We start from the raw sequence: 240189 nt of genomic DNA, 5'->3' as shown, positions 1-240189 counted from the left end.
GTGAATAAATGTCAGAAGAAAGTCATTTTAATGTCTCTCACACTCTTTATTCAGTCATTCAAGACCTCATTGAACACTGGTGTGTTCACATGCTTGCTTTTGTGCATAAGCACTGACCTGGCAGGTGGTGAGTGAGCATCCCAGAGGTGCAGCATTGGCTTCAGGGTTGATTTGGTTTTGCCGTCACCTGCATAAACACACAAAGTTCAAATAAGTGAGTGACATGTTCAATTAAGATTGTAGCCATAATGCACAATTGGAGCACCATCAATGGTAGTGTTCTTATAGTTATTATTATGTCTGTAGTGTTGATGAGTGTTGGCAGAGATTGAGACAGACTGTGTCCAGAGAGGGAAACAAAAGAGACCAATTGAGAGGGAGGGCCTACAGGAGAGAGGACAAGCCTTGGGGAACAGATGCTCCACCCTGTCCTCTAGTTTCAAGGCCAAACCTTTGGGGAGGATGATGGGGGGGGAGTAGCAGGAATGTAGTGATGCATGGAGAGAGTGGGAGAGTGAGTGAGAGAGGGGGGGTTGGGATATTGTAGCAGCACTGTCCAATCTCTGTTACCTCCCCAGCGAGGGTCACTGCCAGAAGAAGAGGTTTGGTATCCCAGGGCGCGGCTGCAGAGTAGGTGTTCAACCACTGCCTGCCTATAAATGGCCTGAAATGTCAGTCAAATGAGTCACGGCGCAGATGGCCTGGGATGCTGGCGCTAATGGGACCGACAGTAAGGAAACGGTGAATGTGCCGGCCGATTGTTGGATCTGTTCAAAGCACACCTTTGTCATGCAAAGTCCCAAAGAAACACAGTGTCGACCATTCTTCTGGGCCTGGAGTGAGTGCGGACCAAAGTTGTTCCAAAGACACTCACTCCTATGAACAAATACTCGCAGAAACACACAGAGGGAATTCCCAACAAAAGAGCTCCAGTTAAATATTGACAGAGAGACTTTAGACGTCCATATGAGCAGGGAACTCAAATTCCTGATCAGAGCATCAAGCTCTCAGGCAAATGAACCCAATAAAAATTTAAATATGATGTAAAATGCCTGACACACATTAAAGTCCAGTCCAGGCTTTCACATTCTCTTTTCTTCATACTTTAAACTCATTAAAGTGTCAGTTATAGAGTTTTGTCCTATGTATACAAATGGAGCTGTGAACTAGATCAAATATGACCTTTAAATAATAATAAAAAAAAGTTAATTTTCTCCATCATCTAATTTTCAGACAGAAATCTGAGCTTGTTTATTTCTACTATTTCTACTTGTACTGTATTGTATTGTTTTTTTCTGTGAGAACCTTTAGATGAACACTGTGTAAAACAATAATTTACATTCTTAATTAATCAGATTAAGAGATTAACAGTCTGAATATTTAGTATTTTGCTTGAAAAGATAAGCGAAGTATACTTTTATTTTTGGGATATTTGTTTAGACAAATAAAGATAACTTTGCTCTGAGCTCTGGAAATATAGGGTGAACATTTATTATTTTGTTGGTAACTAACATATTAATCAACAAATAATTTGCAGATGAATTAACAATGAAGTTTATGTTGATTTAAAAGTTTTACACACGCACAGAAGCTTTTCCCTCTAAAGCCTCAAACCAACAATTTCTACATTTACCTCCAAAAGACGCTCATTAAATTAGTTACGGTTACAACGACTGTTGTTGCAATCAGATAAATACTAGGCTAACTCTTTAAATAAGTTATAAAAAGGACGGAGTCTGACCTCAGTACCTCAGAGAGTTGTGTTCCAGCGGCAGCCGCAGCCTCCTGCTCGGTCTCCATCACAGACCAGATGTACGGTCAGTCAGAGCTCGGTCATTTGCCCTGGCCTCACTTCCCCAACGCCAGAGAGCCGTGAACCACACTGGGTCAGCTCTGTTATACAAACTCATTACTATTACACCAGAAGCGGAACAGCAGCACTGACAGCTCCTGTGTCCCCTGGCATTAATAAGAAAGAAGCACCATCCGTGCACATAAGCTGACAGAGGTTTACCTTTCCAATCTGCCATCGCATGCCGCGTGGCCACGGACAGACACATTGCCAGCGCGCTCAGCTATGACCGACAAAATCTTCTTAGTGCCTCAAGTTGGCGTTGAATAACTCATCAGATATCTCCTTATTTATTTAAATCTAGAATTGGCCAGTTTAGACTTCTTTTGTTGTGTGTGTTGAACGTCAAAAATCATAATAGGTCGTTTCTGCCACTAGGGGGTCTCTCAGTTAAAACAATAACAAATTGAGGAAGTCAGGAAGCAGCGAGGGATCATGGGAATTGTTGTCTTTATTTGTTTGTTAGTGGACCCTGTGCATTTGTATTTTATGGGGGAGAGCTTCAGCAACATGTGATGCAATAGTGATAAATACACACAATAAAATAAAACAGCACACAGGCTGACTAGTATAGTGGTAAAAGAAAATAGAAATTAGGGATGGGACAATACCATAACTCGAGGACCTACTGATATCAATATTAGTCTGATACAGTCTCATTTTAGAGCATTTATGAACTATGAAGCTGTTAACAAAGCATTTGTGCGTAACAAGTCACAACAAAGACATCATTCTCCAACAGTGGAACAAATATTGTTCTCCCAAAAATAAGAAATAAACAGCCCAAACATGACTCAGCTAAAATGCTTTTGCTGATTTTTATTTTTACAGTCCATGCACAGTAAAGCAAATAATATTTAGACTTTACATTTTTATCACTCCAACATCACATAAACTAATTTTGACTGATTTCTAAGGACTCAAAGTCTTGGAAACCTTTTTTTTTTTTTCATTTTTGATGCAGAAATGTGTTACATGTTATATGTCAAGCAAAAAGTTTGAGTTGCAGTAAAGAAGTTGAGCAAGTCTGTCTCATGTGAGTGCATTCTGCACAGGACACGGCATAGTCTTCAGTCTGCAACAACAATCTCTAAGGCAATCAATATGATATGTTTGAAATAGTGAGCAAAAATCAATGAAACTGTCAATAAAGGTCATTCTCAGCCACCGTACGTGGTTCAAGGTCAGTTGTTGGCAGTGCATCAGTCTGTCAGAGAGACAGAAAACACACTCGTAGAGATTTTCTAAATCTAAATGTTAATTTTCCTGCAGTTGGTTCAGATAAAATAGAGTAAAAACATGGAGGATGTCAGATGAGTCGGGAATCACTAACGCTGACCAGGCTGATGAGTTTTTTTTTTTTTTTAAAAGCAGGCCTGACTGATTCTGAGAAACAGATAATGCTTAGCTGTGAGATTAATATGCGGAGCCTACAAACAACCCCACAGCCAGATCAATCCGAGCCGAGGGGGGAATTTATATACTATAACTATAGCAGTTGAACGCTCCTGGAGGATTCAGCCACAACAATAATATCCCACTCTGAATCCCTCGTCATCATTTCAAACTCGACTGCAGGAGCAAAACCGACAACAAGCAGCAGAAAGAAAGCCGGGACAGTGCCGTCCTCCCTCATTTAACTCCACGCACCTGCTAATCCCGTGCATGATTTATGGGATTGTGTGCAGAGCTATAAAAGCAGAACACAGCAGCCGGTCTTAAAGAACATAAAATGTTATGACGGCTCCCCGGCTCTTCTTGCTTCTAATTTATTTTCACTAAAGAGAACACATGCCGAGATGCCACGTTCATATACATTATATTCAACCTCATCCTTGTACACCTACGATTAGACAGGGTGTGGAGCTGCTGGTCAGCCTGAGATTACAGCTGTGCAGCAGGCGGCGAATGCTGCTCCAATGCTCGTTATGGGGTGAGAGGTCACTGTACTATACACAGCTGCATGATTATAAAAAAACCAGATCATAATAATCATTGTTTTTAAGTTAAGTTACAAGTTACGAGCTGCTATAAGAGACAGTCATCATTTTTGTTGCAAATAAGGAAATTGAAGATGTTTGGTTGTATAATTCGAGCTACAACTATGAACTGTACTCATTTTCTTGATTTACAATTCAGAGAGAGGGAGAGAGACCATCTTTGATGCTTTCATTGAATTTCTCTGTGAATTTCTCTGTGAGATGAATAAAGTATCTATCTATCTATCTATCTATCATTGGTTTTACATAATCTCCTGCATATTTTAAAAGGGAAGAGGAATACATTATTATTTTCTTTGTATAGCTGTTTGTTTTTCCCTAACACACTTTTTATTTATTTACTTTATTCTTTACATGTATACGGCATTCATCTCTTACATCTCCCCAAGTGCTTGAAACTGAGCTACCGTGACACAAACTTTACCCAGTTTTGGGATCAATAAAATACATTTATATCTGTCGGTCCATCCATCCATCAATCTAGTAGTTAATTGCTATCAGCATCCTGAACACTAGATGGCACTAAACCCCAAACACTGGTCCTTCAATACCTGAACGATTTAATTATGTAATAATAATAAAAAATAATAATAGATTCTATTTATAGGTGCCTTTCAGGAGACTCAAGGTCACCGTACAAAGTATAAAAACAGTACAAAATGTATGTAGTCTACAAGAAATCAAAGGAAATTCTGGATCAGTTGATTGTGTCATTTAATTTGTTATTTAAGCTTTTTGCGTCTGATTATTTTGCTGCACACTCATACCATGCATCTGATTTAAGCAACTTATCCTCATTGTATTCCTCAAGCATAACTCATGGATATAAACAATCTATACCATGACCTATGAATAACTCACGCCCTCTGATTTCAAATAATATTACAGTTGCCCGTGTCAGAGGTTGGAGATAATGTAAACACACTCAGGCAAGCATTGCCGCACACACACGCGCGCACACACACACACGCACACTCACTCTATACGACTTGTGCATGTGCTCGGCTTCTTGCTCGTGCACTCGTGTGTGTTAATGTGCTTCCCATGAGGCGCTGCAGGCTGTGGTAATTATAGAATCTCCGCTAGCTGATACATCACATGAGATGAGAAGTGCATAAAAAGCTGCGTACTAGGGGGTGGGTCAAAATATCGATTTGGTATCATATCCTCGTCCCTCCTCGCGCAATACGATAATTGATACGCTAAGGGCGAATATTGATATTTTGATTAATTAAAATTAATTAAAGGTGCAGGCCCGGGCGTCACTACTTCAGATTACAGAGGGATAGCGGCAGCGAAAGCCACGTTAAGAGATGCCCCATTCTCGTTCAATACATAGACTTTATGCACTTTGTTCTCCATGTTGTGAATAAATAGAGTAATCCTGCACTTTGAAATTTTCATGGAGGTTTTCTTCAGTTAGACAGATATCGTGATGTATCGCTATATGATTGTCTTGCAAAACATGACCAATCGATTATCACAAAATCGTTGTATTGTAATATTATTGGTATTGTGATTCCTACCACTAATGTGTACCATTGCGTAAATGCATATTTGTTTCACACATTAGTATCAAACGTACCCATGTGAACTTATGTCTACTTTATGGGCCTTTATGGAGGCTTAATGTGTGTTTTTTAGCATTTTGAAGCAGATTCTTACTACAAAAACAACTTCCATGTAAACCCAACGCATAAACCAATGAAGAAGCACAAAGAAACAACGCTGCGAGTGGAAGAGTGATGAGAGTTTTGCAATAGTTTTGTTTAAATCCTGAAGAGTACGCAACGGCTGCCAAAGTTGTGTGACATACTTGGGAATTCTCACATTTCATTCCCATTAATTGTTCTTCCTGTTGTGACTCAAATAACCAGCAGATGCAAACATTTCTGCCAACTCACTCAGTGTTGTTTGGAAAATTAAGGCAAAAACGTTATAGCCTTAGTTTTAAACAATGCTGCTGTATCCAACCCCCTTACAGACACAACTGTACTAGCACAAATGCAAAGGCAAGTAAGATTTTACCCAATTCTCAGCAAAATTCTGCCACAGCAACAAACCCTTTGGCAGAGGACAACTATCTGCACCAGAGCAAAAACAAAACCAAAACAACAGAGAACACAGGGAAGATGTTTAGTCTCTTAATCAAGCTGAGTTGTGATCATTGGCAATTCGTGGTCTGATAACAATGTGAGGAGTGCCAGGCAGGCTCTCAGTGTAACAAGCCGGCCCCTGCATGTTTATTATACATACAGTAAAGATGAGGCTGTGATGGAGGAGGAGCTGGGAGATGGAAAAGAGGAGAACGCCTCAGGGAGGGACGGGGAGGAGAGGAAGAATGAGGAAGGACCAGGACAGAGATAGAAGAGAGCAACACTTTCTTGTTCATGTCCCTTTTTTTAGCATCCCTTTTTCTTTAGTTCATTGTTTGCCTTTTTCCACTCAAGTGCCTTTCAGTGGCTGCGCTGCACATAACACGGTCATTGAGCACTGTATGTAAACCTGATCTCTGATGTCTCACACAGAGTTTGGACAACATAGCTCTATGACACAAAGGGTTATATGACATCCTACTACATGTTATAAGAAAAACATCACATAATAATAATTTTCTGTATCAAGTAATGGACACATATTATTTTTATATTGTTTTATGAATTAGTTTAGTCAATAAAATGTCAAATGTTGTGTGTTCAGATGTCTCATCCAGCCAACAGACAACAGCCCAAAGATATTTCATGTACAACATAAACATTTGAGAAGATTAATCAAGCATTTTTCTTGCTTTACTTGATTAATAAAATTGTTCCAATCGATTATTTGGCTTCTATGACAGCATCTTAAAAAAGAGGACATCTTTGTAAGTATCAGGAAAGGGAAAAATATTGTTTTTTCACTCTGTGTGAGCTGGTAAGTGAGAGCTTGTGTTCACTACGAGTGTTCTTGTTGTATAAAAAGTATGTCAAAGGCCTCCAGAGGTTTCAGAAACTGGCCCACATGTGTGGCCGCTCACGTTTGCTGCGTGGACCTGGTGTTCGATGTCGCTGTGCCATAGTTAAGAACACCTGAGAGGTGCAGCCTTCAACACGGTGTTTGCGGGGGACTACATTTGGCTGATTGGCACCGAGTGTGACCGGTAACTGCACCGCAGGCACAACACGGAGCCATTAGTAACACATGTGGACACGTATCAGAAGCGTGCCACTCAGCACAATGAGGCTGGAACACAATGCTGCTGCCGTGACAAGCTCTCAGCATCCACCGATCACACACACGACGCTGTCCACCGCCAGCTGACTGTCAAGTGTGCAGGACAGGACAGAAGTGGAAACTGCAAAGCAGCCCCAAACATTACCAACTGTTCATAACCGACAGCTGAGTGATCGTCTCTGATCTGTGTCGGGTGGCAACTGCTGCACTGCTCACAGAGAACATGCGGTATGAAGTGTTAGCAGCCCAGTGTCTGACAGGACATCATCCATCAACACTGCACACAGGCAGGTTTAATTCAACAGTGTTTTCTGTCAGTCAAATTCTGTCAAAACTCTTTTTAAGAAGCTTTTGGAGTCTTTGTGGAGGTTTGAGATAGAGGTGTGGACTACATCAGTGCAATGCCACGTCGACTTCACTTAAATCTAAGTGCTTCTTTCTTGGCTTGATTATATCTCATTATATCCCAGAGCTTATAGTGAAGGTGTGCAGCAGCTCAACTTTTCATTTTCACACAAACACACAAACAAAGAACATGCACAAGCATGCACACAAAAAGTGTGGAAAGCTAGGAAAGTTTTTTTTAACGTGGAAAATAACGTTTTCTTGTACCATTTGTGAAGAGAATATTAGATGTTTTGAAGCTTCTACGCCTGTGTTATTAAAGTTATTGATTATTCCTGATCAGTGAACGTTGGTTTCGTGTCTTTTTTTCGATAATTTATCGCTTTGAGTGTTCTTTCACATAATTTAGGTGCCATATGTAAGAATGTGGCCAAAAACGGTTACTACATTCAAATTCAAAATACCGAGGTCTTTTAGGTTTCTCGTTTTCTGGCGTAACTGGCAACCCGTGGTTGCTCGGCAGCTGAGACTCTACTGGCTTCAATGATTGGTAGACGGCGGTAGGTTGCGCCACATGCCAAAACATGATTTCAAAACATTTATGATTTGCAGTCTGCTAAATATTTATTTTAATGCAAATATTTTGTCTGTACTGTTGTTGATGAGTTCAGTTTGTTACATGAACATTATTCCTGAGTCTCTGTGACATATTAGGAGGTTTTTATGGCCAGTTGCTTTAGATTTATTACATAATGCACCTTTAAACCAGTTTCTCTGATGTTTCAGCTTCTTAAATGTGAATATTGCCTGGTTTCTTTGCTCCATTTTGTTTGGAAAAACACAATCCTTATTTCCAGGTTTGACAAACACCGATCAACATTTTTCAACATGTTCTGACATTTTAGTAACCAAGCGACTAATCGATCAATCTAGACATCAAGAAAATAGTCGTAAGAAACTAAGACAAATCTCTGCTAATGAAACGATGATTAAAATTTTTTTTTTTTCTATTTGTAAGATCATTTATTTACTACAATTACTTCCTGGTCAGTGAAGGTTGGTTTCATGTCTTTTTCCAACATTTTCTGACATCTTACAGACCAAACAACTAATCAATTAATCAGGAAAATAATCGACAGATTAATCGATTATAAAAAAAATAATTGCAGCCATAGAATATTTATTTGATCAAGTAACATTTATAGAACAAATGGCTAAAAACAAAACAAGTTAAGTGAGATGCCAACACCATACCACGGGTAGTTAAACCAGAGCCAAAAGCAATGCTGACAAAAAGTTGAATTTGCGCATTTCACTGAAAACAAACACTTCTTCCCTGCTCACTATAATTAAGCCTCCTCTGCAGCAGCAGCAGCAGCAGCAGCCTGTAATTTAGTGCTAGCTCAAACAGACCAGTCTTTCCTCAGGATCCTGGATTAGACTGTCCTCCAGGTTACAGCATTACAATAACACATTAACGCTCTCTTTTTAAACCAAAAATCCACTCCGTGTCAACTCATAGACTCTATTGTTGCGGGCTCGTTGCGGTGGTTATGCGGTTAGTGTCTTCATTCATAAACACAGTAAACAGTTAGTGTTTCACAGTCCACCGTGTTTATACACACACACACACACACACACTGACAAACGCCTCACTCAGCACATTTAGCTTTATCCCAACAACAACCGCAGCAAAAGCGACCCTCGTCAAACTACAACAACAAACGTGTCGCGTTTAAGTGACACGACGCAAGCTGCGTCTGCGGACAAATGTCACACATTAAGAGGAGAATATTACCGTTCAGCTCGCTGTTGCCTCAGAGATGTACGGAGACTCGGTGGTGGTGCCTCTCTCTCTCTCTCTCTCTCGCTCACCCACACCGTCGCTATCGCTCTCTGTTTACTGTCCTCTACACAATGGTTTAGTCCGGTTTAGTCCAATACACTCGTCAGTGGTTTGGTCTTGTGAGCGTCACACGTCACATCCGGCCCCGTTCACCTGTAAATCCCAGTAAATCCCAGCCTCCTCCAAAGATCGTCTATTGGTGAGATGACAACTCGCGCTACACGAGCACAACTAGCACCGCCGGTTTACTTTAAATGATCATACATTATTTGAAACACGCACACTGCTTGACCTTTTATCCCTGGTTCTGGCTTTTTATGTGTGCATAGAAAAATAACACAAATAAAAAAACAACAACAAATAACAGTGTTAAATAATAAATGAGCAGGAGGGGGGAAACCCCAATTGAATGTGAGCCTGTTTCAATTCTCAGCTCAAAATTGCCTACATGACAGTTACTAATATATATAATATTAAAAACAAATGGTTTTTGTAGACATTGATAAAAAAAAGAGGATAAAACAAATTTACACTCATTAAAATTAAAATAAAAAAGGGAGATATTTTGCCTTAACTCTCCCATAAATGACTCCTTCTATTGAACTTGTGTTTTTAGCATAATAAAAGACTGTGGAATAAAGCAGAAAGACTGTTCCTCATGATTGCACTGATTCTGTGTTGAAGCCAAAACTGATCTCATCTTGAAGTGTAGGTGAGAAGTTAATACCTGCTCTGGCGAGGTTCCAAGGGATCTGAGCCGATGTGACGTGGACAGACTGCCGGCCACGGATTGGCAGAGAGTGTCGTCACTGGAAGAGACTCTTCCAGTGACGACACTCTCTGCCAACAGGAATCAAACCAAACAATTTACCAATATGGTGGCACATGTTAAAAAATATGAAATGATTCTGATAGATTATGTTGCTAGAATTGAGAGTTAACCTAAACTAAAACATCCAAATTAATTAGGCAGCAAACATGGGTTTTAGTTTCTAACTCAAGACGTTTTGAGGCACTTTGGCTGATGAAGATAAAAAAACAACATATATATTTCAGTTTCTTGTGCTCGTGATGTATAGTTTCCCGTGAGCTCCAGAAAATACCGGTGTGCACATGACCTCGGAGTGCGGCCTGCTACTGTTTCTGTGTGGACATGACATTAGGACATTACTGCTCTGCCCTCAACTCATCACTGTCACATTGTCTCCGAAACAACATTTAAAAGAAATTCTGAAGTCTCGTCTGTTTCCCCTCAACCACACACCAGTTCATTCATAGTTATAAACATCTGGCCAACTCTGTGGATGTCGACAAAATGTAAGGAGAATGGATTTCACACCAGGAAAAAAGATGCCTGTTTAATTTGCAAATAACGAGATACAAGTGTTAAACTGAAATGATAGAGACGTCTCATTTGCAGAAGCTATTTTGCCAAAGGGCCCAATTAGGAGCTCCACACAAGTGCATGCTCCCTGTAGTGAATTATATGGGTTTCTCCTGTACAGTATGCTGTGATTTGACACCATCCATCCATTCATCTTCTACCACTTTTATCCTCCACATGATGGTCACGGGGGTGCTCGTGCCAATCCATCTACGGCCAATTTAGAGTGTCCAATTTGCACAAATAAGCATGTTTTTGGATTGTGGGAGGAAAATGGAGAACCTGGAGTAAACCCACACACACACACTGAGAACATGGAAACTCCATGGAGAAAGGCCCTTGTTCTGACCAGGTCTTGTTGCTGCAAAGGAAAATTTGGCACTATATATTACATTGATTTGATCAAGTAACATTTAGATTTTAGATTTTTCCTTTTTATCGTAGTGAAACAAATTGATCTATTATGTATTTTTATATTACACAGGTAAATCACTATTGTTAGACATAATCTTTGTTGGGTGGTCACTTGAAGAAAAAGAGCAGAGTGAGTGCTCTTCGTTTTTTTCCATCTCTGACGCTGTGGTTATAAATAGCGCCAGTATAATTCACTTGAGCGACGCTGCCAGGGAATCACGGGGCAAATCGAGATGATCATAAAGACAATTTATGAATGTCTCTGCCGAGTGGGAGTGGAAACAAGAGTCCACGGAGTTCATTCTGATGAGACATAATGAAGTCACACCGCTGTTTGCACATTTCCACAGACTCTGAACATCAACACTGAGTTTCTATCAACAACAATATGATTTATGTGCAGGAAGAAAGAGGGGAAAACAGCAGGGGAATGTGGAGGGTGTGGAACCGATACTGCGCCGCTGCGCGTCAATGCGCGCCTCAGCCAATCGGCGCGCGCGAGCTGCTCCGAAACCAAAGCGCAGGCTGCAGGTTCGCAGGTGCAGAAAAACCCCCTGCTGTGAAACACAGTCCAAAGTACTGAGATAAAAAAAAAGATGAGAAAACACAGGCAGGAAAACACAAAAGCATTAGGTAGTTTATTGTATGCTGTTAAGGTCAAGAGTGCTTCATTATTATGTGAAGGTCACAAAGTGTTGTCCTCATGTGTTTGATTATTTCTCTTTTGAGGCTTTATTCTGTGAAACGTGTGTTAGTAAATACATTTAATATTATAGCAAAACCAATCAAACTATAAGAACTCATTACATTATCTCCCTTTTTGACACACCTGTGTCGTATTGCTGGGTTTTTATTATTGATAGTGATCACAGATATGACTGATCACAGGCTTCTTGTTGGCTACAGGATATCAGAATACATTAGTGTTTATAGTTGTCTTTTTATAGTCACATTTATTTCTTTGCTACCACCTGTTTATTTAAACCCTGTTGGGAAACTAAATCACCCAAACTGTAAGTTGTGTTTCAACAGCTACAGCTAGCGTGTATGCAGAATTGTTATGATGTGCATTGTATATTAATACACAAACACATAATGGCACATTTGGTATTCATGTTGGATAATAATTTGCTTTTGTGTGAAGAAAGAAACCGTACTGTGAAGTAATACATTCACTGTCTGCTCCCAAACACAGTTGTACAAAGTAACACAAAGTGGACGTCCCACTGTAGTATAAGTACGTTTTGAAGATTCCACCTCCAAAAAAGTCACATCAGAGTCTACGATGCTTCATATTTCGAATGTACTGTTGAGAAAAACTTGATTCAATCCGTCCTATGCACTTTTCTGTTGGCATTATTTAAAGAAAACAGTTTGTCTAGACCTGATGCACATACAGTACATGTGTGCATCAAATAGTTATAATGTTCTAAAGCAGGGGTCTCAAACTCACCAAATGTCAGGAGCGGGAGGTCAAGTGAAGAAAAAAATCCAACCTTTTGAGTAAAATACTTCAAAATAATTATATTTATGATGATATTTCACTTCATTCCAAAATAAAAGTCTTTATTTTGCAGCATGTAGCCCGTATGCCGCAAGTTTGAGACCTCTGATCTAATGCATCATTCGTCGATAATTGTGGGGCCCAAATATAATAATAAAATGTCACAGTGTCCCCGTTTGTTTGGAAAGAAGACGCATACGATTAGATTGCGTGGTTTGTAGGACAGGACCCGTGTGCAGGATTTAGCAGCATCTACGGGTGACGTTGCATAATAGTAACCATGTAAATACTTTAGTAAACAAACAAGGCCTGTGCCTGGAAGAGGACCTGCTCCAAAGTAATATAAAACAATGTAAGGCAATGAAAACAAAACCGTTTTTTGCCTTTGAGGTAATAAATAAGTGAACGACACAGTGTAGAAGCTTGACATTTTGTCATTCACATGTCAGACTGATATTTGTGCAAAATGTAAGCAAAGCAGCAAACTTTATGGCTTCACGTTGTCTCGTCCTCAGTCGTTTTCTCCTTCAGTGCAACACAATTAGACTCCATCACACCGAACAGGTGAGAATAAACCTGTGTGTGTGTGTGTGTGGATGAAGAGGCACATTTACAGCTACAGCAGCATGACGATCAGAACTTCCTGTTGTGCAGTTCCGCAACCTGCCGCAGAGAGTCTCTTTGGTTTGAGCTGAGTCTTGTTTTGCTGCTCACCTCCTGCCACAGGAGACAACCATGGCTGCACAGGACCTGAGACCAGGGACGAGATCAAACGATACAGTCATCATTCATTATATTTGGAGTGTGTGCATTTAAAATATAAATGGCCATTCATTTTAAACCATTGTCACATCAGTTCACGCACTAACGCTGTGATTCTCAGTACAGCAGTGTTTTACATCTCGATTCAACCAGTGACACTAAAGCAGCCACAACGAGTTTGTGCTGCTGCAGAACACAAAAATGCTCCCTTAGTCAGGTCTGATAGTTTTTTTTCTGATAGGTCTGAGAATTCAATCAACAACAACAACAAAATCTCCAAAAGTTACACACTGCAGCTTTAAATATTACAGAGCAACAACAGAATTGCATTTGCATTGGGCAGCCCATGGCCTAGAGGAAAGGTATTGGGCTTGTAACAGGAAGGAAGGTTGTTGGTTCGATTTTGGAAAAGGCCAAGGGCTGAGGTTCCCCCTGAGCAATGCACCTAATCCCCCATTGCTCCCTGGGCGCAGAGAAGAGCTGACCACTGCTCCTAGACCTGGCTTGTGTGTGTATGTTCACTACTTAGTGTGCAAAAATGACTAATTCTAATCCAGAAATTGATTGCAAGTAAACAGGGGTGTAGAAAAAATGTTGTCTCAACATTTGAAAACCCCTGTCTTATAGGTTTTAAAGCAATACAAGCATTTGTTCTCACCATATTATTTATCTCCATCAGTCCCGGGCTTGTACTGTCCAGGTGAATGTTCAGCACGGTGGTTTCTACCCAGGCGTTGTCTGTGTTCCTGCAGTCGTCCACGTAACCCTCAAACACCTGGAACACACACAGAACACAGCAGCTGCGAGTAAATAATCCACGTGTCCTTCAGTGTCACTGTCACAGAGGAACACATCAGAAGCAGGAGTTCCTCAGTGACATCCACACGTCAGAGGAAAAAACGCTGAGTCACATTACGCCACGCAGTCTTTTTAAAGCCCTCTCAAGAATCCCGTGAAGCAAACATAATTGTGGTGGACTGTAGTTTTCCTGAGCTGTTGGCTCCAGCCCCGGAAAAAGCCTGAAATCACAGCTCATGGTTCAAGGCAAAGCAAGCGAAAAATAGATTGGGAGCACTGAGAATAGTAATGTTTTCATTATTATTATTATTATTATTAGTAATATTTATTTTTCTTCAAGGATGTACTCGATGCAAAATGAGAGCTCATTCTCAAGGATCCTCCCTGTCTCCTTAAAGGCTTAAATACATTTTTTATATATATATTTATTAATTATTATATACATATGTGTTAGTTTAGTTAATGCTACAAAAAAAGAGAGTTTGAATTGCAATACCTCTCATTTATTACTTTACCCAATAACGATTAGTGGAAGGGATTTTAATGCGTTACTGTGTTACCGTGATTGTGATTTGTTTTCCTATCTTTTAGAAGCGAAACATCAGAAGAAAAAATTGCATATTGCAATTTTGCCCATCTGCAGTTTGACTGCTACAATTTATTTTAATATTGTGCATTCATCTCTAAAAGAAACTTAATTTTAACAGTATTTAAAAAGGAATATATTAACATAACAAGTAATTATTATGAAGTAATTAACATAACAAGAGTTATTGCTTCAAAGTGAAGTAATATTATTGCTTTTTAAAGGTAGAAAATTTAATAATTACACTATACAGATTATGAATCTCTATTCTCTGTGAACTTGCTGATCTGGTTTTAGTTAAAAAAAAGGAAAAGGAAAGTAAAGTGCCATAAAGACCCACCTTTGTTCCTTCTGATATTTTTGCATCGAGTTTTTCGTACAGTTTCTTCCCAATGGTTCTTTTCAGTGTTACAGGCAGGTGATCGGCGGATTGGACAGGTCCCTGAGGGATTACAAACACAACAGGTCTTTACGTTGATTTGAACAGCCAAAAATAAAAATATCAAACCTGAACAAACAGCTGGACTCACCCCAGGTAAAGCTAAGGTGCCTTGGCTCTCGTCCCAAACTACGAGATACTCCAAAACAGATTTATCGCTGTCTCGCCAACTAAAAAATAATTATGATTATGTAAAGCAATGGTAGGCAAAACACCTTTTTTAAAGAAATCACTGCAGGACATAAGATGACCTACCGTGTAACAACAAGGTTCAAATTCACATTTGGACCTAGTTGACTGAGTGCACCTCGTCCCCTGATGCCAGTCCTCCCTCCTGGGTTTCTGAGGACAGAGGAGAGACACATCAGACGTCAAGACATGACTTTAAGGTCGCTGTAAGTGATGTTTGATGCTTTCTGTTGTACCTGTAATTATCTAAGGCCTCTGAATCTGATCTGGAGAGGTAAGAGAAGATATTACATTTTAGAGATAAGGAGACAGAGGGCAGAACATCTTTTAAATCTTTTAAAGCTTGCATTATCTACCATTTCATTCAGGATTTGTTATACGTGAGTATTTTAATTTGGAAATCTTTTATTTACTGAATCAAACACTACAACTATTATTAGCATACATGTCATCACCATTATTATTATGCCATAATTAAAAGTCAATATCAGTATTATTTTTTTATCAACAATTTCTGCTGCTGCTTATATAAATGACTGTAGTTCTATAAACATGTCATCACTGACTCTAACTGTCCTGTATAAATGTATAACTTGACACAGTTGTTGTATAACTGCTCCTGGTCTGTTTCTTATGTCTCTACCTCATCTCCCTCTTTCACCCCAACCGGTCGAGGCAGATGGCTGCACATCTTTGAGTCTGGTTCTGTCAGAGATTTCTTCTTCTGTTAAAAGGCAGTTTTGTCTCTCTCCACTGATGCCTATAGTGCTGTCTATGTACAGTGCCTTGGGATAATGTATGTTATGATTTGGCGCTATACAAATAAAATTGAATTGAATGAATTATGAATCATTGTTGCTGTGCAAGTTTCTCCATATCAAGCTACATTTTAAATGTTGCAATGATCTTCTTGTAGTCAGAACATACCCATCTACATTGTCTCCAGCGTCTTCAGATGCACAGGTCGGCATGTATGAGCTGAAGCTGACCTGGATACGAAAAAAAAAAGGACATGAAAACAGAAATCAGACATCATCACATGATACATCTTGTGATTTAATGATGGAAATGTACGTCGAATACCTCCCACTGCACTTTCTCCTCTGGCACAGGGAAGCGTGTGAGTTTGCTGTTTGGATAGTGGAGCTGTCGGGCGTGCACGTGAAACCCACCCTCGCCGCTCTCCGACACGTTTCCTAAAGCGTCAGTGGTTTCATCTGTCGTGGCCGATGCTGCAGGAAAGAGGTCAAGGTGAGCGGAGATGCGACACCAGATGCAGTTGCAAAATAAACCATAAAACAGTTGACTGACCCAGTGATAGTGCTTCTTTTGTGACAAGTCCCTGTGATTTCAGACCCTCCATAATCAACAGCAAGGCTCTGTTCGACTGGCTGACCTGGTGAAACACAACAACAACAACAACAAAAAAGGGGTCAAATGCTTTGGCAACGACTGCTTATATAACACAATCTCAGGGATGAATCAGGAAGTCTTCGCATCTTGCATTCCTCCCACAGCACGGTGTGAAACGTTACAGACGTCACAACAAAAATCCAGGTCACAACCTGCTCCTCTAGTCGGGCCAGTCTTTTCATCACGGCAGACGAGCTCGGCTCCTCTTCCCTCTCCAGCAGATCGGTTATGGTGGTGACTCTCAGGAAACAGACAAGCACAGTGCGCCGTCTGTTTACATATGACTCCCACAGTAATGTAACAACTCAAATTAGAATCAGAAATATAAATAAATAAATATGAAGTTACACCAGAAAGTGCGTCAACGATGGCTCTGCAAAGACATGAAAATAACTTGCCTGGTGCCTTTACGCTAAGCTTACTTCGCATATTGGTTTGGTAATAAGTGTATTTTTCCAAACTTAGGGGACAGTTTAACACGCTGCACAGACTATTTGTGCATTTTAAATGAATATGGTGAACTTGTAGGATGTATGAACTTGTATTCCCTTGTATTCTATTCTCTACTTTATGGTAACATTCCTTCTCTGGTCATCCCGGTACTTCTCGAGACAGCCAATCATGAGCACTGTTAGATCTTGGTCAAACAGCATGCTGCATGCAAGTATTGACGTTCAATAAGCAGCCTAATATAGCACACATTAGGCATATTAGCCTATTTTTATTTCTAATTATGTTCTGTATGTACATCAGTATGTATGTATATGAATTTAGAAGATGTTTTTATGTATTTTTTTTGCACTACATACATCCACTTATTATGTCTTGTATTGCACTGAAGCATGTATCCTACTTATTCTGCCCCTGGTACGAATAAAGAAATTTTGACTTTCAGCTGCTAAGGGTTTGCCATGTTGATCTAAGACATTGACACTGATTAAACTGCACTCAACTCAAAGACATAATAAATGTGTGGTCCCTCCCCTCCCATAGATATCAGTGCTCTAAAGGATTGTTGTGCAGCAACATTTGGCTAAAATCCCAGATTGCTGTGAGATTTTACTTTTGGGCCGTGTCCATGATGCGTCGCTCCACGCTCTGGCTCTGCTCGTGCTGCGTGGACATCAGATATCTGTCTTTCATCAGTGCCTCCCAGGACAACAGCTCCTCTTCCTCGACCTGAGGAAGCTCATTTTCTGAAAGAAAAGTGTCACATGACGCATATATATGACACTACAAAACGATCACATCATGTGATATAGCTGTAAATCCAAGGTAGACCTGGGAAAACAGGCTCTTTTCTTCAAAGATTAACGATTATGAAAATACATTGTATAATAATGAGTGTTTTACCAGTGATTGCACATTCAAAAATAAATGCAGAATTAAAAAAATCCCATACTTACTGAACTCCCTGCATAAGACAGGAGGCCTGCACAGCACCATTTGCCTGATGAAGAGGTAAAGATGGCTGAAGATGATGAACGGCGGAGGGGCAGCCGGGCGACTGTGGTACTCCTTAATCAGCTCATATCTTTGAAACTTCCATATTCTGTCTGTGTTGTCCTGCACTTCCTCGAACGTGAAGCTGAGGAGTGCAGCAAAGGTGAAAAGAGCAGGACATCGTCATCAGGTCCCAGTGAAAACCTCAGACTCGTACAGAAACTATGATGAAAACTCACTTGAAGATGGCTATGAGCAGGTTGAGCAGCAGAATGTTGGCAAAGAGCAAGTAAACACAAAGCATGAGGATCGTGAGCCCCTCTGGGAAAGCTGGTGTTTGGTCTTCATTTAGCACAGGACACTTGGGCTTTAGAGGATCGGATCCATTCATGGTGCAGGAGTCGATGTCAAATTCAGTGTCTGTGAAAGGCAAAAAACGTGAAGGTTTGCTTGGTTTTACATAAAAAGAATTATTAATATTTGCAGCATTGTGTGGACCCTCGCAGCCGCCATAATGCCAGCAGGTGGCACTATACTATGGACTTAGTTTTCATGTGCTGATTATTTGTGGCTGGGTCTCTTGTGTCAAATATAAAGTTTTTAATAATTTGGTCAATGTATGGCAAAGTTCCAGGACACTTCCTGTTTCGTTACAAATGTTCGATATTCAAATTAAAAATCGTGAAATTTGGTTCAACTTAGTTTCTGCTATGGGGCCGCCACTTTTACGAGTTTCCCTTATTTTAGTTCTGATTTGCCTGCCAATTTGGTCTGAACCACTGTGTGAGCACTCGGGGGCATAACCACACACACCTTTCAAGTACAATCAAACAAATTCTGTTCTTGATGTTCACTCACTGTCAATATTTTTAGGGAAATCGCCAAATATGATGAGGTACGGCTCGTAAACTGCTCCACGGAGAATCCACTCCAGCCGATTGTCATTGTGGATGAGAATGCCTTGTTTGGCCACGCCGTACGCCACCACCCAGATGCTCAGCAGGAACATGAAGAAGAACATGTCCGTCATCTGGAGGACAAACAAACATCAGTCACATACTAGAAACTCTGAATAAAAGGAGCACTTAATTGTGTGCTGCAGTATTAAAAATGAGGATGGGTCACAGTGAACTTAATCACTACATCTTTGAGTCCAAGTGTAGAAGAAAATCAATAAATGTTTGTTTGTTTGGGTGGAAAAAAATCATTAAATGAATCATTGAAAGTAGCTGAAAGTGTAATTCATCTTTAAAGTAAACCAGCGTGTTACTGCAGAATCCAGGCACAAAAATGATTCCTCTTTTTGTATTAGATTGTTTTGCATTAAAGTGCTTGTGCTTGCAGCCGCTCTCATGTCAGATCACCGCGTCAACCTCTCACCATCCTCCTGACGATGATGATTTTGGGTCCCAGAGTTCGACTGATAGTGAAGATGGCCATGAGACGGAGGCAGAAAACCACAAAATCAATGCAGAGGATGACTTTACCCGGGTAGAAGAGCTGAGACGTCAGCCTGAAAATAGAAAAAACACAGGTGAGTCACAGATAGCCCAGCAGGCAGAAGTTTAAACGAGGCGAACGCTTACTCACCTAAACGCAAGGCCGATGATAAACAGAGCGATAGACAGAACGTCTAAAATATTCCAAAGATCTTCAATGTACATCCTGGATTTCTTACGAAACCCAAAGCCATCAGGATCATGGAATAGCTGAGATTAAGGGGGAGACAAACACATTTATGTGATATTAGTAATGCAGTGATAAAAAAAGAAAAAAACTAATTGGATGGACAAGTTAAATAACATAGTCAAGGGTTTGAGTTATTTCTATTACTTTGCATATTTTTACTTATTGCCAACTAAACCCTAAGGAAAGACTAACCACAATCTCTCGTCTTTGGTCCTCAAAGAGACTCAAAGTTCAAAAGAAAGTAGAACCTGACACAAACACTTATTGAAAACAATGGTTTGATCCGCCATGGTTCTGAATATGTTATTAATTTTTGACCAAGGATGATCCACAAAAAGCAATGTGTCAGTCAGCCTTAGCTGCACTTGTCTCACCTGTCTGACCTCCTCACACACCAGCGTGATCAGCCAGATGTAGAGCAGCAGCTCTCCTGCAGAGGGCGTCGTCTGGAAGTCGACCATCAGCACCACGGCGAATAGGAAGAGGAAGGCAAAGTAAGACACAATATTCCAGTAAAACTTGACCTGTGGGGCACTGTACAGGTGAACCAGTCTGGACCAGTTGCTCAGAGGCTTCAGGTGCCGCAGGTTGGGGGAGTCACTGTGGACATAAAAGGTCACGGCAGTTAGAAATAACATCATGTAATGAAAAGAAATGGTCAAGAAATTGAGTTGGTATCTACTTTTTAATATATAGGATTTTTAGGTCATTTTTGGCGCACATTCAGTATGTTTTAGAGCATCAGTACGCTTTTCTTTTTTACAATCAGTGTATTAAATGCTTACTCACAGGACACGAGAATTTGTTTTAAGTGTACTTCCCGTCAGAGACTGCACTGTCTTCATCTCCTCACGCTTTTCAGTTTCTCTCTGGATGGTTTCATCGCGTCTAAGGAAAAATATAATGTAAAATAAAAATGGAAAGGATGACACAGGGGTGCAGTCCAAGCAACGGGAAGTTATCAATAAAGACTGACCTGAAAACCAGAAAGCCAGCGTAGATAAGGGGGAAGAAGACCATGCAGACCAGTACCCTCCACACAGGGTTGATCACTGAAAGCTCACCACACCAGATTTGAGTCAGAAGAGCCTGGAGGACACAGTTTGGGTCATAGTATAATCTGCAGCGATGATTAAACACATGTTTATTCTAGAGTCGACAGAAAGGAAGACAGTGAAGATGCTGCTCTACCTGAACACCTGACTGAGCTACAAAACTTTTATTGTTCGCCTCCAGAGCCAACCTCAGGCACGTCGTGCTTCCCCACAGCGGCGACACACGGACCAACAGCTTCTGAGCGCGCTCCTCGTCACTGCTGTGGCACCTGCTGAACACGCCTGTCACAGGAGCGCACGCACTCACCATCAATGCAAACCTTTTAAAACGACTGTATGTGCTAAATGTGCCAGGTACATCAGTTAAGTCTGTCATTATTATTATTATTATTATTATACCAATGGCTTGTTTCTCATAGTGATTGGCAAGGTCTTCCATGTCCTCTGACTCGTCAGCGTCACTTCCTTCTTCCGCCATTTTCTTCAGGATCTTACTGGCAGCCAGCGCAGCAGACATGCAGTCTAAACACTGTACAGACACAGGTATACAGGTACATGTTTTCAGACACAGAAAGAAACGTGTTTATGTTTCTGTTTTCTGTGTAGGATTGAAGTTTTCGTCACCTCCTCCCAAAAGATTGCAGCCAGCTCCTTGTTGTTCTGGACAACAGCCCAAAGGAAAAGGTCGGTGGCCGGGTCCCGCTGTGCTTCACTTCTCTCCTCCCTGAGTTGATTTCGAGAACCTGCTTGACTTTTGGACAGCTGAGGAGAGGTTCAAGTGATAGTTCAGATCGCTAAATACACCAGACTCCTCTGTTAAATGTTGAGATTTTAGATTGGTTGGAGATTAACCCACATTTATAGGATTGTTGTTTAGTATTTTTAACTGATCTACAGTTCGGCATTGATCGGTTTGATTGTTCCACTTCCTGTGCCGGCACTCTGACCAATCAATGCATGTCAGTCTGGTGACATCACGCATAGTATCGCCTCAGCTCGCTTGGAACCTTGCCTGAGCAGGTACTTAAAAAAGTACCCGGTACCAGGTACTATGCTAATGGAAAAGTAAAATAACCGTGCCGAGTCGAGTCTCGCCTCGCTAGTGGAAACGTAAGGTATGTGTTGCATTAACTCGCTGGTCACCTCTCTGAATCATTTACGTTTTACATCCTGTAAATTGTATCACGAAATTTATCGTGGACAAAATTCCATGCAAAGCCCAAAACATGACAGACGAACACACTCACAGATGAAGATGAATCATCCAAAGTCATGTTGAAGTCGTATGTCATGGTGGAGGCAGGGTAGATGGGCTTGGTAAAACTGCCCAGCAGGTGGCGCACCTCACCACATACATGAGTCATGGAGATGATTTCACCTTGCCCCAAGTGAGCTCGCGTCCTCAGGCCAAACGGCGTTCGCCCACTGCGGTAGGAGCTGTGGACCCGCTTAGCCAGCTTGTGGAGGAAGAAGCCGTTTGGCAGCTGTTTGTAGAGTTCGGACAGAGTCTCCTGGTCCTGCAGGAAATCCCTCAGAGTCACACCGTTCTCCAGCAGCAGACTCACAAACTCAGGCTTGTTGCCAGTGAGGGCTGAGAACATGGCCCAGTGGAGGTCAGTGGACTAGAAGATGATGATAAGACAGAATCAGCAAAAATGTAATGTTTTTGAGTAAGGCGAGCCAAAGTATCATACATTCTATGATACAATTTTTCAATTCTTGTGTGACGGCTGTTAAAATCACTCTTTGGTAAAACTTAAGATAAGGGAACACATATTCACCATTAACTAGGTACTTACTTACATGCATATAAGCAGCATACTAGGCTTTTATTAGTAAATATTAAGCACACCTTATGTAGTAAAAATCTTAATTCATGTCATAATAGATATAGAATAAGGTTATGTAGAATAAGGTGTTAATATGTGCTTAATGCTAACTTATATATGTTAGTAAGCATCTAGTTCATGGTGAATATGTGTTCCCTCATCTAAAGTGTTACCCAGACTTTTATATATTGTATCAGGTGTAAACAATAGACTTTATATAAAAAAGGAAAAGGACACAGTCTTCAGGAAGTTGGATGAAAGCAGCAGTCAGCCACCAGGGGGCAAAAAATAATTCCTTTTGATTAGATATTTGAGAAAATGAGCCTCAAGCCTCTCACTTGATTTATAAAATCAGTTAACGTTTTACTGAGGATTTAATGGTCTCAAAAGCTTGTATGTTCACATTGAATGACAAACAAATAATAAAGCACCACACTGTTGAATGAATGGACCCCAGTGTGATTGACAGCTTGTGCCATCCAATAGGTGCCTGGTTGCAGGTGATGTGCAGAAAAAGCGGGTCATGTTCTGAAAATGTATGAAAATGTATACTTGAGTCCCTTATCTTAACAATGACAAGAAAGATTGTAGCACAGGTTCAAAGTTCAAGACAATGTCTGGGACCGATCACAGCTAAAGGTGTTGCTGTGTTGTGTAACAGACAGACAGACAGACAGACAGACAGACAGACAGACAGACAGACCTTCCACTGGCTCTCCTCAGTGAAAATCTCAGTCTCAGCTATGTCCACTCGGTTCCAGCCTATAGCCAGCTCCAGTTGCCTCTTCCAGCACTGTGACTCGCTGGTCCTCGAAGCTGAGCAGAAAATGGATATAAAAGTGCAACGTCATATATCATGTGTTATGCATATTGCAATTTTAAGATGATATCTTCATCTTATTAATTTTGTTTAATCTATTTTATTAGCCAAATTATATTTAATTTCACTTGTTTTTCTTAATGATCTTGTAAATTTAATCTGGATTATTTTATTTGTTTACTGCGTGTGTACATTTGTTGAGTGTTTTGTATTTGCAGCTGCCTATCTTGGCCAGGACTCCCTTGAAAAAGAGGTTCTTAATCTCAATGGGATTTTCCTGGTTAAATAAAAAAAAAATCTGTACACCAGTGAATGCTGTTGTTTTTGTCGCTTATTATTATTATTATTCTGTAAAATGTACTGAAGAATTTGACCTAAACTCCATTACTTGATTAATGATCTACACTAATAATGATACATAAACATTATGGTCTGGCAGCGAGGAGCAAGTTTCTACTGAAACCACCGCCAAGAAGATGTAAGGGATTGGATCACTGCCTGAAAATGTATTTTAATTAGTCCAGAAAAGCTCAGTCATGGTTTTATCTTGTACAATGATTCATTATGATCAAAACATAAAGTGAAAGCAGCGATATGTTTTATCACAACAATGCATGATTGAGCTTGGCCTGCGCAGGTTCTATAAATCTCTTTCCAGACCATCTCAACGTTGAATAACATTGCAAGAAGCGTCTAATGTGTCTCTGTAAGGAAAGAAAATCATTAAGCTGGAAAATATCTGCGAGCATATCTATGTCGGTTTTCAATCCTTGCACATTTGATACCACAGGCCATAATTTACTGTTCCGAGAAGCAACGCGATAAGTGCTGAGAGCTGGTTTGGAAGTGGCACCGCTTCTGTCTCGATGCTTAATGCTGTGTTGTTGCATCTTCAGTCAGGTCCAGTCACTACGTATTTCGTGGGAGACAAACTCCTACCTTTGAGTAATGCCTGAAGAATAGCCACGTCGACATCTCCGTGACTGTCCTCGCTCACTCTGAATACTGTCAGCAAGTGCGGCAACCTGATGATGTCCTGAATCTACAAAGGAGAGCAAACAGTACACCCAGTGCTGACAGTATACCCACTACAGTAGACCACACTACACTTGTGTTATTTGTGAGATTATACTCCAGGTCATTGATGTGGTCACGTACCATCTTGGTCCACTGTATGATCTTCAGATCAGCAAAGGTTTCATACTCTTGGCTAAAGAACTTCTTCAGCAGCTGGTGGACGAGTGCGATGGTGACACGGCCCACTGTCAGCGCTGCCACCTGGGCAATCACGTCTGCTATTCTCCCAGAGCCTTCCAGGACCACACAGGGCGTACCATTCAACATGGCATTGTAGATGGTCTGAAAGGAGACTGAAAGTCAGACGAGACAGATAAAGATAAAGAGGGTTGAAAGTGATTACTCACAGTGAGAGTTCCTGGACCTCCATCCAAAACCACACACACCACAGGGATGGTCACGCCACTCTCTGGAGGTTGGACGATGAAAAATCAATGTTAAAAGCAGGGTAGATAAACAGAGGGAAAAAGAACAGAGACGTTACTGCATTTGTAAACAGTGCATCAGCTCAGTTTGACCTCTGTTTCCAAGATGCTTTCTGGAGATGCACTTCTCCAGACGGCTACGCAGCTCAATCTCCACGCCATAATGACCGTGGGTGCCGTCGTCCACCAGCAGGAAGTGGGTGTGGTTGTTATCGAGGCAGGAGAGTCGGCCCTGACCATTGATGTCCATCAAATAATGTGCTGGAAAACAACCCTGCAAAAGACATTAAAAGGGGAGGGGGAGTAAAATGAAATCACAAGAAGAATTTACAATTCAGATGAGGCCACATGAAAGAGTGTGTAAATGTGTTTTCTGTACCTCTGAATGCACCAAAGCGTCCCTGTTGTGAATCGCTCCCCATGTTGCCACTCCAATAGCTACGATCTGACCCTGCGAGGAGCTGCTGCTCAGGGCATAGTCTCTCACCGCCTGCCCCACATGCTTCATCACACCTGTGTGGGTGCCACCGGTGATGATCCACGCTCCTGAATGCAACACATCGTGTGCACAAATTCAGTTTTACATATACAGTACATGAAACTATGGGTGTTTATTTTTAATTTATAATCATGCTATTTTTTTTCTCGCCTCTTGTCAGGGGGAGTGGATCAATTGATACCACTCAGACTACTGTCTAGACCAGAGGTGTCAAACTCAAGGCCTGCGGACCACATGCGGCTCACCGCTTTTATATCATATTATAATGAAAACATGGCCTGCGTTCTCCTCGTCCTTTAAACACAGCATGTGTGGCTGAGGAACAGCAGCCAGCGAGGTCAGAGCATGTAATACTGAATATGTAATATGTACAACATTCAATTACATATACAGTATATATATAAAAGCTTGTTTAGTACTTTAAATTACAGTTGTCCGCATCACGTACTTAACTTTAGATTTATTCCACATCATATGAATGCTTTTATTGGGAAGTACACGTCATTCCATATCGAAACAAACACTTTTACTTTAAAATCTGTGAAATATCACATATATACACATATTTTTATTTATTTATTTTTCCTCTGAACTGGCCCCCGCTTGACCAGACTAGATGCTCATTGGCCCCTGTTCTGGACAGTAAATATGAAACTACCACTAGCAATCAAATGTAAACAATCTCAAAACAATGGTTCATTTTTATGAAGTTCTGAAAAAAGGCAACTTCCCTCTACATTTAGTGACATATTTACTTTTAGTTATCAATGTAACGTCCTGCACTTCCTGCACAATCACAAAACAATGAAGTGCATTTTACCGATGACCCAAGACGTGGAACCCTTTCCCCGTACATGTTTTGAATTGGTCTTCACAGCAGTTTAAATTAGCTCTGAAAACACTTCTTTATCCTCAAGCTTTTGAAAGGGGATGAGGTCACAGACTTTTGTTTTGGTAATCTCCTCACTGACTGACCTGTCGTCTGAGCCACTTTGATGAGACCTCTGTGGAACATGTTCTTGAGACGAGCTTTGAGATAGAAGTTCTTTGCTCCTCCTGTCACTGAGATCAGCAGGTTGGGAGGGGACAGTTTCCACTGTTCAGTCAGCAAGCGGTACAGGACTTCAGGACTGGTGTCAGTGGACGCTCGCACATACTGAGAATGGAAACACAGGTATGAATGCAAAGGGTAAGTCCCACATGTTATCACAGTGTTAGAGAGAGAAAAAAAGCATTGTCTCACCTTGCCTGTCTTTTGGCCAGTCCCACCGAAGCTGATGTCTCCGAAAGCATCAGTTGGCACTTCGTGAACATGTCTGTGTTTGTCCCATGACTCTCCAGTGAAGTCCTCGGGCTTGATGGCCTCGTCCACATGATCAGTTTTTAAGTAACCACATTTGCATATGTCCTCTCTATAGTGGGAGCATAGAAACCAAAAGTTATGGCATTGTCATGCAGAACTTAAAAGCTGCAGGGTGTAACATTTGGTGATTTTTGCCTGTTTGGTCTTCATGAACAGCAGACTTCACCTGAAAACAGGCTCTGTCAAGCAATACTATCAGACCTCATTAATGAACCATGTGGTCCCATTTACACCTGGCCTTAGAATGTGTTTTCTGTGATCAGATAGAGAGATCAGATAGCTCTTCACCACACGCATGTACACCGCACCACATAAAGATCAGATTGCTATCTGATCACAGTCACCGCTGCTTATTTCACATATAAACTTTGCTATTCGACACAGCAAAGAGGAGTCAATACGATAGTTCATAACTTCACGTCGTCATCGACAGGAGGAAAATCAACAAAAGCTGAGGAGACTGTGCCGTTTTGTCACCGCTTCATATTAGCTGTGCTCGGAGCCACTAATATATCACTGCTCGATTAATCGATTACTAAAATAATCGTCAACAACTTTTGATAGCTTGAAGCTTTTTATATTAGTTAAACAAGATTTCTGATTGTTCCAGCTTCTTAAATGTGAATATTTTCTTTGTTTCTTTGCTCCATGTAACAATGAAATCATTAAAACTGAATCATTTTGGTTTGTGGACAAAACAAGACATTCGAGAACATTGTCATTTCTAGGTTTGACAAACACTTACAAATGTTTTTTAACGTTTTCTGACATTTTATGAACCAAACGATTAATTGAGAAAATAATCAACAGATTAATAGATTATGAAAATAATCGTTAGTTGCAGCTCTACTCCTATTTTATGAAACTGTCTTCATCTTGATATCAGGGCAGGTCCAGCTCTACTGAGGTTTTTTAAATCAAAGTCAGACGCACTTGTTCACTGTGGTGTATCAGTCTTAAATGGTTTGTTTTATACTGTCTGTAATGTTGTTTTAGTGGCTCTGTAATGTTTTAGTGTGTGTGTGTTATTTTATCTGCGTTGTATATTGTTATTGTATTTTAATGTCTGCACTGTGCGTATTTCACTACACTTTTGTATGTTTTTATTCATCTACTGTAAAGCATTTTATGTACTGGCATGGTTTTTCAGCCCACAGACAGCTTGAGGAACGAAACAGGGAAGAACTAATCATATTTACATCCTCACTCGCGTAAACATTCAGGGAAGTGACTCCCCTTGCATCTTCACAATAACACAACCTCGTGTTATTGTACACATGTGCATCAATGACAAGGTCAGAGCAGTTCAGCCTACCTGACACCTTTTTCAAAGAAGCGACATTCCTTCTTGCGGACGTTTTCCCTGATCCAGGAGCCAAAGGCACAGTGCTGGAAGGAAGGAGAGAGAGAGAGGTGCTTAGAGGGTCTGGCTGTGCTGAGTGCCACAGCCTGAACCACTTGGGACTCCATGTCAGCTGCTTTACTCTTCCTGGAGGGAACATGGGAGGGTTACACTGCACAGATCTGCCCCAGGGCTGAGAACTGAGAGCATGAGCAGAGAGGAGAGCATGTGTGCAGTTGGCAGACTCTGTGCTGCTGCTGCTGCTGCTGCTGCTGAGGGTGCTGGCTCGCATCAGTCAGCACTGCATCAGTGATGTCAGAGCAGAGTCACAGCAGCCGCAAATCTGACCAACAGGAAGGAGCCCGGCCCAAGATCTGGATCGATGACTTCTAGGAATGGATTAAAAGCATGGCAACATGCCACAGCAGCAGGAAACATCTGAATACATAATAATCAGAATTCCTTTAAAAAATAAAAAATAAAAATAAACTTTGAGGAATACAGTCAATATTCTACATGTACTGTGCAATTTTGATTTTGTGTCTTAAATTGAGCTATTGTATGATATTATACTTTTCTATTTATTCACATTTTAACAGCTGATACGTATTAATATTATACACACAAAACATATATTTAGTTTATAAAATATGACTTATAACACTGTGTGAAGCAGTTAAAATGAGCTCCACTGTCACCAACCACAACAATTAAAAGCACGGCTATTTATATTTCTAATAAAGTTTCAGTAAAACAATCATTTAAATATATGTATTCATTCATCAAAATGACTACTTTTTCCATTTTGTCCTATTGTTTTTACTTGATTTCAATATTAATGAAAGTAAGTTTTCATGATTTTGCATGACATGCACCTTCAGATCCTCAGCTTTTAAAAACCCGATAAAAGCAAAATTTTAGTTTTGAACTGCATCTATCTTTCATGTACATCTACATCACAATAACTGGCTTACACATTTTTTATAGATTATTTACGGGCATGACAAATCACTTTTTTGATCCACACTCACCTTTTTGAAACGAGAAACCACTCGATTTAGTCCAGGTTTGGTGAACTGCTTAACCAAATCCTGTGGATGAACCTTATTCTCAGATTTTGGCAGCATGTCTGAAGAAGCAATGCAGCAAGTCAGAGAGAAAAACTACGAGGTGATCATCTCCTGTGAGGGAAAGGGCAGAGCACGCAACTTATCAGTGATGCACTCCTCATCTGTAAACCCTTAAGTATTCTGATGCTTTTATCTCACTGACATGTGACCTGCTCTGCATTATCTCTACTTCCTCCACAGGACCCAGAAATAAAAAAAAAAAACACAAGAAACTCTCAACTTCAACAAATGGATCAGACTCAGCTGCCATGTCCTGCAGTGCCAACAAAGTAAAGTGATTGTTCTCCTGGAGATAAGCTGCTATTGCCTTGCTTTGTTGCACTATTAAATGGCTCCACCTCCTCCTCTTTTTCTGAAGTGAAATACTGGCAGAAAGTGAATAATCCACCGTTCAGGCTTCAGCAAACCACAAGGAACAGTATAGTATCGAGCCATTCAAGACGGTTTCCTCTTAAAGACAAGGAAAATCAATCCGTTTGCAAATCTGAAAACAGAAAATGTTGAGAATAAATAAGTAAATAAATAACAACAACACCTTTTAGACAGTCTTCAGATCTCCCGTTCACTTGGACAAATGACAGCAGCAGCATGAAGTTGTTCCTGGACTACACAGAGTGGAAGTGCTCTATGTTTCATGTCGTTTTCCAGGTGTTAGAACCATAGTCAACACATGTTGCCAGGTGACGCCTCCAGAGTATTTCACTGTGGGGATCTGGTTACTGAAAGAAGCGTGGCTTGTTGTTAAAAAGTACCTGTATTACATACTTCAGCAATGGGATTTCTTTCTTTCTTTCTTTCTTTCTATCTATCTATCTATCTATCTATCTATCTATCTATCTATCTATCTATCTATCTATCTATCTATCTATCTATCTATCTATCTATCTAGTTTGCTTACACGCTATCTATCCAGTATGCTAGTTAGCTTGCAAGCTATCTATCTAGTATGCTCGTTAGCTTACAAGCTAGCTATCTATCATGCTAGTTAGCTTACAAGCTATCTATCTAACTAGTATGCTAGTTAGCTTACAAGCTATCTATCTATCTATCTATCTATCTATCTATCTATCTATCTATCTATCTATCTATCTATCTATCTATCTATCTATCTATCTATCAGTGCAAATGCATGAAAGGCAACAGAATCTGAGGTAGTAGTAGTCGCAGTAATGTTTGTCCCATAAGCAAAACCTCTGCACTAGGTGTCACATTTGTTTCTCTTTAAAATTTATGAATACATTAGTTTGTCATATTTAACCCAGGTGCAACTCAAAGTGCACAAAATCAGTTCTCTGAATGAATATAAATATTTGTCACATACCCACGCATGGTCAGTGCTACAGTCAGAATTTATGTAGGAACATGGCTGGGCCACTAAGAGCCTTCTTTTGGACCACATGTGGCCCACGGGCCGTCATTTGAGAAGGCTGGTTGTACGGGGATTATGATTTTTAATTTTGAGTGAATTGTCTGAAAACTAGAGGAAGAATTCCCATGATATTAACCTCAGACAGTGAAATAGAAATGTTCTGTAGTTGTTTTTTTTTTACACATCTTTGAACGATTAAAACCATCCCAGTCCTCATGGATGTCATGGTGTAAATGTCAGGTGGAATATGTGGAGTTTAGGATTATAAAGTATAAACATACTATGAATTAATACTTTTCAGCAAAAACAATCCTGTGCATCTTCACTTCACTAATGTTTGACTTTTTAAAGTTAACTCCCCATTGTAAAAAGTTAGAGTTTGTGTTTTACACGATCAGAAACTGGGGCAAATCATGCTGCAACTTCATTTTACGAGAGACTCGGGCTGAAGTTCAGCTTTAAAGACACTTTTAAGAGCATGTGCAGTAACACAAAGGACATCTCCACCTTCCACAATGATGGAAAATCATCAAAATGAGTGACTTCCTCTGGTCAGAAATCACATCTCAATACATTTTAAACAGTTAAAACAAACTGCTATGCCTCTGGTAGAGAAATGTTTTCTATCTCCACCACCAGATGGCAGCACGTTACCACTGATCACAGCTGCTCACAAACTGGGCATCAGCTGGAGAGTTTTTATACTCAAGAGATTTAGGTTTAAATAACCAATTCTATCTGTAATAAAGTATAAACTTGTTTATTGATGGAATCACACGGAGACACGTCTGGGTTGCGTCAACTTCTATTTACTTCCTCCATATACCTTTTCAGGTTAACCACACCACAACACTGGTAACATACTCCACCTAGTGGTAGGAGTCATATATACACATACATCACACTATCCAAAACCAAAACATAATTTTTTTTACTTCACCTTTATTAATCCATGAAGTCCTGTGAGAGAGAAATCTCTATTTTTTTTATGAGAGAAGCCAGACCAAGACCGCTCCCCAGACACAGTTCGGTTATCCATAATATAATATCATAAATAATATAAAACAACAGTCAAAGGTTTGGAGAACCAATTCAATTAAAATAGCTGCAATTACTATCACTGCAACTTTAAGACTGGGAAGACGAAGTTCACTGTAAACCCCCCTGGAGAATGAAGATAATAATAATAAGATCGCCATCTTGTGGAGAAATGGTGGAGATGGTTTGAAGGGAACACATAAATCACACATACAAACTAGATGAACTAAATATTTAATCTGAAAATCTTAGATAAATTATATCATTATTTTTTCCCAATAGTTCAGGAAAAACTAACTAGTAATTAGAACTTAAAATAATATCTAGATAATCCGTCGTGATATTGCAAATGAAAAATAGTCAGGATGAGATTGCACACCATTTCAAATTATCACAAAAAAGAACATGATGATGCAAAATTAATCTTTACATTACAAACAAAACACCAGACAAGCTTGTATATAATTAAATGTAGACCGTTATACATGTAATAATGCGACAAATGTAAGCAAATGTATTAATTTATGTCGATGTATTTACTTGTCAATTTTCCTTATCCATATTGTACAGAAGAATACAATGAAGTCATTTTTCTATTGTAAAACTTCAGATAGCATTTAATTTCAATTTTATACTTTGGTATAGACTTAAAACAAAAACATTAAAACATTACTACATGACTGTAACACAAATAAATTAGAAGTTAAAAATATAAAATGTTTTCTGGGCATGTAATGATTATTTTTTTGCCCTGAAATAACTTGTAAAGTGAAATAAATCTGATAAATTGTGTTTATATTGAATGAAAAAAACCCAAATTGAACTGATCGACTGGCAAAATAGTTGACAATTAGTATAGTTTAATAGATTAATAATTAACTGGTGCAGCTCCAACAAAAATTGTGTTAAAGGTGAAGTAAGTAGTTTATATTATTTATGACATCTAGAGGAGAGGCTGAAATTTACAACAAAGAACTGCTCCTCTGCTCACCCCCTCCCTTCCCTGAGCTTGAAGGGAATCAAATTGTGATTTCAATAAAATGACAACATAAGAACATATATTATTATGAACAATGAGCTGCTTCATACTTGTTGAGAACGGTTGAGAATGAACCACACAGCACAGAGAATCCCTTACGGCACAATATTTATTCAACAATATACAGATTAAATTTCTCCCTCTACGCATCAGACTGCTCTGTAGATTTCTCTTTTTTTAAATTTACCTTGCTCTCGTCTTTTAACATCTGTTATTTACAAGATTTAAAATAAGTCTTTCTCTCCATTTATACAACATCAACTATACAACCGCTGATAAATCTGCTTGACTTCATCTCGTCGTTCGCCGACCGACGTCTTTGAGCCACAGAGAAATAAACCGACATGAGGGCTCGTCATGCACCAAAGTCCAGCCGTGGCTTTCGCGCTCTTTGAGGGCGTCCAGATGACAAATGGATGGTCCACTTATTTCACCCGCATGACAAAGGTCCTTCGCTCTATAGCACCACAACAGGGTGTATAAACAGAACTGTTGAATGGGGATATGGCCGAGGACTTGCACCTTAAAGTATTAGACCAAATGCATCTGCTTCTTCCCACACGACGAGGATCAATGAAAGCCGGTATATCAATTAAAAAAAAAAAAAAAAAAAAAAGGACGGGAAAAAATGTTGCATAGAATCAAGTCTGACTTCGAAAACAGAAATTTTGGTGCTGCCATTTTTTTTATTTATTAAAAAATGTGGCATTCTGATTTACTCCTGAGACCTTCTGGACCACGTAACTTATTCTTTTCTTCGTCTTTTTTTTTTTGGTTTTAAAAAATAAAAATAAAAATAGATAGCTGTACCCTTATAGACTAACAAAAATAGCATTGTGTTGGATGTGACATCACATAGAAGTACTACTTTAAAGAGACTAAAAACCCTGCATTGAGTGTATACACGTTAGCACATCTAGAATATATCATTTCAATAATTATCTTGAGGAGAGAGGTGGATGGATTAAAGTGCATTATACTGTATGAAAACAAAAGCCCACAGTTATCACATGACATGCAGGACAGGAAATGAACGTCCCTTTAAATGTTCTGATCTTCTTCTGCAAACACAAACAGAAGATACCACTCTTTTTTTTTGTGACGTTGTTCATTTCCCGCCCCGATCGAATGCAAATAAAACCAGACACTGAGAGATTACTGTAGGTCAACATACAGAACCAACATGGCTGCTGGTTAATCTCAGTCAGGGCCACTCGTATATTACAATGACGTGATGAACATTTCACCAAAAACAGCAGGAAAAACTCACAGCAAAAATACAGCAAAATGGTAACTGGGCTCACAGAGAGAGAGACGCACAGCAAAAAAGGGGGTGGGGCTCATTTGAAACCAGAAGCATCACACAAGCTATGAGTGTGCAAGAGTTTCACTGCAGACGGAACTGACTTGATATATATACACATGGATCGTTCACCCTCGTTTTCAACGAGCAGGAGAGCAAGACGTGTGGAGGGGGAATGCACTACAACAACAACGACGGCTGACGTCACCTACACCACACAAATGCACAATGTTGTGTGTTTGTTGAGCCGCATCTGTGAGCACATTTTTATTTGAGCCGCAACTCTCAAAAGAAACAGAAAAAAAACCAAGGCATTTTAAATTAAGACACTGAAAAAAAGAGATTAAGAGGATGTATTGGCACATCTGGCAAAAAAACAAAAAAAAACAATAACAACTTGGGTTTGACTTGGCCACGTCACGCATCTAAAAACAGCAGTGCTTTGTCGGGGGGGGAGAAACTACACGTGCAGACAAAATCAAGTCAAGTCTGAGCGGACAGCGCGATGAGCTACCACTGTGTGCAGACGCAGGCATTTAACAGCAAAGAAGAGTCAACTCCATGCACTTTAAAAACAGATAAATAATAATAATAATAATAATAATAAAAAAGATGAGAGGGGAATTTCCTCAGTAAAAGAATCAGGGTTAACCACCAGTGTGGTTGTCTTATGACAGGAAATGTGAAAAACTTGTTGACACTGAAATGTGAGGACCAGAGATGTTTATACGTTTATAGTGTCATTATATGTGCACTGTCGTCTCGCTACTCTCAAAAACATAACATAAACGGGGGCCTTTTAATCCTGCATGTGATTGTACGCGAGGTGGCAGGTGAACACACACACACACACACACAATGAGGTAGAACGAAATGTTTCATGATCATCCAATCAGAGAGCAACAGAGCAGGAGACGACCGCCGTTACCGTCGGTTACCGCTGACGCACAGTGACTACTGCAGGCCTCCAGTGGGGCAGTAGTTTTAACAGAAGACCTCAGCACAGACTGACAAACACCCATTAGATGGTTCCAACCAGAACGACAATCCAGTACAAAATACAGTCATTGCCTTTTTTTTTTTTTTAGCTTTCACTCCAGTTCTTCAGCTTCAGATTTTTAAATCAAGTAATAATAATAAATTCTTTCCTCTTTGTAGCTGCACAGTAGTGATTACTTCAGACGTGTCCAGTTACTCTTAGCACATTCCAGTTTGGTTTGACAACAATCTTAAACCTTGTTTGTTTTTTTTGAAAATCAAATTCAACATCAGAGTCACTCGGTCTGACAAACGTCTGTGCCGTGAAAAGAACAAAACAATTTACCTTCTTTGGATTGTGATTAACAATTAACATTGAAATCTTTTTCTTTTTTTTTTTCATAAAACCATTTCTGCGTACTTTAAAATCAGCAGTTAACTATAAGGAAGATAATCCGCAAAGAACGATTGCACGTGAGCCCGGGAATGACAGGGAAGGAAGGAATGAATGAAGAGAGAGAGACAGAGAGAGAGCTGTAATTTCCAGCTTTTCTCCACATGAGCAAAAAAGGTGAGTGTTATTGCTGATTCGTGACCACTCGTTCAGTCAGGAGCTCGAGGAAATCTGAAATGTCATAACATCCTTGCAGCTAGCGTGGCATCCTTTTTTTTTACGAAACAAAGGGGAGGAGAGTTCCTGTGAGGAGGATGCTGCCACTCATTTACACTCCCACTGTCACTACATCTGTGCGTACAGTTAGGATTTATTTACTACTTTACTTTTGTTGCATTCTCAGGCCACAATTATACCTTTGATGGATGTTAAATGGGTGTATTCTTTAAAACTCACACACACACACATACAGTAGGTAGTTGTATAGTAGTGGCTGAAAATATTCAGAAAAAACAGCAAGAGGTGGTGTTGTGTTATGAGTAAGTACAGTGTTGTTTGTGTGTGTGTGTGTGTGTGTGTCATGCCCTGCACCCCCATGTTACACCTGTGATATGATCTGCATGTTGAAGCTGGGGGAGCGGGATTGCTTGGTGAGAGGAGCTCCAGGAGACAGGAGGTCCTGTGCGTCCTCCGGCCTGATCAGGTGCTCCTCCTGTAGGCTAATAGTGGAGTGGCGGTGGGAGCCGCCGCTCGGCAGCCCCGCTTCCATTTTGGAGCCTCCCAGCGCCTCGCCCTGCTCGCTCTTGCCTCCGTTCAGGTTCAGATTCATGAAATCAAAGGACTTGCTGGAGGAGGTGCTGCCAGTCCGCACCAGCGTGGGCCCCACGGGGAAGCTCAGGTGCTTCCGTATGGGGCTCAGCTGGATGGCATCCAAGGTGATGCTGGCCGGAGGCGACTGCTGCCTCTGGTGATGCCTCCTCACAGCAGCCTGGTGATCGGCAGACAACTCGGCCTGTTTCTCTGCCGCTCGCTCCCTCTCTCGCTCCCTCTCCCGTTCCCTTTCGCGTTCCCTTTCGCGTTCCCTCTCTCGCTCCCTCTCCCTCTCCTTGTCCCGCGTCAGCCGCGCCGTGATGGCCTTCTTGATGCTGCTGCTGCTGCTGTTCAGGCTGTCGTGCCTCGGCCCCGCGCCGCCGCCCGCCTTGATGCCGCTGGGCTGGCTGCTGTTGGACGCCCCGGAGGAGAAACCCTCGTCCGGGTCGTTAATGTTGAAGGAGTCCTCGCCGCCGCTCATGCCGTCAGCATCTGAACACGAACACGGCCAGACACATGGAGACAGAGAGCATGACAGACAAAGAGAGAAGTGAGTGGGGTGAACAACAACTGAGGTTATAGTGGGAATATAATCCCACTATGGTTAAAATACAAGTCTTATTTCTATAAAATGTTATTGTGTACCCCTTCCTGCTGATTATTATTATTATAAATATAAACTCACTTGAGACAAGACAATTTAATTAATTTAAACAATAACAATGATGCTGGCTGACTGTAGTGTGCCGCTTCATTACCTCGACTCATTCACAATTCAATTTGGTAAATAATGACCTTGAGTGCTGATAATTCAGACAAACGTCAAAGAAAAAATACAAATAATCTGCCTATTTAGCAAAAAATATCATGTTAAATAAACAGAACTCTTAATTCTATTAATTCATATCTAATGATGACTTGGTAAACTTCACAAAAAGGCATTTTTGTTCATTATGACCTCCTTTTTTGAATGAAAGCTAGAAGGGAAAAGATGATAAATTCAGTTAGAGGGGGAAGAAAAAAGCAGCATGTTATTGACATTATCAGTAAACAGACAGAGAATCGGCTGTCTGTCTCCGTCATGCATAGTTGGGACAGACACTGGAACTGGACAAGAGGGGAGAATCACAGGCAGCACTGGAACCAGCATGCACATCCAACATGAGGAGAAGTCACATGCTCCCCCCTGCCCCAGGCCACACCCCCTCCAGCAGTCACACTGTTTGGACGACTGAGACTAAAAACACGCCAATCTGTGTCGAGTTCAAACACCTCGTCAGCTCAATTACGCTCCGTCTGGAGTCGACAGGTCGAGCCAATCGCAAAACACACAGTATTTTTTGCATGTTTTAGTCTACAAACTACAGTTTGGGTGAATACTGTAATACTTCTGGTTTCCACTCTTTTCAGTATGATGTAGAAATTAGCCCGCAGAGTTTTTTTTGTCCTTCTCGCTTAATGTTGTAATCCACTGTGCACCAACATAAGGTCACCGCCGCAGGGAAACTTTGAAACTCATAATGTGGCAATCGCCCTTTTTGTCCCCTTGCTGTAAAATAATGATGATTCAGTCATTTATCCATCCGATATGATGTTAAATATATTATATAGAATGCAGCCTGTTATTCATGTACAGTGGCTCTAAAACACTGCTGTAGGCATCATACAGTTATTAGGAGCAACGGTTGTATGGTTGTCACGCAAGGAAAACATCCGACACAAACCACTTGTGTTCTTTTCTAACTTCTCGTCAATACATCCCCAAATTCAAATTCAAGAACCTGTTATTTATTTCTGCAAGTAAAAGTCCTGTAACCCAGGTAACCGTACAGCTTTGTCTCCATTATGGTATGGTTCGGTTTGGTACAGTACAGTACAATACAGTTTGGAAAGGCGATGGCTATGTCAGTGAGATATGTAAAGTGAGGTTATTCAAGCTCTTTTCTATATACCCAAAGCGCATACAAATTGGTGGTGGTAAGCTACGTCTGTAGCCACAGCCTGACGGAAGCGTGGCTGCCAATGTGGGCCAAACGGCCCCTCCAACCACCACCATGATCGTTCATACACATAGAGACAAACACTCTATTCAACCCTCACTCTCACTACTATGGTCAATTTAGAGTGTCCAATTTACCTAATCACCTCATTTTTTAACTTTGTACAGGTGCTACGACAACGAAGGACAACAAGAGAATAGACTGCGGGCATTGAAGAGGATGGAACAAGGGAGTGATGTTTCTCTCTGGAGCTCCACCTCGACCGTACCATTTTACTCTGGCACCCAAAGAGAAAGGTGCCAAGAAAGGGGAGCATTAGGGGCTAGTCATTTTTGGTACTCTTCTAATCTCTATCTAATGGAAATGAAGAAAAAACATGTACCAAACTGCTCTCCCCAACCGTGTATGAATGGGTTTTTTTTCAGAGTTTTCCAGTGTCCTCCCACAGTCCAAAAACATGCTATATCGGGATTAGGTCAATTGGTCACTCTAAATTGAATAGGTGTGAATGAACTGTCCAGGGTGTACCCCACCTATCGCCCTATGTCAGCTGAGATTGGCTCAGCACCCCCCACCACCCTCCTGTGGAGGATAAAGCAGTAGATAATGGATGGATGTACCAAACCGAACTGTTCCACTCGATGGAAGCACGGCTGTAGTGACCTGGACTCTACAAAATAATCGCTGTTCTCCCTGAACTGGCTGTCTGATTTTGATTAATCAAACATCCTATATATATATATCTTAATGACGAAGATCACAGGAGGCAGACGGGGATGGTAATGGAAATAAACATCATACACCATAAAGCCAGTGAATGAGTCGATCTTCAGACAGGAGCTGAACGATGCGACAGGACCAAACATGGAAACGAACACACATTCAACAAGACAAAACAGGCCTGGCAGTGGAATTACTATTATTATCAACATCGTTTTTCCTTTGATAACGTAATCTCTTCGTAATGTGGCCTTGTCATTTGGAATGTGAGTGTTCATTTCAGGGTTTCATGTTCTATCAGAAATTATCAAAGCTTGTTATCGTAGCGTGCACATGCATTATGTAGGGCTCGTTCCCACTCACTGAGCTGAGGAAAAAGAAACACAAATTAGCATACAATAAAGCTGTTGGACTAAAAAAATAAATAAAAAAATAAAAAAATGGGCTCTTCCTGCAGAATGGTGCCACCGGCCTCATCCTAAACTTAATCCCACTGTAAGACACAATGAGGGGCAGAATGACAACAACGTTTCCGATGTCAGTTTTGAAAGATGGATATATTTCCATAAGGAAAATATGAATCCATGAAACCAATTATCAGACGTGGAGGTTGAGGTTGAGGAAAAAGCCAACAGCAAAAACAGGTCATGGCTGGACACTGAACATACTCAGTGAGTGACAAGGACAGCGGTCTACGCTGGTGTAGGCATGGTGAGTAAATAGACAGGACAGGACATGACATGATTTCAGGCCCATGCAAAACAGCCACACTTCCTTCAAACCCAGAATAGGAGACTCTTCCACTTTTCAGTGAGGTGAAAAATAGCAGCTGTGCGGTAGTAGAGGAGTGGTTGGCTGAGGGTCTTTTAGACTGGATGAGTTAGTATACTCTGGGGGAAGTGAAGAGGAAACCACAATGGGAACGGCAGAGTTAAGGCCCTCAAATTGAAGAGGGACAGGCGGAAGAAGAGAGGGGATAAGGAGAATATAGACGGAATGGAGACCTCCTCCTGAGACCCTTTCTGCACTGAGGCTCCGCCCCTGTCCCCTACCCTCAAGTGTGATGGGGGGAATGATGCTGCTGCTGCTGCTGTGGTGGCTGTGAGCCCGCCCGCCTCTTTCCTCTTTGGATGACGCGTCCCAGGAAGGGTGGTGGTGCGGCTGCTGGGTGAGGCTAGGAGGATTGACGATGAGGCTCAACTCACCATCGGTTGAGTAGTCAAAACAATCTGGGAGTCAACAACACAGACGGGGGGGAAAACGTGTTTCTTTAGTGGCAGCAACGTTCAACCGAGTGGGGTCTCAACATGGGCACAGCGGGCCCAGACTGTAAATATATAAAGAAATGGTATTTAAAAAAAAAATTAGCTGCTCCATTAATCGTCCATGTACTGGGTAAAATGGAGTCAGTAGAATCTACAGGCACCATTTTTGTAGTTTCTCTTTCGCTCAATCGCAAACCATTTACCGTGTGATACAAAAACACAGAACACACTTAGACAAGATGTGCAAAAAAAAAAAGAAGTGAAAGGCAAAAGCACTGCAACACAGACTATATGACCACAACTACATTACATGACTGCCATGACACACCATTTGGATGACACTAATGGTGTGATCTTCTCACTGGTAGAGACAAATACCACAGTGGTCATTTTCTCACCAGTAGAAGATGCCTCTTGTACAGATCCAAAAAATAAATAAATTATACATACATTTCCTTGTGCAACTTTCTTTTCCCATCTACCTGGAGATGCTAAATGAATAACGGAACTAAAAGGTTACTATCATAGATGTACTGCAGTCCTGCACTGAGGCTCGCTTCCCTTCTGTGTGCAGGGAAGGCAGCTTTGACTCCTACTTCTCGGCCTCGAGTCTTACCCTCTCTCCTCCAGCGGTGGCGCCGTATCGAAGCGGTGGTGATGGCCGAGATGGAGATGCGGCTAATGGTGGGCGTCACCTCTACCTGAAGCACCTTGCGACCCTTTGGCTCAGAGGGAGCACTGTCCGGCAGTGAGTTCTTCATGGCGTTGCCCAGCTGCGAGTGACGCATACACAGATCGATACATAGCAAGGAGGTAGTGGAGCATTTGAAACGTGGCATTACTTCTCTTCTGTATTTGTATTTTAACCAAAAATGACGGTTCTGTGTGTAGCTGTAGGACGTACCAGGAGAGGCTGGGAGTAAAGCTCCAGCTGAGCTCTGTACAGAACGTCCTCCAGAGCTTCCCGCCCCATCTCCCACTCTCCATTGTATCTGTGAATTACAACACAAAAACACACATGCACACACACACACATCAGCATTCAATAACATCTTTTTTTCTTTCTTTTTTAAGTAAACAGCAGTGTCTGACAAAGATGCCTTGATGTCTGGAGTTACATCCCCTGAAGCTATTATGAGTTATTAAGTAAAGTCTGCAGTCACAGCCCGGGAGGGAAAGGGAGGTCTATTTGTTTGTCTGTGTGATGGTGAGCAGCTTAACTCGGAAACTCAAGATTGGGAGGACATTTTCTGGGGAAGTAGGTTAGGGACCACGGAAGAAATTATTGGATTTTGGTTGTGATCCCATGACAGATCCAGACCTAAAAAATAACTGCTAACCTTGCAAGATAAGGGAGTGTACTGACACCTTGAGTGGTTTTAAAACAAATGATACTGTTGCTGTTGTCTGTGAAACCTGTATCAAACCTTTTTTTCTTGAAACCGGAAAACAGTGATGTTTTAAAGACAACGTTTGAGAAGTTATTAGTTAGCATTATGCAATAAATCTAAAGCGACTGGCCATAAAATCCTCCTAATGTCACAGAGACTCAGGAATAATGTTCATATAACAAATTGAACTCACCAACAACAACAGAACCGCCAAAATATTTGCATTAAAAAAATATTTTGCAGACTGCAAATCATGAAATCATGTTTTGGCATGTGGCGCCACCTACCGCCATCTACCAATCATTGTAGTCAGTAGGGTCTCAGCTGCAGAGCAACCACGGGTTGCCAGTTACGTCTGAGCTACAATGGCAGAGAAAAAGAAACCTAAAAGACCTCGGTAATTTGAATTTGAGTGTAGTAATTTTAGTTTGGCCACATTCTTACATATGCCGCCTTTAAAAATATTAGATATATAATTTTAGTATTCAACAACCTGCATATTTGTATGCTATGACACTTATCATGTCAAATATCAATTTATGAAAAATATTGATAAAATAGTAGACAGAATCCTTGCAAAATTTTGTGGAAAAAGAGGATTGTGTCACATCCCCAAAACTAGACTAAAAAAGACTTTTAGACTTGAGAAAAAACATGGGCTGGACTGAGGTAAAAACACGCTTTCTGTTGTTGTAAATCCCATATAAGTCCTATTTTAAACCTGAAACAGGAAATACAAATTCTGCATACGAGTATCCGTTATGATATGCTCTAAGTCTCTCCCTCTCTCTCTTCGTGTGGCACTACATAGAGGACTTAGAGGACATATTAACCTAAATCTCTGAGTGCCATACTCCGAGTGTCAACGTCCCTCAGCATGTGTGAAGCTCTGGATTCACCTTTCATGTACACCTGTTCACTCAAAGGATGAATACGAGAGCTCCCGCTGGCACTGAGCTGACCAAAGGTAGGATTACTAAAAGGCTATTATACCATGTCTCTCTCTCACACACACACACCGGTTTTTGCCCCAGAGACACACTAACTGTACAAATCTCCTGATTGCTGCTGTGTAAACCTCATGGGGGCGATGAGGCACCGTGCCCATTTATTCTCTGCAGCTCTCCTTGCTCCACACAACCCTTAAAACAGTAGTGATTCCTGTCACTATAGTATCAGGGGATCCATCAGCGAGGATGGGCCGTAATCGAGGGACCATAATCAGCTTTGCAATGACCGTCCTGGCAGGGGATGAAATCACCTCCTCCCGCAACATGCTACTGATGTAATCAGTCTATACAGTGGGGAGGCCCGGTCCTTAGCGTATAGAGTGCTAGCATGTGCTATTAGGACATTTTCCCAGCAGACCAAAGCAAACGACACCCAAGACATTGGACCAACAGAAGAAAATGATAATGAAAAAAAACAGAGGTGGAGTAGCAAAAGCCATATTGCTTTCCTCTCATTTACGCGAAAGGCTTTTTACAAAATGTCAACAGAAACGAGCTATTGGATAGTGGTATTTGGAAATATCATGGTTGAAAGCGACTTGAAATGCCTATGATAAATATTTATGGTTTATTTATTATTTACGGAGTTGCTCGCAAAGATGCAGAAAAAATGTCACCTGAATCTGCAGAATCTGTTTCACAAAAAAGGTTAAAAGGGTTTTTCCAGCTTTAGTGATATATAAAACTGAATATACAATGCTGGATATTCAGACCCTTACACTCATTTCACATTATCTTGATATTAAATGACGTTGTCTCATACAATAAACAAATCTCTTTGCTATGACACTTGAAATTAAACTGCCATTTCCCTTGAAATGTTTCCCAAACATTGTTTGGAACTCAACTGTGCAAAATTCAATTTAATGTCTATATACAAACAGATTAGTGCCAAATATCACTGTATCAGTGTAAAACACCAAGCCACAAGATTGTGTTGAGACAGATGTGAGATGTGAGATGTTTGGTTCAGTTTGATATGTTGACTAAAAAATTAACGGGTCAGAATATTTTCTGAATATTCACTGTGCGTTTTTTCTGGGTTTAAAGATACCTACATGGCATGATACACAGCAGTCAGCATCTGGACCATGAACTCAGGATCCAGCAGCACACGGTTGCACGGCTCCCTCCACAGTTTCTGCTGCTGCCGAGGAAAGCCACACACAGACAACCTGAGGAGAGAGAACACAGACGCACACATGCACACAAATGTCAAACAACGGGAGGTGGTTTAGGGAAAATATCAAGACAAAGGATAATAGAGTTATTTAGAGGGTGTCCCCTCTAAGTACTGCAGGATGTGAGATCAGGGCAAGTGGAGAAAGAACAAATAAAAGGCCAGATAAGTTACTGCCTGAGTAAACTCTACAAAGACGAAACACATCAAACATCAGGCAAGGGAGGCTGAATTTTAACTGCTTTGAACTCAGAGGTCAGGCAAGATTCAATGACGGGGAGTTCATGTTCAGCACTGTACGAGAGAACTCTTAGGATAATACTAATTCTTTTTCACATACAGTCCCGGCACAGCTATACACGGTTTGGTTCTTTTCCATTAATTTATAGTACCTCCTCAACGTGGGCGGAGTCATCATAGCACTGTATAGGTAATGTGTATGTTTTAGGCATGCTAAAACATAAAATATTCACATGGGTGAGGCGGTGAGCCAAATTACCTGGACAGGCCCAGCAGAGAAAGGGGAGGTAACCTTTCCCCGTATGACGACATAAAGGGAAAGATTCCAGATTGGCCCATCTGAGCTTTCATTTTCTCATAGGTGGAGGATGATAGCCAGCACTTGCTTTACACATATTGCCATTTCTGCTTTCATTTTCAAGCAGGCTAGGGGAACTCCTCTTAATGTGAAAAAAAAAAACCTCTGAAAGTGAAATTTTCATGCCATGGGACCTTTAATACTGAATCATTAGACTCAGCACAAGGGGGTTGTGATGCGGCACTGCCGTGGCTATGGTCCGGCATTGTTCAATTTGATTCTTTGATTTGGAAGTCGCGCGCTCATGACTCTTCCACTGACGACACTCTGACCAGTGAGAAGCCGACTGTAGTCTGTTGACGTCACATAGCTCAGCTCGCTTGCAACCTCGCCACAGCAGGTGCTAAAAATAGTACCAGGTACTACTGCTAATAGAAAAGCAAAAAAAAAACAACATGGAACTGTGCAGTGGAAAAGAGGCACAGTATTGTTCTCATACTCTTAATTGTTCACATGTCGTCTGTCTAGACTGAGCTTGCTTAAGGAGGCATCCTTCTGCTCGCTAATAGTAGGCAAGACTTCATATCCTGACCCATTTTCATGCTAGAGTGGAATCACTGGGCGGTGGATTCAGTACAAGGCCTCATACTGTGAATTCCACAATGATCCTTTATTCTGACTCCAGGGAATCTCAGTGTTTCACAGACAGACTCAGCAGCAATGGCCAATCACAGACAACTGAGCTCTAATGAAATTATACTCATCAAATCCTCCAGTTAAGTGGACAGTGAGAATCAAGGTTAGTGTACGGCTGCCGGGCCAGATGTGATTTAATCCTTGTTTCAGAAGAGCAGGTAACGACAGTAGATAGGAGGGAGAGGGAGGTCACTGTATAACGACACACGTGATTTTCAAAACGTTGTTTTTATTTTTCTCTTACCGTGAGCTCATTCTGCAGACTGACTGGTAGGAAGAAAGGGGCATGAACACCACAGCGGAGTTGTAGCAGAGCATGAGGAAACACAGCACTTCAAACCTGCAGAAGCAAGAACGTAGACAGTTGAGCAGTTTCTAAACTCTATGAATTGGTAAATAGTCTAATAAGCAAACATGCATGCCTATAGGAACTAATGAATTGTACACTACAGCATTTTTACACTCTGTAGATGACATAAAGTATAACACAGACCGCATGTCGGTCTATGCTATGTTGTTGAGATTTGGAGGTTTGTGTGTGAGGTGTGTCTGTGCGACTGTCAGTCTCACACTGTGAGTGGCTAATTGGAAGGAGATTATAGGCTCACCATGAGTGGTTGAAGAGAAATGGGCCAGGAAATAAGTAAATAGATCCTTTCTTTTGAGTTGTTTTTTGGTTATTGAAGATAAATAATACAGAACTTGTAATTAGGGGTGGGGGAAAAATTGATTCACATAGGAATCGGGATTCTAATCATCCACGATTCTGAAACGATTCTTAAACGATTCTTAAACCACACAAAACACCAGTTAGTGTTATTTGTGTACAGTTTATTTTTGTAACTTCTGGGAGAAAAAGGCAGCTAGCCTAAGCTTTTATTTATGCAAGTTATTTTTTTGTACAGTAAGTGAGTTTTTATTTGTTTTGAATGAATAAATGTTAACTTTTGTCTTAAGTTTGCCTTTGTTTGATAATCTTATACTTAGGACTTTTTTTAAATTATTATTCCTTTATCTTAATGTTTTTATTATCAGGTCTCTTAGAGCTAGGCATATTTTATTTTACTGTCTGTGTCTAGTTATGTGTTTTTTTGTGTTAACTTACTTACAAACCTCTCTTTGTGGGTGACATTTAAGTTAAGGGGTAAGGATTAGGGTTAGACACTTGAAGTATCCTCACAAAGATATACTTATAAAAAAAGGTTTGTGTGTGTGTGTGTGTGTGTACACATGACACTGTTCTGCACCAAAGGCTGATAAAGTTTCCTCAGAAAAGAATTGAGTGAATATAGCTTGAACCAGGAGACACAGACACAATTGTGTGTGCTGATGATGATGAAGGACAACCAGGAGGGCGACCTCGAGTGTAGGGGTCATAATTGACTCTGTATGCGGCGGGGCGGGGGGGTAAACGGCCTGGCAGTACATCATCACTGAGAGAGAGCTCCTCTGGGGAGCTTTGGACTTTCTTCTCATAAACACTACCTCAGGCAGAGCCACTAAAATGGATTTGGAGATAAACTATGGAGGCCTGGCCCTGGCAAAATCCATCGGCTCTATATTTATGACACTCTACGTTCATCATAGCCGGACCGTGTTGCTCTGTAATATCTTTGCTGCTCTTAGAACATCAGCTCTGATCAGTCAAATGCATTTTGTTGCCAACAAACAAATGCACAGAGTGCAACAGAAAAAAAAAATGGGCAGGACTCCAGCATGTTTCATTATTATGCCAACATTATCATTCATCCACAACAGCAGAGAAACTGTGAGAGCCAAAAAACCTTTCAGGCCTGCCGAGTCTGGCCAGAGCGTCCGAATGAGAACGCTCTGATCATCTTCAAGGGTCTTTTTCATCTTACACTGATGGATTAGATGCAAGATAATAGAAACTGTTTGATCAAAAAAAGAACACCAGTGTGACCATTTTTGTCACACGTGTTTACTGAACCTTACTTATGTACCCCACTTTTCTGTATCCAAAAAGCCTCTGCTAACTTTTCTAAAGTGTCACAAATCAGTCTCAGTGTTTCCGTACCTGTTCTGAGCTGTGAAGGTCTCTCTCTGAGGGTGGAGGCCGCTGTACACCACTCTGATCAGGTCATGTTGACAGAGAGCCCCCTCCGTCAGCGCTATGGACCCCAAACTAGAAGGCTAATACACAAAACACAAAGAGAGACACACTTAAATATCACTTCATGTTTTATGTCAAGTCATGTCATGGATTAATCAGCATTAAAGATGATAAATTGTTGCCAAATTGTTAAAAGGTTATTTGTCCGGACAGGTAACGACTATGATTAGTGATTACATTTCATTGCAGTAGAATTAGATTACACCTGGACGTCTGCCAAAGTCTCACCTTTGACTGGATCACACAGTGAGTGACAGCACCTGACCTCTGTCAGGCTCATTTGACAAGACGGACATGTGGCAGTTTTCCTTGTATCGCTCATATATATTTGTATAATAAGATTCAGAAATTTACAATGACAGTTCAGGTTTTCTTCCATGTTTTATAGTAGAAGTGGACCATCTCGTCTGACATCATCAGATTATCTCTAACATTATACAAAGAAATACACTTTATTAAACCTAAGGAAGGCCAAGGAGTTATTTCATACACCAAATTACATCTATCTCCTGAACTGATCATGAGATGAGATGCAGAGCACGAATACCGACCCGACCAGGTCCCATCAGACTGGGTTCACACAAAAAAAACCTGTCTTCTTATTGATTCTTTTTTTATTTTTATTTTATTTCATTTTCCCCACACTGTGTAAAACAGAGAGAGGGAGAGGCCCAGGTCACGGCAGAGTGGAATTTATATATCCAAGAGACGATACGTCATTAGGCCGCTTCATTTCATAAAAGTCACACTTAAATTGAAACTGTCCTCAGTATCTTCAGTGACTGTCAGCAGAGAAGGAGGACTGTAATACGGATTCATTTAAGGAGAGACTGGATTGTATGGTAATACTGGAGGCCTGGTGATAAGGCCATATCATGCACTAAATGCTAGAAAGGACACAAATGTGATGACTCCTCCTCCTCCTGCTCTCCATGCTTTCTTCATTCTCTCAGCACGGAGGGGAAGACTCTCTCAAGCTCGTAATTAAAGCGATAAATTGCCCACAGCACACGCCACACGTACTGCAGTCTCATCAGCACATTCAGAGGCAGCCACTAAAAGCCGTCATACTGTATAAAAATATACTACACAGGCGTTCCCGTGCCTTGGTTTCAGGATGGAATAAATGTCTAAAGAAAAAAAGGTTAACAAGACGCACTGCTTCACTCTGCACTCAGTAAATGGTCCGAGGTCAGCATGTCCCGTGAAACACCTTCCGAATGAACTAAATATTCAATACTCTCCTCAGTGTTAGCAGTGGGGGTGGGGAGAGAAAAAGTGAATGTTACTGGATAAGCAGAGAGTATCCCAGGGTACCTCACAATACGATAAGATATCGTTTTGCATTTTCCACCGATATCAATAATATCACAATTCAACGATTCTGTGATAATATAGTGCAAGGCAATCAAATAGCGATACATCACGATATCTGTCTAACTGAAGAAAACCGTGAAAAGTTAAACGTGCACAATTTATCTATTTATTCACAACAAAGGTATTGAACGTGGACAGAGCATCTCTTGACGTATCTTTCTCCGCCATGATCCCACTGTAAACTCCCTCTTCTTCGGCCAGGTAAATTCAGGGAGCATATACTTTAGAGCGCCTTCAATTTGTAAATTAAATATCAATATTTGCCCTGGCGTCTCGACTATAATATTATTTCACGAGAAAGCTCAACGATATACGCTAACGTTCAAAAGTTTGGGAATGTCACTTAGAAATGTCCTTATTTTTGAAGGAAAAGCACCTTTTTTCTCCAATTTATATATAATATTAAATTAATCAGTAATACATTGTTCATGTGGTAAATGGTTTTTAATGGAATATGTACATAGGTGTATAGAGGCCCATTTCCAGTGTTCTAATGGTACACTGTGTTTGCTAATCGCGCTAGAAGTCTATTGGATGATGAGAAAACCCTTGAAAACCCTTGTGCAATGATGTTAGCACAACTGAAAACAGTTTTGCTGGTTCTTTGAAGAAAGGGCAACATTATTATTTGGAATAAAAATCATCATTTCTAATCTTGTCAATGTCTTGACTATATTTTCTATTCATTTTGAAACTATTTTGATAAATAAAGGTGTTTGTTTTTTATGGAAAACACAACAAAAATTGTAAAAGTGACCCCCAAACTTGAACAGGAGTGTATCACCAAAAATATATTTTTGCTGAACCCTAGAGGTGAGGTTAATGACACTAAGGATGTGTGATCTTCCAAACAGATACTGAAATAAGTCTCTAACAAGAAGGGAGGGAAGAAAGAGGTGAGGGAACCAAAGCAGGAACACATTTAAAAAGATCCAGGAGCAAATATTGTACTGTCTGGTGACAACATGGACTAATACAGCTGAGAGACATCTTACCTCGTGATATATGGATGGTTTGGACAGAGACGGAATTGTGAAAGACAGGAGTTTGCCATTGCCGTCTTTGTCCACAATTTCCTGCAATACAAGAGAGGAAGAGACAGAGACGCTGCATCATTGTGGGAATAGGTGGTAGTGGTGGTGGTGGTGGTGGTGGTGGTGGTGGTGGTGGTGGTGGTGGTGGTGGTGGTGGTGGGGAGGTCAAGTTCAAAATGCTAAATTTATACTGAGAGCTGAATGTTGAATTTGAGATAAGATCTAGATCTTAATCCGGTTTTTGTTTGTAGGCAAGTTGGAATATTTAGGAGCATATGGTTAACAAATGCTGTACAAGCGTGCCCTCTGTCTCTGCTGGTGCATGTTATTGAGTGTGACAGTTTGAAAGTCATTGTAAGCACACTCTCGACACTCAATTCTAATTTCACACTGTGATGCAGAGCTCAAATATGCATATGCATCCCTGGAAACACAATGTCAAAATCTAAAAATGTAATGACTTGATTGTTTTCCAACCACAGGTGCATTTGCAATAATAATCAAGCGCATTCATATAGACCTAACATTTTTCCAATCATGAGCACTTGAAGAGGATTTAATTGTCCATCCGACTGTTTTTATTACATGAGCATAGCAGATAATTATTGACTGATTAATTTTTGTGAGCATGAAATAGTTCTTTGTATTATCTTTTTATTTCTGCCCCAACATGAGTTGATGAAGAGTGTTCAGATTATTTATATTCTGGCTGTAGATAATGAATTCACCATCAGCGTCCACATGCTTAGAATGTTATATTCAGTATCCAACTGGTTCCAGGCTGGTTCTACCCTTTTGAAGCTACCAGTATATCTCTGAATATCAGTGAATGTAGGCTGTAAAAGGGGGCTCTGAACATGCACAGCGCGTGTCTGGTGGTATAGACGTAGAGAGACTAAATTATGCATGGAAATACCTTTCGCTGTGCCAGATCACATGGAGCTCTTTCTATTGATATCTCAAGCTCTTAGCCCATTTTCTCCCGAGGGTGTTTCCTCATGATGCAATCTACCTCGCGTCTATCCATTAACTGGGCTTTTCCCTGCAGATCATCTTTCTTGTCAACACACACAAACAGCCTCACTGAAGCTCCACCTGTGACAGGTCGCAAGATGTCCCCAATAATAAAGCACATCAATAGTTTTTCATCAGATAGCTGGTGGCTTTAGGAAACATCCTACTTCTATTTTTAAATATAATATCCATCTAGTGTATATTTATCCGTGTTGTATAAAATCTATTCTTTGACACAAATGAATATAATTGTGAGTAGATTAAAGGGGACAAAGCATATTATTACTTATATTTGGGACTCTGGAGGCCCTATGAGTAGGCAAAGTGTGAAAAAAGATGTTTTTGTGGTACTCCTCAGTCTAAGTACAGGAGATAAAACACGCAATGTTCACTTCCGCAGTGTAGCTGACGTCAGACTGATAAATTGCTGGAATTGTTGTCTCGCGGAGCTCTGTTTGTCCCTAAAAAAGTGCAGCACAGAGTTCTACACAAACGTCCAGCCTCAGACGATTTACGTGTCCAGTGGATATATTTTATATATGACGGCAATGTGCCTGCTAGAGTCGGCATATGATGGCTTTTTCCAAATGCTAACTGCTGTTTGCTGCCGGAGCCTCAGTGACGTTGAGGTAGTTTCCTGTGCCTCATTTGCATTTAAAGAGACAGGCACTCAAAACCGAGCGTTCTGAACAGGGCTGTTTTGGCAGGGTGATTGAACTGCTGTGGTGCTTCATCGTTAAGGTATGTTGACCAAAGCATGTCACAGACATGTTCATTAGGACACCAGGGAACTAGTATAACTTGTAGATATATAGGGTATAATATGAGTCCTTTAAGGCAGATATGAGTTGGGACAAAAATGGACAGACAGCTCTAAGAATGCCAGTTCAAGCCTTGAGGTGAAATGCTGCTCCACATTCGGCGGGGGTACACTAGTGATTGGATTGCATTTCCCTGCTATACTTGCAAATAAACTTGTTACGCCATTGGTCTACTATAAACTAAAAGAAAAGCAAGACAGGATCACTGTGTACTTTCTCTTACGCAGAGGACATGGGTGGTGAAGGTAGTTCATATACAAACTGTTGCAACACAAGTCCTACACAATGGTACATCACTGTTTTCCTTTCTACTTACAGATCCTACGTTTTTTTTTAATATCTGCAGAAACAGATTTTTGCCTCCCTCCAAAAAGTAGTACACAAATTGTCACAAAAAAAAACATTTATCTCCGACAAGGGCACACACTCACCAGGTTATAAATGCCCAAGAGCAGGGCCTCAATGCAGCCGTTGCTCTGACGATCTCTGCTGGCTGTGATTCTTAGATAAACCCACACCAGCTCAGGCAGGAACTGCAGGGTGAATCGTCGCAGGCGGTTTTCAGAGCTCCGGTACAACTCAAACAGCTGGTGGCACACGGGCTCCAGCAGCTGGATGGGAGAAACAAAAAGGCGTAAATTAACTTTACTGGAATATTAACTATGGCTCTTGGGCAGTTCATGAGAAGCCTCATTTTTCACTGAATCACTACAGAAAAAGTCAGACCATTTTAAATACATCGAATGAACAATAATACAGTCATAAAATAATCCGATAACAAACTGCCTTTATTCACGTCAGCAACAACCTGTCTTACCAACAAATCTAAGACAGTACATCAGCTTCACGGCTCTTATTTCAAAACATTAAGGGATGTCATCGTGATGATGAACAGGAGGGGATGGACAGCTGGAAGGAGAGCTCTGCTGCTGCCCGGTAGTTGGGAGGTGCACAGGAGCAGAGGGGATAAATCACTACAATGAAAGTCTGGTCAGATGTAGTCTCAGTGGAGCCAACTGAGCCAAATGTGTTGATGCTGTCCACAGGTCAGTGAAGTAAGCATCTGCACACCACTACTCATGTGTGTGTGTTGTACTGCGGCTGACCCTGGGTAAGTGGCAACTCATGACAAGACCTTTCAATGTAATCTGTGAGGGGAAAAATGCATAAGTGTAGATTTGTGCAGCTATTCTTCTGAGGACAGTTCCTCAGAAATTAGGTTCACCAGTCCATGAGGACTACTGGTCCTGACAAACATCAGTGATTATGCCAGAATAGGTCCTAAAGAGGCAAAAAGCACACACACACACAAGATGGAGCGTGGGTCTAAATTCAATTAAGATGTCAGAGACACCAAATGCATCATTAGAGTGAAATAAAAGACTTGTCTCGTTGAGTATCTCACGCCTGTGCTAAATAAATCGCGTCATTATGTTCTTTAAACAGAAAAATGCTTGGTTAGCGCTGCTGTTTCTATGGTGCTTGGGTGTAGCAGTTTGACTAATAATAGGACCAAAGTCTGTGCTTGAATTTCTGACTATGTATGTGGCTTTACTAGTGTGGGCAGCAGATGTTCTAGATTGTGTGCGTGTGTGTGAGAATGACGGAGATTATAAGTAAGATGATGTGCTAACTCAAGGTAATATGGCCCATCATCATCTCCCACAGCTCTGCATGCTCGTATTTGTGTGTGCAGACATGCACCTTGCAGAAACCCCTGTGTGGCTCACTGCCATCTGAGCCAATGTCATGTGTCACTTCGAGCCAAACACTGCCACCTTTGGGACTGTGTGTGTGTGTGTGTTTGTGTGTCCTCTGTGCATCACCTCATTGTTTGGGTCCTGGATGACTCTGTAGAGCGCTGGCACCAGGGACTTCTTAAGATGGAGGCTGCCGGCGTAGCTGGGGATGTGGGTTTCTGGTAAGGACTAGAGGACAAAAAAAAAAACAGGTTTGCTGAGAATGGACTTTTCACCATTTCTACTCCGAACAATAATGGGAAAATGTTCATTTAAAAAACCACAAAAGGAACACTTGTGCTGACTACACCATGCCCAGACACAGTGATTTTTAAGTTGTTGTTGTCAACGTTTAGGTTTTAATTTAATCTGTTGTTTATACAGGAAGCTGTTTTGCACGAATGTAGCCCCATTTAATCTCCTCCCAGCAGTGTGTAGGTGTGTGCAAACCTTGATCTAGGTTGTTTCAATTACGATTATGGCCCCAAACGATTACAACAACAAAATCATCAGAACAAAACCGATTATTACTAAATGGGGAATTTTTTTTTCTTCTGAAAATGGCATTTGACGAACACAGACCTTCAGTGGAATCCCTGCGTTAAACATGCAGTGTGATTAAAGATATATACAATAATTTAGCTATTTTAAGGTAAATTCAATTTTTTTTTTTACGTGTAAAATAAATGCCAGTCACAATTTCAATGAGTTATTTCTGTATGGGTATTTTTTTAATTATTAATGGATTGCACCATAAAAATATGTTTAAATTGTGAACTATCTATCGTTCCACATTAAAACAAACACTTTTATTTTGAAATGATGTGAAATATCATCATAAATATTATTATTTCGGTGTCTTTTTTTCCAAAAAGTTTGACTTTTTTTTCACTTGACTGGCCTCCTACTGACCAAACTAGACCTACATCAATGATCAAAAATTAGAATTCAATCATATGGAAAACTAAGAAAGAACACATAACATTTTTTTGTCATTTTAAAGTCACAGTAGACAGGATTTCAGGAAAAGTAGTTGATTGTTGTTTCATCCACAGGTCATTGATATACTCATGATGCTGTGTTCTCCGCTCTATGTCCTGAGATCATCTCATCACATGAGAACAGACAGACATGAGGCAGGGGCCTGTATGCAGATCAGGTGTAGTGGATCAACCAATAGACGTGTCCACTTTCCCCATTCAGATTTGGTTGTAAGGTTGTGAATGGAGCCAAGAAGAGGTCTCACATTACTTGATCTATATTACACTAAAAGGGTATTGTGAGATTACTGATCGATAACCAAGATCATTGTGCCTACTGCACCTTTAAGTCTATAGGATACCTAAATCATCCAAGTGCCCAATTTTTGTCAGACGGAGCCAATAACATTTTGATGAAATGTGGAGGAAATCATTGCCTGAGAAAAGGTTATTGATCAATGAAAAGAAAACATTGCAGAACAACTTTCAGAAGCCAAAGATCTGACTCAAGTATCCTAAAGCGATGTTTTTAAAAATGGTCTCAGGACTGTGTGTTTGTGTGTCTGCAGATGACAGAGTCAGAAATACACCCTCAGCACAATGTCTGTATGGCAATTTTGTGCACAGAACGCAATGTGCCATGAGTCATACTAATCCATTTCTCTCACTATTCATCATATTCCCCCCCCGTTCCTCTCCTTCACACTATGCACTCTCTGTATTTCCTCTCCGTGGCTCGTCTTTCCTTTGCACTCTCTTCACCACAATTTTGAAACTTCATTTACAGTGTTAATTTCATATCTCAGTCTCTGGGGTCATGTCAGCTTTCAATAAGGTTCAGCGGATACTGCTGCTGGATTCACAGTGTAAAGTATCTTGAAGCGGCATTGTACCTCAGTTTTAAAGTACATTTCATATTTTATTTATTTTATTTGTTTATTTGGCAGGGACAATGCAGAAAAAAATAAACACCATCAAAGTAGTATGAAACAAATGTCTTGCAAATAAGATTTGTAGCCAAGGCTAATTTACAATCTCTGTTCCTGGTTTGGCTTTACTGGAAAGATGTTTAGATAAAGTAGAACATGCAAAAAATGCAAAAATATAACAATAATCCTAAAATTGGGAAATTTACATTAAAGTATGTGCAATTATTGTTGTGTAGGTGTAATATACAGTATACTCATCTCAGTATCTGTGTATGCAAGTATGCAATCGCATGCTCATTTAGTGTTTTATATGCATACTGTATATGTTTTTTGCACTTCATATATGATCAGTGAGGTAAGAGACACTTTGTGGCTGGATTTCTTTTTATATTAATTACTTAAAGCACACAAGCTAAGAAAAACAACAGTATTCCTACTCTTTGTTAACCCGATATCAAAGAAACGCAGTATGAAGGGTAAATATAGTTATATTTATAACTAAAAACAAACTAAAAACATGCAATTAAATAAAAAAATTGGACCAATCTGCTTAAACACATACTCTCAGAAAGTATCATATAAGGTTCTACGGCTTGTCCATAAGAGAACCCCTTTTGGCTCCAGGTAGAACCTTTTTAATAAACCCTTTTGGAGGGTTCCACCAATAACCCTTTTAAACCCTTTATCCAGGAAAGGGGTTTTTATAGGGTTCTCTGGATCAAAATGGTTCTTACTGGAATCATTAGTGTTACCAAGAACCATTGAAAAACCCTTTCTTCAGGAAAGGTTTTTCAGAAGCAAATGGTTCCAGGTAGAACCTCAGCCCTTGTAGAAGGACACTTTTGGAACCCTTATTTCTAAGAGTGTAGAGAGCTGGTGTTGTATCCAGTGGACATTAAAGCTCAGTCATGTTTGGATAAACCTTATCAGTCTTGCTTCAACTTCAGCACAAGTCAATGATAATGAAGAGCAAACTCGAGGACATTGAACCTGGAATAACACACTACCACTTATTTTGTTCAGTCTTTCTAAGAGGAACTGACAATATATCTTATATTAACAATAATTAATACAACACATAAATATTCACTGCTGCAGTTATCCGTCCTTTTAGATTCAACACATATTCACGTGTCTTTGTACAGAGCTCAGGCATCTTTGTTTAAGACTTGAAAAATGTGAATATGCGTCTTTAAAAAAGGAGTGTTGTGCGTGTTAAGACTGTTGTGTACATACGTTGTATGTGGTCATTGTATATAGTCTGCACATATATGCAAGAGGCTTTAGGAGCTTTAGTGAAAGCATGGATAGTTTTATATAGATTACTATATGACTTTTCAAAGTTCTTGCCAGTATTTCGTTGTGGTAAAAAGAAACACTCAAGAGGTAAGAGCACTCGAATGCTTCAAAGTCGTAGTCTTTAGACGTGCACAGTGCTGTTTTGTCGAAAAAAACAAGAGAAAAGCAGAGGATGGGCTCCTGGAAGACATTTCACTGACATTATGGATCAGGTGGAGAACAGAGAGCAGCCTCTACCTTGAATTCTGAGAGCCATTCTTCTACGACGCCCCGCTCTGAACCTAGCATCTTCCTCGAAGACCCCCACCGGCTGCCTGAGGAACACAGAGAGGGGCGATGAAGATATGGTACACGGAAACAAAGAAAACATGAAAATACACAAGCGAGTTTCCATGTTTGAGTCGGTTTCCTTCGCTTAACATTACTTCCCACCATCCACAGAGTTATCACCTTTTTCCCTCTTTAGCTCATTGTAGTGTACAAATGAAAACACAGGGATTGGAAACTTATTTCAAACAGGTCATCCATCTTGGCAAATAGTTGACTTGTTGTTGATGTTTCTATTGATGATGCAGATCAAAGCACACTGAATTCCACAACTCCACAACAAAGACAAAAATTGTACTACAATAATGTTAAGTTATAGAAAATGATAAGCAGTGTTTTAAAAACACCACTAATGCCCTACTATCTTTGGGGTGTGATTCTGAACTGTTGCACAATAAATGAGTAATGTGAAAGGACTTTGAATATAGACTTATACACCAATACAAATAGAATAGAACTTTATTGTTCATGTGGAACAGGACAATATTATTTGGTCTCCCATCACAGTTAAATATAAAACAAAAAAAGAAAGAAAAAAGAGAGAATAAATAAAATAAAAAGTCTCTTCATACACATTAAATCCATCATAACCAGTCTATACTCACACATGTGGCCAAACTGTAGGAATTGTGTTTTTGTTCCGTACCACTTGTGAATTTGAATTAACTCTCATAAAAGAGATAATAAACTCTTATCCAATGATAAAACCATGACCTTACTTTACAATGACCTTACTTTACAATATAAGAAAGCTCAAGATCTGAATTGCCAAAGTGCTAATACCCAATCTTCAAATTCATAAACAAACACTTGAGGCTAACTTCAGCTCACTCCCTAAAACAACAAGTCATGTCTCCTCCTTCCATTTCCAAAATATACTGAATTCTCATAAATTATCACGTAGAAGATGTTTTGGCTAAGACGCGACTCAGCATGAGAGAATGTGTGTGTGTGTGTGTGTGTTTGCCAGAATGATAATCTGACTATTTGACACTAAAACCCTTTACTAGAGACTATCATGACCAAGCTTATTATTAACTTTTCAGGTTATTGACCTTTAGGAGAGCCACAAGCAGATGATAAAAAAACAACAAGCACCTCTGTGCGGGCTGCAGGGCCTGTGAATAAAATCTGTGATCATCCACTCGACTCGAAACGAAAAGGGGAACACATCATTTATTGAACAGCAATGACAGTAGAGAGAGAGCAACATGTTTGTTATTTCCGATTACAATAATCCCTGACTCACATCAGTCTTCTCTGATAGTAACAACTAAACCAATCTACTATCATCTTCAACATCATTTAAAAAATGCTTGATGTACATTGTTCAGAAAAGTTTTTGAAAGTGTGCTTTTCAGACATGGGGTTTGTTGTACACGAGTACCAGGGCCTTTGGCTTTGTTGTGGTGTTGACTTGATGGGATTATGGATTAGGACTAACTCAATAGATTCAATCACTTAACATTACAGACTACAGCCGCTGCTTGGCATTCTCCTCCAGTGACTACTGTGTCTCTGTTTGTAGTTTAGTTTATTACATTTATTTGTAAGGACAGCCTACAAAACACACATTAGTCATACCGGATTTAGCTACGAGCTATTTGTAATCTCCGGGGCAGACAAAATAATAATAGAGCATGTACACAGGTACATAGTGCAAATTAAGACTATTGCAATTACTTCAAATACATTTTTTCTCATGCTTCAACACAATTCCCAGTGCATCAATATTTTATCTATATTGTGACATGAGGAAGATATCATCATAAGGCCTCTGTGGTGACTTTACCAGGTTTTAAAAGCTGTTGAACTACTCTAAATATTATAAATTAAATATTATATATTGACTAAAAACTACATGGAATCAATAGAATTAAAAAGTCACTTCTTTAATTTTAAACTTATTTTTTTAAGATATAGTATTATAGAATAGAATTTGACCATATTTACGGGTAATATCTGTATTTTAAGCATGTAATATAGATCATAAACGGTTAGATATTTTATTTTAGAGTATATTTTTCTAGGGGTGGGAATCACCTGACGATACAATACGCGATACATGGTCCACGATACAACGATCCCCCCAAGTTCCCCTCATTCATTTGTGCAGCGCCATCTTGAGGAGACAATAAGTGGCGATGTCTTGTATTGTCACTCCTTTGAGAAGTGCAAGCATCTCAAAAGATCTCGTAAATCGGGATATCGCCTAAAATATTGAGATATTAATTGTAAGCCATATCGCCTAGCATTATATTGCGATATCTTTAATGAATGATGTAAAAAAGTATAGTCTGATAATATTATACTATACAGCCCTACACACACACATGTAATATACATGTCAGTCTGCCATGGTAGTTTATTGTAAAGAAAACATCTGTCCCAATACAAAATTCACATTATATTATAAGCAGTGATCACTCCTCCTGTTGTCACAAAAATTAGCTCCCACAGCAAACAGCATGTGACAGAAAAGTGTTGTAAATTAACTCGGTGCAGCTGCATCTGGGTCAGAGTCCTTGGCTAACTATTTTTGACACGTGCAAGTTTGACAGCTGTGCTTTCAGACCACCGAGACTCTGTCGACAGCTCTTCGCAAAGGTGAAGAAATAAAGGCACATAAAACTGCCAAGTTTTTCGAGTGCTGCGTGTGCAAAAACACCGAATATGCACACACAGATTGTGTCGGATTTAGCAACAACCCCCTACTTATTCACACAGTGTTCCTTTCCCGAAAGCAGCAAACAATGTCAAAGTGCGAACCTGTGCACATTCCCGAAAAAAGCTCTCTCCTACAGTCAGCCATAATGTTGACACACCCGTATCTAATCTTCCTTACGTAATAGAGCACAATCATCTGCATATCTGTGTGTTTTAATGTCACCTTTACCAACAAGTGCTTTTTGCATACATTATGGCCAAAAACATTAAGTTTGAACCACATCAAGTTCCCTACATGCGTTTCCTGATGCTTTGCATTTACAAAACTGGAGACCGAAGGCACAGTGGCATTAACTTACGACAATTTCAGATATTCAATCATTACAGAGAGAGATTCAGCTCGACAGACAGACAACCCAAAAGAATGATACCACTGGCTGTGGCTGTCACCAGCACAGATGCAAATAAATAGTTAGTCATAAATAATGCATAAAAACACAAGCTACTTTATTTACAAAACAACTTTTGGGTTAAAAAATTAAACGTATGTAGCAGACAGCTTGGGACTTGCACGGTCACTCTACCCTGCAACAGTCCAGCAGTATTTCACACCGAAATGAATCGATATTTTTTGGCTCCTTGTGCAGCCAAGAAAGCTCAGTGATTTTAAGGAGTAAAGTATCTGATTTGCTGTTGGGCGGAGAAGACGGAGACTATAGTCTCTCTGCTATGAGCAGATGAGGACACCAAAGAGTCAAAACTTTTTGTGTGAGCGCACACTTTTCATTCTGTGAAATGAAAGGCTCCCACTAGGTAAGCTCTTCACGAAAGGCTGACTCATTCATATCCCCCCGGCTTGTGAAACTGTCAAAGACTTAAAGGAGAGATATTCACCACTGATATCAGTTACCAAGGGAACTATAGACATTTGACTTTCAGGCTATGACAAATGTGCACCAACAAAAAATTTCTTTTTTGCAAAGAGCAAAAAAGAACAGAGAAAAGATATGAAATTGCTCAGAAAACATTTTAAAATTAAAATGTTTCCTGAGCTGCTGTCAACAATAACACATTTACACAATACATGTTTTTTGTATCAACAGCCTAACTGTAAAATAAAAGCTTTTAAAGGTTTAAAGGTTAATTCCCTGGTGTCCTAATGAACATGTCTGTGACATGCTTTGGTCAAAATATCATAAGGATGAAGCACCACAGCAGTTCAATCACCCTGCCAAAACAGCCCTGTTCAGAACACTCGGTTTAGTAGTATCTCTTTAGGTCCAACTTAAAAGGTCCACCTTAAAAAAAACAGTAAAACAAAACTTAAGGGACAGGAAATGACATCAGCCACAGAGGCTACTGGGAGCTAACAGCAGTTAGCATTTGGAAAAGTGATCATTTGCAGGCTCGAGCAGGCACATTGCCATAACATGTATCCACTGGACAGATAAATCCTCTGAGGCTGGAAGTTTGTGTAGGACTCTGTGCTGCACTGTGGCGCCAAGAATAGAACTTTTCACAGATTTGTGGTTTTCGGATACCCTTGATAACATTTTTTTTTTAGGGACAAAGCAGATCTCCGCGAGACAACAATTCCAGGAATTTAGTGCATTGTGACGTCCCAGTGAGCGCGTTATCCCCTGTACTTAGACTGAGGAGGACCACAAAAACATGAGTGAGTCATCTTTTTTCACACTTTCCCAACTGATAGGACCTCCAGAGTCCCAAACATAAGGATTTAAATGATTCAAAAGTTGATTTTGCATAATATGGGACCTTTAAGTCAAAATTACAGTGTCTCAACATTCTATTAAAAAAGCCAAAGTAAGACCAATACCTGCTAACTACAATTATGTTGAAAAAATGGACATTAAAAAAGATTGTTACTAAGACATAAAGGTAAGCAATAAGGTGTTAAGAATGTAGTTTATGAGGCAGAAGAAAAGGAAATCATTGATGTCTTCTATTTACCTCAGTGTGCCACAACTCAGATCTCCACTGGGAGAGGCAAATGGTTCTCTGCTGTGTCGCACATTTGTCTCTCGCTGAGGGTTCACCTGGAACAGACAGAAAAAAAAAAATCAGTCAGATCATTATGGTTTGTACGGTCATTGGAAAATATAAAAATTACTACATTCATAATGCATGCGCAGGCATGTCGGTGTCAGTCTATCGTCTTCATCTTTACTTTACTGGTCACAGATAACGCAACAAATTTGTGCTTCGAACAAGTAAACAGTTTCAAAGAATGGCATTGAACCTTATTTCTGTTGGCAAGCAAACAGCAATATGTGGCAAACAGTCAGTCAAGACAATGAACAAAGCAGCTGACAAGAAGATAGAAGCTCATAAAACCACCAACACATGGTTGCTACAACAGTGTGACCCTGACCCCTCCCATAGAGATGCATAATTATTTTAGAGACGCCTTCATGTTAGACAATGCAACAACATCAAGTTTTTCATGCAGTGCATTTTCTTTCCTTTTATATACTTTATTTTAAGGTTATTTTGAGTCATGGCACAAGGAATACATTTACAAGTTCCCCATTGTTGCATAGCAACAGTCAGCTGGCCAACTTGTTGTCCTTGCCTGCTAAAAATGCATCCTGAGGATCCACACCCATAGTATTTACTGTATGTGGCAGAATGAATCAAGGCTTTCAGTGACAGCAGAGAGGCCATTTCCATTCCGACACAACCTAGTGTTTTATCCGAAGGGCCCTTAAATTAGCAGTTTATCATTAAGTGTGGAGTCAATCATCATGCTTTAAGTCCCATCTGTCTAGAGTGATGCGCATACGGTCTTTATCTACGGGAAGCTGTTAAAAAGCTGTTTATTTTCCGTTGCCAGTACACTGAGTGACTCATCAAAGCCAAAAACAACATAAATGAAAAAATAAGGCTTGAAAGGGAAATATCTGTCTTTTCAACTAGATAAAACCACAAATCTGAATGGCATTAAACTCTACGTGGCAGAAATTGTAGTATCTCTTGGATATTTGTCCATACACTTTATGTTGGCTCTCTTGTCAGATGGCAATATTGACAGTTTATATGTCTTTTGCATCAGTGTAATAATGAATGTACACTCTTAGAAATAAAAGTGCTAAGTAGAACCATATATGGTTCTTCAGCCTGGAACCCTTAGTGTTCGCAAGAACCCTTTTAAAACCCTCTATTCAGGAAAGGGGTTTTAAAGGGTTGTCTGGATCAAAATGGTTCTTGCTGGAACCATTAGTGTTACCAAGAACCCTTGAAAAACAAATGGTTCCAGGTAGAATCTCAGCCCTTGTAGAAGAACACTTTTGGAACCCTTATTTCTAAGACTGTTGTTTAGGGATGGTTTTAGGGGTGGATACCACTTTTGCATACAATGAGATACTGATATCACAAGCTTGAGCATTTACCAATATAATATGGCCTTGAAATCAGCTGGTAATAAAACATCTGTGCTGATGCATTTACAACCAGCCCATAACCAGCCGCTTTCAAAATACAGCGCCCCCGGCAAGGAAGACATTTGCAGCAATCGTTCGCGTCCTTGTCACATGATGGTGATAAACATTTCTCTTTACAGCTCGTTTCCTGAGTTCAGTTAAGAATTTCCATCACATTCAAGGTTTATGGATGGCATTTTTCAGATATTGTTATTATATGTTATTGACTCATCCCTACTGTTGTTTATTCCCTTTATTGATTTCACTATTATCTATTTATATTCTTAATCCAGAACAATAAGAACTTGCAAGAACATTCGTAATTTTAAAGACACAATTTTCTTTATTTCTTATTGTAAAAATGTTACTTATAATTATGTCCCATTATCTGTGACTTGCTTTGATTCCTGCGAACTGTGGACAACAGCGAATGCAAGAATTTTCTGAAGCCATAAAGACTCTGAGGACTTTTCAAACACGATTATTTAAACTGCAGTGGACTGCTCATGACAATAAGACATTTGACAACATCTTAAGACAAAGAATAGAAAGGAAACTTTACCAAAAGGATAACAATGCAATTACTCCCCTCTTTGCACCCTTTTTGCATGTAGTAACAACAACAGTTCTCTCCAGTCGTCCATCACTGTTGGCTTATCATGTCAAACGCCTAATGAAGCCTAGCAAATGACAGTGAACAAACTTCAGTTGCAGGGCTGTTTTTCCACTCAGCCGGACCTGCTCATTGTCCTGTGGAAGAGCTCACAAGGGAATAGGAGAGTGCCAACCCATCCTGTTTATGGCACTTCAAACCCCAAATTCACAATGACATAGACCTGAACACTGTACAAGGTTGAAACAAAGTCAACAAGTAATGTTTGTGTGTGTAGTGGTTCAAAACACAGGCGTTAACACACAGTGTCGCTCTGGGGATTTGAGGAGCGATTCAACGTTGGAGGATTCCCCTCCACAACAAACACACACTGTCATAAATATTAAAGGTAGTGGTAATTTTATTAGAACAAAAAGTCTATGAGACGCTTTTCACAAACCAACTGTAACACTGTAACATTCCCCAGATCGATCACACACTCGATTGCTCACACACTCGATTGCTCAGTGGACACACACAGTACACTTTTAGAAATAAAAGTGCTAAGTAGAACCATATAAGGTTCTTCGGCTTGTCCTCATAGGAAAACCCCTTATTCAGAAAAGGGGTTTTAAAGGTTTCTCTGGATCAAAATGGTTCTTACTGGAAGCATTAGTGTTACCAAGAACCCTTGAAAAACAAATGGTTCCAGGTAGAACCTCAGCCCTTGTAGAAAGAACACTTTTGTAACCCTTATTTCTAAGAGAGTAGCAGTTTGAGATGACATGCACTTAATGCAAAGTGAGAATTGTATGCTTATTCTTAGCACTGCACACAGCAAATTATTAAATATTGTCACTGGGCTGCCTCCTCTGGGCATCATGGACCTCAAAACACGGGAATCAAATTCTTGTGACTGCCCTAACTCTTCCTCAAGGACACTCTTAGCTGATTCTTTCTCCATGTCAGCAGCTGCCAGGACATAAAGTGAAAACAACAGCTGTGGCATGCTTATTGACATGCTGTGTCACCCATTAAACAAACAATAGACGCATGCAAATGAAGTTGGCATATGGCGGAAAGCACACTTGTACGCCAGTCCCAACACTGACTGCTGTTCTGTGTAGCATTATGCCTTTACCCTACAGTACAGCCAGCATTTGCAAACCTCTTTCAGTGGCAGTTAATATGTAGATTGCATCAGGTGGCAAGCTGCAATAAAACTGATTTTTATGCCACTAAAGGTGACACATTATCACAGAGATTGCACAACAGAAGACCAAGCAATTTAAGCCGAAAATCTATCCCCTCAGTAGCCAGTGTCCTATTTCTACAGTATACTCAATGGGAGGCTCTCCCATGCTCCTCACATAACATCATTCAATACAGGGGAATGAATCATGGGAGTATCTCTGACCAAGTTACTCATTAAAGTTGTGTAAACAAACAGGGTTACAGCTCTACGAAGTACAGATAACCAATGCTAACCATGGCTACACCCAGGGAAGGGGTGACAGTAGAAACAACTCTTACTGAGTAGGCCAGGATACAACATTGAGCTTTTACGACTTCTTTTTGGCACACAATTTCACGTTCTCTACAAATGTCTTCCTTTTTTTGTTGTTTTGGCATCTTAATGAACTTCAATTGAGTGTTAGTCTGGAACTACACACTTCAAAATCAGGGTTCCAAACGGGTCCTTCTACAAGGGCTGAGGTTCTACCTGGAACCATTTGCTTCTGGAAAGGGTTCAAGGGTTTTTGGTAACACTAATGCTTGCAGTAATAACCATGTTGATCCAGAGAACCGTTTAAAACACCTTTCCTGAATAAAGGGTTTTAAAAGGATTCTTGGTAACATTAAGGGTTCCAGTTAGAACATTTATAAAAAGGTTCTACCTGAAGCCAAAAACGGTTCTCCTATGACGACAAGCCGAAGAACCTTATATGGTTCTACTTGGCACTTTTATTACATACTTTTAAAGGGTTATCTGGATCAAAATGGTTCTTACTGGAACCATTAGTGTTACCAAGAACCAAGAATGGGTTCCAGGTAGAACCTCAGCCCTTATAGAAGGACCCTTTTGAAACCCTTAATTCTAAGAGTGTAGTTGCAATGTGATGGAAAGGAAACACTGAAAGAGTAAAAAAAAAAACAGAAATAAATGCAAACATCATCTGGCAAGGCAAAGGAAAATTGTAAGGAAGATTTGAAAGAAAAAGTGACGATGCTGGAAATTTGTAATAACAAACATAAACCATAGGCAAGAGAAAGACTGTTATTGTGAGTTGTATGACCAAACCAACAGTTTCTCAAATCTCCATTGCCACTAAAAAGTCACTTTGCATATGAAGTTGACTGGCAACTGAATTGTGATCAAAATCGATTTGAAGTGGAAGAAACATATTCACCTCCAACACCGTTCTGAGGAGTTTTCATTTCCTGAAGTTACCTTCTTTGGACTAGATGAAAAGAAAAGCTGGAGCAACCCAGACAAATTTCCTCTCAGATCTAGTGTTGTAGCTGCTCCCTTCTCCTGTCTCAATTTCCTCTGTTTTTTGCACGGCTGATCTTGCATGCCTTAACATCATCTAAGTTTTTACAAAGCGTCAACTGTTCCCTCATTACTTTCTTCATCTCTGCAGCTTCACGAGTATTCCACTTCCTATGGGCGTGGACAGTACGATAGGCCTTTTTTTCAAAGGCCAGAACGCCTATGAGGTCACAGTGATTGAAGGAGCCTGTTGACATTGAGCAGCAATGTCACAGTGTTTTGGCATGAGGCGCCATGTATCCCTGTTGCTGCAGTAGATCATCTGGAAAGTTGATCCCCACATTATCACATCGTAGATCAGGCACAAAATGAAATGGCAACATATGCAGTATGGTGCCAGGATATAGGGTTATGAGATTCCTGCATTTTTGACAGGTTGGAAGGGGTGAACTATGCTGTAAAATGTATTGGATGTCAACGACAGTGATGACATTCACTGTTCTTTTTGAGAGTGACACGTGTAATAGGTGGCAGGTGACAATGTTTGCATCATGAATAATTAAGAAACAGATTAAATAAAATGACCAAAAGCATGATGTACATGTTCTGTGTATATGTGTGCATGTGTGTTTGTGTCTGTCTGTCTCAACTTCTCCCTGCCCTAGATCAGAAGTGCCAGGTTTCAAAAGTCCAACATTGGAGATTTTTCAAGGTCAGCTCAACTTAGTGAGCCATGAATTATTGAACTTGAGCAAGGTTTGTCCCCGTTCTGCTAGTGCCACTTCTGTTGCTGTCCTTCCTCCATCAAGTTTGGCTGACATGACCGTGACACAGTAAATATGCAATGATGACAGCATGGAAACATGGTGTCCCTTATTTTCCCCTTTAATTTTAACCTCATCAAAAAGAAGGTCAGAGGACTGGTGGTTCAAATACAGACCAGGAGGGATTAGAGTTTTGTTCAAATTATTGAGTAGTGTTCATAGGCTGTATGTTCTGAATTGATTCCATTTAATTTATGACCATTAAGCTACTTGTGTTTAGATGCTTAAAAGTAAGGTTTGCAACAATATGGGGTAAGTCCAAGACCACTGTGACCCCTGGTAAATTATAAACCTAGTACTCCATCAGATTCTCTGATCTTAACCTATGAATATTTTTAATGAGTTTACTTGATTTTTACAGTATATCATGAACTACATTAAGGATGACTAATGTAATTTGGCTGACATGACCATGACCTATAAAAAGCTGCACATTCGAACACAGCAAAGCAAAATTGGGGCACTAATTAAAGTATTCGTCCAACACATCTGACAAAGTCACACACACATAGAGGTTTGTACAGCTATCCATTTAAGGACTGTCCTTGACTGCAATTCATTTGGACATGCCTAACCAAACATTAACCACAACCAATTAATACCTATCCCTAACCTTAACCGAACCACGATCAACTTCATTCTGCCTCATTAGGAGCAAGTTCTGGTCCCCACGAGGACTTCTGGTCATGAAACTGTATACCCAGAACACATACACTTTCCCAGGGCAGAGGTAATAATGCTAATTCACCATAGTAATTCAGTCTGCTGTAATCTTGCAAACAAACATTGCAACAACATTAGTGGGTATAAGTCGTAACAACACAGTATGTGAGGCCAGAGAAATGACACATGGGCGAAAAGTAACAGACTCTGTTGGTTAATTAATTCATACATATTGATTGATTAAATTCTTCACCGCAAATAATTGACCAATGGTTAATCATTAACATCCCTACATAGAGAGGCAGTACACACACACACACACACACACACACACACACACACACACACACACACACACACAAACACACACACACACATATATACATACAGTACAAACATCACTGAGAAGCCAACTAACAGGACTTTGGTGAGTAAAGGTCAACAGGCAGGCAAGAGAGACTAGAGTCAATAGTGTCTGTAGGACACGTGGACAGAAAGAAACACACACACACACAAAGTCTAAAAAACATACTTAAAGCAATCGTGTGTGTGTGTACATGTCAATTGCCAAACAAACCTATCTTTGGGAGAACATTTTGACCTTGTGAGGACATTTTGGCCGGTCCACACAACTTTAACAGGCCTTTTGTGGATTAAGAACTGGTTTTAGGGTTAGGGTTAGAATTAGGTTTGGGTAATGTTTAGGGTTAGGTATTTAGTTAGGATGATTCAAGTTGGAGGAAGGGGCGAGAGACTGCATTATGTCTATGAGTGTCCACACAAAGAATGCAAAACCATCATCTGTGTGAAAGAAAGAAAGAAAGAAAGAAAGAAAGAAAGAAAGAAAGAAAGAAAGAAAGAAAGAAAGAAAGAAAGAAAGGTGCTGATGAAAAAGAGACAGTGAAAAACTGCTTGCTATGTCTCCCTCTTTCTCCCCATCTCCTGTGGCTAGGATAGGACAACTGTGGCATACGCACATCCTGGGCTAAAATTAGCTCTGCTGCAGCTGCAGGACCACACGTTGGGATGGGCACACATTGTAACTAAGTACACACGCGCGCGCACACAGGGTTCCACCAATTAGACGGGGTGAGTCAAAACACACAGCAGCGCAGGTGAATGCCAAGACTATCCCACCTCCTCCCTCTCTGCTGCCTCAAAGTGAAGCATGCAAATGCTTTGAATGCAAATGGTGTGTGTGTATCCAAATCCAGGATGGACACTTACAGTATATTCAGGCCCTCTGGAAATCAACCAGACTTCAGGAGAAAATTACTCAAAACTGTGAGATAGCGTTTGAAAAGTTTTGCTTGTGAACGTGTCCTTGAGGACATACAGATACACTTGTTATTTTCAAACAGCTCTCCCACTAAGCACAATATGTCCCTGCAACAACAAAGTGGAAGGTGTTCAGTCTTAGTCAATTCTGAGAATCATACAGCTTATCAGTAACAAGTTACTGTGCAGGGACAAGTGCAAATACTTCCTTGGACACAACCATTGCCAAGGCAAGACTTCTGATTGTCCAACAAACTACGATTTTCAATGACTGTACTGGAATACCAATTTGTAGAGATCACAAACCAACACAAAGAATGTGTTGATTACAGTTATTGCTGTGCTGAAATTACAGTTTACAATCTCTATTCTTGTCTGAAATACAATTCTTCATGAGATAACAGCATCGCAGATGACAAGCTGGTACCCAAAAAAGGAAAAGGACATAAACGGGTATGGCTATGCACAGTGAAGTTAAGGCCACATTATACTTATACTTCTCCGACTGCATAATGTGTTATCCGACTGCTTAACCGCCCGATCAGTAGGGGTCGCTACGCAAGTTGTTGTGCTTTTGGCTACAGTGAGCAATGGCGTCCGAGAGAGAAAGACTGTTGTTGTTGCATCTGAATAACATGTGGCTGTTTCTCACCTGAAATAAATATGTTTCTGTCCCGGAATGCAGTTTAAGATCATTTGAGGCAATAATTTAGCCATTTGGAGTCTAAACATGCGTTGTGTGTATTAAGATATGACGTATTTATAGTTTGGCAGCGACGTTGTCCGCGGTGATCAGCTCCGCCTCTGTAGACGCTCGTTGCGCACAGTTGCCGGCACAGAGCAGCGTTAGCTCGGCCTGTCCTGAGGACCAATCGCAGCCCTTGCCGTCTCCGTTGTCCCTTGACGGAGTGACGGACACTTAAAAAATATTTTGTGCAGCCGGAGAGACTCTCCGGCGACGTAGAGGGGTCTCTGTAAACCTACGTAGAGCACTTTACGCAGGAGTATAAAATGGGCCTTAAACATAATCTGTACATATGTGTGAGGAAAAAGTCAGCACTTTTGAAAGAGACAAACATATTCAACCACCTTAAAAGGAAAAAGTACCACTGATGAGTGTCTGTCTTGCATTCACTCATCAAAAAGAAAATGTTTCTGTCCTCAGGTGGCAGGCAGAACTCAGCACAATAACAGCAGGTCTCACTTTACCTGTGAAAGTTCTCAAAGCGATGGCTGTCAAAGTGCACTTAAATTTTAAACTACAGACGCATGACCACTAATTCCACATACAGCTGCTAAGATTTGTGCAGAGACATTTTCTCTGTGGTGTATGTGTGTAAGCTAAGCATTTAAAATGAGAGGAATGGAGATTGCGAGGAAATTGCTGTACTGCAATATAAGCCGATCAGCATTATTCTAACAATGGGCCACCTTGGATGTTTGTGACATGCTAAGACCGCTGGATTTCCCATACGGCTAAGACCACAGCCAGCATGATCATGTGAGCAGCATAAGGGAAAAAAAAGGAGAGGGGGTGGATTACTACACAGGCAGTATTGCTGCTGAGTGGACAGCAAAAATCGCTGAATACCAAGAAAATCAAGCCAAAAACCATGACCTCTCATCTTCCCCTCACAATTAAATTGTTTCTCCGCAAAAGAAAAAAACAGCAATGAGGTGGGCTTCATTTTAGCGCCACGCAAAGACATTATACAAGCTGGATGATGATGATGATGACAGAGTTCTGATATCAACAGCAGCCAAGTTAATAAGCATTAGCCGTGGAGCCCAAGCCAGACTTTCCTTTGCCAAACGATCACTCTCTCCCAGTATTTTTAAACCAAGACACCTCAAACTAAATGTTGCTTTTAGGATTCTGGCTGTTTATACACTACAGAAAAATCCTCCTTCCTCTAGCTCCCAAACAATGCTGAGAACACTGGCAGTATTATGAACAACACCTTATGTAAGGGAACACAGTTAATGTTCACAGGTACATCATTTTCCAATTAATATCTCTCACTGATTGCTTCAACAAAATACCTCGACTTTCCTTCCCCCGTCTATTACACCACGTGACAACAACAAATAACTGGCAATAACTCAAAAGCATTTGGAATCAACCAAGCTTTGGCATCCTTTCAACTTCAGACAAGCACTAAATCGTGACCAGCAAACAGAGCAGGAGAGCAAGGAGCTGAGTGAAGGGAGGGTAAAGAAGGACGGAAAAAAAAAAATTACCTCGACTATTATCTTGACTTACATGCTGACAATTCTACCACAGTAATGATACAGGCAGAGGTTGCGTTTCCCCTGGAAACACACTTACGCTCTCACACCCAGTACAATGGGGTGAAAGTTCAGAGCCCTTTTACTCGCAAGTTAACTGTGTCGAGGTCAACAGCAGGATGTGGTGTTTCCTTCTGCTGAAGTGTTTCAGATGCTGTTGTTATCAATGAGCCTTTGCACCATCTGGTCAAATCACTAAATGGAAATAAAACTATGACTTTTTTTAGCGAAAGGTCTTTAATTACAAACTGGTAGCATATATTACAGAAATATTATAACATTTTTTTGCAATTACTTCTTCAAATATTTCCTAATTTTCCTATGAATCTACCTTTGTTGCACCTTACTATGCAATGTAGTGAAATTAAAATAAAATGTTGCCTACTCATGTCACAGCAGATCTAATCCAATGTATTTCTTTTTAAAACTGTTGACAAAAACAATGCTTCTGGGGGGAAAACCCCAGAAAATAGTAGTTTAAACAAAATGGACATCTCTGCCTGTTTCGGTCTCAAAGGGTTATGTGGATGTTTTGCCGATTTGGGCTGCAGTCCAAACAAGGCCTTACTGTGGAAGATGAAAGACACGACTTGCTTATTTCCCTTCAAAATCTGAAGAGGTCCAGCAATAACATTAGCTCAGAACTGGCAGAAACCTTCGGGGCCCATCTGTTGTCCAGAGAAGTCTGGCCAGAAGTGGTTATACCATGGAAGAATAAAAAAAGCCATATCTCCAACGTGGAAATAAGGCCAAGACAAAAACATTAGAACAGGTGCAGAACATGGCAGTAGATGCTCTGGATTGATAAGTCCGAAAAACATTTGGCAGAAGGCAGTTTGTTTGCAGAAGGGATGGAGAGCAGTGCAATAATGACCGTCTACAGGCAACCAGGAAGCATGGTGGAGGTTCCTTTCAAATTTGGTGCTGCACTTCTTCAAATGGAGCTGGGGATTTGGGTGCCATCAGGGAATCATTTGATTGTCCACAAATGACCCCAAACATATAGCCAATGTCCTTAAGGACTGTCGTTAGCATAAAGAAGAACAAGGAGTCCTGGGAGTGATGATAAGGCCCACTCAAAGCCCCGATCTCAACATCATCCAGTGTGTCTGTGATCACATGACGAGACAGAAGGTTTAAAGAAGGCCTACATCCACAGAAGATCTGTGGTGAGAGCTCCAAGATGTTTGGAACAACCTACCTACCAAGTTTCTTTAAAACTGTGTGCAAGTGCACTGAGAAGAACTGATGTTTTAAAGGCAATGAGTGGTCACACCAAATACTGATTTGATTTAGATTTTCTTCCAAACATTTGGTATTCATTTCACACACACATGAAACCTTTTAAATTTAAATACTTTTAACCTTAAGAAAATAGCATATATTTCTTTCTTTTTGGCTGAAAAATATGCATTGACTATTCCATTCACTGTATCCAGCACAGAACTGTGGATTAAAGGTTAACGACTGGGTCTGCTAGCACAGCATTTTATTAATAATGGAGGGTGTCAAACAGGGCACTCTTGAAATGAACTGTAGGAGGTGAAAGTATGTGGCGTCCTTAAATCAACCAATCTATCAGTACAGCAGGGAATGACGACAAACCTTTTCAATTTTCACCAATGGCTCTGCGGTTCCAACTAAGTAATAGACAGAGTAGACGTTTTAGCATTTGACTTCACATCACTGTCAGGGATCCACAAAATTAACTTTCATTCATGCATGCATCACAATAAATTACGCTTGGTGATTGATTGATATATTTGAGCCATGACTTTCAGCATTTGCAAGACAAAGCTCATAAAAACGGGGTGCGTGAGATGAACTCGTCTGCAGCTGTGTTATTTCACTGCGTCACATATTGTGGATTTAATCATTGTCAATTAAGAGTGGGTCTGCATACCCAATATTAAGTCTCAGGTGGGGACTATAAATCTTGATTAGGACATCAAGACTAATAAATTATACATAATGAATGTATTTTTCTATGTAATAACAGAGACAGTGGAGCTACAACATTTGTGTAGGGTGGTGGAGCCAGCTGTCAGGGGGCATTGTGATGCTGGTGTTTGCCAGCCATTGGTGTTCGGTTCAGTCCAACACTATGATTATCAATAATTAGTGGTCTTCCTAAATGAGGCCACTGTCAGGACACGTCAGTCATTTTACAGCCTTCACTTTTTTTTTTACACATGCAGTAACACCACCATGAGTTTGGAGGTTATACTTTGCAACGTTTTTTTAGTCAGTTTTGAACACACTGATCACAAGAACCATGCTGCGCCACCTTTTAGTAGCCCCCAGAGGAACAGTATGAATTCTTGTATGGCTGACAGAGTGACAAGGCACTCGGTGGGTGGGTGGGAGCATCATGGAGACAGCCAACACACAGGCAGACCTCAAACCTGGCAGTGCAGTCAGCAGCACCACAGCTCTCTCTACATGCCAAATGCATATCTAACCAATTCTCAGGTATGTCTTCGCGTGACTAGAATGACTCCACTGTTTTTTTTTGTAAGAAACCAGTATGGATGTTGAATAACCAGAAACAAGACAAAACGCCACATTGACTTTGAAAGATGCCGTATGCCCAAACTCTCGAGGAAACACTGGAAAGTTTCTCATTTTGGCTGGCCTCAGGAGGACAACAACAAACAACACAGTTTAATGTAGGAAGGGCAGAGGGCTGGCTGCTTGTGTGATCCTCTGGCTCAGTAGGAGCCAGTACAGTGGAAAATAGTCCTCACTGCTAATCCATGGCAGGCTAATTACAGCTTTGATCCCCTAGGCGTGTGCATCTCCATAGGTGGGAGGGAGGCAACAAAGTCTAGGGCTCCAGACAGTTACGGTTATATTTGTTTTGGTTCACGCTGTCTTAATAAGCTCACAACTGCTGCAGATGTGTGCCCAACAAACAACACTGTTGTCTGTTCAGATACTAGCACAAATGAAAATAAAACGCTTTGAAAGAGTTATTCAAATCCACTCCTTTGACCTCTTAACGACACTATAGGCTACTGCACAATTACCGTTTTTACCTCCTGCTGTGTTTCGTCTTCTCAGGGGGGCGTTTGTTACAACAAGCTAAAAAAAGGAACTTAACTCCTTGAGAAGAGACATATTAAGTAGGTAAATGGAGGTTCTGTCTAAAATAGACCAGCGCTCCTGATAATGGTTTAGTCCCAAAACACACAGTGGCAGAAACTGAGCTGGGCAGGAGAAGAGAGGGATGGTGATTGAGGATGAGCAGCAGATGGCATGGAATTATCTGCAGCTCTACATATTTGCCCCGTATGCCATTATTTAGGGGGTTGATGACATATCATGCCCACTTGGTCCAAGTAGCTGTCACTTACTTTACTGCAAAAGCAGCCTCATCTTAAGATAGATAAGAAAGCAACTTGACCGATATAAACTGGTTAAACAGAACGAATGCGAAATATTGCCGTTGTATGTAGTTTTGTTTGTTTGCTACATTAAGCAGTGAATGACTGGTCTCAAATAGAACTGCAACGATCAGTTGGTTAGATTAATTAGTTGCAGTTCTAGCCTCAAGCAATTGAGTGTTCTGTCCACTTACAATTTACCAAAACCACTTGTTGCATCGGTAAAGAGTGAGAGTATGTCTTACGCCAAATCTGGTTCAGGTGAGAGCATTATAATAGAAAATAGTGACCCAGAAGACACCAGGATGAAGGCTTGAGAATTCTAAAATGACCATGCAGTCAACATACAGTAGATTTAACAATAATAATAAATAGTTATATGTTTATACCTAACATGAATTGACCGTTGAAAATAAACTTGTCGATGTGATGATATTTTACTCCTCAAAAATGCCAATGTCTTTTGCGTTTCCATTAGAAATAGTACCAAAATAACCGATCCCAATCAATTTTCCGGTACCCTTCCCTTGGTTCCCAGAGGAATTTTGACGTCACACTCATGGCTCTTCCAGTGACAACACTCAGGCAGTTTGACATCGTCATATTTGAAAATCAGCACCACAAAAGCCACATTGGCTCTTTGACAGCAGCCATTTTGACAGGTGAAAGTAGGACAATCGCAGTTGTTAGTAATTAACCTGTGACTTTGCCAGAGCAGGTACGAAGAAAAAGCACTAGGTACCAGGTACTATTCCTAACGGAAAAAAGCTAACCATAAGTTAGCCAAACTATCACCTGTGAGCTAAGCTAGCATGATGAACTACATGAACAACCACTGCACTGATAACGAAAAACAAAGTTAAAGAACAGAACGCAGCTGTGTACAACCTACAAGCGCCAAGAGGGATATTACGTTTTTACAAAAATAGAGACAAAACTCACATATAGACAGGAGGCTGCACCACATTGGCCCTTTGACAGCAGCCATTTTGACAGGTGAAAGTAGGACAATCACAGGTGTAAGTAATTAACCAAATTAACAATGAGCCATTGTTAACAGCTGCGCTTTTCCTGCTTGAACATGTCGAAACGGGCCTGTTACATTTGTGAAGTATTTAACAATCAAACATGCACAGAATGAAGTAGTGATTCATTTATCACACATGCATCTCTCTTGGAATTAGCCACTTTACTTGCTTAAAATGATATAAGACAGTGGTTTACCAGCTAAGAACATTGAGCTCTCGAAGTAACATCATCACCAGCGTTAAAATACAGTGTTGTAAATAAATAGGCCGATTTATTACCAATAAGGTAATTTGCACTCTCATCATCTTCCTCTTCCTCACATATACTTCAGACACTGGTATAGTGAAATATATTAAAATGGGGTGAGAGATAAGATGACTCTAATTATTATTATTTTTAACATGTTTTGCTGTTATTTGTTTTATTCCTCAGCTCCACTCCATCACATACACTGGTATATACAGTAGGAAAATATTACGTACCACCGTTTGTACACGTACCACAGTTTGAGAACCATGGATATAAGGTTAATTGGGATTATTGTGGAAACAAACATACAAATAACAACAACTAAATAAAGTTCTGCTCTTGTCACAATTTATATTGTGTTTCACCTTTAAGAAGCGTTAGAATACAGCCATTGGGACAACTAGATAATATACAATAGTTCTCCCGGTGATCCATAGAGAAAAAGTACACATCAGTCCTACCAGCAAATGTAGCATATTTAAATTTCCGCTCTCAATTTTCAAAATAAAACCCTCGCACAAACAAGCCGCAGCGTTTTCCTTCAACTCCAAACTGTCAGTGAGAGAACATCATTAAATTATTTTAAGACGATAAATGTGGGACATCACAGCTGAATTGTTTTTCTCCTCCCCAAACTTAAACTAGCAAACTGCGAATTTTCTCTGGACGTTCATACGCAGCCTAGTTATTTAACCACTAGCACGTTAACCACTAGCTAACGCGCTGCTCACTGCGCTGCCACGAAAGCTCAAAACCTGGACGTTAGCTACCTATGGTTAGCTCGCCTGCCGCGTCTGCTCGAGTCAGCCAGCCGCTGCTGATCATCCTCGTCCTCCGCGTTTCTCACCAGTCGTGACCAGGCCGACATGACTGACTGACTGACTGCCTGGCTTTCTACGCCGCAGCCCGAGCATCTGTTCCCACAACTGCTGGTGCTTCATTACCGCGGGTTTACATCCATATCAACACAACAGTTACGAGGATGATCCAACTCACCAGCAGTCGCGGACCGCGGTTACCTGGAAGATGCTAAGTGTTTAGCCGGCGATAAGGCAAGGAAACACTCACCCGTACTAACGCTGGTGGTTTACAATGTGAGCCGGTGACTGTGTGTGGAGAAGCAGGGTGGTGTTTGTCCAGAGCGGTCACACAGGTCGATTACGTTTCCTTACTGCCGCCTCTCCGTAGCCAGCACCTCCGTATGAGCCCAGCACACTGCAATGGTGCTGCTGAACCGCGACGCGATTGGCCAAACAGAGCGGAACTCAGTGAACGCGTCTTTGGTCAGCAGAGGACGGGGGGAGTATCCGTGATGCGTTCACTGTCGTAGGAAAACTGACAATCTTTTTGTGTTGATGTTCTGTGAGAACTTAAACCACATTTTCAAACCGAATTAAAACATTCAAAGGCCTATTAAAAAATGTATAAAAATAATAAAAGATTTATGCGTGAACAGATTTTCACTGCACTGTACACAAAAAGGTGCACAATATTAGCAACAGCATTAGCTTCTCTGAATTGAGATAAATATTTGCCAAATATGACCCAGATGGTCAGCGCCACTGTAGCAATTTATGTTGGATATTAATATTAATATTTTATATCAAAATATACATTTTATATTAATATATAAGTGTTTGTCTAGTTTTTCTCATTGTGGGACCACTGATTGTGCCATTAAGAGGCTAAATTCATGTTTTTGAGATAGCTACTAAACGTTGGTGAAAACATCAATTATATTAATATTATAACATATTATTATTACCTTATAATAATATTAATGATAATACCAGCAAATGTATTAAACATTATAAACAAATAAAACATACAACAAAGAAAATTAGCAATTAATCGAGTTATTTATACCTTATATATTATCACCATAGTTGCTGGTTAATTGTATTGATTAAATAACTATTAAACAATTATAGTATAAATGTGCTGCATTGAGTCACTATCCAGAAAGACTCATCGTAAATAATAGCCTCTTTTATCCAGAACGAGTGTTAGGAATTCTTGTTTTATTTTCTCTCAGATAAATGTGTAACTACTTTCTTAGTGTTTTGAACCGTTTTATATATTCAAATTGCTTTCATGAGTAATCCTAAATAATATTTATGAATCCTCCATGTCTGCAGGTTTGTCAGTACAGAAGAGGATTAGGGTCACGTGTGGGGAAAATAAATCTGAGGAATTCTGAGATTAGAATCAGAATTCTGCCTTTTTAAATCTCAGAATTGGATAAAAAATAGTGAAAATTCTGAGAGAAGGGTGAACATTTTGAGATTACTTCAGAATTCTGTGAAAACAAGTCAGAATTATACTTTTTTTGTCTCAGAATTCGATTAAAAATAGTGGAAAAAAGGTCTGAATTCTGAGGAACATAATCTGAATTCTAACTTTAATCTCAGAATTTAGAAATAAAAGTGCTAAGTGGAACCACATTCTTCGGCTTGTTCTCATAGGAGAACCCTTTTTGGTTCCAGGTAGAACCTTTTTATAAAAGTTCCACCTGGAACCCTTTTGGAGGGTTCCACTAAGAACCATTTCAAAACCCTTTATTCAGGAAAGGGGTTTTAAAGGGTTCTCTGAGTCTAAATGGTTCTTACTGGAACCATTAGTGTTCCCAAGAACCCTTGAAAAAACCTTTCTTCAGAAAAGTGTTTTTCAGAAGCAAATGGTTCCACGTAGAACCTCAGCCCTTGTAGAAGGACCCTTTTGGAACCCTTATTTCTAAGCGTGTATGTCAATGTTGTCGCAAAGTCAATTAAACGCATCTTTTTTTTCCCTTCTTTGCTTTCACTTTCACTTTTGTTCACGGATGTTGGAGGGTCCTGTTTAAGACAAGAGCAAAATATTCGGGATATTACCACGTGAATATTTCAGAGATCTTTCAGTGAATAGTTATTTTAGGTTTCTGTTTTGGTGCCAGATAACGTGGTGTGCAAAACTCTAGGGGGTTTTTGGTTTTGTTTTTAGTGCACACGATAGCGGTACTTCCCCAGACGGATTTTTTTGTACTTGCGTCATCATCAGACTCAACCGCTTGGCACTCTTTCCACGCACGTCTGTCAGGTAAGATGCTTTCTTCATTATTTAACTACTGTATTCTATTTTGTAGTTTCACGAGTTAGTTCGTGATTGGCTAATGAATCGCTTTAATCGTCTGAAATCTTGAACGTCTTCATCGCAGTATAGGTCCTGGTCACTGTTATCTGCCCTCGACCAAAGTCCATGGCTCATCCGGACCTAAACTTGCTTCAGGCGATTAACCAGATAGCAGAGGCTCTGAGCAGCAGTGAACGCAGGAGTCTCTTCTACCTGTGTGAAAGCCCAGACACGGATATCACCATGGCTCGTGCGAAGGAGATGCTGAAATCCAAAGTGATGTGCCATGAGAGCGCATATATGTTCCTGGCAGAGCTCTTGCTGCAACTGAGGCGTTTGGACATCCTGAGGCAGGTGTTCAGAACCAGCAGAGCTGAGGTGGAGAGGACTCTTCAGCACAGACACATCCTGCCAAGATTCAGGTAAGATTACGATTAAGATTTCAATGTATGCTTCACACAATGTGGTCACTTAAGTAAACGTGTTTTCCCCCTAAACGCAGAGTACTGATGGCTCACATAAGTGACGAAATGGCCAGCGAAGATCTGAGCAGTATGACTTTTCTCATGAGTAACACGTTACCTCGTGAGAAAGTAGAAAACGCAAAGGTGAAGAATTTGAATGAAGTCTGGTTGTAGAATTCCCGCATGTGTGGGAGTATGTTAACCTCCCCTTCACGCTTGTCGCTGACAGAATTTCCTGGACTTGGTCATTGAACTTGAGAAGCTGGATTTAGTTTCACCCGAAAGAGTTGACTTTGTAGGGGAATGTTTATCAAACATCGGCAGGGTCGACCTTGCCAAAAAAGTGGCGACGTATACGAACGGGCCAGGTGAGACCATTTTTACTTATGTCTTTTTTTATTTTTGGTCTGCATATTATGTATATATAGAGAAAGAGATCTTTATGCGTCATGGGAAGCACACATTGTGTGGTTTAGATAGGGAAATGCGAACAGGAACTGCAAATGAATGGATAAAGTGAAGTTGTTAATGACGGATGACGATACCACGAGTTCCAAAAAAACCGCACAACTGCTGTTTATTGCATATTGTACAGAACATCTAACCAAAAAGAAGAAACAAACAGCCCAAACATGACTCAGCTAGAATGCTTTTGCATCAGTCTGTGCATGCGATATAAAGGATGTTTGGATTGTATCGGATTTTACTACACTCTTAGGAATAAAAGTGCTAAGTAGAACCATATAAGGTTCTTCGGCTTGTCCTCATAGGAGAACCCTTTTTGGCTCCAGTTTCTTCGGGAAAGGGTTTTTCAGAAGCAAGTGGTTCCAGGTAGAACCTCAGCCCTAGTAGAAGGACCCTTGTGGAACCCTTATTTCTAAGAGTGTATATCCGATCCAGGGATTTTGACCCATACCGATTCCCATACTTAGTACCACGGTCAGGATAATACCTCTCTTTTCCACAGTCTACTCACACAAACAGCCATGTGTTCTCCACAAGGTTCCCACAACTTCTCTTGTTATTGGAGCAAATTGGTTTAATCCCACAAAAGACTCAATGGTGTTACTTGGAATTCCATTTTTTTCCTAAGCTTTAAAGCCCCCATATTCCAGCAGCAAGAAGGCCAGACACCAAATATGAGTAGAAAAGAAACAACAATAAAAAGTACGGTAACACTTTAGATTAGGGAACATATATTCACCATTAACTAGGTGCTTACTAACATATATAGCATACGAGCCATTTATTAGTAATCATTAAGCAGGTATTAATAGGTTCTTCATAACCTTATTGCTTCTTCTTTTTAACTCCCATATACTTGAATGTCTGTCTGTGTTCAGCGGTTCCAACACCTGCACAGCGTCCTCCTCAACAAGAAAGGTGCAGAGCTTTTGTGAGTATGAAGCACTGTACAAAAAGCTAAGTAAATTATCTTTTTTTTCTTCTAATCTCATGAAACTAACTAACTTCTGAAAAATTCTCTTTAGTATCCACCCCCCACTCCTCATAGTTCCCGTCCTCTGCAGCAGACACGACGGGAACAGCTCCGTCATATTGGTAAGATGTTGGCATTTTTTATATATATTTTAATAGCAACCATAAAGCTATATGTGACAGCCAGAAATAGTTAGTCAAAATACTGTGGTATTGACATAGGCCTGAAGAGAATTACCCAGTAAAAACATTTGGAAAGCACCCAGGTCATTCAACAGAATGAGTGATATTCACATCGCTGTCTTACTGTTTGTCATTAGGAACAGAAAACCTACCTGTACACAGAGGGCAGAGCTGTCAGGTGAGGTTTCTGAAGCTCATGTTTTTCAGCATATTTTATTCCAAATATGTGATTATCGATTGAACTTATTGACTTTGGTTCTTTGCTTTTCAGAGTCCAGTGGAATGGTACAATTTTAACAGTAATCCCAGAGGAGTTTGTGTGATCATTGACTGTGTTGGTAATGATGGAGGTGAGACACAAAACACTTATCTTTTTCCTTAATATGTAAAAGTACCAATACTAATAGGATTAAAAAAATAAAAAAAATAATAATAATAATAATAATTTTTAATCATGCATTCAAAACCCATTTAAATAAACAGGTATCCAGAATAATGTAAGCTACATGCACTGAATATTACAGTATAGGTAGTTTTGTGCATGTAATAGCTACCAACTCCAAAGGTTACAAAATTAATCTAATTGGTTGAGAGATTATTCAAGGAAAAGGGTCATAATGAAAAATGTATAATTTGAAAAACAGATCATTTTATTAAAGGCGCCATATGTAAGAATGTGGCCAAAAATAGTTACTACATTCAAATTCAAAATACCTAGGTCTTTTAGGATTCGTTTTCTGACATAACTGGCAACCCGTGGTTGCTCGGCAGCTGAGACTCTACTGACTGCAATGATGGGTAGGCGGCGGTAGGTGGCGCCACATGCCAAAACATGATTTCAAAACATAAACATGATTTGCAGTCTGCAAAATATTTTTTTTAATGCAAATACTTTGGCTGTACTGTTGTTGTTGATGAGTTCAGTTTGTTATATGAACATTATTCCTGAGTCTCTGTGACATATTAGGAGGATAATATGGCATAATGCACCTTTAAATCAAGCATTCAAAACTCATTTAAATAAAGAGGTACCCAGAAAAAGGTAAGCTATAATGCACTGAATATTACAGTATAGGTAGTTTTGTGCATGTATCACTTGCTACCAACTCCAAAAAATGTGTATATAAGTATATATACACATATATATATATTCCCCACTGAAACGTGACTTGAAACAAGTATAAATGAGCAGAAAATGAAAATAATCAGGTACGGTCAAAAAGTGCATGTACCATTAAAACAAGTTTTCCTTGGTTAATTAAAAGCATAAATATGCTATTAAACTGTGATTCCCTGAAAAGAGAATTGCATAATCTGCTGTTGTTTTTGCTGTAAAACTTAATGAATCGTCTTGCCTTCGTTCTCTCAGGCATGTTGGAACAGACATTCACAGCTCTTCATTTCAACGTGACCCTCTACAAGTGGCTGAGTGTGGATGACACTCTCTCAACTCTCAGAGGAATATCCAAACAAAGGGACAACCTCAAAAGCGATGCCTTCGTCTGTTGCATCATTAGCCGCGGCACAACAAGCCGTCTCCTGGGCGTCGACTCGTACAGCGGCGGTCTACATCTGGACAGCATCAGGCGCCTTTTCGCCGCCGATGCGTGCCCGATGATGGCTGGCAAGCCCAAACTGTTCTTCATCCAGACCTACGGTGTCCCCGAGTACCAGCCCTCTGCCAGGACTCACCATCAAGATGAGGATCTGGAGACAGACGGGTGTTATGGGCAGTCAGGGTACGAATGCATCCCAACAGACGCAGACGTGTTCTGGAGTCACTGCTGGACGGACGAACGTCAGCTGCAGCAAGGACATCATTGCTCCGTTTACCTGAAGGCTCTGACAGATGCCTTACTCAAAGGCCAAAGGAGGTACAAGCAAAACACCGAATTTAACTAATAATAATAATAACAATTTTGTCAATCATCACTTAACTAACTGATGTTTTGTTTGTGGTCTGACAGGAAAACTAAGCTTGTTGATCTTCATACTGAAGTGAACGGGGCCATCTATGAGCACAACAGCTGGAATCCTGGAACAAGCTACCACTTAGACCTGAAACTGACTCTGAGGAAAGACCTTTACTTACAGTGAAGCTGTTGTTCAGTCACATTCATAATCAGTCAGATTATACACTCCCCCAGATAACGAGAAGCTATTTTTACTTTGTATACAGAGACACCTAGTGGATTTTATTTATTTATTTTTATTTATTTATTTTTTATGTTTAAAAAAAAATATGGGGGAACATTTCTTTTGCATATATATATGGAATTAGTATTTTAATTTTAATTTAATTTGACATTTTTTACATTAATACATACTGAGTAAACAGTATTTTCAAAATAAAACAGTAATGATAGAGAATGTGAATATCAGTGCATGGTGCAGCTACACCGCAAAGTGAAGTATTTTAACCTCTGAAGAAAATGTGCAAAGAAGACGTGATGAAGTGAACACTATGTTATGCAAAGGCGGAGTTTTTTACTTTTGTGCTGGGGGGCAAACATTCTTTTTAACTGACAGTACAACGACTGTGGTGTGATGCTGTATGCAGAGACGAGCGACATGCAGCAATAGAAGACAATCGCGCCAAGCTTGCGAAGCAAAACTTAGAGAATTAATATGTTATTCTTCCACTCACTTTATCACACTACAAGAAATGTTTTATTTTATTTATTCTTATATGTTTTTTTGGCCTCAATGTAGTTCTATATTTTAGCCCCCTAACTCCGCCTATGACGTCTGTCTGGTTATTTTGCATTTGTACTCAAATGTGAGATGTACTGTACATCAGTTATTCTAGAAATAAGTTTTCAAGTTATGAACATTTCTTCTTCTTTCAGCTTCTCCCTTTAGGGTTCGCCACAGCGGATCATCTGCCTCCATCTTGCCCTGTCCCTTGTGTGTCCTCTTCTGTTACACCAACTGTCCTCGTGTCTTCCTTCACAACATCTGTGAACCTTCACTGTGGTCTTCTTCTTTTCCTCCTGCCCGGCAGCTCCATCTTAAACTTCATCCTTTGTCAGATATAGTCGCTGTTCCTCCTCGGTACGTGACCAAACCCTCTCAATCTTGCCTCTCTTACATCCTGGTCATTCCCAATGAAAATGTCAGCATCTTCAGCTCTTCCAGCTCCTGTCCCAACATATATCTGGCATGCATACCTTCAATGTTGTTTTTTCCTACAAGATATACTTTTTATACATATTATATATATATATATATATATATACCGTATATCTAATAAATATTAATTTGCCTTGCTAATATTTATGTTTGCTACTTGCCTTGCTAATATTTATGTTTGCTACATGACAGTTAAGTTAATGTAAAGTTATTGAAATGTAGTGACCATGTTGACAATGAAGTAATTGGTTGCCACTAAACCCTGATAGTCCCAATTTATGGCTTTGACACAAACGCAACGAGGTGTTTTTCCACCTCGTTGCGTTTCTTTGTCGTCTCATCGTAAACGGACTGTGTAGTGTTTCTGTTTTGTTGGCAGCAACGACAACACAGCGAGGTGGTCATGGTGGAATGTGTTACAGCAAAAATCCAGTTGAAAATCGACTATTTGTCTGGATGTATGATCACTGTTAACACAAGCCGTGTCAACAAGAGAGTGACATTTTGTACTTATTTTATTATAATGTAACCTTTTTAATAATAAACTGCATTCAATACTAAAAGAAGGACTTTATGAGTTATTTCAAACAATTTAAACATTTTGCCTTGACCATTGTCTTTTGGAGGTTATGATGAATATTTATTCACAAGTACAAAGGTGGAAAATAACCGAGTGGGAAAATCGCTACATTTAAGCGTCATTTAGAACTTCTCAACTCCTTTCAGCAATTAGTGATTTCAGTATTTCATATTCTATTTCCATTGAGACTAAATTAGATACACATAGCGGTTATTTTATTTGTTACCTCTGGCATAAACGCTGACCTTGTCAGGACCAGCAGACCAAAACCTGGTCCTAATGAGACAGAACCTCATCTATGAGGAACTGTTTAGTTTTCAACTGTAATTGGTTTATGGTTAGGGTTGGGAATGATGAGTAAGGTTAGAGATAATGCTGTCCAAATAAATGAAAGAGTATTAAATTGTTATTTTGCTATTAGCCAGTTCAGTATTGTAGATCTATATACTGTATTGTTGTGTCATACATAGAACTAACGAAAGCTCACAAAATAATAAATAACGAAGACTAAAATTGAAAAAAACATTTTTGTTGAAACTGAAGTAAAAATAAATAATTTAAACCCACAACTAACTGAAACTGAATTATGTGTTCATAAAACGAACTATAACTAACTAAAATTATAACCAAAATATGCTTCGTTTTCATCGTTAATTAATTTGTCGTAAATTAATTTCATATATAAGCCTGTTAGGTTCTGCTAAAGTGTATTTATTTTTTCTCTGGCAGCAATTTTGAAAGGTTGTATTTGAGACAGCATTTTCATTCATTCATAATAAACTGTTTTTATTTACAATGTAGGACATAAGGTGATACAAGTCACGTGACATTGGTTAGGTACTTAATTGGGTTGAGTTCCTTCGTCCTTTATTGGATTTATTTATTTTTAATTATTATTTTTCTCATGTTTTTCCTCAGATTGAGCTCCTGAGACTCCTGGCTCACAAACAATGTGATATGAGGGTTATTTATTATTACTATTCATGCTGCTATGTTAGTCTAATTATCACATTTTTAAAACGAACAAAAACTTACAAGCCCGCTATTTAAACTCATTATAAAACCAAAAAGTCAAAACTATATATATATATAAAAAAAAACTATAATAACAACCTTGGACAGCAGTGTGACCCAGCATCACTGTGGCTGTGTCAGTAGGAGGCAGGCGCGTTGCATGTGAAGCAGCGGGAGGCGCGCAGACACGCGGAGTGGGTCACGTGAACGCGCACGGCCGCGGCTGCTGTTGCTATGATGCAATGGCGACTGCGCCGTGGGAAGTGAGCGAGGAGTTGAATGAGTTCTCTCCACAGTTGAAGGGAGGCAGTCGCCGCCGACGACAGCGCTGACGGGCAGACAAGACAGCGAAGGCATTGGAGACTCGGACAGCGGCTCCGTCGTCCACGCCACTCTCTCCATGGAAACACGCAGCCAGGCGTGTGTGCTAGCCCCGCAGCTAGCCGTGTCATGACGCTTTTAGAGATTTCTCTCACATCTGTGCGACATCGCAGCAGCAGCAGCAGCAGCAGCAGCGGCAGCGAGACAGGATAAGCACCAACACCCTGTTCGCCCTCCTCAGCCGAAACCCAGTGAAGGGAGGTGTTGCTGGTATTGTTCCCTCCCCGGTGCCGTTGTTCCTCCTCGGTTGGACTCATTCGGGCTTCATACTGGATAACCATGGCAGAGAGGACCTCGGCCGGGTTGTTAACCATGATGATGGAGCCCACCCCGGCTGTCGCGATGACCCTGCCGGCAGAGGTGCGGGAGAAGCTGGCGGAGCTGGAGCTGGAGCTGTCTGAAGGTAAGTTGACAACGACTGGAACATGCATTATTGTTTAAAAAAAATAATGATTTTATTTAAATGTTTCACATTTTCAATCTTGTTGTAATTATTTATTTATGTTATACTTTCATGTGTTTATTTTATGTGTGTGTTTTGTTATTTATTTTGCCTTCTTGTCTTATTATTTGTGAGTATTGAATACTTTTATACACTTATCCAACTTATGTTATTTAGATATGTAATTTGATTTTAGACATAAAAACTAAGTGTACACAATACCTCTACATTCATATAACATATATAAAGTACAGTGTACTGTGGCTGTGTGCCAACACGCTTTGAGACATGTCACATAAGGCACTTTTATTGAAAAAGTTTTACTGAAGAAGTTCAACTGGTTTATTCAACTTTCACTCAGGGGCAAAACTCAACCATCATTTTGTCTGACATTTATCTTTATAATAATCAAAAGTCATTAGAAAATTTTTCACTGCAATAAAACATTTTGCTCTTATTCTTATGGTCCAGCCCTTCCCACTTCACAGTATATTTATAACAGGATTCATATGCACATATGTTCTGTGCAGGCTGCTTTAACCAGTGGTCATGTGTGTGTGTGACAGCTATGAGAAACCACCGCCCTGTTATATATTGGCATGTTCCTAGACATGTTAGCATCTCGGCTGCTACTAGAGTCTCTTGGACAAAGCTGGACTTCTGCTGTAGAGACTTGCACCAAAGAGACTTGATCGAGACTCGTGAACTAAGCCGGACTGATTTATTGTAGCTTCTGCTCTTTTGTTCCATGTCTAATGAAGACACACTGGTCTCATTACTGGCCTCAAGTTTTTAGATAGCACACGTCCAGACTCCAAATGCCCTACTTGATCCGATGGCGATCTACCCTCATAGTAACTGAGCTGACACACCCATGCTGCTGTTATGTGGCTCTGTTTTCCCACTAACCAGTTAATAATAATACAAAATTAGACTTAAGAAGACAAATAAACGTATAAGGCACTTCATGCATCAGTATGCTGCCCAGATGTCATTAGGATTTAGAAGTTAAAATAATGCAGTTTAGTAGAAACTTTGACACTGAGAATATTGCTTAAGAAAGGCAACACGATCAGTGTAGTAGCCAATGTGGGCTTAGGTTTACTTTGGGGTCAGTTTGGGTGGTTGGTGCAGGATTACTTGTTACGGTGTGATTTGTGAACAGCTAATGTCAACTGTTGGCCTTAAGCCTTTGATTAAATATTGGTACTTTGTGGCCCTTTGTTGTTAATAAAAGGCACCATGGATATTTATCTTTGGCGGCTATGATGGAAGAGGGATCGGAAGATATGTACTGAAAATATCTAGCAGTTTAGCAGTACTAAATTTGGTGTAATCACGTTTTTTGACCGTCAGGTCACTAGGTGATATTGGATTACGCTGTCTTACTGTTTGAACCTATTGATCGTCATTCCCAACCCGGAACATCAAGGGGATATTTCTATGCATCAGTGACCCTAGATAAGCTTGGCTACATATGGACAGAAATGTAACTTGGATGTAGGGCAAGTGGAAATAAATGTGCAAACCCTTCACATGACTTGTTCCTGCTCTCTTGCCTTCGTGATTGATGAATTTTTCCAGTTTACTAATACCATCAGGGATATATTGTGATGTCTGCCTTGTGTTGTGGCTGCACACTTTGGCTAATGTGTATTTGCATACTGCATGTGTACATGCACGCGTCCTCTGTTTGACCTCCCCCACTTCAGTTTAAAATGAGGTCTACGGTCATCTCCAGGTCTAGGGCTTGAAAACATGTTCAACATGCCGGCATAATGACACATTTCACATCTATCACTTTGTGAATAATTGAAAATGAAGACATCCCACAGTTCATACATATTGATGATACAAAGTGATGCAATAAAACATTTCACAATTATGAGGTAGAACATTCATAAGTTCATTAAGCACTGCTATGTTATGTATTTTTCCTATTTTTTTAGATTGATTTTTATGCATTATTAAAGAAATACCAACCTAATGCATATCCAAATACACAGTAAATTCTCCACTTATAGTTTATGGAAGTGAAATTCCACACCAAATAAAATCGTCACGTCGTACTGCTTCACAGACACTGAGTGATGTCATAGCATGTACCTGTACAAAGTTCTGCACAGTGACAAAGCAAAGCAGTGTGTATACTTTGATATGATTTATTATGTTACCGTATCACATCCCATGGTATTTGGTTACTGTTTCACTAATGTTACAATATGTTTATCTGAAGTAGTGTTGAGTGATGTGTGCAAAAACCAATAATGATAATTAGTTGAAAGCCTTTAAAACAATTCTAAATTGTTGCTTACAGATATCAATGGACACAATGTTACAAGATAACAACTCTTATTTTCTTTAAATTCAAAGACTTATAACTGACCTGCAGTGGAGAAACATTATTGGTAAACATTCAGAATTCAAAAACTTCAATTCAGGTTTTTCTCAAGTTCCTCTCTTGGATCATGTGTGTTCTTTTATTTAAGTAGTTCTCAAATGGTACATTGTATTAATACTAATTAATGACCCACATTATCTCTGATTAGATTTGCGATTTTACCCCAGGGTGTGACTCCATTTCCTGCCAACTCTGGAGGAAATGTCAACGACACAAGCCAATAAGTGAAGTCACAGACTTTGAAGTAACAGAAAACCCTTTCAAAGCCTTTTACCTCTGCAGAGGAGGTTATGTTTTCACCCTTGTCTGCGTGTTTGTTTATTTGTCAGCAGGATTGTGCAAAAAGTACCGATCTAATCTTTGTGAAAGGGTCATGTGTTGGGGGTCAGGGAAGAAACAGTCACATTTTGGTGTCCATCCAGCTAAATAAGCGGATGTAGGAGGCATTTTTCACACAATTTCTTCGTGTTTTCATAGAAGGATGTAAACGATGTAAACTTTGTGTGAACAGATGAGTTTGCACAGGTGATAGTGACCTTTTCCTTTTATTTTTCCTTTATGGGAGCTCGACAGATGTTTAGGATCGTCTGGTCTTAGTGGAGGTTCACATACAGGACATTCTTTTTAAAGGTCCCATATTATACGTAAAATGAAACTTAAGGGACAGGAAATGACATCAGCCACAGAGGCTACTGGGAGCTAACAGCAGTTGGCATTTGGAAAAGTGATCATTTGCAGGCTCCAGCAGGCACATTGCCGTCATATATAACATGTATCCACTGGACAGATAAATCCTCTGAGGGTGGAAGTTTGTGTAGAACTCTGTGCTGCACTGTGGAGCCATAGAACAGCAATAGAACTTTTTGCGGACTTGCGGTTTTCAGATGCCGTTGCCTTCGCCAGCACTCTCGCGATTTTTTAGGGACAAAGTGGAGCTCCGCGAAACAACAATTCCAGGAATTTAGCACATCGTGATGTTCTAGTGAGTGCGGAAGTCAACATTGTGTGTTTTATCTCCTGTACTTAAACTGTGGAGGACCACAAATACATGAGCGAGTCCATTAATCAATAAAAAGTTGATTTTGCATAATATGGGACCTTTAACTTCTCTTGTCTCTCTCCATATTAGCTGCCTGCAGTAACACCAATCCAGGTTCAGGAATGCACCAAATGTGCATGCTTTGATAGGCACATTAACTGCCACTGAGTTCCCTGAATGGAGAGACATGTTTTCAGGAGCGACTTAACCAATCTATATCTGTCCAGTTTCCTTTTCCTGCTCTCCACATGTCACATCCTGCTATGTTGTTAACTCTGATAGCTTTATCTCCCTGAGTCTATTGCTTTCTGGTTCTCTTTCGTGTTAATCTTCCCCTGACAGACTATGTTGACTATTTCCCCACCAGACTCTCCTCCTGTGTCTGTCTCCAGGCCACCTCTATAATTTCCTCTGCTTTCTGTCTGATCAAAGAAGAAAGTGTCATTTTCTTGCAGGCTAAAAGAAATCAGCAGCTATTTCGCTCTCAAATCGTATTTCTGTCTGCTGCAGTGAACTCTTCACCTTATGCTGGTGCCCCTTGGTTGCTTCCCTGTTGCATCCTGTCACAGGATAGAATATACAACCCGTTTTATTGAAAGGAGATGAGAGCTCGAGACTCCGTTAGGTTTTGTGCCCTACTCAAAAACCTCTTCTCTCTTTAGCATCAGACGTGTTCCACAGGGACACATCTCCGTTTTTATCATGTGTGTAAGTGTATAATCTGGGTTGCACGTGCATGAACACTGTATTATTCATGGATTTGAGCAGCTGCGTCGCCATGTATGTTGTTTTCTTCAGCAGTGTAGCTACTACTACTTTGGAATGGTATGAGTTCGACACAGCCACCCTGCTCAGTGTTCCAGCATCAGCAGCTTAGGCCTGCTGATGTGTGAAATAAACAATCTGTGTGCTCTTATTGTGGCTATAATAAATAGTGTTTCCTCGAGAGATGCATTTATTTAATTTAAAATGTTCTCTTGCTGTGATTAATTTACTGCACTCTACAATATACTAAGGTTTTTTTTTGTAATCAAAGTTATTCATTCTTTCTATGGCACCTTGACTGTGCATTTATTTTTGGCATCAATGGGTAGATGTTTATTTACTTGGAACCACATTAATTGCCTAAAATATGGACATTTTACTTAATATTACGTAATAGAGCTGTTCCAAATGTGTAAAATTCCCTTAAATGTTAAGTACTGCTTCTTTTCTGTATACACATATATATAAGTTTTTTTAAACTTGATGAGTTTAAAAAAACTCATCAAGTTTTTTTAAACTTGATGAGTTTTAAAAAATGCTGGTAGTTACCTATAGACAGAATTAAGGGTAGGTCAGAATATCGATTTGGTGATGTATCGTCGTCCTTCCTCATGCAATACGATAATCGATACGATACTTGATACTTGACGCTGAGGGAAACTTGGGCTGAAGTTACCTGGCTGAACAAGAGGGAGTTTACAGCTGGATAATAGCGGAGAAAGCTACATAACAGATGCTCCATCCACGTTCAATACATAGACTTCATGCACTTTGCTCTCTTTGTTGTGAATAAATAGACAGATATCGTGATGTATCGCTATATGATTGTTTTGCAATATATTGATTATCACAGAATGGTTCTATCATGTTGCTATCATGGACCATGTGTACCCTGTCTATTCCCACTCCTAGTCCGAATCAGCTAAACTGTTGTGTTTACCCTTTTTTCAAGTCTTTGTGCTCAGGGAAGCCAACCAGCTGCCGACTCCAGCATCATATTTACCTTCCAGACAATAATGAGTGGTGTCATTCAAAAGGGAACGTGAAACCAGTCATGTCAGAAGATAAAAATGTGTAGCCATTCAACTCAAACATAAATAAACTGGTGATTGGCACACAGTAACATGTGACGCTACATTTTTTCATCCCACCTCAAAAACCTATGAAAAGAGTTGGACGGGGGGAAAAAAAGCAAACATGACTATGTAATTGTAAGTATAGCCGCAGCTTCTAAGTTTGCCTGAAAAATATTGTTTTCAAGCAGGACCAATCACTCATTATACAGAGCTGATTGGAAAATGTACGTTTCACAGCCTTTAATCAGCGCAATTGTCCAGCAAACCTTGTAATTCTGCCTTGTTAGAAAATCTACTGTGGCTTTTGTCAACTGGGCTTGTAGACTGGTGGTTCCTCCTATCAAACGTCATGCATCACAGATATTGGAGTGGACCTGTGTTATTTCTCAGCTGACCTGGATGCAGATGAGTGGTGAAAAGATGGTGCAAGAAGGAGGGCAAGAAGATGGATGATCTCCATTATCTCTTGCATGGAGGACAGAGGGAGAAATGGTCTGCTGAGTAATTCATAGGCTGACTGTCATACCCTGTTTTTTCTCCCCTCCTCTGTTGCTCTCTAAACCCTCTGGCTATAAAGTAATTTTTAGTTCATGGCTGGTGTTTGTGGTGGAAACTGCCTAAACCTTGGTTGGTCATCGACTCTGGTTTGCCTTCTCCAATTCACCAAACATTTAGCAAGGAGCAAGTTGGGGATTTTTGATACCTTTGATACCGATTTGAGCAGTTTAAGCAGAATGTCCAGCCAGTTTAATGAGGTGCTGTTGTCCTTTGTTTATATTTATCTCCATTTCCCCATGGAGATCATTACAGTTTCACTCTAATTGATTAGATAAGATCAAAACTTTACTCACTGTAGACCTTTGGCTAAAGAGGTGGCATTCGTGCACGTGGTAGCTATAATTATAAGATGCTGATGAATACATGCTTGTCAACCTCTGGCACTGACGGTGACTTAATGGTATAATGAGCATTGTTGCGTGTCTTAATGCTTTTACTGGTAGTAACCCTACCATCACACCCTGTGTTTTAAAACCAGTGTTACACGGTTAACAAAAGTTTGTTATCAACACTGAGTCGAGAAACTGTGATAGTGATTTATGTGCATAGTATGCACATAGAAAGACAAAAACAAAACACAAGTGAATGTGAAGAAGTCGACAATTGTGCGACAATAAATCTAAGCAAAATGAGCCAACGTTCTTGCTGTGTTAAACATTGTATTAAACATGATGACCTTCAAAAGCACATCCAACTTTGTTACACCGAGACCACAACACAAACCATTAACATCCAATGGCATTTTCTTCCATTGGCTTTTGGATTATAACTGAAAATAACAAAAGGTTAATGCACTTGTTTTCTGGTTTTGTTCAGAAAGAAAATCGTTTAAAATCACTTTTATGAATTAAGTATACCGTTGCATGCCGTCAGTATCACCACCACTAAACGTCCAATTGCTTACTTTCTGAAAAAGCCTTTGTCTCAGAAAGTTGGCAACAGTTTGAAAGATTGCAAAGTTGCAGTGCATTTTGAGTATATCTGTCTTTATGTTCCTTGTGATATTTCATATGGATAGCGCTAGTGTGTGTATTGTACATAAAGGCCAGCCAGGAGAAGGTGCTGTAGAATCCAAGACCAACATAAAGTGGATTATTAGGAGAAGGAGAGGGATCAGTCCATCTTGTTGATGCCAGACTGTGCTATGTGGATGACAGAATGATTGTGACTTAAATGCATGGGAGCAATGTCTATCAGTGTGGCATGACAGTGGTTTCTGAGCAGAAATTGTTCCTAAAAGCTCTGGGAGCAGCAATGAAGACAAAGTGGTCAAACAGCTTTTCATTTTGTAGGAGCTCTGACTCAGGTATTGAATATCATCTCTCTACTGTGAGTAAGCAAGTTTGCAGTCTTCGCACAGCTATTTGATACTCGAAGAGATTTTATATTGCTTGCTTTAAAATGAAAACGTCTTCTTCTACACGTCTTACAGACCCATCCCCCAAACGAATGTGTACTAAAGGCTTTAGTTTCCTCAGGTATGTTTTGGAAGGTATGGCTTTTCATCCAACACAGGATACTAATGGGTGATATCGAGTGGGGTTAGTGGATAGATTTGATGGTAGCACTATGATGCAACGTCTTTAAGGAAAGTCTGAGTGAACGGGAAACTCCAGTGGTCCTGGTTCTGGTCCTGACTCATTCTTCTCTGTGGCCACTTACTCCCACCACAAATGCATGAAGAAAGAACTTTACTGGAGTGAGTTCAGCCCATTGTTGAGCAAAAACCAAGCATTCAGTGAATGTGCTGTAGGATAACATTCTGCATTAAGAGCTTTGAGAACATGTTGGATTTAGTGCGATTACTGATAAGACTTTGCTGCTAGTTAGTGCTGTAATAGGATCCAATTGAGAAGAATGTTGAGCCTTGGAGCAAGCGAGCCGGCTGTTGTAGAAACCGTAAAGTCCAGTCCAGAGATGAAGAGGCAGCTACGCCGTGTCCCTGCTGTAGTGGAAGATAGAATGCTGAGGGTCATAAATATTTCAAGGGTGTGCCTCAGAGCAGAGGAGAGCCTCAGATTCTTCTGCTCCCTTCATATGATTCTGTCCCATGACTGGGCACATACTGTGTGCATGACTGGTTGTCAGTCCATCCATTTACTCTTTTTTTGTTGTGTATCTGGCTGCTTTGTTGATGTGCTCCTTTCCATTTATAAAGTTCAAACCACAGAACCGCGTTCCATTCTACTAACACACTGAAGTTTCTCTGTACTTAAGGTTCTGGCTGCATGTTTTTTTTTTTTTTTTTTTTTTTTTACAGACATATTCAGCATCCTGTCTCTGTTTTTATAGGAGCCACCAAATGTTTTGCTCTGTGAGGATTTAATACATAGAAATGTGTCTTTTCATCTTTTGCTTATTCAAGTGTGATATAGTGTAAAGGTTTTAAAGATTGAAGTCCAATGATTACGCAGGGTTGGGGCGAGACCAGAACATATGCTCATGGTTTGCAGGAATCTGATAACACTTTATACAGGATGGATCAGTTTCATTCTAGCTGACAAAGGGCTAAATGTGGGGTACAGATTGGACAGGTCGCCTATACATCACAGCACTCACACCTACAGTACGGTCAGTTTAGAGTGTCTATTTAATTCCCAAACAGCATGTTTTTGGACTGTGGGAGGAAGCCAGAGTTCCCGGAGAGAACCCCCCCCCCACACACACACACACACAGGAAGAGCATGCAAACTCTAGCTGCCAAGCTGCCCTCAAAATGCTCTCTGCTGGACGAAGTCATAATTACTTCGGACAGTCTGATGCGCCTTGAGGCTGTATATTTTGACAGCGTTGGTCTGGCGGTAACTTGACCATTTGTCTAAGGCCTGGAACACGCAACCCTGATGGTTGTCCGGTGGTGAAGAACAATGACCAAGTTGTCAGTAACAAAAGAATCACACAGAACCTTGCTCCAGATGAACATGGCATAGTTGTATCTGTGAATTTTTGAGGACAAGTCATTTGTATGCGAGACCTTTTTTGTGTGCAAGTTTGCTTGCGTTGTCATTTCCATGTTTCTTCTCTGCTTATTCAACATGCTGAAACAATCTTAAAGCTGTTGGCAGGGTTTCTGTCCTGTTCCTCTTGCATTTGACTTCTGTGCAAGTGGCTACCCGTCCTTGCTGTGAGAGCAATGTCATGGGCAGTGGAGAGCAGATCAGTGCAGTGGGCACTGGTGCCAAGTAGATCTGCTGATCAAACTTGCACCTATTCAGAGACACAATGCAGAGTTCATTCTGCTCTGTGTGTACATTGCATTCTTGTGCCGAGCAAGGCTTTTGTTCTGCCTCAATAAGCTATCTGGTGTAACTCCTCTCCTGTCTGCCCATCTTTTCAGCCAAGATCAAAGCTCAGTCTAGAGTCTTCTAACTGGAACAGCACACTGAGGCCTCTTTTGATAGTAAGCATTGCTCTAAATGCTGTGAATTTGGAGGATGTTATATTTGGTGTTGTCTTTTATTGTTTGTTGCGTAAGTGCAGTTTGCTCACATTTGTACTACAATGTTTCAAAGGTACTGAGTGCGGATGAAAAGGGGTTGCAGAGCCAATGTCATACAAAATTTATTAGAGCAAAAGTAGAAAACGGCAACCCATCAACAGTAAATATATATTATTTACTGGCATAGAAGAGATGCTATTTATTTCTCCTCTGTATTTAAAGCTCCCATAGAACGGAAGTACCAATTAACGCTGTTTTTTTGGTGTGTATCCTTGCCATTACCTCGTTTATGAAGCCCTGAAGGTTGGAAACAAACAGTTCAGCCACTGCTGAGAACGCTGTGTTTTATTGTAATCTCGGGCTCAGCGAGATCTCTGAAAAAACTTGTTCTGGTATTACGTTACGTAGACAGCAGTTCTCCTCAACAGCGGATCCTCCTGCTCCGGGCACTAGTCCGGGCACGTCTGGTTGCGTACATTGAACCGCAGAAGAAGAAGAACGTCCGTTGTGGAGGTGTTTGACGAGTGACAGTGTCTTCTGCCTCTTTGACTTCGGGTCAAAGTCATAAAAGGGACTGCGGCGGGGAATCGTGACAAAGCTATTTTTAAACATTGTTAAAACAATGTTTTGATAATGAGTAGCAGTGCATCCAATATTCCAGAGGGGGGAGCTGGGCTTCTGGTGTGCTAATTACGTCACTTCCAGGTATTGGCCAATCACAAGACAGTTGGGGAGGCTCTACGCTGGCTGGTGAATCACAACACAGTCTGTCTTCTGGGTGTGAGATTTCAGTCTGAAACAGTGAGGAGAGATTTTGGCTCATTTAAAACTAGGAGGTTTTTGACCATAAAACAAGTTCATGTATGTAATAAACCTCCATAACTCACATATATGTGCGATAGGACCACTCTACGGGAGCTTTAAACTTGCTTCTTCTTCTTTAATATTTGACTTCTGCATGTGTAAATGCCAGACAGCATAATTCTACATTAACAACTTCTTACCCATCTGCTTGTTACACTTGGTTGCCATGTTTAACACATGGCTGCCAATTCCACATGTTAGTTACTCAACTTCTTGATGAGTGGCAATATAAATATAATATAAATTTAATTTGTGACTGGGTCAGATTTAGTATTGTGCTCCATTCCTTTAGCATTAAGGTGACATTTGTATACTGTATATAATCATAAAGCGTAAAATGTCAGTATTTCTTTTAAAGATGTTTCAATCACCAAGATCTTGTTAATCACATTTTCTGTTCATGCAAGGGACTTTTGATTATATCACTGTCTAGACAAAATCTTGGCGAAGCAGCCAAAGACAAGCGTTGGCAGTGTGTAATTAAAATGTGTGACGATAATTCATTCTTGGACAGTGGTTTAATGATGCACAGGTCAGTGCCATTAGCTCCTATTCACTCATCTTGACCCTCACTGGGCAGGTATGAGCAGAATCAGCATGCACAGCATGACAGGACTGTGTTGTCCATTAAACTTAGCGTTGACAGCAGCTGATCAACAATATGCTTCAACAATAGGATGGAGGATGCACTACATTCATAGATGGGGTAGGCCAGAAAATGTGTAGTTTTGATTTTGTGTCTTCCAGTTACCATGCTGTGACTGTAATATAACCTCACTAGAAAAAGTTCCACATTTTTTTGTTTGTTCAGTCAATGTCTAGCCCTTCTCGGGAGGGAGTGATGCGATCAAAGACAAACAAGGTGCTTTCTTAGCAGCAGCAGGCTACAGTGTGAGCCTTCCTTGTGGAAAACAAACAGGCAGAAAATGTCTGGAATGTGCTGTGACCTATCAACTTCACCGTGAGTAGTGGGGTCTCTGAAATCCTCAAAACTGCTGGAGGGCACCGCTACACACAACAAACACACAGATAGCATAGCAGGTTGTCCCAGCCTTTTAAGAGAACAAGGCCAAGTTTCCCCTCCTCCCCCTCTCCACCTTATCCCCTTAGGTGTGCCAGTAGAATACGGGAGGGAAGGAACAGAGGAAAAACTTTTGTGGAGCTCACGCCAGGCTTTTTTTAGACGTAAAACTTAACTTGGCAGACTCTGCTCGCATACAAGAAAATGTGTTTTCAGCCTGTGCCGACAGTTTAAGATGAGCTCTGCTGCTGTCGCTCTCCAGAGTGTTTCCCACGTGTGTTTTTTTTTCTCACAAGGTACCTGTATTGCTAGAAAGAAAGGAGCGACACAAAGCAAGGGCAAGTTGGGACTGCCTGTAAAGCTCCTAAGGCATAACTGTCAAATGTGGAGACACTTCCAGTATCTGACAATTGAGAGAAATGTTGTCATGTCAATAAAAATGTGAGCCCTTTCTTTTCTGAGATGGTGCTTTGTGCTTAAGAGCTACTGGATTTACACTTGTAGCTTTTTTTTTTTAGCATTTCATTAATCACTGAATTTTAAAGGTGAGTTATAGATAGACATAGGTTTGATTTAGTGTGATTGAGAATCATTTAATATGAATATGAACTCACTTATTGTAGTTTTCCTCTAGTTTGGGATGCATTATTTGAGAGACAGTTGCTTGATCAAAACCTAGTTACAGGTTTTTGATGTTTCTCTGCAACAGTGAAAAGATTGACTCACATTCAGTGTCTTTTTATCGAAGGAGATTGTATGCGATCTCAATTCCTGAGTAATGATGTATGAATTTTGGTTTCTCTTTGTATGTGAGCTCAAAGTTTTTCAGTAATAAGTCATGTTTTTTGTCTGGCATCACCATCAACACAGATGTTTTGCTCAGATTAGATAGCGGTCTGCTGGTTTTATCAGCTGAAGTTTGGCCTATCAGAGCTTTATCGGTGCTAGTGTATATGATGTCTTACTAATGGACGCGAGACTTCTTATTCACAGTCCAGGGAAACATTAGCAGAAATGATAAAACACAGAGGGAAATCTATAATCTCCACTACAAAACAACATTATTTTATTTATATAATACAAGAATTATTAGCTAGTGTATGAGTGTTTGATTTTTTTGTACTCCATTAAACATCATCAGCCACAGTAATTCCGTACTGCTGTACTTTTTATTGCTTATTAACTTTTAAATTACATTTAACAGAACTTGCAAGTAGCCCAGTTAGAGATCAGTTTAATGAGAAATCTGCACTGATGTGAGTACAGTGTGTGGTCCCCAAAAAGCTTTGAAATACACATTTCCCTTATATGCCATTAAGCACAGTTTTGCTACAGACCAACAGAGACATTGTGAATAATCTTTTTTTACGCTTTGCTACTTGTGGAATCTCAGGCACTTGGGGAAAGAACAATGACAGACTCAACTTTAAGCTGACCTGTAATCTAATATAACACACACACACACATGCACATGTCGCATCTTTGTGCTCCTACTCACAACATTCTTGACATAGAGGTCACAGGCCTCTGCAGCCTGTGGTTGACACATTTTGTGCCTGTGGTTGACTGTTAGATTTTAGATGATCTGGCTGATCAGTTTCTTATCACTGCATCTTTCACAATATTTGGGTTTCTGGTGTAGATTCTCCACCTCTATCATGTTTTCCATCCCTCGCAGGAACCTGGGTGGACAGTGTCCATTTGCACAGGGAGACGTTCCCATATTTTCCCCACACAGTTTTTGTTTTTAAAGTTGCTTGAGGGCTTGTCTTGCTGAACTGCTGTGTGCCTGCGATGCAGCGAACCCAAAGATGCAGCACATGTTGACTCCACCCCGTCTGTCATGAGGAGAGGGAAACAGTCATGTCTGAAATGCCAACAAGTGGCAAATAGCTGCTGGCAGTGTGTGTCATGCCCCTGATGACACACACACACACACACACATGTCTAAACTTTCTCCTGAGGTTTATCACTGCAGCGTCCAATTCTTTGTCTAATTGACAGCTGGGTGGTGAATGTGTGTGTGAGTGAGTGAGTGAAACATATGACCTATAATTCAGAAAGCTAACCCATGACAGAGTTGCTGCTGCTTGTCCACTAATTTGATGAGTCAAACTGAATTGAATTTTACGGTCGCGTGGTCAGGTGAGGCTTATTTTTATCTGTCAGGACCTGCACAGAGAGGAGAGTAGTAAAAATAATGTTCAGTGATGATCGGTAGGACTGAAATGGAAAGAATTTGCACAACAAAGGTTTGCTTTAAATAGAGAGAGAACAAAACACTTTCATTACAGCTGAATTCTGGAATCCGCGCTGGCTCCTAATGTGTGTATATCTTTTAATGCTACCCTTTTGACTCTTGATTGTTGTTCACTCTGAAACGTATAATCTTTTTCTATTTTTGCCTTTTTGCGAACACGTGACTGAATGTCACGCCGAGGCGGCGGATGAAGCAGTTGCAAATGTACTTAAAAAACAAGGGAAAACAGTCATTTTTTCCCCAAAAAAATAACACAACAACAAAAAAAACGTGCCTTTCTCTGAGGTTAAAGCAAGTTCCTCCAAGTCAGGTCTATAAAGAGTTTTATTTACATGTCAGTGTCCAAAGGGTCAGCTGGAGAAGAATGGAAAAGGAGGAGGAAAGGAGGAGTGGGAGGATTGGATGGCTGGATTTAGATATTTCCTTGCACAGAAACAGCTGGACTATGTCAGACCTTGGATAACCAAGATTTACCTTTCATTCCTATTACTTGCAGTGCTTTTAACCTGCCTGCATCACACGCCTGCGGTTTTTATGATGTGTATGCTTTGCCACAAGGGCACAGAATCCTGACAGGAAACTAATTCTAGGCTGGGATGGATGACTTTCCTGCTGTAGTAAATACTTCAGCGTTGAGCTTTGACAATGTTGAATCAAAGGGCAAGAATCAGGGCTATGAATTCACGACAACGCATCCTTAAATGGTGCACTCATGCATGCGAGAACAGTCGCTACAGGAAGCATGTACTGTAAATCAGCCGGGGCAGCATTTTAAAAAGCATTTCGCAATGCCTGTGTTTTTTTTTGTAGATGTATATTCTAACTAATACATTTTTCTGGGTCATCCCAACAACAGCGGAGCTGACACACCTTATTCCCTCAACAAGACTGTTCAAAATGTTATGCTTTATTAAAAACACATGATATGTATTGGGGGGGGGGGGTTGCAGTGCATGTGATACAGAAAACAAAAGATTTTGGATTTGATTTTTTTACTCATTTATTGATTTTTCACTCCTTAAGGATTTTACAAAGAGCTACATTAAAATCATTAGGAGTTACACTTACATTTATCCCACTTCTTGTCTCATTTGTCCCTTTGAAGTGTCATTAAGATGAACCGTCCACAGGCCTCGGCAGGGCTGTCCTCCTTTACCTCTGACCCCATGTGACTGATGCCACATTGGGATCGTGAACGCTGTATCCCATGCTAAGTCGCAAGAAGACAAATGTTAGGCTGATGCAGAGGGCTACCATCAATCTGCACTTTCTCTTTAGGGCAAGAGGAATTAACTGCTGGCGAGAGACCAAGTGCTACTCCCTCTATCTGACTATAGAAGATCATCTGGGACTCTGGATCTGCTTAGTATGTTTTGCAGTCATCAGGGTTTTCCACATGCATGTGTGTACGGACATAAATAGACAGATATGCCCCCCCCCCCACACTTTTCTCGTGTCACAGCCTGTTTGTTGAGTTAGGCTGTAGGTTTGGCCCCTGGCTTTCATCTGTGCAAGGATAAGTGCAAAAGCAGACCCTGACTGTCTCACTCTGGAACTGACCATTTATTCTTCTTCCCAGTTTTTTTTTTTCTACGTACAGTGGTGGAGGGTCTAGAGCACTGAATGCCTTGCTCAGTGAAAAATTGCTATTACAAGAGTTAGCCAGGGCAAAAGTTTGTTTTTGTCTTGGATTCAACTCTGCTTGTTTTTCAAGTATCAACTCCCAAGTTAAACCCCTCCCAGCGAACCAACCCTGGTTTTATAAATACGGGATATTTTCTCTGGTCTAGTGGACTGGTGTTTAGTAATTGCATTTTTGTAGATGTTTATTTTCAAACAATGAGGATAAAGCGGTAGATAATGGATGGATGGAGTTACAGATTTTCATACATTCTTGCTGTGCGTTCTACAACCCTTTGGTCAGATCCTCAAGAATGACAAGTAGCTCCTGAAGTTTGAAGCTCACGTATTTATTTTTCTTCATGAGAACAGTTCATAGAGGGTGTTCGTGCCAGTGTTATTGACTTTGAAATAACCATTTTCTGGCACGGGAAAACAAAACTCATTTGTTTCTTTCTCCCAGCAGACTGAAAATAATGCTATGAATTATTTGAACATTTTTGACTCAAATAATGAAATTCCACGTGACATGGCAGAGACTTTACCACATTAGCTAATAGAGGCTGATTAGTGTGCACTGTTGTCGGCAGTCAGTTTTCAGCTGGTGAACACCATTTCTTATCGTCCACATGTTCTGGTTGAACAGTGAGTAGGTCTGACGTTTTGAATTGTGGGCTTTTGTGGAATGTGGAGCTGGGTAACAGGCCTTGAACGGCTTTTGAGAACAACCATATTATTCAGTTGTTTTCCTCATGTGTGGGGAAGCAGTGAGAGCTGGTACACTGGGAATCTGGTGAAATGGCCTGCAGGGCCTCCTTGTCTGTTCCACAGACGTGAGGGAACTCCCTGTGGTTGTGTTGTTTATTTGTTTGCATAGTGAAGCATATGATCGCCAATCATAGATCTGTGTGATGGTTTACCTCTAAAATGTAAATGAGACACTTCTCTATAAGGCACACCTTATATATCTTTGAAGTAGCATGCTTGGAAGTGTAAAGAGTTCTATACTGTTTAGCTTCAGGACATGTTTGGCTCCTCTGAGACATGTTACTGCAACACAGATGTCCTGCTGCTTTTTTGCTGTCGATCCCATTTCCTCACACTCGCACTGAAAAGAGTTGCATTACATTACCTTAGGCTGAATTCTACTGTATCTTTTCTGGATTTAGTTTCTTTTTGTCTGCCTGTCAGATTCAGGTGTTTGACCACAGCAATGCTTGAGGTTTCATCCAGGGGGATATTGATTGAGGAGCTTCAGGATGGAGAAGCAAAGTGAGAGATCAAATGAGCGGGAGACTTGGGAGCAAAGGCAGGCAGGAAGAGGAGAGGGGCCCGCTGAGTGACAGATTGATGAAGTACACACAGAACAAAGGATGAGAGTATGAAGGGTTGAATAAGAAAATAATATCTCTTCAGCCTGATAGATATAAAATGCAGCAAGATGTTTATTGTGAGTACACAGAGACAAAATGAATGTGTCTCCTGTCAGAGATTTTACTATACTATTTATAACAAAGTAGCTTTGTATTTCTGACAGTCTAAGACCACTGGGTCTAATGTAGCTAATCAGTTAACAGTGGAAACTTCACTATCTGGACATTCTATCCATGAATTGTTTCTTATTTGTATATCAGTACTACAATCTGAAATTATGTATGCTGGAAGAGGTGCCATCGTTGAATCACATATTAAAAGAAAGACTATTGCCGTGTTTCCACCGGCTTGACTCGCCTAGGCACAGCACGGTTAAGTTGTGTTTCCACTAGCATAGTACCTGGTACCAGGTACTTTTTTAGTACCTGCTCTTATGGCAAGGTGTTTTAGCATTTAATAGCTAGACTGGATATGTATTACAGATATCTGTAATTCAATTCTTCCTATCCACAATGTCATTCTTCCTAGGACAAATTATGCCACTTTTGCCATTCATGTGTATTGGGCTTTCAATTTCAGATCTACACAATTACATTCTTCCTATCCACAATGACCGACAATGATGGTTGAATTACGAATTAAGACTATTGGCGTGTTTCCACCGGCTTGACTAGCCTCGCCTCGGCACAGTTAAGTTCCGTTTCCACTAGCATAGTACCTGGTACCAGGTACTTTTTTTAGTTCCTGCTCTGGCGAGGTTCCAAGCCTCCAGACTGCCGGCCACTGATTGGTCAGAGGGCCGTCACAGGAAAAGACCTCCAACACACAAATCAAGCCAAACAGTGCTGAACTGTAGATCAGTTAAAAAGACTTAACAATCCTAAAAATGTGGGTTAACCTCCAACAATTACCATGGAAATGTCTAAAATCTCAATATTTAACAGAGGAGTCTGGAGTATTTAGCGACAGCACTGCCGATCGCATCTGGAATCACAAACCCTGCCGCTGTATTTCAGTCCAGTGACTGTGTCAAGCGGAGTCTTTTTAATCAACCGATTCTAGTGATTCACTCACACTGAAAACAACTGCTTTACAAGTCACTAGTCACTTGTTTGTGTGTGTGTGTTTAAAAGGAAGTCACAGTTTAATGCAGACGTGCAGTGATGGCTCTGTCCATGTTGAGTAGGTACTTTTGTAGTCGGGACCATCGTGGAAAAGGGCCATTAAGTGTGTTTTGCTTCTTGGTTTATTCTACTGGTAAAAAAAAAAAAAAACCCTTGCAAAATATTTCAGAGAACAGAGAAATAAATGCAGTTTTATTATTTTACCATTAATCTGGAATCAGGGATCAGGGTTTTTCATGAGATCAGGGATCACAGTTTCTCGTAAGACGGGAGGAGGTGAAAAAATAAAAAATATAAAGAGTTGAGTGTGTGAAATGCATCTGTAGTTCATCACTTATTGTACTTAATGTATCAACGCACAAAGAGGTGTATGTTTCACAGAATAGGCCCTCGGGTTATGTCAGCTATAGGAAAACCCTATCAATGTTTTGCTTTCACTCCAGGTGCAACATGTGCCATTGAACAGAGCTGAGAAAGATGGCCTCTAAGTAAAGCTGAGAGGCTGGAAACCATCTCACTGTTACATGATCAGGCTGTGCAAAATCTCTCAGCTGAATGGTTATATTACCTCAGCCAGAAGCTGTTTGTGACACGGGTTAGTTTTGCACATGGGTTGCAGGTGCATTGTCAACGACACTGACATCATTAGAAGAGTCTGACATTAAACTGACACTCTGCCCCAAAGCTTGAATTCAGACAGTTTGAGTGTTAAACTTACAAACAGGTTTTCCTGGGCCATTTTATTTCAGAGATGCCTTGTCTTGCCTGAAATTGATAACAGCTACCCTCCGGGTGTAGAAGATTCTGAGAGCAATACAGAAACCACAATACCAACGTCTACGGTCTCATATGGCAATATAGGACATCATACTATACCCCAAACCTCTGCCACTCCTGCGGGTGCATGAATGAAAAATAAACCAAACTGTGTATTTGCGGAATTGTTACAGTTACTAATGTTAACTCTCACATTTAATACATTTTTTGATAGGTCTGTTATGCTTCAGGGGAAAAACCAGTACATCACATTGCAAAAGCCACATGTTTAATGAGCATATGGACTTTTAAATAATCAAGTACATCAGTAATAACAAGATGAAAAGGGGGCGAGAAGCTGTCTGATTCAGCCCAGCAGTTGATTGATTCAAGCTAATATAAACTTGCCTCTCAGTAATTTATCACAACTGCATATTGCAATTTTCGGTAAACAAATAAAGCCTTCAGAACTTTCAGAGCATTGGGAAAACTAGAGACAGATAGCTCATGATTAGAGCAAGACAAGTATGCAGCAATGCAGATCATACACCAAGCTGGATTTTTGTTTGATAAACAACGCCTAGAAACATGTTTTCCCAAAATTTGGTAAAACATGTTTAATGTCTGCATCAAGTATCTTATACTAACCTTTATATAGTAGAAACCCACTCTGAATTTCCTGGTTCTAATAATTTGTTTAAATGGGTTTACTGTTATTAAATGATTATAGTGCATACTGTGATGATGTATGGATGGAGTAGATGTTAATTTCACAGAACATCTGACTGATCGCACATTAACAAAGCCTCAGAGAAAAGCTGTGTGGCTGTGATTAAGCACACCCCAGTGTAACACCTAATACATAATGTGTGGAAATTGTAGGCAACAGCAAGGTCACATTTCACTGCAGTTTTTTTGGTCCTGCCACACTTGTTTATCGCTAAATGTACAGGGGATCACTGAAGCGATCAACTTTCACTGTTATTCTCCAGCCATTCAAGCAGTTTGTGTGCTTCCTGTTTCCAGATAAGGCCGCCGAAATGGCTTCATCACGAGAACAAGCATTTTTTTTCTTGTAAGCAGCTGTTCTTCCTTCCTTTATGTCTGTATACAAGTATGTTTACTATATATATTATATATTATATATTATATATATTAACATATATATATTCAAATTGGAATTTGTTGCATATCCATCTTTAAAGATTGTATTGCTTTGTCTTTATAATAGGTTCATATCAAGTTAAAGGTTTACATTTAAAGGACAAATCCCACTGGCTGACCAATAGATCAATGACAGTAGATCCATCTGAAATCCCCAAGTCTAGTCTGTTGTACGTTTTGTTACTTTCCTTTGCCTCTGCTTCAACTCTTGTTACAAGAATCACATGTATAGTTTACATTTTGGTCTCTTTTTTTTCATACAGATGCAGAAGATTTGTTGAGATTATGGAAGTCATACTGGTTTAGGATGTTGTTTTAGGTTCTTTCTTAAAATTTGAAATACCATTCATTGGTTATTTGTTCAGTCATGTGGTGTAACAACAGAGTACGGCTTTGTGAACTTTGTGATATGAACTGATAATTGAATACCAGTGAAAATCTGTTGTAAGAGCACTCATCTGTTGCAGCACAGTAGTAAACAAAACACACACATTTATTTCCGACTTGTTGTCTGTAGGTTTGTGAGTAAATCCTTTGAACTCAGAAAGACAGTGCCACTCCCTTGGATTTTGTGTGTGTGGCGATAAAACATTTACCCCAGCTCTGCTGCAGCTGAATCTTTCTTAGGACATATTTTGGCTTTTGGCTGTTTGGCTGGTTGGAACAGCGGCAGGAAAATCTTTTTTGGATGAGAGGTTGGCTGTGAGGTAACCGTCGTAAACAGTGTTATCAGGCAGACACCAGGAGGAAGTGTCCATCATCAGCTGAGTGATCAAACTTGCAGCTCGCCGTCATGCTGCTATTTCCAGTTGCTGGACGCTGGAGGCTCTTCCCTTTTGTGAAAGTGGGATATTAAAGAGGTCAGACGCAGATGATCCTGTGTATTTAAATAAATCATTTAATTGCTTCTAAAGGAGTAAGGACCTCTGGGAATAAAAGAAAAACACACTGAAACTTGTTTGTAGTGTTAAATTGATCTTAAATGTATTGTGTGTTGTAAAATTAAGACTCACTTTGTACATTCATTACACATTCATGAACATCGTCAACATATTTACATGCCAGTGGTTTATTTACACCTGTAGTACCTAGGCAGATTGATGGAATAACACAACACATAGACTAAAATGTAACAACAAAACATGACAATATTGACCATAATGACTACATCTACTCGTAAAGTGAAAACAAATAAAGACTTTTAGGTCATATCAGGGTCCAAAATGTAAAATGACTGGTGCTTATTATATTCTACATACATTTTAGTTTAGATTTTAGGAATTTGTGGTCATTTTTACACTGCACTCATTTTATTGTGCGATTGCAAAGATTTTGTTAGCAAATTTAGTAAATTGCACATTATCCTTTCGTGCAACGTTTAACCTACAGACACTGTTCTGGAAAGAGATGGTCACGGGTGAGATTTTTAAGCCACATGCTAGAAGCAAAGGTGAGGTGTTTCCTGTATTCCATAAATCAAAAGCTGTGCATTAAATCAAACTCGTGACTCATTATACCCCTTAACACTTGCAGCTACTTGTTACTTGACATTTGACCCTGTGAGTAACCTGGCCAGGTAGGATTCAGATGTTCACTTTGTAGCTGACCGGCTGTGTCCATGTGGAAAGTCACACGTGTGACTCATGCCTTTTAGCCTCAGTCAGGGGGCCATCAACTTTAAAAGAGCCTGTGGTCTGATGTTGACCTTTCAGTTCCTGCGTACACAATTATGTACCCGAGTTGAGAGCTGGAATAATCTGGGGCTATAGTTTGAAAGGTAAAGGCCATCATACAGTAGTCACAGATGAACCGTGGCACCTTTGCAGTCCCACTAAATTAAGCAGAGGTCATTGAGGTCACACCTGGTAGCCAGCCTGGCCGGCAGCCTGGCCTCATGGCATTGGTTGTTTGGCGAGTGAGTCTATGCATGGGGTTGAAACACAGAAGCTGCTTGGGAATTCTGGATTAATGGAACAGTGGTTTCATTCGGGTCAAGACCATAAAACTGTAGTGCTGTACACTCCACTTTTGAGAGCAAGACATTGCACTGTTGCCCTGTGTCTTTCGCATTGTTTTTTTCAAAACAAACAGAATACATTTTACATTATCTTCCTTTTAGTTCAAAGGGGTTAAGATGAAGGTTGGTTTTCAGAAAGATTACAAAAAGCTATGAACTTTGTGTACATCCGTTTGATGTCGCTCAAGTTAAGATGTGAAGACAGAAATACAGAGACAAAAGCAGTGAGGTAAAGTTCACTGTTCCTCCTCTATTGTTTGCTCGTGGATCTCAAACATTCTTTTACTGTGATGTCATCGGATTGTCGAGCTATCCAGTGAGCACATGTTTTGTGTGTGAAACAATTTTCACTATATGTGGTCACAGTGAATCATTCTTGGCCTACATTTAATAAAAGAAAAAACAGAACAAAAAAAACGTACTCCCTGAGGTCAGAAAATCAATTTAAATTTTTCATTCTGGTGGAAACTGATTTTACAGAGGCAGCTGAAAACAGCACCACGGCCATCTGTGAATGTGGACTATACTGTGCTTGTACACAATGAACAACTTTCCACTCATTAGCACTCGTCAACTGCAACATTCAAGCCAACCAGGTACATTCAAGATGTTTTTAGATTATCCTCGGGTGCATTTTACCCATTTCCAGGATGTATGCTCCTATGTACAGATAAATTTGTTCCCCAGAAAACAGCAATAACCTCTCACTGCTGATGAAGACAATGTGGAATTAGCTAAAGCTCTTAACAATAACAAATGTGACCTTTGTTACGTTTGTATTGTGAGTTAAAGGTCCCTTATTATGCAAAATCAGTGCTAGCGAGGGCAACGGCATCCGAAAACCAGAAGTCCGCGAAAAGTTCTATCCTTGGCTCCACAGTGCAGCACAGAGTTCTACACAAACTTCCAGCCTCAGAGGATTTTTCTGTCCACTGGATACATGTTATATATGACAGAAATGTGCCTGCTAGAGCCTGCAAATGATCACTTTTTCAAATGCTAACTGCTCCCAGTAGCCTCTGTGGCTGATTTTTTAAAGAGATACTAATAAACAAAGCGTTCTGAACAGGGCTGTTTTGGCAGGGTGATTGAACTGCTGTGGTGCTTCATCCTGTATTTTGACCAAAGCATGTCACAGACATGTTCATTAGGACACCAGGGAACTAGTTTAACTTTAACTCGGATTCCTCATCTCCTTACGTCTGTTGGTGAGCACCCACAGCATAGCACTGGCCAATGTTTGTGCTGCAAACAAAATGTAGTGGCAGTTTGTTTTGTGTGTGCACGTGTCGTCGAGTGTGTCTTTTGTGTTGGTTGTGTGTGTGTGTGTATGGTTTGGAGGAGGGAAGGCAGGTTGTTAGTGAATGTGGCCTGAACTGATAGTGGGAGACTCGCCATGACGTGTCCGGTGTTTCCTGTAAGAGGCTTTAATGCACACACCAGAGCTGCACGATATGTTACAAACTATTGTAGTGTGATTATTTTGACACATATTGCGAATGCGATGTTATTGATAATTGCTATGCCTTTTTGCATCATAATTTTTACTGTCATTGTCACGCAAAAAAATTAAGTTATGTTGATTTGGCACCTGCCAGAGCAAGATTTTGGGGCTAATGTATTCCTGTAGCACTGTTTTGTCTTAAATATTGTACTATTTTGCGGTTAATTGTGCAGCCTGAGCACACACGTAATTATCTGCTGTATCTGTATATTTTTATCTGGTGTAGCTGTGCTCTTCATCTTTAAGGCATTCTCCATTCTCTCCTACCTCCAGAGCTGACATTTTCCTTCCGGCCCTTTAGACTCTCCTCAGTCTTCCTGCATCCTGTCCGCCCTGTTCTATCCAATTCAAGTCAAACTTCCCATTGTACTTGATGAAAAATCCCTCATTTGTTTCTGTGCCTACAGCAGTTTTGCCTCACCAGCCCCTTGGTCTTTATACGTAGATGATTCAAAGAGCGAGGCCTACCTCAGAGAGATGTTTAGCAGATGATTGATTGTGTTGCCTCCTTCTCTCTCGCTCTCATCTCTGGGGTTTGATTTTGCCAGCACGTATCATGCCTTTATAACCTAAGTCAGCATCTGTGTTTTTAAACCCCTGTATGTTTGTGCTAAAGGACATAATAGCCAGCACAGGCTGATTTGTGTGCACTTGTTGTCACACAGTGGAGATCTTTGAGCTCTCCAGTAGATCTCCTTGTTAAAGTCTGGACAATCGGGTGTGTAGGAAAAAGGCAGATTCAATTATCAGGTCGGTCGGTGAAGCTGCTGGGTCAGACGTCATAGTTTATATCAATAATCCCTCCATTACAATGGATCTGTGTTATCCATGTCACTCATCAGATCTGGACAGTGTTCTGTAGAGGAGATAATACCAGCTGAGTGGCAACAACTCGGTTTTTTTAATAGGGATCTGTACAAGGTAAGCTGCCCACTATAATGTTTATATACATAGCATCATGAAAATCTGTGAGGATTAGGAATTATGATAACATTGATGTATATGTCAAACATATCTTTGCACGGTTACCATAGCCTGTGGTGTGAGCATCCTGTATGTGACGTGAGAGCAGGAGAATGAGTGTGAGCTAATGCTTCTGTCAGATGTGTCTCCGGTATGGATTTGTTGCTGCATATGGAACACATACAGTACATGTGTGTTTGTGTGTGTTTTTTTCCCCCATCCTATACTAACACTACTAAAACAATGATGCCATGACTTGTCTGTTGTGTGCCTCGCAGCTAAATAAGCAGCGAGTATTGATTTGACAGTTGATGGCTGTAAACTCACTGCGCTGGTTTCCCTCTCTCTGCGAGGAGTGGAGATATAATAACGACACCAGGACAAACACAGCCAGGTTCTCTGGTTCACAAAAACAAACACCACCTCTGTTGATAACTGAAGTCAACGGAAGGCGGTTAGGTGGCGGTTTGTAAAAAAAGGCACACGGATCTCTCTCAAACACACTACTGCAAATACTGTTGATAAATGGGTAAAGAAAGTCGTAGCTTCACACTACACACTCTTTGATTGCGTTTAATTACTGTTGTGTGTATGTCTGCGCACCATGTGTGTGGTCCTGCTGTCCCTGAACCACGCGTGTCCACGTTGCTTAATTCAGCCTCTCTGTGTCCCTGTTAAATGAAGGTGTCGCTCAGTAAACAGCATGTGCAAACACGCAAGTGCATTTGCCTGCGTGTGTGTGTGTGTGTTAACTGGTTTGTTTGCATTTCCCGTTTTGTGTGTGTGTGTGTGTGTGTGTGTGTGTGTGTGTAGTATGCAAGCATGCATGTTGTCATATATGAAGACATTTGCAAATACTGCTTTGTGTTTGTGTGAATGTGTGTGTGGGGTCAGGGTAGCAGGTGTCAGGTGGCGACGAAGTGGCAGCTGGGAAATTTTAAGATTTTCCTCTTCATTTTTTTTATTTTCTGCATTGTTAATGATTATAGAGCAACTGGATCTTGATAAAATGTAGGAAACTGAAATCTAAGCCGATATTTAATGACAAAAGAAAGTATAGTTAGGTATTTGTTTACTACTACTAACAATTACAAAAAGTGTTCAGTGTTCATACTGTGGCTGTAGGGACGAATAGATTTAAAGATTGGCCTCTGTTTAGTGGGAAAATAATGTGTCCCCAATGACGCCACTTCCACTTTGAGCTGTGAGGGCGCAGCTGCTCCCTCGTCCCCCTCTTCCTCACACTTGCATCAGATGTTATTGTGAGCGACACTGGAGTGAGAGATACGTTATCTTTTTCCACGTTTCGGTCAAAATCCTCCAGAGGAGACTCTGCTCTCCTCTGAAGAGATGCATAAAGCAAAAATCGTTTGAAAATATATCTGTATAAGTTAACGACTCGATATATCCAGCTCTGTTCATTAATAATGTAAATAATTAATATCAGACTTGTCTGAAAATATGATTTTCTTTTTATAAATTGACGGAATTGCAGTCTGGAAGGACACTGACGTAAAACGTGCAAAAGTAGCACAAGCAATTACAGAGCACAGTCTATCCTCTCTCACACTCGGCATGTAGATACACACAGGTCACATGACTAAAAGAGGAAAAGAGACAGACAATGAAAGAGACGAGGAAAACAGGTAATGGTTGGTTAAAAATAGGCTTAGAGGTAGAAGGAGGGAGAGGGGGAAGGCGACAGAGTCATTTGTTTTTCCACGTCTGAGGGGATTGCTCCCGTGGGAAAACGCTCCCATATCATCAAAGAGTAGACGGATGCTGTACATGCTGCCGTGTTAGATCTCCACCTCTCGTGTCGCTTTTGTTTTGCTCACTTTTTTTTCTTATTGTCTGACATAATCTGTGGAAATCTGTTAGGGATGTGATTTATTTACACATCTTTTTTTTTTGTTTTCCTGGTGTGCTATTTTTAGAAAAGGCTCTGTATTATTCTGTTGATATTTCCTCTATGTGATGGTTTTTCATGCTGCACATTGTCTCTCTTTTCTGTTGACCTCCAGTCAATCAGGGTCACTTGACCTTCCCATCACCCCCTCGGATTAGTTACCATTCCATTATCATCACACTCCATTAAACTTCCATGAACGGTTGGGATAGCTGCAGTCAGGGGGGCCCCAGCTGTTTCTTCTGTCGTCTAAACTACGGAGCCCCCATCATTATCCCAGGTCACATACACTAACCTAAATACGCACATACATTTATAGAAAGACAAACACCCGTAGGGTCTGCTCATGCCCTCCTAAACGTTATTTCATGCATGTAGACGTACAATTGGGTTACATGTGTGTAATTACACGCATGAGTGCACATGTCACCACAAGGTTGACACAGAGGGGATAAGGGTGCTTTAAGTGACTACTGTTCTGAGACAAATCCTCTCAGTGGCTGGTTCATCTTGTTTGTTTTTTTACTGTTTGCACTGAGGGAGGACGTGATCTGCTGGATGGGTGTCACACCGTTAGGTTTCGGGTTGGCTGTGAACCGATGTAATGACGCTAACGTTAAATCATTTCCAATGAGAAAGGGGCACAGAGACATTACATTAGATGGTTGATGAATTTAGGGACGATAAAACAACGCTGAGTATCTACTTTTCCAGTATCAGCCTGATATAGTCAACATTTTTAACTGTTTTTTGAAAACTCCCATAAAAGAAGAAATAAACAGCCCAAAACGTTAGTTTGAATGTTGTTTCTGCTTTTTTTTTATGTCTGTCCTCCTTTTTTTAAGCTGGGGACACATTATTTTTTTTGCCTGATTTTTACCCATGATTCACAGTTGGGCAGAATCTGCTCCAGTCGGCACTAGTTGGGGACAGTTGGCAATCAAACATGTTGGATTTTCATAAGCCAACGACTCTGGACGCAATCGGGTAGCGTTTGGTGATTATTGACCTGACTGAAAACACATGCAGCACACACAACAGCTGATGAAAAAGACGACAGGAGGTAGCGGGAATAGCTGAACAGCGATGCCAACGTCGACTCCTCCATGACTTCGCCCATGTCCGTCTTTTTCTTATTTGATTAATTAGACAACAGCGAACTTTGTCGCCATGCTTGTTTACCCTTTTCACTGTCGATCTCCTAGACTCTCTTGCAAGGGTTCAGTTGGTTTCAGTTGGTTTGACAAATCATGTCGTCCAGCATCTAAAAATAAATATCTGCTGATACCGGTCGGTTAGTGTGAAAAACCTGTAAAGACTGCAAAACTTGTGTGGTGTGTCCCCAGCTTTAGTGAAGTATTCAACTAATATGTATGGTATTAGGATTGGTAACGGATTACAAGTTTCCAAGCTGATATGACACTTGAGTATCAACTCGAGTTGAATTTCTACATAACCAAATGCTGGGTTTGAGGGAAAATAGAGAGGTCGAGGAAATTCACCGAGTAGCAAACCTTGTATTTCTTTTTATTTATATCCTGAGAGAATTTTCTATGCAGGCAAACACACACTCCTGCCCCGCTCTGTCAGCCTCATGAAACGAGGGTCTGACTGGATGATGCTGGGCTGTTTTTACTCTGCTCTCTTTAGATCAATCTTACTGACAGCTACTCCTGCGCCTGCCTCCCTGCACCTTTCCCCTCACTGTCCTCCTCTCCCTCCCTCTCTCTCTCTCTCTATTTCTTTTTCCTGTCACCCGTCTGTCTAGTAGAACAAGTTTCTCTGGGTTTTTTGCCAGCAGCATTTTGACCTTTCGTTTTCCGTGTCGGAGAAAAAAAGCCACTGTTATGATTATGTCATGCAAAAACCAAAACTGCACTTATCAGCTATTTTACTAGATTAAGGTTAAGTGGAGGATGGATGGGTTTATTTGAGCCCAAAAGAGATCCCCCAATTTTCATCTGCTATTGTGTGGGCATGAGTCGTAAATAGAGTCCCTGACATGACATATGTTGTAGTTGAGAGCCTGCCACCGATGATTTATTCTGCTCCCTGATGAGTCGTGAAACCGATCGATTAATCAGCAAGGATCAGGTGTCTAATCAGATGAGATTTAATGCTTTGCATGTTTGCATGCGTGCTTGAGTTAAATGTCTCTATATTGATATCTGGAATGGTCCCATCTGTGAAGCAACCAAATCAAACCTCTCCCTGTTTGGTTGCAACATGTTTTGAGAGCTACAGTTCCACACACACTCCGCACTCTCTGTGCGTGTGTTTTCAAGTCCAAAGGTCTCCACAAGGAGCTCCTTCCTGGTTACTTGCGAACACAGTGTTTGTTGTCCGTCCCTCCCAGTATCTACACCGCATTCCTCTCGGCACTGTGCTCGACACCAGCAGGATGGAGAGCGGAAACAAAGAGCCCACTTCCTGTACATACAGCCAAATATTCTACACAATGGAACAGGAAGTGCCTGGCAACTATAAGAGAGGCCACGGAGTGTGAAGGAAAGATAAAGTGGTCTCTCTTTCCTCTGAACTGCTCGTTCTTTCCGTGTTCCTCTTCTCGTGTCTGGTTTGTTCCGTCACCCTATCTATAAGGGCTTGACCTGCTTTTGTCTATTTTCTTGTAAAACCACATTCTATTTTTCCTATAGGTCGTTATAATGTTCTTTAGGAGAAGAGATGTTATTTTCCTTTCCTTCCTAGAACAAATTGTTTCTGTTCTACAGATTGGAGTAAACTTTCATTGTGCAAAGGAGAAACAGTTTGGTCTGGTTCCTCTTAATTTGTTCCTTACTTTGAAGGCGAAAGTCAAGCAATCAATCTCTTTTAGTACATTCAGTCTGCGTTTCGGACGACCCTGGAGAGCCCTGCTGCTTCTGTCACCATGGTGACCTTTGCTTGGGGCAGACAATGTTGAACAACACCAGGAGACTCTGCGCTTGTGCTGCAGATGCTGGAAGCCTTGCTTTAAATCTGGCCCGGCTGAATCAGACGCAGACACGTACATGCTGCCAAAGTCTGTAAAAGGGGGGGGAAAAGGGAAAAAAAAGAAAGCAGCCTTACTGCAGGCTATAAAATAAGTCAATGGCTGTAAAGACATCAAAGAATAAGTGTGTTTGTGTTCTTTTTATCGCTGCTTCCCTGTTGTATGACATTTCATTAATTAAACATGCAGCGCACAAACACACAAAAAGATGGAGACAGAGAGGTTCGTTATAGCCCATTATGATTCATCACCTTTCCCTTTCTATAATCATCCACCGTTTACGGTTGTAGATAGCAACCATCCCGTGGTCATACTGGGAGGCAGATCAGCTCCTAACTTCAAAGCAAACCCTCCTTTTTTCTTTCTTGTCTACATTCACAATCCCCCTCTTCCTTTATTTGTATTCTTTCTCCGTCTTCTTTCCATTGGGCAATCAATATCTTTACCCCTTTCTATCTATTTTTTTCCATCTCTCTCTCTCTTGCTCTCCTCTATTTTACAACGCCTCTTCCTTTTCCTGCTCCCTCCCTCTCTCCCCCCCCCTCACCCTCATCTCTCTTCAAGTGAATCCCACCATTCCACAAACATCAAAGGCATATCTTCTCCTCATGTAGCAGTCATTTACCCAGGCAGGCAGGCGGATGGGCAGGTTCCATGCCAAGGCCAGGTTCCCTCTGGGGAATGTAGTGTGAAAAAAACACACAGCACCTTATCTGGCAAAGAGAGGGTGGAAAAATGTAATGGTCCATATAAGGAATTGTGTCATACTTGGTGGAATGTATAGACACATGGTGGTGAAAATACAAGGCATTGTTTGGCCGCTGTCCGAGACCAAGAGTGTGACCAACACGCACGCGGGCTATTATCTAAAACTACTAAGCTTACTTTTCTCTCTCTGAGCATCCATTCTCATCTATTTTTAGTCGAGCTGTTTTTCAGGAAATGACATCAAACCTGTTGTCAAAGCACAAAATATAGTGTGGCATCTGTTTGGATGGCTACTGAACTCAACTTCTGCACCACATAATATCTCCCTTCAGTTGGGATTTTATTGCAGGCTTAACTACGGCTCTATACAGTGACATCGCTCTATTATAACATTTCCTGTTCTGCTTCTCTCCCGTCTGTAAAACGGACAGTTTTGAAGCCTCCACTGACAAATGCACTCCTTAAATTTCTTTGAATTTGACCATGAAACGAAGTGAGAGGACTTTGTGTAAATATGCAAGATTTCAGCTCAGTTTGCCTGCCGTCATTACCTTGGCGTTTTAGTTTGAAATTGCTGTTGGCTCATTCTATGTTGAAAAAAACTCTGCTGTTTTGAGCTGCATTTTAGTCTGGATGGTAGAAAAGGAGATCTTGAGAAACAACAATGCAGTTACCCCAGTCTTAGAATGCATATTAATTCTGAAACATGTCTGAAAATGCTGTTTATTTACCTTTTTATACAAATTTAAAGACAGTAAACAAGAGGAAACGCCAAGAAGGAAGACGATGGCGACTTGATATACTTTGTCTGAAGATAATGTCCTGTTCTGCAGGGACAGTGTAGGTGGTGGTGTAGGTAAGGGTTCCAGCATGTTGCAGAGATCCACTTGCATTTCCATTAACATTACCAATGCCTTACTGAGTTAGTCATTGTTCTCACGTTGGAATGCAGACATCTCACTCATCCTCGGATTCCCCTTTATTATTGCCCTATTGAAATCTCTTCCACCTCCTCATGTCTCTACCCTCCCATCTCCTTGCTGCATTGCCTCACATCTGCATTCTCAGCACTCTGGTTGTGCATAAAAGGACATGGCTCAATTCTAGGGGTGTGCTTCACTGCCTTTGAGATCGGTAGCACAGCTTTTATACAGTGATCTAAATGAAAAACAGAGGTTCATAACATAGTCAGAACTATGCATTACATATGTTTTTACAAAGAGTCTTGTTTATTAGTCTCCATTAAAGAACTTGGTGAAATGTCAGAGTCATGATCCAAAGTTGTTTCCACTGCAGAACTTTCAGTTTTCCCTTATTATTATTATTTAAAAATACTTTTTAATCTGGTTTCACTTGCCTTTACTTGCCTCCACTCTTTGCCTGCAGCGGATTGCTCACAGATTATATCTGTGAGTAAAATATTAGCGATGATCGTTTCAGCACACCTCGTGCAGCCACATTGTAAACGCACTGGCGTAAACCAGTGGTGGTTGCTGGTCTTTGAAACCGGGCAAGCTCATCCGTCATTTTGTGTAAGCGTTTTTGTGTAAGCAATCACTTCAGTCCGGCAGTGCACACAAAGAGCGTTGCTCTTTGTGTGCACTGCCGGACTGAAGTGATTGCTTTTTTATAGCTTGGCCTTTGCTGAAGAGAGCTGATCACAGAGAGCACAGCCTCATCAAGAGCACACTCATTAGGAAACGCACACGCATGCAACTGTCGTGATCTCACAAACTGAGAGCAGCCACTTCTGCGTGCACGTGTACTTTAGGAAGACGGGGTTTATGTACCTGCTGTGAACATACAGTAGCTCAGTCATTCTGCATGTGGCAATGTCTGGCTTTATTTCCCACACTGCTGGCCCTAAAAGATAAATCATGTTTTCACACATTAGTTAGAGATCCCAGAGCTGCCTCAGGCCATAGTGGAATTATGCTGTTAATCATGTGAAATAATGATGTCGTGGGATGTGAGTTTTGAAAGCTGCACTGCATAAATGAATAATGATCCTTAACCCTTAATACAAATTGCTCAGAATTACGTTATTTAACATAGGATGAAGAGGGGATGGAGAGACGAAGAGACCAGAAGATGAAATGGTCAAAGTGATGATCTCTCTAGCACCCTCTTTTGGACACATTGTAGAAAAAGCCCACCATAAAACTGTCAGTGTGCACTGGTGGGTTTGACAGGAGTGTGATTCCCACTCTCATCCAGTTGTGTGGAGGATCAGTTTATCACAGTAAAAGTTTAATTTCTATGAGACTGTTGCTGAAGGGACACAAGATACCTTATTTTGGTAATATGTACTGTAAAATATGATTATATTTATTTAGTAAGTAAGTGTGTGTGTGTGTGTTGCTGGAGTAATGGACTCATTATAAAGAGGAGCTCGGCACATGTGCTCCAGCCGAACAGTTTCCTTCTGCTGCTCTCATTAATGTACTCTTGTGTGTGTGTGTTGAGTGGGTATTTGCCTGCAGACGTCAGTCTAACTGTGTGTGTGGTATGTGTGTTTGTATGTGCGCGTATGTCTGTAAGTTTAACTGTATTTTGCTGTTATTGGGTTGATCGCAGCGGGACAACAAGCAGTAAATATGCGTGTGGTAATGAGGGTGTAGACCGAGTTTAATGAGCGCTTGCTTTTGTACACACACAATCTTGTATAGCAACCTCAGTGAGGACGCTCACAGACACAACGCAGACATAAGCCTAATATGGGCTCAATTCTAACCCTATAACCTAGTAAAATAAAGTTGTGAGGACTCGCAAGGTCAAAATGCCCTCATAAACATAAGCTTTACCAATGCTTCCAATCACACTGTCGTTTAAATTTATTTTTAGTAGTTCAACTATACCCTCCAATTACCCCTTTGCTAATAGACAAGACAAGCTCCTCATCATACACACTCACTTCAGGGTGTCCATGGGGCCTTAAAAAGTATTAAAAAGTCTTAATCAAGATATCATGAGATATTAAAGTTTTTAGTTTGACTGCAAAAAGTATTCATTACTGTATTTATTTTCCTCCCCGCGTTTCTTAAAAAACAATATCGCTAATATCCAATATCGTCAGACATGGGAAAATGTAAATTTATTGCAAACTAAAACTGTTTTGTAAGTTCAATGTGTCGCTGATTACAGCTTGAAGTGGCGATAAGGTCTTAAAATATTTTGAGAAGGTCTTGAAAAGGTCTTAAAAAGTATTGAAATTAACTTATATACTCTGCACACATTCACTTCCTTCATTTCCATGTGATCATTTTAAGAGATTTTAAGACATGTCAAAACAGGGATGTATTTACAGCAGTCGAATCTCACAATTAGGAAACCCCAGAATGCCCAAAATGACCTTCTTCATCTTCTGCTTCTGCTTCTGCCTGCGTATCTTGTCTGAGAGCAAACAGATGTTCAGTCAGTCCCCGACTTGTTAACAAGGGCTCGGCCAGTATGCTGTTATTTAAAATTAACAATGAAAGTGCTTGACTCCGTCCTTGGGAGCCCTATCACTGCTCCTCTGAATTGCTTGGTAGCGATAATAATTGCTCATGCACAAGCTTCAAAAGTGTAACTATGCATACATATGCTTGTATTACTTCATTCACTCACGACTGACTGGTCAAAAAAACAGGAAATAGAATGCAAACATATGATTCACATCGAGCAGGAAGTAGTGTTGCTATCGTGTTTCTGTTTGTGACACCTCAGCTATGTATTTTTGGGTAGAAAGAGAGGAACAGATGGTGTTTGTGAGGAGGTGAGGCTCATGGTCATCCTGTCCAACGCCTGCTGAGATTGGCCTGTTTTGCCTACGTTGGAAAGAGAGAGCACAGTCATGCACCAGCGACTGGCCGTGTCGGTGTGTTTGAGCCCGTTTGTTACGACACTGTGTGTCCACCTGCTTGTTCTGTTGACCTGCACTGGCGCTGTGTTGATCCTGCCTCACCTGGATGGCTGAGCTGTGCTCTTTGCAAAGAGTTGTGTATATTTGGGCACATATACTTTTGCATCAGCAGTATGACAAGAATTAATGGGTGTGTGGCGTGTTTTTGTGTCGAAAAAGGTTAAACACACATAAGCTTTCATGTAATCACGCTCTGATGTCGGTCTCGCTTCCAAGAGCTGGCCGTGAATCACAGACGAGGAACAAAAGACTATGCCACACAGCTTGTTAGAGGTGGAGCAGCGCTAGTTAGCTCTGGCCCCTGACATATTTGTGTCAACAGCCTGCATCACAAAAACCACTTATTACATATCTATATGTGCACCCGTTTAATTGGATTGCCACAGTGACCATGTGTAGATGTTTAGCTGTTCTGAGAGCACCCAGCTCTCTCCCATCATGCTGTTCCTTCGACCACAGCAAAGGTGTTTATGTGTGTGTATAATGCAAGAAGCTTAATGGCTAAGCCTGTGTTAGGCCTGTGGAACCATGGTCATTCATATGGTAATAACCAGACAAAGAAGAAAACAATAAATCTCCGCACAGCCTCCGAGAAAGTACAGAGAAGTGAGCAGGAACCACAGAGCTCGGAGCTTCACATGGGACACTGTCCCACTCGTATTGTAAAGCGCACCATAAATGCTGGAAGACAAATACAGTAAGCAGCCTCTGCCAAGCAGGTGAGAGCCGTAGACCGTACCACTATTTCTGTTATTTGACTCAAAGTTATTTTTAAATGTAGACTGTGAAAGGCAGTTTTTGTCTCATTCATAAGAAAATCTACCATGTTCCCATCAGAGCATTGGCCAAAGGAAATATTAGGCTCCCTATCTCTGATTGTTGGCTGAGCACTATCATTCCTTATGCGTTTTAGACTTTCTTAAAATGAAATTGAGATCTGTTTGAGAATTGAACTGTGATAGCTGTACTGGCTTTGACTGCTATTGAATTTTTCTGTGTAAAAAAAAAAAATGCTCATACTGAGGAATGTAAGAGCCTGGAGAACATGGTCTTGTTTCAGTTACCTCATCATCCCAGTGCGGCCATGGTGGGGGGTTGATGTGTGAGTGTGAAGGTTTGGGGTACAAAAAGATGAACATGCAGTAAAATGTTATCGATATTTATCACAGTATATCTTGTTTTAACTCAAAGTGTGTTTTAACAACTTGCAAACCAAATGTTATATAGCTAAAAACAAGCAAATTATGTAGCCATAACTATTGCTTACTATTGCCAGTACTGTTTTCTGCTAATCTCTGCACCTCTAAACCATCGGCTTGAATAATTTGACCTAATAACAGCAGTCACACACATGTTTTTCTTCATCTCGTGAGAGACTCTAATGGTGTCACCACCAGCAGAGCTGATTTACAAGCCTGCCGTGGACTAACTGAAACAGCAGGAAGCACAGTAAATGTTTGCTTTCCTGAGCCGTACAGTACAGTACAGCGGTGGACCGTCCTTCAAATGTGACCACAGGCTGATTGGGGCTCATTGGCTAAGCAGAGATTCTTGTGTTTCATGACAATCTTCACTGCGAGGCTCCCACACTGGTCACGCCTGTCACACAGATGTCTCGCTCCACAAATCACACACGCAGCGACGCACACACATGCACGCACATAGACATGAAAGCACTTAGACAATGAGAGAATCTGGTGTGAAATAGAATACTTTTTTTTTTTTTTTTTTTTACAACCCATGTCTGGCATTTCTTGATTTTTCTCAGACACGTCTATGTGGTCCCTCGATCGCACACACAAAGTTGAGACTGGAAATGTGATGAGGTCAACCGTGTTTCGCATTTAGACCTAGTCTCTTCTGCTCAGACCACATGTACAGCTGCACTGTGTTATCATGACTAGGACACGTTTCTGCTGCTGTCCATGCAGGTGAGGTCCAGGTTTACACTAGAGCAGAAACAATCAATCGATTATTATTACTAAATTTTGATAATCGATTAATCGGTTTGAAGCTTTTTTCCATTATTAGAATAAGATTTGTGATTGTTTTAGCTTCTTAAATGTGAATATTTTCTCAGTTTCTTTGCTCCACGTAACAAAGAAATCATTAAAACTGAATCATTTTGGCTTGTGGACAAAAGACATTCGAGGACATCGTCATTTCAAGGTTTGACAAACACTGATCACGATTTATCGAGAAAATAATCGACTGATTGATCGATTACGAAAATAATTGTTAGTTGCAGCTGCGTGTCTCTCAGTTACTGTGCAGCTCAGCCCAGGCCTGTGCATCATGTGTCTGAATCAAGTGAGATGAAGACTCTCTCATACACACAAACACACACTGGACCGACACTCGATACACACAGGTGCGTATGTGCTGGCCCGATCCCTGATGTAATTTCTGTGTGTCAGTATTTGAGTTATTCTGCATCTGTCTCTTTGTGGGAAACTGGTGCAACCACTGCACGTGTGTTCCTTTGATATGTGTGTGTGTGTGTGTGCAGTGTCAGTGTTTATTTGTGACTGTTAATTAAGAGCCCCCCCCCCCCTTTCATGTCTGCTCCCAAAATCAGTGCACAGCTGCAGCAGGACCCCCCTGTATAAGGCAGCACTGCATCTAATGTCTTATTATTCACACTGTCTGTCTGCTCATCAGCCACAGAGCCTCAGGGACAGAGGGGGCGGCATTTGGGCTGTATGTGTGAGGGAGAGTGTGTGTGTGTGTGTGTGATGAGGGGAGGTTATCTTGTCTATTAGCAAAGGGGTAATGGAGGCTACAGTGGCACTACTTACAAATTAAAAACTATGCGACAGTGTGATTGGAGTCATTGATGAATGGAGACTGAGAGATGCCCAGCCACTTCAGCATCATATGTATGTGTGTGGCAGCATGAGTCTGGTGAGAGGGAGAGGAAGTCGTTATCTTTTAATCATATCCTTCTTCACCCCCCCCCCCCCCAATACTCCACTAAATTCTCCCTAAAGCTTCCTCCGGTCTGCCCCGACCCCCTCTGTTTCCCCAGCTGGCTCTCAGTGTCAAGCTCCTTGTCATCTTCATAAACCGTTCTTTTTTTTTTTGTAAGACTGTTCCCCTTTTTCTCTCATCCTGAATGTCTTTAATCTTCACTGTGCATATTCGTGTCATTCAGTATGACTCGTTGAATGACATACTGTGTTTGTTATAGCCTTGGAGTTCCCGCACTGCCGTGTTCTGCTGGGAATTTCATTCAGTTTGTGATTATTATTTGCTCTATAGAGATGGAAGATGAATGCAACAAATAAATGTGTTCCTTTTTAATTATTCACCAAGTCAGTAATTTTTTTTACAAATTTACCAAAAAATAGGCCATTGAGCCATTATGATATTCAAAATCACAGGATTTGATAAGGGAAGGTGGAAAATTTAAACACCAATATGATCTTAAATATCACACAAGGGCTAAGTACAGTATGACCAGTATGTGAGTGGGGGCTACACATGTCTCCACAAATATGACATAGCTTAGTTGATTTGTTTAAAAGGGATGAAAATGACTATCATAGTCATACCGGTATCAGTAGGTAATCCAGGGTGTGATGTTCCTAACAAAAAAAAAAATAGATTATTTTAATTAAACACATAACACATAACACATATAACAGAGAATGAGAATATGAGAATAGAAGTGTCTGAATAATGAATTTAATTCAGTAACTGATAATTACTTTAGCTGTATAATTTATTGAATGAGTGTCTGTGAGCTCAAACAAACATTTATAAGACGACTGACCCACGAGTTCAAGGTCTCATGTCCATCTAGAAAGGGAGAATAATATGAAGTATGTGGATGTTTTGTGTACCGTTGCAGTGTCATTGATGTGTATTAGCAAGGAAATATGGAGACTAATTAAATGCAGCTATTCATTACACTTTACCTTGAGGGTAAATGCATTCACACACATGTGCACACACACACACCCAGTGTTTTCCTTCCTTCCTCATCACATTAAGCTCAGTCTTACCTTCAGTATAGCCTCTGTGCCAAGCCTCGGTTTTTCTCAAAGGGATTTCCTGGTGGAAAGTACAATACAGGACCATTACAGGTTAAAGACGGTGTCCAGGTAGATTATGAGATTAGATCTGGCCTACTTTGCAGAGATGTAATAAAAATAACTTGCACTGCAATGCCGTAGTCAGCAATTTAACTATAATGCTGTGGTTGTCTGAATCTTGGCAGCGCAGCAAGAAAGTTTGCATTACCAGGTAACTTGACCTGTATAAACATGTCGTAACAGGCCGCAAAGCCTCCGCCATAGTTCTGGTACAGTGTGTGTGTGTGCATGTGTGGTTTGACTGAGACTGGTATGTAAAGGTGGGGAGCAGGCGTTTGCTTTGACACCCTAATCCTGCAGCCTTTAGCGTGGCTTTGTGTGAAGACCTTAGCGGAGAGGAAGGGAGGGATTGGAACAGTGAGAGAGAATGAATGGGAGATGGGGGGGGGGGTGGTATGGGGGCAGCTGGCTGAAGGGGGGGGGGGGATTTGGGAGTGTAGGGTTTGAGAGGGCAAGTGGGAGGGAAGTGATGCGAAGGAAGAAAGAGGGACATGGTTTGTACCTTCATTCTCTTGCTCTCACTATGAAAGGAAACAAAGGATACTAAAGAGTCTGACTTTTGACAGCAGGACTGGTCTGAGTTTTCCAGTTAGCTGCTGCCTGTATTCCGCCAATGCCATACCTCCCTTCAGCTCTCTGTGCATCTCTCTGTCCGTCTGCGCTGAAGACGTCTCACCGCTGCTTTGCTCGCACCTACAGCATGTGAGTCATTCTGCCTCAATCTGTGCAATTTACTCGGTCTGCTGCTGTGTTTAATGCGTATCATGCTTCTGTCAGAATTTCTCCTGAAGCTCTGTTTTTTTTTTTTTTTGTAATGCTACATTTGTGATGTGGATCTGCTCTTTCTCTTGCTATCTAGCTCTCTGCTTCTTATTCTCAGCTCTTTTTTCCTTTCCTCCATCTGTTGGGTCAGATGTGAACTGGAGAAGTTCACTCCTGGTCCTCAAATAAACTGCCCACTGCAAATATGCACTGGAAAAAAAGGTTTGAGAGTAAAGTTTAATCCAGATGTGTAAAAACAACATTTGTATTCCGGAGAGCTAATGTTAACTGACACCCGTCCATCTGTTTATGTTGGAATGATCACGCAAGTCAAGAGAGCAAAGGCTGTCCAGCCTAAATATTTAGCAGTGGTTTTTCTGTAGCTGAAGGGCAGACGGCTTTGCTGATGGCTTGGCAGAAATGTTGGCACACTGTTGGGTCAGCCTGGCACAGGAACTAAGACATTAAGGGTGGGGCCACCTGTCTGGCTGTTTGTCAATTCAGAGGAGAGAGTGGAAGTGTGGCACAGACTCCGTAATAATGCTTTGTATGTTGTCTTTAAAATGTCATATAGGATATCGGCAAACACGTAAATATGACAAAAACAGTTGGATGAATAGTCTGCTTCCTCCTTGACTTCTATGCTTTCATTATTTTTTCCATCTTTACTTAATTTGCACACTCAACAGACAGTGTGAGTATGCAAAATATTGTTATTTTCACTCTTAATGACCCCTACAGTTGGGTGTGAAACAACCACTCACATTCACAGTCTCACCCACAGTTAATAACACTAATTTGCATGTTTTTGGAACGAAGCTGGAATTAAATAGCAGCTGTCTGACTTGTTTTTCAGTGTAGATGCCCCCAAACGTCCTGGCTCTGTCTCCTCAAATGCAAAAATGTTAAGGTTTTCTTTATGAAGGACGGTTTTCTACTACTACTTTCTCTCTCTCTTTGAAAACAAAACACTCCATCGCTTGTATCCTTAATGTGCAACTGCAGCTGAATGGGGGCACCTCAGTGTGTGAGTTTGAAACCGTAATCAAATGCACTAAATTGTAGCCAAGCACTATTGTTGATTATTGTTATAGTCACCCAGAGTTAAAAGAGGCGAGGAAATATATGTGATAAACTATAGTTATATGAATTTTGTCCTGTTATTAATGTGTTTTAGGTGCTTAGTGAGATAAGCCACACACCCCCACCAAGTCTCACTCATGTTCGCTCAGCTTCATCATGTATCCTCATAGTGATCATGCAGGCTTGTAGAGGAATGTTCAGGGTGTCACTATATGTCCCCCCCCCCCCACAGAAGAGCTCACTTCTGGGCAGATGCAAGGTAATTCTCTAATGGGGTTACATAGGAGGAACAGCTCCAGTCAATAGCCATCAGTCAAGTCTACTCAATGGCAATCAATCAACTTCAATCAATAAGACAAAGCAGAGGACAGTGGAAGAGTAGAGTGTTAGAAGATTGACTGTCTCTTTTTTTGTAAATTGGCATCAGGACTGTGTGAGAGGAATGTTTACGGTAACAAAATTGGACGATGTGCCAGAACAACAAAAGCCTCACATTTGTTATAAGTAACATTTTGTCACTTTAGACTTATGGAGACTGAAATTTAACAAGACTTTATACCCTCAAAATATATTGACATTGGACATTTATGCAATTCTCCTTTTTCTTTATTATGTGTGTTAGCTATGTGTGTGTGTCTGTGTGTGCGCACACATGCACTTGTGAACAGTCAACCCTCTAAGGTGGGGATGAAGGTGAAGAGGTTAGACTGGAGGAATGGTGGGAACAAAGGAGCTGGGTTTTGATGAGGACGGCTGCCAGCTGAGGAAAGAAAATACTGTCTTCTAGCGGAGCCCCTGAGGTTCTCTAACCATCATGACATGAGAAATAATTCCCTTCTCTTCTCTCTCAATCCTCCCTCTTGTTTGTGTTCCTCTTTAACGTATTCATACTCAGATTTATTTACTCTATCTTTCTAGATGTAGATGCTTGTTTGGAGATGTACCTCTTCTGTTACAGATCAGTCACACAGCAGAACCTTTAGTCAGCACGGTGAGGGAGGTGTTACCCATTCTGCTGTAAATTTACAGGACGCTACAGCTACTTTGCTAAGCTTCCTCCATTCATCCTTCCATCTCTCTCTCTCTCTCTCTCTCCTTTTCTATATGTCACTCTCCTGCCCCCCTCTCTGTTATTACCCAAGTGACAGGCCATATATTGACCTTTGAATCTTCACATTTCTCTCTTACTGACCTATTCATCGTTGTAACACAGAGGAATACATTAAAACACACAGACAGGATTTCGCAGCTATAATTTTTTAGGACTGCCGTTCATTTGGACAGCCTAAACAAAGTGTTATCTCTAACCTTAATTATCACCAGTTAATACCTAACCTTAATATAAAGGATACTAACCACAATTCAAACTCCAAACTTAACCAGTTCCACATATAGAAACTGTGCTCCATAAAAAAAAAAGCTGCATAAATACAGACCATTGACCATTTACCAAACTACCTGGTGTATTTTTTGAGCCCTGAAAACTGAGGAGTTGGAATACTGCTGGTGTGGATGGGCAGAAATGGAGACCAATAACACTTTCACTTTGTTATTGGCCACAACCTAACTAAGTTTCACCTCATTATCGTACTCAGAAATCCTTGCTCTTTTTTAAAAAAATCGTTTCTCATTAGTAGTACTTTCTGAAAGCAAACGTGAAAAAATAATTGGCTTTCTTTTTACACCAGCACATGCATCACCAGCTATACATCAATGACCATTCGATATACGTTTACAGGTGTTTTAGCACTGATTCAGATTCCTTTTGATACTTGCCTGAGACTCTTGTCTGGATGAAGATTGATTTTTATCTGAAAATGCAATTCAGATTTAATAACTAAGCTGTTTGTCATTAGATCAGAAGATGAGCTTTGGTGAGACATACCATGACTGGTGTGTGTGCGCGTGCGTGCGTGCGTGCACTACCAAGGCTGCTTGCCATTATACAGAGCTGCCACACAGAATAGTCATCTATTGTGTTGTTGTCAGACTGATTGGCTGCTGTGGCAGTGGCGCACACAATCAGACACGCTGGCATTTACACAAACATATATTGATGCACGCGCACACACACACACGGACACACACAGACACTTATCACCAGAAAGAGTCAGTGTCAGGTCAGCCGATTGGGCCTGTGGACAGCGCTGTATTGTTGCTTGCCTCCAGCTCTTCTGGAAATTGGACAGAGCAGGCATTCAGCGGTTACTGGTGACTCAGGACCAGTGGGCAGTAACCACCAACACCTGCCTTCACACTAACATACTGTTGTGTTTAAGTGGCTTGAAGAGTCGAGATCGAGGAAAGGAAATCACAATAGTATTTTGTGTTGTGTCCTTGGAAAGACCTTAACTTGCTTTCAGTGACTGAGCGAATGTAAACTAGTCGTTACCCAAGAAGCAAGTCAAATTTTCATTCTCCGAGGTAAGCTGGGGGGAAAAGGATCACGTGGGATGGAATTTAATCAGGTTGTTGTGTTCTAATGGCCCAATTGACCTTTTTCATTTAGCCTCCACCCCACTGAGAGCCTGTTTCGATGGATATAAAGAACACACTGTGATCTCTCCAATCATTGGGACAATGTGGGAAATCTGAGCCTTCAGAAGTTGCGTTAATGTCTGTGAATTGTCAACAGTTGTAACTTCCTCCCAAAGCAATGTTCAGTATGTCACACGGCTGTTTGACTGCCATGCATAAGCAAACTCATCTTTGACCTGTGTTTTTGTGTTGGAGAGGTCACATTTAGGACTGTAGTTGTGTACATACCAGAGGTTGTCCCTAAGTGAGTTGACAAAATTGGAGCCTCCATCCCATCAGCCTCATACTGGCCCACAGCACGGTCTCTTACAATCCTCAAATCAACCCAAACACTCCAAATTCAGTGACCTAATTTTGTGCCCTGAGCCTGTCCCATGCAGACATAAATGTTCCAGTGTTTTTTGCTGACAATTTCATTAGTTGGAGAATTATGTTGTAACAAGACACTGCATTATAATGGTCTCTTTTGTTTCAGACACATACTGGAAACATTGATGTGCAACATAAGTGGTTTTTGGGTTCCTCAAAATTTTGATCAATTGTTGCCCCACTTACGTGACAAGTAAGCTATGCCAGGCGCAATGCTAGGGTCTTAGGTTTGAGTTAAATTTGACTGTTGGGGAACATGTTTCAATCACGTTATTATAGCAGTTATATTACTCAGCCGTAGTACCTTCAACTTTTTCTGTCCGTCTGTCTGAATCTCCACTTTTATTTTGAGTGAATGATTTGGCAACAAGGGCTACACGGTTGGTGTAGTGGTTAGCACTCTTGCCTTTGCAGCAAGAAGACCCAGGGTTCTTGCCCTGGTTGAAACAAGGGTCTTTCTGCATGGAGTCTGTGTGTTTTCCCTCATTGTGCGTGGGTTTCTCCGGGTTCTCTGGCTTCCAAAACATGCAATATGGGGATTAGGTAAATTGGACACTCTAAATTGACCATATTTGTGAGAGTGAATGGCTGTTTGTCTCTTTATGTGGCCCTGTGATGGACTGGTGAACTGTCCAGGGTGTACCCCACCTATCGCCCAGTGTCAGCTAAGATTGACACAGCACCCCTCGTGACCCTCCTGTGAAGGATAAAGTGGTAGTTGATGGATGGATGGAATTCAAGACAAGTCATGGTGTTGTTTGAAGTTTGCATTGGAAAAAATCATCAAATAAAATAATTTCATTGCAACTTATGGAATTTTGTAGTTGCATTATTTCAAAATGCAATTTAAATTTGAAAATGATTTGAATGATTTTCTTGTTTGCCAGGTTTGGAATAGCTTATACAGTGATATTCCATGTAACATGCACATATTTTCTAACATACTGCCTTCTAATTATGTGTGGAGTGTGAAATATCAGGTGGTTGCACTTCATGCTGATGAAATAGTGTTTTTTACCTCTGGTAAAAATTCCTGTGAGACATACATTTTCAAGGCACAGCAGACAAATTATATTTATATTCCTTTTGCCTCGCTGATGTCGTTCAAGTATTCGGTGGAAATGTGTCGGCAATGTCATGTCGATCAAGTGGCACTTTAAATGCTAATATGACATAATTGCAATGTCACTTCCTGCGTTTCTTTTGGGAGACAGAGAGAAACATCCAGTTTGGTTATCTACTGCCAACGCCCTCCTCTGGTGCCTTATGGTGCCAGTGTAACCAGGCTGCCAGTGTGACACGTGCACACACACACACACACACCACGGCACAGCTGAGCTAATGACTCATCTCTCCGTCTGTCTCCCCCCCTTTCTCTCTGTATTCCTCTGTCTCTGTCTGTTTAGGGGACATCACTCAGAAGGGCTATGAGAAGAAAAGAGGCAAGCTGTTGGCACCGTACATCCCACAGATACAAGGTAAGGCATATAGGCCTGCGGGAACAGGTTAATATTTGACCAGGATGCCTGTAATCATTGCTCCTTGCACGAACAAGGAAATGTATCATCTACAAAGTTAGTTGTGGTAACTATGATATAAGTATTGTATTTGCATGTAGCATATTTTACTGAGCTAATAAATGTATTACAGCTAAGTGGTAGACAGTGGATGGACGACAAGAGCAAAGGAAAGAGATCAAAACTAAGAAAATTTAGAAAAGCAGCTAAACAAATGTAAAATTAGATTGAAGAGGTGTTCTTGCTGGTTTGTCATTGACTGCTAAGGTCAGTTTAATTGCCACTATTGGTTATTATTGCCATCGCTCTGTTTGACAATTAAAATAGAGAATGACCAATCAAGAGAAAGACGATGAAAATGGAGACTGTCAATAGAATACTGGATGCATCTGCAAGAATATTTGTGTCACAAGTCCCCGTCTCGACACATGTTGTTGTTTATGCTACTGCTATGACGCTTTGTGTGAGATTTTTTCTTTTTTACAAAAACAATTAAGGTCATTTGTATTTGTCTCTTTTTAAATGTCTTATTAATATATTTACTTAGTCTAGTGTTTATATTATGTTGTTTGTTTTCAATCTAATTTATTTATTTATTTATTTGTTTGTTTTATATAAAATAAGAATGAAATGAAAAAATTAAAAAAACAAAAAAGCAAATACAGATTTATTGATAGGATGTCATGCTTTATAAATGACAATGTATTTCACAAAGCTTCAGGTTGTGTGTGTGTTTAACTAAAAGAGTAATAACTTTGAACTTCAGGGGTCGTAGAGTTTCCATTCGATATGTTGCTGCTTATTATGTTGACTGCACAGGGGACTGCACTCACTCACTCATGTATCAGTTCAGTGTTTTTTTTTTCATGCAGTCAGTCGGTCGGTCAGTCAGTCAGTCCCTTCAGCCTTGAGCAGACTACAAGCAATGAGGTGGTTTTGTGGTAACTCCCATAGTGGAATTGCTGTCTGTATGCTTCATGCTTCCCTGTCCTTTATCTGGGGTCCATGTGAGTCTTTGGTTTGGCCTGCTATCACAGCAACAAGCCTGAGTGGAAACCAGACTCTGGTTCGGGACACTTGAGGCTTTCCACTGGAGTTAGCATGCCTGTTATTTAGCTTGGGTTGATAATCATCTTCCCTGTCTGTCTTTCTCTTGCTTCATTTCTCTCTTGTCATCATGAATTCTGCTGTTTCTGTCATTCATTAATTGATGGATCCTAACACAAAGTGGGTGAGATGCTTGATATTCTCTACGACACAGACTGTCCTTCCTGCAGAATGAATAGATGCGTTTTTGTTTAATGACACATCATCCAACACGGTGAATCAGTGGGTTAGCGTTAACAACAGCTGAGTGGGTGAAATAGGAGTCCAATAGACTGCTGAGCTCCATTTGAAATGTTCTAATCTGTTTAACTGTCTTATGTCTGGCTTATGTTATGTATGTTGTCATAGGACTGCACATGTGCCAAATGCTGTGAAGTAGGTGTGTCGAGCCAGATTGTTAACATCTTTGAGAGAGTAGAATCAGTGTGTGGGTACCAGTTTTGAGAATAGATAGGATAAAGCTGTAGAAGATGAATGAATTAATCATTTCATGAGCTTGGAAGTCAAATATTGATTGTGCAATTAAACATTTTGGAGGATGTGCCCAGTCGTCATGGAGTGCATTTCTAGTTTTAAAATTGATTTTCCATTCATATTAAGCACATATGTAGTTTCACTCAAAGAAGTTGTTTTTGTTATTCAACTAAACAGGTCTGATTATTTATGTTGGTCAATGGCCAGGTGTATTTGCCGTCTACTAGGAGTGAGAAACGCAGACAGAGTGGCATGAAACAGGACCAGAAAATTCATCAGGATTTCACTGTGAAACAACAACAGCTTCTGCTGTGACGGAGCGTGCCTCTGATTGGCTCAGCGTGGCTTGTCTCTGAAGCACGCTCTGCCCAGCAACCAGGTCAGATGTCCTGGCTTGTTTTATAGACCTGAATCCAGCGGGATCCAAGGAAAGGCTGCTGTGTTTCTGGGCTGTCAGAGCAGTACCAGGACCAGCTTATATCGATGCATCTACTGTGTGTGTCCTCGTGTGTCAGACTCGATGTATTACGTGTCCTTAAGTGTCCTCATGCTGTCCACCATGTTGTGTAGTATTTGAAATGTTGTTCAGGGTTTGCAGTATGTTGTTTGCAGCTGCTGACTAAGAGTTGCTGACAGTGTGCAGCTCGCTGATCCCTTCTAAGCTGCTGCTGAAAAGCCGGGTGGGCTGATGGCTGTTTGGCCGGGTGTTCGACTAGCCATCCAGCAAGCAAGTTGCTGGTTGTAACTGACTGAATGTGAACTTAGCTGAACTTTGTAGTCTTCCTGAGTGGTTCTCTTGGTCACAGGTTAGTGAATGTTGCAAAACTGTCCACAACCTGGTTATATTTATCTGTAAAATTAACGTATTTAATATTTGGGCACTCTTGCTCGCATTTTACTGTCACTCTTTATGACTATGATTTCAGTATTTCAGTGTAAGCTGAACTGGTTCTGTTCCAGTCAGTTACGATGATGTAAAAATATGTAGTCACTCTCTATGAACATGATTTGATATTATTCACTGGACTAGGTCTTTATTTGTCTGACATTTCTCGTGATAGTTATATTAATCTAATGATTTGAAATTGTTGTATCATGATAACATCTAGCCATAGTATCCTGATTTTTTTATCCCCTCTGATGTTGGCCTTCAAGGCTCCCTAAAATAAACTGTTGAGGTCTGTCTTTACTCAACAAAGAATCATAGTGGGTGAGTCATTTCTTTTGTTGGATTGTTCGTATTACATGTAGAAATTTAATGATGTTCGTTCAAATGAGATCAATCTAATTTGAACGCATATTACATTATTTTGTGAAACAGGACGATGCGTCATTCAAATTCCTTTTGGGGTCCATCCCAAGCATTTACTCTTCCAGCTCACTTTAAATGCATCACCACGAAAAGACAAAAAAAAAAAGAATTAAAGCCAAAAAGCAAACTGCTTGTAGAGCCATGACTTTCCTTCAGGTGGTCATGCTGGCTTTCCCCTCTGATGCTAACCATTAGTTTCTTAATGAAGAATGAGGATTGCTTAAGCAAAAAGGATGAATTGCAGAGGACGGCATCAGTTGGAAGATGTTGTTATCTTGACATGTATGGTGGTTAATCATCTCTCTTCTGTTACGTCTGTAAAATTTGCAGTTGCTTCCCTTGGAAAGCTTAAAGGGAGCTGGAAAGCTGTGAGACAGGCTGGATTAATTAATGTGAACACTTTCTCAACTCCAAGCTACTGTATAAGAATAAAGCAGCCTAAGAAGGGATTACCATTAAGCTTGAGTATACCTGATCTGGTAGCGCAATATTTAACAGCCTTGCACTTTGTTATTCTGATATTATCAGTGCAGTGCTTAGCTCTTCAATTCAAACAAACACCCATTAGATTCAAACCACCTTGAAACTCCATCAACTTTGAGTTCACGCATTGAGTATGGTTGGAAAAATAAGACACAAAGAAGCTTCTGAAGTGAATTCTACTTACCAAAAAATCTGAAATCGTTCAGCATAAATGCTTTCTGACCCCACCCACCCCTGTGTAAACAAATGCCTGATAGTATTGTTTGATTTAGCCTGTTTTCAGGCGAAGGACACAGTAAACTGACAACGTTACATTGTTTCTGTTCACAAAGACCAAACAGAGTAAAATATGCACTGGAGCTTTAATATTTCTGCTCGTGGGCAGTAGAGGAACATAGGCCTTTTCTATTTTTCTATAAATTATGGTCCAACTGTTCTGGTCTGGTCTCTCTGCAGGTGTAGATCCATCTCTGCAAATTGACAACAGAATCCAGGCGTCCTCTCAAGCTGTGATTCCAGGCTCCAAACACAATAAGTCAAGAGCTGCCAACACCCGGGATGAACGCTTCAGATCTGGTAATGATTTGTACATAACTACCGAAACTTTTAAAATATTCTTCTTTTGTGCCGTTTGCTAAAATACATTTCTGTGTTTTTTTTCAGATTTGCACACAGAAGCCGTCCAAGCAGCCTTGGCCAAGTACAAAGAGAGGAAGATGCCCATGCCGTCTAAGAGAAGATCTGTGCTAGTTCAGTCATCTGTCGAGGCATGCACCCCACCAGGTGAGAGCTATCTTCCTTTAAAGGCGAGTTTCCACTGAGTGGAATGGTTCGGTTTGGTACGGTATTTATTTTGCGCTTCCATCAGGGATAGTACCAAGATAACCGGCCCAAACCGTTCCATGTTTGGCACCTTCGCTTGGGTACGGGTAAAATGGTATGGTACAGACTGAGCTCAATCCACGATAGTCGGCTGATTGGGCGACAGAATGTCGATGTTGTCAATTGATGCCATCGCACACGTACGACATCATGCTATGTATCTCGCTTACGTGGCAGTCGGGCACAGACCACACCCCACCTAACAAGTAAAGATCTCATTTGAAACGCAACCGTACCGTACCAAACTGAACCGTACATAATGGAAACACATCATTAGACAGGATATCCTGTGCACACTCAGCCTATAAGGTTTTGTTTACATGTGCTCCCATGAGCTTCCGCGTGCAGGATGCTGATTCTCTGTTGTGTCCGTTGAACAGAGATGATGTTGCCAAGCATTTTTAACTGGAAAGAAATATGCAGTGTGATGAATGTGTCCATTCTTTGTGACTATAAAGGACTTGGTTCTCACTGTCATGTTCCCAGGCAGACCTTCCCACATGAATTGCATAATGGATGCATAATCAGATTTTTAACATAGTCTCCAAATGTCGACCTTTTGCCTGCTTTTATAACAGTTTGTATTGTGTGGGCCAGTTGACTTACATTTTTGTAATTTTGCAGAATTATATGGCTTCTCTTTGCACGAAAGCTAAAAAATGTTTGGCCAAATGTTTTTCCAAATTATAAATCAGATATTTCCAATCAGACAATGAGATATCTGTGTATGATAGTAGAACTCTCAGTGGCTTTTTTTTTTATTGTGCCTTGTGTGTAAAGGGGAGACAGGAGTGAGTAACTGGATTTGAACAGGAGAAGTAGGGACCCTCCCATGGTTGTTTTGAGTCAGTCAGAATGTTCTGCTGTACTGTGTCAGGGTAAAGTGCACAGTTTTTAGCTCACAAAACCAGTGACGGATGATCTGGGCTGTGTTGTTTTTCAAGGTTAATGGCAGCTAAATTTCTTGAGGCTATGTAAGATAATTCAACACTATCTCTGAGATCTAGAAACATATAACAAAGATGGTGGACATGGTAAGCATACCTAGTTTTCACTGCTATAGAGCACATCTTTGTTTATGCATATATGTACATATATATATATATATATATATATATATATATATATATATATATATATATATATATATATATACAAAGTATATATATATACATATATGGTTGGTTACTTACTTTTATTCCCCTCCCATCCTCCAGCTCATCTTTCACTTTCTTTCTTTCTTTTTCCTGACTTACTCTTACTTACATTTTCGTCTTGTATAACTGTGACTAATAACCTCTTTTTTTACTCTTGGCTTCTTTACCGTTCTTTTCGCCTCTGAATTTCTACTTAAAAACGATTCCATGACCCATCCCTTCACCATCCGTCTCTGTCAAGGTTACTCAGAGAGCTTGGACGGAGGCTGTCGAATAACAAACAGAATTCTAAATGTAAGATAACCCCCATGAGTCTGCTGGTTGTAGAGTTGTAGAGACAATTTTAGCTTGTTATAATCAAATCGCCTGTAGCTTTCCTTTGACAGCCTCTGCAAGGCCATGATTTAGCTTCGGGAGTCCAGTAGTCTCATATTTTTTTGAACTTCACCTCTAACTACAAAATGCGAGTGATTACTATGAAGATTAAGCACAAGAAGACAATAGTTAAATGAAAAGAAGCTTAGTCTCTGTTTTACAATGCCTCTTTCAATGGTCCCATCAGTGGACCCACATTTGTAAAGCTTCAGTGTGAATTTCATGCCCTGAAGCTTTAGTGCCATATTTGTTTGTACTTTTCTCCAGGGCTGCAGAGACAAAACACACTGTTTTGTAAATGATGAATGAGAGGGATAAATGAAAAATTTTTTGTTGATTTTGAAATCTGCACGTAACGCGAGTGTTCCTTTTCATTGCATTAGGTTTTCTATAGGCCCAGCCACTCTTTGTTCAATTTCAGTCATCCTGTTGAGATAACCGATATTTCTGTGAGCTTGGCAGATGATGTGGAATGTGTTCCTTTTAAAAGATCCTTGCCTTGTTGTTTTGGATTATTTTTTTTTACGAAAGACCAACTGTGTTCCTCACAGGAGAGACTATAAAATTATCAGTTACTGGGGATCTGTCCAAGTCAGTAATAGGTGGCAGACCTCTCGCCATTTTCTTTTTTTTCGTTTGAACTGAATGTATGCTTGTATTTCTTGCATAAATGTTTGACGTAACACCGCTCTGCACAAATACCAGTATCAGTTTTGATTACATTTAGATGCCTTCACACAAAGACAGAGGGAAACTTACATTCCTCTTTTTTTTCTTTAATTCAAAAGCAAATATCCACAATATTTATTGTGGACATGTATGTAGTTTGTACCATATATTATAAATATTTTTCTCTGTGGAATGTGGAAATTTAGCATGCAGTCTCATATCAAAAACATGCAAAAAAAAGAGGCATCCCTCATGCCTTATAAAAGTCCCTCTCCATCACCTGACCATCACACTGGCTTTCTCCTGTTGATATAAATATAGCCATGTATCATCAGCGTATCAATGCCATATCATTTATATCCTGCCTTCTTTTCTTCCTGGAATCAAACCCATTTCCACTGTTTTGACCCTGTCTTCACCTGTCAAACACAGACACTTCCTCAGCGTCGGAAGATGAGGGCTCGCTACGCCGGCAGGGTCGTCTGGCCACCTCCACGCCCTACCAGGGCCACGGCCACGCAGCCGTTGAGCACTGGTTTAATCGTGTCATCCAGGGTTCGTCCACCTCATCCTCTGCGTCATCCACCTCATCCCACCCGGGAGGGAGATCCGTCACCAACACCACTGCCCATGCAGCCCTCAACGCCAACGCCACAGCTACTGCACTGGCCGACCTCATGGCACACACCCAGCTAGGTCAGTGGCACATGCCGTCTCACGCTCCATCACATTATCGGCTAGCCCATCTATATGTTCCTTTCCCTTTTCAGTCAATGCAGTGATCTCATCTAGTGTGTACAGAGGTAATGTTGAGCAAAATAGGTTTTGATCAACATTGATAAGACTTATCTTCTTGTACCTTTTGTGGTTTGGAGCTGAAGTAGGAAGGAACTTTAGAATTACTATAAACTTTAAGGTTTCCTCTTTTCTTTTTTACTACATATAACATGGTCGTGCATGATGATTTCAGTTTCTTTGGGCTGACCTTCACTGTGAAATAACTTTCTGATACTGTCTCTAAACCATCTCGCAGGCATTTCCTTGCTTAGCTACTTACATGGATTGAAATTATTTCATTTATGTGTATACACAAAACTGATTCTGCAGTTAGATTTCTGTACTTTTTCTTTGTGTTACATAACTGATTTCAGCACATAGACCAGTATTATGTCTATTAGGCTTTTTTGTATGACTTCAGTTTAATTGCAGCCAACAGTGGTCTCCTACACGTCCGTTAGAGCTGAGGCCTTGTCTCCCTCCAGGTACACAAAAGCACTCGATGGAGCAAAGACAAGGATTACAAGCGGCAGTGTTTTAATTTACGTCTCTCTAATTAGACCTCTCTGCGTCAATCAGTCATGTGTGCGGTCTCACAGCCACTCTCTCGTCGAACACATGAATTCCATGTTGGGATGCAAGTGTCACAAGCAAGTTAATGACATTCACTAGATCTCTCTCTGAGCAGCAGCAACATCAGCTGTGTGTGTGTGTGTGTGTGTGTGTGTGTGTGTGTGTGTGTGTGTGTGTGTGTGTGTGTGTGTGTGTGTGTGTGTGTGTGTGTGTGTGTGTGTGTGTGTGTGTGTGTGTGTGTGTGTGTGTGTGTGTGTGTGTGTGTGTGTGTGTGTGTGTGTGTGTGTGTGTGTGTGTGTGTGTGTGTGTGTGTGTGTGTGTGTGTTCATTTCTGCCTGTAAATGTTGTTGGTATTGGCATCCCTTTCTGTGGATTTGTCCAATTTTTGTGTGCGGAATGGGGGTAGCATTGAGCAGCAGTAAATGGTGCTGGGTGTATCTGTAAATAAGTATTTAATATTACACCAATGTCACTCTCTGCCTCACCCATCATTCACCTCACCGGCCGGCAACCAGTGATCCATGTAATCCAAATGTGAGTTCTCACGGAGCAGCTCATGATTTCTGTTTTTACAAATGTAATACTGGTTTTTGTTTGACTCCGTCAGAGGTGTTGGTTTCACTGTGTCATCTTTGATGAGGTTTTAACAGGCAGTAACCAGTCTGGTCAATACAAGCATTATTGCATTTATTCTGGCACGTAGTGGTGAACTTCTATTTATAATACTGAAGATTCTTCTGCAGCAAAGGGGAGCAAAAACAAAAAACACTCATGGCCTCTCAAATATTTGCAAGCTTATAAAGTTCATTTTCATAGAGTTGCAGCAGTATAAAGAAGTCCTGGCTTTTGACGTTGTAACCCCCAACACCCCACTCACCCACTCACAGATAACCACTCAGCACCCCCTGATGTGACAGGGCTGTCGGAGCAATCCTCAATTCATGCAGATCGGCCCCAGGTGGCCTCAGTGCGAGGCATTTCCCGTGGCTGCAACTACAACACCAAGGTTATGGAGACCGCAGATGGTGAGTTTCCTCCTAACGTCCACACTCAGAAACACAGTTGCCTCCCTTTCCATTTTCTTCCTTACTGTCTGTCCCTCTGTCTTAGTCAGACTGGCCCAAGCTGCCGACTGACCCTCCTATGTTACCATGGTAACAAAGAAAATCCACACTATTTTTGTATTAATGTTTTATCTCCTTAATGATACAAACAAGTAGATAATGATGCTTTAGACGGGGACATAATACCACTTTAAACCTAAACTACGTTTTTCTGAGACACTGTCACTTTTTCCAAAAATCATTTTCAAACAAACTTACAGACCCCTGATCTCGTCACTGTCACCATCCCCTAATAAATCCCAAACGTCACAGTTTTCATTGCTTGTTTAACAATTTTAATAGATAGATGTTACTTTATTAACAGTTAAAGTGTTCATAACATACAGCACTCTGTAGAGAAGGATGGAAAAACACTCTGAGTTACTGGCAACAGGTGGAGGCTCTGACAGCTTTTAACTCAACATAGTTCATTAATTAGTAGTTAGTTAAAGTAGTCAAGCTCCACCTTAATTTCTGATATTTTTTGTCTCTTTGCTCTCTTTTTATTTGCAATATTAACCATGGATGAAAAAAAAGCTCTCAGACCACAGTGTTATTAGCAGGTATTTGGTGCACACCTTGTCTTTCCACCAAAACTGAGTTGCTTGCTATTTGCAGAGATGAGTCTTTCTCATGTACTGAAGGTTTAAATATCCAAGATGTTGTTGTGCTGTTTGCTTTTGCTGAAGCTATTATGATATGGTAGAAAACCTTATCGACACCCTTTGTTGGATTCTAATATAGTTTTGAAAGTCAAGCCTCGGTTCAGTATTTACTGTGTTAAAGATTTAAAAGAAGATGGAGCATTAGCACACGAGATTCCATCAAAATATTTATGTTTACTGCAATGAAAGGATGTGAGCTTTACCTTTTTATTGGTATATAACAATCAAAAATACAACATTTAAAATGAAGTAGATGCATAGTTTAGTCATCCTAAATACTGTTTTGTCTAGTAAATACCCAGCACTATGTAAAGTTTCCAGAATAGATGTTTCGCAGTGTTATTAGTAATCTTTGTAATCAGACAACACCTCCATTTTACAGTAACTGCAGCGCTTTGGCATTGTCGATTAATCCATTCAAAGAAGCGCCAAAGTATTTCTGCTACTTGACCATCTGCATTCATTCAACATCAGAGCTGAAAGGTTCTTCGGAAATAATATCCACTGCTTCAGCTATCACCTTCCTGCCATCCATCCTTGCTCATCAGATTTTGCTGCCAATACATTAGTTGACCTACACGTAAAGCTGTAAAAAATAATACCTACCTATTTAGACCTATGCAGTCTATGGTCTAAGTCCACTCTGGCTGCAGGTAGATACACACACACATGCAACGTTCAGACTGTTTCATTGACATCCTGATGTGTCTCTTCTCCAGGCTGTGAGTGGAGTGAAGGATCCCTCAATTTAACGGATGGTATTTATAACCGTTCCTCTGACTTTATGGCTACATGTGCACTCTGCTGTGTGTGTGCGCGCGCATTTGTGTTTGTGCATTCCTGTGTTTCTGCCGCTGCCTGTACTGTCAGGTGTAGCACTTCTTCGAACCATGTTTAAAAAAACATTGATTTATACTTTGCTTGTATGTGTGCGTTTTTTTGTGCAGCTGAGTGTGTTGCAAAGGTTTTGCCGTCCGCAGGCTCTTCAGCTAACTGCTCCACGTCGATCACATTGACGCAGACGGTGTTAAAGGTGACAGGTGTAACTACTCATTTTCACTCGTGAATAATTAGCACGCTGTTCATACACGTTCGCTCACTCGCACTGAGACGTGTCAGTTTATGTTTCCTGCTGACACCGGCCTGTCATCCTTGTAGTAACACGGTGGTGTCTTTCATTGCATTACCGGTGCTGCTGATTTAATAATGACGCACAACACAGCAGTGGCTTTGGTCTCATTTCAGATACTGACAATTTGTGTATTTGTGGTATGTGTGAGATTCTTTTGGAGAATGTGCCCTATACTGCCAAATGATATGATGTGCTGTTCATTCTGTCAACAAATGCCAGTAAAAAAAACCAACAACAGTCAACTAACCCCTCTCTCAGGTTTTTACTGTGTATCCAAACCCAGATATGTCTTATTCTATTCTAGCAAAGATGAGTTACCTCCACTGAGGTTGCATGAGTATGAGTTAAAGCATGTCCATGACATCGTTTAAAGGCATTTTCACAATTTTCACTTATTTGCTCTGGAAAATGACGTCTTGACACATTTTCCATCCAGTTCAACCTCCTCTATCAGGCGTTACATATTGCCTGAATAATATTCACAAAATTGGCAAACAAAGAACACAGTCGCAGTGTGAGTTTTAAGTATGACTTAAAACCATTATTTCCTGCAATGCTGATGTAACACCATCCAGATCTCAGCTAAGTCTGCACATTTCCATGCATCACTTATGTGATTCATGCAATTTGTACATTTTTTTTCCCCCAAGTGTTTCAAGAGCTCAATTATTTGCTTGTGCTCAGCTTGAGGCTGAAGTGACACTTTTTAGTCACACCACCACTGTTGGAGAAGTCATGCTCTTGGATTGGGTTTCATGTTCTTTCTTTTACATTAATGGGCGCTGCAGTGTAGACTCAATCCAACATTCATATTCTGCTTCAGTAAGTACTCAAGTTGTCCCAAGTGAATTAAGAGCTGAATATAGTTCCCAACAAATGCAGAGGAAAAACTCTTAAAAACGACTTAACACCTTTTGTGGTTAGTTTTTCATATGATTTACTGTATTTAAATTTAAGGAAATACAGATTAATAGAAAGCTATGCACATGCTGTTGTTGTTGAGAAAACTGTGCTCACATTTAACTGGATTCAGCGTTGTAACACAGATTGACTGCTGAAGGTGGAAAATTATGGAAACATTCATTTGAGTCATTATGTCAGACCGTTGCTGGTTTGCTGTGATATTAATGATTAAAGCCCTTGAGTGAGTGAATGTTGTCATGTGTGTCTGGGACTTTCTAATTAGCCCATCGAGTGCTGGACTGAGCCTCACATGTCTACTCTCCTTTACATCTGTCCCAGCTCGAGCAGGCACAGTCTGTCTGAACCAGCCTTATTACACTGAGATATATCAGGCCAGCCTCATGCAGCTGTGGCCTTCGTCTCCTGTGGCTGTCTGGAATGTCTGACACAAGCCATCCCCCCGACCCCCCCTCCAACTAAGAATGAAATCATATGGAGGAAATGATGTCCAGTGATTATTATAGTACACATGTGCCCCTGTCTGAAATATGAGGGAAATTTAGCTGGGCATCTCCTCCCCTCTTTCATTTCAAGTCTGTTCTCATTTTCTCTGTCTGTACTGTCGCTACAGTAATTGTATCTTTACAAATGTCATTATCTTGTAACTTGTGCTTTTTAAGTGAGTTCTGTTTCATTTTACAACAAGTTAAGATGCTTATTAATTATTGGTTGCATATATACATACATGCCAAATGACATAAATCATCGACTTAACAGTTTATTTTAGCCTCCTACACTTAAGAGGGCATCTTGTTTGCCAGGCAGCAGGCGTTGCTGCTCCTCTTCAGGTCTTTTCATGATTCTAGTGCATATCCTATGACCTTTGACTTCCAGGTAGCTAAAGAGGACCTTGTCTAGTGTTTTCTTGTCTTGCCACAGTGTAAGTGACAGCTTGCTGTCTCATTAGAACACCACACTGACCTCTTCTCTTTCCGTATCTGTCCTCCCCTCATCCATTTCCTCACCTTACCCCTTCATTCTCTCAATCTTTCTGTCCATATTTCCACTTTTCCAACTTGCTCCGTTTATTATTATTTCCATCCTGTGTTGTTCTTTTCCATGTCTGTATTTCCCATATCCCATTGGTGTTGTAATATTCATTTGCCCCAACCTTTTTTATTTTTATTTTCTCCCCCCTCCACTCATTGTGCAGGTGTTCCAGTCAACAGCCGCGTCTCCTCTAAAATTCAGCAGCTGCTCAACACTCTGAAGAGACCAAAGCGACCGCCTCTGCGAGAGTTCTTTTTGGATGACTTTGAGGAGCTGTTGGATGGTAGGCTGACTTGAAAATGATTACATTTCTTATCATCAAATCAATACATCACATAAAACATTATAGCTCTTTATTTGGTGTATACTGAAGGGCATCGGTTGACAAAATGTCATGGCTTTGAGTTTCTACTTTTTCCATTTTTGTATTTGCCATTCATCAAATTCCTGTTGCTCCTGAGATAAAAATGTCGCAGTAACCGCACCACACCTCCCAAATCAACAGTCAAAGTGCGCTTTTAGATCAGTGGTTGTTATTTTGTCTCTTGTCAGAGTTGAGACCACCAGGTGTGTCAAGGGAGCGGTCAGGGAATAGTGGGTGCCGAAAACACACACAGACTCACATTCGACCAGCCCTACCCAAGTATTTCCTCTCTTTCAACCAGCCCATCATGGATTTTGGGTGGTACTCTGCCAGGCTGAATAAACACTGAAAATGAAAACCTACAAGAATAGTAATACACCAGCAGGTGACTTAAAAAGCCTCCCTGAAACAGTAACATGGCAAGCCTCAGTGGTAAACAGAAAACCACACAAAGCTAAAATGGCAGCAGGTCGAACCCAATGTTTTCTTAATAGAGGTGTTCTATTTGACAGGGATGTATCTATCATGCCATTTTAGTCAGACACATCTGAATTCCACTTATCCAAGAGTTGAGGAAAGTTTGAGGAGAGAATAGTGACAAAGAGATGGGAGACAGGAATTAAATCAAAGAGAGAAACCTGTGCCTTTTAATAAGCCATAGCTCCAAGTCTGTCAGGCATTGGTGTCTTAGGAAACTGAGACTGATAAGAACAGCTCACCCATTTATCCTCTCGCCTTTCCTTTTCCATCACTTCCATCTCATTGTGTTTCAGTCCCACACTTCCCTCATTACCCTGAGTTATATGATGCTGAGATTTACCACTGCTATGTAAATCACTCAACAAAGAATAGACACGTTAAGACAAAGAGCTTATTTTACTTTGTTGCACAAAAATGTCCACACAATTTTTCCCACTCTCTTCCTCATGTGTTTAGTCCAGCAGCCAGATCCCAACCAGCCAAAACCAGAGGGCCAGCTGATGAGTCCCCTTGAAGGAGAGTCTCTTGGTGTGGTCACCAATTGGCCTCCCTCGTTGCCAGCAGCCTTACAGCGGTGGGGTACGACGCAGCCCAAGAGTCCCTGCCTGACGGCACTCGACAATGCTGGCAAGCCCGTCTACACACTCACCTATGGTAGGTGTCGATTCACAATAAACCACGTAGTCATTTTTGTTTTGAATGTTCACCTGAGGGTCAGGGATTGTTAATTCAAAAGAGATGCTTGACACTTAATATTCATACCTGTAGGTAAACTCTGGACCCGCTGTCAGAAACTGGCGTACACTCTTCTCAACAAGCTGAGCACCAGAAATGAGCCTTTGCTAATGCCTGGAGACAGAGTAAGTCATGATGCTAAGCTGTTTTCATGAGGTGCTGTTGAAAATGAAAGAAATATACCAAATACCATCCTAAATGATTGTGCTGCAAAGGAAATGTTAAGTATTTGTGCATCTGTCTTTTAAAAAAAAAAAAAAAAAACTTTTCTGTGATAACCTGTAGGTTGCACTTGTTTTCCCTAACAACGACCCGGTGATGTTCATGGTTGCCTTCTACGGCTGTCTCCTGGCAGAGCTGGTGCCTGTGCCTATTGAGGTGCCACTGACCAGAAAGGTAAAGGCCAAACAATAATAATAAGTGTCCCCTGGGACATTTTACTGCTAATCATCAACAAAACAAGGGAGAGACAGTAGTGACCCCTGCTGGATAACAGATTGTGAAAGTTCTGGTGCTCCAGTATGTGAACATCCGTGGTTTGTTCTTATATTCCTGATAATCAGTTTGTCATGAAAAAGAAAAAAAGGGCAGATTTGTTTCACAACTATAACTGAGGCAGCATGATCGTTTAAATTCTAATTACAATGTCGTCATGTATATTGCTCTTTCTAGCACATAAATCATCTTTAACTTGACAGACTCGTCCATGTTACATACACAGACTGAATATTAAGGGCTTTTTGCTCGTCCTTTATGAGCAAACTCAGACACTGAGCTGTAATTAAAGAGATTTGAGTTTGGTAATATGATGTGAATATTAGATCACACACCAGCTGTTCTCTGGAGGCAAACACTATTTCATTCCCTTTTCTTTCTTTCTTACTTGTCCTCCCATACTGTATTTGCATACAGTATAGATTTGCCTAGTATGAGCTTAGTTCTAACCTAATACACATCCAATCAAACGTGAGCGAGTGTGTGTCAGATTCCTGCTATAGCCGGACTTTGATGCACAGCAGTAGGTTTTTAATTGTGACTGGCTGTCGTTCTCTGCCTTCTCCACTACCTTTGTTGCTTTGATATGAAATGCATTCGTCCTTCTCGCTGTCCCAGTTACAATTCCCACATTCCCTCAGAGCATCGTTTCTCTAAGCTTTCATGTTCAAATGTATTGTTCTTAATAGATCATCACTGTGACGGATACTAATTGCCTCAGTTTTTCAGTATAAATGTATGTTTTTTTTTAATCTTGGTCTCCCAGGATGCAGGAAGTCAACAGATTGGCTTTTTGTTGGGCAGCTGCGGCGTCACATTGGCACTGACCACTGATGCTTGTCAGAAGGGCCTGCCCAAAGCACAAACTGGGGAGGTAGCCACTTTCAAAGGTACACCCTTCTTGGAGCCTGTTGTATTTTTTTTTTTTTTTTGACCGTCTTTGTCTCTTGCTTTGAACTGGTTTCATGTCCCTGCCCCTGCAGGCTGGCCGCGGTTGCTGTGGTTTGTGACAGATGGAAAACATGTTGTGAAGCCTCCAAAAGATTGGCATCCTCCAATGCGCGAAGCCAGTAATGACATCGCCTACATAGAGGTAAGAGTAGAGCTATTGATGTTTCCAATAAACCAAAGATACATTTTTAATATTATAAGCCTTTCTAGTTATTGCTTTCTTTTCCCTCCATAAAAACCATGTCTTTATTTCACGTGTTTTTGTGTGTTTCTTGTGCCCAGTATAAAACCAGCAAGGAAGGGAGCACCATGGGGATCACAGTGTCGCACTCAGCCATGCTGGCTCACTGTCACGCCCTCACACAGGCCTGCGGCTACACTGAAGGTGAGAGGACACTCTGCATTTATTTTTGAAGTACACACACTTTGTTGTGCCCTGTGCTTCCTCCATCATTTATTCATTTCTCCAATATGGAGAAACACACTGTGCCTGTGAGGTTAGCAAATGTTCACAGGGGTGAAATAGGAAGAAATGTAGAATACATTTGTTCATGATACACATAGTTTTTTCTTAATCATAGCTGTGTACATGGTATTGTTTGTGAAACTGAGTTTGATTACTGTTTAGTTTGATACACACAAGGGTGTTTAGATCAGACTTTGGTCAGGATTGCCCCAGTTTTGCTCCAAATAAATTAATACTGCACCAGCAGCCCCAAGAGAAAACCCCAGGACTGTGTCTGAAACGTAGTCTGCTGCTTCACTCAAGTCTGTACTATCACCAAATTTGTTGGCTAAACACACAAACACTTTTTACCCCTCTAACCTTGACAAAATGTGTTTTTTGATTTTCAGCTGAGACCATAACCAACGTCCTGGACTTCAAGAGGGAAGCAGGTTTATGGCATGGTGTTCTTGCTGTGAGTTTTCATAAAACTAATTGGTAATAGTTAAGTAATTAGAAATAGATATAATATATACTCAGTTAAAACAAAAATAAACTAACTAATGAAATCTTGTTTGGCTGAAACATCTCGTCTCAAATTTGATGTTTGTAACTTTGTAATGCAGAGCGTCATGAATAGGATGCATGTGATCAGCATCCCTTACTCCCTGATGAAAGTCAACCCACTCTCCTGGATACAGAAGGTTCACACTTATAAAGGTAAAACTCTGCCCAATTTAGCAGTCGTTCTTCTTTGCCGTTACCATCTCAACTCTTTGAAAATGCATTCAATGCACAATAATGTAATGTGTAATGTATTGTCGTTTGTACCTCAAGGTAAATGTATTGGTAGCATTTTTGATTGCGGTCGCTTACCCAAAATTCTGTTCATGTTTTAGTGTTTACCTTTTATGTATAAACAAAAGTCAATTTCATTCAAACTGTTGTCTAAAGAGTTCACACAATGCTGATTAAGCCTGTCGGCTCCACATAACCCTCTGATTTATGTCAAGTCAGAAAAAGTGGGGATTCAGAGATCGTTCTTGCCTCCGATCACCCTTCCTGCACTGTCTGTATTGCTGATAGTATTGCTTGACAGCTCACATTTTCAGATGAAGGACATAGCGTCTATGTGTTCATCAGTGTAACATAATTTATGCTCATGCAGACTAAACAGAGACAGAGTAATAACATCATTAACAACAAAATAAATCAATAAATCAATAAGTCACTCTGTCCAAGAATAGCTTCCAGAGAGTCCTTTTGTAATTGCTGTTATGATTCTCACTGATTAGCTGTATTATCACCATGGAGGTCGAGGAGAGGATGTCTGCAGAACATGCATTTCCATAGCTCTGCTGAGTCACCTGTTGTTAACCGAGTAAAGTGCCACTATTTGCTGTCAGAGTGTGTCATCTATGACTGAGGTGTTGACAGGATGATTCCATTGTCAGCTTGTCTCTTTGTTTTTATCTCCCCGATACAGCGCAGGTAGCAGTTGTGAAATCGAGAGATATGCACTGGTCTCTGCTGGCTCAGAGAGACCAGAGAGACATCAGCCTGAGCTCATTGCGCATGCTGATTGTAGCCGACGGCGCCAACCCATGTGAGTTCACCTGCAGATCGAATTTTAAAAAAACCTTATTGAATAGCCTGCTTGTATTATTGCTTGTAACTGTGTGTGTTTGTGTCTATCTGTCACCACAGGGTCGATATCCTCCTGCGATGCTTTCCTCAACGTGTTCCAGGCACGTGGGCTTCGACCTGAGGTGATCTGCCCATGTGCCAGTACCTCTGAAGCTATGACTGTCGCCATCCGCAGGTGAGCTGCCGTTACTGCGCTTCACCAGAACAAAGTAACCTGATATCGCTTACTGTGCTGTTATATCACACTGCGCCTGCAACATCAGCTGGATCCTGCAGGGAAAGGATGGAGACTTGTGCTTTGTTATCACAGAGAGAAATACTGGATTTTAGTGCTTTCTGCTGATCACAGGGCTCAGATATGGAGGGCTATGCCTTTTATTTTCAGATATATGAGAGTCTAAAAATGATGTAATAAAGCTCCACAATCTGTATCTCACTGACTCTCATCAGATGTGTCTCTCTTTACTGCTGTAACTAGGATTGAAATTAATGTGCATATGTGTGTAATTAATTACTGTGTATTCTATAGGCCTCCAGAAATGGGTGTTCCTCCTCCAGGGAAGGCTGTGCTGTCTATGGGTGGCCTGAGCCACAGTGTGATCCGTGTGGACACAGAGGAGAAACTCTCTGTCCTTACTGTGCAGGATGTGGGACAGGTCATGCCTGGAGGTACAGAACACTGTGTACCATATATTAACAATTTGCAGCCATTAATGAGTAACATTTATTACGTGCTGAAATCTTTTTATAGCACAGAGGGGAAAAAAATAACCAAAACCTGATCAGATTTTGTAGAATGTGGCAAAAAATTTCTACCGCTCAGGGGAAATTTAATGTTAACACATTGAAATTTTACCTACAACTGGCAACACTAATGTCATCCACTTAATCCGTCTCTGCTATTATGAAATGGCCAGGGAGACTTTACACACATTTTAATTTCATTTAATGAGAACCATAACAAGCAACAGCATTTACAGCGTACACACACTAGTCTCATAAAATCACAAAGCAAATGTGTACATTTGTATATGACAGCCATAACTTCTGAGGAAAACTCCCAATAAAGCATTGCTGCACATTATGCCACCTCAACCACACAACATTTCCCATGATTCCACGCTACATACTGTGCCTTTAAAACAGGAGCACTTCACTGACAAAAATAAGGAATGATATGTTGGGAGATGAATGAGAACCAAGAACAATAATATATTTTTCTTTTAAATTATATGTCATTCTTCTGATCTGTTAAATTTATTGTTGTGTCTCTACAGCTCTTGTGTGTGTGGTGCGGGTGGAGGGGACACCATATCTCTGTCAGACAGATGAGGTTGGAGAAATCTGCATAAGCTCAGGTACCACTGGTGTTGCTTACTATGGCCTCCCAGGCATGACCAAGAACATATTTGAGGTGAGTCTTTCATTGCTGTTATTTATTTTCCAGTGTTACAACATATGCCGTTGATCTATTTAGAAGAATGTACATGTCAATTCATCCATGTGTATTTCCTGTCGTAGACCATCCCAGTGACATTGTCTGGAGTTCCCATCAGTGACCGATCCTTCACCAGGACCTCGCTGCTGGGCTTCATTGGACCAGTAAGTTCCGCCTGTGCTGTGCCTGTCCTACTTCTGAGGCTTCACTTTTTAAATAGAAAGACGACAATCTTTTTTCTTAATAGTCTATGCTTTTAATTTTAAACTGCCGACCTAATATATGATCATATAAAGTGAAGTAAAAACTAATGATTAGTTGATTATTGGTTGGCAATTTTGAAATTTGTTTTATTCCAATGCTGAAAGGAGATTTTGTTTCCCTTGTAAAACATGACAGCTCATGGACATAGAGGTTGATCATTTGTAAACAACTTTTCTGAACTTCATTTTCCAGTCTATTATTCAAATATATCACATGAATGCACCCTTCAAATTGGTGACATAAATATACACATCTAACCATATTTACATTGTGTTTATCATCAGGACAGCCTGGTGTTTGTTGTGGGGAAGATGGACGGGCTGATGGTAGTCAGTGGGCGGAGACACAACGCTGACGACGTCGTCGCCACAGCTCTCGCAGTGGAACCCATGAAGTTTGTGTACAGGGGAAGGTAAAAGACATCAAAAAGTACACCACTCCATACATCATTGTAGTTAGTTGCACTGTTGTTTCTACTGACAGTAAAGAGCGTTGGCAAGTGAGCAGCTTGACTGACAGAAATAATGTCTGGTTGTAACAGTGTCATTTCACGCCCTGTGTTTCAGAATAGCAGTGTTTTCCGTGTCTGTGCTGCGTGACGAGAGGATCGTTGTTGTGGCAGAGCAGAGGCCGGATGCTTCTGAGGAAGACAGCTTCCAGTGGATGAGCCGTGTCCTGCAGGTACTGGCTGATCTCTGTCTCTCATCTATTTAATAGACTGTGCTTGTGGCGTGAATGTTTTCTTTTTAGTGAGTTCAAATCAGGTACACTTGCATCGTAATCTTACACAAGTTTAGATTGATTTTTTTCTTCTTTTTTTTTTACCTCCAAGGAAAATACTGGTGTTATGTTCAAAATGAAAATCATCTCACAGAAACATCCCTGAGATCATTTTAAAGCAAACAATGAATAAAGCCAACCAGTGTGCTGCCTTTATTGTTGTCACATTGATATTACAGATGTTAGGGACTTTTTCGAAGCCTTGTCTTTAAAGGCAGTATGTCCTGTTGCCAGAATATCATAATTTTTTTTAACTTCAACTCTTCTTCTCCATTTCTGTCTGCTTCCAGGCCATAGACAGCATCCACCAGGTCGGGGTGTACTGTCTGGCTTTGGTCCCTGCCAACACGCTTCCAAAGGCTCCTCTGGGTGGCATCCATATATCTGAGACCAAACAGCGTTTCCTGGAGGGTGCCTTGCACCCCTGCAACGTCCTTATGTGCCCTCACACTTGTGTCACCAACCTGCCGAAGCCAAGACAAAAACAACCAGGTCGACTATCACATGTCCTGGCATGGATCGTGTTTAGAAATATCATGTTTAAAACAAGACTGTGAAAGGTCTCTGTCATGTGTTTGATGACTTCCGGTTGTTTGGTTATTCTACACAGAAGTTGGTCCTGCTTCTATGATTGTGGGAAACCTGGTGGCAGGCAAGAGGATAGCACAAGCATGTGGGAGAGATGTGGCCCAACTCGAGGACAATGACCAGGCACGTAAGGTAGATGATCATCCTCATTTCATCCGCTCATCACCACCACCACACATACACTGCAGACACAGGTAAGAATCCATAAGAATCTGGAATCTGAAACACATACAGTTGATGGAGAGGTTTTGACTTCCCCTCCGTGGCAACATCAGTCTAAATTAATGCCGGTATTGTGTAAATCAGATTCCTTCACTATCACGCATTACATCTCAGCTTCACTGTTATTTATTTACAATACACCATATGTCATCACCATACACAATCAACTCTATGCCATCACATTAAATCGGAAACATCTTTGCCTTAAACTTTTCATTATAATGTTAAAACTGATTCCACATTCAGTGCATATTTGTCCCTTTTAAGTCTTGAAACTCTTGTGCATCTTTATGACAGTTACCAAACAAGAACTATGAGGAACAAGAATATTACATCTTCCCCTTTCTTAATGGTTCCTGTTTGGAAGTTGCCTGTTCACTGTCTTTGTGTGTGTCAGATATTGCTGGGTGATTCTTGATAATTACACCTGTATTTTTGTCTCTCTCCTGTAGTTCCTTTACATACAGGATGTGCTACAGTGGCGAGCTCAGGCTACTCCAGACCATCCTCTCTTCCTTGTTCTCAATGCCAAGGTACTTCTGCTTTGTTCTTTACCATGTGATGCTGATAAAATGTACTACCTCTCCATGTTAATGATAAAAAGCTGTTGTCTTTTTAATATGCATCCTTGCCTTTAAAGTTATATAGTTAAAATTATCTTGACCCCGTTATCCCTGAAAAAGACTGTCCATCATTAGAACGCGTGTCATTTAATTGTTCCGTTTTTGTTCTTCAGGGCACGGTGGCTAGCACAGCTTCCTGTCTGCAGCTGCACAAGCGCGCAGAGCGGGTGGCTGTAGCTTTGATGGGACGCCTAAACACTGGAGACCATGTTGCACTCGTCTACCCGCCAGGTAAGAGGTGCTTTAGCTACTGTGCTGCTTGCCTGACATTTAAAACACATTATAACCCACCAACAGTCATTATTTTATTAATTGTAAAGCCTGAATATCCATTTAATAATTTAAGTAAAATGCACATAATTTTAAAAGTGGAAACAACCTTTTCCATATAAAGCTTTTATCATCATGATGTTAAAAGTAATTGCATTGATTGTAATGGTGATAGAAAAACAACACCATCTGTGTTTGTTCTGAAATCTACAGTATGTTATTGTTTTTGCCCACTGGGACGGGTTGTCTCAGACAAACATCGATTCACGAGACAAGAACTGCATGAGAATAATAGCATTCACCCGATATCCACACACAGGAGTGTTTCAGTGACACAACACAATGCCAACTCTGAGGAAAAGTACCTGTGTTCAGAGCTGCATGTAGCTACTGCTGCATCTTTATGACACTGAGCAAACAGGAACCACTAGGGAGACAGAATCTGTGTGTTGTCCCTTTTAAATATAGTGTGAAATTAGGGGAAGATTTCAAGCAGAGGCTTTTGTGCTTGAAACGTCAGTGGACGAGTTTTAATGTGTGCAGATCTTCTACTTTTCCATTGTTATGAAGATTTTGCTGATCCTGCTCCCTTGCAAATGTTATTCCAGGAGGTGATTGTTCTTTTTTTTTTTTGCTGCTTTAAAAATAAATGGGTTTTTTTCTGCAGGAATTGACCTTATTGCCACCTTCTATGGCTGCCTGTATGCTGGCTGTGTGCCGGTCACAGTCAGACCCCCACACCCCCAGAACCTGGCCACCACCCTGCCCACTGTTAAGATGATTGTTGAGGTAACTACTGGCCTACATCAGAAAGCTATTTGTATTCCTCTCACCACAGCTACTGCAAGAACTAAACCATACAATACACTGTATATGTAGTAATAATGTAGTATCTGTTTGTTAAAGGTCAGTAAGTCGGTGTGCATCCTGACCACCCAAGCAATAATGAAGCTGCTGAAATCCAAAGAGGCTGCTGCTGCTGTGGATGTCAAGAGCTGGCCCATGGTGCTGGACACAGGTGAAATGCACACCCACACATGCAACACATTCATGCGGTCTTATTAAGTCTAAAGATTAATCGATTCCTATTTTGATTTAACTTGTTTTTATATTAAAATAGTTTGTTTTTGTTTTCAGTCTTTTTATTCATTCATACTCCTTTTCCTTCTTTTATCATCCTCTTAAATTTTAACTATTTAACACATTGCTTTCCAATTATATGTTTTGTTTTGTTTTTTGACTGCACTTAAAACTCTTCTCATCTCACTGTTCTTCTTTTCCAGATGACCTCCCCAGAAAGAAGAGTCCACAGATGTACAAGCCCCCAACCCCTGAGATGTTAGCTTACCTGGACTTCAGTGTGTCCACAACAGGCATCCTAGCAGGAGTCAAAGTATGTTGAAGGAAATGTATCAGTCAAATAGTGCTTTTCCTGTTCCTGGTTGTACAACATTGATTTCAAGTTTACACATCATTTTTGGCGATTTTTATTGTTGATGATATTATCCTAACTTTCTTAGGTCATTGTGAACAGAAATGTTATTTATTCTGCATCTACAGTAAAATATGCTCTGCCAGGCAAAACTACCAGGCCTGTCTGATGGAGCGTTTGTGTGTGTATACACTGGCAGCACAGGGGTGGGTGGGGGCCGGAAGCTTTTATCCTGTCAAATTGCTGAATTTTTGGAGCTGAAGAACCACATTGTGGTCGGCACATTGTAACATTTTCAGTCATACTCTGACCTGTTGTCAGTCATCTCACTTTGCTCGTACGATTTTGCTTTTGCCTCCATCTGTCTTGACATAAAACTAACCACTTCCTGTGTGCAGCTCAGGAATGTCACCAGGTGACAAAAAATACAGAGAGGATGAACTTTGAATGTAATGTTCATTTTATATTAAAAATGTTTTAAGGTCCATATTCTACAGTTAGAGGACATCCAAAGACTAGTTTGTTTTACTGGACAACAAATAAGTATTTTTGGTTTCGGTAACTCGTGTGTCTTAGTAACACATCATCTCTTGTAGATGTCTCACGCTGCCACCAGTGCCTTGTGTCGCTCCATCAAGCTGCAGTGTGAGCTCTACCCTTCCCGGCAGATTGCCATCTGTCTTGACCCCTACTGCGGCCTCGGCTTTGCGTTGTGGTGCCTCTGCAGGTAAACGGCAGCGCTGAAACGAGTGGATGATTTCAAATCCAAGCATAATACTGTTTGACTTTAAGAGTGTGTGTCTAATATGTTCTGTTTCTGTTTTAGTGTGTACTCGGGACATCAGTCCATCCTGGTTCCCCCTCTGGAGCTGGAGAGCAACGCATCTCTCTGGCTCGCCGCAGTCAGTCAGTACAAAGTGCGAGTCACTTTCTGCTCCTATTCAGTCATGGAGATGTGCACCAAGGGCCTGGGTTCACAAACAGAAGCATTGCGGGTAAGTTTGTATCCTGAATAATGGTTTTTCACGGGGGGGTGCACACAATTTAAAGATTTTACTTTAATTACACATTTCCCCTGTGGTAGTGTTGCTGCAGTCCTGTGATTATTGAAACAAAACACTTTATTCCTGTGATTAATGTGGTTTAATGAGTTAGTCGATGTTTCTACTCGTTATCACAATTTACTCTTTATTACCTTTTTTTTTTCTCCAGTTGCGAAATGTGAACCTGTCCTGTGTGCGTACGTGCATGGTGGTAGCAGAGGAGCGGCCCCGCATAGCACTTACTCAGTCCTTCTCAAAGATCTTCAAAGACTTGGGGCTTTCACCACGAGCCGTCAGCACCACCTTTGGGTGCAGGGTGAATGTGGCGATATGTCTGCAGGTGAGTAGCTGTTGTAGAGATGAAGAGGAGAATGAGGAGGAGAAAGAGAAGGAGAGGAGGAGGACGGGCGGGTGGAGAGTTCCACAGTCCATGGTTATTAAACCAACAGTTCACATACGATAAATATAGAAATGTGTGAGTTTTGAACAATGCACATCTTTTTCCTTCTCTGACTGTTCAGTATTTTGCTGTGTTTCTCCACTTCCTGGGGACTTTTATGTATGTGTGTGTGTGTGCCGTGTGTCATGTGAGTCTTTATATATAAATATGCGTGTTGTGTGTGTGTGTGTGGTGTGTATATCTATATATATATATCTTTATTTATTTTTCCTGCCCTGTCCTGTCAGCCCAACAGGTTAGGGAAACTGGCTGAGCAGGTACTGTGGGAAAAGAGTGGCCATTTGCTCATTGCGCTACCGTGTGTGTGTGTGCGTGTCTTGCATGATGTTTGAACATGCTTAACCGTAATTTCAGTGACATTTTATTCTTTTCCAGACCAGCTTAAGCCTCATGCTATTGCAGTACATTCTATCATGAGCTAGCATCATGAGCTGTGCTGTAAAGATGGAAAAATCAAAATAAGATATAGTAGTTTAATTCTCCTACAGTTGTCCCCCTTCAAATTTGCCTCTTTGGAATCAAACTCATGAAAGAATACTCCACACAGTTTTGTCATTGTGTTGTTGGCAGTAGTGATTGACCAGACTGCCAGCTTCTGTGTTGTGGCAAAGACTAATCTTTGGATTGAGTTTCGTCGACGTTTTTCAAAACATTCTCTGCTGCTGAAACCTCAGCTTGGCTTGATGTGCCCGCATACAGCGACTCATTACTGGCTTATGCTCTGCTATAGACAAGGCAAAGGAGCAATAACAGAAAAAAGGAAAAAAAACACAATGTAAAATTTGTTGTGAGTGGGCTTACAGCATTAATGATGACAAAATTCCTAAAGCAGAGGGAATCGATATCTGTCGACCCGAATCGGTCCATGAGAAATGGGCCAATTAGAGGTTTGCCATGTCTCAGTGTAATAGATATTTAAATGAAACAAATTAAGCTCAGGTTTGAACTTTTCTGATATTTCTGTGCCCTTTTTCTTACGTAAGATGCATAATTTGAAGGAAATGAATAAAGAAACAATAGCTAAAAGAGCATTACAACGAGTGAATTTAAATCTGCAGGTCATTATTACAGTGTCTGTGTCTACATGGTTGAGTTTTGCCAAGGCTCCAACTATGGTAGTGTAGCTGGTTGGCTTCTGGCTGCCGCCCTACCCCCCACCCCCGCTTTGTCAACAGTTGTGTCATAAGCAGCTTCCACCTCCCCTCCACTTTGAAAACATGCAGCATCTATTAAATGCCAGAGTGTCTGACACTGACTAATGTCATGTTTTGTTTTTCTCACCAGGGCACGGCTGGACCTGACCCCACCACTGTTTATGTGGACATGAGAGCTCTTCGTCATGACAGGTGAGGAACGCTACTGCAACGCTAACACCACGTGTGATTGTGTCTTCCATCCATCTGTCCATTTTCTACCGCTTTATTCTCCACATCATGGGGGGGGGGTGCTGTGTCAATCTCAGCTGACATAGGGTGATAGGTGGGGTCACACCCTGGACAGGTCACCAGTCCATCACAAGGTGTTCAATTTACCTAATCCTCAAATCTGCATGTTTTTGGACTGTGGGAGGAAACCGGAGAACCAGGAGAAAACCCACCCACACATGGGGAGAACATGCAATTCTTCTTCTTCTTTTTTTAATTACTTGAATGCAGTTTTCTACAGTTCTGTCCGTACTTTGTTTGTTAACATATAAATGTAGTGAAAATGGAGTAGAAAAAATTAGATACGCCAGGAGAGGATCTATGTCCAAGTTCTACTCCACATGGAGGCCATTTTTAAAGAGTTTGGAGGGGTGGGATGCCCAGTTGCAGACAGTTTTTTTGTGCTTTTAAGTTGTCTGTTGTCACTTTGTTTTAATTTATTATGGTTATTATATTTTTCTAATTCAATTTATTTAGCCAACCAAAGGTCTGACTTTATTATTATTTTTAATGTTTGTAATCTAAGTCCATTGTTGCATACATTGTATTGTTGTTGAATGAAAATTAAAAATAAACCTTGATTTCAGAGTTCGCCTGGTGGAGCGAGGGTCACCACACAGCTTACCATTAATGGAGTCTGGAAAGGTACAGCGTCACGTAAACCTGGGAATTCAGTCACTTTTCACCCTTTTCTATGTTTAAAAATGTAGTTGTGAAAGTGTATAGGTGTCACATTCTCCTTCAATGCTGCAAAAAGGGTTGCTCTTCTCTTTTAAACTGCTCTCTCTGCTGTTGCAGATCCTTCCAGGAGTTAAAGTGATCATCGCAAACACGGAGACCAAAGGACCCTTGGGAGACTCCCATCTAGGAGAAGTAAGTCGTCACAAAATCTTTGTGGACAACATGGCGTCTTCTTAACATCTGCTTCAGACATCTTAAAGCACAGTTACAATGGTTACACCGCAGCCCTAAGAAAGAGCAGTTACGTGTCTTATGTCTTTAAAATGTCAGCTTACATTTACTCACTGGTAATTTTTTTACAGGTACACCTCCTCCATTAGTCATTAATGCAAATGTTTAATTACACTTTAGGCATGAAAACAGGTGTGTTTCCATCAGCCTGGTTTTATATGCAGTTTTGACACAAATACACCGGAGCGGAAACACAGACAATTTAGAAAATGTCTTTATTAGCCTAGCATTCCTTGAGGGAGGTGGACAAGTTGGCATATCAATAAAAGGTACAGTAAATGCAATGGAAACAGATTAAGCAAATATAAGAGAACATCTAGATTAAGTGACTGAAACACCCTTCTTGCTGCTGCATTTTGCTGCACTGAAACCACAATTTTCTACACTTTGTGCAAGAATTGTACTGTGAGAATTTCATTAGTCCTTGCTTTGCTTGTGCAAATAATAAACACTGGTCACTGGTCTGTGTCATAGGTCTGGGTGAGCAGTCCTCACAATGCCACAGGCTACTACACGGTTTACGGGGAGGAGGCGCTGCACGCCGACCACTTCAGCACCAAACTCAGCTTCGGTGACACTCAGACGGTGTGGGCGAGGACGGGCTACCTGGGCTTCCTGCGGCGCACTGAGCTCACCGACGCCAGCGGAGGTGAGAATCACCACTTCTTGTTCTTTTTTCATCGGCTACATTCAGATAACCAGGCACATTGTTCAAACATGAGTCATATCTGATTCATGACGGATGAGATTTGACAGTTTTAGCGTCTGCGGTCAGCGGAGACAGGTGTGCTCTCCCTCACAACCCTCACTTGGGTTGATGCATGCGTGCCTGTCTCTGTATGTCGCCAATTTCATGTTCGCAGACACGTTTGTTATACACCCGGACTTTCCACAGTCTGGCTGTTATCTTTAATGAACGTTTATGACATTTAGTCCTGTTGATCGGACATAAAATGGCCGCGAAAAGGCACAAAGTGAGGCAGACTGAAGGGAGGTCGTATGTGACCCTAGCAGGTGCTTGTTGTAGAGCCCTGCGATGGAACCCAAGGCCCAAGGGGCCCGAGTACTCCATCATTACCTCGGATTCGGGTCGGCTTCTGTTTTTTTTACCTCCCAATTTGACAGATGCGTTTGTGTAAATTTAAACTTAAACCAATTCAAAAGGCGACACTTGAACGCCGCAAACCTCTCTGCTCTCACACGTCCACTCCGTCCGCTCCACGTCCCTGACATACAGCAACTGTCACTCAGATTCACAGATCACAGTGTCCCACTCCCGCCACAAACATGGACAACATAAATAATCAGTAGAGATGGCGAAGAGGAGATAGGCCAACCTGCGATATGCAGATCAGCTGTCAACCCCAAAAATTAGTCCATTTTCGAAATAAACCTAATATTCAAAGTATATTCATGTAATCCGTTAAACAAAAAGAATATAGCATAAAATCACGCTGAACTCTCTCTTTCTCTTACGTAACTAGTAATCAAGGTGTATTATGTCAATTGAATAGTAAATAAGCTACTTTTTTAGACTTTTTTTTTTTTTCATATATTTGAAAATCATGTAGTTTTTGCAATAATCAACAACAACACAAAAGTTTATAATAGTTTTGAGACCAATATCAAAGCTGGAGATGGAGAAAATTCATTATCAGAAGCTGTCACAGTGAATTAGTGAGTGTTTAGCTCTATCTTGTTGCACTGGTATTACAAAAAAGTTGTTTTTCTTTGCCTGATTAAATATAAACTGACAAATCTCTGACTCTGTTTGTGTGTGTTAGAGCGCCATGATGCCCTCTATGTGGTCGGCTCTCTTGATGAGACCCTGGAGCTGAGGGGGATGAGGTATCACCCCATTGACATCGAGACGTCCGTTATCCGGTCTCATAAGAGCATAGCAGAGTGGTGAGGACATTTACATCAGTACTATATCACTACGTAATTACAGTTTCAGTTTTATTTGTTCATTATTGTTGTGATTGATGTGCGGCGCGTGTCGATTAAAATAGATTAGACCACACATCACAGCCGCAATTATCAGAATCATTTTTCATACACCAGCGTGCAGGAGCTCTTTAGCCGAAATTATATTTTAATGCTAAAATATAATTATAATGGTTATCCATGAATTTTAGAATGCACCGTTAGTAAAGCATATTATTATTTCTTGATTAAGATGTCAAATTATAGTTATTTACTCGCATTCCTGGACAGAATTTTTTTTTTCCGGGTATAAAAAGATGAGTTTTTGAAAGATTTTTAAAATATTTCTAATATTCCCATCTGGTCTAATACATTTGTTAAGCACTGTATGTCCATGAATTCTTAATTCTCATAACATTTCCGTCCCCCCTCCCTGTTTTTTGTCACCTTTCTGCGTCCGTCACCACTACCTCCCGTCAGTGCGGTGTTCACGTGGACTAACCTCCTTGTGGTGGTAGTGGAGCTGGAAGGCTCTGAGCAGGAAGCTCTGGACCTGGTGGCTCTGGTCACCAACGTGGTCCTGGAGGAGCACTACCTCATCGTGGGGGTGGTGGTGGTGGTCGACCCCGGCGTCATTCCCATAAACTCCAGAGGGGAGAAGCAACGCATGCACCTCAGAGACGGATTCCTCGCCGACCAGCTGGACCCCATATATGTGGCTTACAACATGTGAGGGTCTGGCTGCTGGAGAGCGACACCTGCCTGTGGCTTTTCACACGACAGAGACCGCGCGGCGAAAAACAAATATGGCGCTTGTAACGGTCGACCGGGCCGCACATCTGAATGGTTTCTGTGAGAAGAGAGCACACTGCCCTCTAGTGTCTGCTCACAGAGGAGAAATGCAGTATGAAAGAGACAAAAGACAAAAAAAGTCACACTATTTGTTTCTCTGATTCTTTTTTTTTTTCTCTTCCCCCCTCACAACAAATAGTCTTTTAAAGGGCATTTGGCGTTTTTGTCAAAGTGAGTTTTGGTCGTGTTCCTCCCTAAATCCACAACATCTGACAGAAATTAACCAGGTTGTTAAGATTTAAATTGTACGACAGAGTATTGGGTCTCACTGAAGAGTTATTTTATAGTAGCAGTAATATTGTGGGAATAAAGTTGTAATCTTATGAGAATAAAGTTGTGATCTTTCAAGTATAAAGTCGTAATATTATGAGAATAAAGTCGTAATATTATGAGAATAAAATCAAAATCTTTTGAGAATAAAGTCGTAATATTATGAGAATAAAGTTGTAATCTTTCAACAATAAAGTCGTAATATTGGGAGAATAAAATTGTAATCTTTTGAGAATAAAGTTGTAATATTATGAGAAAAAAAAATCATTATTATTATTCAAGCAAAGTCTCAGATGATCAGCTGCAACCTGCATCAAGATGAGAAATGCGGCGCATTTTCCTGACGTTACATTTTGATTTGGGCTTCACAAATAAAGTCATATTTAGTCACATCAGCACCAGGTTATGTTTAGCATTAGGACTTTAAAAAGATTGTGAAAGAAACTGAGTCTGTTTGGAAGAAAGAATCACACAGACACAGGAGAAAATCATCTCTTTGTGGAGGAGGAAATGGCTGCAAGGATAACGCTGGTTACATCTGTGCTCTATTGCTATTTAATAATAATAATAATAATAATAATACATTAGATATATATTTCTTGTAATATTATGACTTTATTCTCATAAAATTATGACTTTATTCCTGTAAAATTATGACTTTATTCTTGTAAAAGTATGACTTAATATAACAACCTTTTCTTGTAAAATTCAACATCATTCATGTAAAATTATGACTTTTTTTCTTGTAATATTACGAGAAATTTATTAATGAAAGATTACATTTATTTTACATTTATTCACAAAAGATTTAAAAAAAATTATTCTCTTCAGTTTGGCCTTAATGTTCCGTGGTAAAATTGTACACTGTGCCATTAACTTATTTGATGTAAATCAGTCTGGAAGAAAATAATGACTGTTAATGTTCCTTTGCCATCCACTTGTGCCATAGAACAGGACTAATGCCAGTAACCAAACCCTGTTTCTATCTCAGCTGTTCATGTTCCCGGAGGAGCGTCATTTTTCAAAATTCTACCCCACCAGCACCACAGTCACGACATGTGTCACTTGTGGCCACATCCTAATATTAACGGTGACTTTTTTTTGTGTTCCAGATCATCTCAGTGCAAAAGCACAGAGCAGTGGTGTTGGAGGGGGGGGAGGGGTAAAGGGGGGGCAATAATTAGCGTTCTTTGTGGCTCACTCCAGCAGCAGCAGTGCTTTAGTTTGTAGTAACAAAAAAAAAATAACCTTGTGTTCAGACAAAATCATTCATTTCTTCGTGTGTGTGTGCGATACCGTTATTGTTTTTCTTCTGACCAAAATGCAATATGAGCGATGTGAAAGTTGGCCGCAGACAAACGGTAAAGCACCAACCTTTCAAGGGCCACGATAAATAAAGAGGGGAGTAGAATTGTTGCTTACAGTAAGCAGCGTGCCAGATAAGATGATAAGAATCAAGCCTTAAATGTCTTTTCAGATGCCTCTCTCCGCGTCTCGGCTCCTGCTCAACTCAGTTTTGTGAAGTTTTACCAGCGGCTGGACAGGGGAGGAATATGCAGAAGGAGGTTTCGTGTGCTAAATGTAAAAATGCTCTTGATGAATAGACTTGATCCGTCAGAAAGACACACACTTGCTCCGTGAAATATTTTTAATAATGTCTGTCCCCTCTCATCAGTGGAGTTCAGTGTTTCTACAGCCAAAGGCTTTGCAGTTGTTCTAAGGTTTGATGCAGAACGATCTCACGAGCCTCGTGTCGTGACGTCGTGGCGTCCCATCTCGTCATCGCTCCGCTGTGTTTCCATTCTTTCTTCTTTATTATTTTGTTTTCTACATCCCTTCAGTTCCAGGCGTCAGCCTGCTGTAAGTATGTACAGGTATTTTTGTGTAAATTATTAATAGGTGGAGAAGATGACCGAAAGTATAATGCAAAGACTGAATCTGGCGCTTACGTCGTCTTCTCCTCCCCGGGAGCAAACAAAGAATTATCTGGGATGGATTCTCACGTGTGGACATTGAGCTGATATTTTTTAAAGTGTGGGACAGCGGCGGTGAGACAAAGCACACGTGGAGCTCGAGGAGAAGACGGATTATGTTCTGAAGCAAACTTACGTCGTTAACATTTGTCCGATATACAGTATGGTTAGTTGTCATTATTTTTCACAACATGATTTCTTAATGAATAAAAAAAACAAAAACCTTTTAACTTGAAATGTTTGTCTCATGTGGCGACTGAGGTTATCTCATCTGTTTTCTTTTCTTTCGGCTACAATCTTAAAGCTGTAGTGCGTAAGACACGATGCCGATTGGACATGATGTTCTCTGTGTTTCTCAGTAAAGCAGCGGTTTTGTTTTTGTGTCCCCTATAGTGCTTTCAGACAGACGCCGTTCTGGTTCTGGTGCCGTTCTGGAGCCTCAGAACCTTGGTACTTTCTGGCGAACGAGCCCGCGTTCACACCAGTTTAAGAGGTACCAAAGTGGGGGGACGTTAATCTGAAAAGGGTGTCCATGATCCATGATGGTAACTGCAGCTTTTAGTGACGCCATATGACTCGTACTGCTGAGAATTGAAAAAATATTGAACAAGAATACTGTGCACGATTATCATTATTATTATAATATCATGTTTAGTCTTATCAACATCAAATGCCTCACTTATACTTCTATGAAATAGTATATGGTTTATGCAGTGTATGCTAAGCATTTAAAAACACAGAACAGGAATATTAGTGCCTTTAACCTTTATTGAACATCATTGTCATATTTGAAGAAAAAAAAAAAGCAGTAATAAATCTGTAAGAAAAAAAAGTACTGACCAAATACAGTTGAACTGTTTATATTTGCATTTTCATGAAAACAATTACATGATGAGCAGGCAATGAGTAATTAATATTTCTTCTTAATCAGAACTTTAATGCTAGAAGAACATAAATGTGAACAGTTGTACTAATTCTTTTTTTTCATATATTTGCATTTTCATAACAAAATTGTCCATTGATTACGAGTAGGAGTAGTCTTTTATGACTATTTACAGTACTGGCAAAAAAATGCACACAGTGATGAATGGATATTGGTCCTCAGTAAGTACTTAAAAGTGAGTCGAAACATTAAGTTGTACAGTTGCACTGTGTTTTCATTAATGGAACAACAACAAAAAAAAAAGTTCATAACAGTCCCAACAATTATTACTGCATCGTATTGGTGAGTCGATGCTTTGTATTATACTGGTCCTCAGAGTATATGATCACTAAATGCATCAAATAACTTTATCAAAGAATTGCACAGATAATAAGTGAGTAGTTGAAAAGTATAGCAAATGATATATATAAAAAAGGTCATACAGTTATTCAAATGTTTATATTTTAATAGTATGGTGATTAGATTGGTCCTCACTAAGTTTCTTTTCAGGGATTTTCAGTCGTTACATAAACCCCCAGACTCAAACTGTCTGCATGACATGTTTCTTGACTCTCTAATTCACATATGCCTCCACAACAGCGAGAAGCTCAGAGGCTTTGGTTAGAGCTCGCTGTTCGTTCTCCGTTGGGAACTGTTCATTTGGAATACGGGGATATGGATGGCAGTTTGGATACTGCGTCTTTTTGGAGTCCACTCCCAGCATCTTCAAGTTTTGCACGATATCCGGCAGAACTCTCAGCCGGAGGTTGTAAAGGGAAACTCGTGCGGCGAGGGCCGTAATGGAGCTGATGTTGGGCTGTTTGCCGTTTCGCTTGTACTCTGCGGCGATGAGAGACTTCTCCACGGCTTGATGGACTTTGAACAGACACCATTCCGTGCTTCCTCCACCGGTGTCCTTTTGAGCCGCTCTGAGGTCACAGCGAGCCTGTCTGCACCAGCGCTGAGCCTCCTCTTTGTTTGGCCTTGGGATATCGTCATTATGGCTCCAAAAGTTGTAGGAACCGGACGATCTGGAGAATCTCTCGCGACTACTTCTACTTCGCCTGGCCTCTTGATTCCATTGCTGGTAGAAGTCTCTGAAATCTGTGTTTCCATGTGAATGGGACGAGGAGAAGCCCGTACCTTTGCGGAGAAACTCCTCATTTTTATTCTGAATATATTTGCATGCCTCAGTGGCGAGATCTTGAGAGTCAAGGTTTTTGTCAGGATGCCACCTGAGGTACAGGCGCCTGATGGCTTTTTCCCTCTCCTTTTCTGGAAGAGTCCATATCTGTGCCAAACATTCGTCGATCTCCCTTTTAGCTTCCTCAAGAGAGGCTGGTAAGGGTCTTGTAGATGAGGAACTTGAAGTCGATGATTGATGATTGTGCGGCACAGCTCCCGCAAATGGCTCCAACGCCCTGCATTTATTTTCCGCAAATGTGGAAGTCCTCCTGGGTTTTGATTTCTTTTCTCGTTCAAACTTGTACAGGTCAACACAGCTGACTTCAATTGGCTCATCTTCTCCAACATCTACTCTGTATCTGTGTGAATATTGTCCAGAGTTGCCCAGCAGTTCTTCAACAATGACTGCATAAATATACATGTTGGGGTTAACATTGTAGCCAACATATTCCCCCTCTTCAAAGTTATTGAAGATGTCCACGTCTAGCCAATCATGCAATTCTTCTGGTATCTCTGTCCCAGGGGCTGGTGGTTCTAGATTGTGGCTTTTAGCTTCACCACTGTCTTGAATCCCATTCCTAGCCAGAGTTTTCAGAACATCCTGCAGACTTTCACACACAAGAAGTTGTCCAAGGACTGGGAGGTGAGTTGGCGCGATGTTGCTGCCTAAAAGAGCCATGATCTCCTTTGTCAATGTCATATTGACTTCACTTATAACCTTAAAAGTCATGTCATCATTGTGTTTCAAGTAAAATACGCAGCCTTGTTGCTCCTTCTGGACAAAAACATCAGTTTCAGTGCTTGTTGTATCAAGTGGCTGATTGTTCAGGTAAAGCTTTGTCTCCAGGTTTGTGCAGCACACAATCTGAATACTGCCAAACGTCTTCTCGCACATGACAGCAGCATCTTCGTGTGTTGTTTCTCCGTGAGACTGATGTCTAATGAGACAAATTAATCCATGCTGGAATGCCGATGATGACAGATGTTTCTCAAACCAGCCACTGAATTCACAGTCTGTCTCCAGCTCGCAAAGCTGCATGTTTACTTCCACTAATTTCTCCTCAGTGAACTGAGACAGCATTTGTGGTTGAACTGCAGGAGGCAACATTTTCAGCAACCGATGATGTCGATAGGGGTCCATCCCCAAATGACAACTCCTGAGATTCTCAAGCAACAATAACTCTTTTTTCAGTGCTTCTTCCAGTCTTTGGGCCTCAAGCACAGTGTCGTTGTAGTATAATGTGCAGGATGGGTGTAGCTTACCATCTACTGCAAGTAGATGCAAGGACTTCACATCATTGGCAGGGGATTTATCTTTTTGATCTTCAATTAACCAAAACAGCTGGTGAACAGCACGTCTCACAGTTTTCATTTGATTTGGGTGTAATTGTTGTTGGTCACATGTCTCAGCATACACAGATGCCAACACGTTACAATATTGTGTTGCAGTAGGATACTGCTTTACACCGATTTTCAGAAGGACATCTTGATACATGACATCCTGTGGAGGTATTTTGTACAAATAGGGTCTGAAATCAAGGTCAAAGTCAAGTAAAAAAGACGTATCCTCAGCCCTCACAAGTTTTTTGTCTTTTTCAACCAACACAACAGGAAGTCCTGCCAGTGGCTGTGCTTTAAACTCATGAGCTTGCAGGTAAGCAAAGGAACTGCGAAACACCTGAGCTCGGGTTTCAATCGACTGTTCAGTTTTACAGTGAGAATGACAGATGTTGCTCATGTTAGCAGTTACAGACTGTGTGGGCGGCTGATCATGAGCACCTGCATTTTTCATCATCTGTAGCAGCTCCTGGGATGGACAACCTGGTATGCTGATAATTGGCATTGAAGACCAAATCAGTTCTTGGTGCTTTTTGTTAACGTCCATCAGAGAGCCTCTGATTTTAACTGTCGTTCTCTTGTCGGCAAATGGCGGGTGATAGTCGCACAGTTCTTTTCTAATCTCCACAGGGAAAAGGAAGTTGATGTCAGCTATGCTCATCAGTAGCATTTGATTTACTCCTTTCTTCTTGTTGTCATGGATCACCTTATTTACAATGTTTATTACTGTTGTGAACAGCAGCAGTGACTTCTCTTTGAGATCTTGAAGCGGACCATCTCTTTTTGCTTCTGATTCCAACTGTTGTGCAAATTCTTTAATATCGTTGTTTGACACGTCATGCTTCATTCCGAGTTCTCTGAGCAGCTTTTGTGCTTCCCTTTTTGATTCACCAAACTCCGTCCAAAAGCTCCCCGGCACAAATCTCTCTTGGGGCAACATTTTCTCATACAGCTTGATGCTTTTGTCATAGTAGTATGATGCCGTCTCTAATCTGCCTTGGGAATTGCGAATCCATTTCACTGTCTTCAAGGAGGAGACGATGGTTTCCTTGTACTGCTGATTTAAAAGTAAATGCATTTGAAGTGACAGTAAGAGTTTGAAGCATTGGCGCATCTGCATTTCTGTGAGTCCATGTGCGATGGGCAGAATGAACGTCATTAAATACTCCAAATCAGTCATTTTTTTGATCTTCAGAGATTCTGACAGACTTAGGTTGTCGATGGTACTTTTGAGAAAAATGGTGTTGCTTTTGTTGTGGTTGAGCAAATCTGGATAACTCCACAGAAAAGAGCTATGGAGGACATATACTGTTTCAGGTCCATCAATCCTCACTCTTTCACCACTTATTGTTTCAAATAAGGGCAGGGACTTGAACTTTGTCTGATAGTCTTGTTTGTCTTCTGCCTTGGATATTCCTGACTGCAGAACGTTCTGAAGCTCTCGTTTGTCATCATTGGAAAGCTGAGCAAACTCTGAGTGTTTTATGTTGTAAACCTGATTGAGCACAGCGGTTTTATCATTCACATCCAGAAGTTCAGGGTTTAGAATTAAAGTTATCTCTCGATTCACATGTGCCTCGTCAAAGAATTTACTGTTGAGCTTCATGAAACCAAGTTTGAAGAGGGTTCCTGATATGTTCTTGTCTGAGGCAAACTGTATCACACCTGGCATGTCCTTCATTCTTTGCAGCAAGGGCTTGTTGTTGAGCCTTGGACACACAACAGGTAAAATGTAGCAGTCATTGAAAGTCTTCCTCACATCACTGAATGTCAGCGTTTGTTTGTCATTACTGGACAGCGGGGATTTAATTTGACTTGTTATGAACTTCCACAGTGAATTCAACCACTTCAACATTGTCTCATTTGGGACATAGAGACCACTTTCTGAATCAACTTCACAGCTTTCAAGATGTTGCTGAATTAATGGCTTCAGATATTCTGCTGCACAGGAAACCGTCAGATCTTTGACAAGTGTGAAATTTTTTAGAGTGCCCATGCATTCTTCGTTGGTCTTAAAATCTGCAAATTGGTCCATGTTGCCATGGAACAGGTCGTCATATTTTGAAATCAGCTTGGGAGACTTGGAGTCAAACACTCCTAAAACTCCGTCTCTTGTGAGAAGAAGTGGAAGTCCATCAAGTAAAGTGCAGTTCTCCTCTGTGACCTTTTTTGTGGTTAAATCTCTCAGGCAGTATTTCAGGAGGGTTGTGCATCTTGTCTTATCTCTGATCAGAGTGGAAGTTATGGGCAGAGGTAATGCTTCCATCGTCTGAGTTGGGTCATTGAGAGGTTTTTCTTTCAGGAAAGTCCGTACAGTTGAATAATTAACCTCTTTCAATTCAATGCCAGCACTTTTAAAACTCTTCCAAATTTCTTGCATTTTAGTGGAATATGGAACCAATTTCATTCCAAGGTCTTCCAAAATGGGACTGATCTCATAGTGTGTCAGGTACAGTGCCTTTGTTGACTCAGTTTCTGTGATGTCACACCAGTCAAAAGAGCATTCTTTAATTTGCAGATATTTGACATTGACATTTGAGTGTGGTAGAGGACTGATGGATGGACGGATAATAGTGCGAGTTGAAGTCCTCATCACTGGAATCACATTGAGGCCTCTTTCCTTGATGGATCTGTATACCTCATGTATCATTTCATGCCAATCCTGAGTAACATCCTTGGACACAGTTGGCCAAAAACACAAGTACGATTGATTGAAGCATGTCTCAATTTTAAAGGTAGGGACCTTTGTCTTTGGGATGGAAGAACTGATGAAATGAAGGAGATCTGCATAGAGTGGAGCAATTAGCCTCTGTTTCAATGATTCATTCCAGTTAGATTTTAGACTGTTTCCATCTTCTTTCCAAAGGTTTCTCCTGGAAGAATCTACCTCAAAGTTTGCATTGACATGCACTGGTAGTCCAGTTTCCCCGGGCAAAGGAAGTGAACAAAAAGCTTCTCCTTTAAAATCCTTTGAGCTTATGTGCTTTGAAGGCACATACGCTGCTATTGCTGCTTGAGGGAGTTTGTCTGATGCTGATATGTCCCCTCCATCACAGCCAATCTGTTCTGCAATGATCCATTTGCTTTGCTTGTTATCTGAGGTTGAAATCATGGTTCCATAAATGACCTTCTGTGGTGTGGCTGGTTTGTCAGATTGCAGTGCTTTTTGTTGAAGTCTGACAAAAGCATCCTTTTTTTCTCTGCTTGACTCTGGAACACTTTTTTCAACCGTAAAGATGGTTTTCAGTTGTCCTGATTGGTGAGTGATTTCATGGACTTGTATTTTGCAGATGTTTTTCAGAAACAGAATTAATCCTTCTGGATCTTCAGAGAGGGCTGAACACAGTGTATTCATGTCATCATCAGTAACTCCCTGGTTTGTTATTTTAGACTTGTTTGCCATTGCACCAGTCCTCAGAGGTAATCTGAACATGGTGCCATCTTTAAGAGAAAAGTTCTCTGGAAGAAAAGATTTGTAGACATCCATATACATGCTCTTGAATTCATCAGCTAGTTTATAGCCAATCCCAGCTGGTGATTTGTCTGAAGGGCTTTCAATGTACTTGTGATTGGGGTCAGAAATGCACAGAAGTTTATCTCCAGTCAGGATTGAGGGGCAGTCGGTCAAATGGTAAACAGAGTTAAATCCAACACCATATTTCCCCGTTTTTCCTGGAATGTTGTGCTTTCCTCCTTCCCCCAGATGCTGAATGCCAGCCAGGTCAGTATCAGAAAACACTTTGTTGTTGAACACACACAGTGCTGGACCCTGCAGATGGTTCCATTTCTTCCCAAATGTTTTTTCTCTGCCATGCTGCCGTTTGTCCCAAACAAAGTGGATTTCTGTTGCCTCTGCATCATCTGCATTTTGGATCAATTCTTTCAGGATATCCTTCTTTGATGGATAGGACGAAATGATGTTTTTGATCCGAACCGTCAGTTGCTCATGTTGTTCAAACTGAAACGCAAATGGAGCGATGTTCTCAGCTACGTGGTTTTGCAGTGTATGATGGCGAGTTGTTTTTGTTCCAAAGTGGCAAGCCATATTACGTGGAATATTTGTGTGACATAATGTGACACCAGTAGCCAAAGGCATCCATGGGCTGTCATTGTAACACAACTCGCTTGCAGGTTGTAAAATGCCATGTTCATTGGGTATCAGACAGTCACTTGTTTTCTCTTCTGCCTCAAATATCCCTTTGGTTAAAATGGTGAGGCACATTGATAGCTCATGCTTAGGCAGGGCCTTGTTTCCATGTTTACTGTGCAACTCTTGGAGCACAGTTATGCACTGACTGACTGTGAAATAATGTTCAACACCTACAATTTCCCACAGCTCTTGGAAATTTCTGAATGCAGGTGGAAGTACGTGGAGGTATGGTTTTGCTTCAAATTGCTCATTTTTGGCAACACAGTTCACATTTATAAATGTACTGCCAACTAGAATGAAAGGGAATGAATTTGCCATTTCTGAAATATAAGTTGCATCTCCAGAGTTGCGGAGCCACTCGTTTAGAAAGTTATAGCATTCATATGCAATTTTGTGAAGCATAGTTTTGTCAATGGATTGAGATTGCTTACATGCTTCTTGCAGCTGCTGGAGGACTGTTTCAGGCCCTGGACTGTCGTTGATTCCTAAGATTTGGAGGAGTGGATCTGTGTTGTGAATTTTCAGGATGCTGTTGTCCAGCACAGGTTGTGTCATGTTCACAAGCAGGGGGCACTTGTCACTGAAAATATCAGTGGGTTTTTTAAGTGTAACAATTTGTTCCACTGTCGCATCAGCAGGCGAAAATGCTGGCATGAATTCCGTCTCCTTCAGCCTTTCCCAGTGGCTGGAGTCTTCATCATGTATGTGAAGTTTCATAAGGTCCAGGAGGCATTTCAGCTTCTCAAATGCCTTTGTCCTGTCAGTGCTCCATGTTTGGGTGATTGTGTCTGCTTTTTCTGCGATGTCTTCCAATGGCAGAAAATCACTTGTCATTCCAAGTTCCAACAAGCGCTGAATCCTTTTGGGGGAGCAAAAGTCATCCACTGTTCCCCCAAGCAAGCGTCTCTCTTCTGGTTCAAAAAGACAGGCAACTCTCCCTGATGGATTCACAAGTTTGTCAATGTACTGCAGGTGTCCCTTTGATGTGGGGATGCATTGAAGATGTGCCAGTAGATTGTCAATTTCTTCGTCATGAAGGTCAATGGCATGAAGCACAAGAGCGTCTCTGCTCAAAGGGTCGATGGTATCAAGGTTGTTAAACACTACTTCTTGGTAAAACGTCTGCCAAGTCCATGTTCTCTCCAGTAAAACATGTTCTAGCCCTGCCTTTTTGAAGTTGTTCTTCAGCCACTGAGGGAGAGAAACAATATGGTTGTGTGGTTTTGCATATTTCTTGCACATCTGCACTACAAGTGCACTCATGTCTTTATCCTCTTCAATGCTCTCATGCAGGAATATGGCAGAGGTAATTGAGCACCAGTTTTCTCCGTCATTGAAGAGCTGCGGGCCAAGGAATTCCTGGGCAATAATAGAGTAAAATGCATCAACCAGTGGCTTGAAGGTGTCACTTACTTTATCTCTATCTGGCCAAAACGTATGATAACAGTAATCTTCCAATTGCTTGTCTTCAGACATTTTCTTCAGTGTCAAGAGTGTGGTCACGTATGCCATCACTACAGGATCCTGAAGAAGAGCTTTGTTCCAGTCATGTTTCACACCACTCTCCCACAGGCCTTTACGGTTGCTTGTTACAGCAAATGTACCATTTACATTAACTGGAAGACCCGTGTTAATGGAGAGAGGAAGGAAGCAAAATGCCTGTCCAACAAGATCTGTTTGTAATGGAGCCAGTTTCCCAGTTTTTGGTTTCTTTTGCAAAGGAACGGCAATCCCCCCGATGGGCAAAGAGAACTTGGCATGTTTGCTTTTTTGAAGGGCCATTTTCAAAGATTCCTGTGTCCCAAAGCAATTGTACAGGAGCCAAGACTGAACCTCAGTTACACCACACTCCTGACTGGTGATTTCAACATGATTGATTGTGTTGCAGTCAATGACCTTATGTCTTCCACCAAGTGTCATCAGTGATTCCTCAGCTTGACGTTGCTTTGACTCAAAGGTTTCCTCAAGAATCTTCATTGTACTCAGAGTTGTTTTAGAGACGGTGAAGACGGTTTCGATTTCATCATCTCTTGGTGGAGTCGATCCATTGTTTGCGATATTTTGAAGCGATAAGGCATTGACTTTCTTCAGGAAAAGCAGATGAGTTTGTGAATTCTCAGTTAAGTGCTGTTGAAAAGAGACAATGTTCTGTTTGTGATACACCTTTGTGCTTAGTTCTGACTGGCAAGCCTCTTCTTCAGTTCTGAAAGGCAGTTTGATCAGAGTGCCTGGATAGAGTTCAGAAGACCTTTGTTTGTTGAAGTTGCAATCAAAAATCCGTTCATATGGTCCAAACTGACCAGGAAACCAATTGAAAAGTCGCTGCTGGGACAGATCAAGTTTGATTCCTGGATTTGTTTTGTGCTTGATGTGCTTTTTAAGGTGACTTACATTGGGATCGAGTATGAGAAGACTGTTTCCACTAAGGATGGAGGGAACATCTGTCACATGATACACAGTATTGAATCCAAGTCCAAACTTTCCAATCTTTTCCACTTTGTTTTCTTTTGAGGCAGAGCCAACTTCAACAATGCTTTTCCAGTCGTCAGCGGTGAACTGCTCATTATTATAAGCCCAAAGGCACGGCCCCTGACAGAGGGCCATGCCAGGATCAATGAGGCTTTCAGGAGCATCTTTGTGAACTCTGAAGTCCACCAGGAATTTACAGGCTTCTGCCCCAGCATCTTCTGCATTTTGAATTAGCTCTTTGAAGATGTCACTTTCTTCGTCATATTCTTTGAGAATGTTTTTAATCCTTGTTGTTATTGGCTCTGATTGTCCGCATTGTTCTATTCCCACCAACTCTGGATCGAGGATGAAGGTACTGAGGAAACGAATGCGTAACCACTCTGCCGTTGCTTTTGGGATTTCTTCGTGGACAACGTAAATTTCCTCCTGGCTGCAATCAAGCTCTTTCAAAGCATGTTTGCTCACATCACAAAAGACTGCTGCTGTCTTAGGTTTTAGTGTATGTTGTTCACCCTCTAAGATGACTGGCACTGGGATGTCGTCCTTCACGCTCTTCCTCTCTCTCCACAGCCAGTTAAGAATTTCTATTGACACCTTTACCTCAGAGGAGCTTGCAAAAGGCTGTTGTCTTGCTTCAATCTTTTGCCGGATAGAATGAAGGATGTCAACAATTTCTTCATCTGAAATCAGCGTTCTCAGGCTAAAAGCCTGGAGCAACTTCTTGTATGACAGAAATTCATTTGGCACCTTCCCAATGTAAGAGCTCAGGTCTAGATTGCATGGGTAGTCGAGAACCAAATCCTTTGGTGAAACAAACCGGCTGTAGCTCCACAGCCAGTTTTTGTTCTGGTTTTTCACCGTAGCAAATTCAGAGATGTGATCTTGCATGTGTTTGTAAATGCTATGCAGCTCCCTTTTGAAATGCACATCTGTGTCAGGATCATCTATTTTCTGTGCCATTGATGTCAAGGCTGATAAATTTTCAAATACTTTTTCGGGAGGAGGTCGGCATTTAAGCCCAAGTTTGTTGCTAACTTCTTCGCTGAGATTTCCCAAAAGAGGCATGACATGTCCAACAATGTCCTTGAATACAGAATGTCTTATTTCATCTGGGCAGAAGAAACATCTTCCCTGAGACTTGTCCTCACCAGGTTTATCACATGGGACCCATTTTAGCATTTTCAGTTGTTGGATCTCTTCATGAGAAAACTTTGACAGTAGATTGTTGGCATCCAACATTTTTAAGAGCACCTGAGCTCTTTTCTGAGCTTCAGATGGAGAGTCCCTGTGCATTTTGTCAATCAGTGTGGCAGCATGCAACAAATGCTTAGGTGACACGTTGGCTTCTTTATTTTGCAAACCGAGATCTGTTAGGCTTTCAAGCATTTGTGATGTGCCAGTGTACAAGTTTGGGGGGAAGAAGCCGGACTCAAAAATGATGGTAAAACTTTGAACTCTTGGGTCAAAAAAGCTTGAGGCCTTTCTCTGCTCTTTATTCACTTGAATGAAGCTCAAGTTCTTGCATTTGTTTTTCAATGTTTGATTCTGAGAGAAGAGGATGTTGCCATTTTGTAGAATCCAAGTCATGGTTTTATCAATGTCACCTTTGCTGCAAGACCCATTTTGGATGCTATCAATGAGAAGATTCGCCGCATCAGCCGTGTTTAAGAGATTAACTTTAAGCAGCTGTAGCAGTCTGCGGTCAGCCTCTGTAGCACACCGCACGACTGAATCAGGCAGAGGGAGCTCTGCTGGCACGGTTAAACCAGACATAAGTTGAACAGCCTGTTTTGACTGAGCTGCAGAACACTGTCCTTTCATGGTTTGGAAAAGAGGCAACTTTGAGAGTAACTCTATCTCACACCGTGTAGGCGGGTTCAGACAAGATAGATAATCTTTTAGTTCTTCTCTTGCTGTGTGAGAGGCCGCTTTGAGTTCTCTGATAAGACGCTGTGAATCTAAATTCACCAATATTTTCACGACACTCGTCGGAGATGGGCAAAGCACATACGAGTCTAGGTCTATGTGCTGGAGCCACGCATTTCCTTTCACCACAGTGCCACCAGCTTTGTTCACCAACTGAGCTATTTGATCTGGCAAGCTCATCTTTTTGCTTGTCTGAAAAACGAGGGTGGTTTTCTGTTGCAATTGCGCCAGTGATACAACCTGACTGGCAGACGGGGAGGAGCAGACTGGTATTAATGGTATTCCAGTGAAAGAACTTAGCTCTTTGAAGTGAGTGTTGAGAAACTTCCAGAATCCCTGGAGCCAGTCTGAAGGTGGATGTTGACTGTTGCGGGTGTCCCAGGTGACAAACCCTGCCCTATTGTCCTTCCAGTCCTGTGGCAAATATGTCCTTGTATATTCAGCCACTCGGCCTGCATCAATGTTGATGACCTTGAATAAATCTGAAACAAAGATATTTGGAAAATATATGTTCAATTTTGTGTTGCAGTGCAAAAACACACGCGTCAAAAATACAATGGTATTCATACTTTGTCTGGCCAGTTCTTTCAGGCGGGCGATGCAGACTGGACTCAGATCATCTGAGATGAAGAGGTGTTTGCAGAATGGTAGCAAGGCTCTGCATGAAAGATAAATGTGTTCACTGGTCATACAACACAACATTTCAGTCTACATCATTTGTCAGAGGTGTGCCATTTCAGGGTTATTATCTGCATCAACCATAACCTTTGTCACATTATAATAGGACCAACACAGTTAGAAGACAACACATGATGTGTCACTACATTTTTTAAAAGATCCAGCCATTACTATTCTCATATATTATGTTAAAAAATATTTTACCTTGGAAATTCATTGCTGTCAATCAAAGCGGTGTCCTCCTGTCTGTCTGTGAAAGATCTGAAAGAGCCATCACTGAGTGGAAGCAGCTGAAGTCCCTCAAGTTCTCCATATTTCCCGTCACTCAGTACGTACTCCAATAGACAGAGTCTGTCATCTCTGGAGATGTTATGCATGCCATTCCTGCGCAGAGTGTCCCTTATGAAGCCTTGAGTCACATATTTCAGGGTGCTGAGGTATGGACAGCCCTCTTTTACAGCTCTGGCAACATGGCCTGGTAATGTGACAAGATTTTCTCCACAGGAAACCAAAGTCTGTTTAATGGCGGCCAATATTTCAGGGCTTGTTGGACCATTGCAGGGGAACACAGCCTCTGATGGAAGGATGAATCTTCTTTCATCTCTTGCAAGAGAGAGGACAGCCATGTTCTTTTTGAATAAATGACAAAGAACATCCCGGGCAATGGGATACCATTTGTCCTTGTGTTGAACGTGGGCAATGTCTGGCCACAAGTCATACACAATGGCCGCAGGGCAAATAGACCTTTGGGCTAGTTTGATGGCGTCTTGAATGATCATGAGGTACGCCTGAGGAAGCACTTCCTTCATCAGCAGTTCGTTCCATACAGCATGTTCATCATTTTTCTGGTCTTCCTCTTGCCACTTGATTTCTCGTCTGTTGTCTGTGAGACCAAAGCACGCGTTGACATAAACTGGGAGGCCCGTTTTGTTGGACTCATTGTTTGGGAGGGGGAGAAAGCAGCTCAGTCTACTCTCACTGCAGTCTCTCTTCTCACCACAAGGGAATGCCAGGTCAACTTGAGGGAAAAAGCTCAACTTTTTTGCGAGTGAATCAAGTTTGTCTACATTGCCTTCTTTCATGGTGCACGTTGTCACAAGCCACTTTGTTTCACTCTGGCTGTCTGAGGTGAGGGTTATCATTTTGAACTTTGTCGAACCCTCAACAACAGACTGGTCTTCTGACTTCAAAAGAGCGTCTGTGGTCACAGAGGATGTCACCTTGAGTCTGGTGTTGGCTGTGCCGTGTTTGTCGATATGAATCAGTGATACACAAGTCACATTTTTGAGGAACAGGAGGCTCAGGCCTGCATCTGCAATGAAGCTATCGAAGAGCTCGACCACCTTATCAGAATCATACAGATTATCTGAAATTTCAGAAACCTCGCTGCGCAAAGGGAATCGGAAAATTGTGCCATCAAAGTGCTGGTCCTCCATGACAATGTCTGACCACTCTTTTTCACTTACAAGTGAAACTATGTCTCGAAAGGGTTGGAATTGATCTCGCATTTGCATCAGAGTTTCTTGATCTTCTGGATCATCCAAAGACCACCGAAAACCTCCCTTTTCAAATATTTTATCCTGGGGGTCCATGATGCCAAGGTATACTGAACTGAAAATACCTGGTACGTCTGTAAATAAGATCAAACAGATATCAGGGAGTTAATGTACCATATACGTTCTTTATCAAGACTAATAATTTGACTGAAACTGTAGAGAGTATTACCTGTTGTGTGGTAGACAGAGTTGAAGCCAATTCCAAACCTTCCGACTTTGTTTGGGTCGTTGCGCTTGACACTCCTCCCAGCCTTCTGAATTCCTTCCCAGTCATCGTTAGTGAATGCAGCATTGTTGTAGGCATAGAGAGCGGGGCCTTGACAAAAAATGAAAAGGTGAGCAAAGTAATAAATACCCTATCTATCTATCTATCTATCTATCTATCTATCTATCTATCTATCTATCTATCTATCTATCTATCTATCTATCTATCTATCTATCTATCTATCTATCTATCTATCTATCTATCTATCTATCTATCTATCTATCCGATATACGCTGAACATTCTACATACCTTGGTATTTTCCCAGTTCTTCAGTCCACAGGCTTTGAGTCCCATAGCTTCTCTCATCGTGGATAAAAACCACTTCGGTGGCTTCAGCATCATCTGCATTTTGAATCAGCTCCTGTTAAAATAATATTTAAAAAAAAAAAATCATGACCATGAACATAGCTTTGGAGACCAGAGAAAATAATCAGGTGCCACTCCAAAACAAACACAAAAATACCTGGCCACCCTTTGTCCACCACTTAACAAACTAATACAACTTTCATACCACACTGAGAGTCTGAATCAACCAGTGCAACTGAAAAGAACTTTTGTTCATTTATTTATTATTTGTGAGGTTTTCAATCGTTCTAGCACAAAGCAACTCAAGACGACTGACTTTGTAAACGAAGCGAAACAACTGAACTAAATCAAATGCAGCGACAAACAGTTTAAAGCGATTAATTGGGTTCAAGGGTTCTTGGTATCACTAATGGTTCCAGTAAGAACCATTCTGATCCAGAGAACCCTTTAAAACCCCTTTCCTGAATAAAGGGTTTTAAAAGGGTTCTTGGTAGAACCCAGGACCTGGAGCCAAAAAGGGTTCTCCTATGAGGACAAGCCGAATAACCTTATATGGTTCTACTTAGCACTTTTATTTCTAAGAGTGTATATACGCTCTACTAAATGGCCAGGAATTCCATATAATCACACAATCAACACCATTTTTATATATTTTTTTAAATACAGAACTTTCTTATGTTTTTGCATTCATTTTCATTAGAAAACGCTGTAGATTATTGAGCTGGTCGTTTGAAATGCCATGCTACTTTGAGTGTGTTTTTCTTTTTCTTTAATGTGAGCCTAGAGCTGAAACAATTACTTGCGGAATCGATTATTAATCGATTACTAAATTAATCTTCAACTATTTTGATAATTGATTAATCGGTTTGAAGCTTTTTTCATTATCAAAACAAGATTTCTGATTGTTTCGGCTTCTATAAGCTTCTATAAGCTTCTCAATTTCTTTGCTCCACATAACAAAGAAATCATTAAAACTGAATCATTTTGGTTTGTGGACAAAACTAAACATTCATGAACATCACCAGGTTTGACAAACATCAAATTTTCAAAATCAATTTTTTTTTTTACACGTTTTCTGATATTAATCTTTAAAATAATCAACAGATTTATCAATTATGAAAGTCATCTTTAGTTGCAGCTCTACTGGAGCCCTGTATTATTATAATAAAACATTGAACAACAATAAACCAGTTCAGTACCAACCTTCAAAATTTGTCCACCATCTGGATATCGACGAAGAATTTCTTTCAGATAGTCAATGAAGGGCGGAGCCGTCGCCCCAAAGGACGATCTAAACAAAAGGATTAAAGTGAAGAGATTAGAGACACAGAAACTGTATATCAATACAAGGTTAGTCCCACTTAAAAAATAATAAGAGGTAGAAGAACAGGGTTGGTGTCAGTGTGACCAGTGTCAGTGTCAATTATCACAGCAGCATTAAATAATCAGGATAGAAACAGGTATAACATTCCTCTAAACTCCTTGTGTCCAAGAGGACATTGTTACAACAATCATTGTTGTCATTTTGGTACAGTAAGCTTGCATGCTTCCAATTGATCGTGATAGTCTACAAATTAATGGGTGTGAATATGTAGGAAACTTGGCATGTCAATCTATTTACCTAGTTTTTAACCTGGTTACGCCCAATTATTTTATTATTATGAGTAGTCGGCAAGCACATACTGCATTTAGATGTTTTGTCCTCATGGACCCAAGGTTAAAGAAATGTTACGCCTGTTTCCAATGTGCATCCTAATCATTCATGCTGCTGGAATGATCAATAACCACAGATCCTTTGACACACAGCCTAGAAAGGCTTCATTCTAGACAAAGGTGAAACTCACCGAGCTTTTTTCTTTGTCTTCAGACTCATCCTTCCTGTGTTAGATGCTGGAAGGAAATGAGAGTTTTGTGTTTAGCAGTTAGTATTGGGCCTGTCAAACGGGTCATGTTGACTACATCATAAAAACATCAGTGTACCTGATTATTACTTTTAATCTCTCTGAAAAGGAGAAGGTTGATTGAAGTTGTTGTTGCTACACCAGTTCACCACCACCAATTCATAACTAATCCTCCCTGTTCTCTGGCTGAATCCTCCAGAACACGCCCTGCATGTGATGCTGAGTCACTTGAAGCCTGAGATGCGGCTACTGCACTAGTTACTTAAGCAATAAAAGAATAAATAATAAATATATAACATAATGCATTACAGTTGGACTGCTGCAATTAGTCAACAGGCCATTATTGAGGTTCCCTTATGCCGTCACTCTTTCAAAATAAGACTATGTCATCAGTGGGTGTTTTTTTATGGGTTGCAATTATGTACAATTATCAAATGTACTGCTTTCATTGTGTACAGCAGAACACTTCTTTCCAACACCTGTGAAATCAGGACTTTTTGTTGTGCCAAAAGCAAAGGAAAAGGCTCTAGACGTGTAAACGAGAACTGTCCAGTTTTTTACCAGCTGCTCCTTACAGCTCGATAAACTACCCTCTGGAAAGGGCGACCATAACAAGTATGGCGGACAACTCGAGTGTCTTTAAGAGGTTTTATTCTAAACACAACTCAATACGCTACTTAATAGGTTGTAAACCGGCAAATCATACAGGTTCTGATGATCATTTACAGATGGTGACAAACAAATAAAGGATTTGCTACATACAAGAAGCACTTTGGTCATCAAAGCTTTGATGACGACTGCTTTGATGACAATGTTCCTTTGATTTCGCACTGTACGCGCTGGGCAACTGCTAGAAAGTTCTACAAGAACAGTGCAACGAGCGTGTCAGGATTTTTTTTGACTGTAATACCCGTTTTGTCCATGTGGGGGTCCTCAGTGTGTTTGTGTGCCAGTCACATGTCTACCTTAATCAGTGATTGTGTCCACATGAGCCTTGTTACTTGATCCTTTGTGTTTCTGCTCAGTCTTGATTTGACACTAGGCCTGTGACAGAATGTGAGTGTTCTTTGGGTGAAAAGGGTGAAGGTTCCTGACTTTGCAGGAGGCCCGAGTTCGAATCCCGGGTAACCCTTACACTAGGGGTTCAGCTTCAGTAACTGTACTGTTATATATACTATATGTAATACTATTTATGATGCAAAATTAATGTATTAATATCAAAAACAGACATTTATTTACAATTACGTAAATAATAGTGAGGACAACTGTAATTAAAATTTGTACCAGTCGGCCACTTCCATTCGTGGCTCGGGCCCTAACAAGCGTATTTATATATGCAACTGAATGTTGTATATGATGTGTTTAATAATGGGATAATTATGACTACATTATTACTGTTTGCTAGAAAACATATATTATATTCTATTACCTCGCTGGCAGCTGTGCCTCAGCTACACACTGTGTTTAAAAGACGGTGAGGTCGTGGGCCATGTTTACATTATAACATGATATTAAGTGGGGGGGCCGCCAGTTTGAGACCCCTGGTATGAATCAAAATAACATTTATTAGATAAATATGCAAACACAAGGATGAGGAGGCGGGGTTAAGTAGGCTGGGAGGCCTGACCAGGTGTTCTCAGTTACCAATCAATTCCTCCTGAGTCCTGCAAGTAGACGAGCAGAGCAGCAGCATCCCAGTATCCCAGTAACTGCTCTTTTGTTTCCTCATATGAAAACAGAGGATGTGGTTCTAGACAATGTGGTGCTAAACAATATTTGTGTTTCTTTTAATGAAAAAGTGTGTCTACATATGTAAGATTTGTAAAGATGGTTAAAAGCAGACGACCTTAAACAGATCGTTGATGTAACACTTTAAGACTTGACGTGGTTTCTGGTTTCGTAATCGGATTAATTTTGCTGACTCATTGCAGAGGAAATGGGCAGCTGCTGTCATGCTGCTTCCTGTGGACGGGATACTAAGGTTTTTGGCTTTATTTTAAACTTCTCCACTGTAAATGGTTGACCAGCTTAACTGTGGTGCATTAGCATTTTTTTTTCTCTTCTAATTACCAGTTAGGTTTACAAGTAAACAGTAATTACAGTTGTACAAGATGTGCTTCAGCCTTAAGTTTCACAACTGAATTGTGTGGTGATAAGTGGAGTGTTTTCTCTTCATTGTCTTTGATTTGAAAAGAAAAAAAAAAAAATCTCAAAAGGCAACAAAACAACAGCTCTTGTTTATTTTAATTTTTTTCTTCATCTCAAATCATTTAATTGTACACACTCAGGTAAAGTGTTTTTTGATATTGACTTGATCCAATGAGGTTTCAAACTCTCAATGCTAATATATATATATATATATATATATATATATATATATATATATATATATATATATATATATATATATGTCAATGAAGAAAACATATAAAAATACATTTTAATAACTAAATCAAGTCATTTATGTAAAGGCACAACGTTAAAAGTGGAATTCAGAAACCGGACACCGCAGTTTCCTCGCGCCACCTAATGACCAAACACTGCATTTTCTAACTTTTAGAAAGTTAGATATAGATAAACTACGAACAATGAAAAAGACGGAGACATTCATCATTATTCTGCATTAGAACACAGAATAACCTTCTTAAGGCATGTTCACGATTTCCTCACTAACGTTTCTTCTTTACTGTGGAAACGAAAGCTAACTTCTTTAAAAACACACACACACGCAAATCACAACAATGACTCGTGACAATAAAATAAAATGACGTAAACAGATAATATAAGTGATGAGCAGCGTGTTCGCCATGGGTGAGCGATGTAAAGATGGAGAATAGCTCACCTCACATATGATGTTGGTCCCATCACTTCCGCATCTCACAAAATCCTGGAGACAAAAGAAGTTACATCCTTTCAGGAGACTTATATACTGACCGTGTGTGTGTGTGTGTGTGTGTGTGTGGACCACTTCACGCAAAACGAAAGTAACAAATTGACTTAGAGCTCTGATCCGGAGAAACGAAACTGATGAGAGGACGGAGGCAGAGGGGGGTCATGTACTATCACCCTGAAGTGGAATTAATTTGTGATAACAGGGCGTTTCCTTTTAAATTGAATCTAAAATCATGTGTAATTTGTGTCATATTCTACAGTTTGACGGGCTTTTATTCTGAAACTATACATCAGAATGTATCTATACTTACTGGGTCACACTATGGGGTCATGTGCTATAACCCTGAAGTGGTATTATTGTTTGATAACAGGGCGTTTCCTTTTAAATTGAATCCAAAATCATAATTAATTTGTGTCATAATCAACACTTTGAAGGGCTTTTATTCTGAAACAATACATCAGAATGTTTTTGATACTTACTGGGTCACACTATGGGGTCATGTACTATCACCCCCCCCCCCCCAAAAAAAAACAAACTATTGTCTTAAGCTTATAATTGACAATTATTTGAGGGTTAGGGTTACTGATTGGGGCCCCCTATCGGCTCGGGGGCCCCAATCAGTTGCCTGCCGTGCCTGTTCACAAGCTGCGCCTCTGCATAAAGATTCAATTTGGATCACTGAAATCAATCTCAGACCATAACAGATTAGAAAAAGAAGGGAAAATGGACACAAAATGCCTTACAAAAGGGACCATAACAGTTCATGTCTAACTCTAACCTTAAACTAACCATTCTAAAAATTTAAATAAATTAAAATCACAGCCCTAAAGAATGTGATTGTGCCTCATTAGGACCAGGTTTTGCCTCCATGAGGCCTACTGCTCCTGACGAGGTCAATGTTTATACCAGAAAGGTGCATAAAGAGGCTCTTTTTTAGTTAGGTCGTCTACTTCCTTTGATGCTCCGAGTTACTCCGCCAGTCGCTAGATGGCGCTGCATCCTGGTTTTTCCGGCAGAAACCAGGAACTGCGTTCGGTCAAGTCGAGGGAAGGGGATGCCGTCGTCAGAGAGACAGACACAGAAGAGAACCCTCTTTTGTCTTTTGCCTCCACTATTGTGACACTCAGCTGCACTTGCAGCATAAATACACGGTATGTGAGTAATATATATGTGTTTTCTTGTCCTCAAATAACCCCATCGTTTAAGGGGAGGAAGCAGAGCTCGCAGTGCGGTTAATTGGTTCTCAGGAAGATGGTGTGTTTGTGTTTGAATATCCAGATTTCGGACGTCGTCTGTCAGTTTCAGCAGCCACCGCTCATCACGTCAGGTCTGGTTAAGCGCTGCTGAGGGTGATATGGATATAACTGACTTTATTTTCATAGTAATATAGTAGTAATGAGCAGAGACAGGGAATGATGTGGATGCTGACTACTCCCAGCTACAGAACTACGATTACAGGGGCGTTTCTGGGGACTGGATGGTCCTCCATGCTAGTTGTTGTTTTGTCTACTCTATAGGTTAGAAATGTAGGAACAAAATCTCTCAATATGATATGATACTTTACTACACTACAAATTAAGTATTTTTTTATAAGAGTTAAGATAACAAACAAATTGGAAAACAATCTGTCAAATTTAAAAATGCATTTTCAGAAAGCGTAAAACGGTTAATACATCAATAAACTATCAGCTGGTGCCCCAGGCGAGTTTACTCTCTGCATGTCTTGCCCCTAACTATAACAATCATTCTGTGGTACATTAGCCTCAAATTACCAGTTTGGTTTACAAGTAAACAGTAATTACAGTAGTACACGATGTGCTTCAGCCTTCATCTTAAGTTTCACAACTGAATTGTGTGGTGTTGCCGCCTGATTAGGCTGATAGGTGGAGTGTTCTGACTGGATCCAATGAGGTCTCAAACTCAATGCTAGAAATTCATTTTAATAACTAAATCAAGTCAAATCAACCATCCATGTAAATGCACACATTTAAAAGTGGAATCCAGAAAAAAAGTAATACTTTTGTATGTAATTATGTTCAATAGTGTGTCTGCAGAACCATAGAACGCAGTTTCCGGCGGTCAAACGATTCATTAACCTAACCTAATGATTGGGATGGCCAGACACTGCTTGTTCTTTTTTTTATTGAACATTTCCTACATTGTATGTCTAATTTGTAACATACAAATGTATAGAGAGTATAGATAACCTACAAACATTGAAAGGCATTTTTAATCAGAATGATGGAAAACATTTGCCTGCTTTATAACAAAATGGTTTAAGGATTTAAAACTATAACAATCACTCTGTGCGTATCACTTTCAGATGTCAGTGAAACAATGAAAACTCCAGCTCTCCCACTGTGGCTGTAGATAGCACCATGCTGGACAACACCAGTGATAAAGAACAACACACTGGACACTGCTCTGACTGTGGATGCAGTTTCAGTTCATCACAGTCTGACTCTGATTCAACCAGCACCTCGTCCTCTCCCAATCAGCAGCAGTTAAAAGCAGATAGTCTGTCCAAATGTCCATCCTGTCGCACGGGCAGCAGACTCCCTAATGGTCAGCGGCCACACCGTCGCATCCATATGGAGCCTCACAGCTGCAGCCTGTGCAGCAAAACCTTTATCTCCTCTGCCCACTTGACCCTTCACCTCAGATCTCACAACAAGGAGCGGAAGTTCAAGTGTAGCACATGTGGCAAGTACTTTCATCAGGCCTCCCATCTGATGGCACACCAGATCACCCACAGCGGAGAAAGGCCATTTAAATGCCCCGATTGTGGCAAGACCTTCGGCCGTGCCTCTCACCTGAATACACACCGCCGCCTCCACACAGGAGAGAAGCCCTTCAAGTGCCCCTACTGTGACAAGTCATTCACCCAGAAGGCTGGACTACTGTCACACATTCGTCTGCACAAAGGGGAGCGTTCAACCAGGTGTGAGCAGTGCGGTCAGGATTTTGGGTCTCTGCCCCTTCTGCTTACTCACAAAGCTCAAGAGGAATGTGAGAAGGCCAAACCTATATCTAAAACAGAAGTAACCGAACCCCAGAATACACAAGGTAGCCCAGAGGATCTGAAGTGTGGCGTTTGCTGCCGCACCTTTGTTCGATCGTCGTACATCAGGCTGCACATACGCCTCAAGAAAGGGCAGCGACCTTATCACTGCAAAGTGTGCAACAAGACCTTTGTCAAGTTGGACACCTTTGTGAACCACTGTGACAAACACCTGAGGCAGAAAAAGGATAAAAACAAGCAAGGCAAAGCCAAAGTGGTGAAGCCTCCGCTGTTTGTTCCTGTCTCCGGTCAAACTCCTCCTCCTCCCGAATCCTCACCCACTCAGCCTTTCGAGGTCAACACACGCACCAGATCAAAAGCAAAGATTAAAACTGAACAGAACACTGAACAGAACACTGAACAGGAGGTATGCATCCACTGACACAACAATGGTCTGTCATTGTCATTATGAAATAGAATAGTATTGATGTCATATGAAAAATGTTTCCAAATAAGGGCAAAAGGCATATTGGCAGTTGAATAACATTTAGATTTACTGAATTTCAACATAAGTTCATGAATTGTACATTAATAATAGAATAATATATTGTAAGAAAATTCAGGCACTACAGAAACACAATGTGGTGGACCTCAGACTACAAATACTTGATAAAAATGTTTCTGTTTTAAAGCCTGTAAAAAACACAGTCTTGTATAAAAAACTATTTTGCCACAGAGCCCAAAAAGGCATACAAATTGAAGTTGTGTTCATTCTACGCTTACCCTGCTCTGATTTCATGGTGCGTTAAATCACCTGGGCCTCTAGTTATCAGGTGTACAACATTACGACTGCATGTCCTGCCAGATGAGGCTCCTTTGACAGTGATATTGTTGCATTATGAAGGTCACGTTTCATCACCGGGCAGCAGCAGCTCACAGCTGATACTTCACACCCACCCTTATCCTCACAGAGGATGTGTAAGACTGATTTTCAGTGGATCTCCACCATTGATGAGACACTTTGTGAGCCTTTCACCTCCACATGGGGAAACTCTTTGTCCTAACCTATGGACACAAATACAAAAAACAAAGTAAGGTCTCTAAAGATAAAGTGAGGACTCTTGGGTGGTGCATGCATGTAACAGTCACACTGCATGAACAAAATGTACCCACAGTGCTAAAAAAAATGATGTCATTATAGATGAATTGTTAATTTAGGTGAATAAAGTGAAGGTTTAAATGTTTGCCTGGCAGTCGTCAGTCTCCTCTTTGCTGCTGTTGATGTTCCACTGCAGGGTAACAATCATGTGGCGTCTCCAGATAGGGTTCCTTGGCAGGACGATGCTTCCCCTGATCGAGTCTCCTTCATACACACTGACTGGACTGTCGAACATGAAGAGCGTCTGCTTCCAGTGTGTCGGCCTGAAGAGAAAAATGTAGGTATTTGTTACTGTTTTTGAATTTTGCAGACACTAAGATTCATGAGTATAGCAACTCCTGCTTGCACACAGTGACACAAATGTTCTCATTTATGAACTACTAAGGACTTTTAGGTGGACTTAGTTGTGTGTTAATTGGCTGTAAAAACTGCACTGTTGTCAGTGAATAAACTGTTATTCTTCGTGACATAACTGCACAAGAGAGTGAATAATAGTTTTATGTTTAATACTCAGAGTTCGGTCCCGTGTTTAGCTCCACTGTTGCACCTCCCGTCTCAAGGCTTTCAAAATGAGCAGTGAACCAGGCAGTGAATCGGTGGAACACACCAGACCTTTCCACACAGAAATGAAACTGACCCTTCATTTCCTGAGAAATGAAACCACATTCATTTCCTGAGAAATGAAACCACATTCATTTCCTGAGAAATTAAATAAAAAAACTACTTGCAAGGTGTAGCTCAGTCTTACAAGAGTGTACATATCCAGGGTGAGATGTCACAGGGCGCACTGAGGCAGTCGCTGGGCTCAATCAGGTGACTGAACTTGGGTTTGGTGAAGAACTCCTTCTGTGCCAAAGGCCTGCACACATAACATGTTATTCAACACAATGGTGGGGAAACCGGTTTGCTGCCACACTAACTCGTTCTGATTACTCAAAAACGAAACTCTTTGCACAGATTAAGCAATCAAACAGATCTTTAACAGCTATGAGTTTCTGCGTTAGTGAAGTTGAACATATTTATTATTAATAATGTATTCTCTGAATTCAAACTGATGATAGCACAAAACCTTAGGATGTAACAGAAATGTTGCATTGTTTCTGTTCGGGAAGACCAAACAGAGGCAGAATAAGAACATCAACAACAACATGCACTAGGAGAAGCTTGATTCATTGATCACTGTTGATACGTTGATATATGTTTGTGTCCTATCTAGTTTTATCTACTATCTAGTTTGGTCCATCACTGTAGCTCTCTGCACACTCTACTTATCATACAAGGTTACAAGAGTATATCACAAGTCCATTGTTGTCAGATATACCAGCCATTACAATCTACTTCCCTGGTCTCTTCTGTTAGGTTAATACCTGGTTAAAAAACTGGGTTATTTTTTAGTTTTTTGCCAAGGCTTTAGTGTTGAATTGTGTACTTCTCTTTTATGCTGATGTGTCCTTTGCTTAGTTGTAATCCAATTTCCCCTAATGAGATGATAAAGATTTATGATGATGATGATGATCTCATGGCTTGCTAATGACGGTCATGAGATATAGTAGTAACAGGACATTTAGATAATATTGCGCCAAATGTAATACTTTTAAGGTTAAAAAAATCAATTAGCATCATCAGTCTGCTTTAACTACAGTCAGATACTCTAATTTGTATGTTTTCATTACTCATATTGACTTACAAGGTCAACACATTACTATAGACCATGAAATATTTGTGCAGATATTGGAATGAATAAAGATGTGCATGTTTATATGCATGTATTACGGGATACACTAATCTATTTTTGTGCAACTGGCTTGAATGGCACATTTATGTTTTCGACAATGATATCTTGACACATAATTAGGGTAATATTCAATGGAAACAAATGGCTCTTACTGAAGAAGGGTGAAGTCCAGGCCATATGGCTGCTCCCAGAAGGCCATTTTCTCTGCATAATAGCTGGCAGCCTGACATGGCACGAGGGTGAGGGCTGCAGATGAAGGCCACATCACTCCCCCTTTTCTCAGCCAGCGGTCCCGCGCCAGCAAGACTGACTCCACCATGAACTCAAACTATACCAGTGAATATAAAATATTAGAATATTAAATCTGCCACAGAGCTAAGAGTAGAATAGCAAGATGGGAGCTAGTTATATAATAATAATGCAATGCCCTTCATACAGTAAGTTATTATCAGTGGAATCATGATTACCAGCAGGCAGTTACCCATCCACTCAGATACCAGGACATCCACCTGCACAGGTAGCTCAGTCTCTTCAGCGTGCCCCTGCAGCACTGTAACCACCTCTTCACAGTCGTTCTGCTTCACCAGCTGTCTGGTATACTCCGCTATGGAACTTGCTTCCACAGCATACACCTGCAACACCACAAGGTTAGGACACACAAAACATGTATACACTGTATCCTGCTGCCTTATGTCATGTAGCAACACTCTCTGTCCAGTAGATGGGAGTACTGGTTCACTAGTGAGACATATACATTATATTATGTCTGATTTTTGAATAGTTTGTTATGTTCCTCTGATTTACTGTTTTTCTGTTATATCTAAAACTCTCGTCTTCTGGCCGTGAATTGACATATGCACATTCACATAATATATTTGGAAGTTGAGTTATACTTACATACATGAACAGATTACTGAATGGGCCTCCTCAGAACAGACTAGGGGGCAAAAAAATATGTTGTTTGAACGTATCGCTTCATAATCCAATCATACTTACAGTGTGATGAAAAAAATACTACTACCAATAAAAATAATACACATATATACACACACAGTGTAAATATATGTGTCTGTGTGTGTGTACAGTATTATTATATACACACACGTGTGTATGTATATTAGAAAGAAAGGAAAAAAACACATCAAAACATAAACAAATTCATGGCAATTTGGTTGATTCAGAACAATTCTCAGACAGAATGGTCTCTGTGTTTGCTGCTAAACTATTGATATTACCACTGCGGGTTGTGACAGCTGAGCGCAGAAGAGGCTGATGATGCCAGTTCCACAGCCAAGGTCCATAACCACCTTGTTCCTCAGCGAAGCACTGTTAGTGAAGATAACCTGGCGGTAGGCCTCAGTGCGGCTCTTGTCCGACAACATCTCCAAGTGAAGTCTCTGCATAATTGGAAATATCAAAATTAAGTTATTTGTATCATTGTCTTCCATCCATTCATCCTTTATCTACCGCTTTATCCTCCACCGGAGGGTCGCGGGGGGTGCTGTGCATATCTCAGCTGACATAGGGCGAAAGGCGGAGTTCAGTTTGTGACAGTTTGTGTATCATTAAGTTAAGAAGGGTCACATGGCTCACTCACGCACTGATAATATCAGTAAAGTAATGTTCATCATGATGGATTTGACTGTGAAAAGCATGGCTACCTTAAGAGCTCCATCGATCAGTTGTGCTAACATTTCTGTGTGCAGCTTGCTTACAACAGGAATCCAACGCGGAGCATTACATCACTGTCAAGTTTCTTACCAGCGTATTATAGCTGCCAAAGTATTCTTCATCCTGCCGTGGATCCTCCAGGCATGTTTCCTCGTCCCCCTCTTTAGCAGCTCCAACAGGGCGCAGATAGCTTGCAGGTGCATAACCTATGACCCCATGTAGCTCTGCCCACCATCAGTCTGATGAGGGCTTGTCATGCACAAGTAGTTTGTCCCCGCTAGTGAAAGCAAGCTGATGGACAAAAACAAAATGTTGATAGTTTATATTATGCATGACTTTGAACATTCTATCAAAGAGATATCTCAAATGCTTCCATGTCCTGTTACTCTGTGAACCAATGCTACATTTTATTATAATCCTACATGAACCGGTACTACATCGTTTATTAGATCACAGTGCTTCTTATATGCTGAATAAATAGTTATTTTATTTCAATTGCATATATATGATGCGATCAACTTGCTCTAAAAGAATACAAATCTACATCACTACCCCAGTCAAACACGAGGCACACCTCTTTAGTTTAGAGCTTCTAATATTTTATTATTTCATTACTCATCATGCCTGTGTTATTGTAATCTTTGCAATACATGTGTGCAATAATCATGTGCCATGATTTTCTGTAGTGAAGGTGGATATTATGTAAATGCAATATTAATATCTAAACTTTCCTAATATATTTTATATTCATGTTTTTTATTAGTATCTTACTTTACTGGTAAATGTATTCTGCTGCACTATATAATCAAGCAGAGCAGCCCTAAACACATGAATTAAGTCAAAGTTATAAACTAGTCCAAAAGGAAGATATTGGAAGAACAAAAATGAAGTAATGTTCTAATGAAATGAAAGAAATTAAATCCAATACAAAAAGAGGTGTGTGCTGTTTGTCTGGAGTAATAATAGGATTGGACTCAGGGGGTCACATGACGAGGAAGCTAATATTTGTACAACATATGTGTAAGTATATTTATTTTTAAAAGGTTGTCGACTGTTTGTGTGCGGTGTAAATAAAATTTGCCTATGTTTTCGAGTCAGTGAGTCACATGACAAGGAAGCTACAGAAAACAAAGTGGTGAACTCCAGTGTGAATGTGACATACGGTCCCGTTAATAATAATGACAGAGTCGGACTAACCTGGTCGCTGCCACTTCCAGTGAAGTCGGACAGAGCTACACATTCTTCAGGACACGCATAGTCCCTTCCTTCTTTGTCTGACTGCATGACTCACTTTATTTTCTTCATTTAGTCGGTTTAAAACATTAAACAACAAAACACAAGAGTGAGCGGAGCCGTAACAGAAACACAACAACTCGGGAAAACATTCACTTCCGGTTATGACGTCAGACCGAATAACCGTGACTTCAGTGCTGTCGGAAAAAACAAAATGTGGTTGTAGTTCTGTGCGAAATGGAGGTCATAATGGAGCTTGATAAGATCACGCTGTGTTTCGTACAGCGCCCGTGTGTTGGAGAGTGTTTCGATGCAATGTTGTCGTAGTATGCAGCTGCTAAACGAACTCTACAGTCCACTAAGCACTCAAAGTTACGACAAGTATACTTTCGTATTTCCGGAGCAGCATTTAAAGGCATCACCGTGCTTTAATTCATTAACTTAAAAACTACAATCATTAGCACACAAGAGGCTAAATGTATGCCCAAAAGTCTCACTCTGACGATATAATTTTTCTTTTATAATAAAAATATACACACACAAGACGCTTTCGCTGACTATTCTTGTACTGGGTTGGTTCATTTATTATACATAACAATAACAATACATAATCAAGGCACACCATGAAGTATAAAAATGTTAATTTTCATTAAATTAATTCAACAATACAATACATTTTTATTACTCCATATTTTAAAACCACTAAAAACTGAGTTTTTTTTTTTTTTTAAATCCTTGACACAATCCTTGATTCTCAGTTGGTGATGTTCAGCATCCTCATGTTTGTCATGTCCGTTAAATGCGATGACCGACTTTATTTGGCCAGAGGTCTCAGCTGTCTTTTGTTTTCGACTTGAGGAATGGCTTGTGCAGCACATCATGGAGTCGCCTCGCCTGTGAGCACAACATGTGAAGATGTTAAAGCCTTTACCTTCTGGATTTTCACATTGTGCTCATGCATTATTGCTTACTTTTTGTGGACCTAGGCCTGGACAGAGAACAAGGTCTTCCTTGGATGCACTAATGATTCCTTCTATAGACTGTAAAAAAGGGAGAAAATGTGTGCTGTGCAGAGCAGTGAATGGACAGAAAACTCTGTTCTTCATTGAGCGGTACTCACCGAAAAAGTGGACAGTAAAGTAATGGCATCAGTCTTGTTTACAGATTTAACAGTTGTCAGGCAGTCTGTAACCTTTAAACATACACCAAAATCCGATCAGCATTGCTTTATTCAAACCCTGAAAAACACTTTATGGCTCTAATTTCTGTGACTTCACTTTGAGTCATTTTCTAAACTGTGAAAATGATCACATTTGTGCATTCACCTACCTTTGACAGATAGTTTTTCTCAACTTGTTCCTTCAGCACGTCTGCTGGTTTCTTTTCATAAGACTTATATGTTTCTAGATACCGTCCCGCCTCCTCTGGACTGTAAAATTGACAGAATTAAAATATTTTATTTGTCAAGCCCTGTGTGAGCAACAGTAACAATAAATGTGCTAGAATTAAGCAAACATTAGTCCAACTGCTGATTCTGGCTGGAATAAACCTACTAATGATGTAATAATGAACGTAAGTAATAACTATATTACTTAAAATGGTAAGACTTAGTAATAATAATTTAAAAAAAGCCATCTCATCTACAAATCACAGCATTAATGCATTTTTCTAATACACACTTTTCATTCTCTGTCCTAACCAGCTTACCAGTATTGCTGGTAATCTGTTTTACCTCCAAGCCAAGATGAGAGTGCAGTCAGCCATGATGCAAATGCGAGCCAGCTCCTTCAATGTATGGTGAGGATCTTTCTGTAATGATAAGCCAATGCCAATGTCTTAAATAAAGACCCCTCCAACTGCATGTTACACTTAAAGTAGAGTTAAAATGACATCCTTTAGGCCACATGTGTCTAACTCAAGGCCCAGGGGCCAAATGTTGCCCGCCATATCATTTTATGTGGCCTGCGAGGTCTATGCTGCTTTAAGGCGTGTGTTGACCATAAACTAGATTTCCCCGCAATGCATGGCGAATGTGTTACTGTGAAGTCACGGCATCCCGCCGCTAGTTTGCAGTGTATCATATGCATCCTGCAACGTATTAAATTGAGATTGAAATATCCACTAATGATCCCAAAATGTCAATGAAGAGAAAGATTGATGCAGATGGAAGGCAGTTTCAAGAAAGATGGGAAGGCGAATACATGTTTGTGCTTCAAGGAGAAAAACCGGTATGTCTTTTGTGTTATGAGGCGGTGTCGGTCGTCAAAGACTACAATCTACGTCGGCATTTTGACACCAAACAAGATGCCAAGTATGCCAAAGTTAGCCTTCAAGAAAAACAACAAATTGTCAAAGAATTAAAAGGCAAACTGCGATCGCAGCAGAATGTGTTCACAAAAGCCATAACCAAAAACGATGCAGCGGTAAAAGCTAGCTTTATTGTGGCTGAAGAAATCACTCATGCTTCAAAGTCTTTTTCTGAGGGTGCGTTTGCATTAAGTTACATTTATTCTGTCTTACAGTTACATCTGGACCTTTGAGTTGCAATTATGCTGATGTGGCCCTCAGTGAAAATGAGTTTGACACCCTTGCTTTAGGCCAAATATACTGTACATGCATGTATACAAGATACAGTAGATAATAGTTCAGAGTGGGTGGGTTACATTAAAGCCCATGTTTAATGATGTTGTGGTTTGTTAAAATATTTGACGTGCAACATACAATGAGCGGCAATGTGTCTTGATCTGCTCCAGTATTTTAAAAGGAAAATTAACACCAACAACAAAGGAATAAAAAACATAAATATTTGCAAAACATAGCACGTTCATACATGGTGAGGGATGTATAACTTGTCAGTGTAAAAAGATCAGTTTTACAAAATACTTTTCCTACTTACCACATCTACTTGCACCAGTAAAACTCGCAGCGTGAATGTCTGTCCAAGCTGCTTCAAACGGTCATGTATATAGTTTGGGTTGAGGTTGTGATACCGCAAACTTCAAGCCAAAACAGACACAAAAGAGAAAGATATATCTTTTAAAAATGTTTTAAAGTGCACAGCCACTTTTGTTTAACAAATATAAACAAAACACAATATTTAAAACATGCAAACATCTCTTGCGCTCACAACATGCTTTTCCTAAGGCATTAAGAAACCCACCTGAGGAAGAGAGCACATGTCGTCTGTCCCAAGACATAATCTGGCACAACATCTCCAAACTCCCAGGGGACACTCCTCACAAACTTCAAAATGGGATTTCCCCTCTGTATGTAAAAACAAACAAGTGAAAGTGTATATCTTTACAAATTACACATGAAATTCATGGGCAGTTGTCACTGTGGAGAATAACAAACAATCAAACTCAAATTAAATTTCAGAGGGATACCTGTCGGCTACTGACGATAATGCTGCTCCCAGAACCCACTGGTTTAGGACCTAGGCTGAGGCCTGCATCTGACCTTTGACAGTTAACCACAGTTTGGTCTGTGCCAACCACCTGAGTTTCCTCAGTCTTCTGAACCGCTTTCGATCCACTTTCAATCCCTTTGGTACAGTCCTGAACTGCTTCACATCCATCTGTGGCAGATGAAATTGAACCCGACTCAGATTCTTTCAGACTGGTACCGTCAGTACCATCAGACCTGGGAAGTTTAGGTGGAGGAGGCTCTCTCTTGTGTGCAGCAGCAGCAGCCACACCGGTTTTACTCTGGACAATATATTGTGCATAGGACAAGGGCTGGTCCACTGACACAGGAGCAGGCTTTGCAGAAGACGCAGATGAGGCTGGGGTGACTTGTCCTTTGGATGACGACAGAAATTGCCGCTTTGGCTGAAATAAAATGACATCAGAATCAGCTTTGTTGGCCAAGTATGCTCATATACTATATACACACAAGGATATTAACTGTGCAGTTGTCCCACTACTCTTTGTATTTATACACACAAAAGCATAGGAACATGACACCACTGAACACATACGTTACACAGGAAGTTAAATTACAGAGTAGAATGGTTTATGAAGAATGATACAGTAGTTAAATAAGTGAATAGCATCGATCACTCGTGTTGTCAGGAAGCTATTCAGGTCAACACTTCACGTTGTTAAGTTGGTCCACTTACAACTTTACAACAAAGGGGCGTTAGTTAGCTAGCCGGCTACTGCTAGCCATGCCTATGCTACCACTCAATTCAAAGGAAATACTGACCGGTGTTCTTTCTTTAATGAACGCAGTATCGTCCAGGTTGATGTTAAATTTTTTACTCATGTCGGTCAACTAATAAATGCTTTTCGAATAAACAAATAGCACCGAAAGACTCCCGCTCAGGACACCCGTAGCCTTATGACACGTCCGGTAGCCCTCCTTCAAATTAAAAGCACCATCTCTACAAACGTAAACAAACGACTAAATATCGCCACTCAAGGCTAAGAACACATCGGATTATGTTACAATGATGACATTTATTACAATTTCATAATGCTTTTTAGACTCCCAACACTGGAAGGAAAACATATAAAAGATAATAAACACCAGAGAGGGTTTAAAAAGTATACAAACCAAACATATAGGCTTATTACGAAACAAAAATGGAAACATTAACGTCCAACGGTTTGCTTGACAGGCCTTAAACTTACTAATGGCACCAGTGTGTGCAATACTGTAGAACTGCTACTAATATATTACTAAATGAGCCATTTCTACATGCCAAAAGACAGTTGTGCCAATACAGAAATGATGACATGTATAAGTACTGCACTAGTAATAATGAAAAATCACACTTTTTTTTACTATACTAAAATAAAAAATAATAAAAAAAACATGTACAGTATCAAATTTCACATATTCATGATTGTGTATGGTGTGCTTGAATGCCGTGAAAGGTGCCTTCAAATATAATGTATTATTATGACTATTAATATTATTATGTCTTTTATCCTCCTTTCTAAAATTCCTTAAACGTCTAATACTTTTATTACTTGTTTTTAGAAATATTCACACACTGTGTCCCATTACGGAAGTGTATTGCTGTGCGTGTTGTGTGTAGAGCCCATTATGGTAGAGCCCCTCTAAAGAAGATTTTCTGTTACGACAAACAATAAAGTTTTCTGATTCGGATAAGAGAAATTTAAGGATGGGTCACGGCGATCGTGAAATTTGCCTCAGTTGATCCATGGAGCGGCGTTACCTGGGAGACCGTGACGCCGCCATTCAACCCGCGCTGCAATGCATGTTGGGAAATCTCATCCCATCATGGCGGATCGGTTGCTTTGCTAACGTTATCATATGCAGCGATTGTTTGGACGCGCACATTGTTGAAGCACCGTCATCTGGAATTTTATTTAACGATACTGCAACCACGAATCATACTCTGGGTAAGTTTCTTACACGGAATCATCAGCCGTGGTGAGCAAACTAACTTGCTTTGGTGAAAGAAGCAGCGGCTCCATGTTTTGGAGAACGAGTTACTTAAATAGGTACAAGTGTGCTAACTTAGCCAGCGGTTATATCCGAGCCGCACAACGAGGCCGCTGCATGCTGGCAGAAATATAAGCGTTTCAAAACTAGTAAGCGTGTATAATAAGAAAGTTGCAGTGGAGCGACCTTACAAGTATATCTTCCAGTCATTGAAATATCAACTTAAGCTAGCGCTTGCTAGCTAATGCTGCGGGGATCTGTGAATGGCTGCTAACGCGAGCTGTGGAAGTGCAGGCCCGGCGGTGCTCGTCGTTATCTAACGTGTCATCGAACTCTCCATTGTTGCTTAAACTTTCCTCCACGTTGTTTCTATATGTCGCGCATCATTCAGTCGACATATGGGCAATCGTTTGATTCAAGTAAACACTGGAACATAATGTACCCGCAGCATAGAGCCCAACTTAATTAGCATTACATGGAATATATATATGTTAGCAGCCATACTTGTGTTAAGCATTAGCATGAACGGAGGCGACAAATGTCCACTGGCTGTGTAAGTTAAATAATTACACCTGTTTTTTTGTATTTATTATTAATACATATGATACTGTCGATAATACTAGACATATATAATATAAATCACGCTTATTGGTCATTTGATTAGTTTGTCCCTTTATTGCAGTTCTTCTACCGGCGGTTGATTTTTTTTTTCCGCGTTGGTCCTGTATGGGCTATACAACTGTAGGTCGAATACTGTCTTCAGGCATGCAAAGGTCTCGCATTAAAATATTGTGTACAGCTCTGATTGGTTGTGATACGTTTATGTCCATGTATTTGTGCAATCTGTTTGTGTGAGCCACCCATCATCACTGTAGTCTTACCGAAATTCCATAAACTATAACTGCTCGTTTGCTTATAACATCATATAATATGTGGTAGATGTCCTCCCCCCACTTCTGACTACACTACTTTTGTAACTATGTATCAATATGTTGCAAAAATGTATTAATTGGTTATTGATCGACTACAAAGTTTTTTTGCAACCCGTTCAGAATCAATAAAATCGGCTTCAGATATGTAATAATTTATGTTTTATTTTTATTTTTAAGTGAAACCTTACCATTTCACAATTTTTTTTATTGTTGCTTACTGCAATTTTCAAATCACAGGTGACACAATATTTGTTCAAGCCAATATGTGTGTGTCAAAATGTCATTTCAGATGAATTATTATACCACTTCCATCCATATTCCATCTTATTCTACATACTTAAGAGAGCATCTTTGTTTCTCACAGAGCTGCACAAATATCACACATGAATCATTTTAATTATGTTTTTTTTCTTTTTATGAAAATGAGAATAATGATGTAAAAATAACCATTCCCGGATCATGTCGCATTTCCTGTCAAAATAATCACAATTAGATATTTTTTCAAAATCGTCCAGCCCTACAACTAATCAATAACCAACAGATGAATCAGCAACAGTCAAACTGTATTTAATCAGAAGAACTAAAATGCTCCTCTATTGAAACCACAATGGGGTAAATGTATTTAACTAAAATCGGGCCTAATGGTTTTGAATAAACATGTGATTGCTATTATTTTGAATGGAATTCTGATTGCGTTACCATTTACAAAATTGGAGGGAATGGTTGTTTTTACATAATTTCACAAATTAATATGACTACTGTGTGCGACTTCTGTGTGATTTGTCTGTAGAATATGACGTATAGGTCATCTAAAAGTGGTATTTCAATACACATTTGGGCTTGAATAAATATTGCATTAAGTCATATTGTGATTTTATTTAAATTTGTATTAATTATTTAGCCCTAAACTAAAATTCGTTCTGTTATATGACTTGTTTTTTTAATGGCAGTAGTAAGGCCTTGATGGTCAGGGACATAAAGGAAAGTCCTAGAAGTAATCAAAAAAAATTTCAGCACCATGATCTAAAATGGTACAAATTATTGATTTTGTTGGAACTACAGAGGTTATAATCAAGCTCCATGCGGTTCTTGAAGTTTGTGCTACAGAGTTATGTTTCTAATATTGTCTACCAAATCTCTGTAACTATTAAATAAAAAAATAAATAAATTAATTAACATTTATATACTGATGGTAAATTGGCTGCCCATTTATTTGGCTCCGGTAGAGATGATCAATTTAAAATAAATAATTCTCAATACTCACCCTTGCATATAATTTGAGGAAGTGTTTGTAGTAACTGTTGACAATCAAGACCATCATGTACACCGTTTAAAAAGTATTTTTCCATTTCCAGTGTTGATTGAGGAAGCAACAAAACATTGACAATAAGAAGGTCTTAAAGGAAGTCAGGGACATCTGCGCAATGGAATATGCAGTGGACATCCCATCAGGTGAGCGATTGACAGTACATACAGAAATCTGTCATAACACATTTAATTTGTACAAATCAGTGTCATTGAAAATGACACGACTTTGTCAAATATTGATGTAATCTGAAAACTCCACGCAGGTGAGGATGAGGCACTTGATAAAGATGACATGAATGCCAAGGAAGAAAATGAGCCACCCCATAAGAAAAACAAGAAACACAGAAAACACAAGAGCAAAAAGAAGAAGAAGAAGAGGAAGGGGGAAAAGGAAAGCAGTTCAGAATCTGCTGCCGATTCCGACGTAGAACCACCACCTCTGTCAAAACCTCTGCGGACTACCAGAGCCAGGTCAGGAAAACTTGATATGACTAGTTCAATGAATAGTACAAAAACACTGTAGTCTAAAAGTTGATAGTTGAATTCAGTTTTTTGTATGAATTTAATAAGGTATGGAACAGTTCATAGTCAAAATGTCGTATTTCTCTTGCACACAGTTTTTGTTTTTATCACATTGTCATTTGATTTTATGTTTATTTGGATAGTAACGATCTATAATAGTTAAATACAAGTTTGTCTGGAAAAAGCCACCAGGTGCTGTGGAGTGTTTTCTATTCTCAGATAAGATTCTGTAGCTCACCCAAATTAAACATGTGCTAGACATATGCTTTGTACTTGGTACTTGAATTTTATACTGCAAACTTATATTTTGTAAACATTCCTTGTACTTTTAGTACAAGATTGGCAGCTTCTGGACCTGGAGACCCCATTGTACTTAAGGAGGAGAGTAAAAGGAATGTAATAACAGGTAGGAAATTGTCGCTCATAAAAATAAGCCACACGAAAGGTGTTCTTTCTGCTGTTATTTGATTATTATTATTATTTTTTACCATCATTTAATTTCTTAGATCGTATGGACACAGAGGGAGATGCAAAGTCTAAAAAACACAAAAGGCATGCTGCCAAGAAGAAGAAAAAGAAAAAGAAGAAGGATGAAAAGCATGAAAAGAAATCCCCATCTCACTCAGCATCTGAAAGCAGCTCAGCCTCAGTTTCTGAGTCCGAAGGTGAAGGAGGCCAAGGAGCTGGTGATGGTAAATACTCTCCAGCCGCAGCATCTGACCTGCAAGAACCAGTTACTAAAGTGGTTTCAAAAAACAAACGAGGTGATGAGAAGGGGATTCCCATTGTCATGCAGACACCAGAACTGCTTGGAGTGAAGAAAGAGGAGACTGCAAATATAGATGTATCCCCAACGGGAGGCAAGGGCAGTAACACCAATGGATCAGAGAATGATAGGAGGTCGCCCTCTGCTGATCAGGATGACATACATTTGACAGAGACAGTTAAAATCAAAACGGAGGTTAGCCATGTCGATGGTGCATTCAGTCATGCTCAGGAACTACCCGACATCATCCCGAAACAAGAAGGTGCTACCTCAAGAGATGACTTAGGCCTGAAAGACCAGGCCAATTCAGTTCAGAAGGCAAACGTCAAGGAGAATGATACACCCAAGTCCACGTCTCCTTCCCCTCCCAGTGGCCTAGACATTAAGAGGTCCCGGTCGAGCCATAGTCGATCACCAACACCTAGTCCCATTCGACAGCAGTCTAGTGGTCAGACAGCAGCAACAACAAAGGAGTCTATAACTCCTTTAAAGAGCCAGCAGATGTCTTGCTCTCCGTCACCTAAGTCTAGAAGAAAGTCACTCTCCCCATCGCCAAAGTCTTCAAAGAGAGCTCCTTGTCGTTCCCGATCCATTTCTCGCTCTCTCACACCCAAGAAGAAGGTGCCACATTCTCCGAGGAAGTCCAGGTCTCCTAAACGTCGGAAAAATTCCCCATCTCTTTCCCCAAAGCGATGTCGTTCCCCGTCTCCTAAAAGAAAGGTGTCGCGATCTCCTAAACGTGGTGGCCGCAGGTCCCCCTCTTTTTCTCGGTCTCCAAGAAGAGGTCGTAGGTCGGAGTCACGTTCCAACAGAGGTGCAAGGAGCTCCAGGACCCGCTCACCCAAACGAGTTGGTGCAGTTGGCAGGCGTTCGCGGTCACGTTCCATCAATAGAACTCGCCGTTCCCACTCTAGATCTCGAAGGCCTGTTCGTCGCTCCAGGTCACGGACATCAGCAAGACGGGCAGGAGGCAGGCGCTCAAGGAGTCGATCCTTGTCTCGGCGTAGAAGGTCACCACCCCCCAGATCCCGTCGCTCACGCTCCCGATCAATTCGTAGGAGCAGACGGACTCGATCAAGGTCCACTGGGATCTCTAAGCGCAACCGTCGCTCCAGAACCAGAAGCCCCCGCAAACGGACCAAATCCAGAACCCCACCCCCCCGACAGAGGTCTAAATCCAGGACGCCAGTCAGAAAGCGCTCTCAATCGCCTGCCAGAAGAACGCGTTCTCCAAGGCCTTGCAAGCGCTCTAAATCCCGCTCACTGCCTCGAAGGCACCGGTCAAAGTCATTCTCACCACATGATAAGAAGACATCTAAATCTCCCATAAAGATTGTAAGAAGGTCCAAGTCTAAATCCATCTCTGCGGGCTTGAACAGATCCAGGTCTGAGTCAAGTGATGGGCAGTCTGAAAGCTCCTCCCCAGCAAGATCCGCATCTTTATCACCTGTAAAAGAGAAGATTCCTCTTTCTCCCAAAGGAAATGAGACGGCTGAAGAAAGTGGAGGAATTTCAGCTGCAACAGGTCATACTATTTTCACTCCCATATTTTTGTTGAAGTCAAATAAAACTGTCATTTTGCTGTATATACACCAGTACTGCAAAAATGGACATTGTGTGGGATTCAGAATAACTAAATGTAAAAACAGGAACAATTATTATAATAATACAATACTAAAACACATAAAGGTTTGTTCCTATAATTGTCTAATTGTCGAATATTAGTGATTTGCTTGACTGTGAAGATTTTAAATACCCTACCCTTTATTAAAGTCATGTCTAATATGTACCTCACAGGTAGTTGGAAACCCATGCCCTCTGCTGACGTGTCCAATGCTCAAGCAGAGAGCTCCCCTATTAAAATTCTGGAGCAGCCTTCACCTAACCATGACATGGTGCAGAGTGAGCCACCAAGCTCATCTAACGAACAAGAAGTTTCCAGGTCCAGGTCTGTTTCCCAAGAGCCTAACCCAGATGGGTCAGACTGTTCTGGAGGCTCAGGTGAAGAAGGGGATCCTTCCTCTCCAGTTAAAAGTATATCGAAACGCCATAGCAGCTCCTCAGTTTCAGCATCTCCAGAAGTGCAGAAGAAGCAGCTGTCCAAGTCACCGTCACCTATGGATCGCAGGAAACTTTCACGCTCGACTTCATCGCCTCGACGGTCAACATCGAAATCAAAATCTAGAAGGAAGCAATCCAGGTTCGTTGTGTGAATCGGAAAAGCTTGAATGTGTAATTATTTGGTAGTAAGTAGTTATTTAAATGCTAGACCCAAAGTAACATCATGCTGCATTAATAATTGTAACTGGGTACTCTAGTACATTGTGCCTTTTGTTTAAATTGTTGTGTACAGGTATTTATCAGTCTAATTAATTTTTTTTTTTAGGTCAAAGTCTCCTTTGAGAAAAAGGGAATCAGTCTCTCCATCAGAAAGGAAGAAACGCCGGTCTAAATCTCCTGCTCGAAGGAGGCGGTCACGCTCTGCTCCAAGGCGCAAACAGTTGCACTCCAAGCCACGAACCAAAGTACGTCGGTCCAAGTCTCGGAGTCCAGCCCGCAAAAGACGATCCCGAACCCGTTCACCAAACACTCGAGGGAGGAGAAGGTCAAAGTCTACAGACAGGAACAAGCGTTCCAAGAGCCGCTCCGCAGGGCGAAGGAAAAGGTCCAGGTCAGGAGACCGAAGCAGGCGGTCTAGGTCTCGTACTCCTGATCGCAGGCGCAGGTCCAGGTCGAGGGGTAGAGGGCGGCGTCCAGTGTTTCGTAGCCGCTCGTTTGATAGAAGAGACCGGTGGAAGAGGGAACCCAGCCATTCTCCAGTTCTTATTCTTCGAAAACAGCGTCGCTCAGGGTCACGGACACGACGCAGCACCAGCAAAAGTCCTCCACGTCTTACAGAACTGGGTAAAACATCTAGATAATTACCAATGACAGTCACACGTGAAATAGTTAATAATCAGCAATTATATGTTAATATTTATTTCAATTGGTTTTACTTTTACTTTGTTTTTAACCTATCTAATATTAAATTTTTCCTCTCCATGTACCCTCCTTGTACTCTATTGTCCTCTGCCTCCCTTGCGTATCTCTTCCGCCTTCCCTTTCCACAGATAAGGACCAGCTGCTGGAGATAGCTAAGGCTAATGCTGCTGCCATGTGTGCTAAAGCGGGGGTTCCCATTCCTGAGAGTCTTCGGCCAAAAGCCATCCTCCAGCTCCCTCTACCCACCCCATCTCCTACCCCCCTCTCCTTACCTCTACCTTTACCGCTCCCAATGGGCATGGGGATGCCCAGCATGCAGAATATGGCCAACTTGGGTCCAATGGGGTTACCCAGTATTCCGGGAATGCCCAGCATGTCAAACATGACCATGAGTGCCGCTATGGCAAGTATGACGGCAGCTACCATGACCGCTGCCTTGACCAACATGGGTGCCCTGGCGGCCATGCCCCCCCTTGCTCCACTTCCTACTATCACTAACAAGCCTCCACCATGCCTCGCTCCACCAGCGCCGGCCCTTAACCTGGACCACATCGAAGAAGCAAAGAGGAAGGTCACTCAGCAGGCCAACATACACACCATCAAGGAGCTAACTGAGGTAATTTGTGTTAACGTGCAAGCATTCTAGAGTGATTGTCCACTCAGGATGTGCATACTGTAGCCAGAACAAATTACTTGATGTGTTTTTCTCTTGTTTTTTCAGAAATGTAAGATGATCGCAAATAGCAAAGAGGAGATGGCCATTGCTAAACCCCATGTCTCGGATGATGAAAGTTAAAAGCACCAAGCCCTTATGGTAAAATTATTATTATTATTTTTTTTTTACTTTTCTTTCTTAGCCAGTCTGTTTATGTTTGATTACAAAATGCATGACCTTTCCCTTTAGCCGGACACTGTCCTCTTCCTTCCATAATATATTTTTTATCAATTCAGTAATTTATCAGAGACCTAAAATATAATTATCTATTGTCTGGTCCATTAGTTAAATTGCTTACTTGCTTCGAGATGATACGCTTTGTCCTTCAAGTTCAAAACTGTTGTGATTGTTACCTCTCTATAACTGCGTTCAAGCATTTCTCATGTTTAAACTTGTTCACTAATTTTGTGGTTAATGCGTTAGATTATTGGTTTTTATTGGTTTTTCCTAAGATACTGAACATTTACTATACCAGTGTGCTGTTTGCATAGTTTTTGGAAAGATTAACCTGTACTTAATGTCTGCAATTAAAGGAAATGATACCTTCACCTCTCACCCCCACGTAATTGTTCCTCTGCATGTTCTATAGACGGTTGACAATCTCATAGAAGATAATCAGTTGCAGTAATGAATCCCGATTTTCTTTCCCTTAATCGACCGACGCAAATTAGGCAAACTGCTCAAACTTTGACTCTTTTCTCTTTGTCTCTGCACACAGCCACTCCCAGCAAAGGACTGAAGGAAAATGTAAAAATATAATGCTTTACAGGAGGACTTACCTCCACAGTAACCTTTGGCAACCACCATGATGAAGAAGAAGATCACCCTAGTCTAGTCGTTATAGTTATTTTATCGACACTGGCACAAGCCACTGCCCCACTCATCTCTCTAGTTTATTTCTGCTTGCGTGAGAGAGCTAAAGACTGGCAGACTAACCTGTGATACCACTGAGAAAACTGGACAGTCTGACGTGTGCTCAGTTTTATGGCTGTACAGTCGGTCTGTGTACGTGTGTATATATTGACTTTGACTAGCAACCCCTCAGTGTTGCTGCTTGTTTAAGCAGTTCTTGTTGCTGAAGAGGAAACACACCAACCTAACTGAGTGGCTCAAGTGTTTTTGTAAAAGATTAGTTTCTCTCACTTGGTTTTACTTTTTTGCTTTTACGCTGAGGATTGCATTGAGTGGAAATCGCTTCCTTGTTCTGCTGTATTCTCTTGGTTACCTTTAGTCCCTGTTTTTACTAATAAATAAAGCAAGACATTGTTTTGGTAGGTCCAAACTTGCTATTTGTTTTCATGAGTCTTGGTCTCCAGGATTAATAATGGTTGACGAGGCTGTATCTGGTATTGATACAGGTTAATAAATCAATACATTGGCTTATAAATGTTTAAATTCTGGCGAAAATAAATATGACCACCTCCATTGCAAACACATCGGTTACTCCTGGCCTCGGTGTTGATTCACCAAACTAATTTGCAACTTTACACCGGTCTTTCATATGGGCTCTTTTGGGATATCTTTACACTAGTAAATGATTTGCTGTAGATTTAAAACATGCATTGTTCTGTGTTTTGCCAAATGCCATATAATGTTTAGGATGCACAGAACCTAGTGAGAGGCCGTGGTGCCATTTACAACTTGAACAAAAAATGTGAAACCTGTTAACTCAATGGCTGCCAATGACGTCTATAGACGTCAATTCAAATACAACCGTTCACTGCCAATGACGTCTGATGAAAGAGGAGAGTCTACTCTTTCTTTTGGTAGTTTCGGTGTTTACATTGTCATAGAACACACACTGTTTTGTGGGTCTTGGAAAATCAGTCAAAATGCTGTAAAACGCTTCTGCTCTGAAAATGGCCGGCAGCCAATGAGTTAAAATGGTTTATGTGGATTTATTTCTCTGAAAGAAGGTAATCATAATCAATCAAAATTCTGTTGTACTGTGTGGCAAAGTCAAAGCTCAGAAACTGGTGCTAAGTACACTTTACAATAAGTTTGTCTTTTAGTTGAGCCGTTTACCTATTACAGAGTTTTCATCGGTGTCATTTTAGAGGAACATGAAGAACACAATTGATGGTATTACAATAAGGAATGAAGAGTTCCTAGGGTTGAATGTGGAAAGGTGAGTGTGTTATGATCTGTGACGCTGTTGTGTTGGACAATCTAATTCTTTGTCTCAAGTTGTATTCATTTCATTATCTTTTTTCCTTTCTTTTCTTTTCTTTTTTTTTTTTTTAGAATTGCAACTTCAAGAAATCTGATCATGCAGCTCCATATTTAGGTGGGGAATAGATGATTACTATAGAAAGTCAAATGTCTAGTAACTTTTATGAGACAAAATCAAAAAGCTTTTTTCATTTTCATTAGATATTGATAGTAATTTCACTGAGTGTCAATATCTTGTTTATATAGTGTTTCCCTGGCCTGTATTGGGTGAATATGTTAGAGCTGAGTAATGGGACCCATGCTTCTTTATTAACATTTTTTCCATTGGATAAGTTGGTGAGAAACTGCCAGAAATCACAGATTTAGAGTTTTTGAAGAATCTTACACTCATAACTCCAATTTATTTTTCATCAGCAAGGTCGAATACCTTTGATTTCATTATCCCCGTGTCATTTTTCTATATCCAGGGCTGTTAAACTGTGGGAGGAGAACTTTGATGGCTTTGTCATACTGTACCTATATTTACTCTGTACAACACATGTTGGACCGTTTTAATGACAAAAAAAAAGAAGAAAATTGCATTTTAGGATTAATTTTTGGTCATTTAAATGGCATTGCTTGCTTTGTACATATATGTGTTAACAGTTATTAAAAACCTCAATGATCTCTAATTATTCTTGTCCTTGTGTGAAATAGTGCATTCAGTCGTCTATCCTTACACATTCCTGGAAAATGACGTCATAAGACTGAAGGCTTGTACCATGTGTTGTACACTGTCCTACACTGCACACTTGTGGTCAAAGTAGAGAAATGCAAACATACGTTCTCAGAGCTTTTTGTCACTATTTCAAGAACAAGTGGCAGTTTTATCGTCTGAGGCCTTCTTGGCTCTGATGCAACTTGTGACACACCTTGATTGTGATGTTCTGTGACATTTTTCCTTATCGCCAACGCCATATGTCTGTGCTTACGTCAATTTGGTAATAGTTAACCTTTTTTTGTAATTTTCGATTACTGTAGTTCAGTGGTTCCCAAACTTTCCACAGTCCTGTCCAGTATGTGTATGTATATATATGTATGTATACATGTATATTTACATATATATATATATATATGTGTATATATATGTATGTATGCATGTGTATATATATATGTGTATATATGTATGTATGCATGTGTATATATATATGTGTATATATATGTATGTATGCATGTGTATATATATATGTGTATATATATGTATGTATACATGTATGTATACATGCATGTGTATATGTATGTATACATGCATGTGTATATGTATGTATACATGCATGTGTATATGTATGTATACATGCATGTGTATGTGTATGTATACATATACATGCATGTGTATATATATGTATACATGCATGTGTATATGTATGTATACATGCATGTGTATATGTATGTATACATGCATGTGTATATGTATGTATACATGCATGTGTATATGTATGTATACATGCATGTGTATATATATGTATACATGCATGTGTATATGTATGTATACATGCATGTGTATGTGTATGTATATGTATACATGCATGTGTATGTGTATGTATATGTATACATGCATGTGTATGTGTATGTATATGTATACATGCATGTGTATGTGTATGTATATGTATACATGCATGTGTATGTGTATGTATATGTATACATGCATGTGTATGTGTATGTATATGTATACATGCATGTGTATGTGTATGTATATGTATACATGCATGTGTATATGTATGTATACATGCATGTGTATATGTATGTATACATGCATGTGTATATGTATGTATACATGCATGTGTATATGTATGTATACATGCATGTGTATATGTATGTATACATGCATGTGTATATGTATGTATACATGCATGTGTATATGTATGTATACATGCATGTGTATATATATGTATACATGCATAGATGTATACATGCATACATGTATGTGTGTATACATGCATGTGTGTATACATGCGTGTGTGTATACATGCGTGTTTATACATGTATACATGCATGTATGTATGTGTATGTATACATATGTATACGTATACATGTATGTATGTATGTGTATGTATACATATGTATACGTATGTGACAGTTTCTAAGTGTGTGAAACTTCTTGAGAGCTTCACTGTACACTGCAAGTTTACAAGTGGTCATCAAGTGACACTGCTCACTGCTTTTTCTCTGATCAAAGCCATTTACATTTACAGCAGAGATGGAGCTCAACAACACAACCTGGTTATTCAGTTGATCTGTTTGCAAAATTGTGCAAGTGTTTAGTGTGTGTGTGTGTGTGTGTGTGGACAGATGGTTTGTTTGTGTCGGACATTTATGAGATCGTCATTTGTGAAATGCAGTCTGGGAGGCTAACGTCACCTTGCCACAGCTTGGCAGAAAATAGAAAACACCTGCAGTTATGAAATCCTCCTACAAGTGGTGCACTTGACTGTATTTTTTTTTTATTGAGGAGATCAGTGAGTAAATATGTTGTAATTCCAAAGACATTAGTCAAGAAACATTGACTAACCGCAATCACACCTTCGCACTAATACGCATTAAGTGCACAGCGACAAGAGAAGATGTAGGAACAAGAGAAACTGAACAAATTAATTAAGTGACATGAAGACTTAATTTACAGTTTGCACAATCTTGCTCCGATGCTCAGTAAAAAGGAGTGATGGGGGGTAGAGAGGTTAAAAATGTATGTTTCTATCTTGGTTTTCTCTGGGTTTTTTCACCACGGCATACAGTGAGATGAAAAGTGCAATTGTCATGGATTAAGGACTTTGGACTGATCAGTGCCATGACTTCTTTTCCTCTTTAAAGGACGAAAATCTACAGCTTCTACTGTTCTTGCAGTTCGAGCCCCGGAGTTTGTATGTTCTCCCCGTGTGAGCGTGGGTTTTCTCCGGGTTCTCCGGCTTCCCCCCACAGTCCAAAAACATGCAATATGAGGATTATGTGAAATGGTCACTCTAAATTGACCGTAGGTGTGAGAGTGAATGGTTGTTTGTCTCTATATGTGGCCCCTGTGATGGACTGGCGAACTGTCCAGGTTGTACCCCGCCTATCGCCCTGTGTCAACTGAGATTGGCACAGCACCCCTCCGCGAACCTCCTGTGGAGGATAAAGTGGTAGAAAATTGATGGATGGATGTTCTTGCAGTGATTTCATCAAATCAGTCTGTTGTCAGTCCTGAGTTGTTTACTTTGTTTTTGTCTCCAGGAGTTATGTCATTTGTTTTTAGGCTCAACTTTCCCCTTAAGCTTCCCTTAAAACTGGTTGCTGGAGAGCAGTTCATTCTCTCTCACACACACACACACACACACACATACTGTTCATGCAACATACAGTATTCATTAAATCACAATGTTATCATCCCCCTGAGTGAATTTGATGATTCTCATATATTCTTAAAGGCATCCATTTCCATTATAATGAGGTCCTCTACAGACTGATGGCTATGCCTCGGGCTAACTGGTGTCTCTATCAGTGGCTAAAGAAGTGTACACCAGTGGACTGAGCTCTTTTGCAGGAACTGCACCCAACAACTGGGAGCGTAAAGACATGAATGTAGTGGACAGCGACATTAAATTCACCACAGGAAAATGTCAGAGTAGGTGCTTTCTTTGACTGCCCTTGAAGATCACGGAAGCCTCTACGGTGAAGTATAAAGAAAACACACACATACAGAGAGAGAGATCAATATTTACTCTTTTATTCTCATCATTAGGTAGTGCACGAGCCGGGCGATATCGGAGCCCGACATCACCCCATACCACCAGGCCTCAGAACTTGGGCACAAGGACGGATGAGAAGGGGAACGAGAAAAACGCGCTCGTTACTCATACGGAGCGAGGGAGACGAAACAAACAAAGGAAACCCAACTCCTCAGGTTAGGACTCATCCGTCCCCCTTTATCTGAAGGACACGGGACAATGACCGTCTGAGTAGATCTTTGGTATTAGCAGGAGGGGAAGAAGCGGACGAATTGGTCTACAACATTAATATTAAATACATATCTTATTTGAAAATTAAATGACCAACGTTAGTCCATTTAAATTCCCCTGCCAAATGATGTTGAAGTGTAAAGACAGATACACCAAACACTTAATAATAATGTCATATTTTGGCACTCGCTCCTCTAACTGGACTTGATGGAGCAATTGACTTTACTGTTCTTCCGTTTTCCTTTTGCGTCACCCTTTACTTTTCTGTTGTTGCCAATTGCAGTTCATTGCCGTCTTGAGATGTTTTTTTTTTTTTTTTTTTGAGTCATTCAATCATGAACAAAATCCTCCTCCGTAAAATGCATTTTCTTGACAGTGCCCTTCATGACAAACATAACAAAATGGCAAAAACCTCCTCACCCCGATACACAAATGCAGCGCCGGTATTTTTAACCCAACCTTTACTTTCCAGTGTTATTTTCTTATCTACTTTGTGCGGGCTGCGCACTAGTTATCTGCAAGAACTAAAATCAGTGGGAAAAAAAAATAACTCAGTTTAATGATCTCAGCCAGTTATACTTTAAATTGTGGAGTCAGTCAGTAATTACAGTCATAGGTCTTTCTGTCAGTGTCTGCAAGTGATCCTGTATGCGCACAGCAGTTGTTCTTGCATGTATATGCATGCGGGTTGCATACTGAGCAGTTAGTGAGTCATTGGATTTTGCAGATCAATGGCTGTCGGTCGATGGATGGCTGAGTGCTTTGCAACGACCACCCAGTCCAAGCACTCTGCCCGTTCTGTCATACAGCCAGTAGAGGACGTCACGTACACCAGTTTCCCCCTCTCACTCCGTCTCGACTTCCATCGCTTAAGATATTTTTCACTTGCATGTGCATAGACTCGTGCACAAGATAGTCTGATGAATTTGGCTCAGTTTTACTACAATGTGAAACAAAGTTTGTCAATGAGGAGAGAGAGGAAAAGAAGATTGGAAAGAAAATAAGAGGCTTAATATGAAAGTCGACAACAGAAAAAGAGGAAAGAAAAATGGAAAACAAAAGATAATTTTACTCAGGAGGATTTGGAGCGTCACTGTCACAGACGGGTGAGCTGTGTCTGTGGAGCCGTGCACTGGTCATTGGAGTAAGGGTTGTGACATTTTTACTGCGCTTTTCGGGTTCATTGTACAGTCAAAGCTGTGTGAGCGTGTGAACACATTTTTGCTCAATGTCCTCAAGAGGACACAAACAAAAACCGACAATTGTGCCGCCGAACTTGCAAATAAATATATATTTTTACATGTTTAAAAACACGCATGTTACCCACATACCTGAATACATCATACGTGAGGACACTGGGAAGCGGCAACTATACAATAAATACTAATTTCTGCTTACTTTTCAGTGACCTGAAAAATGCAAATGACAAGAAATATCCATCAAATGCAGTGGGAGTGAAGTATTGTTTTTAGTGCCTCTGTCTGTTTGTTTGTTTGTTTGTTTGTTTGTGCTTCCACACTTGCACTTTCCACTATGACCAACAGAGGCCGCCAGAGGCTTGTTACGTGACTGGGGTGAAGTCTGCCATCTCTGATTGCCTTGTTCTGCTTGTAGCTGATTGTGCTACTGCACAGCCATGGATATGTGTGTCAGATTCTTTATTGATATATTTTCAACAAATAGTGACCCTCGTCTGCGCAGAAAGAGAGTGAGAGCAAAAAGAGATTGTGAATCGAATCAAACTGTGACCTTAAAAGCGAAAAATCTAATCGAATCAAGGATTTGGAGAGTGTGACACTGTCATTTAGGATCTGGAATGTAACACACCAGACAGACGTGGCTATTCTTCAGAAAGATCCTTCACCTGGCTTCTGTTTAAAACACAGCAAATGACCAAAAATGGGTTGTTCGCATCAGACCATAAATAATTAGGTGGGTCAGATTATTGCATTAACCTGTAAGATGTAAGACGTGCACATACTCTATGACACTATACAGACATATTTGTGTGCTGTGTGTCCAATCTTATACCTGCTGAATACTGATGTATCAATGATGTGGCTTTGTGTCATCCTAAGTGGACTTAGGTCATCAAACTTTATTCACAAGGGCAGAGGAGATGCTGGCCACTGTCGCAGAGCTGACCCATGACATCCAGCACAGAGACAAATGCTTTGTGACTGTAGCATGTGTGTGGCTGTGAATGATGACAACAGCAAGGTAGTGCTGTGTGTGTGTGTGTGTATCTGGTGGAATTGGTGTCAAACTCTGAGTGCTGCACTTCTATAAGAGATGTGTGTTGATGTGTGTGTTAGAGAGAGAGGGGGAAAGAGGGACAGCCGCAGGAATGTGTACGTTAGTTTCAGTCCATTGCTTGAGAATTACAACACTGTGTGTGTGTGTGTGTGTTTTTGTATTTGATACCTCTTTGGGGCCTTTTTCCCGCATAAACACTGACCTTGTCAGGACCGGTTGTCCTCACTGAGGCCAAAACCTTTTCCCGTTGAGGCAGAACCTCATTTCTGAGGAACTGGTGGAGTTTAAGGCTGCGGTCTGAAGGTGAAGCGTAACGCTGTTGTTTAGGCTGTCCAAATTATTTAGTGTGTGTGTGTTGTTTGTCACAGGAATAGAAGGAGAACCTACAATGACGTCCGCAAGATCAAGGTAGATCAAGGTTAGTGTGTGTGTGTGTGTGTTAGCTGCAGGGAAAGGAAGTTCTAGTTGTGTCGACAATGATTATCTTAGGATGTGTTTAGACATCAAAGTTGAGACTCGGTATTAAAGCTCACATAGAGTGGTCCTGTTGCACAACTATGTTGGTAATGGAGGTCTACTTACATACATTAACTTGTTTTTATGGTCAAAAACCTCCTAGTTGCTGTAAACGAGCCGATAGAAATCTCTCTTTTCTGACGCTCTCCTCAGCTGCGATATTTCAGACATAAACCTCACACCCAGAAGACAGAGTAGGTTGTGATTGGCCAGCCAGCATAGAGCCTTCACAACTGTCTTGTGATTGGCCAGTACCTGGAAGTGACATAATCAGCACACCCGCTCTCAGAAGCGCAGCTCCCCCGTCTGGAACGGTGGATGCACTGCTACTCATTATCAAATCATTGCTTTAACAATGTTTAAAAATAGCTTTGTCACGATTCCTTGCCGAAGTCCGTTTTATGACTTTGACCCAGAGTCAGAAGACACAAGGTAAACAAGGTAATGACGAAGATACACACTAAAAAACAGCGTTAATTGGAACTTCCGGTCAAGGTCCGCTCACCGGAGATATTCAAATCTATTTTCCCTCAAATCTGAAATAACCTGAATTATGTAGACTAGAATATAATGTAATTTGAAATAAGTGCTCTAACTCAAGCAGTGCTGTGTGTGTGCGTGTGTGTGTTTGTATCTAGCTATATTGGATGGTCTCAGTCCAATGCTCACACCAGAGCCCCGACCTGAGACGTGTGTATTATAGAGTTATGGATGTTCCAGCCCAGCGCACATGCTCCCAGGCTCACAGTGAGAATACCAAGAGTGTGTCATGGTGACAAACCGATGTAAGGTCATGACACAACAAGGTGCATGTGTGCTTGTCACTTGCACTGAAGCAAGAGTCTAGTTCATTGCTCCTGCTGACGCGGACAAGGGAAACTTCAAGGTAGAGCAGCGCTGGGGCTTGTCTTTCTCGAGAGCGAGCACATGCTTCATCGGGAACAACCTTCACTGGAGCGAATGCGCAGAAGACACAAGGATAGCTGTTGTACAGCAATGCTGGTGCCTTGACATCTTATCTGCGTCTATTTCAGATTTACACATGGGCAAATAGACTGCTCAGTTCAGCTGCTGACCCATGAAATACTCACGGGGGCCAATAAATGACCTGTTACGGTTGATAGGTGTGTGATATTTAAGTCTTTACCGTTTGTAGAAGGTGCAATGGCGTGCTTACAGGCTGCTAGAAAAGTATAATACAATGAAAGCATAAATGACACTTCCTGCGATGATTAAATATAAAAGTTTCACTCTTTATTCACCTGCAACAGGCGAATTAAATATTGAAATCTCCAACTGGCTGATCAAATATTCATTCTTGCCACAGGGCTGGAAAGTACTCGCATTATTTTGTTGAGCGGTCTCACTGAGAGATCACAAATTCTGTTCCTGGAGAAACGAGTGTAATCTTTATTTGCAAAACCTTTCCGGGCCCTACACTGTGTGGTAGGCGCTGCTGCTGCCTCACAGCAAGAAGGTTGCCAGTTTGGAATACTTTTTGTATGGTGTTTGCATGTTCACAACTCTACATTGAGGTGTGAATGTGAGAGGGAATGGTTGTTTGTCTTGATATGTTTGACCTGCGATGGACTCACAACCTGTCCAGGGCCCTTTTTGCCTTATTTCAGCTGGGATTGGCTCCAGCCCACACCCTCATGTGGAGGATAAAGAGGTAGACAATGACTACCTTTGTAGTAGTGTAGAGTAAAATGCACCTTCTCATTTCCTCCACACGTCAGTGGATTAATCATAATTTTCACATCAAAAGGAAGGTAGGCAGTGGGAGAGCTCACTGTTATTTCTTTATACTCTAATGTATAATTAGAGACGTCAGGGAGAAAGAAGAGGAAGTTCAGACAGAGGGGAGGACTCGGCCAAGGTAATGGGTTAGTCGAGAAACCACCTAATGCGCGCACAGTGACCTCACATTCTAATTGGTCCCGTCTTTTTTTTTTTTAACTTCACATAGGTTATTCTATTCTATCTTGAAAGGTATTGAAGTAAAACAAAAACACGAGATATAAGTGTGCAACATTAGTGCAAGAAATGGCATACAGCCTAGAGACAGTAGAAGACCTTGATATAGATTGACATATCAATATCAGTTATTTAAAGATGCCATATGTAAGAATGTGGCCAAAAACGGTTACTACATTCAAATTCAAAATACTGAGGACTTTTAGGTTTAGTTTTTCCGACGTAACTGGCAACCCATGGTTGCTCGGCAGCTGAGACTCTACTGACTGCAGTGATTGGTAAACGGCGGTAGGTGGCGCCACATGCCAGAACATGATTTCAAAACGTAAACATGATTTGCAGTCTGCAAAATATTTGTATTAATGCAAATATTTCATCTGTACTGTTGATGTTGATGAGTTCAGTTTGTTATATGAACATTATTCCTGAGTCTCTGTGACATATTAGGAGGATTTTATGTCCAGTTGCTTTAGATTTATTACATAATGCACCTTTAAATACAAACCAAACGACTCTTTGAAGTGCACGTTTGTCACTAAAGAGCAGCCACCAGTGCTTTCTGGGTGTCTTTGTTTGTTGCAGGCTACCAACCCTGAGAGGCTCTGTTCCAATTTGACAGCCAACATCCATACTTGTTTTCTTGGAACATATGCTAAAAGAATACAGCTGTCAAGGTGCAAGCGATTCAGGACCCCGAACGCGGAGCTGACGACAAAAAAAAGTAAAAGTAAAAATTTAATGAACAAAAACAACTTACTTGAGGGCAGAACACGGCAACGCAAAGATCCTAAAGGAAAAGACTGAGACACTGGGAGCACAGGGGCTCAGGAGAACAGAAGCACAAACACCGAATTATACAGACAATCCAACAAAAGAGGCTGGAAGCACCGAAACAAAATACATGAGGAGGCACTGATAATGAGACTCAGGTGAAACACATCAGGGCCAGGGCAGACCATCACAGGAGCAGGAAAACAGGAGAGCGTGAAGTTAAAAAACGGCACAAGAGAAGTTCACATCAAAAATTAAAAACCGAAGAGCCAAAACGAATTATAAAACAAGAAAAGGTCCATAAAAGAAACATTAAAAAGTTCAAAAAAAGTAAAAAAAAAAATCTTAATAGAAACAATATCTACAAGATACTACAGGCTTTACTATGTGCAGCAAAAAACGACAAAAGCCTCTTATATATAAATACTGCATGTTGTTGCCGTTCTCAGTGTTTTGCATTTTGCACCTTTTACTCAGACGAGGTGTGAAGTCTTTTGTTGTTTTTCTCTGTGCCGCCGTCCAGAGACTTTTACCTCTGCGAGCGCTTGTTCACATTTTTATACATGACAACACTTTCAAAGTGAACTCACTGTTTTCTCACAGCCAAGGAATACATGCTTCCACTGCTGCTGCATGTATTAATTATGGCTTCCATGCAACATAGATGAGATCTGCAACTTTATTGAGTGGCCGCTGCAGGTCATGTGACACTGCCTCCTGCTACAGTCCAGCTTAAAGTGTTATCTTTGTTAGCGTTTTATCTGAGAGCGACAAACTGAAAAGTGCCACTTCATCAATCACTTCAGGAATTCAGATCGATCAAGTAAATATGCAGTTATTTTAATGTTTACTCTTGGCATGAGCATTTAATTTTATAACGTGTCGTATCAGTCAACGATTAAACATAAGAGACAATTCTTCTCACATTCATCCTCACAGTGTTTAAATTCCTCGTCAGTGTGTTGTTGTGCTACAGAAAGGACAAAGACTGACACTGTGACACTGTTTTGGTCACGCTCGTACTCATCTCCAGGACATGTTTGACTTTGAGAGCACAACAGGTTGCTGTGTCTCCTGATGTCACCCACATTTGAATGCTTATACAACAACCATGTTTTGTTTTTTTTTCCTCCTTCACCAAAAACTGTTCACTGCTGTTGTGTGTGTGCAGACTTGCACTGTGGATACCAAATCATCTCAATGTCCAATTATTGCCACAAATCTGTTTAAACGTCCTAGTATTATAGACTAGGTCACATAGTCAGGCTTTAAAAAACATTCTACTGATGTGTTTTTGAGTCAAAGTTACCATTCATTTTATATTGCGTTATTATTAGTCATATAAAGTAGCAATAATTGTGCAGAAGTCACAAAATAGACTGTTTTTCTTTTGTTTTTGTTCATAAAAATGAGCCACGTGAACTTTGACCTATGATGTTTTTCCAAATTCAATCTGATTTTAAACATTATGAGCATTTTCTGATGTGGTGTGTTTATATAGTTGGTTTCAGATTGCCTAGATTGTGCTGAATAAAAGCATAAAACACTCTATATATATTGCCCATACTCTGTGTGTTTCAACGTAGTAATGGAAAAAGCGGCCAAAATACTCTGTTTTTTGTATGAAAATGGAACTACCTTGTTTTCTTTACCTGGGGTTTTCTACAAATAAATCTGTTTTGTCCCAGGTGTTAAATTTAAGAGCTCTCTGTATCAGTGGAGAGAATGTTTTACTTTAGAAGCCGTTATTGATTCTTTTTGCCCCCAAAGCTGCTTATTGGTTAACTGGCAAGCAATCTACAATTTGTGGCAAAAAGGACTCTGCAGGCTTTCTGGGTTGTTGTTTTTTCAGATTGTGTGTATACTTGCAGCATGACCACTTGTGTGTCATGTCTCATTTCTGCCCCCCCCCCCCCTCCTCCATATCATCTTCTGCTTCTCCTCATCTTTCTCTCAAAGGAATCCACTTGTGCGCCTTTATTGGTACATGCATGCTCGACTATTTGCATGCCAACGCTGCTCATCTCTCGCTCCCCGACTCTCTCTTCCTCTTGCACTTCAATTCATAGAAGCTTTGTTGGCACGGATGTGGACAATGCACTGTTGCCAAAGCAACATTACATTACTGAGTCTTTTTTTAATGTGGAAAAACAAGATGACAAATACATAAAACACTGAAACAGTCAGCTCTCTTTTCCTCAAGAGGAGACCCCGACTATGCTGCTGATTACAGCCCCACTTCAGGGGTTGCTAAGTTACCACATTTACGTGACATGTTCCAACATCATTTTAATTTTGGGTCCCGTAATCTTGCATCGCTATCTTATCGGTGTGTTGTACGTGATTGTTGCGTTTTGCCCTATGCTTGGAAGACAAACTTGAACTCTTTGAAAAAATAACCCAAAGGATATTTATTCTTTATTTTCATGATGTTGATTGTCTGCACAAATAATCAATGCAGTAAGTCTACTGGAGTGGACTGCCCAATGAGACAGTAAACAACAGTCCTGTCCCACTGGAAAAAAAAATGAACCACTAGCTTTATTTACAAGACAAGTCCAAATCCAGTCCTAAAATCAGTTTATTTTCCTGCTCACGTTGTTTAAGATCTGTGACATAAACTTGAGAGAATATTTCTGGAGAGCAGCGATTAATCCACAGTTCTCCAACAGTTTAAATTTGAATTAGAATTTATTTATTCAGATATCCCCTTGAGAGGAATCATCTCATTTTCGAGTGGGTCCTTCAAACAGTTCACTTAGACCATGTGACTCCTTTATCAGGGAAATCAAGAGTCATTGCCCAATGAGATGACACTGTTGGTGAGAAGACATTTGGTGTCCTGTGCTGTATAATTTGTGTTAAAAAAAAAAAAATCAACATTTATACGTTATCCAAATATCTGTAGGACATGTACCACTTATGTGTCTTTGTACTGTGGGTTCTGATTATCTCCTGGGCAGTGGAGTTATTCCTTTTTGTTTCTCCCTTCTGTCTCTATCCAGTAAAGGCAAAACATCAACAATTTACTTCAAGAAAACAACATTTTACAGTAAACCACAATGAACACATCCAACTACACCATGTAAAACTTACTCTATGTGTGAAAGATGTTTTACCATCATGCTTCGTTTTTGTGATTACTATAATCCCAGAAACAGTCTTTCTCTCTGGGCAAAAACTGAAATGGTGTAGTAGATGTACAACATGGAATGACCCAAGAACTATTATTTTATGACATTTATTTCACTATATTGCAGAATAAATGCCACGTAATATACTTACAGATAACTTAGTGTAGTCTCAATGCAGCAATAATGTTTTTCCTTTCACATGCAGAAGAATGTTTATGCATATTTTATTATATTGCATCATATTTATTTTGTGTGTTTATGCTGTATATGATTGTATCTGTGTCCTCATCTCTGTGACAGCTGAGTCGTTATGTTCTATATATATGAGCTGTTCAGTGATTGTGTTTGTGATTTAGGGCAGGAGTGAGTGCTCCTGTCGCTTTCCCTATCTCCCCAGGTGCTGGCAATCCGGATGTGGTGACAAAAGAAACAGCCATATACTGCTGTACCTTACATGCACATACACATTGCATATTTTAAACCTGTTTTCTGTGTACTTGTGCTCGTGGTTGTTTGTATGTGCTGAGAACAAGGTATAGCACTCGGAGCGACTGGAGTGTGAATTGCAGTATAGCTGAGCTCAGGGCGCTGAACTAGTTAAAATGCACGTCAACTACTGCACAAAAACAAGCTCAACAGATCTGTCTCCTTATAGACCCGCAAATGTGAAAAGTGTGCTTATGGCTTCCAGGCTGCTCTAATCACTCACAAATGAATACATTAACCAAGGTCAGCTGCCGGCAGCGTTCATCACGTGGCTTCCTCTCTTTAAAAAAAAAAAAAAAATCTGCAAACGTAAATGTGTTCAGTATTTGTTTTTCGCCTTGTTGTGAGTTTTGAATTGAATGTTTCTGAAAGAAAACAACTTAAAGGTGCATTATGTAATAGATCTAAAGCAACTGGCCATAAAATGTCACACAGACTCAGGAATAATGTTCATATAACAAACTGAACTCACCAACAACAACAGTACAGACAAAATATTTGCATTAAAAAAAATATTTTGCAGACTGCAAATCATGTTTATGTTTTGAAATCATGTTTTGGCATGTGGCGCCACCTACCGCCGTCTACCAATCATCGCAGTCAGTAGAGTCTCAGCTGCCGAGCAACCACGGGTTGCCAGTTACGTCAGAAAACAAAACCTAAAAGACCTCGGTATTTTGAATTTGAGTGTAGTAACACTTTTAGAGTGTAGTTTTTGGCCACATTCTTACTTATGGCACCTTTAAGGTTGATGACAGCTATCAATAGGATGACAGGGGAATTACATATTATTATGATTTTTTGGGTGTGTAAAAAGTGGAATTGTGCTATAATCTCCCAATATCCTGGTTGTGAAAGACTGTGTTGAAGTTTCCCCGCTAAGAAAATTAAAAGTATGACAGTAATTCTCTTTGAACGCTGCATGAGTAAACACAGCAGGGGGTGTGTGTGTGTGTAGCTTCTGCATTAATTCACGCTGATCTGAAATTGGAGTTGATTCACTGTTTTCTTCTCGGGGTATTTGAACAGAGGCTCGTGTGTAGTCACAGCACAAAGCCGACACAGAGGGGACAGAGTCGGGCAGATCTGAGTTCAACATCAGGATTTCTGCAACACTCTGGGATGCTTCGTCACGTAGCGGTGCCTATAGGTCTCTTGATGGAACAGCTGCTGTATCAATTTAGAGGCCAGCGCCATGGCTATTTGTAACTCAGCAGTGCCTTTGGCAATAAATCCTCCGGCACAGATAAAGAGGGGAGAAACATGAGCACAGCCCTGCATGCACTGCCTCAATCCACTGTTCTTGACGGATGAAGTGGAGCTTTGCTTCATACATACGTGATTCAAGCATGTTGTCAAACAGAGACGCTCAGATCCTTGAGCGATGAGAGGGCAACAGGAAGCCCCTCTCAGGCTGCCGTACACACAGGTGCTGTGGGGTTTACATTTTAAAAATGTGGTCATGATGTGAGTCATAAATATAACATGAAAAACACTAGAGGTCAAATTTGTAGTAGAATGTCGGCGAATGTGTGTTATTTTTTCTCTTACGATTTCAAACAGCACAACAGCAATGAAGTGGTCCGGTCGGTGAGTGAGCTAATCCATCCATCAATCATTAAACCGACCATGGAGCCACGGCTGGTCTGTTCCGAGGCGTCTGAATTACAGCTCACATTTTCGGTAAGTGAAAAATGAAGTGAAATCAAATGAAAATTCAATCAGAAAGTAAAGGTAAATATACGTTTTTGTTTAAGTCATGTTTAGATGATAAAAGATGAGAGAAAAAAACCCACTGTACTGCTCTCTCTGGTGGTGTTATGAACAATCAATTTCCACATTCGTAGCCGTCTGCTGCTTTTTTATTGACTCTAACCTCCGCTGAAACCAGTCCACTGAGTACAGCCAATTAAAGGGCTTTTATTTTCACACTGTGCAGGTATGGCCCTGACATGTCAGTTTCCTCACAGGCTCTGGATTTACTTTGCACCGGTGCTGTGAATCAGTCAATACTCACCTGTGTTATATTCATATTCACTCGACTCCACTACCAATATTACACCACTGCTGCTATAGATTCACTTAACTGTTGATTCAAAGGAAAAAAATGGAACCGTTTCCTTTCACTCTTACCTCTAAATTGCATTTCGTATTCGTTCCCCCCGACCCCCCCCCCCCCGTTTTCTCCTTCCCCTTGGTCTTTCCCTCCACTCTTCCATCCTCATTTGTCTCTCACCTGCAGCAATTTTCCAGTCTTTTGCTTTTATTTCCTTGTCTCACCCTTTTCACCTCGGCTCCCTCTCCTCTTTTCATCCTCATTTACATGTCACTCACCCCTTCATTACTTGCTGCCCCCCCCCATCCCTCCCCTCCTCCCCGACTCCCCATTGCCATCTGACATCTGTCTCTTACCTTCCAATCTCTGTCCTCCCCTCCCCCTGAAACGCTGTGAGAAATACAAATAAGGCACACTCTTGCCGCTGTGTGCAGGAGTGTGTGCTTCCCCAAATGCTGCAAGTGTGTCAGCCAGTGCTACACGCACAGCTGCTTCACACTCCCCCTGTAGCCAACAAGAACACAGCTTCACTGAATAGCACAGAAAATCAGTGACTTCATGAATGACTCCCGCCGACACACAAAATGGTGGGTGTGTGTGAAGCTGACATTTTGAAAATCGACGATGTCGATATCCAAAAATGAATGCTTGCCCGTATGGGAGCCACAAAGTTTGCACTTGGATAGAGAATCATATGTTATATATATATATATATATATTTTTTTTAATGATTGCTATAAGGTTTGGTCGGTATCATTTGGTCATTGACCGGTGACAACATGGCTGAGAAATGACAACTGAGTGAATTTATGACCCTATTGTTTTTGCGTTCAATTAAATATCTTTCAATACAAGCCCTCAGAGTTAAAATGCACGTGGTACGGTTGATACTGCCGTTCAAAAGTTTTTGGTCACTTAGAAATGTCCTTATTTTTGAAGGAAAAGCACCTTTTTTCAATGAATATCACGTTAAATGAATCAGAAATACACTCTATACATTGTTAATGTGGTAAACGACTATTCTAGCTGCAAGCGTCTGGTTTTTAATGGAATATGTACATAGGTGTATAGAGGCCCATTTCCAGTGTTCTAATGCTATTGGATGATTAGAAAACCCTTGAAAACCCCTTGTGCAATTATGTTAGCATAGCTGAATCATTATTTCTAATCTTGTCAATGTCTTAACTATATTTTCTATTCATTTTGCATCTCTTTTGATGAATAAAAGTGTGAGTTTTAATGGAAAACACCCCAAAAAATTATAGGTGACCCCAAACTTTTGAACAGTAGTGTATGAGCTCTTCTGTGATTGCGTTTGTGAGGAGTGACTATATCCCCAGGTGCTGGCGATCCAGATGTGGTGACAGGAGAGGCATAAAGGCGACCTCCCGAAAGAGGAGTCAAGGAGGGAGATTGTGGAGGCAACCGTGTGTTGAGAAAGTGACAAACTTGAATCTGGCCCGAGATCTGTGTGCTCATCGTAAGTAGTGTAAATATTACTATAAATTACATTTGTGTGTTTAGCTGGTCAGGGAGGTAGGGATTAGTGTGTGTCTTTGCTTTCTGATTTGTTTGATAGGGTTTAGTCAGTGTCTGGTTGGTGGGAAGTTGGGATTTGTGTTTGTTATTTTGGCCTGGATTCACCCTGAAGTCTTTTGTAAATATAATCTCACGAGCGCTGTCTCTCTTCTCTTCACAGTAAAAATTAGGATAAATTGTTCACCGTTGTCACACAAGTTTCCCCACTCTGTGTGTAACAACAACATGTGTGACTTTTAGGGTATAATTCTTTGTGACACCACTGATATCATAGCAAGATTCACTCATTCACCCACTTTTTTTTTCTTTACTTTAATGTACACTACCGTTAAAAAGTTTGGGGTCAGCTATACATTTTTGTGTTTTCCATTAAAAGGCACACTTTTATTTATCAAAAGAGTTGCAAAATGAATAGAAAATATAGTCAAGACATTGACAAGATTAGAAATAATCATTTGTATTCAAAAATAATACTGTTGCCCTTCAAACTTTGCTTTCATCATAGAACCAGCAAAACTGTTTTCAGCTGTGCTAACATCATTGCACAAGGGTTTTCTAATCATCCAATAGTTTTCTAACACGATTAGCAAACACAATGTACCATTAGAACACTGGAGGGATGGTTGCTGGAAATGGGCCTCTATACACCTATGTACATTAAAAACCAGACGTTTGCAGCTAGAATAGTCATTTACCACATTAACAATGTATAGAGTGTATTTCTGATTCATTTAATGTTAGATTCATTGAAATAGTGATTTTCCTTAAAAATAAGGACATTTCTAAGTGACCCCAAACTTTTGAATGGTAGTGTATCACTTTAGGCTTGTTGAGGCAAATCTCGGTCAAGCATGGCAGCAATAAATGCATTCAGGCATCTATACATGGTGAAAACAACCTCCCAAAGTTCAAACTGAGCACTAGCACGGGAAAAGAAAAATCAGTTAAGTCGCAGCTGTTCAGGGTATTTCAGAGAACTGCTGTAGGCTACCATCTCGAGGTTTTACAGAGAATGGTCCAAAAAAAAAAGAGCAAATGTTAAGTGAGTAGCAGTTCAAACATGCCATAAGTCAAATGAGAATGACCAGACTGGTTCAAGACGACAGAGAGGCCACAGTAACGTGTAACAATAAATCAAATAACTTCACTTCTTTCTACCAAGGTTTGCAGTAGACCATCTCTGGATGCATGATACATCAAACCTTAAAGCAACAGAAGACGACACCCGGTGCCACCCCTGCCAAGTGGCTGCTGAGTGTAGGTAATGTGTAGTTTATGTTGGCTTCAGCGTATGACTGTTTGAAGAGAGAGAATGTATCACACGCCGTCTGCAGAAGAGTCTAAAATGGACGATTAGTGATAACGTTCTCTATCCTTATAACGTGCAGATGTTATAATCTCACACTGTGCAGTCATTTCCTCCGACTCATCCAAATCCATGTATATACTTGGCTTTGTGTTGTATTAGCATTTGTTTCCAGTACATTCAATGTCCTCTGTGCTCTGTGATAAAGTACTGTGTGACAAGTGCTTGATACATAAATCAGATTTGATTTGACTGACTGGTCACGTAATATGATAGGAGGGATAAAAATAAGCTTAAATCGTGGCTACACTATTGCACCATGGTCTGGGAGACGCAGGCAGGAGGACAGAGAGGCTCTCCAACAGCATTATGCACATTGACTGAAATTGAAATGCAACACTCACAACTTAAATGAAATCGCATATGGAGAGGAGACACGTGGATATAAAAAGCACTTGCTTTCATATCGTCTATTGTCCGAAAAAAAGAAAATCACTTACTTTGTGTCTCTCTCTGTGTGTCAAATAAGAGAGGGTATTTTCACTGTGAATTTTGATAACCAAAATATAAACCCCCCTACATTAAAAATGAGATGTCATTAAAAAAAAAAGCAACACTTTTATGAGATAAGCAACAGGTCGCAGTAAGCATATTACAGGGAAAATGCATTCTGGTAACTGTGAATATTCAGGCTCAGCCAGTCATTTATTTTCCATTATTCTTTCAGATGTGATATAACACCATCTCCAACCATTTCTTCTTTCCCCGCTGAACAGTTCTGATGTGATTTATTTGAAATTACAGCACCACAAAACAACCACGAGCATTCAGGATTGATTTTACTTTGAAATCACTCGAACTCAAACCAGTTGTGGTGCTCGTATCAGTGTTTATTTGTATCACGCACCGTCTCTTATTGTCTGCTATGCACTCTATTGTGTCACATTACATTTTATGTGGTTAAAAGAGGAAATATGCTTATATGTGTATAGAATATGTGTAAAATAACAGATGTGTGTGCTTATCTGTAATGCAAGAGGGCTGCACAGAGTGGTGAAAGAGTTAAGGAAAGGTGCTGGCGTGTGTGTCGAAGTGACAGAAAAAAAGTGTTTAAGACATCAATGAATATTTCAAAAGAGAATGGGTGGGAGCTGTGGGAGGGATGGCTGAATTGAAAGAGTCGGTACGCTGAGAGACGGAGAGATAATTTAATAGACGGGCAGAGCAAATGTGTCGGCGGAGAGATGGAGAAGCTGGAGGGATGCAAGTGAATGAGTGGCGGACTGAGCTGGACTAAGCGACGGCGAGAGGAGGCGACATTAATTTAATAAGATGGATAAATTGGCATGTAGATTAATTGTGTAGGTTATTATTATTATTTTTTTTAAATCCCTTACCCTTTGCTTGGTTGTAAGTAGATGTTGGGGAAATGGTGTGGCCAGATGGGCTTTTACAAACAATTGAAGTGACCACATTGGCATTTTGGCCCTCATTTTCTTTTGTTTATGCACACGTGGACACAGAAATGCTTTCCTCTCACAGCTCCACTTCAGGAAACATGTCACAATCAGGCAAAATGACAAATGGGAGTCTTGGTCACGACCTGGTCGCAACAAGGGTCTTTCTGCATGGAGTTTGCATGTTCTCCCCATGTGTGCGTTGGGGTTTTCTCCGGGTTCTCCGACTTCCTCCCACAGTCCAAAGACGTGCAGATTTGAGGATTAGGTCAATAGAATTCTCTAAATTGACTGTGAGTGTGAGAGTGGATGGTTGTTTGTTTCTATGTGGCCCTGCGATGGACTGGCGATCTGTTCAGGGTGTACCCCGCCTTTCGCCCTATTTCAGCTGAGATCGGCACAGCTCCCCGTGGATAAAGCGGTAAAAAAAATGGATGGATGTTTCTCTTTTCATTAAGTGCTATATGGATTACAGTTTTTAACTGGACAGAACATGTGTCAGTGAATCTTTCAGAGGATCAGAGGATTTTGCAAATCCACATATCTTTGTTCGGTGGTGAAAATCTTGACTAAATTGATCGATTATCATGGTAACATTACCAAAGTGTTTTAAATCAACTTACAAATTTAGATTTCCTATATTCCATTTAGAAAAGGAAAACTCAACAAACAACACAAACAAACAAGCTGGAAATGAACAGCACTTAACTATTTTGTAGACTTTAAACCTGCAAAAAATAAAAAATAATGCAGAAATATAATCCATACAATCACAACATTTATCCCCTTTGCAGCCAATGTACAAATTACCAGGGGCTTAATTGTTATGTTGTTTGCTTAAATAGATGAATACATAAACTAATGGGTTATGGTACAAATTAGCCATTATCTCCTTTTATAGTTAATAATAGAGTGCGAAAATGTGAAAGATGCCAAGTTGACACCATGGGACTAATTGGCAAGAGCTGGGTATCGTATTTCGATTGGAACAATATAGGAGAGATTTCGATAGAAAGGTTTCCTAATACTGCTGCCACAGGTTTCACTAGAAAACCAACTAAATGTGTTTATCTTTTACTGGATTTTTTTCTTGACCCAAACATCTGACCTCGCGTCCTACATACGAAGACTTGTTTTTGATGAGGGGTATCATCAGGTCTCTTGGTGGTGAAAAGAGTGATGACCTTATTATGTGGACCCTAAAGTCTGTCCTCACAGATCCAAGCGCTAGGAAAAATGACAGCTTAGTGTCCAGGTTCAACATCCGCTGCTCACAACAGTAAACGCCGCAACAGGAAATAAAATCGTTTAAACTGAAGTTTTGTTATTGCCACTGAATTCATTTCTAATCAGACTCTGAGGTCTATTTTCATCCTTTATCCAGACAATAGACAACTTTTAGTATCCTCTTTTATCCATGCTCGACCTTTGAGCGACTTTGAGCCAGATACAGTTTACTTCAGTTGTGTAAGATTTCCAGGGTAATTCACGACATAGAACCAAGCTTGCTTTCTCTTTGTCTTAAATCCTGTATATATGTATTTATCTTTCTCAGCTAAGGAGGTGTGATTTGTCTCCAGATGGTGCAAATTGTTTCTTTTTCTTTTTTCATGCGCTAACTTGCCTGAAGGAGTTACTCCTTGGTTGGATGGACCTCACCTCCATTTTTTTTCCCTCTGTTTGGGGGCCTAATGGCTTTAGGAAAACATATTTTATAAATCAGTGTCATTTCTGGAAATCACCTCTCCAAACCCCAATACCCTGCAAATCCACCAGCTGACCTGCACTGCACTGCACTGCTATCGCCTTATTAAAAACATACACTTAAAAAGAGAGCGAGGACAGGAGGGAGACAGGAATAGAGGGCAACGCTGGGGAATAAGCAAAACAAGTGCACAGGGCAGACAGAGAGGCAGACAGGCAGGCACAGAGATGGATGGGAGGATGGAGGATCATTGAGGAGAGGGATAGAAAGTCCTGAATGCTGCTGCGGCAGGCTATGCTGACGTGAGGAGTGTTCCCAAACACAGTTAGTAGCGACTGCAGACCCACTGCATTACCATAGCTACACACACACACACACGCATGCACACGCGGTGCCAAGGGAGAAAGCTGCTCGCAGACAGAGCCGAGTAGAATGGGGACAGAATCTCCTGTTCTGGTCCTGAAGAGGTCACTGTGCACTCCAGCACCATTTGTAAATGTGATCAAGGCGTGCATGCGTGCGTGTGTCTTTAAGGGGGAAGAGTGTGTGTGTGTGTGTGTGCGTGTGTGTGTATATATCTGGGCATGTTTGCTACAGGTTTGTACGAGCACGGAGAAAAAAAACCCCAACGCGTTTTCTTCACGTTTCATTTATCACTGCATATGTGATGGGACCTTCTACAGGTGTGTTTAGACACGTGGAGCCATTTCCCATTTACCAACACGCTTTTGCGTAATGCAGTGTAGTGTGTAATGTAGTGTGTGTGTGCACCCCCCCTCCCCCCTCCCCTCCCATCTCTCTCTCCCTCTGTGTGTGTGTGTGTACATTCACATGCTTTTGTTACCTCTCGAGGACCTTCTGTGGCATAACCACTGACCTTGTCAGCATCTAATGGAAACCAGAGCTCAGTTCTAATGAGGTAGAACTTAATTTCTGAGGCTCTGGTTGAGGGCGATAGGGGTAAAATGTGAATGATGGTTACAGGTTAAGGTTGGGGTTAGTTATGGTTGGTATAAGGTTAGAGGTGATGCTTTGATCTGTGTGTATGTGTGTGTGTGTGTGTGTGTGTGTGTTTGTGTGTGTGTGTGTTCCTCTGCACAGGTCAGTCCCTCTCTCCTCCTCCTGTTTGGAGATGTAGGTGCGTAGGCCTATCATTGGATCAGTAGCTGCTGCCTGCCACGCTGTCCAATCGCATCTAGGGAGAGGAGGTGAGAGAGCGAGAGAGAGAGAGAGTGAGAGAGAGAGGTGGGGGAGGGAGGAGGAGGAAGAAAGGAAAGGAGGGAGAGAGGGAGATTGATCATCTGAACGTCCTGGGCCTTGGAATCCTTGAAGAAACACTTAATTTTCTTCTTCAACCAAAATATTTTTTTTCTCCCACCCTGCGCTTCCTCGCTTTCATCTCTATCGGACTGGAAGCTTGAGAGTTGCTTCTTTTTTTTGTGCTTTTTTTTGTTGCGTTAATCCCGGGAGACGTGCCACCACCACCACCACCACCACCATCAGCAGCAGCAGCAGCAGCAGCAGCGGTGGCGGTGGTAGATGTAGGAATATCTCAATATCCCATCCCGGGCACGTCGGATAAGCTGCAGCAGCAGAAAAAAAAAAACACACACGAGGCACACAACATTGCGGTGGACGGGAACATGATCCGTGCGGTTTCACGCCTCTCATCCACAGCGGGTGCAGTATATATCCAACATTTTGTCATTTCAGGCTGTTTTTTTTCTCCCCCTTAAACTGCAGCGTGGATGCAGATTGAGGTTTTGCATTTGAGTGAGTGTGTTTTGCCGTAGTCAGCTTCAGTGGCTGATAGAGATTCAAACAGGATATTTGACACAAGCAAGCGCTTTAAAAAAAAAAAAAAAAAAAAAAATCCTCGCTCTTATCTTTTATTTCACTGCGTTCACCTCTCATGGCAATTTAAATAAATAGTTTTGTGTTTTTTTTCTCCTTCTTTTCCTGTATGGAAATATGCAAGCGGGAGGGTGATAGTCGGGTTTTGCCTTGATAAATGGAGCGTTATTCATCAGCGTGTGTGTGATCACCACTGGAATGTTAACTAGCACCTTGGACAGCGACAGCCGCCGATACAATAGCACTACAAACATGAGAGGAGTGACAGCAGAGCACTGGTCATTTATACAGGTTTATGTCTCTGCTGCTCAGTGTGTGTGTCTGTGTGTGTGTGTGTGTGTGTGTGTGAGAGAGAGAGAGAGACACGGTTATTGATGTTCTCTGTGTCCGTTGTGTGTGTGTGTGTGTTAATATTCAGCCCCAGGCCCTAAGAGAGATAGCAGAGTCGGCTGGAGAGCAGCTGTGTGTGTGTGTGTGTGACTGTAGAGAGAGAGAGAGAGAGAGACTGTGTGCATGTAAAGAGATCAAGAAAAGTGTGTGTCCCTGCATCTTTGGTAGAGAGGGGAAAAAAAAACCCCTGTGTGTGTGTGTCTGCTATTGAGAGACATTATGAAGGTGTGTGTATGTGTGTGGTGTAAGTATCTGTGGGGGAGACATACAGGACAAAAAGTGTGTGTGTGTGCGTGTGTGTGTGTGTGTGTGTCTGTGTCACACAGGCATCCTACCTTATGTTACATGCAGGTCAGGAGCCCCGCAGTGTATTCAGGGTTTAATTAAGCATGAGACGTGACTCTCCACCCCTCTCTCCAACCCCCCCCCCCCGCCAAGCCGGGTCCTGTGATCTGTGAAACAATGTGTAGAGGATGTGACATACATCTGCATTTCATACCTGAGACACACACACACACACACACACACACACATACACACATTTATTCCTGTAGGTGCATTATCCACATTTGTTCTTTTACCTTAACCAGTTCCTCAGAAATTAGTTAGTATTTTCTTTTCGCATTTTAAGGACCAGACAAGGTCAGTGTTTATACCAGAAGAAAGAGGTAAAGAAAATGCATAGACACATAGTCTATGTGTGTGTGTGTGTGTGTTAAGCTGAGTGGACAACATCTCATTTGCCCTATCTCTCTCTCTCTCTCATATCTATTTTTAACATGAACAGCAGTGAGGTAACACATCGCTCTCATGTCATTTGTATCTCACCTGTCTCTCTCTCTCTCTCTGTGTGTCAGTCTGTGTATGGTACTTCGTTTATTTCATTTTAATAGTGTGATTATTTTAAATGTGCCTCTCGCTTCCCTTCTCTCTGCTTCTTTCTCTCTTTTCCAGAAGGCCGTCTGAGCTTGTTATGGGGGTGACCGGAAGGAGAGAGTGACAGAGGAACAGTGATGCTACTGTTTACATAACGAGAGACTCTCTCTTTCTCTCTCTCTCTCACACACACACAGGCACGCACATGCACGCATATGCAAGCTAACATGCACACACACACGCACACACACATACATAGACACTCACATTGCCAGTCCAGGACACACACACTCACTTAAAAACTTAAACACACACCCGGACACATTTTCAAGGGACTCACTGACTGAGTCACCACACACTCCCAGGCAGTGAATCAGTGACTCACACACTCATAGACCCGACACACACACACACAAACACAAACACACACACACAAGGAGAAAAGGTTGCTTGCAAGAAGCGGGACTGCTTGTTGTGTGTGCCATGGGTCACAGTGAGCAGCAGCTGTGCATGAGTGTCGGATACCTTTGAAGGTAAACCTCGTCCCTCCCCCCCAGTCGATCCTGCTCCCATCCTTCTTCTCGCAGCATCCCCTAAACACACCCGTCATGTCTGAGCTAAGGACCAGGAGAACTGCCTCGTCTTCTCTTCTACCCGTCTCCTCCCTGTTTGGGCCTCTTTCTCTCCTCCTCTGCTTCTGCCTCTCCCTTTATTTCTATCCGGCGTCTGCACAGCAGACTGTGCCCGTCATCTCCACGGCACAGGGCCGCATTCGGGGCATGCTGATCCCACTGCCCTCAGACCTCCTGGGCCCCGTCATCCAGTACCTGGGAGTACCATACGCAAGGCCTCCAACGGGGGATCGGCGATTCCAGCCGCCTGAGCCACCTTTACCCTGGCCGGGAATACGGAATGTGACACAGTTTGCTCCCGTGTGCCCACAGTCACTGGATGAGAGGAGCATATTGGGGGATATGATGCCGTCGTGGCTCACAGCCAACCTGGATATAGCGGCAACGTACCTCACTCACCAGAGTGAGGATTGTCTCTACCTCAACATCTATGTGCCGACTGAGGACGGTGAGTGAAACCAGTGACGTGCACAGGAGTGAATTAGGAATTCCACACTTTCATTCAAGTCCATTTCATGCTAAACAAAATGGCACTGGTGCCTGGAGATACTTCAAGTGAGCTGTGACAAATGAATCAAACATGGACATTTCCTGTCAGGCCGCAGACTTGTAGCCTTGTGAAATAAAATTAAATGGCTTACATGTAAGAAATGCAGGATACCGAGACACAAAATGACTATGATGTCACCAGAGAAACGGAATATCTTAAATTAAACTAATTCAAAATAGTGCAGCCGGGATTTTCACGTAATCATTTTTAATTTGCAGGACACAAACTCTCATAAAAGAAAACTCTTGTAGCACTTGAACACACGGCTGGCCAGCAGAGAGCAGCTGCAGTAGCTGTTCATGCATCAGAAATGCTGGACATTACCAAACGTCAAAAAGTCTATTTCCCTCTCTTAAAAACATCTGGACCAGAGGAGAAGAAGAATAAGGGTCTGCAATAGAGATGTGTTGAAATATAGACGGCTGCATATAACACTTTAACACTGAGCTTATCGCTGACGACACATTGGCACGAGTGCAGTTTGCATGACCATAGTCCAACGGTTTGTGAAAGCTGAGTTGCACGTTAAAGCCAACATGTGGTTATTACGGTAATTTCACTCGTGCTGTTGCAGGAAGAGAACCGGAGAATCTGCGTCTTTGTCCCTAGGGAGGAGAGAGTGGGAAGAACACCTGTACATAACTTCCATTTTTGGCCTGTTTTTGCACATTGAGAGACAGACTCTTTATTGTTAATCTGTTTCATACTGCTGCAATTGCAAATTTAACACGTACAATCTGTTGTTCATTTACAACTGCAGGTTTTTTTTTTCTAAATAAACCTTTTCTTTTTCTTTTTTGCTAAAACAGTTTTATAACTGCCAGATATTGGATGTATTTCTAGAAAAATGGACAAAAGCACTTAGTTACAGGACATTTTCCGGTCCTTTTATGGTTAAATTAAGCAAAGACGGACATTTTTCAGGGTTAGGTGTTTAAGGGTTAAAAGCTAATCTTGATATAGGAGCAACCTGCCTCACTCAACATACTTTGTCATGAAGGTCACGCATTTTCACTTTAAATCTGCGCTTGTTGCTGACACATTAACCAAATAGGTTCTAGGTCAACAGAAGGTGGTACAATGATCTGAGTGCAAGTGCTTGAACACAGTGTAACACTGTATTTTGTCAAATTTGGCAGCGTACTTCTTATACCACGTTCCGGCAATGATTTGAGCCAGGATTGCATTAACAGATGTATACAGTAAAGGTTGCTGCACATTGTGTACATTTATCACCTTTATGGTTTAAAAAAAAATATATTTGGGACACTCCACTCACCTGCCCCCTTCACCCCCTCTGCTCATCACCGGCTGAGCCCACACTTAGTATGCAGACACTTGTGTAAGTCCCACTATTCTAGAGAATAGTGGGAAGGACACGGACTCAGTCATGCATACATATTGGTTCTTGAACTTGCATGTGACGCTACATGCATACATGCACGCACAGGGAGGCAGAGATTACCTCTGCGTTTGTATGCCCACATGGTCACAAAGGCCATGATCGACATATGGTGGAGAATCACATCGACACATGATGATTAAATCAGGAATATTTATTTGAACAAACATTTAAAAGTTAAATGGAAGCAGGCTTCCAGTTCCAAAACGAACTCTAATGTGAGTTAAAGGCACAATTTGATCGGTGCCATGTCCGTTTTTGAAACCCGGAAGTTTCACCTGCACCTATAGGTCGACAGAAGCTGTCAGTCACACTGGTGTCCACTTATATCTGTCTATTTTCTCTAAATGGAAACACAATTTACAAAATTGACATTGTTTTTTTTTTACTGAAGGAAACCTGCAATTACCTCCTCAAGAAAATGTGTGAGATACAGACTTATTTTCCTATAGACTTTCAAATGGAATGTTTTTTTGCTGCCTGTGGCTGACAGCTACTTCCTAAAACTGGAAGACTACGTTCATTTTTATTCACAGTTGTGTTTAAACAACAAGCACAGACAGTCACAGCAACAATGGTTTCCTTTCTCTCTCAGACATCCATGAGGAGGGGGGTCAGCGGCCTGTGATGGTCTATGTCCATGGTGGCTCGTACACAGAAGGCACAGGAAACATGATGGATGGCAGTGTGCTGGCAAGCTACGGCAACGTCATTGTCATTACCCTCAACTACCGCCTGGGAGTACTGGGTAAATCTTCTTTTTGTTCTGTGCCTTATATAAAGAATGCCTTGCAATATTCTCAAGACTTACTCGCTGTATGTTGCCACGAGTGTTTGTAGTTTGTGTGGAAATGTAATAAAGCACACGGCTGTGTGCCACATTTTCATTAGTTTCACAATTCACTTCACTATAGATGTGTCCTACACGTGCAGTGACACAGAACAATCAATTCACGTCGCGGTGAATATTTTTATGCCTGATTTTTATTTTAGTGGACGTGAATGGGACAACTCCAAACACGGGCAACTAGGCAGCAATCTAAGAAACCAGATTATAAATCGCTTTAGTGGTGCTTCAACAACACTGCAATCTTTAAGCAGGGACTGTAGGAGTGCGATTACTCCCAATGTTATTGTAGATATGCGATAATATTGCTGAGTTATCATATGCTCATTGTGTAGTCATTTACTTAATGAAAGGGGAGGGATAGAAAAACAGAAACTATGCATTTCACATGGAATTAACACATTTCAAAATGAAAAAGAACAGATAGGTTGCACAGAATATTATGGAGGTACTGCAATGGGATAAAAATGTTTAATTCAAAAAAATAACATGACACCACATTTGATGAACTCGTGTTACTATAATGTTTTTCTCACTGTATTGATGCCTATTCTCTAAGTGGTGGATTTAACTATGTTTCATACACAATATGAGATATGGTTTTATGTATTACACATTTCATTGGGTTTTAAAATAAAAATCCATTTTATAGCCACCATCTGGATCGCTCATTCCTTCAATGAGCTACAAAATGTGAAAAACGTTTTTTTTGTTGTTTTTTTTAAACCCATAATGCGTTATTTATTTGATATATTTATTTATTTATTTCAATTTATTGTGCGCGAGAACGTGAACAGAATGGATGTCACATGTGGACATAATCCCCCGAAGCCATTTATTTCTGATCCTTTTATTTTTTATTTTTTTATTTTTTATAACCTCCACAGGAAAATCTGTTTCCACATGGTTTATCTAATTTTAGACAAAAGCTCACGAGCCGAATGAAAGTAATATCTCACAATCCTGGCATTTGAGTATTTAGTAGGAGTATATATTAAAAGATTACCAAACCTGAGTGGGACCAGTGAAGGGCTAAACGCATTCACTGTACTACACCAAGGGCATGACTAATGAGTGTGTGTGTGTGTGTGTGTGTGTGTGTGTGTGTGTGAGTGTGAGCACAGCCTAATATTGATTACAGTAAGTCAGAGTATGAGATGTGTGTCTCTCCATTGACTGCTGTGTTGTCTTGTGTTAATCATGTCCTCATTTTAAATAATTGCTGCCTTGCTATTAAATAATTTACAAGATGACACATTAATTCTGTCCATGTAGCATTTTCATTCATAATTATGTGACGTAGCTCAGACAGACAGGTATATTAAAACGGATTCGTTTTCTGTTGTAAAAAGTGAATATTGTGTGTATTAAAAATACGCGTACAGGCTTATCTGCCTTTTAGATGCATTTTACAGGGATGGAAGCTTAATTATTCTAAGAGGAGGAGTAGGAAGGAATCCCCAGAGCATTTGGATGCTTCTTTTTCCTTTAAATTATTTAGTATGCCATTGTTTCTTTGTTTTCTGTTGTTTAATGCAGTTTGGGCACTTTTTCTAGTTCATGTGGACACAAAACCCATGATAATACAGCGCGAGTTCAAGTTTAATTTCCAGGAACAAGGCCACTTATGGCTCTTCTTTAATTAGATACAGACGACTTTCTTAAAGAGCGGGGTTGAATGCATGCAGTAGTAAAATTATATGGAGTTTTTGTTAGATATTGACTTTCGATGGCAGCTCCTGTTTAGTACATATCCCACATGCTTCATATTGTCTCCATGTCCATCCTGTTTTCATGCCACCTTCAATATGATCATCGTCACCGTCATGATCGACCATCCATCGTCACAAATACCGACGTCTTCCTCGTCTTCCCTGTCACCATAAGTTGAAAGCACGAGGTGAGCTCATACATTTCATTCTGTGTTTTATTTGCTAATCGTTCTCTAATCAGCTGGAGCTCGAGTTTTCTGCAGAAATGTATACACATAAATGATCAAGCACTTCCCAAGTGTATGTGAAAGCATCCTGCGGTTGTTATTACAATCCTCTTAACACAATAAGCATATAATGTTCCCTTTGGATGTCTGACAAAATGCACACACTGTATGGAATGAAATGTATTCTTTTAACCGCACTCTTTTTTTTTTCTTGCTCTTTATACTCTTGTGTTCAGAACCAGCTTGAGGTTCAAACAAGCGACTTTCTGCAATAATGAGATATACTGGAGTGGAGTGAGCCACTTAGGATCCCGCGTGCTTGCTTAATAAAGTCAGCAGTAAAGAGAATAAGGAATAGGTTTTGGATTTGCAGCAGCATATGTTTGTAAGCTGATATTTATTTCCCATGAACATGGGTGTCCCTTGTTGATTTGATCTAATTTCCAAGGGATTGTAGGAGAGCTACATAACTTTCTTTCATTAATTTCCTCTGATGGAGTCTTGTGCATAATTGATCTGAACAGTGGGATTGCCAAGATTTCATATCAAACCTATCACCGTCATGTTGTGGTCCCCCATTTGTTTATCATCACTGGAAGTGGAACTTGCTGCATCCGTAGAAACTTGCAGGAATGTTTTTTTTGTTTTTATAAACTTTTCATGCAGATTGTTAAAATGAAATTGTAATTTCACAACATCACTCTTTCTTTCTGCCTGTAGGGTTTCTCAGTACTGGTGACCAGGCAGCAAAAGGTAACTACGGCTTACTGGATCAGATCCAGGCTCTGCGCTGGGTGAAGGAGAACATCGCAGCCTTCGGAGGAGATCCACACAGAGTCACTGTGTTTGGGTCTGGGGCCGGAGCCTCCTGTGTCAGCCTGCTCACTTTATCTCATTACTCTGAGGGTAAGGATGAATTATGAACCGAAAACCCTCCTTGACTGTCGCTGCTCTCAGTTCCGGACGTTTCGCTGAAATTGTCTGGAGGGATGTGAGAAAGCAAATGTTGGCAAATATGGTTTTTTAGGATTTCCCCCTGCCAGTACCCAATTCAAAATGCCACAACGTGTGTGTGAGTCCATGTGGAAACACAGCAAGAAAATCTCCTCTTGCCTGAATGTACTGGCAATGTTGCTGCTGTAGTGAACACGCCTCACCCCCAACCTCCTGCTGATTCCTTCATATGTGGTTGTCAAACTCCAGAAAATGTCTAAAACCAATTTCTCGGAATCCACGTTTGAAAACAGTTCATGTGGCACAGAGGTTGACAAGGTTTTTTTTTTTTTTTTTGCATTTTTGCATTTTTATTACTTTTGATGTACAAGCAAACAGACAGCAGGTACCTAATTTGGTAGGTGGGCGCTGTGACAGCTTTGACATTTCAAGTTATGAGACTTTTTCAAGGTCTCCAGTGGACCGGTACACAATTTGCCGGTATGAATGCCTGAGTGAGCCCTTGAATCATAGTACATGAATAATACAGTACAGCCTACTGTACTGTGACTCACATAGCTAAAAGCTGTATTGTTTTAAACTTTTATTCGTCTCCTACTGGAACCAGGTGCTCTAAACCATGACCTGTTGGCCTTTTAAATAATGCATGTCTGTGATTTCAGTGTTTTCTTGTTGTGGCATTGCTTGCTCTGCATCTCTTTATGAAGGATTCTTGTAACCTTCAATCACACGCTTATGCATTCATTCATGTAGGTGCGTGCGTGTTCATAAATATATACGTATGTGCCTCAGTGCTTTTATTTAAATTCATGTCTGTGTGTTCATGTGTATCTTAGACCTGTTCCATAGAGCCATCATCCAGAGTGGCAGTGCTTTGGCCAGTTGGGCCGTCAACTATCAGCCAAGCAAGTACGCGCGGCAGCTCGGAGAGATGGTTGGCTGTGGCATCGATGACAGCACCCAACTGGTCGCCTGCCTCCAGGGCCGGAGTTATCGGGAACTAGTGGAGCAGAACGTGACGCCGGCCAAGTATCACACTGCTTTTGCACCAGTGATTGATGGAGATGTGATACCGGACGACCCCCAGATTCTGATGGAGCAAGGAGAGTTTCTGAACTACGACGTGATGCTCGGGGTTAATCAGGGCGAAGGTGTGAAGTTCGTGGAGGGCATCGTGGACTCGGAGGACGGCGTCACTGCGGAGGACTTTGACTTCGCTGTGTCCGACTTTGTGGACAGTTTATATGGATACCCGGAAGGCCGAGACACACTAAGAGAGAGCATAAGGTGAGTGAGAGTGTATATTTCTCTGAATCTATTTAAGTTTAGCAATTAAATTAATCTAAAAGATTGAGACCTTCACTGGAGCGGCAAAGTGGTTTTGCACCACTGGACCCTACTTTATAAATACTAGAGCAGTGCACGTAGTTAGTATGTGCACACCGCACATCGAATATGCCTTTTAAAGAGATTCCAGCGTGGCTGGCTGTCACAAAACAGCTAGCTACGCTAATGCTAATCGTAGCCTCGCTAGCTTACCTTTGGAAACAGGTTCGCCAAGTTAGCCGCAAAATAGTAGCATGCTAATATATACCACACACCATGTTTTGATTTGAATCGTGTGAAAATGGCTCACCCACCATGAGGACAACCTCTTCACTCCCACCTCCCTGCTCCAGACAGCACAGCTGCTGCTGATGAGCCGCTGCCTACCTAAAATTTTAATTACTCATAAAAACATGAAAATCAAGGATGCAAACCATTGTGCCATTCTCAACCCATATCCAAAGTCTTAAGGCGATATGACTAACGGTCAGTGAGATATGCTCGTCACAGACACACACACACAGACACAATTTGCTTTATAGATAGATGCACTTCAAATGCTGACAAGCATTGGTCAAAACTCAAGTCACATTGTCAGAACTCTTAACACAGGCAGTAAAACATAAGTCTATGTGGAGCAAAACATTGAATCACTTTGCAATTCAGTGCATTTCAGTGATCACAGTTACCAAAATTCATGAACTCTTCTCTCAGTCAGAGTCCACCACCTGCAAAACACTATACTTTGGCAGCACATGTTTCAAATGATCAAAACAGAATCAAAACAGAACGACGGAAATAAATTGGGCATTTCTGCTCCAGTTTTAAATGAACTGATAGAAAATCACATCAAAAATACTGACAATAAAAATGCAGTTTGCAGCTGAAAACCTGTGACCTGTGTTTGGTCAGAACAGACGGAGTGAATATGTTACACGTGTGTTTCTGTGTGCTGTAAACCCTCATGAGTAGATATAGAATACTTGAATGTAACTGCATTACTGATACAATATGCAGTACAATATACAATAATTTCAAAATCGTTCAAACTTGAAGTTAAAATGTCTCTGTATTTTGTTTTCCATGTGTCCGTAGAGACACTTTGCTTCCTGAGTGAGACCAGTTGTTGTGGATGAATGAGCTCATTTTGAGACGATGTACAATGTGTGTTTGTGGGTGACAAAGAGCTTCGTTGGGGACCTTGAATCTCTGTCTAATTTTAAATCTATCTATCGAAGGTTCATGTACACGGACTGGGCAGATCGTGACAACGCCGAGACCCGCCGAAAGACTCTGGTGGCACTATTTACAGACCACCAATGGGTGGCGCCGGCAGTTGCCACGGCTGACCTTCATGCGCAGTACGGGTCCCCGACTTACTTCTACTCGTTTTACCACCACTGCCAGAGTGATGCCACTCCCCCCTGGGCAGACTCCGCCCATGGTGACGAGGTAAGAGGATGTCACAGTGTGGTGTTCCTTTAATATTAGTTATTTTACTTGCTGTATTAATCTGTATGCTTTCTATCAGGATGATTAGATGTTATTGTGGTCGTCTTCTCTTTGATATTTGTTGAGTAATGAACTATTGATTTTTTGATTTAGGTGCAATCTTGTTTGCCTGATGTTTAGCACACTAAATGTGTGTGTATGTGTGTGTGCGTGCATATATTAGTAATGTTTTGAGTGGGTGTTTTGACTGAAGAGGAGTTTACTTCCCCGAGTTCACTGCAGTGAAGCTGTTTCTGTCTTCACTGTGGTGTCGTTAGAGTTTGACATGAGTCAGTTATAGTTTGAGTCAGCAGCAACTGTAATCTGTTGTTACTTGTGTGTGTGTGTGTGTAGGTGCTGTATGTGTTTGGCGTGCCCATGTTAGGACCCACTGATCTGTTCAACTGCAACTTCTCCAAGAATGACGTGATGCTGAGCGCAGTGGTCATGACTTACTGGACCAACTTTGCCAAGACTGGGTGAGCTGTTTAAACTACGCTTGGCGTGAAATGTTGATGAATGTGGCTTTTCTTCCGTAAAGCAAAAGAAAAGGAGGAACGGCCTCAGGATGCGTCAATTATCTCGACGTGTGCCAGCTCAAACATGCATTTACAGACATTGTTTTTTAATGATCATATCTAATCACAGGACAATACCTCATTGTGGTGAATTAAATTTGCTGTCACTGGAAAACAGTTTTTTTTTTTTTTCCTCCCTCAACCTCTTATCTTTAACACTCTCCGGAGACAAGGTTTTGGCAACATGAAGTGTTGCTGCTGCGACTGTGGCCAGCTCACTCTTGATTTTACAGGAACAAATCTTATCCAGGCTAGAAATGAGACAGCCAAGATTCAACTGCACGGTGCCTTCAAGAAAAGCAGCACCTTACCTCTCCGTAATAGTTTAGAACTGCTCATGGTTTTTGTCGTAACCGCGTTTTATATTTGTCAACGTGTAGT

At 40.7% G+C, this 240189-nt stretch overlaps 9 protein-coding genes across 12 annotated transcripts in view; 4 read left to right on the top strand and 5 right to left on the bottom strand.

Moving 5' to 3' along the window:
• Positions 1-13191: 13191 nt before the first annotated feature.
• On the bottom strand, positions 13192-28579 carry trpm2 (transient receptor potential cation channel, subfamily M, member 2; the record flags this gene model as incomplete). Its single annotated transcript, XM_083908444.1, has 33 exons — positions 13192-13308; positions 13979-14095; positions 15045-15146; positions 15235-15313; positions 15399-15485; positions 15569-15598; positions 16260-16321; positions 16416-16564; positions 16644-16728; positions 16898-16985; positions 17809-17941; positions 18152-18333; positions 18428-18608; positions 19047-19218; positions 19569-19701; positions 19779-19897; positions 20252-20477; positions 20667-20765; positions 20854-20966; positions 21069-21214; positions 21332-21461; positions 21557-21694; positions 22180-22554; positions 23465-23577; positions 24521-24623; positions 24740-24940; positions 25006-25067; positions 25177-25357; positions 25463-25629; positions 26558-26738; positions 26826-26994; positions 28261-28434; positions 28533-28579. The coding sequence occupies 33 exons, from the start codon at positions 28577-28579 to the stop codon at positions 13192-13194; spliced, it is 4461 nt and encodes a 1486-aa protein (XP_083764570.1).
• A 7557-nt stretch (positions 28580-36136) lies between these two features.
• Positions 36137-56763, bottom strand: LOC310943421 (hyccin 2-like; the record flags this gene model as incomplete). Its single annotated transcript, XM_083908983.1, has 11 exons — positions 36137-36840; positions 40121-40297; positions 40950-41106; positions 41238-41325; positions 43793-43909; positions 45393-45488; positions 47187-47302; positions 49655-49735; positions 51960-52139; positions 53355-53456; positions 56713-56763. 11 exons carry the CDS (start codon positions 56761-56763, stop codon positions 36137-36139), a joined length of 1869 nt encoding a protein of 622 aa, XP_083765109.1.
• A 21795-nt stretch (positions 56764-78558) lies between these two features.
• LOC310942823 (CASP8 and FADD-like apoptosis regulator) lies at positions 78559-84311 on the top strand. Its single transcript, XM_083908264.1, has 10 exons — positions 78559-78788; positions 78907-79243; positions 79324-79429; positions 79515-79653; positions 80629-80681; positions 80776-80845; positions 81043-81083; positions 81177-81255; positions 82275-82779; positions 82873-84311. Exons 2-10 carry the CDS (start codon positions 78948-78950, stop codon positions 83000-83002), a joined length of 1419 nt encoding a protein of 472 aa, XP_083764390.1. The 5' UTR covers positions 78559-78788; positions 78907-78947; the 3' UTR covers positions 83003-84311.
• Positions 84312-86291: 1980 nt separating this feature from the next.
• dip2a (disco-interacting protein 2 homolog A) lies at positions 86292-160232 on the top strand (the record flags this gene model as incomplete). 4 transcript variants are annotated; one of them, XM_083909049.1, is made up of 39 exons in its annotated part: positions 86292-86415; positions 130168-130239; positions 134111-134230; positions 134318-134437; positions 137170-137433; positions 138975-139112; positions 143104-143223; positions 144241-144438; positions 144553-144644; positions 144805-144915; positions 145781-145904; positions 145998-146107; positions 146248-146350; positions 146821-146885; positions 147037-147130; positions 147897-148016; positions 148118-148232; positions 148587-148726; positions 149335-149471; positions 149579-149659; positions 150044-150171; positions 150326-150440; positions 150830-151031; positions 151150-151250; positions 151802-151882; positions 152086-152203; positions 152910-153031; positions 153149-153260; positions 153526-153635; positions 154271-154401; positions 154501-154669; positions 154887-155057; positions 155405-155434; positions 156462-156523; positions 157189-157246; positions 157400-157474; positions 158048-158222; positions 159358-159481; positions 159980-160232. In XM_083909049.1, 39 exons carry the CDS (start codon positions 86292-86294, stop codon positions 160230-160232), a joined length of 4785 nt encoding a protein of 1594 aa, XP_083765175.1. The 4 variants fall into 4 exon arrangements, with proteins under 4 accessions (XP_083765175.1, XP_083765174.1, XP_083765177.1 ...); XM_083909048.1 differs by having other exon boundaries at positions 151150-151259; XM_083909051.1 differs by lacking the exon at positions 155405-155434.
• A 3265-nt stretch (positions 160233-163497) lies between these two features.
• sacs2 (sacsin molecular chaperone 2) lies at positions 163498-179278 on the bottom strand. Its single transcript, XM_083908662.1, has 7 exons — positions 179235-179278; positions 178594-178681; positions 177334-177445; positions 176988-177134; positions 175467-176892; positions 175154-175242; positions 163498-175066 (listed from the first exon to the last, which is right to left on the bottom strand). Exons 1-7 carry the CDS (start codon positions 179261-179263, stop codon positions 164091-164093), a joined length of 12867 nt encoding a protein of 4288 aa, XP_083764788.1. The 5' UTR covers positions 179264-179278; the 3' UTR covers positions 163498-164090.
• Positions 179279-186420: 7142 nt separating this feature from the next.
• Positions 186421-191034, bottom strand: prmt2 (protein arginine methyltransferase 2; the record flags this gene model as incomplete). Its single annotated transcript, XM_083908443.1, is given in 10 exon segments — positions 186421-186607; positions 186855-186991; positions 187069-187115; positions 187118-187203; positions 188232-188407; positions 188547-188711; positions 189315-189476; positions 189841-189984; positions 189988-190041; positions 190948-191034. Coding segments are annotated over 10 exon segments (1245 nt in total).
• A 708-nt stretch (positions 191035-191742) lies between these two features.
• On the bottom strand, positions 191743-195249 carry ercc1 (excision repair cross-complementation group 1; the record flags this gene model as incomplete). Its single annotated transcript, XM_083909031.1, has 9 exons — positions 191743-191877; positions 191955-192023; positions 192104-192175; positions 192313-192412; positions 192716-192792; positions 193880-193979; positions 194144-194247; positions 194370-194813; positions 195190-195249. The coding sequence occupies 9 exons, from the start codon at positions 195247-195249 to the stop codon at positions 191815-191817; spliced, it is 1089 nt and encodes a 362-aa protein (XP_083765157.1). The 3' UTR covers positions 191743-191814.
• A 986-nt stretch (positions 195250-196235) lies between these two features.
• sona (SON DNA and RNA binding protein a) lies at positions 196236-205133 on the top strand. Its single transcript, XM_083908442.1, has 10 exons — positions 196236-196355; positions 198686-198782; positions 198902-199109; positions 199493-199566; positions 199667-201451; positions 201724-202126; positions 202313-202830; positions 203037-203524; positions 203630-203722; positions 204342-205133. Exons 2-9 carry the CDS (start codon positions 198755-198757, stop codon positions 203702-203704), a joined length of 3579 nt encoding a protein of 1192 aa, XP_083764568.1. The 5' UTR covers positions 196236-196355; positions 198686-198754; the 3' UTR covers positions 203705-203722; positions 204342-205133.
• A 25564-nt stretch (positions 205134-230697) lies between these two features.
• Positions 230698-240189, top strand: part of LOC310943379 (neuroligin-4, X-linked-like) — a gene marked incomplete at both ends in the record, with an annotated part of 16304 nt that continues 6812 nt past the window's right edge. The window contains 6 exons of the mRNA XM_083908932.1: positions 230698-231169; positions 233269-233421; positions 236180-236365; positions 237250-237700; positions 238978-239191; positions 239585-239709. Coding sequence (XP_083765058.1) covers positions 230698-231169; positions 233269-233421; positions 236180-236365; positions 237250-237700; positions 238978-239191; positions 239585-239709 — 1601 coding nt within the window. The remainder of the gene's footprint in view (positions 231170-233268; positions 233422-236179; positions 236366-237249; positions 237701-238977; positions 239192-239584; positions 239710-240189) is intronic.

The sequence above is a fragment of the Microchirus variegatus genome (assembly GCF_963457635.1).
Source record: "Microchirus variegatus genome assembly, chromosome: 22".
Taxonomy (NCBI): domain Eukaryota; kingdom Metazoa; phylum Chordata; class Actinopteri; order Pleuronectiformes; family Soleidae; genus Microchirus; species Microchirus variegatus.
Note: the sequence above shows the minus strand (reverse complement) of the source record. Positions and strands in the feature narration are given on the sequence as shown.

Coding starts and splice junctions, on each gene's coding strand:
- LOC310942823 (XM_083908264.1), top strand. CDS start 78,948: ATGGCTCATCCGGACCTAAACTTGCTTCAGGCGATTAACCAGATAGCA. Junction 81,256..82,274: donor CTGTGTTGGTAATGATGGAG/GTGAGACACAAA, acceptor TCGTTCTCTCAG/GCATGTTGGAACAGACATTC. Junction 82,780..82,872: donor TTACTCAAAGGCCAAAGGAG/GTACAAGCAAAA, acceptor GTGGTCTGACAG/GAAAACTAAGCTTGTTGATC.
- sona (XM_083908442.1), top strand. CDS start 198,755: ATGGAATATGCAGTGGACATCCCATCAG. Junction 198,783..198,901: donor TGCAGTGGACATCCCATCAG/GTGAGCGATTGA, acceptor AACTCCACGCAG/GTGAGGATGAGGCACTTGAT. Junction 202,127..202,312: donor TCTAGAAGGAAGCAATCCAG/GTTCGTTGTGTG, acceptor TTTTTTTTTTAG/GTCAAAGTCTCCTTTGAGAA.
- sacs2 (XM_083908662.1), bottom strand. CDS start 179,263: ATGAGTCTGAAGACAAAGAAAAAAGCTCG. Junction 177,446..178,593: donor ATGGTGGACAAATTTTGAAG/GTTGGTACTGAA, acceptor TTATTTTAACAG/GAGCTGATTCAAAATGCAGA. Junction 175,243..175,466: donor GACAGCAATGAATTTCCAAG/GTAAAATATTTT, acceptor TCTTTCATGCAG/AGCCTTGCTACCATTCTGCA.